Here is a 247,558-nt window from a genome sequence, read left to right on the forward strand (position 1 = left end):
CGAACCTAATTTAGTTGGGAGAGATTGGCCTTGATTAAGAGGTCTAAAAATGACAAAATAGGTATAAATTCGTTGATAACTCAAATTCTGAGCATCGAAATTGCTCAAACTAAATTAGGTTCCGTAGAACATAAGTGTTTACGTAAGCTGACCAAATTTCAACAAAATTGTTATATGGGAAGTATTATAACTTTTCGATTGTTTCCAAAATAATGTGCTGGCCGAAATAAGAGCTAAAAAACCATTCAATGGTCAGCGCGCGCGTCTTATTGTCGATGGCGCACTGCCTAGTGGTACAGCAAAACTGGGGTTTCTACTTTCTTATACGTGATACAATACTTTTAAGGATGAATGGAGGGACTGATAGAAGGAAGAAGAGATCGGATAAAGTTGACAATCGCTTATACTCCCAGACGATGGGTGGTTCCTCTCCTGCTGCTGCTGCGACTCAACAAGGGGAAGGTTACGTACCGTACACATGAATAAATTGACCAAAGAGGTATAGTATGCCCTGTCTGTACAAAATTCATTTCCATTGGCCAATTCATTGCTGAATGTTGTAGGTGTGACTGTGCTATGCACCATAAATGCTATACTAAATCCAGTACAAACAAAATATATGAAGATTTTTACTGCCCTAACTGTGTACACTTAGCAAGTACTCGTTACAATCCGTTTATATATGAAGATACTGCCTCTGAAAATAATAGTACTGACATTGATAAAACGCTTGTAAACATCAACCGACTACTCAATAACTGTAACCCATATAATGTTAAAGAATTTAATAAAACATTTTGCAACCAAATGAACGAGTACTCATCATTATAGAATAGATTTTAAGATTGCCCTACTTGCCTACAAGTGTTTAAATAATATAGCTCCTCCTTACTTAAAAGAGTTGATATCTCCTAGGCGGCAAAGTTTTAAAAATGTACGTCTTGATAATGATTATTTTTACCTTAGTTTTCCGCCCTCTCCTAACTTAAACTATGTAAACACAGAAAAAGCCTTTAGTCACTGTGCAGTTAAAGTATTTAATTCCTTGCCATACGACATAAGATCAGCTGAGTCAGTTACATCTTTCAAGACAAAACTTAAAACATACTTCTTTTCTCTAGCATTTGATTGATTTTGCATTTACATAGGTAAAATGAATTTGTCATGTCTAATTTTCAATTAAACTAAGCTCAGTTAATGTAAGAGCAGCTTTAGAAAGCACTGGAGTTTATCTCCAGGATTAAATTATATCGAGTTGTATGATTTAGCTATAAGGCGGTCTATAGATGTGGATACTGGTGGGGAGGTGAAACACATTTGTTTACTTTAATAGTGAGCACATGTTCGGCGGGTTGAGGAGGTGAAACACATTTGTTTACATTTTTAGGGTAAGCACATGTTCGGCGGGTTGAAGAGGTGATACATATTTTGTATTATAGAAGGCTTGTAACACTTGTAACGCTTTCTAGTTACCCCCCTTTGAAGGCCCCGAATTATTTTCTGAACGAAACCTCAAAAATAACCGAGAAATCGACCTTCTTATTAACTCATTTTGATGACTGTTTCTGACCTAAAATTGCACGAAAAATCGATTTAGCTAGGTTTCAGAACCTATAAACACTTCCTTATCCCTCAAAATTGATGTTTTATGGTTGATACGAGCAACAAGCAACATATGTTTTGATCCTTCGGTTCTACTCATGACCTAGGCAGTTAAGCTGAACCCGACAGATCGAGGCAATCCTCACCTTAACTGATCAAACTGGTACTAACACAATTTTCAGATATAAATGTTCTTTGCGGTACGTTTATTGCAGCTTTGCAACTTGAGTGAAGACCAGAGTACGAAAACACACAGCAGGTAAGCAACTCACTTTTGGTGACTGTTCTTCACGAACATTCTGATCCTGTAACATATGAACAGGGAGATCGTCTCCTTAACAGATCGGACAGGTACTATCACAATTTCCAGAGCACAGCATGATAACAAAGTCAAAAGAAACACAATGAAGGTAGGTTACGAACACCACAATATAACAATCATACTAACAACTGAATTAAATTTATTCTGACGACGGGCAGCCCTGATGTGCTCCGTGATCCTCAACGAGCGACCACTTGTAATAGAGGTGTTATGTCACGTGACGCTGATCCGTCCAATTACATACAGGACGAGTCAGCAGACGGATATTATATCTTCTGTTTACCTTTCTTATCTGTATTTTACCCTTTGTTCACATTGTTATCTCTACCACATCTCGGCTTGGCAAGGTCCGTGTGCAATATCTGCACCGCGGTAAACACGCCATGATTACGTCATGAACTTGAAATAGTGTGATTGTTGTACTTATATAACCGTGCCCATTGCCCACGTACAATGCAAACTGTTGGGGGGGGGGGGTTTAAGATAAACAACCGATCTTGATCTAGTGTGTTGGTCGCTCCTCCAACTGACTGTGATGCTAACCGTTCAATCATGAACGGAACATTAACATTGTTTAGTTATAGCATGTTTCGGTTTAATTTTTCAATTGCGGAGATTAGTATTATTAAAAACATTTACTCTAATAAAATGAGGTCGCGATTATGAACTGAGCTGAGTGAGATTCCAAATGATGAACTGTGCTTTAAGTTTACACCAACTGGAAGCAAAGGAATAATGCATATATCCATGAGAGCTCCTTTGCTTAACTTAGACAGCGGCATAAAAAGCGAATTAAATTTCAGGAGTTACACTAAACATCCCAGCGGGGATGTGGGGCAAGACTCAGTCCACGCCGGAAGAAGTAGCAGCCAGCAGAAAAGTCAGCATCGCCTGCATCCACGTGGAACGCTCCATTGGCTATCTGAAGCGGTACAAGATTTTGGGAAACAAAGTTGTGGCGAAGATGTTGCCACTTGTCAATTTGAACCCTGTTTTTTTAAGGGAGGTGGACACTGGACAGTGATTTTTTTAAATAACCAGGTCTACCTAAATAACTAAAAAATTATGTTAATATTCTGTTCATGACTGGACGATAAGTTCCTACAATCCCCCCCCCCCCCAACAGTTTGCATTGTACTGTATGGGCTGTGGGCACGGTTACATTATAACGATCACGGATTACACAATTTTTAGTTCTGCATGACGTAATCATGGCGTGTTTACCGCGGTGCAGATATTGCACGCGGACCTTGCCAAGCCGAGATGTTGTAGAGATAACAATGTGAACAAAGGGTAAAATACAGATAAGAAAGGTAAACAGAAGATATAATATCCGTTTGCTGACTTGTCCTGTATGTAATTGGACGGATCAGCGTCACGTGACATAACACCTCTATTACAAGTGGTCGCTCGTTGAGGATCACAGAGCACATCAGGGCTGCCCGTTGTCAGAATAAATTTAATTCAGTTGTTAGTATGATTGTTATATTGTGGTGTTCGTAACCTACCTTCATTGTGTTTCTTTTGACTTTGTTATCATGCTGTGCTCTGGAAATTGTGATAGTACCTGTCCGATCTGTTAAGGAGACGATCTCCCTGTTCATATGTTACAGGATCAGAATGTTCGTGAAGAACAGTCACCAAAAGTGAGTTGCTTACCTGCTGTGTGTTTTCGTACTCTGGTCTTCACTCAAGTTGCAAAGCTGCAATAAACGTACCGCAAAGAACATTTATATCTGAAAATTGTGTTAGTACCAGTTTGATCAGTTAAGGTGAGGATTGCCTCGATCTGTCGGGTTCAGCTTAACTGCCTAGGTCATGAGTAGAACCGAAGGATCAAAACATATGTTGCTTGTTGCTCGTATCAACCATAAAACATCAATTTTGAGGGATAAGGAAGTGTTTATAGGTTCTGAAACCTAGCTAAATCGATTTTTCGTGCAATTTTAGGTCAGAAACAGTCATCAAAATGAGTTAATAAGAAGGTCGATTTCTCGGTTATTTTTGAGGTTTCGTTCAGAAAATAATTCGGGGCCTTCAAAGGGGGGTAACTATATAAAAAGCGTTACAAGTGTTACAAGCCTTCTATAATACTAGGTAGTGCGCCATCGACAGTGAGCCGCGCGTGCCGACTGTAGGATGGTTTTTTAGCGCTAATTTCGGCCAGCACAATTTTCTTCGAACAAATAGATATTGAGTATCCTTCCCGACCTTCAATTGCAACAAAAATTGGTAAGCTTACTCATAGACTTACAAGGAAAGTGTCCGAAAAATGTAAAGCATATCCAACCATCAAACATTATGTTACAGCTAAAAGCAGTGTATTTTGCCCCATTTTAATCACTATATCAACTCCGATATCCACCAAATTTTTCGGACAGTTGTGAAAGCCCTATTGAAAGGTCGTCGCTAATTTTCAGAATGATCTCATTTAAGGAACTGAAGATAAATCCGAATAATACGACAAAAATGGTCAAATTTGGACGAATTTGGTCAAATTACGCGACTTTTACAGCTAATTTTGCTCCAAAAGCCGCGCACCATCAAATATGGCACCTAGGCGAAACTCACTGATCTTTCCAAAAAGGTATGACAAATTTGGTATTGTGAAAATTCTCACAGTCTCTAGAAAACAGTGGTACAAAAATTTTAAAAATCCGAGCAAGTTTATTTTTATCGTGCACCTCCTAATAATACAAAATGTGTATCACCTCTTCAACCCGCCGAACATGTGCTTACCCTAAAAATGTAAACAAATGTGTTTCACCTCCTCAACCCGCCGAACATGTGCTCACTATTAAAGTAAACAAATGTGTTTCACCTCCCCACCAGTATCCACATCTATAAATGTTGTATTTATTTGTATTTATTTTATTATTATTATTATTTCAAAATATCAATGAAACAAAAAGTTTTCAATGAAACAATAAGTTTTATTTTTCATTCCTTTCATATATAAAATAAAACTAACCACGAGTTAGTTAACTAGAAGTAAACTCGAGGAAATATTCTTTAGTGGGAAGAAGAGACTGTTCCTGAAGATTGGTTAAAGGGTGTGATCATTGTTATTGGGAAGAAAGGAGACACTTCAGTCTGCGGGAACAACAGAGGGATCACCTTAAGGTCTACAGCATCCAAGCTTTTTCAGATGATTCTTCTTAAGCGCAAGCGGTTACATGCTGGTATGGAGTGTCTCCTCAGGGAGAATCAGTGCGGATTTAGGCAGAACCGCTCATGTATTGATCAGATTTATTCTCTCCGAACCTCTCTCCGTTCCAACCTCTCGGTACTGGAAACGATACATTTTCTAATCCTGATCACCCATCTTACATAAACCACTAAATACAGCTACCGCTGTCAGGATCGGGAACAAGGAGCAAATGGATGCTATTGCGATGCAATTCGGACAAGAGTCCGGGATGGCTCCATTGGTTCCAAATTCACGATACTGACAGCAAAACTCAAGCGTAATATCTGTCAGAGCGCGAACGCTGCGGGCAACCTCAGTACGCGCGCGTGTGCTACGTCAGCTCCGCTACATAGCGGTCTGAGGGCGCATGCGCGCGGCTGTGGTGCGCGCGGCGCCGCGCAACGGCGTTGTGGGGTCGGCCACTCACGCTGAATTTCAGAGCAGCCAAACCGGGGTCTATTACCCGTACGGCATATTATTACGCGCAGGTGCCACTGGTGGCTCGCCGACCAGAGACGCCCGGTGGCAAGCTGATTGCATATATGACCTCCATATCTGAAAGCAGGTTGGAGTGCACTACGGAAAGCTTAGAAGCTTCTGTCAACTACTATTACTACTACTACTTCTCTCCGAACTATTATTCATAACTGTCTTGAGTTTAACATTCCTCTTTACATTAATTTTGTGGATTTCAAGGCAGCGTTCGATTCTATCAGAAGGGACTTTATTTGGTGCAGTATGAGACACTATGGGCTGCCTGAAAAATATGTCAGAATATTTCAGTCATTTTTTGGGGGTACCATGAGTGCCGTGAGGGTTAATGGGGAGCTGACAGACTGGTTTGATGTTAACTCAGGCACAGGTCAGGGTGACATTCAAGCACCTCCTGTCTTTAATTTCTGCCTAAACTTTTCTGCATTTCTGGCTGAGACCAACAAGATCATCAGTCAAGGCGCAGTGCTACAGAAAGAGATGAAGACGGTCGAGGAAAAGGTCATTCTGGACACCGATTATGTTGATGACATGGCTATTATGGACAACTCAGGGGAAGGCCTACAGGAATCAACTGATTTATTAGTTCATTACAGCTCCTACGCTGGGCTCAGAATAAATGCAAAGAAGACCCAATGCATGGCTGTAAGCAAGTGCGCCTCCCAGCGACCTTTCATCAAGGATGATTGTATTGAGCTGTCGGTTGAGGGTGAACCCGTCGAGCAGGTTAGCAACTTTGTCTACCTGGGTGCAACTATTAGTGGGGATGGGACAATCAACAGAGACCTGGATGTCCGTATCCAGAAGGCTAATGGCGCCTTTCATCAGCTCTGGAACATTTGGAATAGCAGAACTATAAAGACTCCAACCAAGATCAGGATCTATAGGGCTGCTGTCCTCATAGTAGAGGCTCTTACGGGCATTGTCTGCTCGATACGTTAGGGACCCCAGATACACTTTACTAGACGTATTTTTGACCGTAGAATCGATTGAAAGTGGTTTCAAGATGATTGGACTGATTGTTCTGGGGTAAAATCGCAAAAAACCGATTTTTGGGCCAAAAATAGGCCAAAAAACCATGTTTTTTGATATTTTGAGCAAGTTAATTTTGTTGGCATGTCGGCAAAACTTGCATAAAGATAGCTAAAAGACAGCCGCACAAGATTGTATAAAAATAAAACAAATCCCTCTATTTGTTCTGAGGTAAAAATCCAAAAAAGTGGTAAAAATTTTGACTTTTTTGCTTTAAGTTTGAATAATTTTTTGCAGTTGTATTAAATCAACCCAAAAATAGTCACATCGTGTTTGCCTAAATTTTTCCTTTCCGAGAAGTACCCACTTCATATACTTAATCGAAGTTTGAATATTGTCACTCCGCAAGCGTTTTTGCCAAATTTTCGACGCGCACTACGCGCAAAAGCATTTAGTTGTTATCAATTGGCACCCGCGCGTTCATCATAAATTTCAAACAGCTATAACTCAGCGAGATTATGTCCGTTCTAGCTCATATTTTCACACTAAATAGAAAATAATGTGATCTTATTGCTGACAAAATATGGATATAATTACTTTATTTGCCTTAGAGTAATAGACTGTCAAAGTTTAAAACGCGCATTGGTATAGCACGTGACTAATAAGGCCAAATTTATACTTCTTAACATATTATCGATCCTTAGACATCATACTATTGTGTCCAATTAGCGGTTAGGTCTCTAAACTCGTAGCAGAAAACACGTCTTTTTGCCCGTAAGAGCCTCTACTATCACCATCTTGTTGTATGGAGCTGAAGTCTGGAACACCGAGCGTGCTAAATCACTCTACAGTCGATCTTCGAAATTGTTCTAAAAGGGCTCCCGACAGTTGAAACCAACTTCAATCGATGTATTTTCGGACGCTGATTCCGAATCACCCCCCATGACATAGGGTTAAAATGCTCCCCTGACGAGATATTGGCGAAAAACTGTCTCGATCACGTGATATGACCATATAAGGAAGTTAGTCTAATTTCTCGTTAGGGTTATAGTGTATTAGGGTTTCAGCATATGCTTTTGTTATGGATTGGGTTAGGGTTAGGGTTGGAATCAGACTAGAGGGTTAGGGTTTCGAATAGTCTTTCAGGGCCAGCTAGAGAACGGGTTGAAAAAGTCACGTGACAGTCGAGTGTAGAGTGATTAATCATCATCCCTGGAACACCACCAAAAAGCAGATGAAACGTTTCGAGGTTTTCCATCAAACCTCCTTGAGAAGGATCCTTAGGATTAAATGGTTTGCTTTCATGTAACCAACGACGAAGTTCTTAGGAGGGCTGGCATCAAGTCAGTTGAGACTTTCATCAGTGCTGCCAGGCTACGTTGGTATGGACATGTAGTTAGAATGCCAGACTCTAGACTACCGAGGTTTCTGTTGAACTGGAAGCCAAACTATGGAAAGAGGTCAAGGGGCAGACCCCGTAAGAACTGGAAGTCCTGCGTACTCGAAGATGCTGCTAAGTTTACAGGTGTTGAAAACATCGACAACAACACAACAGAAGCTTTGGCTACCAACCGAGTACAGTGGAGACATATGTTACGCCGCCAACGCGATGTGTGTGATGCAGGCCACTCCAACGACTAGGAGGAGACCTTACCATGTAACATGTATGTATGTATATAATTATTTAAAAAACTTTGTTTGTTAGTATTTTTATTATGGAAAGTGGTTGAATTTAGTGAGACAAGGTCAGTTTCTCTAAATTTGTCTCAGAAAAATTTCTACTCTACAGTAGGTAATGCTGAGTGGCAGGAATGACGGACCAAAACGCTTGGGGCTAACAATGGCCCATGCCCCATTTACAAATCACTTCAGACATGGCAATGACGTCATTTATGCTTAATTCGTCTGAAACTGACCCTACTGCACTTCTAAAATTCTATAAAAATCTCTTTTAAAATAGGTATAAAAATAAAGTAAAGTAAAGTAAGTAAAGTAAAAATTATGACATAACATCATCACTAATGTCTACAAAGTATCATCACACTACATGGAAAAATAACTATTTCTCCATCAAATTTAAAGGTAATAATTTATCAAATATTAATCATGAATAAAAACAACATTACAAAATTTAATTTATTCATACTTCCCAGTGGAGTAAAGATTTATAAAACGTTTCTTTGCTACATAAGGATGGAACCACAGATAATCATTGTGTTTTTCCTTATTACTGATATAACTGGTACCTTCAATTCTTGTTAAAACTTCTTTCGAAACATTCCAAAAATGAAATTCATTTACAATACATTTAGAAATCATATTCTTTTTAAAACTTTCCAATCCAATTTTAAAACTCAAAACTGTCAAGCAGTTCTTCACCTCCGAAGGGAGTTTGTTCCAATAAGGAACAACCCGCTCTGGAAGAAAAGAACACTGAAGATTCTTGACCTTTGTCACACTCTTACTACATCTATTGGATGAAACCAGATTAAGACCTGATCTGCTTGGTCTGAACAAGTCTGAACCATAATCAGTCAAGCCATTAATAACCTTAAAAGCTTCAATAAGGTCCCCACGTATTCGCCGCTCTGCCAGCGTTGTCAAATTAAGGATTTCCAGTCTACGGCTGTAAGGAAGAGTACCCACCTCATCAATCAGACGGGTAAACCGCCTCTGGACGCTCTCCAGCTCCAAAACAGTCCCCCAACTTCCATGAGCCGCAACTGGATTCCACAATTGGACACAATACTCTAGATGAGGTCTTATCAAAGCTTTATAGATGGCTATCATTACACATTTTTCTCTAATTATCAAATTCCTTACAATCCAGCAAATCATTCGATTTGCCTTGGAAATACATGCTTTTATCTGTTCATTCCAAAGCAGGGAGCTATGGGTAATAACCCCCAAATCTTTTTCCTGATCAGATACTTCAAGTTCTACGCCATTTACTAAATAATTTAAGTTAGGGTTGCTATTAAGATTAATATGAACAACTTTACATTTAGCAGGATTAAACTTCAAAAGCCAAATACTCTCCCAGACTTCCAGTTCTACAATATCTTCAGCAACACTGCTGTGGTTAGCTGCATTACCAATCAACTTGAGGTCATCTGCAAATAATTTAATCTTATTCTTGACTATATCAGGTAAATCATTAATATAAAGAATAAATAGCAAAGGACCCAATACTGACCCCTGGGGAACACCAGATAACACGTGTTTCACCTCAGACCATTGTCCTTCTACACAAACCCTCATGGTTCTGTCTGTAAGAAAATCTTTAATAACATCTAAAACTCTTCCTTTGACCCCAAACCCCTCCAATTTAGATAAAAGTCTAAAGTAGTAGAGGCTCTTACGGGCAAAAAGACGTGTTTTCTGCTACGAGTTTAGAGACCTAACCGCTAATTGGACACAATAGTATGATGTCTAAGGATCGATAATATGTTAAGAAGTATAAATTTGGCCTTATTAGTCACGTGCTATACCAATGCGCGTTTTAAACTTTGACAGTCTATTACTCTAAGGCAAATAAAGTAATTATATCCATATTTTGTCAGCAATAAGATCACATTATTTTCTATTTAGTGTGAAAATATGAGCTAGAACGGACATAATCTCGCTGAGTTATAGCTGTTTGAAATTTATGATGAACGCGCGGGTGCCAATTGATAACAACTAAATGCTTTTGCGCGTAGTGCGCGTCGAAAATTTGGCAAAAACGCTTGCGGAGTGACAATATTCAAACTTCGATTAAGTATATGAAGTGGGTACTTCTCGGAAAGGAAAAATTTAGGCAAACACGATGTGACTATTTTTGGGTTGATTTAATACAACTGCAAAAAATTATTCAAACTTAAAGCAAAAAAGTCAAAATTTTTACCACTTTTTTGGATTTTTACCTCAGAACAAATAGAGGGATTTGTTTTATTTTTATACAATCTTGTGCGGCTGTCTTTTAGCTATCTTTATGCAAGTTTTGCCGACATGCCAACAAAATTAACTTGCTCAAAATATCAAAAAACATGGTTTTTTGGCCTATTTTTGGCCCAAAAATCGGTTTTTTGCGATTTTACCCCAGAACAATCAGTCCAATCATCTTGAAACCACTTTCAATCGATTCTACGGTCAAAAATACGTCTAGTAAAGTGTATCTGGGGTCCCTAACGTATCGAGCAGACAATGCCCGTAAGAGCCTCTACTAAAGTGGGGGACAGTGTCAAAGGCCTTACTAAAATCAAAATACAGTAGATCAACAGAATCACCTTCATCTAAAATATCAAGAATATTATCAAATGTCTCTAAAAGATTAGATAAGCAAGATTTGCCCTTAACAAATCCATGCTGATGCTTTGATATTCGTTCTTCTAAAAAATCCAATAAATGTGCCCTCACCAACTTTTCGTACACTTTGCACAAAATACAAGTTAAGGAAACTGGTCTATAGTTTAAGGGATCTGATTTAGGCAGTATCGAGATAGCCCGACCACTGGTCCGCGGACCACTGTCTGCGGACCACTGTCCGCGGACCACTGTCTACCAGATCATATTACTGTATAATAACAGTATCCCCTGAATCAAGCAGGGTTCACATCATCCCCTGAATCAAGCAGGGTTCACATCATCGCACGCGAATTCCAATCAGCGGTGGTGTCAAGGCTTATTAAACGATTAAGCAACCTTACGAGATCAGTTCACATCATGCAATATATAAAGAATAACTATTATCAGACTGCATCAATCATTTCTATCATCAACTCCTTCTTGAACAACTACAACTATAGTCTCAGAGAAAATATCTTCCAGTCAGACACCGCGTTTTCAGAAAGTCCAGTCATCTGTGATACCGCAATGCCAGCTAGTCCTTTTATACTCAAACAGAACAGCAGTTGTATGAAGGTCTTGAGAGCGAGCTTCTGTCCAGAGAGGATGCTGTCTGTTCTAATATTCTTGTACTTCTTGCAGGGGGAGCAGCGCCATATCAGTCCATCTGGAGACTTCGAGGACGAGCAGGGAACCAGGGACATAGATGCATTACACCCAGGACAGGACATGGAGCTCTCCAGTAATTTACTACGCTACAATTAATTATGCTAGTCGTAACTAATTGCATCCAAGATACCATACATACCATTCATATGATCTGGTAACCAATCAACTATTCACAAACACCTGTTGCTTGATTCAGGGGATACTGTTATTATACAGTATTATGATCTGGTAGACAGTGGTCCGCAGACAGTGGTCCGCAGACAGTGGTCCGCGGACAGTGGTCCGCGGACCAGTGGTCGGGCTATCTCGATACTGCCCTGATTTAACACCCTTTTTAAACAATGCTACAACGGATGCTGACTTCCACACCTCAGGAAGAGATCCCGTTTCTGAACACATTTTAAATAATTTAGAGACTGCTTCTACAAAGTTGTCATCATAAGCTAACGATTTTAATAACTTTGGATGAACACCATCCGGACCTGAACTCTTAAAAATATTAAGCTTTAAAAGTTGCTTCTTAATATCAGCACTGCTAACTTGCAAATCACTAATAACATCTTTATCATAATCCAAAGTGTCATTTTTAGGAAGAGGGCCAGGTGGCTCACACACAAACACTGAGCTGAAGGCACTTGCAAGTACCTCAGCTGACTCAGATGAACTATTTGTGCGTGTACCATCTCCTCTATCTAAAGAAACAACACTTGATTTCACTTGACGTTTATTACGCAAATACGAGTAAAAAGATTTACAATTCTGTTTTAAATTAGATGTAATCTTCTTTTCATAATTTACTTTAGCTTTAATCTCTGCCACCTCAAAATTATGCTGCTTGCTATTTGCACAGCTCAAGTTAATATAAGAAGGATTAATATCAAATTCAGCCCATGCTCTGTCCTTGTTCTTCCTCATTCTTTTAAGTGCAGTTGTACTCCATGGCAACTTGACAGGTCTGTTGTCGAGATAAACCGAAGCAGCTGGGACAGCTGCAGCAACAGACTCCAATTTACTATGTAGTTCAACCCACATATCTTGAACATTATTTTTACAACTATAATCCCAGTCAATATTATTCATACTAAAGTTAAATAACTCTTCTGAGGAAATCTTACCCCAAATAGGCTTTAAAATCTTTTGTTTGGGACTTTTGTTAGTATTGGGCGAAACAACCAGTTCGACAAGTATCCCAACATGATCACTTTTGCCAAGCGGAGAAACGATCTTACAACCGTTGACAAGAGCATCATTTGTATACAAAACCTGATCAAGAAGACTCTCCTGGAGAGTATCTTTCACAAGCCGTCTTCTGGTTGTTTCGTTGGTAAAGTACCATGTTAAACCACTGTCATTAAAAATATCCATATACTTCTGTTGAGTAGTTAAAAATTGATTTCTACTAAAGATATTATTATTTACACTTCCATTTACCCATGATACAGTAGGTAAATTAAAATCTCCTATAAGGATTGCTTCAGAATTGTTCTTTTCACTACATATACCCTTGATACAAGATAGTAATGTATTGTTCTGTTTTAAATTTAAAGAAGTTGATCTATAAATACAACAAATAGTAATCAATCCACCAGATGTGTTAATACTAACAGCTAAAGAGTCTGGTGCACTTAAAAAAGAGCTTACTAAAGAAGCATTACAACTGTTCTTGATATAAATGATAGAACCACCACCCCCACTTATAATATTGGTTGAATTGTCAATCTTAAAATCTCTATCCTTTCTAAACATAGTAAAACCTTCAATAAAAATTTCAGCATCTAATATGTCACTACTAAAATGAGTTTCTGTTATGCAAATCACATCAATAGATTTATATACTGGTAAAATACATTTAAGTTCATCAATTTTATTAAAAAGTCCATTAGCATTGGTGTAAAATATATTTAAGCCTTTACTGATTCTCCTTTCGTCTTTTCCAACCTGTTCTTCTCTGCTTCCAACTGTCTCTTCTTCCTCTCCTTTCTGGCTAAAAAATGGATCTCGCGGTCTGATCTACACTGGTCTTGATTGATCCAGTAGGACGATTCCTTCCAGCCTTTACCAAAGTCAGAGTAAAAATTAACTGACTCTTCGTCGACTGTCTGTATGATGAGAGGTCGACAGTAGTCATGGTTGTTTGGATCAACTTTTCCAGCACGATGGCAGCTAACAATGTCGTCTTTCTTCATCTTGAGTGTTTCTACGCAGAAAGAGACATCATCCTTCTGACGCTGCTTAGGGTTCTTCTCCTTACTCTCAGGAACCTTCAGAACACATAAGTTATGTTTCCTTCTGTTCCTTTCAAATGCATCAGTGTGCATCTTGGACTGCACTTTAGCAATAACATTTTCTGATGACTGGGAGTTGCTCAGATCTTCTATTACTGTCCTCTGAGATTTTGCTGTAATTTCTGAGTAAAGTTGCACAGCTTTGTTGACAGTTTTATCTGTGCTTCCTTTAATAGCTTCCTTAATCGAGTTAGTCAGGGCTGGGGTCAAATGTTGGAGTTCCTCTTTAATAATAGCCCTGACAGCCCCGTTTTCCTTAGTGTCAGCTGAGGTATGAGGCGCCACAAAACAGTGTGGGCACTTCCAGTTTGTTAGATTCAGTAACATCTCGTTTTTAAGGCCAGATAAACCAACACAACTCAGGTGCCAAAATAATTGGCAAGCTTCACATTCAACTGATAGTTCTTCTGACATGTAAACATCAAATGCATAACACAAAACACACATACAAAATGTTTATAATCCTTCTATAATAAATTTCTATAGAACTTTTAAATTTCTATAAAACTAATAAACCTATATATGGGCATATTTCAAAACTATAGAATGTTACGGTGTGACAATTTTACCCATTTCTTCCGAAAAATGTCCAAGAAAACAGGTTCATTATTGGTTAAATTATGTTTCTAAGGCTTTTCAAACCTACGATTTACATATCTGCCAAAGAAAATAGTGAGAAATCAATCCGTTTTTGAGTAATTAAAAGTCGAAATTTCGTTACGGAGTGACTAGATAAATTTTCAGATTTTGGTACACCCATATTCTGACCTAATTTTTATCTCAGATATTCTTGAAAGTTGCATTTTGACGGCTTCCAGGCACTTTTCAGACATTTTCCTTCAATAATTAATCAAGAAAAAGTGTGTATTGCCTAAGGAATAAAAAATTTGAGGCTTCAAAAATTTTGGGGATTGTTACGGAGTGACTGTTACGGAGTGACGCATCAAACAGTCTCTCATTCCACTCGAATTTTTCATCATTTTTCATCCTGTTCCTGGCTCTAAATAGTAGAATTCTTTTCAAAATTAGATAGATAACACTTAAACAAGGTAGACACACAAATTTATTGATGTGAAATAAATCAAATCTGGTACAATTCATTAGTCTTGATCACAATTATGGATAAAAATACGATCATGTGATAAAAAATCAACCCTGGAGCTTACAACTCTGTAAATTTCCCTTAAAATACAGCACATTTAAATCACTGTTTGAAAAATATAAACAACTGCATAAAAATCAGTCTCATTGGTTTAACTTTCTACAAATATTACTCAGTTAAGAATCTGTTACAGAGTGACATATCATAATGAAATGTTTAAAAATCTGGGCTTATTTGTTTAAAGTTATAAACTGTACAATGTACACAGATTAACGAAAATTCAAACCTTTACACCCCACTTATAATAAGCAAGTTCAGGTACTTCAAACTCTATTCTTCTCCCTGTTCCCGGCAAAAGCTTCGGCATACCAATAGCTCCTTTCACATCACTAAGTTCGTAATCATGGACGTCCTCTTTGTCAGGCCATTTCCAGATTGATCCAGGTTTTCCAGCTGGTACAAGGCACTTAACGGTAAGGTTACTGCTGTCTGGCTTGCCAATAACTTTTCCTGGGTAAAGTTCACCCTCCCAGTTAACGATCACGAATTGATCAATGTTGTAAGTTTCACAGCTGTTAGAAGATGATGGTGTTTCCTCCTCTCCAATAACTGTTGTTGAAGTCTTCTGAGGAGATGATTCATCGGCATACTCTATCTTCTTTATCAAAGATCCATCAACTGACGTGCCCCTAAAGGTAAGGATGCAGCTGTTATCTTTGAAAGAACGGACAATGTGGTGCACTTTCAAGGTTCCTGGAACTGGTCTTGCTTTCCTTCTGCACTCCTCTTCCATACCTGAGGCTAGATCTCCAACATACACGACATTGATTGACTTGAGAAGACTGTCAGCATAGGTTGCAAACTCCTTTGGTGTATTTATGACAACCTGATTGGACAGTATGTGTCCAATGTCAATAAAAACAAGAATTTCGCCGCGGTAACACCACGCACGATTAAATTTCCCTACTGTCTACAATGTAATTGTTCTACTTTATTGTATCCCAGAGTGGTGTTAGGCGCACGTGATAATCGTTTTCATTATATTAGGCGTGCAGAACTTGAAAATTCTGCGCGCATCTTAGGTCATAGGTGTCGCCGTCGATCTATATGTAATGTGGTTTGGTTGTAGATCATTTCATATGTTGCGCGGTTTTGTTTCGTGTTAACAATGCGTATGATCATGTCACGTCATATTACTGCATCGTATGCCAACTTTATTGACTGTAATAAAATATTCTGTCTCATCTTAGTTATTATTTGTATCTAACATAAACTAATACATTTTGATGCTTACTCGACACATCTACAGCACCATATTGATCTACACTCTACAGCACCATCTTGATCTTAGTTGCAATCTTGATCTTAGTTGCTTCTTGAATGTAAATGTTAATTAACATCTGTTCTTAAATAAACACAGCGGTGTTTGAAGTCGATTTGTTGACATTCATAGTCCATTTCATAAATATGTAATCGCTTTTTACCATTCAGTTTCGATCAACTGTTAAATAATCGGCCACGAGTTTATCAGCTGATATAATAATTTAATTTGTTTCGACTTGCTGAATTTTATCACTCGGTAATTTATTAAGCTTGTTTCAACAAAATAACTAAACACTTATATTGATGATTGATCCGCTCAGATGACTAACATGCTATATTAATGAATTAGAGTAAATTGTCACCCGATGGAAACCTGTGTAACAGTCGTCAAGCACCTAAAACTGGTTGCTATGCCTGTAATTAATTAACACATAGCTGGCGTCGCGCGCGCAAAATTGCCTCCTTTTATACACATAATTATAGGGGAGTGGTCTATATTGCGAAGGAGCAGACTTTTGTCGTCAACGTAGGACCGTCGGGCCACCTCATATATCCAAACCCGATTACTTATTCCCTACGATCTTTTTGCCTTCGGCAAGAGCAGGGAAAAAAATTCGTTACGGAGTGACAATGTCCCTTGAATTTGTCACTCCGTAACACAGCGTTACGGAGTGACCAAAGTTTGGCTCATCATATCTCCTCTTAAATTATAATGTTATCAATCGAAAATGTTGGAAAATCTTAGTGTAAGGTCACTGAGATACTTCAGAAAATATGGAATGCAATAGGCGTGTAGTTAAGAGAATAGATAACTTTTTGACACTTTTTTGTTACGGAGTGACAAAAATTTTTAAACCACATTTTCCCCATGTTAGCTCATTCTCCTTGATTGGGCTTTATATCAGTCTGTAAAAATGAAATCTCATATACTAACACACAAAATTTGGGTTTAGTTCAAGCAAAGGCCTAATCTAGAGACGTTATGAAGTAGAGCACACTTTTGAGGATTGTTTTAGTGTCGATGATAGAATGAGCTATTTTTTCATGATAGAGTAGATTGATGTCTCCAATATTGCAGATTTTCAAAGTATAAAGTTCAAACATTCTAAAATTTCCAAAATTGGATTGATAAAAGCATTTCTGAAATTTCCTCCAAGTGGAACCAGTTTTGAAATATTATTAATCAACTATTTACAGCAAACACAAGATAATAGAAATTAAATCATAAAATCGAGTGGCCGAGTAGTCTCGACTCACCCATAACTTCTCCAAAGACGTCTATCATGAGCTTTGTACACTAAATCGTTGAAATTACTTAAACTAAATCTTTTATTTACAATCACAATAATTTGTTTTGTCATAATGTCTTTTAATAATAAATCAAATAAATTTGAACGAGGTCTGCCCCTCCTTCCTTTGTAGTCATATTTTTGAAATATGCCCATATATATATATATTCTTTTTGCACCCACAGAAAGATGTGATCACAGAGGTAGATTCGATATTATGTTCATGACAAGCCTCTGGGGTGGTTTTGTGTTCTCAAAGACCCCAGGAGAAATATCTGGTGGCTCTGTGGGGAGTTTGTCCAGAAGGGGCATCAGGCTACAGGAGTAAAATGCAGAAGCACAGTTGTCCCCCTGAGTAGTACCTTCTTGGGATAAAATAAACAAACCCTTGGAGTTTGGTATACAAAATTGTACATGTACAATTTCGCTGCTTTTCTGTAGGTATTGACAAGATATTTATACAGCTCGGGACACATCACACTTGTGTTGTGGAGGGCAACTTTCCGGTTTAAACGGTTGAAGGCATTATCTGCATCAACAAGAAGGATACCATGAGTGTCTTCATCTTCATACATGGTTCTAAGAGCATGAATAGCAGCTTCTACTCCACCTTCTAGGCCTGCTGACGCTTGAAGTGGTGCAGTGGCTGCTAGGATCTCTGGTTTGAGCAGGGTAGTAACTGACTTGCCGATTGTATCCATGATTTGTCTTCAATTCTCTTCAGTACAATCATGGATAATATCTTACGAGCACCGTTTGATAGACATAGAGGTCGTAGACTAGTGACAGGACCAGCTGGTTTGCGAGGTTTCGTTTTTAAAACCGTTCGGAAATTACACACAAATGAACAAACGAACACACAAACACACATCTTGAGAAATTACACACGCACAGACAGACACAGACACAAAGAGAGACAGACAGACACACATTCTGAGATTATTGTTTAACATAGTTTGCAGTACACCATGATGTAGATGTACAAATTTATACCCATTGTTAATTAAATATGTAGATATTTAAAATGGGAAAGTTTGTGTATTTTGATGTTATTAATCAGTTATTAATCCAGGAAAGTTTGTAATGTTAACACGAAGTAAAAGATCCTCTACAGTTACTGTTAAAGTAAAGAGTAACATACATTTAATTCCGATCAAAAAGGAAATAAAAACTGAACAAGAGGAAGTGACTGGAATATCACATGGTTTCATTTGTCCGAAATGTGAAGCTCACTTCCTTTATGATGAGTTCTTTGTGGAACATATCAGAGAACATCATGGTGAAACAATCAATGATATGTCTACTAGAAATGTCTTGTTAAATTCTATACAATCATCAGTCAGGTTGGGCAAAGAAAATACTTCTGCTGTTGGGAAAGCTTTTAAATGTGACGATTGTTCTTATACCTGTAATGAGAACAGTGATCTTGTGAAACATTTTAAATGCATTCACACGGGAGAGAAACCCTACAAGTGTAACCAATGTTCATATTCTTGCTCTGATAAATCAAGTCTTATCAGACACCAACGTACTCACACGGGAGAGAAACCCTACAAGTGTAACCAATGTTCATTTTGTAGTGCTCGGAAAGGTGATCTCATTAGACATATAATGAGGATTCACACAGGAGAGAAACCCTACAAGTGCAACGAATGTTCATATACTTGCTCTGTTAAATTTAGTTTTGTCAGACACCAACGTACTCACACGGGAGAGAAACCCTACAAGTGCAAGGAATGTTCATATACTTGCTCTGATAAATCTAATCTTATTAGACACCAATGTACTCATATGGGAGAGAAACCCTACAAGTGTAAGGAATGTTCATATGCTTGCTCTGTCAAATCTTATCTTTTGGTGCACATACGTACTCACACGGGAAAGAAACCCTACAAGTGCAAGGAATGTTCATATACTTGCTCTGTTAAATCAAGTCTTAATAAACACCAACGTACTCACACGGGACAGGAACTTTAAAATTTCCAGGAATGTTCTTATACAACTGTTAAACTTGTTGTGATCAGTCAAACTTTATTACAAACCAGTGTATTCACTGGTAGAAAATGTCAGTTTACTTCCACTTTTATATTATAAGTTCACTAACGAGGTATGATCAATGATTGCTTATATAATATATAATCTAGAAATTATCTCCGCATATGTTTAAAGTTATGTTTGAAAGCAATTTTTCTGATTTTAATTACAAAATTGTGCAGTTTGTTACACAGATGAATGTGAAATTAAGCTTTTGTCGATATTAAAGTAAATCATAATCTTCGATATATCTAACCATTAATTGAAACCCCATTAATTTTATTGTATTTCCAATATATGTATGTACTGAAGGGGTATCCTAAGAAGATTCTTGGTCTCATGCCAGGGCCCCTCCCACTTCCCAGTGGCGTAACGTCCCCCTCTTAAAGTAGGAACGTAAAATTGGATAATTTAGGTGATTTTATAGGGTACACCATTAAAATCTTTAAAGAAATGTGTCTCTAAAGCAAAACGCACAGTTTCTCAATTGTCCCACATTCGAACGATGATTTGGCACCACCCTAAGATGGCACCCCCCGCACGCCGGGGTCAGCGGGGCTCTTTGTTATGCCACTGGCCCCTCCTAATTCCACCCTCACTTTTCTGATCATTTGGCTGAGTTGACCGAGGAGACATTACACAGATTTTTCCATACATTAATACATGAAATTTACACCCCACTTAATTAGTCCAACAGTAAATTTGTGCTCTCTTTGTGCGATTTTCTTAAAGAAGGAAGTTTAATTCGAGGTCTATTTTTCGTATAGAATTTGAGTTAGTATGTGGATTGGTAAATAGCAGTAGAAAGCATTGAAATATATTGGCCTAGCGGAACTATGTTTCTGCCATAATAAATGATTATTGGAGTACAACAACCTTTGTTAAATCGCTACTTGCTGCTCAATATGATACAATAATTGTGTCTTATTAATGTAGGAAAAAAGTGCACTGTCTCATGTTTAAGTTCTGCAGGATTTGTTAATTGCTTCACGCAAAATGTAATAACCACTATTACGAGAAGAATAAAAGCACAATGCATGTTGATTGTTGCTTTTATTAACTATATTCTTTTCTTATATAATATGTTAAGAGTCAAGTGCGGAATTATTGACATTATTATTTAGTTTTAGGAAAGTGTAGAAACATGGATCATGGTCTTCCCGAAGAGATCATGGAAGGTGATGAGGTGGAACGACAAAACAACTGGTCTGAACGGTAAGATTTATTTTGAAAGTAGGAAATGTCATGTAGGATGCTCTGATCATATAATTTCATAATCGATTCAATATATTATAATGAATTAATAAGTTGTGTCTTAATACGCATTGAATGCATCATCCGAATTCTAATTTATTCTGATATTTTACTTTGATCACAACGTCATGTTACAATCAGAGATCAAATGTATCAATATTTGCAGGGAGTGGACTGACGACTATGAGGACCCAAACCGCCCGGGTGTGTCTCAGAACCCCAACATTCTGGCAATGCAAATGGAGCAGTTTGATGTCACTGACGCTGATCTACAACCCTCCACTTCTGATATGAGTGACCTGAGTGAATGTCATCCCACCCTGGGCGATGAGTATCCCAGTAAGTACTACTAAGAACTACAGATTATTTTCAAATTTTATGAATTTATCAGTCGGGTATATTGGCCCAGGTTAACTGGGTCTCGTACACATGTTCACAATTTCTTTGCCTAAAACAATCGAGGCACATATTATATAATACCATGATTTATGACTGTCAATTTCAGTCATAAATCAATATCTTACAATTTAATTAATAAAACATCTCACATCAGGAGTTAAAGAGTGTTTGTACATTAAATGGGTAGAAGACGAAGGATCAGAAGAAGCTCCAGGATGGTATTTTGGGACTGTAGAGAGTATCACTGACGATGGGAACTTCCTTATACTGTATGCTGATAATGCTACTGAGGTGAGAGTAATATTGAGTATTTTTATAACCGGTGCTAAACTTATTTGCAATGTTTCCACTTTTTGTGTTAAATTAGCGGAAATTAGTTGTGCAATGAACAAGAAACTGCATTATTATATCTGAAAAATGTGCTTAAAAATAAAGACCATTTTAAAAATTCTGATTTCTTTGACCGAAATTTCTTCTTTGGGTCAAGAACTATCCCTGAAAACCATCAGAACCAATCACTGGCCCTCATAAACCCTCTTTTGAAGCCGCTTAAAATGCCATATTGTGTGGATGTTTTATAATATAAAGACATAATATAATAAAGAGTTGACACAAATATTGTCCGGTCTAAATATCTCAATTTGTATTTAAATTCATTTGGTCAGAAATATCCCTCACTATTTTATTTTTTGTAGGTTCTGGACTTGACAAAGGTTGAATTCGTGTTGGCCAAACCAGGAGGAAAGTTCTTTTTGCAAGTTGAACCAAAGGTTTACAAGCCGAGAAGAAAGAAGAAACCTAAGAACAATGGTATGATATCTCTGTTCTAGAATAATAGTGTTATAATATGAGATCAATCTCTCACAAGTAATCTGCACTGTAAGCACGTAAGCACAGCGAACGCCATCAAATATTTAATTAAAATAGACTTGACTTATAACTCCGAATTTTCAGCTATGAAACCCCGAAAGTCCGCAGTTAAGCGATCTCCCAAAAAACAAGCTCCACTTCAAGTTGTGGAAGAGGAGGAGGAGGAGGAGGAAGAGGTTTGTTATTTTAGATTTTATCTTTTTGAGGGGTTTCAAGTCCCCCTCACCATGCGCTGTTCTGACATAATGACTATGGCAATTATCTTATTTCGTTCATATTGAAACCTAACTATCCGTGTATATTTTTTAATTGGTATTATAATGATCCGTGTATAATATGTATAATTATCCGTGTATACCGTATAATTGGTATAATTACTCGATGTAATACAGGACGAGGGTGTTGCGGAGGGAGATGGGTTAGAGGACACTGAGGAGAGCTCACGTGACATCATCAGGAAGGTGTTGAGACAGTACGAGGAACAACAGGCTTCTCTAGACCCTGATCATCATGAGGAGGTTGCTAATTAGCTCTGAGAAAATCAATTAGTCGATTATCTAATTAGTTACCTTTATATTTGCTCATCAATGCTCTTTGAGATTTAGGAACTTCGTTGCTGGACTGTAAACTTTTAAACGTGTTTAAGAAAATGCTGACATTGTTAATTAATTGTAGGATATTAGAGAAGAAGCACATGAGGACGATGACATGGGGTCTGATACTGAACACATAGCGATGGAGCAGAGGAGAGGGCCTCAGGAGCAGGATGCTAATATGATAATTGGTAATTAATTGATCAAGCAGCTTTTATATAAGTTATAATAGATATGGTTATAATCTGTAATTCTAGAAATTGTGGATTATGAATGAATTATTATTTCAGAAGGGTTAGACTTCCTACTGCTTTCTAGTCTTGAAATGCGGACACTAACCTTATCATTTTATAACGCGTCTGAACTATGATTATTTATGATGAAAAGGTTAGTTTCAGCATTATTACCCCTATTCATCATCCAGCGTGCTTCTCTAAACTATTTCTTTAATTTTGACATCTTCTCACTAATGCCTCATTATAGAAGAAGAAGAAGAAGAAGAGGAAGAAGACATAGTAGACGAGGACCAGGAACTGCAACATGAGCCCCAACCCATGGTATGATGACAATTTGTTTTATTTTTTATCACAGTATGCAGTTGTCTGTTGTAGGTTAAGGTATCTTTTTTCGCTCTTGTGAGTGATTTGATCATATTACACTGAGTGGAGACTCTCACTTCGTCCCAAACAATCAAATTATGCAGTTTTCAATTAACGATCAATTAACATTTATTGTGGTCAATTAATAATCAACTAAATGTGTGAACTGTGAAGGTATCAAATGAAGACCACGTGGAACAGCCTGACGAGCCCGAAGTGCCAGTCAGATATATCGAGAGTGGGAATATTATTATACCTTCAAATATTGCTGCTAGACACCCTCAGTCTCAGATCATCTTGGTGCAGGTAAAGTTGAATGCTGTGAACAATCCTGATATATTATTGAGTTAAATTATTTACTAAAATTTGTTATAATTATTATCAATTATTACCATCAATATAGCTGAAATTAGATGATGTTTTCGAAGAATCACCGTTCTGAAACTTGTAAACATTACTAGAAATCCACCTTAAACGAGGTTTATTTAACCAATACTTAATTATTATAATTAATTAATTACAAATATCTGTTGCAGCGGGGACCTAACGGAGAGTTAGAAGAAGTAACCCAGACTCAGGAGCTACAAGCCGAGGAAGTACCCGAGGAACCTCCCCTACCTGTAGCAACCATCATCGAGGAGACTACCCAGGTTAACTTCTTTAGCTGTTAATTAACCTGTTAATTAATTAATTGATCGATTAATATTTAATAAGCTATTATCCTTATTACTTATATACGAATTTGATTATTGATTTAAATTCAGCATCGTGTAGTCTGAGAGTCTGTAAACTTATCACTTATTGTATTTTTACAACATGACTAATCTGCACTCTGCATCGATATGAAGAATTTACAGATATGTTTTACCTACATTATATTATTATGTTTTAACTATCTCTATTCCCGTTAATCAATTATATTTACTTCTGTAGGCCTATTAACGGCTATTAAGGGTATTAATTAATTATTAATAGGTGAACGGTGTAGAGGGTCACATAGAGGAGGAACATGAGTATGAGGTGGAGGAGGAGCAGCCGGAGCAGGAGCTGGAGGGAGATGGTACGTTATTATAGATAGGCACGCTTCTATGTTTATTGAAATCAATCAATTCAATAGTATTTGACAATTGGTTGGAGATTTCGTATGAACTGAGGAAACCTCTTTCGGCTGCATTAAAAAAAGTAATTTAACAAAATAAACTCCCCAGACAGTGCCACAGAGATAGTGTATCCGGACGATGAAGAGGAAGAAGCTAGTGATGAGGAGGGAGAAGATAGGCACGCCTCTATAGGTACCAGTTTAATTGATCACTAATCGGCTACTAATTGATAGCAGCTTGGTAATGGTAATCACTAATAGAGAGTTCGGGTAGTTTCTTTATGGAAGCTTGATATACCAATATCAGAGTTACGGATACTATCTCAATTGACCTTGTAAGGGGGTTAAATTAAATTGGTCGGTAAATAATTTAATAGTTAACTTATCGGGTGATGAATCAAACTTTTAATTACTTCAGAAATACACGATAAGATGAGACCCGTTTATGTTAGAAGAAGTAACGCAACTGAAGTTGTTGTGGATAGAAATGGCAACCAAGTTCTACAGGTACAATTTCACCATGAAATTATTTCCAGTTCAGAAAAATAATGTCGGGACCGTTCTTCATCAAGGAAATTTTCTTTTCGAATAGAGCCTCAAATAGAACGCTTTTTTTCAAGAGATGCCTCAGATAGCATTATTACATTTTCTACCCAGCGCGGTAATGTACAGTTGGTAAGAAGAATGGACACTGAGGAATACATGCCGCCCCACTCTAGCGAGCAGGTCAGCCTAAAAGATTTTAATCTTACCTGCTAATTAGTCCTGGGGTGCACTGCCTTACCAACTTACAAAGTTATCAGGTTACCAACTTGGTTTCCAGGTAACCAACTTGGTCACCAGGTTATCAACTTGGTTACCAGGTTACCAACTTGGTTACCAGGTTACCAACTTGGTAACCAGGTTAACAACTTGGTTACCAGGTTAACAGCTTGGTTACCAGGTTACCAACTTGGTCACTAAGTTACCAACTTGGTCACTAAGTTACCAACTTGTCACTAAGTTACCAACTTGGTCACCAGGTTACCAACTCTGTTACCAGGTTACCAACTTGGTCACCAACTTGGTTACCAGGTTACCAACTCGGTTACCGCGCTATCAAACAAGTTACAACAGGTTTTAAAACCGTTATCTAGAACTCACAGGTTGAGCGGTACGATGGTCGTATTATAAGCTCAGAGCAGATGATGATGTCGAACAGAACACAGTTTAGCGGAAGGGATGAAGCGTCAAGACGTGGTGGCCGTGGTGGCTATGACGAGCAGGGCTCGCAACCGATGCAACAGTAAGTAACCATAGCAGTTACAAATAATAACCATGGTTACAAGTTTGGTAACACAACTTGGTAACCTCACAACTTGGTAACCTCACAACTTGGTAACCTCACAACTTGGTAACATCACAACTTGGTAACCTCACAACTTGGTAACCTCACAACTTGGTAACCTCACAACTTGGTAACCTCACGACTTGGTAACCTCACAATTTGGTAACCTCACAACTTGGTAACCTCACAACTTGGTGACCTCACAACTTGGTAACCTCACAATTTGGTAACCTCACAACTTGGTAACCTCACAACTTGGTAACCTCACAACTTGGTAACCTCACAACTTGGTAACCTCACAACTTGGTAACCTTCAACTTGGTAACCTCACAACTTGGTAACCTCACAACTTGTTAACCTCACAACTTGGTAACCTCACGATTTTATCAACTCAGGAGAGATGTTGAGAACTATAACCAGATAGGTTACCAGGATGATGAGCACGCTGATGATTTGGAGCGACTCCAGGGAAGACTGATTACTGAAGACGCCATGAACATGCTCGACCATGACAAAGGTATTGTTATCATTACATTGACATGCTTCTGGAGTCTAGGCGTGGATAACTTGGTATTCACGTAATGTTCTCTGATAATATAGAATTTACTTAGAAGTCGAATTGTCATGGTCTATAATACATTTTTTTTGGCATGTGACTATTTCCGACAGATAAATTAGAAAATGTAAGCCCCAAATTATTCCGGAATAATTATCATGATTGCACCTTTTAGGAGAGGGAGAGGACGATGATTATAGTGGTGACGATGAGCAAGATCCCAGAATGCCTCGACGACGGGGCAAATACGTCAGGGTAAGTTCGACCACCAGCTTGTCCACATACTTGATATATCTTACGTTCACGAATTAAATCGATATGCTTTGAGCTATTTTACATGCTTGGAGTACTTTTATTTTATGAATTGAGGTTGATATTCTTTGACCTCTTGTGAATATTTGCTTTAAGTTAAGATTGTTTTTCGCGCATTTATAACTGAATAAAAGTCTGAAAAAATGTTACACGTACATTTTAAAAACAGCAGAAGAAGCTGGGTATTTTATAAAAACCTGTCCTCATAACCTTACTATTCAGAAAACACCAGAAGAATTGGACCAAGTTCCCAGACCGTGGCAGTGTGAATTCTGTCCTCGAGCCTTCCCCAACAAATATCATCTCCAGATTCATCTCCGTACCCATACTGGTATGTCAAACATCTTGATTCTTTAATTTGGATCATTACTTTTTAAGAAATCAAGATTATCTTGATTTCGTAATAAGTGCTCCATATCACGAAGATTAGTGGCTTGATTTTCATTAAGTCAGGACAGCAATTTCCGCAGAAAGATTTTTTTATTGATGCAATTATCTACAATTGGTTTTCCCAAGAGGTACGTCTTGATATTATACCGCCGAAATTTTCAGGAGAAAAACCGTATCGATGCACAGAGTGTGACATGGCTTTCTCACATTCCTCAAACCTTTGTTCCCATATTCGGACCCACAACGGAATCAAACCGTACAAATGTAAACACTGCGGAAAAGAGTTTGGAAGGTCCAATAACATGAAAGTAAGTACTCGCAAAAACAAACTCATATTTCAAATTTCCCTCCCGGCATACTTTAGCAGTGTTAACGATGTCAAGCTTTACGCGTATACTCTAAATGTAGAGTACATCCAAATGCCTCCTTTTCCAACTTGATCAACTATATAAAAATATCTGCCGTTGAACATTTTCCTTGGGTTTTTCGGTTCCGTTTCCAGTTTGAGTCCATTCTTCAGATAGTTCTCATGTATTTGGGTTATCGTGCATGATTTTGCATAATTTATTTGCATGTTAGTCTACCGACAAGCGCCTGGTAACAGTGTAAAGATTCATAATTTTGCGCGGGCGCTTCGCGCGCGAATTCTAATGCTTACAACTTCTGCTCTAACGAAAATCACATCATTGTCAGCAATGTAAAGTACAGCATCGCTCGCAGCGCCCAAGTAGTGAGCGCGCGCATTATTCCATATATGGCCAAACACTTCCTTATGCCAATAGATTATATGCATCTCCCGCCAAACTATATGCTGGTCGTCAGTCGTCACACTGTGTGACTATCGTCCCTCAAATTCGGTCGAATTTTGATTTAAAACCATCTGAATCTAAAGACCTAACAAAACCAATCTCCAATCTTGATCATTATAATTTCTCTTTCTAATAAGATGTGACTCCACGGTTTATTCTCATGTTTGATCTAAGGAAGTGCGAAACTAAACTTGTAATTTTTCCTCCCAAACGTATTCTAGCGGTTTTAGTTAACTATAGTTACTCGTTAACTACTAATGCGTCCAGGACTGCAGCTAAAATTGTGAATGTCATTATCAATCTTACTGACTATAATTTCAGGCTCACACTCGCATACACACGGGAGAAAAGCCGTTCGAGTGCAGGTTTTGCGGTAAAGCCTTCAGATTTGGCAACCATCTTACTATTCACGAGCGGTCCCATACAGGTTATTTAGTATTTCATTTGATGAGTTAGAGAGAATTCTTGGAATTCCTCACTTTTTTATTGGTTTGTAACGTGCTATGTTGATTGACAGACTATTTAGTCAGTGATTCTGGTACCATACCAAGGACTGATACCCAAATTATAGCCGGGACTCAAATTATCAAACAGGAAAACATGTCAGGATAAGGACCCGGAATGTTTTGCTTGCATATTTGGTACTGTGGCCACACGTGACCAGTAAAGCAATGTCTTTGAAGCCGGTTTTTTAGTATTTAGAACTGGTTTAGTTATTAATTTATTTAAAAGAAAGGCCGAAACTAGTTGAGTCTTCAGCAGATCACCCTGGAATACGTCGTATCATTTGTTTGATGACACTTAATTTATTTAAAATAAATATTAACTACATGCCCCAACTCCGCCTATTTTATCAGGAGAGCGACCCTACAAGTGTACCTACTGTGACAGAGCGTTTAGGAACAGCAGTAACCTCCGTACCCACGAGCGTCTCCACACGGACGAGCGCCCTTACCGCTGCCGTTACTGTGACCGAGCCTTCAGCGGCTCTGGCAATCTTCATGTGAGATTTAATTAATTTGACATATCCCTTTTATTAATTTTGATTTCATGGTCAAAACTAATTCTTGCTTAGAACAAACGATACAACTTATTCACCCAACAATGAATTTAAATTGATTAGCGAATTGACCAATTAGCTAATTAACCAATTAACCCAGGCTCACGAGCGTGTCCACACGGGTGAACGTCCCTTCCAATGTGATGTGTGCTCTAAAGCATTCTCCCAATCCTCTACACTCCGTATACACCAGCGTATACATACAGGTATGTCAGTGTGGATATCATTATACACAGCGTATAGTTACTATATTATAACACACAGTGGGCTACCATGCTAGCATAGGCCTAAAATCGACTTTCTTAAATTTCTTTGAAAATAAGCTTTCCTTATTGTAAAACGCTAGCCCGATTTCATGCAAGATACCGTAATTAAAAACTTTGCAAGATGCCAAAATGGCGTCGCGTGAAAAAATAGCATTTTTCACTGTCAAGAAATTTTGCCTTTTTTAGCCAAAAATTGCCTAATATTTATTATTATGGGCTAAAATGCCTGATCAAGGCAGTTTTCAATAATTGAAATATAGTATAGTACTTAAGAATACTCAGCCATCTAAAAAAAACTGTGTGACTTTAACATTTTCACCTGATTTTTGACCGCGCCTTTTTTATGGCGCGTATTTTAGGCAATTTTTGGGGTATTTAACGACAGAGATCGTTGTTGGTTTGCAATAGTTCGGTATAATGCATGGTATCATCAGAAAGCTTAGACAATTCCCTATCAGATGCAATAAGAATCACTTTGGGCAACTTTGGGCAACTCTGTTTACAAAATTAAGAAACTCAAAAATTGGGTAAAATTTGCTGCATTTTTAGATAATTTATGAGCTCAATTTTGCTATTAAATTGACATATTTTAGTTATTCTCCATGTTTGTGGCATTTTTTGCATCCTAGACCAGATGCATATGGATGAAAAATCAAAATATCACAATTATTATAGTTAAAATTGATAAAAATCCAAAAAATCGTGATTTTAAACTTAATTTTTGAAAATACCAGGAACAATTTTGGTGTTTCAGAAAATTTTGGTCATATAAATGGGCACAACTTTTGTTCTGATCAATATTTTTTCATAATTCAAAAAGATTAGAGTTCCTAAGATAGCTGTCCTTCGTTTACAGTTCATAAAAGAGCTTTAAAATTGATTAAACCTCTAAAAAAACAACTTTTCCTGGGATCAGCCTCCTATTTTTGGACTACAAGATTGCTCAAAATCGGCCCAAAAATTTTTTCTGAGACATTTTCGGCCCTGTAAATGATTGGAATCGTATTTTTGTACCCAAATTACCTTAGAAACAAAGTTAGGGGCATGTGTGATGGTCTAAAATACCCTATGCTAGCATGACCCCCACTCACAGCCCACTGTGTAACACTGCTACCTTCCTTACCTTGCTGTATCTATTTGTGGACTAGATTTATTAGAGGGAGTAGGGCAGCATTTTTTCAGTTTTTGGGGTCTGGAATTTTCAATTAAGAAGTGTTGAATCACTGTCAGTCTAACCTAAAGTTCAGAAAACGGTTTCTAAGTAAAAATACGTAAAATTAGACCAATGCTCTTAAACGTTTTAAAAGAAATTGAAGTATCAATTTCTCAAGAACTTTAACGCCCAATAATTCGTCATTCGCCCTCATTAAGTCAAGCAGCATCCGGGCCGGAAGTAATAAGAATTTGTTGCTTTGCAGGTTGAACATATTGTTCATCGCGTCAGTGTTGATTTCTAGATCGGATATTTGAATAAAGAGACAGTAAAACCCCGATTTACTGCAGCCATTTCCTTCCCCCAAATAGGGCCCTTGAACATACATAATTTAAACAATCAAACCCCCGATTTAAGGCGGCTCTTTCCTTTCTCAGTAAACCGAGATTTTACTGAAATAAGAAAAATGAACTCTTTTCCTACGTTTTCAAATTTACAGTCTTGAAATTGTGCAATGTGCATAATCCCTGCAAACAACTGCACACGATGAAAGCTTGGAACTGTTTAACTGAAATAAAGTCTAGAACTATTTGAAAATTATACTTTTTCACTACGGGTGGGGCTAGATTTAGCACCAATTCACTGACATCTGACAGTTGGGGCTCAAGAACTTTTAGTATTTCCATAAAGTTTTAAGTTTCGTCGTTGTAATTTTCACATATGAGACCGAATAATAGCCTTATCAAAGACAACTTATAAAACAATAAATAAATTAACTGTTATAATTAACTAATCAAATAAATCCTCTCTTATCAGGTGACAAACGGTACCAATGCTCTCTGTGCGGTAGAAGGTTCATCCAGAGTAACCACCTGAAGACTCATCTAAGGAGAATGCACCACATTGACGATAGCCTCCCCAGCATTAGGACCATGCACAAGGTACAAAAGGTTTTTAAAACACCCAAAGGGCGGGGGAGGAGGGTGGGGTTTACATTTTTAGTTACTCCCATACCAAACTGCAAAACTAATGTAACAGAATGTATTTAGATTATATATTCCCATTTATTCCCCCTTGGTTCTTCATCGAACTTATTTCCCACGTATTTCTCCCACACTTCATCCTATCCCTGCTCCATCTTCACGCTATCACCTGACCTGTCTACCACAGATGAAACGCTTCCCTCCTAACAAGGGAGGAACTGACAGCTCTTCTTTGCATGTCCACTTTTGGAGTTTACACCCTTCAACTTGGAGTTATACTGATTGTACAAGTTTGTACAAGTGTCTAATTTACTCGTCGACGGTCGAAACCAACTCTCGAGATCTAACAATTTTGTTCTTTGCACCCAGTAGTGGTTCGGTGTCGTAGCACGTGACGTTTAACTTTCAGCTGTCACATGAAGCGCCAGGTGAGTCACGTGACGAGACTCAACTCTCAGATCACGTGAACTCGTTATGAGGTCACGTGACAGTGCAATTATATCACGTGACCTACAGTTGTTGACAGATCTGGTTTTACTGTGCTCTGCCCGAAATTGACTGACTGGCATCTGAAAACGAGCAACTGTGGGTTTGGTCCTGCTTAGACCTGCCCACTACAGAATTGCTCCAGACTTAGAGACTGAAGACAAGTTCAGTCTCATTCTGTTGTCCGGTCGCCGTGAAATATTGGGTATTTCAGAAATTATTCTAAATATTAGACATGGGTGTTAGCCAGTTGTTTGCCAGTAGTTAGCCAGTAGTTTCAGTATAAATCTTCCGCAGTTCTGCGGTAAGTTGCAAGGGCCATATGTTATAATTACTGATCCTGTCAGCAGTATATTGAGTAAAGAGCTTCGGATGATCTTTCGTCTATTAAAGAAGAGCGCCCTACTTAGTAACTCCTTAGTAACTCCTTAGTAACTCAACAGAAACGTGTAAACTGTAGTAACTAGATACCATAGAGCGACTCGAAAGTGGGATCGCTGTTATAATAGTGGCAACGTTCATATTTGCTATCTATTTCATGTGAACTATATTATTTACGATCATATCCATTGAGTTCATTGGGGATGTAGTCAAATTGGAAACATTGTATTTAGAAAACATAATACTAAGGTTACATAATACAAAAAGTTACAGTAATAAGAACAGTATACAAACTTATAGAAAATCCAAAAAAAGAAAACAAAAACGTTCAATAAAACCTATCTCCTCTGAACGACACAACCCTGTCAAAACATCCCCTGTATTTTAAGATCTGTTTTAAAATAAATCCTTGTGTTTAACATTCGGGAATGCTGGGGTAAGTAGCGATACCGCACTGGTTGTCTTTGTTTCGTCTCATCTTGATGTATCCATCCAGACCCCACTGGGTACCCCAGGAGTTCTTCACCAGGAAGTAGTCTTTTCCTGGAAAGTTTTTTGTTTTAAATGAATAAGTCTTACATTTTTTACCCTGAAAATTAAATGAAGCTGTAGAAAAATAGAAAAAACTCTTCAACAACGTCTTACCTGAGTCGGTATCAGTTCCGTATCCAATAGCCAGGACACCGTGGTTCAGGGAGGCGTCGCAAGCAGGGTTATCATATACTCCAGCTTAAAAGGGGCGTGGTTTAACATATTTAAAATAGTTGAGCTATTAACATGAGTGTTGAAATGGTTCATATTACGATGAGCTTGGTAAAGTGGTTGGTTTAGCGAACTAATGGTTATACTGTCAGGTGATATATGAGCATGTTGTGTCAATATAAAAAGGTTTCTTAGCTTAATTTAGTCGTGAAATCTATACTCTGCGATCAGCTCGAAATTGGCATAGTCAACCCCCTCCGGCCTCCCCCTCCTACCACTCCCTGGATTTGCATCCTATACAAAAATATAACTTTGACTCACAGTTGTAAAACTGGAAGTCCCTCTGTCCAGCGTTGATAGCAATAGCCACGGGTCCCTTGAGCGCCAGTACAGCAGTCAGTGCATCCTCATCCTCCTGCTTTACGTAGTAGTAGTTGGTGACCTGACCTGCTTTAGATTTGGCATCGTATCTGAAGGAGGAGCATTTGTTAGCTTGTTGAATTATTTCGTTACTAATTTTAGCTGTCTGTGAGATACATAAATTAATTGGTTTGAGCGATGTGATGGTTAATATGTAGTTAAACCTTATTAGAATCAATTGATATAAATTAATTAGAAGGTTGTATCACTTGCACTTGTCGGATTCCTTCATGGTGTAAGGGTATGCTGCTTCGCTGTCGATACCTCCTTGTTCCATGATGTAATAGAAGGCTCTGTCAAACATACCACCATTGCATCCGTTGTTTCCATAGTTCCAACTGAAAATGTAGAATAACTTAGCTGTCATCAAACTTCTTGATATGACACCTAGGCCGCAGTACCTACTATCAACATAATATAATGAGTTATAAAATCACTGCCCGACCTGCAATCCATGATCTGCTGCTCGGAGAAGGACTTGAGTGTTCCAGTCTTGATAGCACAGGCTCCCTCCAGAGCCCCAGTGGTGCTGAAGGAGTAACAAGATCCACAGGACCCCTGGTTTTTAACAGGTGTCACAGCTTTCTGGTCCCTCCAGTCCATGGTTTTGGGGATGTTAACCCAGGGTGGCAGGGCGAGCTGGGAGAAATTTGTTTATTTATTCGATTGTATTCTTTTAATCTATTCAAGAAAATGCATCAAATATTGAATCAAAGGCACGCTAAGCAAGCCAAGGAATAATTTTCGCATATTTTTCAAGAGTTCTAGGCCTCGGACTTGTTCAATATAGAAAATGGGATTTAGTCTGTCTGCTAGGTGGAACCAATGTTATCCGAGTTGGTTGAAAGCCAACTTACAGCGATCATGTCTTTAGTAGCCCTAGTGATAGCATCATCAGTGACAGGGGACAACATTGCCTTGTACTCCTCGTGAGTCTGATGGAAAAGTTGGTTAATTAACTAATTTCTTAATCGGTAATTAGATCAGTTAGCTTGTTAAAAGATGGACGTTACTAAACAACTTCTTTAATGTATTCGAGTAAATCACCATGTCAGCGTATTGATTGAGTTTGAAGGTTGCTCCGTTGTTTTCGGCGTTCTTCTGTTTCACAAACGCAGCATTGTCCAGCCAAATCATCGTTCTCATGGCACGCACTGTTCCACTCTGTAGGATAATTAATTATGATTAATTATAATTAAATTTTTAGCTGTACCTATTTAATAATATCTGCAGGATAATGCTGACGTCATATTGACGTCACTTTAAATTATTGCGGCCTTAAAATATGGTTCAAGTGTAAAGATTGTCCTATGATTAATTGCAACCGTAGCACAGATGAGTAGTTACACAGTGCATGTCTTTAAGATTAACTAGTAAGATGACAAGTCAATTATTTAGGACATCAGTCTTAAGTTTTTAAAACTTAAAATTAGTGCTGGGCGGACCAAATTTCCCTATATTTTCCTTTTCCATTGTCAGGGAGGTGATTCGATACATTTAGTGCTGGTTCACAAATCTTCCAAAACCTTCAAAGCTAGAAATGTTGATTGTTGATGTATCTAATTCTGGCTATACACTGTATATTTAGCTTTACCTCCGAACATTATTTAATTCCTGAAACTAGTTTGCTGTAATGAATATAATTTTAATTAAATATTAACTTACCTCGTATGTCTTGCCGTGGTCGAAGGCCCACTGTTGGAAGTGTTCCAGTGATACTTCATAGCTGACAGTCAGCGATACGAGGGACAGAAGGAGAAAAACCAGCATTTCTACTAAATTTGTTATTATTTTCTTGCAAAAACAGCTTGAATATTTAAAAAAAGGGCGAAAGATCGAATTATGAAATAAATCTAGTTCACAAAAAAGAGTTCGGAGAGACCTATCAACGAATTCAAGAGACACTCGATTTTTATTACAAACGGTAAAAAAATGACATGAAAGTGACCTGACCCACAAGGTTCTAAAGCAACCAAACAGTAAATGTGATTTCTAATGTCCCATGATACGACTGATAAGACTTGTTGATAACACTTTGTCAGTAAGATAATCTACCATTAAATCTGATTTTGGGTTACAATGCAATCTTGGCCACTAGCTTCTCAACGTCAAAGTTGGCGTTATTTTGCTTGATGGTACATCAATGATGGTTGAAAATAAGGTACGTTCAGGTATTAAGATGTAAAAAATGTGGTATCAAATATTCTGTGGGCTCTTCGCTATCTTTATCTTGTGATAGGAAAGAAGCCACTTCAAGCTACATTTTATGAATAATAATTTACAGGATATTTTGTAGCATTTATTGCTTGGATATAATAATAATAATATGTAGTTCTGACTTCTGAGTTCTGACTTTGACAGAATATTCATTATTCACCTTTAATCTAGGATATGATGCTTGGTGTTCATGATGTCTTGACACCAATGTTGTATGATAATGTTGATAAACACATCTACAATACAATATTATAGTGCAAGTGTTGATAATAGTACATAGTGCTAGTAGAAGTATAAGGTATTGTAGTGACTCAACCTATTTTTGTTGATACCAACTAAGTTCTTAATTTCTCTTTGCCGTGCGATACCGACCTGTGCTGGTCCACAAATCTTGCAAAACCTTCAAAGCTAGACAATAAACATGTATCTAATTCTGGCTATACCCTGTAGATTTAGCTTTACCTCCAAACATTATTTAATTCCTGAAACTAGTTTGCTGTAATGAATATAATTTTAATTAAATATTAACTTACCTCGTATGTCTTGCCGTGGTCGAAGGCCCACTGTTGGAAGTGTTCCAGTGATACTTCATAGCTGACAGTCAGCGATACGAGGGACAGAAGGAGAAAAACCAGCATTTCTACCAAATTTGTTGTTATTTTCTTGCAAAAACAGCTTGAATATAAAAAGTAGGTGAAAAATCGAATTATGAAATAAATCTAGTTCACAAAAAAAGAGTTAGTTCGGAGAGACTGACAACAAAATTAAGAGATACTCAATTTTTCTTACAAACGGTTTAAAATGACATGAAAGTGACCTGACCCAAGGTTATAAAGCAACCATACAGTAAATGTGATTTCTAATGTCCCATGATACGACTGATAAGACTTGTTGATAACACTGTCAGTAAGATTATCTACTTGCCCATTGGTCAAGTGCTTATCCACCTGTAAATCTGATTTGACGACCGAGAAAGTATTAGTATCTCAACTTATCTTTTGACTTTCATTGAGGCAGAGTATCAAGTTTTATAAGTTACAAGTTGGTATCAAAGTATGTTTCGTTAACTTAATAAGCTAAGCTTGTTATCTAGCACAGAAACTATTTTGTCGAGAAAACCATGCGGCAAAACCACGAACTCGCTATGATACGATTTAAAAAATAGGCAATAGGCATGAGTGATGAGAAAGAAATTGTTGCAATTTCCAACATTCTCGAGAAAAATAACGCGAACGTGGGGTTTTGGGTTACAGTGCAATCTTGGTCACTAGCTTCTCAACGTCAAAGTTGGCGTTATTTTGCTTGATGGTACATCAATAATGGTTGGAAATAGGGTAGGTTCAAGTACTAAGATGTACTAAGATAGGATATTATGATTCTTGGAGTTCATGATGTCATGACACAAATGTGGTATGATAATGTTGATAAACACATCTACAATATTATAGTGCAAGTGTTTATAATAGTACATAGTGCTAGTAGAAGTATAAGGTATTGTAGTGACTCAACCTATTTTTGTTGATACCAACTAAGTTCTTCATTTCTCTTTGCCGTGTGATACCGACCAATAGTGATTCAAATGATGAGATGACATGAATAAATTAGTACTTACCATTTCCTTGGTGATATAATAACATGAAAGTAACTGTGCTGAGGATAGTCAAGCAGGAAACGTTATACCCTACCGGATCTATAGTCAGGTTCCTTACCTTACAGTTTTTATTCCGGAATTTCTGACCAGGAACTATTGTCCAACGTATGATGTGACCATATCTTGGCGTGAGGCTCGTACGTTGTACTTGTCGGCTGAAATATTTGAATTGACACGGAAATATATGGATATGTTGGTGGTTCATTATTAGTTACATTCGTCAATATCTCATCTCTAATCTCTGACGAAAATGTTGTGGCTAGAGTCCGGACTCATGTTGTGGCTAGAGTCCGGACTCAACAGTTGCATCAAAACTTGTTGCAGGATGTAGACAACTCCGACACATACATAGTATGAACCCGTCCGTGACAAACACCAACTTAATACTCCAATACGTTTCTTTCGGAGTATCGACAATTTTATCTCGCCCTAACTTGCCCTGACTGTATTGTCATGGAGTGATAAGTTTATGGAAAACTTAAAACGACGTAACACTAACCGGCAAGCACGTGACACTTCTTGAAACCTAATTGTACTGTTAGGGTGTTTGAGCTACACTAACTGGTGTGGTGGCACCACGTGACGTCATCATGTGACGAACTGTCTCAGTTGGTGCGCGTGTTTCCAACCCTTAGAGAAGGAAACCACGCGACCATTCACGGCAGCAGAACTCTTACGAAAATGCGAGGCTACCTGATTTTGTGATGATAAAGTAGAGTTATTTAGTCACCTGATGAAGGGATCAGAACCACGAGTGCCACGTACCACCACGGCACAGGACCACGTGCGCGCGCCGCAACAGATCACGTGTTTTCAGTCGGAGATCACGTGACACGACGAAGTCAGTCACGTGACAACACAACCCAACGAAAGTGCTGACACGTTTTACCTGCCTCGGACCGACCTGTCAGCAAGTTGTAAGCGGAGAACGAGAGTTGGACACCTCAGTTCTCTCCCTTGTCTAGTTTGGTTTGTCAGCTCTCTCCGTTCTAAGAGAGATTGAGATGTTCTGTTTCACGCTAACACTGCTCCTCCGCGGTGATGCTTTCTCGGGGATTTTGCGTTTGAAGTCTGAACGTACTTCTTCAACCATTCGTTTTACTTGATCATGGCATCACCCAGTCCCTGAGTGTATCTCAGCACTGAAATTGTAATCAAACATGATCTCTCTTATTCGCTCTCATCCTCCACGCTACTCAGGTTAGTTGGAAGATTCTCAATATTTCTGGATTTACCTTCAATCCCATCGTCATTCCAAGCCCTCAATAGCCACTTTACTTGAGGGACAAACCAGAAAATCTGAAACTACGGTTACACCTCTTCGTTCTTCCCCTCTACCCTTGACCCCCCCCCCCCCCCCCCCCCCCCCCATAAAATATATAAATCTGTTTTTAAATTTGATTAAAACGTATGTTAACCTATAACTGCAAAAATTAAAATAATCCCTTGTATTGCTTTATAAATTTAATCTCAATACGTGACCATGAACAAAATATTTAAATTGAAATTGACTTATTAAATCTAAATATAAATTCCATGATATCCTTAACAGAGTCTTCTTTGGTTTTGGAGGAAGGTTAAAATTCTTCATTTTCAGGCGGACCCCTATGGAATGCAGTCGTTGAACCCTAACCATTACCGTGTCGTTACAAAGCAGGAACCGGATGACATGGATCACTATGACAGAGGTAAGCATTACTCAGTTTATTACTCAATATATTACTCATTTTATTAATCAGTTGATTAGTCAGGTAATTACTCAATTAATAACTCAGTTTTAATGAGAGACTCATTTTTTATTGCTCCGAGCATCTCAGCTTAAAACAAGCAAACATGTACTAGGCAAGATAACCCCGTTTTTCACTTATCAATCTTTAATTTACGTGGCATTAAATTTCAGAAATGCAGAAGCCCACCATGCTGAAAGCCCCAAAGCAAGATAGAATGGACACTCTCCGACCAAGTCCACTGATTGTTGACGACGATGTCAGAGCTAAAACTTGGGGTCCTGGATCTCCTCTCCTCCATGTTAGTATAATTTAGCACAAACATCACGTGTCAATACATGACGTTATTATATCACGTGGTTGTGACGTCATATCTACGTCCAGACTCCGTGTGTCACCTGTGAAATAGAGACACGCCCGCTCTTTACGGAATTATCATAATTTTCAGACAGTTAGTTGGGTGTCAGGCGCACATTTTTTGTCATATCTGTCAGATATAATGTGTCGCGTGACCTAAAATAATGTGTCACGTGACCTAGATCCCACACTTAGGTGGCGTCCGCCTTACAACCTGTCAACCTAACTCGATGTACACCTTATTAAGCTTCACTTCACTTAATGTTCTCAGTGCAGTTGTTTATAATGATGTTCTTTCAGGGCGACGTAGAAAACCATCGTAACCATTGAGAAGTGAAGAATAAATGGAAAAGGTTATGACGTCACGTGGTTGGTTGTTTGAACTACGTCACAAAATATTACGTGATGACGTCGTGTGACTTTTTAATGACGTTATACTAGAGATAAGAACTGCAACGTTAATGTGAGGATTGTGGGAGTAAGAATAAACCACTTAATCGCTAATTACACTTGTTTAGCTAATTACTGTACTCCGAAAAGCAAATTTCGTATATTCTTCAGGGTTTTGACTTCATGTATTCGCAAAGTGAGTTATAAACATAATGATTTCAGAATTTAATTCGAAGCTTCTAACTTGTTTAATGTTGAGTTTTTGAGGCTTGGAAGCTGCATTGTAAATTTCTTGTTTATTCTCGGATTAGCTTGGGATATTTAAGCAAGATCTTTGTTATTACATAATTAACTTAAGTGTAGTATATCCGCTGGTGACCAACGTAATAATATGTTATCGTCGATTTTCCTTTTTCTTGATATCTGTTATCCGTGTTCGATTTTGAAGTTGCTACTTCGTTCAAAATCCTTATTTCTGGCACTTTATATAATGCGTACTTAAATTTTCGAAGCTTTCAGTCTTACGCTTTTAATATCTTCGGTCATAGACTTTGGTATTCAATTTAGATCTTAAAGGAATATTTGGAACCAAATTGTATCAATCGTCCGTGTTTTTCATGTATCGCAATTGGACAGTATCAATCATTTAAGGTAACATTTGAGCTCATAATGTCATTGTCACACGAAACATTTTTAACCAGCACTTTATTTTTTGCCAATCGAAATAATCCATCTCCTTGTATCTTATATTAATCATGTATTAGCCACTATATCAGTTAAGTTATTCATTTGTTTCACTGCTTACTACTACCACATTTTTGTGAATCCATTAAAAGTTCAACTGATAATTATTTTATATAACATTCCCCTTTACCCCAATCAATCTTAACACAAACCCAACAATATTAACCTGACTATTTTGTAGATTTAAGTTAAGCAAAATGGGTCGAATGAACAAATCCGCAAGACGATCTGCCGCTGATAAGGCTAAAGGTATCGATCAGAACGACAGTTCTCTCCACAAACCTCTGATCACTGGTGTCAAGAGGAAGAACAAGATGAGGTAATTTAATGTTTATATTTATTTAACATTTATGGTAGTACAGTTTTAACTTAATTGAACATTTATTATAATCGTACAGTTTTTTAAATATATTTACGTTTTACTTTTTACAGGGCTGTTGTGCTGCGCGATCTTGCCCAGAACGTCAAATCAGACAAATCTGGACTCAAGTTGGACACCGACGATGTCGTGCTCGTAAACCTGTCAGCTCAGTCATAAGTGTGACGTCATTCGTGATGTCATCAGACGTTTCCAGACTGGTTCTAGGAATGTCAACTGGGTTTAACATGGTGTAAAGACTGTAAAACGGTCACTCTTAATTGGGTGGCGTGTTTGTTAAAAGACTGTTTTACTGTTTTCCGTTGCCGGACTCAATCTCAATTGTTTAAGTTATTTGTTAAGTATTAAGATTAAAACTCAAATTATTTATACTATGATTTATTTGTATTTGTATTTAAATTCCAAAAAAAGTTTATATTTTATACGATTTATGATAAGTTTATTTTTTATTTAAGATTTATTTTGATACGGATTTTTCGTCGTGAACTCACTGCTTGGTACAAAAGAGGATCTTGTCAATTCTCGATCTCAAAACGTAAACGATTTGACACTTATTTCTTTAATTGTACGCAGTTGTAAAAAACTCTTGTAAAATTTAAATTTTCGTTCAAATTATTTTTCTGTGATTTTTCTTCTCCGAAAAATCATGTCTGGGTTTTCAAAGATTTTATTTGTTTATCTAACTTGTTATTGATTTTCCATTTTAAAATTTTAGCCAGTAACGTCATTTATATTTCATTAGGCATATCTGACGCCACATTATTGGTTACAATTTTAATAATTTCACTTTCCGTTTGTTTCCCACAAAACTATTCCAAAATTCTGAAAATCATCCTAATTTCGCTCCCTTAAATCGTTCCCCTAATCGTCGTCTTTTTATTGTGTTCTGATTCAAATACGAAAAAAACATCAATTGGGTGGCGTGGAACTGGAAGCATTTGCAAATTATAATCTCATTTGTGTTTTGATCCACACAAATATGAAATAAAAAATAGAGTTTTATCGTCTTCTCAACAGTCAAAGTTCCATCTAAATTTTGATTAAGTTACTTATAAGTAAATATTAACTGGCGTCTGGATTCTGGAAGGTACACTTGACACTGTTATGTTTCATAACCCTCTTATTGCTTATCAGATTGATAAAGTATCAGTACTAAAAGTAAAAGAGCTTGGAGCTACACTCCATTAAAAAAACGGGTTAACGGCCGGGTGTTAAAATATTCATATTATCAAGACCGTCGACAATCCAACTCGGCGCTCGTCTTCAGTCTTGTTTAACGAGCGTGCTAAATCACTCTTGAGTCTTAAAATAACTCTTCAGTCGATCTTCGAGATTGTTTTAAAAGCCCCCCCCCCCCCCCCCCCGACAGTTGAAACCAACTTGAGTCGATGTATTTTTGGACGCTGATTCCGAATCACCCCCATGACATATGACATAGGATTGAAATGCTCCCCTGGTGAGAAATTGGCGAAAATCTGTCTCGATCACGTGATAATATCAAATATGACCGTATAATTAATCACTCGATCTACACTTGTAGGTTTACAACCTACCAGGACGCGCGCCGAGTTGGACTCGTCGACGGTCCTAATATATGGTCCAATATATGGAACAGATCTTATACGAGTATCACCCGTTAAGATCTACACTCGACTGTCACGTTACGTGACTTCTTCAACCCGTTCTCTAGCTGGCCCTGAACGATTATTCAAATAAAAACCCTGACCCTCTAATCTGATCACAACCCTGGCCTAAGTCCTAACCCTAACCCAATATGCTGAAACCCTAACCCTAACGAGAAATTCGACTAACCCCCTTATACGGTCATATCACTTACGTACCTGGGGACCCCAGGCTATTATGTTCATAAACATGATTCGGCGGAATGACAGGCTGAGCGCCGCCCAGTAATCATATCACATGATGTCCCAATATCCACATAATTAAAAATTTCCTCCTAAACCCATTTTCGGACCCTTCTGTGGCCCGCTCGCTTCGCTCGCAGCGGCTTTGTAGGTTTACAACCTACCCACTACCAGGACGCGCACCGAGTTGAACTCGTCGATGGAACAGATATTTTACGAGTATCACCCGTTAAGCAGCGGCTAAGTTACTTGTAGCGCGTTGCGTTACTGTGCCGCGCCGCGCACTTAATAAGGCTTCTCACAGCGACACTGGCTAGATCGGCGAAATGCGCTACTGTGCCACGCCGAGCTGCCATGAATTGACATCGTCAATTAACTAAGTTACTTTCCGCGTTTCCCAATTTTGAAAAGGGGTGGGCTCCGAGGCTACTGCGGCAAAGGTCGGGGGCGCAGCCCTCGGAGAATTTTAACTGGATTATATGTTAAACCAATAGGATATCAATAAAGAAGGTTCAAAGTAGTTGATTAGACACTCGGTAATATTTTGGATTCAAAACATTGGACACTCATGGAATTTTAAGTCATTTAGAAAGGAAAAATTTTCCTCTCTAAATGAGAGGGGGGTGAAATTTGCGAAATCAGTTGTATCACGTCGTGACCCCCACGGTCGTTTTCCACCTAACCAAGTGCTTGTTGTGAGGCGGGCGCGCGCTACTGCAAGGGCTCTGGATAAAGCAACGGTCGTTTCATTATGGTGGAGTGGCCTGACAATACAGGGGAGCCGCGCGCGCGCATGAGAGGGTCATACAACGTATGGCTAGGAATCAGCGTCCAAAATACATATATTAAAGTTGGTTTCAACTGTTGGGAGCTCTTTTAGAACAATCTCGAAGTCCCTCCGATTTAGCACGCTCGATGTGGTCCAATGATCCATCGCACTGCAATTTAACAAAACATTATTTACTGGGCCGCGCTCAGCCTGTCATTCCGCCAATTCTAATTCTTTATTATGTTAATGAACATAATAGCCTGGGGTCCTCAGGTAAAACATTATTTGATGCGCGGCGCGGCCGGTACAGTAGTTGGTAATTTGCATTGCACTACAAAATTTTGGTACGCCGCGCATATTTTCAATTTTATCTTATTTGTAATTTACACCGAAGTATTTGCCGCACCTCGTAGGCCCACTGCTTTATCCAAAGCCTTAGCAGTGGCGATTGCCCGCCTCTTCATTGTCATGCATTGTGAAACAAGCCCTCCCGCAGTGGCGCGAATCTAGAAAGCACATGGTTAGCTAGGTGAACACTGCACACGAGTCTACGGCTAGCTGCATGCACTGTATATTGTGATTAACGTGAGTAGTGTAAGAGGATTTTTTCGAGCTCCGTTTACCCCTAAAATTGGGGTACATTTAGCTTTAGCACAGTTGACTAATCTGCCAGATTTTTTAGCCGGAGATTACAAGTTCGAATCCCAGTCGAAGCCATTCTTTTCTGCTTGATTGGTGCAGCGGTTTCATGTCATCATCTTCGCCTGTCACATGACTTATCTAGTCACGTGACTTGTGTAATTGAAGATGAAGCTGTACATTTATTTAATTAGATGATTCGTATTCTATTCAGATAGTCTCTAGATATAAATGAAACACCAAGTATCACTATCAACAGCGTTAACATCTGGCACGCGGCGACCTTTTATTTGTAAAGTGTGCTGATAAAGTGAGATAATGAATAATGAGCTTTCTAAATTTAACTAGGGACAGAGTGTACCGTTTCAGGACAACACCTGCAACTTTGCTTACACTATCATTCAGCGTTCAGCGGTGTGTTGCGTAAATTTTGACTCTGATTCAGCTTTAATTGTTATTATCTTTAACTTTAAGGTTAAGTTTTTAATTCTTTTACCGTAGTCGGTCACGTAACACTGACTGTTTGATATGAAATCTAATTTATAAAGAGCACTTTCAGGATGCAGATGGTTACTCTACAGCAGCTCAAGAATACTACGTCATTGTATAGCCATAAGCCTTGTACAGCATAGTTACAGTAACATCTGTGCAATGTATTTGACACAAATCTCTTGTCAAGAACTGGTCTAGATATTTTCTACTTTCTAAAATTATATCATATGAATGAATACTGAATGATAATTATAATGTATTATTTAAATAAGTTATAATGTAGACAAGGAAACACACGTTTAGATTTTTGAAGATAACTTAAACAAAACTATATTCAATAACTCTATATCATATATATTATATATGTCCAAATACTTATCAATAGTTAACAACGTTTTGGTTATAAAGTTCATGAATCTTCCTAACGATATTTTTGTTCTCGTTCATTAGTTTGTTGACATCAGATAGACTAGTAGTCATGATAACTGCATCCAATAGAGCTCGCTCTTCCATACTTAAAATTGTGGTGATATCTTGTCCACAGTCAGCGAGAAGCTGCTCCAATGTCTCAAAAATTTCAGTTTTCATTATGTAAGAGAATAAAAAGTCGAAACATGTGTCTTCCTCTTTACATAATTTTCTTTGTAACAGGACGTCTACTGTCTAGAGTTTTGAGTAATTTCGACATCTTCACCTTTTTATTTATTTGCTTGATTACTACACCTTTTCGCTTGCCTTTGCGTTGTCGAACAATACTAGATTCTGTTTTTGACTCATCATCACCGCTTGTTTCCTCAGAGTTAGAACCGTCTTGATGAGATCTTTCAGATATTGTTGTATCAGTATCTGAATATGTGGCAGCAGGATAATCCATTTCAACATCAGACACATCCGAGTTAGCTTTTGACACGATAGAGCTTGTGTCTGACTGTACGTTCTCTCGATGAAACCGACTTTTGTGTGAGGACAGACTTCGCTTGTTAGCGAATTGTTTATCACAGAGCGGGCAAAACACTGACATCACTGATTGAAATGAACTGTTCCCGACAGTCTTCTCCTTATATAGGCGACTGCTCACAAATTTACGCAAATATCGCTTAATTTTACTCAAATGTTATTCAATGCTTCAATACTCAATGTTGTTAATTTTTTGGTCCTATATTATTCGATGTTGCCCAAATGTTGCTTAGTGTTGCTTAATGACCAATGTTGATTAATGTTGTTCGATGTTGCTAGATATTTCTCAATATTGTTCATTTGGTCGTATATTATTCAATGTTGCTCAAATGTTGTTCAAATGTTGTTAAAATTCTGCTTAAATGCTGCTTAAATGTTGCTTAAATGTTGCTAAAATTAAATGTTGTTTCACTGTTGCTTAAATGTTGCTTAAATGTTTCCTAATATTGTTAAATGTTGCCTAAATGTTGTTAAACATTGCTGAATATTGCTGAGTGTTGTTCAAATGTTGCCCAAATGTTGCTTAGTGTTGCTTAATGACCAATGTTGATTAATGTTGTTCGATGTTGCTAGATGTTTCTCAATATTGTTCATTTGGTCGTATATAATTCGATGTTGCCCAAATGTTGCTAAGTGTTGCTTAATGACCAATGTTGATTAATGTTGTTCGATGTTGCTAGATGTTTCTCAATATTGTTCATTTGGTCGTATATTATTTAATGTTGCTCAAATGTTGTTCAAATGTTGCTAAAATTCTGCTTAAATGCTGCTTAAATGTTGCTTAAATGTTGCTAAAATTAAATGTTGTTTCACTGTTGCTTACATGTTGCTTAAATGTTTCCTAATATTGTTAAATGTTGCCTAAATGTTGTTAAACATTGCTGAATATTGCTGAGTGTTGTTCAAATGTTGCCCAAATGTTGCTTAGTGTTGCTTAATGACCAATGTTGATTAATGTTGTTCGATGTTGCTAGATGTTTCTCAATATTGTTCATTTGGTCGTATATAATTCGATGTTGCCCAAATGTTGCTAAGTGTTGCTTAATGACCAATGTTGATTAATGTTGTTCGATGTTGCTAGATGTTTCTCAATATTGTTCATTTGGTCGTATATTATTCAATGTTGCTCAAATGTTGTTCAAATGTTGCTAAAATTCTGCTTAAATGCTGCTTAAATGTTGCTTAAATGTTGCTAAAATTAAATGTTGTTTCACTGTTGCTTAAATGTTGCTTAAATGTTTCCTAATATTGTTAAATGTTGCCTAAATGTTGTTAAACATTGCTGAATATTGCTGAGTGTTGTTCAAAAGGCTAAAATTTTGACTCTATCCAGCGCAAATACACCCATTTTTCAGTGCTTAAATCTATTTTTAGTAACACTTAGTTCAGTGACATAATAACATGGTTCGTATGTTCGAGGTTGAGAGTTCGAAACCTTGCTTTTATAATTTACAATTTCCTTTCCTAATTTAATTAAGTACTTCACGTTGGTTATTTTTCACCTCAATAAACTAATAAATAATAAAGTTTTCACCCGGATAATTAATAATAAAATCATCTTGACAGGCTTGTCACATACCACTAGGTAAATAACACTATTACCTATAATGTATCTGACCGCATTTAAAGTGTTGCTATGTATTAGATCATCTCAAGTTACACCCTCACTAAAGTTAAGTGATACAATGGACATGCCCGGGCGTGTTATGATTGTAATGTAACTTGGACAACTACCATAAGCACTCCGGTACAGAAACGGCAGCAAAGTACAATAGCGAGAAATGATCCAGGTGCTGGTAATTGTCCAAGTTACATTACAATCATAACACGCCCGGGCATGTCCATTGTATCACTTAACTTTAGTGAGGGTGTAACTTGAGATGATCTAATACATAGCAACACTTTAAATGCGGTCAGATACATTATAGGTAATAGTGTTATTTACCTAGTGGTATGTGACAAGCCTGTCAAGATGATTTTATTATTAATTATCCGGGTGAAAACTTTATTATTTATTAGTTTATTGAGGTGAAAAATAACCAACGTGAAGTACTTAATTAAATTAGGAAAGGAAATTGTAAATTATAAAAGCAAGGTTTCGAACTCTCAACCTCGAACATACGAACCATGTTATTATGTCACTGAACTAAGTGTTACTAAAAATAGATTTAAGCACTGAAAAATGGGTGTATTTGCGCTGGATAGAGTCAAAATTTTAGCCTTTTGAACAACACTCAGCAATATTCAGCAATGTTTAACAACATTTAGGCAACATTTAACAATATTAGGAAACATTTAAGCAACATTTAAGCAACAGTGAAACAACATTTAATTTTAGCAACATTTAAGCAACATTTAAGCAGCATTTAAGCAGAATTTTAGCAACATTTGAACAACATTTGAGCAACATTGAATAATATACGACCAAATGAACAATATTGAGAAACATCTAGCAACATCGAACAACATTAATCAACATTGGTCATTAAGCAACACTTAGCAACATTTGGGCAACATCGAATTATATACGACCAAATGAACAATATTGAGAAACATCTAGCAACATCGAACAACATTAATCAACATTGGTCATTAAGCAACACTAAGCAACATTTGGGCAACATTTGAACAACACTCAGCAATATTCAGCAATGTTTAACAACATTTAGGCAACATTTAACAATATTAGGAAACATTTAAGCAACATGTAAGCAACAGTGAAACAACATTTAATTTTAGCAACATTTAAGCAACATTTAAGCAGCATTTAAGCAGAATTTTAGCAACATTTGAACAACATTTGAGCAACATTGAATAATATACGACCAAATGAACAATATTGAGAAACATCTAGCAACATCGAACAACATTAATCAACATTGGTCATTAAGCAACACTTAGCAACATTTGGGCAACATCGAATTATATACGACCAAATGAACAATATTGAGAAACATCTAGCAACATCGAACAACATTAATCAACATTGGTCATTAAGCAACACTAAGCAACATTTGGGCAACATTTGAACAACACTCAGCAATATTCAGCAATGTTTAACAACATTTAGGCAACATTTAACAATATTAGGAAACATTTAAGCAACATTTAAGCAACAGTGAAACAACATTTAATTTTAGCAACATTTAAGCAACATTTAAGCAGCATTTAAGCAGAATTTTAACAACATTTGAACAACATTTGAGCAACATTGAATAATATACGACCAAATGAACAATATTGAGAAATATCTAGCAACATCGAACAACATTAATCAACATTGGTCATTAAGCAACACTAAGCAACATTTGGGCAACATCGAATAATATAGGACCAAAAAATTAACAACATTGAGTATTGAAGCATTGAATAACATTTGAGTAAAATTAAGCGATATTTGCGTAAATTTGTGAGCAGTCGCCTATATAAGGAGAAGACTGTCGGGAACAGTTCATTTCAATCAGTGATGTCAGTGTTTTGCCCGCTCTGTGATAAACAATTCGCTAACAAGCGAAGTCTGTCCTCACACAAAAGTCGGTTTCATGGAGAGAACGTACAGTCAGACACAAGCTCTATCGTGTCAAAAGCTAACTCGGATGTGTCTGATGTTGAAATGGATTATCCTGCTGCCACATATTCAGATACTGATACAACAATATCTGAAAGATCTCATCAAGACGGTTCTAACTCTGAGGAAACAAGCGGTGATGATGAGTCAAAAACAGAATCTAGTATTGTTCGACAACGCAAAGGCAAGCGAAAAGGTGTAGTAATCAAGCAAATAAATAAAAAGGTGAAGATGTCGAAATTACTCAAAACTCTAGACGTCCTGTTACAAAGAAAATTATGTAAAGAGGAAGACACATGTTTCGACTTTTTATTCTCTTACATAATGAAAACTGAAATTTTTGAGACATTGGAGCAGCTTCTCGCTGACTGTGGACAAGATATCACCACAATTTTAAGTATGGAAGAGCGAGCTCTATTGGATGCAGTTATCATGACTACTAGTCTATCTGATGTCAACAAACTAATGAACGAGAACAAAAATATCGTTAGGAAGATTCATGAACTTTATAACCAAAACGTTGTTAACTATTGATAAGTATTTGGACATATATAATATATATGATATAGAGTTATTGAATATAGTTTTGTTTAAGTTATCTTCAAAAATCTAAACGTGTGTTTCCTTGTCTACATTATAACTTATTTAAATAATACATTATAATTATCATTCAGTATTCATTCATATGATATAATTTTAGAAAGTAGAAAATATCTAGACCAGTTCTTGACAAGAGATTTGTGTCAAATACATTGCACAGATGTTACTGTAACTATGCTGTACAAGGCTTATGGCTATACAATGACGTAGTATTCTTGAGCTGCTGTAGAGTAACCATCTTTATCCTGAAAGTGCTCTTTATAAATTAGATTTCATATCAAACAGTCAGTGTTACGTGACCGACTACGGTAAAAGAATTAAAAACTTAACCTTAAAGTTAAAGATAATAACAATTAAAGCTGAATCAGAGTCAAAATTTACGCAACACACCGCTGAACGCTGAATGATAGTGTAAGCAAAGTTGCAGGTGTTGTCCTGAAACGGTACACTCTGTCCCTAGTTAAATTTAGAAAGCTCATTATTCATTATCTCACTTTATCAGCACACTTTACAAATAAAAGGTCGCCGCGTGCCAGATGTTAACGCTGTTGATAGTGATACTTGGTGTTTCATTTATATCTAGAGACTATCTGAATAGAATACGAATCATCTAATTAAATAAATGTACAGCTTCATCTTCAATTACACAAGTCACGTGACTAGATAAGTCATGTGACAGGCGAAGATGATGACATGAAACCGCTGCACCAATCAAGCAGAAAAGAATGGCTTCGACTGGGATTCGAACTTGTAATCTCCGGCTAAAAAATCTGGCAGATTAGTCAACTGTGCTAAAGCTAAATGTACCCCAATTTTAGGGGTAAACGGAGCTCGAAAAAATCCTTTTACACTACTAACGTGACGTTCACTAAATGAAATGAAAATGTACAGGTAACACCATATACTTTTATTTGTATCACGTTGCGACCCCACGGTCGTTTCACTATATGGTGAATGATCGTCCTGACGATACAGGGGGAGCCGCAGCCGCGCACTCGTGCGCGGCGGGTCATACAACGTATGACAAACTTTTATTTGTCATTTCTGACCAAAATGTTTGAAGTATGCATGGAAATCGAGCGTACGCTATAAAGTCGATATTCGAGATTATTCTAAAAGTAGGTAGTGCGCCATCGACAGTGAGCCGCGCGTGCCGACTGTAGGATGGTTTTTTAGCGCTAATTTCGGCCAGCACAATTTTCTTCAAACAAATAGATATTAAGTATCCTTCCCGACCTCTGATTGCAACAAAAATTAGTAAGCTTACTCATAAACTTACAAGGGAAGTGTTTGTAGCGCAATGCACTACTGGGTCGCGCGCGCATCAAATAATGCTTCTCGCAACCACAGATCGGCGAGATGCGAAGGATTGACATCGTGAATCAAGGGAAGTGTCCGAAAAGTTTAAAGCATATCCAACCATCAGACATTATGTTACAGCTAAAAGCAGCGTATTTCGCCCCATTTTGATCATTATATCAACTCTGATATCCACCAAATTTTTCGGACAGTTGTGAAAGCCGTCTTGGAAGGTCGTCGCCAATTTTCAGAATGATCTCATTCAAGGAACTGAAGATATATCCAAATAATACGACAAAAATTAACGAATTTGGTCAAATTTGGTCAAATTACGCGACTTTTACAGCTAATTTTGCTCCAAAAGCCGCGCACCATCAAATATGGCACCTAGGCGAAACTCACTGATCTTTCCAAAAAGGTAAGACAAATTTGGTATTGTGAAAATTCTCACAGTCTCTAGAAAACAATGGTACAAAAATTTTAAAAATCCGAGCAAGTTTATTTTTATGGTGCACCTCCTACTAAAAGGGCACCATGAAATAAAGTTAAAATGCTCCCCTGCACCCTGGCGAGATATTGGTGAAAAACTGTCTCGATCACGTGATATGACCGTATAAGGACGTTAGTCTAATTTCTCGTTAAGGTTAGCAGTTACAAGTTAGGGTTTCAGCATATGCTTTTGTTAAGGATTGGGTTAGGGCTGGGATCAGATAAGAGGGTTAGGGGTTCGAATAGTTGTCCAGGGCCAGCCAGAGAACGGGTTGAAAAAGTCACGTGACAGTCAAGGGTAGAGTGATTAATCATCATCCCATAACACATGGAATGTAATTATACATGGAGGTATCATACTGCAACTAATTTGAGATTTATCCCATCTTCTACTGTGGCGCCTTCATCATCTGTTACTAAGGTGTGCCATATATGTAATGTCAAAGCAACTAGAGGATTTTTGTGTCTTGGGCCATGTAAACAGTGGTACCATGTTAAATGTGCTGAACTGAAGAAAAGAGAAGAAGAGGTGTGTAAAACATGCAACGAGAAAACCAATTGTGACAATGCAAAGCCCACTGCATCTGATGTATTATATGTAAATGTAAATAAATGTAATCAGTATGATGTCAATAAAACCAAAGACGATGTAAACTTACACAAAGAACCCGATGATAGTGTAATCCTTTGCCCGATATGCAGCACAACAGCTGATCGTGGAGGGGATGTTGTTGGATGTGATGGTGTTTGTGGAAAATGGTTCCATGTTACATGCCTTTCAGAGGGCGATCAAGCAGTTGGTGAGGGATATTGGTACTGTTCCTCATGTTATGGTAAAGAGGCTTTCCCTGGCTTCCCAAGTTTTGTGAAGACAGCTGACTCAGCACCCGCAACATGGGGTTCGCTCAAGGGGCATGCTATTAAAGAGACATTTGACAATGCCTATGATGAAATAATCAAGTGGAAGAAAAACCTGTTCAAGGTTCCTTCTGGTGATCAAGGTAAAGCTTATGTGAAAGCGACCTCTAAAGTCATCAATTATTATGTTAACAACTCCCCCCTTCAAAATGTGGCCATGACTGCACTTATGGTTATGCCAGCCCTGCTCCTCCAAAAACCTTCCAAACGATCCAAAACAAAGGACCACGTCAGATATCTTGAAGATCGCCTCAAACTTTGGGAGAAAGGCGACATCAAGGGCCTCATCAAAGAAGGTAAAGCTATCAGAAGCGTTTAACATCAAGCAAGTTTACTCCCCAACATACCCACAAAGTATTCTCCAAGCTTATGCTTCAAGGGAAGGTGTCAGCAGCACTCAGATGGGTGACAAATAAAGCTGGGGGCCTCCTAGAACCAACACCAGAAACTATCAAGTTGCTAGAGAGTAAACATCCTGACCCACAGCCTGAAGAATCTTTCCTTGTAAGCAGTCTACTCAGCAAGGTTGGCTTGGAAAAAGTAGACAACGTTATATTCGAGAACATAGATATTGAAGCAATCCAGAAGGCAGCAAAGAACACCAATGGATCAGCTGGCCCCTCTGGCCTAGATTCTGATGGTTGGCAACGTATCCTTTGCTCTAAGTCATTCAAGACATGTGGTGCTGAGCTATGTGAATCAGTTGCCCTACTAACTAGGAAACTCTGCACTGAATTAGTTGACCCTGATCCCCTAGCAACGTTCATATCTTGCCGCCTTATTCCTTTGGACAAGAAACCTGGCGTTAGACCAATAGGGATTGGTGAAGTCCTCCGCCGAATAATCGGCAAGTCAGTTACTACTCTGCTCAAACCAGAGATCCTAGCAGCCACTGCACCACTTCAAGCGTCAGCAGGCCTAGAAGGTGGAGTAGAAGCTGCTATTCATGCTCTTAGAAATATGTATGAAGATGAAGACACTCATGGTATTCTTCTTGTTGATGCAGATAATGCCTTTAACCGTTCAAACCGGAGAGTTGCCCTCCACAACACAAGTGTGATGTGTCCCGAGCTGTATAAATATCTTGTTAATACCTACAGAAAAGCAGCGAAAACTGTACATACCAAACTCCAAGGGTTTGTTTATTTTATCCCAAGAAGGTACTACTCAGGGGGACAACTGTGCTTCTGCATTTTACTCCTGTAGCCTGATGCCCCTTCTGGACAAACTCCCCACAGAGCCACCAGATATCTCTCCTGTGGTCTTTGAGAACACGAAACCACCCCAGAAGCCTCCTGAGGAGCACAATAAGATTGAGACACCACCAGATACAACTCCAGATAGGACTCCAGAGGTTAATAAGCCCTCTAACAAAGCCGCTAAACACATATGGTTTGCAGATGATTCTGGAGCAGCAGGAAGGCTTAAAGCCCTGAAGATTTGGTGGGATTCCCTACAGGCATCTGGCCCTGTTTACGGCTATTTTCCCAAACCGTCCAAGACCTGGCTTATTGTTAAAGAGGAGTACCAAGAGGAAGCCAAGTCTCTCTTCCCCGACCTTAACATCACCACCGAAGGTTGTCGATACCTGGGTTCCTTTATAGGTACAGAGACTGGAAAGAATAATTTTATCCAAGCCAAATGTGTTGAATGGATAGAAGAGATCAAGGGATTGGCATCAATTGCACGGCACGAGCCACACCTTGCTTACGCTGCCTTTGTTTATGGCTCCTCCCGCAGATGGTCTTTCCTGATGAGGACCACCCCCGACATAGCAGTGAACTTGCAGCCCATCGAGGACAAGATCAGGAATCTGCTCATTCCCAACATGACAGGACACACAATCCGGTCCGACCTTGAGCGAAGTCTGTTCTCCCTCCCAGCCAAGTTAGGTGGACTAGCTATAATCAATCCAGTAGAAATTGCTGATACTGAGTACAAGAACTCACTCATGGCTAACCAGCAGCTTACAGAACACATTCTGAAGCAACACACCACTCTCAATACCAACAGAGAGGCTGGGAAAGCGGTCAAGAGTGCCATTAGCCTGTCAAATGCAAAGAGACATGAATCTCTCAAAAACCAGCTGATGAACGATCTACCACCTTTGATCAGTGAGAAGATCCCACATGCATGTGAAAAAGGTGCATCAAGCTGGCTGACCGGACTACCCTATGAGAAGTACGGATTTGTCTTGAACAAGCAAGGGTTCAAAGACGCTATAGCACTGAGATACGCTCTACCCATTGCCAACATAGCCAAGAAATGCATTTGTGGCAAAGATAACACCTACAACCACATTCTCATTTGCAAGAAAGGAGGCTTTGTCAACAGCAGACACAACCGACTGAGAGACACCATTGCAAGCATTCTTGAAAAAATCTGTAATGAGGTTGTTGTAGAGCCCACACTCCAGCCATGCACTGGAGAAAGCCTTCGCCCTGGTACCATTCTGGATGATGGGGCAAGGCTTGACATTGCAGCTAGAGGTCTGTGGTCACCAATGGAGATGGCATTTTTTGATATCAGGGTTTTACACCCCGGAGCCAAATCCAACGCTAATCACAACACCCCAGCAAAGATGTACAAGAAGCATGAGAGAGAGAAAGAAAGGAAATATGGAGACCGCTGTGTACAGATCGAAAAAGGAACCTGCAGTGGCCTTGTATTCTCGACCACCGGAGGTATGGGCCCACAGGCTACCATGTTCCTTAAACGAGTGGCAACACTTCTGGCAGCCAAGACCAGCCAGGACAAAAGCCTCATCATGGCAAATCTTAGACGTCGTTTGCGATTTGAGCTACTTAAAACAGTTTTGATTGCAGTGAGAGGACACAGAGGACGGTATTATGAGAAAGCAATACCTGTTGACGAACTGGACCTAAATCTCGCACACACCACCAGCGATGAAGACAGGGGTGATGATGTTGATGATGAAGATGAGGAAGTTGATGATGAGGTTGAGAATGTAGAGGAAGAGGTTGCAGAAGAGTGAGCTGAAAAGAAGACTAGATTCTATTCTAATTTATTGATTATCATATTTATTGAAATAAACATATAATATCCATTACTCCAGGAGTGATGACAGGATATGTGGAGGTAACATTTTTGAAATTTTGGATTTTTTGTTTTACATTTAGTTTTTGGGTCAAGAATTCTATCGTTTATCCCTGAAAACCATTAAGGGGACATATACAAAAGGCTTTTATGTCCTGGCCCTACTGTTAACTTCATATTAAGAAATTATACATCAAAACAATAAGATTTGATACAATAAAGCTAAAGATAATTTTTGAGAGCACTCACTTTCGAAAAAATAAATATTTTCTTTTTCGAAAAATTTGGAAATTTTAAGAAGTCTGGCACTGTAATACCGATATTTCAGTCATTTACAAGTCTTTTGGCTGATATTTTTACTGAGCATCACTTACAATCCGTACAAGAAACCCCTGAAAGGATCATATAATTGAACAATAAATAACGAAGTTACAGACCAAACTAGGTCGATAAAATAAAAATTGAAATTTTGGCCTACTTCTAAAGTTGTACATTTCACCAATCACTGGGGTCAGTAGATATCGCTTCAAAAATTCCTGTGAGTGTAGCTGATGATCATATAAAACTTTTTGGAGTAGGATTTCTCTCAGATTTGAGTTCTAAGCTATGAAATGTGGCCACAAACGACTTAGTAAAATTCACCGTGAAAAGGGGCCAAAAATGGCAGATGTAAGGCTTGAATTGCCTATTATATAGGCAGTTATATATATATATATAACTCAAAAAGTATCAGTTTTTTTGAAATAATTTTTACATATTCGTTGGACATAATCGTTGGACCGTCGACGAGTCCAACTCGGCGCGCGTCCTGTTAGGTTGTAAACCTACAAAATCAGCTTGATAAGGCGAATATAATTTATAATAGTTGAAGACACAAAATTTGTAAAAAAATGTGTACAAAATTTATACAAGGGGGGACCCTTGTGTTCGAGCTAGAAAATTATTTAAGACAATTTGTCTTGGTACTAGAGGAATGGCACCTGAGGACAAGCGTTTCATAAGGAGACTTTATGTGTTGATAGCCACCTAGACCAAGGAGGACTACAGCCAGGTGATGTGTAACATCATGACACGCCTGAGCATGGATATAATGAGGAGTGTGCTAGTAGCAGTTAGAGGTGTACGTGAAAAGGCAAAGAATTAAGAAGGCATGGACCGCCCCTATATCCAATGTCTCCTTCAACCTGATACCTGAGGAGAAGAGCTACAAGGGATAGATGACATCTATTGCTCAGGATTTACAATTGTGCTCTGCCAATTGCATCACTTTATTTAATTTATTGTCAAGAAAACAACAATTTTTTCAAGAAAACAACAATTTTTTATTTAAATCAATTATAGCAACAATTTGAATAACTTTAAAGTTCTTCTATTACCATGGAATATACTACGGGTATGGTGACTTGGGCTATTGAGTTGTTAAGTAGATTAAGATTAGTAGACCTGCACTTGCATAGTATTTATAAAAACTAGAAATTAGGCTTCACGGTAAAATGGAGAAGCAGGCTGATCTTGGAGAGAGCAGACCGTAAAGTTTACGCACCCACCAGGGCTACCTACCTACCCCAGTTGTTCTTTTTGGTTTATCAGCTTGTATTGTTATATTTATGGACCCCAAGTCACCACACTAAGAAGGAGTATGTAAAAAAATATATAAGTTAAGTTAATATCATCATATCAGTTTAAAACAGTAAATGTTAAGTTGAGGATTGAATTTCCTAGTTAATTTAATGGTTCAAACGTTTGGGAATATATATACTTAACTTATATATATTTTTTTGTATATACTAGTGTAATCTCCTCATCACTCCCGTCTTAAACCGCTTCCCATTTTTATTTAAATCGTTTAGAAATTAACCCTTATTAACTCCGCACCACACCCGCCTTATATTTGAAAACATGCATTACATTGTCGTATGAAAGTAAACAAACAGACCGCAATTCAATGAGTGGCTCCCCCCCCCCCCCTCATGAGCTTATACTCTTATAGTATTACACGCCCACATCCAGAAAGTTTTATATTTCCTCCCAGATGCGTTTTTTTCTAAATTCTGTGGGCCGCTCGCTTCGCTCGCAAGTTTGGGGAGGGGGCTGTCGGCGAGCGAAGCAAGTCGACGTGTCCAATTCAGCTGCGCAGCGAGCGAAGCGAGCAAGCTGTGGCTGGGGTCTGGGGGCAGAGCCCCCAGCGGGGTCCAGGGGCGGAGCCCCTTGGCGGGGGCTAGGGGGCGCAGCCCCCCGGAAATTTTTTGCATTAAAGAAATTTGTAGGACAGCAATAAACTGGGATTGAAAAGAATCAAGTACTCACGTAAACTTGATAACTTCACAACAGCAATCTGCATTCTCCAATCAGAATATTTCACTGTGTTCCAAAACTGACAGGATGTTCCTCTTTGATTTTTATACAATCGAAAAATTTTCTTCAAAAATTTCCTCAATTAATTTGTCTTTATTCCGAAAAAATATTTCGAAATTTAGGAGTAACTTCTCAAAAATTTCCTCTTTTTCTCCCGTTTTTCCTCCCAAAAAAGAAATTTCCTCCCAGGCTGCCTGGCAAGATGGCGTGTTTCTGGATGTGGGATTACACGCATAAACATTGTCGTATGAAAGTATGAACTCTCTCTACAGTTCAAATAGAAACTTTTCGTTTCATTGAATATATAGTGATGGAATAAGAGAGAGTGAGGAGGGAGAAAAAGTGAGCCATTTCATGTCACATTTTTTGTACAAAACCATCAATTAAACCACTTACCTCCAACCGATTTGAAAAACCTTTACCATTTAACTTCGTCAGAGTTTTGTCGGCACTTTACCGAAAAAATCAGCCCCGTTTATTTCATTTCGGGAACTGAAAATGGTTACATTGTTTTCTAAATTCAAAACTGGCACAGTGACAGTTATTAGGTGATCGTGGATCGCTTGGCCTGAAAAATTTTTTTATTGCAATTAAGCACTTTTGTCAAAACGAGCATGTTTTCTCACAAATGTGCTTCAAAGCCATCACACTTTTAATTAAATGTCAATTCTGTCGACTGAAGCTAGATATAAACGATACTTACAAAGCTAAATTTTCATGACGATGATGAAACCTCGTCATAAGTCTCAAAAGTAGACAAGACACCCTAGAAAACATAGTGGGTGCAGTTTAAATTTGACAGCAGCTAGCCCAGAGAAATTACAAAATTGAAATCTTGCAAAAGTCAATTTGCACAAAATGAACCTTAGTGTACTTTTGTCCTTAGCGCACTTTTGTCAGAAAACGGCAGCTTAATTGTGATTAGTTGGTAATAAATTAGTTTTGGATGGATATTCTACAATTACACTGCGAGAGATGTAAGATTCGATGGAATAACAATGAGTTCATATTTTAAATTTGTTTTCGAAGATTTTTTGTTGGGAATTTGTGGTCGTGGTCCACGACTCGTAGATGATGGTAATTGATAATAATTCACAGAAACCAACTGAATTATATACCACATTTTAATCATAAGCGTTTATTTCATATTGAACAACGCAACGTTACAATTAATATTAGTTGTAACTAATTGCATCTCAGACACCACCCATATGATCTATTTATTATCATGTCATAATACCAGTCAGCGGATTGGTATGCGGCATAATATAATCTGCTTACCATCATGTCACAAATAGTGTCACAAGTAGTCCATGGTGAACGGACTAGTCTACAGACTGATTCGGGCTTCTTGGATAATGCCCATAAACCTTTAGGCTATTCATTTTCCTTTAAATGTCTGTATAAAGTATTATACAAAAGAATTAACTTAACGGGAAAGGACTGGCCACAACCAGGAGCTGAAACTTGGCACATGTGTTCTTTGGGGTGTCATGCAAAAACATTATGTTTTAGAATTTAGATATTTGTCCTTGAAATATGAGGTTAACAAAATGGCAAAATGTGATTTTTTTCTTCTTGTTTTTCTCCAGCAGCTCTGTAATGTAATTCCTCAGGATATGATTAATGAAAGTTATGACATCCTACTCATCAGTACTGTTAGAAACCAAAAAGTTATTTTTTGAGTCTACGCAGCGGGCAACAGTTATAAGATCAGCCCATATGCGACCATTGCAAGATATCTGTCCATACTACTCAGTAACTGAAAGGTTGAATATCCCTATTTTTGAACAATTGTGGGAATGCCTGAATCATGTCAAGGAAATAGTGTGTGCTGCTGACAAAGAACTTACGATTCCCAACAAAACACCTAATATTATTGCTAAAATGTGGAATAGTTCAATTAAAAGTATCTCACCCCTCCCTGGGAGTGCAGATGAAATGGGTTCCTATTGGTTTGTTTGGTGCAACGATCTTCTTATTGAATTACTCCAGTTGTTGATTCCATATGAGATACCTTATACTGCTTGGACATGCATCATCTTTCATCTCACTGATACTGATACATGCCGTACATACTCTGATGAACTGCTCAGAACCAACTTAGGAGCCATTTCTAGTGACAAAAAATCACAAATTATTGAAAGAATGTTTATTAGAGAATGCATCTTAAAGTCTGTCGATTTAACTAATTGTTTATATCGAATTTTACACCAAGAACTGTCACATAGAACAGTCAGATTGATGAAATGGAGATTGCCTTTGCTTTTAGACAGGTTCAACCGCTCTATGAAGTATTTGGTATGCTTTCTGTGTTCGTCTGAACCATCTCCAAGATGTATCAACTATTATATACAAAAGCCATTCACATTTTTTATAAGTGACTGCTTTGATATACTACCTGGGCTAAAAGAGCACTATGAAGCAAACATATTTAAGATGGTAGGTGCTAGCACTGGCTATCAAAACAGATCCAAGTTTTTCACTATGTTCATACCTGACTGTAAGGAATCAGGTGAAACATACTTGTACCATCTTCTGTGTATTGATAAAAACTGTACAGACAATGAAGAAAATACTTCAAGTTTAAAAGTTTTTTCAGAAGCCTTAAGTGCAAAAAAACCACCTATTATATTAAGTTGTGAGGGTCTGGTTGCTGGAATCGGTTTTGAGGACTGTCCTAATGAGACTCAAAAACATTTGGCTGTTTGGGATGTTTCTAATGGAGACTTTGGAAGGAGACTATTTTCTTCAAGTTTTGCAAATATTACAAATTCATGGAAAGAAATTGATCTTGGAATCAATTCAACGTTCTTCTCGAATGAGCATGTTAAGTGTTAACATATCTGGTATGGCAAAATTCGATAAAACAATAAAGCTGATGTTTTCTTTAGCGCCCATCTGTCCTGAAGTCTGTGAACAATTGCCCTCTTGTATTATTGCTGAGTATTACTTGGATGAATGTCCAGAAGAGTTTTCATCTTCAAAGTCAAACCTACAAAAATCTTACTTCAAGAATGCTATACCAATGGGATTACATAAAAATATGGCGTTTGTAATGCATCTAACAACAGATATGCTGTGTGCATATGATATTGAACGAGGAGATGAGGTTGTAATCAGCAAATCATGGCTTGAAAGTGGGAAAGATTGGAAAATATTGTTTAATAGCAATCCTGAAATGAATTCATGCATTGTGTACAAAAACAATAATTTTCAAACCAGACAACTTGATGGAGAATTGACTCTAGTGAATGAATTTACCCTTGATTTGGACCATTTTTCGCAAACCAATGGCAATAACAGTTTTGAGTTTCAGTTTTATGACAACATATTGTATGGTTTTTTAAATAACCAAGAAAATCTGCAAGAAACTGAAAATGAAATGCATGAATCATCTTTACCTGAAAAACATGAAAAGTGTGCTGCTTTTTTAAATAGGAGGTTTGCTGATGCACATATGGTTCACTTATTAGTTGACTTAGATGGTGATGAGAAAGAAATTGTTTACCTTGATTTTGATCCCAAAGATGACGATTACATTGATAAAGAGGTACAATTTTGTCTCACTGGATTCAACAGCAATGGAGAACTTGCCCAATTACGCATGTCTCAAGAAATCTATGATGGAATTGATATCAATGATTTTAAAGAAGGATCTATGACATTTTCGACTGTTAAATTTATTGAGTGCTTCGAAGACACGATTAATTTCATGTTGCCCAATGCTGAGAAAGTTGAAGAGCAAAGGAAGCAACAGATCATGTTTACTTCTTAATGAACAGCTATGATTTACAGAATTGACTTGTGAACTCTAACCCAGATCTAGCCCATTTCTGTGTCAATTATATTCAATCCATGGATCACATCACTAATTGTACGTCACTAATTGGTGACGTGATTTGACCCCTCTTGGGGGCCGGAACAGTTTTCTGACCCAAAGTCTCCCAGTGGGAATTGATATCAATGATTTTAAAGAAGGATCTATGACATTTTCGACTGTTAAATTTATTGAGTGCTCCTTTAAATATCAAATTGATTTATTGTAAACTTGTTTAACTGAAAAAAGGGTAGGAGTAATTACCCGCTGATTCAAAACCCGCATTAGGTGAGCAATTCTATTCGGAGTGCCCTCTCTAATCCAATAGTATCTTAAACAATAATCTCATAATCAGTTCTTTCTCGTGGATAATTAAGTCATTATTAGGCACCACATTCCATGATCATAAGGTCCGAACACCGACTATTACACCTCATCACTCCCGTCTTGAACCGCTTTCCATTTTTATTTAAATCGTTTTAGAAATTAACCCTTGTTAACTCATAATATTATTACATTGGGTACATTCAACATCAAAATATAACAAGTAAACAATCCAACATTTACCTGTTAACGAATAGTAATGCATTTTGAATAAACAATTCATTATTTAGGATGTTAAGGACATTGCACAAGGGTTTGAGCCAGCAGCCCATCAGACAGGCTAGATATCTATCTGAAGTTGCTGCGGATGTCCCTCACAGCAAAGACAAAACTGAACTTAGTCACGTATGAAATTATATTATTTCATTATTTAAGTATAAATATTATTCTCATGAAAATGGCACATGCAAGCTTTTGTTCTGATATGGAATAACTTAGAACATGTTATTTTCCAGGCAAGCGATTTACCAACGCATGCTGAAGTGGTTGTAATTGGTGGGGGATCCATTGGAAATTCTACTCTGTACCATTTGGGAAAAAAGGGAGTTAAAGGACTGCTGCTTGAAAAAGACCAACTTACTGCAGGTGAGATATTGCTGTGACTTTCACCATGTCATCTTGCAAATTATTAATCTTTAATTTTCTGAAATACAAGTAACATGATTGTTTAAAATTGGCTATGTAATGATTGTGGTGCCTTATACCTAAATGCCATGTTAATTTTCATGACGGTCATCATCAATTTACAAATTTCCTCAGTGTTATTTTTCTGTTCGAATAACACATACAACAGAACTAAGAAATGATATTTTCCAAGAACCACGAAAATTATGAAAACCAAGGCATAATTTTCAATTGTTTAGCATCATAAAACATCTAAAATTCCAAATTGTTGCATAACATTGATGAGTGGCAGTATGGTTGGATTTTGGAAGTTGATAAATAGCCGGGCCGTCCCATGTCAGGGGAAAGAAAACCTCCGAGAAATTAGGTTTAGATCTTGTGTTTTGTGGTAAACTCTGAGTATTTATTTTAAGCCGCTGTATGATGTTTGATTTGTCTAACAATGATAATTCCAGTTGGTATCATATACTATTTAATTTCTTAAAATAGAAAAACCTTCTTTTTTTTTCAAATTGATTCCTTGAATCATGCGTCGCTTTTTACCTTTGAATCAAGCTAAGTCTAAGTATGACCGAGCTGAAACCGCAATAATGTTCCATGAAGCCACATGCTTATTTTTATCATATTATAAGTCATATTGAATTATACATTATGCATGATGAATGTGTTTGTGTAATAACGAGCTGACTCTGCACAATGCACATGTACAACACGAGCCAAGAAGTGAAACATTCAGCTCTCATTTTCAAGAATACAGATTCTATTATATTTCGTCTGCCCCAAGATTTATCATTGCTAAATGAAGGTGTTTTGGTCTTTTAAACGTACATATGATATTAAATTCTATATTATAATAATTTTATTGGATTGTGATGTTAACTTTTAAGTTAACATCACAATCCAATGTCAAAATTTGACCTGAAAAATGTTGTTCCCAGCAATTGTTTTTATTTTCTGTGAATAAATCAATGGCTTGAACCACAGCCCAAAAATTACTTGGTTTCAAGTTTGACTGTTAAATTTCTGATTAAATTGCACAACCTGGAGCTACTTTTTAATAATCTTTGGACGATGCCGTCACAGCTACTCTCTCCAAACAGTGTGAATTAATAAAACCACACGAGAGACACGTTCGTCGTTAAAATTCATCTTTTGAGGTTGAAATTCTGGAACTATTAATAATTGCCCTACCGAAGGTATGGAACAGGGTATCAAACACCACAATCACATGAAAAAAGGCACTAAAACACGATGTACTCTGTTAAGACCTGCTCCAGGGATTCAATGAGCCAATGACTTTGTTCAGTACGAGTTTTTTGGTGTTGCCATCATTTTAAATCACAGTGAAATAGTGAGGCTGCTTCAATATTAACTTATTTTTCATGATGATAGTTTGAATTCACTTTTCTACTTTTCTAGTGATAAAATGGAAGATGATTTCAATCTTTGTTTAATTTTCTTCATCTTTTTCCCTGAGAATTTATAACATTCAGTACGATGAATCAAATTTTAGAAATTCATGTTATTACTACTGTACAACCTGTAGATATTTAATCCAACAATATGAAGATCTTCGCTGTGGCTGTCTTGGTGCTCTTTGCCGTTGTCTCAGGTAACGTTCATATAATTTGTAACCTTATAAAATTAAAAATAGATATCATTCAGTAAATCAAGGATAGAAAGACATATTAGAAAGAGAATAACACATCCTATCCAGGCTTCAATACTGATTGAATTCTTGTTAACCTTTTAAATAACACAAATCTATTAGCTAAATAAATTCAAATTCAAAGCCTTTTTCAGGAGAAGATTGTGTAGATAAAGTGAAAACCGAATTCTGTGAGAAATACATTGCGCAGAAGGGAGAATGTGACCCGTATGCAAGCAAGAATTGTCGTCTTACATGCGGTATTTGTAAACAAGGTCAGTCAAACATTTCTTTATCGTCCAGCTGATTATAAGTTTACATTAGATAGAGAAATATGACCATTTAATCAATAATATTTCAGAAGTATCGTCCATATTTATCAGAATCCTATTTTCAGATGTCTGCGAGGACGTTCAGGCTGAAGTAATCTGCAAAACTTTCATTGCCCAGATCGGCGGAAGTTGCGTTGGAAATAACTATGTGCTTGCAAATTGTGCTAAGAGCTGTGGAGCTTGTTAATCGAGGAGTACAAAAAGCTGTGGATGGTCACTCAATTTAAAATAATATAGAATTTGGATAGTAGCCGATTATTATTTTCTTTTCTTGAGGAATTATTTTTGATTTTATATAGGTGTTAGCTTTGTCACGTGTACGATTTTCATTTTTTGTTCTTGCCTGATTCACTGATTCAGCCGGTTGTATTCTTTCTCTTCAAATCAAAATAGATATTATAGCATATACGATAAAATAAACTTGATAACTGTAACATGGCAACAGAAACTAAAACAATAATATTCACTTTAACTCTGAAAATAAAGCACAACATATCCTGCTCATGCAACTTAACTTTATCTAAAATTATCACGAGAGCCGGGTTTCTAAATTTCTGATACAAGTTAAACACTATTCTTGGAAGTTACATCAAGTGTGCGTGTTACTGTCGAAGCGGAAACTTATGGAAAATTTATTCGGGAGATACATAACTCGATTACACGCATCCAGAACACAAAGATCTAATCTTGACAAATAACATAATTTGTATATTTTAAATATCCAAAAGCTGTTCAAGCCTTGACATGAATCTGTCGATAAAGTCTCGTACACATGGATACAAGGATACAAAAATTATAATTTATTGAATTCACAATAGTGATAATCCTGAAATTATTTACACATATTGAGCAAGTTATGGCCGCAAAAAGTTATGGTCCCTTCAAAATCAAAATCAACAATAAATTGTAACTTGAAATAGTAGAAACCCTAATAGTAATTTTAGCCTTGTCTCTACTCTGTACGGTCCTGACTATCTTATTGTTCCTAATGCTATGAAACTTGTTCTGACAGGATATAGGATAGTGCAAATTCTCTATATATATGTTGCATGAATTACAATTCTGTCCACGATATGTAAAGCGAGCAGACAAAGACACAGGCTAGCACGTCTTATCGTAAGTTACAAAAAGATAAGAGAGCTCGATAATTGCAACGTAAACTACACAAACGTGTAGCCACTATTTTATCACGTGACTCCATGAGGCCTTCACGTGATTTTTAAGGTACAACGTGACACCATGACTCCATGAGGCCTTCACGTGATTTTTACAGGTACCACGTGACACCATGACTCTATGAGGCCTTCACGTGACTTTTACAGGTACCACGTGACACCATGACTCTATGAGGCCTTCACGTGACTTTTACAGGTACCACGTGACACCATGACTCTATGAGGCCTTCACGTGATTTTTTCCTTTTCACCCTTTTGAAAAAAGGCAATAGTGAAAGGTTACGAATGGAGGTTTTTGCAGAAAAACGTGGATTTTGGAGATAGCAGTAGGTGGGTCAAATATATGTCGTGTTCCTTGCTTGCTTGCTTCCGTTCGTTACCAAGCAACGAAAAAGTCGCGCGCGCGCGAGGATTGTTTGCGGAGATGTGATGTATAGATAGCCTGTGATCTATGAATGCGCGGCGCGACTGTGTTTTATTGTATACGATGCATGTAATGTATAATATTACTATTACATATTAGGTAATACGCCCAATTTGTACGTGGCACGCGTAGTGTATTGATGTGTACACGAGTATAGTTTACCTTTGCTGATAATTTCTTGAATTACAGATACAAGTTAAGTTCTACGGCAATTGAACTGAATTTGTCCCTATTTGATGCATAATTTATCTATATTATTATCATGAAGATTGAAGTGAGCTGATTGGAGCTTATACTTAAATTTATAGTAAATGTGAAATGGAAATCTAGCGTCCGCCAAAACGAAACAACGGGCGCAATTCTTGTTACAGGTACCACGTGACACCATGACTCCACGTGATTTTTACAGGTACCACGTGACACCATGACTCCATCACGTGATATTTACAGGTACCACGTGGCACAGTGCTGGACTGATTTGGAGTCTCCGTCCAAATGATACTGACTCAAATGTTATCGGTCATACCCTCGATCTGGTGAGGTCTGGAGGTGAAATTGAACAGTTGACTGGTTAGTGATTTATAATCATATCAATTTCTTCTTATTTTGATCACACCTCTCTTTCTTTCTTGTCGTAACGAAATTCATTAATTTTGTTCATAGTACCCGTCTCCAATCTCGTATAGAAAACTGATCCAAGTTTGTCACGAATCTCTGTCGCGAAAAAAAGGCGGAAATATCATTATATGTGTCCAATTGGACAGTGTCAGTATTCACCAATTTAACGACAATGTAGCAACATTTCCACAACATTATTTTAACACAATAATCTGGTCTACAGGAATGGATTGCGGGTTTAACAACAACGGTGGAATATTTGTTGCAAATAACAAGGAGCGGTTTGATGAGTATAGACGACTGAAGACGGTAAGTGGGGAGGGGGTGCACGTCTGTACACTTTGTTATACTGTATAAGGATGGGTAGTGTTTCCTGGGCCACCCTGTATAATATAATCAAGAAGTTAACGTACCTTTAGGACACGGCAAATACATTTGTTTAAAATAAATCATCGCATTTTGTGACGCGTAAAACGGGGTAAAACTCGCGATCCCGCGGCTATATTGAGAAAGTGAAAGTCCAGTTGAGCGTGTACTGTGTAGGGGGATTAGGACTCTTCTAAATCAACATTATACATATACCTTCTGTTACATCCTCAATAAATCTAATAGATTTGTAGTGTTGTAACTTGTAATTAGTTTAAATCCACTCGACACAGAGGGTCAGGAGACTGTTAGGTTCAAATTTCAATATCATACAATATTATGGTGCAAGTGATACTAATTGAGTAATTTCATATCTTGCTCATAGACATAATCGAATTTAGGCAATTTACGTTTAAATTTATCTTCCTCAAGTCTCGAAATCAACTGATTCAATACCACTGTTCTACAGTTTGGAAAATATCTGGACGTTGACACGTACGTGCTAAGTCCATCAGAGACGAAGGACTTGTACCCGCTCATGAACGTGGACGATGTTTACGCTACACTTTATAGTCCAGGTATGTACGTGTTTTTATGTGCTCGTATGAGTTACTGAACTGTGTGTATCTTTTCCAATAAAGAGCTCTACGGTAGTCTCTGCTAAGATTAGATAAATTTGGACCGAATACGAATGTGTGTGTACAGGTACTGTGTAGTACTTTAACTGAATTACAATTTAATATCGCAATTCAATTATTATTCAATTCAATTTTGTAGCTCTAGTACGAAGTGAAAAATGTCATGTCACACATGAAACTTATTGTTGAATAGATTCGTTCTGTCACTTTCTAACAATTGATTTATTGATTATAATAATGTTCAGCGGACGGTTGTTTGGACCCCTCCACGTACGTGAGCGCGCTGTCACGTGCAGGAACCATGCTGGGCGGCCAGATTGTCACTGAAACTACTGTCACTGGTGAGTGGGAGTCATAACATCATGGGTAGACAAATCTTAACCTTGTGCAAGAGCAATTCTAACTGCACAGTGCACATCCACATTTCTTTGAACAAACTGATATGAATCCTATCTGCACACAATTGTATGTTTTCTGCACACTAAATTTTTCTAAAGGCATGCATAACAGAGAACAGTACACAGCAGGATAGGTTATAGCTGTTGATTTAAAAACTCTAATAATCGTAATTACTTTGTTCGCTAATTGTGATTCATTCTTAAGTTATTAATTATTTGTTTAAATATAACTAAAACTAAATTGATTCGAATGTCAGGTATCGAAACTGAAACAACTAGAGGTAGAAAAAGGGTGACTGGAGTACAGACAAACAAAGGGCTGATCAAAACGGAAAAGGTGATATTATCAGAATACAGCGATTATCGCCGCTTTGTTAAAATGTCGTTTCAAACGGCAAATGTCATCTTAATCTTAAAGATTGCATCTTTAATTATTTCCATCTCTAATTTTGTTAAATTTTTACCTCGCATAATTTTACAGAAACCTTTAAAGCTTTAATGATTAATAAACTGCAGATTTAATAGTCTTATTATCTCTACAGGTTATAAATTGTACGGGTGCTTGGGGTCCTTATATATCTGAAATGGCAGGAGTTGATTGTCCTCTAGTTCCGTTCAGACACGCGTACGTGGTCACTGAAGACATCGAAGGTATGCACTTGCCGTTGCACTTGCACTTGCACTTGCACTTGCACTTGCACTTGCACTTGCACTTGCACTTGCACTTGCACTTGCACTTGCACTTGCACTTGCACTTGCACTTGCACTTGCACTTGCACTTGCACTTGCACTTGCACTTGCACTTGCACTTGCACTTGCACTTGCACTTGCACTTGCACTTGCACTTGCACTTTTATATTTAATTACATTACACGAATATTTTTATCTTTCGTATTTCGTGCCGCTAATTAAATACTGTCTTTATTTTTTCTCAAATATTTAAAAAATATGTTATTTAAGACTAAGTTGAGTAGGTTAATTAGTGAATTCCCCCAGGGATTGTTTCTTACATATTTGAATAAAACACCTTGCATTTAACTGATAAGTGAAAACCCCAAGGGATTGAGAACATGCCGAATGTTCGAGATCACGACCTGTCAGCTTACTTACGTCTGCAAGGGAACGGGCTAAGTGTCGGAGGTTACGAGCCCCATCCTGATCTTCTACCTGACGTTAGTAAATAAGTTCTAGATCAGTTCTAAATCTGTATCAGTTCTAGATCAGTTATAGATCAGTTCTAGATCAGTTATAGATCAGTTCTAGATCAGTTCTAGATCAGTTATAGATAAGTTCTATATCAGTTCTGGATCAGTTCTGGCTCAGTTCTGGATCAGTTCTGGATCAGTTCTGGATCAGTTCTGGATCAGTTCTGGATCAGTTCACGCCTTCATTTTTGTGCTGTTCAGCAAGGAATTGGGCAACATATAATACAAAAATAAAACCATGAAAGTAGCCTTATCTATTCTTCCTTTAAAGGGTGTAGCGAAAGACTTTGCGTTTGGTTTGTACGAGTTAGATTGGGACACATTCGGCTTCAACATAGAAGCATGTATAAAGCGTGTGCCGATTATCGAGTACACGGGGCTGAAGAGCACAGTATGTGGTCCTGGTATGTTATTTTAGGATTCCTAAGGGGTTTCCTGACTCATTCTTGGGCAGGAACTGCGCAGAATTGTTTGGATTCTCATATTTCAAATGTAGATCATCTCTACAGATATGAATTTGCCTTGGCTGAAATGTAAAATTTGTTCCGATCTAAATTTATTTTGGAAAGAGACGTCTTTATAGAGTGCTATCTTTCACAGAATCGTTTACGCCGGACCATAAGCCCTTACTTGGAGAATCGTTAGATTGTCGTGGATTCTATCAGGGCTGTGGGTTTAACTCATCAGGTATTTAGAAATAATGATAACATTTTATAGGGAGCAATACATATTTTCACAACTACAATTAAATACATTTTATATCTAGTATTATGGTAATGGGATGGAAGCTTTTTATCCAGGTGTAACTAGTCTAATCACTGGCTCCATAATATGAAGAATGTGTTTCAATTCTAGATGAAATGCTCGAATAATGTGTACAGTGTACACGTATTTACATTTATGTACATGTTTATAGCATGTATTTAATAATATATAGGACGCAGCTCTATTTCCTGCATACACCTCCATTTTCACATTCTAGAGTAAACCATTACAAAAACATTATTCACCGCATACATTCAAATACAATAACAACGAAATAGATTTTCTTCAATCTACTTGCTGATCTAACAAACTGTACAGGTATAATGTTGGCGGGAGGCTGTGGTCGTGAGTTAGCGAACATGGCTGTGGAGGGTACCACTTCCATTGACATGTTCGGGTACGATGTAAACAGGTATCATCCGGACTGTACCAAGAACAAGGCTTGGGTGTTGGGTGAGTTGCAATTAATTCTATCTGGGAGAAAATCCGGGTAAACCAGATTCGTTCGTTCCTAGTAACCTTTATAATTCGATTCAATTCAATGATTTAAACTCTATTCTTGGGTGGTTATCGCTGCTTTAATTATTAAGGCACATTAATCACATTACCAGATTATTATTATAAGATTACGAGATGTAGTAATTAAATTAAACTCAAGTTGTTCATTATTATAACTGTTATAAGTTGTATTAATTCAGCGAGATCACATGAAGCGTATGTTAAAAACTACGCGATGGTATTTATCCACGACGAGAACCTGGCGATGCGCGATATGAGAACGGACGTGTTACACGAAACTGTAAGTCTTGGTAGCATGTAGTAATACAGTAGAAAATGTAAAAAATGTAGAAAATGTAGAAATGTAGAAAATGTAGAAAATATAGAACATGTAGTTTCGATTTAACTCATGCAGTTGGCGTCGTCTACGAATCTGAAAATCTTTAACTGGTGTATCAAAATAAAAAGTAAAACCAATCAAGACTACTCATTGATCATTCCATATTCTGACGTTACGATCAGTCGATAATTTCCACAATTTTTAGTTGCTATCGAGGGGATGTGTTTATCAACAACGACAAGGTCATGAGAGGCCTGGTTACTTCGCTATTCACAAGGATTCGGTTAGTTTGCTAATTTAACAATAAAAACTTTAAATAAATAAAGCTAATCATATTATTTTTGCGATTTAAAAAAAACATTCGATCTTGATATTGGTAATCTAATTTGAACGATTCTTATGTTTGATCTGACACAAATATGTACCGATAAACTGCTGTAGTGCTGTATATAAAATTTGACTTTATTTATTTATATTTATTATCTAATTTTGTCTAAACTCGTATTGAACTCTATTCTAACTCTCAGGTTAACGAGAAGCTTGATTATGATTGGTACGGTTCGTACGGTAACGAAGTTCATCCTGAATACCCTTACAGGTTACACGGTTATCTAATTATTTTCTTATCTAACACCGTCAAATCACTCATGTATAATTAAATAGATTAACAATCGTCAAAAAGTTGAGTCTTTAGAGGACAACATGTAAATTGTTTAAAAAAAACCAGGTACTCAACTATAGTTAGAAGTTTCTAGATAGACCTGGTCCACCAAACGCTTGCGATTACTTTATCGTATTATTCGTACTACATTTTATTCATTTTATTATTATTAATTCGAGTACCACTAACAGAGATCGGTTGGGCGAAGAGTACACCTTTGGTTATCCCCAGCATTTTGATGTTATCGGAGCTGAGTCACATGCTTGTCGTGAGCGAGCAGCTCTCTTCAACATGAGCTATTTTGGGAAATTCTTTTTGACCGGTCCAGACGCTCAGGTGCGATTATTGCAGCGAATAGAATGCAAATTATGCGAATTATGTAAATATGACTTACTTTACTCTGTAAGGTGGGTCATAATGTTGTTAAGATAATTTTGGGAATATTAATCAAGTTAATATTAAGGTTCCTACTTAACTGTTCGTTAACTTCATTAACATAAGCAGCTTTTATCACACTTTTACAAATAAACTGAAAGACCGGCCCTAAAATTACAATTTAAAATAATGGAGTTATGGATTGCGCCGTAACAATTGTTATCTCAAGTTTAAACAAATTTTTGTTGATTTTTGTTGAGAAAACTTGCCTCATGGGTCCAAGATTCGACTACACAGTTTAAACATATTAATTATTATATAGTATACCATCATTTAGAAAATGACTGTCTAGTTATAATATAACTTTCGGATGGTTAATACATTTTTCCTGTGGTAATGTAATCATAATACGACAAATTCTTGATCAATAATCTCAAAAATCGTTTCTCACGAATGAATGAGATTACTCAGATAAAACCAAGCCTAATTAACCATTTAACTTTATCACATCAAGGCTGTGGTTAACCTACTTACATCCAAGCTGTGGCACCAAATTTTCTCCAGAATGTCTTCGCAAATTATCTGCTGAACTTTATCTGCCGTCTTTCTGGATGTGGGCTTTGTTAACTATTTACTTACCTTCCAGGCTGTTGTTGATTACCTCTGCTGCTCTAACATAAACAAAGGACCCGGAGGGACGGTGTACACCAACATGCTCAACAAGAACGGGGGTTCTGAAAGTGACCTCACAGTCTCACACATAGAACCGTGTCCAGAGTACGTATTAGAGATTTATCTGGGGCCGGGCCGCCGGGGGGGGGGGGGGGGGATCTTTATTGCTTTTCTGAAATTGTGTTCTGGTCTTTTACTATTTACATGATATTCAGTCTCGTCTTGAGGCTGAAATCTAATATCTTTACAAAAAGAACACTTTCCACTTGACACGGTGACACGTCTATGTTGTCACATTACATGCCCTTAATCAACAAAACTCCATTGTTCCGATAGTAACTCCCTTGTAATAATCGCACACTGCTCCCATTTTAACTATCCTGTGTCCACTTCTTCGTCACTAAATTCCCATTTTCCCAGGACAGGGCATGACAGGTTCTACGTAGCCTGTGGAGGGGGATCCTCCTACAGGGACATGGGCCACATTCTCAACGTTATTGACGATAAGAAGTTTGATTGTTCTGTTGCCGGTACGTATAACACGCTTTAAAGTTAAAAAGTTGAAAATTTCGAAGTTCAAATTTAGTGCCCGGATCTCATTATTCTCATGTGGCTCGTTAAAATCACGCGTGATGGTGTAATGCGATGGCGTGACGTCATGATTGTGTAGGTTTCGTGCGCTTCCACTTTCACTTACCCCTTTATTTCAGATCACAGCTCAGATTATGGTATGCTCAGTCTACAGGGACCCAAAAGTAGAGCAATCCTGGAGAGTATCTGTGACAATGATTTGTCAAACGAGGCGTTCCCCTTCTCATCACATCAGCTCACCACTATTGGTGGCCACGAGGTAAGGATCATTGGTTATTATTTAGTTATACGTATTATAATAGTTATTATTTCAGTTTCTTAACTTGTTTTACGAGAATTCCTCCTATTTTTCGGCACAAAACCACGTGATTTCGGCACCACGTGACATGACATCACCCTAACACCACGTGACATCACCCCAACACCAGTACCACGTGACATCACCACAACACCACGTGACGTCACCACCCCCAGGTTCGCCTGATGAGGTTGACGTTTGTGGGAGAGCTAGGCTGGGAGTTGCACATTCCTTCAGACGCCCTAGTGGACGTGTACAACACAGTGATGGCTGCTGGAGAACCTCACGGTATTGTGGACTCTGGTTACCGTGCTATTGATTCACTCAGCTCTGAGAAAGGTTACACTATTTTTACTGCTATTCAATGATGCGTCGTAAAACATTGTGAAGATATGTTTTGCTAATGATAATATGATATCGATCTTATAATGAGATAAGACATATCTTAAATGTTTCTGGCAGAAAGCCATGGTATTTGTACGGCAAGTCCTAAATCCTAAGGAATTCCTTTTATCAGGGTACAAACATTGGCACGAGGATGTACGACCTGACACGACCCCATTGGAGGCAGGCATGGCCTGGTTGGTTAACTCCAAACTCAAGACTGGTGTTGATTTCTTGGGACGAGATGCTCTGTTGGCTCAGAAGAAATCCGGGATTAAGAAACGTCTTGTGTGCCTTAAGGTCGAGAGGTAAAACTACTACCTCTTAAATTATTACTTTGTAATTACTAACTAAGTAATTCCGCATAATTCTTCATCTTCACCGAATGATCTTGTTTCTTCGAACCAAAAAATTTAATTCAAACCGCACCCTCAGCCATGTTGACGAGGCGTCAGTCTACTTTAAATAAGTGCACTGGAGCTTATTCTCTTATTGGATATTTTATGCAAAGCTTTTAAAACCGAGCATAATCTTCTTAATCCTTAATCGATGTGATGATTGAGTCATTTACGCAATGATCTTTTACTGATGTGACCACCAGCAAGCTGAAATGATACAAAGTTAGTGGCTCGTCCCTCGGGATACAGTATAAGTTGGTATTTGATTCAGAATTTCCTATTCCTCATCAAACATTTAACATAACTTATCTCATAAAAGGTTTCATGCTTTGTGATAGGTAGTTACTAATTACTAGCTCAAGCTACGAATATTCATAACTTTGGTTGTGATTGATGTTTTTGATGCGGTAAAAAGTATAGGTAAGGGAGTACTTGGAACTTTGTTGTCATTGTCAAATAAAAATCCATACTTTTTACCGTGCGGAGCTAGATGTTGAAGAGAAATTAAGATATATAACTGATTTTAAATTTCTTTTAATATAGCTGTATTTCCACAAGCGGGTTTCTAGTAATACTATAATATTATATTCGAGTAGATATCAGGAAGAAGATCTGCTAAATTACCGTTAAAAACATAAGGATTCATTTTTGGGCTTTTACATAACATTTCTTCAGCACTTCAGTTATAGTATTACCATAAACGGTCGAAGTTGACTTATTTAAAGTGTGAAATAATGATCATTATTCGCATTCACCCTAATAAATACGAAGAATAACCATTAAATCTTAAAAGTCATATTTACAAAACATAACATTAATATTTTAATAATGACTTAAGATGGTAATGGTAAAATGAAACTTTAATTTACCTGGACAGCAGAATTCAGGTTGACAAGCCTGAGACTCAGAGCTGAGTCCCTGACAATTTGTGTCCGGACAGGTTCTGCTCCTAGTCCGAGTTTCTCCTCCATTAAAAGAAGAACACTCAGACCACTCCCCAAAGTTGCTCCATCCACCACTAAGGTCGCTCCATTGACCACCTTCTTCTTCTTCGTAGGGGGCTGTGGTCAATATCACTAATGGTAAGATCGTGACCACTGTAAGACCATTCTCTTCGGCCGTGTCTATGATAGGGATTTTATGTTATTTTAAACCAAATATTTTAATACTATACTTAATTGCCGTCATAATATGATAGCAATATTTTTAGCTCTGAAACCTCCTGCGTCCTTTGAATGTGCATTCCTTTGTCAAAGGCACTTTTTAAATTATGTATAACTGTGAAGTGACACAGAGAAACTAAACACCAGAGAGAAAACACCAGAGAGAAACTAAACACCAGTGGAAAATATTCTGATAAAGTTACCTGATGGTCTGTAAAAATCAGATTCGGAATCGGAGTCACTGAACTCGAGCTGTCCAACTTGTCTTGTCCAGTCACTCTCAGTAGTATCACATGTTGTGGGTGATATTGAGACATCCGCTACTTTCTCAGAATTGCAGTGTATGGTCATCCTTGGTCCAGCTAGTTTTGTGATAGTCCATATCGTGTTTTGGTCATCCGGAAGATTTTTGGAGAAATTGAGGAAATATGCACAGGCGCCAATCTGGTGCGATGATAAAGAACTGCCAAGGAGGATGGTAAGTTCTCCTACCGTATCTCCACCTATGCTGAAGAAATTCACCGACAGCAAATCTCCATGTCCCACTGTTTTAATCTCTAGTGGAGTACTTTCAAGGTCATGAGCTATCTTAACTTCACGCTCCACTTCTATCCAACCTGAAAAATATTGCATGCCTAAATCTGTCCCTGCTCCATGTTTAAAAGAATACTTTTCATAACAACACATAACAACACATAACAACACATAACAACACATAACAACAACACATAACAACACGTCATAATTAAACAAGGTAGATATAATCTCTAGAAACGGAATTTTACCTTCAAGATTAGCTGGGTTATGTGTAGCTGTCACTCTCACGATGAGATTTAAAAGGAAGATCATCATGTCTCTCTTCAAACAGATGGAATATATTTTGATGAATATTTCTGTGCCACCGTTTTTCCCTGGTCAATAACACACCTCAACTGAGAGAAAGGCTCGAATAGTTATCCAAGGTGTTCGAGAGCATACAAAACCAAAATCGAGCTGTTGAATTGTAATGATCCTGGCCTGGTCCACAACAAGAGCACCCTACCCTCTAGGTGCTAGGCTAGAGTCACGTGTGCTGCAAAGACCACGTGATCAGCCGTCACGTGATCAACTTGAGGTAACAACTCAACAAATAAAAATGCAGATTATGGAGTCTGTCCTTTAGCGAGTGTAATGTGCCTTGTTCTCTGGTGGATAATCGTCGATTTAAATCGTGCTCAAGCACCTCTTTATAATCGCATAATAGCTTGTGAGGGATGCTGCATGTTCAAGATGCTAATGCTATTGTATTTTTACAATGCGACTAAGAGTTAGGCTTGAGAGCAATATAGAGAGTTTGATAAAGTTAAGAGCGTGAAATTACACAATGGTTCGCCAGGATACTAAGTGTATGACCCCCCCCCCCCCCCCCGCCGCCAGGATACTAAGTGTATGACCCCCCTGCCAGGATACTAAGTGTATGACCCCCCGCCAGGATACTAAGTGTATGACCCCCCCCCGCCAGGATACTAAGTGTACGTATGACCCCCGCCAGGATACTAAGTGTATGACCCCCCGCCAGGATACTAAGTGTATGACCCCCCCCCCCCCCGCCAGGATACTAAGTGTATGACCCCCCCACCGCCAGGATACTAAGTGTATGACCCCCCCCCGCCAGGATACTAAGTGTATGACCCCCCCGCCAGGATACTAAGTGTATGACCCCCCCCCGCCAGGATACTAAGTGTATGACCCCCCCCCCCGCCGCCAGGATACTAAGTGTATGACCCCCCCGCCAGGATACTAAGTGTATGACCCCCCCCCCCCCCCCCGCCAGGATACTAAGTGTATGACCCCCCCCCCCCCGCCAGGATACTAAGTGTATGACCCCCCCCCCCGCCAGGATGACTCGTACATTATATAAACCAGGACCTCACATATTATTGTATACTAGCAGGAACCCGTCTAACCCTAAAGTGGTGTCAAGACTCAAGAGACTAAATTCTAAAATAATTATTACCTTTTTTGAGTCCAAATTTTGGGCACTAAAATTCTTATTCCTTGGCCTATTTTGTTTTTTCCCCGCCAGGATGACTCACATATTATTGTACAATGTACATCATCATGATTATGGTATTAAGCCTTTGACTTTTGAGGGTTAAGAATCACACTATTTATTATTTTGAAACTATCAATTCAATATACTGCAAATTTTAGTAAGCTTTGAAACAGCAGTTTTTAGAAGAAAATTCGAAACTACTGGTGAAATTATGGTTAAGTAATTGTTACTGCTTCAAATATAATCAAATCATCAACTGAAATGGTTATTAGTAATAAATTGCTTAGTGTGAATTTGTTATGATTATTGTTTCTATCCTACATGTGACATTATAATATTATAGTATGTCCTATGTAAATACATATATAACGAACCAAACATATAATTTTTGTTGCTTTTCATTGGGATATTTATTTATTGTGGGCAAATATTTTTACGTTTATTGAATGATAACATTTTCGTACCGTGACAACCGTGACGTTTTTTGAATGTTGTATTTTTACGGTCACGTTTTGGCATCGAGTTAATAATAATCGAGTTAATAATAATCCGGGAACCGGGGAACATATAAATATAGACCACTATTATAACTGTGAGTGCTGGAGCATCATTTTACCCTTTAAAAATACATTCTATCCGTCTTGGCAAAAAATACAGACTCATGATTATAAATAACTAATAACTTCTAATGCTGTATCATTAAATCAGCGACCGCATGGCAAAACGGTTCCTCGTAATTGAATCTACTTAAAAACTAAATCATAAAAATATTATATTCTAGAAGAATTCTATTCTATATCAAGGTATCAACATAAAACAAAGATTAATAGCGAACATTGTGTGTCGCTTTCACGAAGGGGTCGTTCACACATTACGTGAACAACCCTAAACCCTAAAACACTATAATATAGTTATATAATTCATAACTGAAATATCTTTAATTATTCTAGTATGTACGAAGGAAAAGCACCAATTTGCAACCCATTAACCCCCACCCCCCCCCCCCCCCCTTTTTCTCAGAAACCTCATCATACAAATTACAGAGGGCCTCTTTACACAGTCACACAGATGTCCCTGACAATTATCAGCGGCCGTGACCAGGGTTTTGGTTAATTTATAGTCGAGGTTTCAGTTGGATTTTAAAAAAATCAGATTCATGTCTCACTTCATCTATATAATAACCCTCACATTTCAGCCCAGTACCACTGGTGACACTAGAAGCGATATCACGTGATGGTGACGTGGTGGGGTGGGTGTCTCGTACTGCGTACGGGTACAGTGTGGGGTGTAACGTAGCGTGGGGCTACATTGAGCATCCTGAGAAGATAAAACTGGATTGGGTCAAGTCTGGCAAATATCAGGTTGGTTTTGGTCGATATTAACCTTGCCGTGGTGGTTTCTGTGCGAGGCAGTCATAGTGAAGTGACGTTTTAAGTTTTTTTGTGCCTTTAGCTCTTTAGGAAATTTAGCATTTCGTACAGCTCGTCTTAGGATAATATGACTGTACTGGCGTGAAACTAAGTTAAAATAAATCAACCGATGATGATGATGAAAATCTAAAATATATGGCTACAATGAGCATCTTAATAACAATATTAATTCAATCCTATAATGTGCCATGTAATAATATTAAATCCGTTGTATGTATCTACTTAACAAACTTCTTATCGGTCATGTAATCCTGAAAATGTGTTGCTGTTAATACTTTAATAGATAAGCAGCGTTATCACTCAGAAATCAACCCAGTTATTATTAAGAAACTGTTTACACCATTAAAATATTCAAAACCCCTAAAAGAAATCAAGTCATCCTAAAATGGTGATCAGTACAGATCAAGACAGCTAGAGTTAAAATTTGTTTCTCCAAGCACCTCTATCATCGGCTAATATCTTAAGCTTATTAAGATCATTCAAAGAGTTAAGTTTTAAACCTCTACGGGTCAAATCATTCACAATAATCTTGAACAAATTCTTACGATGCGCACCGACGCGCCCTTTACAGTTTGTTGTGACAGCAAACTTTAACGCTAATGCAGCGGGGGAGTCATCAGCACTACGCAAGATATGACCTAGGAGCTTCCACCTTGCTTTAGGGACACGATCTGATAGCTTTACTGAGTTACATCTTAGGTATAAGTTTGCATTGGATATTGTTCCATGAGGCCAATAAATGTTCAGTAATGATCTAAGGTGTTTTCTATGGCAAATGTCTAGTTTTAATAACAAATTTGAAAAAGAGGGGACCAAAATTTCAATTGTCTAAATAATTATAATCTGATGAGTCAGTTGTGACTGGTGACACGTATCCTATTGGTGGTCGTCGATTACACGCTATATGATGCGGTAAAAATTTTCTGGGTTTCTTTTCCTTTTTCTTGGTTACTCCTGCACTGCTACTTTTGATTGCTGAACTTGTTGAGACAGTGTTCTTATCTTCTACTGATTTAACTTGACTGCAAACTAAACTGTTCCTGATAAAATGACGTTCGTTTGGCGTTTTATTTCTCGAGCTTTCTCTCTGAATTCTGCTACCAGTTTTCAAAGTTCTACTCTCCGGTCCAGGGTTCGATCAGGTGTCAGATAAACATTTTTGAAAATCGTGCTATTGAGCTCCTTCAATTTTATCAAAAGATCTGCCAATGTGGTTGAACTGTTCAATACGACCTTGACAGGCCTGGAAATGTCACTACTATGCTTTTTCCCAATCCTCTCTGCCTCAAAAAAGCCTCAATCGATGAGAACCAGTGTACTCCAGGGTACACGTACGACACGTACCCTAGTTCGACAGGCACCAAGAAAACAACAGTTTCAAGAAAACAACAATTTTATTTAGCATCAGTTATAGCAAACATGACAGTATTTATATAAAACTAGCAGAACCTTTTGCACATGTCTTACGGGACTAGGAGTAGTTAGAGGGTGGCCAGAAGGAGTATAACTGTTACAAATATACGTCAATAAGAATCCATGGTGATACGGGAGAGTGCAGACCGCGACCGTGAGGTTTACGCACCCAGTACCCACCCTTTCCTCCTGAATTCTTGATTGTATAGATATTTATGCAAACGTGGTCATTTATACTAGTTTGACACGTACCGTTGTTCGACAGGGGTGATTTCTGGCGAACTTAAGTTGTCCAACAGCTATAGCTCTATAGAGTATGTGGTTCAAGGACCAGACAGCAACATGCACACTCGCACAGTTTTAAATATACTGTTTTATGCAGTATATTTATGCACGTTTACTGCACTTGCGTTCCACAGAACGAATGATTTTCCTCGTATCAAGGCTTATTATACAAAAACCGGTTTTGTGCAAAAATATATGCCAGTTTGCTCACTACACAGGTCCTATACACACATACAAGGTAAATTCGATGAATTTCATTGGTCTTAGAATAGATAAAGGGAGTCATTAGGTTTCCTCGATATCCTAATGAATTCTAGTAATTTACCACATATTGTAGTACAGGGTGGCCCATATGTAACTACCCGCACGCAACCCTTTAATAACTCACGTAATTCGATTAAGAATTGCTTACAATTTTCAGAGAATATAGGATATGGGTCGAACTTAGATTTGCTGAAAATTTCATAAAATTTCATCGATTACAGAGGGTGTGGCACGCCACACGCCACAGTGAGCGTTATTAGGCGGTACCGAGCGGCGAGCATGTTGGGGGATGACGATCTGATCACTTTAAGTGAATACTTATTATGACATTCCTTAAAATCAAAGAAATTTGCGTTATAGTGCTTCGGTTGCTGTCCTATGAGCAGGTTCCAACCAATCAGGCCATTGATTGAGTGAAGAAATCACAGATTAAGTGCCGGGATCATGTATCCGCCAGATCTTATAATGGTCATTAATCGGCTTAGTTGTAAACAACCAACTTCAGATTTTAGGAAAGCAATTCAATTATCAAACCAAATGTGTCTGGAAATTTAGGAGTTTCTAACTCAAAACGTTCTCATTTTATGGTGACAACTGACAATAGAGAAAAAGAGGGAGTGGCGTGCAACACCCTCTGTAATTGATGAAATTTTACGACATTTTCAGGAAATCTAAGTTTGACCAATATCTATATTCTCTGTAATTTTTAAGCAATTCTATTACGAATTACGTGAGTTATTAAAGGGTTGCGTGTGGGTAGTTAATTCTGGGCCACCCTGTACTTAGTTCTTGCCGCATGTCAATCAGGTTTTACCACTTCAAAACTGGTTTCGCTTCGACTTACTTTTTGTAAAAGGCGCAAGATTATTTAACCCTAATTCATGTCAAGGAGACCTGGCTTTGTCGCGCGCAATGTTTTTATTTCGCGCGCGCAACCATGTGTTGTCTCTAGCTCAGCTGGATGCATGGATCTGTGTCGTGGCAAATTTTAGCCTGATCTGGGTTAGCACTAGCTGCTAGTGACTAGCATGAAGCATCCACGAGTAATTTGAATTTAGAATTTAGAGGTAATTTGAATTCTTCGGACATTGTCGAGGGCAAGGATAGACTCGATATTAGATAATAATAAAGTTACCATTTAACTTTAATAGGTGGAGTGTATGGGGGAAGTATACGATGCAGAGGTCTCCTTGGCGGCACCTTTCGATCCCAAGAACCTGAGAGTTAAAGGCATTTACGAATAAAACGCCACTGCTTGAACACTAAAACAATCAATACTTTTTTGACTATGAGATTTGTGGAACTCGAGAGTATTATGGCTCGGTATCGTAGAGGTATTATGTAGCTTGTTAGGACTTAATAAATTTAACTTTATCTGTGTTATTAGGAAATCGAACTAGAATTTTATGATAACTTCATACTTATCGAAACAATTTGTGAATGTAATTAATGTAGATTTCAGTAACAGTTAAAAAAGTATATTTCAGATATATTTGCTAAAGTAGCTAAACGTTTAACTTATTTGCTAATTTCTGTACCTCGATTATATTTATGGATTTATTAATCAATACTTTTATACTGGGATGAATAGAAGCGAAATTTTTATGAGAATATAAATAAACTGTTTTTTATTATTTTTATTATTTTTATACCATATTAAATTAATTTACATGATGAGTCTTTTTTCGTCAATAGTGTATGCAATCTTCTCCACTTTCTGATGGTGGACTTGGCATAAATCCAATTGTTCGATATTCGGGAACAATCTCTTCAATCAGCGACGAAGGAGGTCTCGGCAAATCACCGTCCGGCAACATGGCAGAAATATTCAAATCATCACTTTTTGATGACCCAACATCAATATGTTTTTGATCAGAAACACAACTAGTCATACTTTGACTAGACTTCCGTGATAAACTTCTGAAAAGTTTTGTGAAGGAGCCACTGGTACTTTTGAAGGACCCATGATTTCCTGCGTCTTCTCGGGCTGAAGCGTTACTGTTAGGCGGGGGTTGTGTGAATTTTCCCTTTTGTTTTGACTTTATTTCATCGTGGGAGGAGGGGCTGTCGGATGGTTGACTGTCCACATTATATACTCCTGTTTCTGTAACAAGATGTTGGTTATTTTAACTTTAAGGTTCGACTATTACTGGACTTTTATGTTTTATGACGTCACATCTTCTTGCTAGTCGGCGTGTAAAACTTATAACTTTAATTATGACTCCAGAATTTTAGAAATATGAAACAAAGGTGAATAATAATTACTATTACAAATAGGAAATGTGTTAGGTGAATGATGTTAAGCTCATACTTGCAACTGAACTCTTTCTTCTACTTCTAGTATTATGTTGGAAGAACCCCATAACCAAGGATTTGGTACGTAAAAAACGAAGTTTAACTCGTTGATTAAAACTATTCAGCCAAATGAACAGCATTAAGTCATACTACCGTAACAAATACACTACGTTCTGTTGACTCGCAGTTGCACGTGCAAATTTGACGGCACGCGTCATGGTAACAGCAAAAGCCACTATAAAAATCCAGAATATTTTGTATTCAATATTCTTAGGTTGACAACATGACATTTCCTACTTTAGACTGTCGTAGCTGGCTTTAGAAAATCCCACTGTATAACTCGAAGTGATAGGCTAGAGAATCTTGTTCTACATGACGGTCAACAATTTCAACAAGCATGGCAAAATAAAACGCCGCAAATTTTAAAATGAACTAGTAAATAATTGAATGTAAGAAATAATGAACAAGCAAAAACTTTTGACATAGTATAATTTTGTAATTTTCAAATAAACACATGCTCATCATGCCTGGAATTAAATAAAATATGGCAATTAAACGAATTGTACAATCAATTAATTAATTAATTGTACAATTAAACGAATTGTACAGGTTTCACAAGAATTAACGCAATATTAAAATGTGGAATCGAGCCGAGAATAGATAAGAATGCTCATAATAATATTGTTTCATCCTCATTGTTCATATTGCGTTAATACTTGTACTTTCTTCCCTTGTAATTATCGGCCAACATCAAAGTTATATTACTTAAGTTTCCTCTGCAAACAAAAATTGTATTCTACATTCTGTATTAGATAAAAAATGATAATTTGCTTTTTGTTTTTCATGCCCCTGGATGTTCTTGTTAATAATATAAGCAAACGGACTTCTTGTCCGTTCGCGTTAGCATGACAGAGTACTTTTACTAACATGTATCCATATTTCATAATTGTGCGGAACGTCTGGCATGGCAGTTACAGATAATACCTATTATATATATGGTAATATACTGCAACTCCTTCAGAACAATCACTATCAACAACAACAATCCACTAACAACAATAAGTCCCCTAATAAACCGCCTTACTGAAACGTAACCTTCCCAAAAACAAATACAACTCCACCTATGAAAGAGCACCTCTATTGAAATCATATCAAATTTATAATCATTACACAATCCCATTGAGAGGGGTATCAAGATAATCTGAGAGTCCGAGGTTGAGCTCATCTAGAAGGTTGTTCCAGGCTGGTCCAGATGAGAAGTTGAAACTCTCCTGGCAGCTTGACTGGTTGAAGGCGTTTGACAGTTTTTCTCCTGGAAAAGAGCACTGTTATTACGGGGCTTGATTAATACTGAGTACGAGTTGAATATTTCGAATTACTTCCAATTTGCTGCCTACAAAACAGCTAAATTAAGACAATTCTCAATTCCTTTGACGTGCTTTTTTTACGATAAAAAACGCGTACCTTTGACAATAAGTTCTGGTTGTTGTAGATTTGGACAATCTATTAGACTTTCAATGTCTCTGACAAGGTCGCTGTAAAAATGTGATGTTAGCATGACAACTTTTAAAGTTTTAATGCCACCTCATAGACTATGGATAAATCTCATGGGTCTACCGAGCAATTTGTATTTTATCAAAACAATTCTATCTTGAAGCCAACTAGGCAGAAAGGTATTAAAAATGAATACCTTACATTTTAATCCAGAAAGAAAAGTAAGCAGCCAAAGATATCCTTTGTAAGTTAATGCCTGAACCAATGAAACGGACTATCATTAAATTAACTAATTAAAATTAATTATCCTAATTACCTGAGTTCAGGGGAGCTGATATCATCATTGAGACCCTCAAAGTTTAGGGACTGTGAGATGGAATTATCCGACTGGGCACTCATCATCGTGTCGCCATCATCCAACACAGTGTTTGATTCCAACATACAACTGTCCTTGAAAAAGTCGTCTTCTGTCTTTTTCGTGACCTGTTATAAATAATTTACAGGTTAATCCCAAATCCAAATATAATCTGGGTAATGTTTAGTTGGTCTTTTGTTATTCCTGCTTCTAGTACCTTTTTCATTTACACGACACATTTAACATGTTTCATTGTTCTTGCTCTGATTTTACTATCTTACAGAGTTACAGTCCTTCAGTTAATGACACAATCAATCTATTAACATGAATGACCGTAACACATACTGCATGGATTCACAAATAGTCAATAGACTAATAGAATTAGAGTCGATAGTGTTATTTTGTCTGATGCAGTTTGATGCACACAGTGAGTTAATCCTTCGTCGATCATGATTGCTACAGCTAACCATCAAGCACTGATTAATAATATTATTTTTCAGACATGCACAATTGCAAGGCTACAAAATTACGTTAACTAAGCGTGCATGGTGTAAAATCTGGCCTATCGGTGGCGGCGGTGCACAGTGATGATCTATTATTAGACAACCATTATGTTTGTGCTTTATTATAGTCGCCTGCTGTGGGGCCACAGCTCTAAAATCCCGTCACAGCTCTAAAATCCCGTTTTCCGACATTAAAATTAAGTTGGTTGTGGGGCATTAGGAGAGAACTAATGCATAGTAATTGAATTTAGTCCAGAGCCCCTGCGAATGACTGACAAAAGGTTGGCTATAGAGCTTGTAGAGAAGTCGTGCAACCCAGCCTGGGTATTTTCATGTTTCGTTAAATAGAAGTAAGTACATGCTATTCACATCTAGATGAACTTTAGCATGTTAAGAGAGTCATGTAAATTCTGGGACCATAAGTGAAATCGAATTATGAAGGGCCTGATGGCTTCTGTAGCTTGCAGTTAGATTTATGTTGCTGGATTCAATGCTCAAATATTAACACTCAAGGTTTCGAGTTCTTAGAGAAAAATAATGGGAGAAAGTTTACTCCCACAACTTCTGAAATGAACAAACAAACTATACACACTGTGATCAAATTAAATCAAAATTTAAACTGTAACCAAAAACAATAAAATTAATAATATATTATTTAAAAAACAACTGACCTCTCCTTGAGAAGCTGAATTGAGCTGAATATCTTTTAACACGAACTCCCAAGGTTGCTCCTCTGAGGAACCCTTGTTGAAACTGTTGTTCAGACCCCCGTTCAAACTTCCGTTCAAGTTGATATTTGGTCGGATAAGTTCTGCAAGATAAGAAAAGATGATAAAAGAGGTATAGTTTTTGTCTCAATCATGTTGAAATAATGTAAAGTATCTACACTGAATTAGCCGCCCAGTTTCAACCACGTTACGATCATCTAAGTAGAGGATTAATTGTATGCTTATATCAAGCTCACTGGACCATTACATTTAAAGCAACATACCTGATGATGATGTTAGAGGGGCTTGAGGTTGAAGTTGAGAGGTAGCGAGGTTAAGTTTGAGGTTGGATGGTCGAGGCTGGCCGTGAGGTTGGGTTGTGCTGCTGCGACTGTACGGCGTCTTCTGTGGTTAAGAATCGTTAGTATTGTCTAAAATAGGTGTCTAACAGCCAACAGGTCAAACGAATTCAAACTAGTTCAATAATTTTATTAAAACCAAAATAGAATTTGAGTTAACTTATTTACCAAATCACCTTATCTTTAGGCCATGAATAATGACTTACAAATTTAACGAGTTTAAGAATATTCGACAATTCATATGTGGTACCCCGTACCCCTCATAGTCATACAACAGCCTCATACAGAAAGAAAATAATAAAAATAAAAATATTCAACAAAAAACGGGTGGTCGATATTACACTAGTTAATAACTCACCAAATGAAGAGCTGATGACAATTTGAGGATACCATTATTGTTGTTAATAGTCTGGAATCCTTGTCCGTACTGGTTGATGTGGGTCTGATAGCTCAGACCTCCGAGATCGATAGTCTGAGCTCGAACTGGACGAGCTTTCGCGGGGTTGTAGGTGGTGGAGGAGGAGCGATTGTAGGTATCTGTTAAATTCAGGATATTAGAGAAATGGTCGGGCATGGTCGGGAAAGGTCGGGCATGGTTGGGCATGATCGGGCATGGTCGGGCATGGTCGTTCAGCTGTATGATCCATGATAAAAAAGTGAAGAGGCCTGGAAATTGATATCACGAAGCAGATTCGCAAGCTGACCTGCTTTAGTATAGCTAGAAGATCTGGAGTATGGAACTTTCTGGATCTTCTTCTTGTTCTTCCTCCTCTTCAAAACCCCGTTTTTGAAATACTCTTCATACTCTGAGTTAATCATCCAGAATCCTCCCTTACCAGGCTCGTCCTTGTCACGTGGTACCTATAATATTGGGCTATCATTTCAAAGACAAAGTGTTTTTATTCGAGATGGTTCAAAATACAGTTAAATTTGGAATTTTCTTGTTACACGGATCTGAATTTATTCTTGACTGTTTCAATAGACGAATCTGCCCTCCGGTTTACTTATGAGTAGCCAACTGAGTATAAACTCAATAATAAATATACTTTATCACGTGTCGCGTGATGACATACCTTCATAAAACACTTGTTAAGTGATAGATTGTGACGGATAGAGTTTTGCCAGCTCGGATCTGCGTTGCGGTAATATGCGAAGTTTGCCATGATCCAGTTATAAATGGCGCTCAACGTGATCTTGTGCTTTGGTGTCTCCCTGTTTAGTACGAATCGTTAAACTTTGGGTACTTCTCTGGGCTTAGAATGATTAAAAACAGGTAGTGGTTCCCAGAGTTCAGTCGTCAAATACCCAACCAGTAGTCGATCATTAATAATTATGGATTTGTGCTTCAATTGGTGAAAAGATAGTTATTAACCTTATGGCCATGCAGATAAGGGTAGCATAGGAGTAGGGTGGTTTAATATGGGAGTTTCTGGTGTAGTCGACTGAGGTATTGTGTCTGCCCCCACCGGCTCTTTGTTGTGGAGTTCTATCAGTTCTATCATCCTGGAGTTTAATTGATGTCAACACAATATCTAACATCTAACTAGGAATAACTAGGCTACTGATAACAATTAGGGGAAAACAATTACGTTGAAATTTGACCCTGAGACCCTCTGAAAAACTGATCGATTGACTGACTAAATTACTGGAACTAAATTAACAGACAAAGTAAGGCTGAAAAACCAACTCACTTTTGACTGAGGGGAGGAGGAGGCGGAACTGGAAGTTGAAGCTACGGTTTTCCTCGCAACTGCCAAACCCTCACTCAGGTTCATGTTAATGTGTTGGAGCCATTGGAGGTTGGTAAGGGAGGAGTTCAACAGATCATCCTCGTCGAAATTATCAGCCATTGTCATCAGCCCTAATTAGCAGCTAGTTAGTTAATTGGTTACATCAAAGGAGTTTTTAATGAGTTTATTAACCAGCCTTAATTAGTTGATTATGATTATATCTGTTATCTTCCAGCCCTGGTACTGGCTGATGTAATGTTTACTAGCCTAACAATATGTATTGGTGTGTTTAGATAATTCTGAGTTGTCACTTAATCAGTGTAGTAAATAAAATATAACCTGAGTAGATAAACACACGGTCACAAACAGATTTGGAAATATTAGTCCGGCTATGCAGTATGCAGGACCCTCTGCCTCTTACGATTACTAGTTTTAAATCACATGGTTTGGCACAATCGAACAAGGAAATATTAGCTTTTGAAAAGCAACAAACAAATTGTTGTGGGCAGTGTATCGCAATATAGGATAGGTCGGTAACTGCTAAAATCGTACCAATACACAGTTCAGAACCACAAAACTGTGATACATAAAGAAATAAAGCTTGAACCTTGACACGAGTTTAGCTTTCAATTCACCTTCATTGTTAAAAACTACCTCATAAAACTGACTTCATATGCTTGAATACGAGCCGACACGAATATTACTTTCACCGTACACTACTCTTAAAACTACCACAAAACAGAGTTCATATGCTCAAAGACTGACCATACTTTTCAATGATTTGACGGACCAACAATTTAAAACTTGCCGTTATATTAAAAACAAGTTATGATTGTGTCGCGAGTGAGAGCGCTGATGCAATAAGCACTCGAATTGATTCTTGCTTGGTCGAACACATCACAGACTTTGCTTGCCATGCTGAAGTATAAAACTCTGGGGCAGGGCTGCAGTTACTTTTCCTTTACATGCTTATAATCTAATGGATCGGCTTTTAAAACCGCCGATAGTATGTTTGGTCAACGTTCGTGAAGCCGGATGAAAGAAAACACGAGGAATCGATTGCAAGTGCATAATTGCGTGGAAAACGGAAAGAGACTGTACAAAAGGGAAGTTTGATAAGCATATTGATCGATGTTAATCAATGCTGCACAAAGATAATCCTGTGCAACATTCCATTTATAACGGACAATAACAGGAAAAGTTTTGAAGATGGACTTTGTTAATAAATGGAATTGATAAATAACTTCTTAGCTGATGACAAATCATTTGAGCCTATGATCATAATATGATATGAGAGTAAATTTGAAAAAATAAGATTATTGATTATAATCCTGAACTTATTAGTATTATTAGAATTCGATTCGCAAGTATGTAAAATTCAAACTTCAAGTGACGGTGGCGACTACATAATTTTAATTTCTGGCGATAGCTTTTGCAAGAAATCGAATCTTAACTTCAAAATCCGTTAGTATTACGTAAAAACTAATGACGTAATTTACGAAGTTATATGTGCAATCTGAATCATCGCCTATATTAAACAAAGTCTAGACACTCAATGTTCAATATGGGGACCCATGTGAATTGGGGTCGAATTTGTCATGGAAACCATCAATTTGAACTCAATAAAACTCGCTACACTGAAACTTTGTGAGTGATGGAAGCAAGTTCACTTCAACAAATCAGAAAATTCGATCGACCACTTCAAAGCCATAAGATCGATCGTAAAATATGTTCAATTCTGCGGTCGTTATGGATACGGGTAACAATGCTAAGTAAGCTAATTCGTTGTATGACATGAACCGTTAGGTAAGCGCAACAAAACCTTGATAAGGTATTATAGTTCACAGGTGTGTTCCGGGGTTGTTGCCTGGGTGACCTAGGCTTGATTCCGTCACAGAAGTGACATTGACACAGCTTATAATTATGGTCTCTAGCTAATCCCTGGGTATTCGGGTGATACCGTGATCATCCTAAATGTCAGAGTTATCAGGTGGCTATAATAATATAACGAATGCCTGAGTGCCAAATTTGAAACGAAATTACCTGCTTATTGCTTGAAATGAACTTTGGCCAACAGGGCGGCACATAAATGTGCGACATTTTCAGGGCGACACTTAGTCGTGCGATGGTCAACTGATAAATAAACCATTCACCCGATCATTAGCTCGTAGAAATACTGTCTGAGCTTCCAAATATGAATTCAACATTAAATACAAATAACATGTGAATGAAACCAACTCCTAAGCATTGGCACAATGCCATTATCAACTCTCAATGATTGCCGAAATGGCGAACAACTACCCTGACGGTGACAAATTGAATTTTGTGCCCGAAATAGCGACTCGCAGCCCCTCATTATTCACCATATCTTCTCGAACTTGAGGTGAGAGTTCTAGAGATTTTAAATATGGATATCAAATTTCCAGTTACGGACAATGGTCAAGTTTAGGGACCCTTGTTAACAGCTAAGGAGAGGATCTTTAGTACTTCTTCATTTCAACATATAATAGAGGCTTATCTTGGATGGTTGCCAGGATTGTAGTTGGATACTATAGCAGGACATTTTTATGGTTTCAGAATATTGTCCTTCTTTGGGAGTCATGTATTTTATAATTCTATTGGAGATGATCAAATGAAACAAAATATGGTTCAAGGTCAAGGATAGCCATTAGCCAATGAAAAGCTATCAATGTAATGAACAAATCACTGAGTGTGTTCTTTAATGACATTGTTACATTGATAGCCCGCATTTGTTACTTGGATTATTATACAGGCTTTGTAATCCTAAACCGTAAGTTGAAATCGATCATTCATGACTCAGACTGTGCAGCAAAGCGCTGATCACTTGCTTAGACTGATTTCTGTAAACAAAATTTTAAATGACGTTATAATTTAAATAATATCTCACTCTTTAGATAATATGTTGTTCAATGATAAAATCGTATAGCACTTGAGTTCATTTCATATCTCAATAAATGAATTATGAAAGGTAGAAACTAGAAACAAAGTGATGAACAAAGAGACAAAGTGATGAACACAGTGAAATCATGAAATACTCAAATACTGTCCCTAGTTTTTAGTTTGATATTTATCCCAAATATATTAAAGTTACATTTCCATTTGTCTGTTGTATTTCAAGTTTTATAACTATTAGGGCCGACGAAGATAGCAAAAACATTCAAGAACAGATGCACGAAACGTTCTTGAACTTACATATTTCTGCAACTGAATGAGTCAACCAACTATTACGTTAATTTAGTAGCTTCATGGAACGTACTTTGGTCATGTTACCACAAAATTTTGAGAATTGAATAACAAATAAACAAAACATACCAAACTGTAAACAAATGCTGAATATCTATTGTAGTTTAATAGAAGCATCATCAGAAGCTGGTCAGTGAAAATGCTAAATATCAAATAGTCTGTTTTATGTAATTCTATTCATGCGGTTTCGGATCCGAAATTTTGCGTTGAATCCAAACTTTGTTATCCACGAATCGTACCTCGTCTGTGTTTTGTGATACTTAAAGATGGTGTTTTTCTTTTCTCATGTATATTGTATGAACGTAACTAAGATCTTCAAATGAAGAGGAGAATGTGCAAAAGATATAAGGTAAATTAACCAGTTTTAAAATAAATATTGATGCTCACCCGCAATTAAATGGGACGCTTTTATATTATTTAGCATTTCATATTTTTTTTCATCAGAAGAAAGTAAATGCGCAATCTTGCAAATTTCAGATGAAAATTCCTCAAATAACATATAACAGCAGCTGAGGAGAAACATTTTCAGTAAATTGAGTCAATTTTAACTGGCAATGTTTCTCCTCAGCTGCTGTAATATGAGTAAATGGAACTTAGTACTCCTACTATATGACTGATCATGATATTACAACAGGTGCCTTTCGAACTATTGCTCTATTCTGGTCTAAATCTAATACATAATTGCAACTCTGCTAATGTTATAAATGTATCAAACCGTCTTTCCGGACGGCAAACAAAAATTGACACTGACACAAGCCCAGCTATTGACAAAATTGATCGCACTAAAAGTGAAAAAGTTGCACCAACTCCGACAGGTTGCTGTTAAATAGTGCACAAGCTGGGATCTCTTATTGCCGGCACGTGACCTACACTCTAACCTCCTACTGGTCAACTCCAGCACGTGACATTTGCACGCCGCGCGCTGGATGGCCACATACTCCACGTGACCTCCCTGAGTTTGTATTAGAAAGTAACGATCAAGTAGCACGTGTGCTACCTCATTGCAGCCAATCTATGCACTCTGCACACCCCACGTGACGGGCTCTCAGCGAATAAGAGATCTCGATAACTGTGCGATAGATGCTAGCTTATTGCTTGGCCGATCATGCAGCAGTTAAAAGAAAGATTTACAAGCTAGTCCAGGTGGGTCGGGACAAGTTATTTTCATTCTTGCTTGCTACAAGCACAGTGCAGGACTTTTAACATATCCCAACAATCGCTTTTAAACAACTTGCGAACATATGATTATTGTTCGTATGGGAAAGCCAATCAATAGATATCACTTTTTCTTCTACCTTGGGATAAGACGTGGCATTACTTCGACTTAGTATGAATAATTTAAAGACTTTTCGTTAGCGTTGTAGGCCGTAATATTATTTAAGACCACAGCATATCGGCTCCAGAATTTGTATGTACAGTAGTAATCTACGGAAAATTTCTGAATATTCGTGAGTACGTATAGTAACTTTAACAAAATAAAATGAGTTCAAGGACACCGAACTGGTTCATAGGCCACCATGTGTTTTTAGTTTTGTTCTTACAAGAACTGAAATTTCACGAGAATTGCAATTTCACGAGAACTGCAATTTCACGTGTAGCAGTAGTAGTGGGAGTAGCACCAATGTTCTCCAGAAAAAGAGAAAACGTTAAGTTTTCATTGTAAACAACAATAAAATGGGTATTTGTAAGAAAGTCGTAAAATAACTTTACCATTTACAAAAAGATCAAACAAGAATTTTAATGTACAGTAGTAAGAACATTTAAAACATATCAAAATCAGTCAACGGTAAAAACAGGACTTAAACTCTTCTACTAGAAAGGAAAATCAGTTGTCAGCATCAAAAATTTTTCAACATTAAGAAAATGAATTCCTCAAGTTAAAATGTCTATTAGAAGTAAAAACAATTGGACAGGAAATTCGGGGTAGTTCCTTTGGATCAGTTTAAATGGAATTACTTAGCAGATCCTTCTTAAATACAACGATTAGGCTTTCATTGACATGATACGGAAAAACCCTCTTCAACAGTAGGACATAAAATATGAAATCGATTGCAAAACTGGATCAGTTGCTACGGTCAATAAAATCAATAAAAACGAGATAAAAACTCTCACGAGATATTCTAATAATTATAATAATAATGATTACACGTATTTATAGTTAAAATCGGTGTATTTACATCGACGACGATTATAATCTCGTTAATAATCTGTGACCGAAAAGCAATCTTTAGGTCAAACTCTTCCACGATTCGACTGACTGAATTATTAAAACGATCAAATAACGCCCCGAGTAATCTAGCTGTTTTACACTGAACAACGTCAATACAGGCAATACTCAATATTGACCCCAATCTAGTCATTTTCTTTGAAGATGAGATGTTTTCTTCTGCTGAGAATCGACCTAGTTGAGGTGACCTTGAGGGGCGACGTATGTGAATTCTGTGAATTGATGTTCGTCAAGAACTCCTGAAATAAATTATTATGAGAAATGCCACGTAATATTGCGTAATAACAATAATTGAATTTTTTCCCCGTTTTATCTATATTAAAGTATTAAGGTTTCAAAAATGTGATCATATTATATCATCCTTCAATCCGAAACGAAACGAAACGAAACGAAAACACTGTATTTACTACCCCGCTACTATGCGACAAAGATATTGTATAAAGATAACTAAATAATTTACACAATACGGTGCCCATGTCTGAGCGGCTCTCCTCAAATAACTTTATCTCCTCCTCGGAGCAGAAAGTTAAAAACAAAACACGGGTCTCATAAATCAAAAAATACTAAATAATGTTAAAGAGATGATATCAGATTAACTGTCGCAAAAAATGGTTAAAGTATACATATTACATAATTGATTTTATTGACACACCGATAAAAACCAGAAAAACAAGAAGTGGATACTCGAAAAAATAAAAAAAAAAACACAAAAAAAGACTAAGCCACAAAAAATAGCTTAACCAGGCTATAGCTGATCATACAAATAGTTCTTTAACTTACCCTTAAAAGAGACAATATTATCGATGTTACGGACATTAATCAGAAATCTAAATCCATAATCATGCACCTCTTTTGTGTCTCCAAAAGGAAACAATAAAATATTTTAGCAATGACTATGTAGTATAGTATGTATGTCCGACGTCCGTGGTATGTCCTACAGCATATGCACTATGCAGCTTTGTGCCCTTTGAGCATACGAGAGTGTAAAAAGGAATTTGAGAAGCACATTATACCGCAATTAACACTGTACTGAGAATAGAATCTATCTAAACAAAACAATTATGACACATTTATAGTCGTGGTAGCATATGGCTCAAATACTCTAATAGTTTGTATTTTGTCAACAGTTCGGCTAGGATAAATTTCTACACCTGATTGAAAATAGAAGGACCGCAGTCGCCGAGCCAATAGGTAAAGGAATTTAAATTGCAGGTTTTTACAGGAGGTGCACTTGTTAAGGTGCTACTCGTACAAAAGTGCAGGAAATCATCAGTGGATTGAAAGCAGCGCACGATAATCCAGATACTTAATTAAAGATTTCAAACAAGATTTCAGTCTTATTATTTTTTTAACAAGCAGGATAATTATGGAAACAGTTCAGAATCCTGACCAGAATTCACATTCAACAATTACGAGTGAGTAAGTATTTATATATAGTAACTGACAAGTTCAATCCTCACACGAACCTTCATTGACTGGTGTAAAGTTTGGTGTTTCGTCAGTGAACATCGTGTCGAAGTTTGACGTATCGTCGTCGTTGTCGACATTAATATGTGGCACAAATGGCGGTTTAACCTGATGATATAAACGTTATGCACTAGATTGTATGATGATTGCAAAAAGGGAATATAGGTATACATCAACTGTGATAAAATATCTAATAGTGACCATATTCTCCTCATCCAATCTCAAACAAAAAGAGTTATTTAAGTCAACCGACCTTCTTTTCGTACATGTCCTGCCAGTTCATGCTGCCGAAGAAAGTGTGATTCTTGACATCTGTAGCTCCTCGCGTGCTTCCGCCTAGTCTGAAATAATGCCACATTCATGTGATGTTTGATATACAGTGTGAAGAACCTTGATAGTTCACCGAACTACACCCAGTTTACAATATTGACACCATGCATGATACCTAGCAGTACCGAGAAATATAATGCGCGCATCAAATGATATGATATATTATGATATGCGCGCGCAGCGCACTCAGATCACGTGCGCGCAGTGCTAGCGCAAAACAAATACATCACCGCGTGTTACACAAATGATACAACATTTCACTTCCTTGGGACAATTTCACGGACATAGTGAGCACACTCGGATATGTGATAGGAGGACTCTATCACAACATTTTAGTTGGAGTGTAAATATACATTAACGTCATTCTGACGCATTTTAAATCTATTTGTTTAACAGGACATCATCATTGACTGAATATGGAATATGGAACTTCAGCATTTATTGATGATATAAGATGCAAACACTTGCATTACCACAGGTCTAGGTGTTGTAATAGATAGTAACGTAAGCGTTACATTTCCGGTAAATTGAGATGTTACAACATTTCACCCACGAAGATCAAGCTTTATAAAGAAACTTCTCGGTGTATTTGTCACAGAGCTCCACTAGAATTTCAAATATTTAGAAGATAACAGTCTTATCTGAAATATGACACCACATTGTATATGACAGCTGAGTTGTCAGTAAAGACACACACAACACTTGTCAAGACTCGCTACAGCACACACAGACATATGTATATATCATGGTGATGTCATGGTACATCTGGAAGCAGGTCAATTAGCAATCAGGATGCATACCAAATAACTTTGTGACAACAAATAGGTCATATGAAAAGGAACAAGGAATTTGTAAGCATTCTTGAAAACGAACAAGGACTTTTTAAACATTCTAACATTACATAACACGTAAATGATTACGTAAGTTAACGACAAACTAAGTCAAGGCTTGGTGAAAATAACACAAAACACCTCCAAAAACAAACAAACCTGTGAGATGGGTTTTTGTTGAGAAGTCCCATCAGGATACTTTTACCAGTAGGGGTCAGTGTGCTGGGATATTTTACTTCTTGATTTAAGATCAGGTCGAATAAGGTGTCGTGGGATTTGGAGTAGAAGGGAAGTCGACCACACAACATCTCGTATAGTACAACACCTGGGCGGATGTTTATAATTAGGTAATTATGTAATAATGATTACATAATTAGTATAATCGCAGTTTTGTACCAAACCCTCTGATCTCACATGATCTTTTAACCTTCTGGAATACAATTTGTGGAGCAGAAAACTGTCAAAACTGAAAAATGTACAGCGATAAGCACAGTAATAAGGCATTAACTCACTAGCACACACATTGATTTCCAAAACACATTACACTCACCTAATCCCCCCCCCCCCCCCCCCCCTAAATTACACTCACCTAATCCCCACCAATCAACAGCATGCCCGTAATCCTGATCGTCAATAATCTCTGGCGCGAGGTACTCGGGCGTACCACAGAACGTTCTGCACGTGTCTCCGTACGTGATCTGCTCCTTACACAGACCAAAGTCCGCTATCTTTATGTGACCTTCCTCGTCCAGCAGTAGGTTTTCTAGTTTCAGATCCCTGGATTGTTTACGGTTTTTGTTTTGATGTTTTTGTTTTCCTACATTTGTTTTAACAAAAACTCTTAAAGCAATTTCGTAACTATGTAGATGATGTAATGTACATTCTAATCGTTAACGCTTTATTAGTTTTAACTTTCGTATCACTGACTAATATGTCTGATATGATGTAGTATGATCATCAGCATTCACCACCATTGTCATTTCCAAAATTGGCTCATTACAAATACCACATCAAGTCATGATATAATAACCTTAGAAATACCCACGAACTGGTAAACACCAACGAACGTCGAACCTAATTTACCATTTAATTAATCAGGGTACATTTCACACGTTTTATATTTAACTTCACACTAAATCGCGACTCTAACTGTTGACCCAGATATCAGGAACTAACCTGTAAACTACATTGTTGCTATCTGAATTCTGAAACTAACCTGTAAACTACATTGTTGCTATCTGGAACTAACCTGTAAACTACATTGTTGCTATCTGAAACTAACCTGTAAACTACATTGTTGCTATCTGAAACTAACCTGTAAACTACATTGTTGCTGTGGAGGAACTCAAGTGCGAGGGTGATCTCTGCCGCGTAGAACCTAGAGCGGTGTTCCGAGAATTTACGTTCCTTCGCAATGTGGAAGAAGAGCTGAAACGAGATTTAGCGTCATGATGACGTAGTCATTACTCATTATATAACATAACTGGTAACATTACACCACCATGGAGAAGGGGGCTGTGGTGAATAATGAACTGATCGCTCATAATTTGAACCCCTTTTTCAAAATCTATTTCAGTGTCAGAAACTCTGATACATGAATTGTGGGGCCCGGCTACGAGGCCGAGGGTGGTGCGGGGGTGACAGTTATCCGTCGAAATGTTAGGTTCGCGTGAACCACCGTATGCGAGTCACAAGAACGAATCATCTTGACAGATACAGGTCACGTGCCAACGTATTCACTGATCCGAGACCCTTCGACTTATAGGGTCTATGAGGCTTAGTGTGACTAGCCGTGTTTTCACTGCTCTGGGACCCTTTGAGGCTTAGTGTGACCAGCTGCTGTTTTTTAATTTTTTTATGGGCTTGATATGGAAGTTGGTTGTTGTGGTTAATTTAACAGTTGCAGGGAAATATCGTCCCAAGAATTAAATGGACCTGATAATGGACGACTGAGCGTTTCCCAGTAGTTGATGAGAGCTAATACATACTAACAGTAATTCTGTAATTTCTAAGATAAGACAGTACGGTAATACACAATATAATGATTAAATTTATTTTATCTGTAACTTGAACTTTAAGCTCTTTATGTCATGTCAAAGAGGTTGTAAATATAATTCTAGGTTGTGATTATAATACTACTATATCTAATATTACAGCTATACTAGTAACTAGCGTCCAAAATGTTGACACTCTTTTAAGTTTGTAAAATATAAGTGACAGTTTTTAGTAATACAAATTACCAAGTACCAAGGAACTTGGAGACTAGTTCTGAAATTACTATTTCATTTGTTTGTATTTATACCCTGGAAATCAAAATACGATTTATTTCTAGAGCACAAGTCATGCACAACCAATATGGTTGACTTTTGTGATAGCCTGGCATTGTCTCTTAACGAAAACATTATCAATCATGTTGTGTATTTTGATTTTGCTAAGGCATTTGATTCTGTAAATCATGATATCCTTCTTCATAAGCTAAAGACCTTATATAACATTGATGGTACACTTCTCAAATTTCTTACCAATTACCTTCAAGGCCGTTACCAAAGAGTGGTTATTGGTAATGAGATGTCATCTACCCTCTCAGTTAATTCTGGTGTCCCCCAGGGCTCTATTCTTGGTCCCTTACTTTTTGTATTGTTTATCAATGATATTCCTCTTGGCCTTTCGGATAATACTGATATTGTTTTGTATGCCGATGATACAAAAATCTGGCGTAAAATACATTCATCTTCTGATAATACTAATTTACAAATGGATATAGACTATCTCTCTGACTGGGCACTAAGAAACAAAATGCGATTCCATCCAGCAAAATGTAAAGTGCTTATTGTTTCAGCAAAACCATCTTTATCTCCTCCATTCGCATATAATCTTGATGGCTCTCCTCTTGTGTATGTAGAGTTAGAAAAAGATCTTGGAGTCGATGTTACTCCTAAGCTAAGTTGGAATAGTCAGTGCGACAGAATTTATACTAAGGCCTGCCAACAACTTGGTATGGTCAGAAGAGATGGCCATATTGTCATTGATCAGAAACGTCGCCGGGCGCTTTACCTCTCCCTGGTTCGTAGCCAATTCGAAAATTGTTCCATAATCTGGCGCCCTTGTAATAAAGCACTTAGTGATAAATTAGAAAGTCTCCAAAAGAGAGCTATTAAATGGATTCTGTCTGAAGTGGGCCGCAGTTATCCACCTGAGCAATATGTCAAAAAGTGCAGGCTTGTCGACATTCTCCCTTTGTCTCAAAAGTTTGACTTGAATGATCTTATTTTTTTCCACAAAGTTCTTAACAATTTAATTCCTGTATCGCTGCCTCACTATCTCTCTTTATATCAGGGCACTTCTCGACTAAGACGTTGCCACCTCGACAGTCTGTCTATTGTGTCATCAATTTTACCTAAGTTAAGTCAGAATTCACACACCACATGTACCTCAAATAGCCCACTGGCAAAATCATTTTTCTACAGAACCCATATACTGTGGAATGGACTCCCTTTACAGGTAAGACAGATTGTGTCTACTAGTCTTTTCAAAGCTGAGGTCACTAAGCATCTCTGGAAATGTTTATTGGATAGTGAAACAACAGTCTAGCCTAGTCTCTTTGCTCCCCATATTATTATTATTTTTGTTTTATTAATTTTTTTTATCTACCTTCCTATACTTTCAACATCATATCACACTTCACCCGCACACCTTCTCACACATTAATGACCATTTCAGACCTGTATCTAATGTATCTGGAATTTGACGTATTGAAATACCAATTTTGACTCTATATCCACAGTTATTCACTATGGATTTGTTTGTTATTAAATAGTTTTTCATAAATTTTTGGATTTAGATTAATTCGATGTAATGGGTCCAAGTTACTGCGGACATAGTTCACTATGTGTTTACCGTGTTTGGGTGCCCATCATATTTTACAGATGGGGGCGATATTTTGAACGATTTTTTATATTCATCTATTGCTGTACTCTGTAAAATTTGAAAAGTATTTAATTTAAAAAAAATATCAGAAGCGTGAAGTTATACGCGAATCAAACATCATTTTCGGCATATTTGACGGCCACTGAATTATCTATAATTATGCAAATGCCTAAGTGCTCAACTAATGTTAATTAGGAGCAAGTACACGTAAATTAGGTGAATTAGTCCTAACTTTTCAAATCTGTCTTAATAGACCGCTCGTTAAGACAGTGGTATCAGGATATATTGTTTAACGAATCAATATTTGGGCTGAAAATTAGTTCAGCCATTAAATGAGCCCTCCTGTCGATGTAGAGGCACAATTATTCAGACTTAGAATTGGATCATGAATAAGCTCAATACAAGCATTGAGCTTCAGATTATTCTGGAATACATGCAGTTATGGAGGAATGTTTGGGATAATGTTTACTTTACACTTATGTAAATTTATGATGGATATTCAAATATCCTAACGTTACAACTACATAATATGACGGTGGACTGTGGAGTGTAGTTGAAACTCAAGATCAAAGTTGACTCTTAAGTTGCATGCATCATTAGAGAACCCGCAACTATTTGTTTATGTTTAACTAAGGGAAGTTGGGACAAATATATAAGCAAATTCTTCAGAACTTTCCTTAATATTCTCCATACTGAAGTCGTCAATAACTTCAGCTAAAACTTTATTTATAAATAATACAAATAATAATCTAACTATAGTTATAGCCTGTGATAATGTCCGACGAAATGGATATATCCGTGAAATCACCTTCCTCCTCTGCACCTAATTCTTCCGGATCCACTCGTGGACTAAACAGGATTACCTCCTTGTCTCGCTGGCGGTACTGATAAAGATCGGTGACGGAGTTGAGGCTTACCTTCCCGGAGTCATCACACAGAAAGTGTCATGTGAACTTGGTGTATCGTACTTTCAAGAGGGACTCCTCGCTGTGATTCTTTATCTGGCTTGGGTAATCGCAGTCATGATGTCAGTTCCGATTTCAAAGGGATTAGGAGAAAGATTCACATTGCTTTTGTCTCTCTATTTGTCCATTGGCTTTGCTATCCTATGTGCAGTGGTTCCTAATTATAATACTCTTCTTCTCTCCAGAGCTTTAACTGGTATCTGCGTTGGATTGAACGATTGTACAACTGGGTTATTCGCCGCCAAACTCGTTTCTTCTAAAGAAATTCTCATTCAATGCTCTTTTCTTTCAGGAGCACTTAGTTTTGCACCTGGAGGAACTTGGGTGTCGTTCCTAGGGTGGCTGATTCTAGACAGGGTAGTGAACTGGAGAGTCTTCATTTTGCTGACCACTATCCCACTATTTTTTCCTCCCATTATCATGCTCCATTTCTTTATACTTGGAAAATCGGAGGAAACTGAAGAAGGAGAAAGCGAGTCTGTGGCTGAGACCAATATTGTTCCAGCTGAAACTGATGAGTGATGGCCTTGTTGAGAAAAAACCAAAAAATATCCATAATTTCAATTATACCGAAAGGGTCGCCAAAGCAAGTATATTTCTCTTCTCCAACATGTGTGCTGGATATGGATCCATCATTCTTGTTCCATGGCTGATGAGAAGCTATAATAAAGGTGTTCATCACGACACTGAAGGAGCTGAGTGTGAGCAAGTGGTGCAAGGTAATGCATTCTGGCTGCAGTTACTACCAAACTCTTAGGCCGACCAATAGGATATTTTCTGTGGAAACGTGTAAATTTCTTGATCCTGCAATCTACAATCATAGTCACAATAGCTCTAAGTTACAGTGTTATTCTAGCCAATCCTGGTTTCATAGCTTCAATGATTCTGCTAGGAATGGCAAAGTTGTGTTAGTCTTTACAGGCTGCAGAAACTGCTATTATAATAAGCTACGATTACGATTACTATGGAATATCGGGATTTGAGTTGGGGAGTAGCATTACCATGGCGTCTGGAATGCTAGGAAGTATGGTGGGAATATCTCTAGCTGCCTTCCTGGATCCTCACACTGCGGTTTTGATCACCTTAGTGATAGTGTGTGTTGAGCTTGTTGCCATCTGTTTCATGAGAGAACGATTTTAATGACTCTCAGGATGTTTTAGAGACAAGTGATGAATACTTTATTGAATATATTATATTGAAATTATCGTATCAATTATTTTCGGGGCTTCTTTATTGCACTACCATTGTGCCTTAAGAAATTAAGAAATTATGATGCCAGTACTTTTTACCATATTGACTTAGTTTTACGAACTTAATTCTGATTCTACAATGATTCTGAAAATTTCCTGCAAAAATATTAAAAGTTGTTTGAGTTTTATTGTTTTGTGGAAATGAGTATTCCAATTATCGCGAACTCTTGTTCACACACACACACACACACCCCACACACACACACCCCACACACACACACACACACACACACACACACACCCCCCCCCCACACACACACACACCCCCCCCCCACACACACACACCCCCCCCCACACACACACACACACACACACACACACACACACACACACACACACACACACACACACACACACACACACACACACACACACACACACACACACACACACACACACACACACACACACACACACACACACACACACACACACACACACACACACACACACACACACACACACACACACACACACACACACACACACACACACACACACACACACACACACACACACACACCGTATATACTGTACTGGGAACTCTACGAAATGCAGCTAAGTGTCCAGTACACTACTGATAACACAACTCACCCTGTACACCCGACCCATCAATCAAAACACGGGAGAGGAATTATAACGCATATATTATGTGTAATATTATTTATGTGGTGTTATGTGTGTACTGTGTACTATGTGTTGTTGTTATAATGGCAGATTGCCTGGTGCAAATTGCCTGGTGTAAAGTGTTATTTTCGTGGTATGCCAGCTTTCATTTCCTGACTTGATTAGGATACTTGAGATAATTGAAGTATTGATGTTTTGCTAATCGAAAATGGTCAGCTTGAAATTGAGCAAGGAAATTTAAAAAAAGATAACTTTCAGCTACAAAATCTTCGGTGTCAACACTTTTTTTCGTTCCGCCATTTTTAGATTGTAGATAATAATATCTCGTCTCAAGTAACAGCTTATAATGGTGATAATGATGGTACATTTAGTGAAATGTGGAATGTAACTGTGAAATGTAACTAAATCTTCTCGTGAGTAGCGAGTGGTATAAAGTTCTATCTGAGTATACACTAGGAAATATTTCGAACTGATAGTCGAGACATTGTTGATTATTGTTATCTTCAGAATTGTTATTACTTAAAAGTACATCTTCGCTGGGTATATTTTAATGTCGAAGCGTGTAATAAATGTTAGAATCTACTTATTTATTTTAATATTCAGGACGTAACATACGTTAAAATGACGGCTCCGTAATGTTTCATCAAGCTTTACAAAGCTGACTTAGCGTCAAGCGTAACAGCCTACTACTACACCATTAAATACAACGGTATGCAATGTGGCATGTTCCAGCACATATTTGAGGCGAGAAAAATTAGGGCGTTTTCTGGCATTTAGCTCGGCCAGACGTCACGGGCTCTCGCCATTAACCCTAACAGCACACACGGGTGGTGAGTAGATAATTTGGGCTGGAGTTTATCGTTAACACCAGTAAGTGTTACTACGCGCACATATTTTACATTTCTACATTTTGTGTGGGGTATTTACCGGTTAATCGGTGGAAAGAGTAAACGGAACATTATTTCCGTGTTCTGAAGATTGAGCCAAGTGGTGGTTGGATTTGTCGGTGTGTGACGTCATAGTCACGTGGCGTATGTGCAGTGAGCCGTGAGCTCTGGTGACGTCATGGTCACGTGACATCAGCAATGATCCGCTAATAACTGTACTAAACTTAAACTAAAGGAGTAATTTTTCCGTATAAAATATTTCACCAAAAATAACATTAAGAGTTAAATTTCAAAGTTGAAATATAAAGGTAAGTTATAAAAGTTACTACCTTACGAGACATATTTAAATGGTACGAAAGTCGGTGGTTTTTCGAAAAAAACACCGTATTTTCGGACTACCAAAATTTAGATCACCATCATTATTTTCCCCAAATTATTTTTCACGTATTTTCCTTAATTATGACTTTATCGATTTACTATCAACTTATCAATATAGTAAGTTATAAATATGATTCATCAAACAATTAATGAATACTAGTATTCGATCATGAATTGCTTTAAAAATGATTTTGGACACGTTCCATTAAAAATAAGTAAGCTCTGTCGTCACTACTTTATTGGCCACGGCGGTGAAATTTCGGGATTAGTGGAAGATAACAAACACTGTCGGTTTCCTATACCCTCTGAAGGATTATAAGTTAAGTTGAGGCTAAATTTCAAAGGCTCCGGAGAAATTGTTTACAAGATGGAACAGCTGATCAGAGAAGATGTTTGTATTTAATTTTCTCAGATATTGGGTTTCATTTTTGTAAAATAAGGAGATATTTTATACCATGATTTAATTTGGGGTACGAAATGTGGTGGTTTTCGGTGAAAATTCCCATATTTTCGTTTCCAAATCATTTAGGTCACCGGAATTATGTCGAACATAAATATGTTTCGTAAGGTAATCGTTATCACGAGGCTTGCCAGAACATTCCCCCCTCCCTATACACCAATATTAAATAATATATTTGATCGCTAAACTACGATAAGATTTTAATTTGATCACGAACAGTACTACTATAGCTACAATTTGAAAAGAAAACTAAAGTTTTAAAAGATTATAATTTGATCACATATCATACTGAACTGGTCTCTACAGCTAAAACTTGAAAAGAGTACAGTATGCTGTACATGTGCTAAAACTTGAGAAGATTATAATTTGATCAGTGATCACATACAATACTGATAAATATATATTATATAGCTAAAACTTGAAAATAGTACACGATGCGCAAAAATTTGAGAAGATAATAATATTTCAATAATGATCTCACCTCACCACCCCTGACATAATCCATCACAAAACACAGCCGGTCTTCAGTCTGGAACGAGTAGTGTAATCTCTGAAGTAAGCAGCAGGTTTAGTATCATATGACATGCTCTAATTAAAGTTAAAGATTTATATATAATATGCAAACATTATTGCATGGTTATTATGTGGTATATGCAGATTTTATGTGGATATATTTTGGATATATTTTAGATATCTATAGTGTGTGATGTCTCTTGTGTGTTTCTATTATTGTATGGCTGTTAATTAAGTGTTAGTTGTGATGAGTTTATACTTGTTTATACACGAAATTGTCAACAAGCGCTTACAATAACAAACAACACGGAGCTTTGATAGAAACTGCCAGGTTCAATTATAATTGATTTGGTTTATTTTTATCAGGGATCAGAATGTTGAGAAAAATCTAATTTAAAATTGTTTTTAGAATGCGCATAAGATTTTACGTAGTTATTGAGTTTTGGCTTGAATCACTAAATCTCGAGAGATGTGGAATTATAGCAGAAATAATGATAAAAGGATAATGGAAGTGAATACTGACTGCTAACAGTAACAGTAAGGAAAGGAAAATTTAGAGTGAAGAAAGAATATGAGAACTTACAGTGAAGAAAGAAGATAAGAAATTACAGTGAAGAAAGAAGATAAGAACTTACAGTGAAGAAAGAAGATGAGAACTTACAGTGAAGAAAGAAGATAAGAAATTACAGTGAAGAAAGAAGATAAGAACTTACAGTGAAGAAAGAAGATAAGAACTTACAGTAAGGAAATGAGATGAATACTTACAGTAAGGAAAGGATGTTGGCTCATTCTCAAAACCCGCCCTTCCGTCATTGTATGGGCTATTTCCTCCTTCTGTATCACCACATCTTTCCGCAGAACTTTAATAGCGAAAATGTTACTGGTCGCCTTCTCACGAGCCAGAAATACCTACGAGGGGAAGTACAGGGATGAAGATATATGAGGTTTTGATCAATTTCTCAAATAGGTATGTACAAATATTTACGTTTGTAAAGAATGTTACAGATTTAAACCACTTGATTTTTAAGCGGAAGAACCTGTAATTCTTATCTTGTTATATAAGTACTGTATTTAAAGTATTGAAAGCTGTTTTCAATTTCAATTTGAATGAGTAGATCTGACCTTTCCAAAGGTTCCCTTGCCCAAAACTTTGAGCATCTCGAAATCTTCAAGTTTCCTCTTTACGTTAGTCTGACATCCTAAACTTTCCTCCAGCAGACTGTTTTCTTGGTCTATACTCTTGTGGGTAGTAAGTTTGAGAGCTTCCGTTGTTTCACTGATAACCTGCGTCATTGAAAAGTTAGTACCCACAAGCCGAAAAATCGAGTCTAATTCGAAAACGAAAATCATAGTGGGGTTAAGCAGCATTTTGCAGTTGCCTCATTGGCCTTTAGGCTGCAATACGCGGGAAAATGCCGGTAACCTTCATCTCTCCACTTTTGATCCGGCTTATGGATCACAATCAAGAATGACTTAAACTAATCATCAAGTTGTGATACTCAAATCATTAGCAGTAAACCAGAAGTTAGACCAGATGAGGTCACACCTTGATTAAGAGTGACAACATTAGCTCTGGTTGTTGTCTGGTTATTATAACCAGAGTGTGTGTAATTAGAGAGCCACTGAACTGTAACTTCAAGAATACGACAGATGATGACAATTGGGATATGAACTTGTCTGGCTAAACAGCAGAGTTAGTTTCGAAAGTTAAGCAGTGCCAGCGGTGGTATTATATGGTAAATTTATAAAGTAGTATAGAAATATTGATAAATACATTAGTTACTTATCTAATTATGAGAAATTTATATATAAATTAATTAATTATAGTTTACCTTGACCCACTCATCTCGATCGGACTTTGTCTCAGAACTGAACCTTCTCTCAACAAAGGTTTCGTATTGTAAACACCTATTGTTTAATGAATAAACTTTCAAAATGTTATACAAATACATCATTAAAGAAAAATCGCTGAATGACCTTACAATGTAAGGTCACCTTACATGCCTTGACAAGTGACCGAGTGTAAACAAAATTAGGGACACCGAAACACCAGTTGAAACACCAGTATATAATGTTGAGAATGGGAGTATATTTGTTAGATATTTTCTAACTTTAAAGGACCAGTTAACTGAAAAATTTGTAGTCTCCAATTTGGCTCAGATTTAAATCAGCTGTGACAAACTGGTAAAGAATCGTATCGCCGAAAGAACCAACTCTCTAGCGTACGTGTAACGCGTGTTATTGCAATAATAAGCTGTGGCCTCGTGACGTCACGAAGTCCCTCAGTGCGCGCTGGCATAGCGTAATACGTTGCAAATGTTTATCGTTGTCATTAAAACACGTGTTACTCACTCAAATTTTAGAATTATGACTATTACCCGAGTTCTCCAAAATCCTTATAGTTTTGGCTATCATCCTAACTAAAGGAATAGCTGATTGGATGTACAGTGCTCACGTCATGATTTTAAACAGTGATATAGGTTCTTGGACAGATGCGGGTGAATGTACGGTCAGAAAGTTTCTGCTATTACAGTTCTTATGTCATATGTGATAATTTTGGATTGTTTTCATTGCTTAATTACACAAGCAGGGAGACTGTACCGATTATTTTTCCCCAGTCCATGAAACTCTAACGAATTTAAAAGGATCTAGATAAGTAGGAGCTAGTTTGTTCAATTCCGAGAGCAATTATATTTATAGCATAGCGAAATTTCTAACTTTAATCTGCATGTGTCAGCCAGTACAGGAGACAAGAAGTCTGGCTGCTTTACGGCCGTTCCTCTGGGACCATTAGTAGAAGTAGCTTCTATCAGAACAGTGCCGTGGGAACAGAATTCCCGCCAAAATACCCGGTCTACCAAATAGTAATAGTGATTAGAGTGTACGGTGTGCGGTGTGTTACAGTTTTGAATTATACTTCGGCTTACCTAGTTGTTATCCTAATTGCATTATCATCGGTACATAACATAAATAAACTACTGGTAAGTTTAAATACCAAGTGCAAACGTGTTCAGTCAATCGACCCACTGAACAAATATAGAATTTCCAAGATCCTATTATTTTTTGGCCATATATTAATACGGCACGATCGATTGTTAGATGGTTAAACGACCAACGTTAATCTATACAATTCTAAAACTATGAGCTAGCACTTTAATCTAAAAATACACTTTTTATATTACTCCTGATTTTTACATTTCACGTAAAACATTGTCGCCACAGGTTGATCATGGACACTAACAGCTTAATTTGAGATAAATGACTATGAGTTTCTCTAAAGTTAACTCTAAAGTTGTGTAATCCAGTCATTTATGGACATTTATGGAAATGAACCTGCAAATGTTCAGATACTCACGAAACTTTGCACAGACCTTCCCGAAGGTATGAATAAACGATTTTCGTTTGGAGACATTTTTGTTGACAGTGGAGAAAACCCAGGAGGGCCACGCCCATATTGACCCAATAACGTAACCGACCCCTTGCTTCTGAAGGTCGTAGAGACTTCAAAATAGGCTTAAACGAAGCCACATATGCATGTTTATATAGGAGTTATTGAGCAACACATGGCCTAAAATCCTTACTTTTCGAGAAATTCGCCAAAAACCATTTTGGGCGTGTTGCTGAGCCCATTTTCGATAGGATCGTGATAGAGTCTTTAGACAAGGTGCAAAAGAACCGCAATTAGCATATTAATATATGACTTACGAACAAACATATGCCTTAAATTGCTTACTTTTTCAGTTATTGGCGAAAAACTGATTTTCGGTTCCAGAAATCATGCAAAACTATGGGTATCTGGTAAATTGGGCTATGAAGGCCCTAAAGGTTTTTGAATGTGTGCAAATTGTGCAGAATGGCCATGTTTATATACAACTTATGAAGCAACATGTACCCTAAATTACTTACTTTTCGAGTTATTCGGGGAAAAACATTGTATTATGTCCATTTTCTACCTGTAAAATACATTCTCACGAGCTCCTCTGCGCGCGCAAGGGACTTCGTGACGTCATCGCCAAAATAATACAAACGCTATTTACACGCGTTAGAGAGCAGTTAGAGATTTAGGAATTTCGACTCGTTGCTTAGTTTGCTATTTGTCACAATCTGTCAAAATATGAGTATAACTTTTTTTTCAGTTAACTGGTCCTTTAACCTTGCTAAGGTTGTCCTAAATTCAACTAAATAGTAATTCGTTATATCCCTAAGGCTAACCTCCTCCATCGGCCGTCCACTTTTGTGTTTGTGTGGTACCCAATTTTGGCCACATAAGGTACAGCCTTTTAGCTTGCAGACAATATAAACATTATATTATATGAGATACTCTATCTCAAATTACCTGACAGTAAATTTTTGGAACTTCTTGGATGCATTTGGGTCAATCATGACTTCACACTCTGAAAAGATTAAGTTATTATATAAGTATGTCAATCTCGATTATAAGTACGATCTGTGGGATTGCATATTATTTACTGAATAAACAGTTGATGGACTTTGATAAATAAAGCCATTTATTACAACAACAAATTAAAAAGTTAAAGAGTTATATTATTATATAGTTTGGTATGTAAAGCCATCAAATTTCCACCATGAGAAAGTACAATAATTATTGAAATTAGAGGAATGAAGGTTTTCGGATGACAAGCAAATGCAGTAAAACTACAGCACATTATAAACCGTCCGCGTCAGGAGAATATTTCGGATCAGATTCTATAATTTGCATAAGAGTGAGAAGATCTCATCTACTCAAACAAGCACCCAACCTTTGACAGAAAAGTCGTTTTCAGGCATTTCAAGACTCTTTGGAGATGGTTGTTGCTTGTATCCTCTGAACTGTCCATCATCTGTCAATATAAAGTAACGCCTTCTGTAGTTCTTTATGTACTCTCCTGAAATTGAATGGAATCAGTAATGTAATACTTCTAGAGGAGTATTAAGAGTTGATCTACAATAATGATGAGGATTATTTGTGCAATTTTGTACGAATGAAAACTATTAACTAACCTCGTTTAAACAGCCATCCTTCCTTGATTACGTTGCTCATTTCTACTTAAAGGTAAATATGGTTATAAATATATCATTCACACTTAACTGAAATTTAATTCAAGTAAGTACAGATAAATTACACAAATCACTGTATTAATATACAAATTTTCATCAGTGCAGCAGTTGCATGTGGGTCAAGCGCGATGCCACGCCGTGCCTAAGCAGCAAAAGACTTATAAATAAAATTTTTTAACATACTCTGTTCTGCCAATCAGTTCTGACTGTTGACATTCTTTAAATTTGATAAAATTTATTTTTGTATCTCAAAAATGATGTTGAGATTTTGATATGACATAGAATTATACTTATTCCCGTACAGCCTAAGTATGCGCGTTTGGAGAACTATGAACATGCTAGCTTTTTTATTTTGTTAGTCGGGCGACATCGTGGGTTGCAATGAGCTGGACCTAACAAGTTTTTTATATCGGATGTCTACTTATATTTATTATGATATCATTATTTATTGTAATGGCAACAAAATTAAAATTTTGTTTTACCTAAATTTTGTTATACTTAGTTTCATGGTTAAGTCTGCTTGAGTCTGTGTTGGACCTGATTTTGTCAGTAGTAGTGTCGAGATTTGAACATAATCTGGTCTGAACCTCTATATATCATGCAATATGACTAAAAATTGAATCAACATTGTTATTTTTAATGTATCTAATACATTTTTTGGAGGAGATCGGGGAGAAACCTCACTTCGAAGCGACTAGAGTCGGTTGGAAGAGGCCATGTAGTACGGCTATCCGACCAGTCAAGATCACCGTCCCAAGCTCAACAGCGGTTCATCAGATTCTGATGAAAACAGGGAGACTGAGGGAGACGCACAAAGATGTATGGATATGTCCAGACAGATCCAGTGAAGAACGAGCAACAAGGAAGCATCTGGTCACTGACCTGAAGAAGAAGAGGGCGGAACAGACTCATCTCGACCACTACATCCGGTACGGGAAGGTATGTAGCCGTGATAAGAAGTCATCATGAGTTACACTCTCGGACACTGATCAGTATATGAAGGAGTGATGATTATTTTAAGAATTTCAGACGTTATCTGTATTTAAGAGACAACTATATATTTTGAATATTTTATTATTTGATTGTTTCACACTTATCATATTTCATAATTTTATTACTAGGTGGAGGTGATGTTATTGAGACTTTGGGCGGCCATAAAACTCCTGTTTTGAAAGTTGTCCTCTGTACTTGTTTCACTGACCCACGCTTTATAGCATTTATACATTTCGGCCCATTTTATATGTTTGTTCGACTTGCTGTACATTTGTATATTTGCTATTTTGTAAAAGTTTCAAATCAAATCAAAATCAAATCATCACAATAACCAAATATTTAATCTCATGTGGGATTCACTCCGTCTGATCTCATTCCATCTAATGAATCATGTGACTGTTGACATTACTATTGGTATTATGAAATAAAATAAGTATTTATATCCTGCTCATATGATTAACCAACAACACAAGGAAGGTGGTTAACCATGTCAGAGCGGCTGACTGTGAGTGATGTGAGCAAATGTGTAAAAGTGAACAAAGTATAACTCATCATAAGGCAAAGACAAAATTAAAACATACTGTATTGTAAACCACACTAAACTAAATAGTCCTAATATCAACAAAAAGCAGCACACAAAAAGCATTCATTAGGAGAGTCGAATTTCTTTGGAGACAAAATGAATCTCTCCAGGACTTCTAGCCAACTAGAAATATTAGAAAATAAAGACTCTGCAAACATCTCAGAGAACTGATACCACCTTAAACTCTTAAAGAATAAAGAGGGATGATCCTGGACCCCGAAATCCACCACATTGCTGTGCTTTCAGAGGTACCAATGTGGCAGGAAACCAGGGCTCATGCTGCCGCTGAGCTAAAGCAGTAGAGGGGAGGCGGCTTCTCTGGGATCTTTCACATCCTGAAGCAGACCAACACTATGTCCCAACACACTGGTGTTGGGATGTCTGCCCCCGGGTCAATAAAGTAGTCAAGCATCATGATGCTATAACGTTAAGCATTCACAACCAGCAGATGTGGGAACTCCCACGAAGGACCGATTCAGATCTAAAGAGACAAATTGCACAATCGGAAAGTAGACTTGAATTTTTTTATGTAATTTATAAAGAGTATGTTATTGCCCACGTTAAGGGGCCTGTTAATAATTAACTAAATTATTAGCTATTTTAGATTTAATAATAATAATCCAAGAATATTTATCAGCACTTAGCACTATTAATATGAGTTTCACAGCACTAATAATAAGAGTTTCAAATTGAACTGGAATTGGGCTGTGCAGCCACACAAAACACGATAGTCTTCATATTGTGTGCAAAGAGATCTGAATATAATAATAATAATATATCCATCGACATAACTTTGGTCAAAGTATGTAGTATACATAAATCAAAGTTCTGAACGTGTACGTGCAAAAATTACATACAATATAATATATCGTCAAATACAATCATTACCATTTTGTAGCTTGTATAATGTTGTAGAATGCAGGTCTATGTTAATTGTTATAGTGGTAGCCAGTGGCGTAACGTTGCCTGTTGGCGCCCCCCCCCCCCCCGAAAAAGCGCCCCCTGTTGGCACCCCTCCCCTTTTGGTGCCCCTCTCTTAAATCGAACAAATTAGAATTAGGTGATTTTAGAGGATACGCCGGTAAAATCTTTTAAAAAGTGTGTATCTAGAGCAAAACGCGCAAAGCGCGCGCCGCCGATATTAGGGATACGTAACATGTATCAACGCCCCCCTAAAACGGCGCCCCCTGTTAACCGGTGATACTCGTAAAATATTTGTTCCAAACTCAGCGCGCGTCCTGGTAGGTTATAAACCTACAACCCCCACACTCCACAGTGGGGTCAGCGGGGCCCTTCGTTCGGATCGTGTTACGCCACCGATGGTAGCGTGAATCAATTGTTGATTTTCTACAATAATTGTTGTTGCGCGATGCACTGCTGGGTCGCGCGCGCATCAAATAATGCTTCTCGCAACCACTTCGGTAGATCGGCGAAATGCACCACTGTGCCTCACCGAGCTGCGAAGGATTGACATCGTGAATCAACAATAATTGTTTAAAATGTTTAAAAAATAATTGCGTTGATTGCGTCAATAGTTTGAAAATTAGTCGGGGCGCGCCGCGCGCGCGTTTTAGGTATTTGTAAACCTACAATAATCAATATAAAAAATACAGCAAAAAATCATTGTTGTGAGCACGGTGCTATGTATAAATAGTGCATTGCGTTACATGACATTAAGGTTAACAAAAATTTTCAATATCACAGTTTTTCTCATAATCAATTTTTGTGACCGTTTACCGAAACTTTACTATACCGGGTTAATTGACGATGTTAATTCATCGCAGCTCGGCGCGGCATAGTAGCGCATTTCGCCGATCTAGCGAGAGAGTTGATTCACGATGTCAATCCTTCGCAGCTCGGTGAGGCACAGTGGTGCATCTCGCCGATCTGGTTGCGAGAAGCATTATTTGATGCGCGCGCGACCCAGTAGTGCATCGCGCTACAACATCAGACCTTATTAGTTATTTATATTAAAAGTGATCAGTGACCCTGTCAGTGACGAGCTTGGAGCTATATGAAGAAATTATTGGACCTCATCGATGCTGATCCTATGAGTGACGATTTATGAAGAAATAAGAACCTCATTTAAATCCTAGTTTGACGAAAATATTCCTCGTGACTTTGACTAAAGTTAACTTTTTTCTACCATTACTATTAGACCCCAAACTGTTGGAGAACGAAAAGCACTCCTTCATGCCTAAATTGATGATATGAAGATTTTTACCTGTTAAAAATTGATGAAAAAAATGGGCGTGGTTTGTGGGGGTGGTTCCGGTTGGAGTTGAAGCTTCAAAATTTTTTGACAGTTATTTGGCCTATACTAAGGAACAACAGATAAGCCTATTAACACAATTATTGGATAATATTTTTGTTTTATGAACATGAACCGGGCTAATCCAGATCATGACGCTCAGAATGAGGATAATTGGTAAACTCCTAAGGAGGATCTTAACAACAGTAAACTGAACCATATTTTCAAATTTGTGGAACAGTCGACAAGACTAGATAGGGAAAACTCTTTTGGGTAACCTCCTTGGATTCTTCACCAGGAACTTTCGCTAAATCCCACACTAGGAACTCAACCTAGGCCCATCTCTGCATACAAACATATCTCCCAGGCTTTGACCTCGCTCGGAAGTCCCTTGTCTGCCCGCAGAAGTGCTACAAGTACAACGGAAGTGAACTTGCTCTGAGCCACGTAGCGACAGAGAGAGAGAGAGAGAGAGAGAGAGAGAGAGAGAGAGAGAGAGAGAGAGAGAGAGAGAGAGAGAGAGAGAGAGAGAGAGAGAGAGAGAGAGAGAGAGAGAGAGAGAGAGAGAGAGAGAGAGAGAGAGAGAGAGAGAGAGAGAGAGAGAGAGAGAGAGAGAGAGAGAGAGAGAGAGAGAGAGAGAGAGAGAGAGAGAGAGAGAGAGAGAGAGAGAGAAACGTTCTATACCGGGGTGTTTCTATACCGTAAACTATAAGTGTATCACGAAAACGTCTACCTGGCCTCATGGCTCATTGACAGTTTGAACAAGGCAAGAAAATACCAGAAAGCCTAAAAGGTCAACTCGCTCTTTTCAAAGCTCTTCTATCCGTCCCACATTAATCCCGAGCTGATCATCATGGGCCCCGAATATCCCGCGGAAAGAACCTGTCTTTTTACTTCACGATATCTGGATTCCAAATTAACAATCCTTCCTGATCATGATCTGTCCCGTCGTTTCTAAGCAATTTCAGATAACCTGACTCTCCTGGAACTCATTTAACTGAATTGATTATTACCGTTTCTTTACTAGTACTACCCCTTGCCCGACACTCATATCAAAATCTGACCCTTGCCCTATCTGGGTGCCGTACTGTAGTGCGACACGTACCCTAGTGTTACCTGGGGACCTCAGGCTATTATGTTCATTAACATATATTCCGCCGAATAGAGATTCGGCGGAATGACAGGCTGAGCGCGGCCCAGTAAACCCCAGTGCATCACATACTGCATAGTGCATACTATATCAAATATATGTGGCTTGAACTGACCCGAAGCAATTATGATCAGTTGTAGGTTTACAACCTACCAGGACGCGCGCCGAGTTGGACTCGTCGACGGTCCAATATATGGAACAGATATTTAACGAGTATCACCCGTTAAATGATCAGTGGATCACTTCGAAATAAATGCCGTGAACCGACGAATCTGGTCCACAAGATCACTTTGAAATAAGTGACGTGAAAAGACCCGACGAAGCGGGTCCACAAGAAGGGTACTCTAGTGCGAAAGAGGATCTGACCTTAACTTGGAAATAAGACAGGATATTGTGTCGCACTTTTATAAAGTAGGCTACCTGGATCGTAGTGCGACACGTACTGTAGTGCGAAAGAGGGTGTTTTTGTCGGACTTCGCACTAGATTACTTGTCGGCTGTCGAACTAGAGTACGTGTCGCACTACAGTACGATTACCGCCCTATCTTACCCTTGTTGATTTTAGGTATCCTGCATAGCAAATGAAGCGGTATGCAGTACAATACATAACAAGTCACAGTTTACTGGGCCGCGCTCAGCCTGTCAGTCCGCCGAATTTCTATTTTCCTGGTCTTTTCTTGCCTTCTTCGAGCTGTCAATGAGCCATGAGGCCGAGTAGACGTTTTCGTGATAAACTGTAAAACTTCTCTATACCGGGTCTATCGAGGAGTCACGGTATAAAGCGTTTCATATACCGAATTAAGGGCCATATAATATACACGTATTGTGTCGTATTGTTGATTGTGATTAAATACAGCTCGATAATCGATATGTAATTAAATCACCCACCAAGAACTATGAATATGATAAATCACATTTCTTGCACAACTCGGTTTGATTGTTGAGGAAAAGAAGATGTCTGGTAATCCAGGTAGGCCGGTTTAGATTAGCACAATTGACGGTACAAAGAGGTTTTATTTATCACTTTTGGCGAAAAAAGTATTTTGAATTTTCGAAATGTTTTCTAGTCTCGAAAAAAAAATGTAAGTGAAAAATGTTTAAAGTTTTTCTAAAAACTACGTTTCTCTACTGTTTTAAGCTATTCCGATCATTTTGAGCCAATTAAAAAACTTTAAATTTTTTTCTAATTAGCTAATTGATAATTATCCAAATAACTGATTGTCTGACGTAAAAATTATCTTTTAAAACGTTTTTCCTCCTGATAAGATGAACACCCTCGATTAATCTGCAACCTTTTACGGTGTTCACAACTAAAGATTTTCAAAAACAAGAAAGATGGTAAAAGTGGCAAAAAGTTGCGTTTAAACACGTCGAAAAGTTTGGAAAAGTTGGTCAGCCATAATATAAAGGGCATCTAATGGGACTCAAAAACGTCAAAAATCCTTAGAAAGCTTCTTGTGTCAGTAGATCGATTTTTTCAAACGAATCTTTCATGGTTTCTGTACTATTTGTGCTCATTTGACCCTGCCTGCAGCCTGTATGGCACATCTTCAAGTCTGTAAGTGTAATATTAAATTTATGCTCCTCAGCAGAATTATTATTCGGCGGAACCTTCCAAATTGAGGATAATTGAACAATTCATTTTTCTTCTATAATCATAATCCGACAAATATTATGTTAGTTGTAACAGATACTAAGCTAGTTATATCCCGAATACCTTCTGCAATCTTTGGAAGTCTTATAGAATCATATAATTAAGGCCTGTGTATTTATAGAAAATAGATCTTCCTATATTTCATATATTAATATAGGAAGCTCTATAATAATACCAGCTCCCGTTCTGATAACGTTGTTTGCTTTTAGGGGCCATCAGCTACTAAGGACGTCCACCAAAATTGCAGATTTTTAGACCACTTTCTCCCCCTGTCCGGGTGTGTCCGAATTTTCAAAACCACCCCCTCTGCCCTCCCCCGGACGTCTGGCTAGTTTTAAGAATACAAATAAAACCAACCCAAATTCATTGTCAAAGAGTTGAAATAAATGAGACTTTTTCGTTAATTCTGCCAAAATTTCTGGACGTCCGGATTTTCAGAAACCAGCCCCCCTCCCCCTTTCCGGATTTGTCCGAAATTCCAAAACCAACCCCCTCCCTATTTGCCGGACGTCCTAAGTAGATGGCCCCTTATCCAATTGCAGTTTTCTCGACTTTGTATACAGGTTTTATGTACATGAACTGTTTACTGTAGGATTTCATGGACAGATATCAAACAATATGTGCTCTATCGTCTACCTTATCGGACCTTATTTGGACGGACATTAAATGAACGGACATAATTATGAACGGACATCTTACTATATATAAAGCGAGACGATATATATATATATTTATCCGTGCCATTTTACTGACACCACGGCATCAATTTTAACGCAAATTTCTGCAAAAACCGTAAAAGATATACAACTGAAACTTTTTTGACTGGGGCAAATGCTTTAATGGCCTCCAAATCAGCATATTGAAAAAATAAAAAATAGGCCAAGGAATTAAGGAATAAGAATTTTAGGGCCCAAAATTTGGACTCCCAAGTGGTGTCAAAAACGCGAATTAAATAGGTAATAATTATTTTAGTCTATCGAGTCTTGACACCACTTTAGGGTTAGACGGGTTCCTGCTAGTTAATATAAACGCTAGAAGGCACTCAAACCATCAAAAATCCTAATTTTTTCAATTTTTTTAAACGTTTTTTATTTCAGAAAATGATTCTTAAATCCATTTTTTATACAGTAAGTAAGAAAAGCAGTCGTTAAGCAGTAAAAATGTTAAAAGATGTGTACATGATCAGTGTCTAATATAAAAAATTAACCTTTAAAATAAACCAACGTTGGCCTATAAAACGTTTAAGAACTTTTCATTCACAATCTAAAATTAAATACAACGTTAAAACGCTGTTCAATTTTAAACGTTGCTCATATCAATTGGTTCATCTTTTTGGTCGTTCGTGTAATGTTTTTTATCCCAGTTTCAACGTCTTTTCAGTTTCAAAGAGTCAGCTAGAAACTTGATCTCTATTTCCAGACTTTCATAATGATCATTAGGCTCACAACAGCTGGAATAAAATAAGTTGAGGGGGGGCCCAATTTAGCCAAATACCCTGAAAACGCCCAAAACCCAGATTTTATGTGCTCTACTTGTAGCTAGTGGTCCCTTGAACAAGTATATGAATTTTCATCAAGATTGGGCAAAAAATGACTGAGTTATGAGCCAAAAACCATATGACCATATTTGGGCATACGCACCAAATTTGATAGATTTTGGCCCATAAATTGGTCAAATATCAATATTTTTGAATGAAACCAACTTTATATGGTAGGTACGCTTATACTACACATTCTCTATGATTATCAGCTCAGTATCTACCTAACTGTGGATTCTGTGTTCAAATAATCACAAAAAATGAACAAAATCGTCCATATCTCAGTTCGCGATATTTGCAAAACTGATTTCGCTCAAAACAATAGAACTCAATAGGGTTTCAATATTTTTATATGAAATTTTCAGAATCAACGTAGAATCGCATTTCGACCTTAAGTCTTGTATTGAAATTTTGAGATAGGCCTTTAAAAAAATTTGGCGGCCAAATTCTGAAAAATGCCTGGCAAATTTTTTTTTGACTTAAGGTCAAAATGATATTTGACCAATTTATGGGCCAAAATCGATCAAATTTGGTGCGTATGCCCAAATATGGTCATATTGTTTTTGGCTCATAACTCAGTAATTTTTTGCCCAATCTTGATGAAAATTCATATACTTGTTCAGGGGACTACTAGCTACAAGTAGCTAAGTAGAGCACATAAAATCTGGGTTTTGGGCGTGTTCAGGGTATTTGGCTAAATTGGGCCTAATTTGGACCAAATATGGGCGTGGCTGCCCCGCGGGCACCGTTTGGCGGTTGGGGTCGGGGACCCCCTCAAAAGTTCGTTCACCAGTCCTAGTTTGTTGGTCAACTGCTATCTCGAAACCAAGTTTCACAAAAAATCAGGGTGAACCCCCCCCCCCCCCCCCCCCCTTAACCTCCTTTCTGGCTCACTTGTGGGCTGCTTCAGAAGGCTATCTCTACTATAATTCAGAGAATTCTTTCTGATGTAGAATGTATGTACGACCGCCCACGTGCAAATTATACGATAAATAGGAATTTAGGTAACAACCAAAAGGTTCCATAGCAACGGTGTTTTAATGCACACATGCACGTGCAAAGATTGTTTTAACGTCATTTTAATCAGTTTTGTGGTAATTACGTTGTGTTTAAAGTGTTTTATATTTAAATCGGCTGTATCTTCGGTTGAGATGGATATATTTTGAAAAAATACTACTAGCTTCGTCCCTGTTACCACGGGCTTTCTAGTCTCTACTATAATTCAGAGAATTCTTTCTGTTGTATGTACGACCGCCCACGTGCAAATTAGATGAAAAATAGGAATTTAGGTAACAACCAAAAGGTTCCATAGCAACGGTGTTTTAATGCACACATGCACGTGCAAAGATTGTTTTAACGTCATTTTGATCGGTTTTGTGGTAATTCCGTTGTGTTTTAAGTGTTTTATATTTAAATCGGCTGTATCTTCGGTTGAGATGGATATTTTTTGATGCGATTAAAACTTTCTTTCAAAGAATACTACTAGCTTCGTTCCTGTTACCACGGGCTTTCTAGTACTATATATAACTGTCTAATTGAATAATTGGAAGAGAACTCCATCAGGCCTAGCTGAACCAAGCGGGGAGTTAATACACCTTTCACAAGCAAGAGCCACTTTGGTCTACTTGCTGTGAGGTGTCTCAGCTACACCTACATGGGTTGGGGAATGGGGGTCCCCCCTTTTCTTTTTTTGTGGCTTTGCTGTTTGGTCTGCACTGATCACCATTATTTAGGAATTGACATGATTTAGTGTTTTACAGTATGGGAGCTTGGGAGTAACTCTTAGAGGGAAAATCTTCGATCAGATTTGCAAGGGTTTTGCTCGACTGTCCTTTTTCCAGTTCCCGCTTTCATTGGCGATTCATCAAGAGCGCTTTTTCCATGGGATTTATTTTCGTTGACTTACATATTGCGTAGTCTGAACTCTAATATCATTGTGGTAATTTAATTTCCCGAAGCTGCAAAATTTTGCAGTTTTTAATTTCCGGGTGCGGACAATTATATAGACTTAAAATAGAATTAAAGTCGATGTACCAAGCGCTTCAGGGCCGTTGCAATCTATAAATCAATTTTATATTGGAGAAACTCTTTAGTCTCGTCTAATATTATATAATACGTCAGCATTCAGCAGGCGAGTGGAAGTGGGTTAAGAAATGCTTGTGAAAGTGGATTCCTGAAAACAACATTTTCTGCACGGTTCATGCTATCCTGATCATTATGAGCCTAACATTTTTTGTTGGTTTTCACTATTCTGGCAATGTTCAGGTAGTTAATTCTGTCTAGTAGTAGTCTAGATTTGATCATATTGGGCCTGACTGCTATGATCGCTACCTGTGAATCTGAAAAGAATGTGATACATCCTGGTTCCTTTATAGCGTTTATTACTTTATTTATTATAGCACAATATTGAGCTGCTGAGTGCGTCGTTAATTGTTGCCGATCGGGAGAGACTCGAGGATCGAGGGACAATAGTCTTACATGTTCTGCAGAATTGCCGTTCACACACTACACAGTACACATTCTCGACAATCTCAAGTTACATACTATTACTACACACTACACATTCTTAAATGATAATACCTTTTATCATAATCAAGTGTCTAAACGTACTCCATGTCATGTGATGATTCATGCTACCCTTGATCATTGTGATCGCCTAACATATTGTTTCCTTTTCGGTTTTCTGAAGTGTATGATTTTGGAGTTGATACTTCCCCATTGTAATGCGATCTCGGAAGGAAGGCCTCCCTTTGCAGTGCGATCAAATTTGCCGCGACAAATCGTGATTTTCTCAGATCCTCGCGACAATTCGCGATTTTTAAAGTTCCGCATTTTCCTTTAAATCTGGTGACTAAATTCGCGCATTTTCCTTTAAATCTGCGTCAAATATCACGTTCTTTATAAGTATATGGAACCAATCACGTCCACAGCCTTCCGAATGTAGGTACGGACTTCGAAAATTGAAAGAACATTTTCGGTTAATAATGATCAGGGTTTAACAATACATATCTTACAGATACAAATACTAACAGTAACAACACACTAGATCTTCAGATCGTGAAATGGCCCCGAAGGTGACAGTACCATTAGATTTTGGAATAGAGAACCTACACTGTGAGTTTCACGGTAACGTGGTCCTAAAGTTACAAGGAGGAGAAGAAAAGAGAGCAAACTCCCTGATCCTGTCTTACCACAGTTCAGTGTTTGTTCACCTTTTCCTGGAACTACACCAGACAGTGCTAGAGGTGGAGGACTTTGCGGGGGAAGCGGTGAAGAGATTCCTGGGGGCCCTGTACAGCGGGGAGATCCTGCTGGAGAAACACTTGTTCAGAGATGTTAACAAGCTGTGTCATGTGTTTAAAGTAGAGTGGTTAGCAGGGAGGTGTGGGGACTACTTTACCAGCCTGGTGGGTGGGGTGAGTCCCTCCTCTGATTACCAGACTTTGTTGTTCTTGTTTGAGGAGGCCATGTTTTGTAGCAAGGTCATGAAATGTGAGAAGTTTCTAGACCTGGTCCTAGAGAAGATTTGTAGTCTGGAGAACAGAGCTGAGATATTTGTTGAGCCCTTTATGAGGAATTACTCTGAACCTGAAACTAGTCAACTAGATTTAATGTTGCAGATTACAAGTAGTAATCATGTTATCTTGTTGAGGATAATGAAGAAGAATCTGGAGAGTGAGAGAAAGATATTTGATGAAGCTTCTCGTTACCTCCTACAGAATGTTGATCTCCGCAAATGTATTTCTGAAGATGAAGCTTTTTTTGAAGAACTGTTTGATGTTTTAGATAATGCAACCCAGTCATCTGACTGTGATGCATTATTTGTGAGCAAGTTGTACATGAAGTCAGTGAAAGACTTTAAGAAAATTATGAGCTTGAGTTGCTCTTCGTCATCAAAAGCTGTTTTATCTGCACCTGTACTTCGCCAAAGTTCAGCAAAAATTCCCAACATATTTTGCTCATTTGAATTATTTTGTGGACTGAGTACACAGGAATATTTTGATACCGCTAAAGAATCTCCTCTTGTACTGAATTTGTACATGTTGATTGAAGGGCTTCGGTTGTGTGTGGAAAGGCTTACCCCCGACATGGTACATGAAATGGAAATTATTCGTCGCAAGAGAGGATGGAACAGAATATCACCTGAATTCGTTGAATCGTGGGATCCAGGAGCCACCGAAGACGCCGTTACAATAAAAGAACATGGAAATGATCTTATATCTACGGAAGAGAGTGTTAGACGAGTTGGGAGAATAGTTGGGCCGGACAAAAAGATATTAAGCTGGAATTCTTGCACAATCAAAGATCTGTTTGAGACCTCACAATCTTATGCTTTTATTTTCAAGCACCCTGACACTACTGATTGTCATCTTCCTGGAAAATGTGGATTTGTTCTAAAGTTTACCCCTGATATGAAGTCAGGTCAACCCCACAAGTTCAAAGTAAACATTTGTTTTGATCAGGAAGAATATCCCGAGGGACTTCATATTCACCCGGAGGTTATGACAGCAGATAACATTCATTTGGTGCCTATGTTCGAGTTTGGTCAAAATGTACAACCCGACATGCGCTACCTGTTAGGCAGTTTTACGTGGAGTGCTTTGGCTATAAGTACGGTTACAAGTGAAGGTTCGTTGATAAGGTGGGATATTGGTCGCTCGACTGTATATCGTTTGAGTAGTTTTAAGTTGGTCGCGTTTATTACTTTTTAGTTTACAACGTTTGATGAATTTTTAACAGTTGGATATCTTTAGGATTAGAAAAGATTTGATTTCTAATGGATTTTAAATATATTCAGCTCATGGTGAGTCTAATATCAATAGCTTAAAAGTAGTTTTATGTCTTAATGTCGCAGTTTGAGTTACAAGGATTTATAAATTTGATTTAACTTCTAGTCTCTCGTTATAAAGAGATTATCAGAATCGGTTTGAATTTACCCGGTAAATTGAGACTGAGCCTTACCTTTCGGCTTTCACACATATTGTAGTCATTTTTAACCTTTATGCGAAAGTTTAGAATCAAAGTTTGAACATTGTAATGAATGTGAATATTTCAATAATTCCTTTTTAAGATGACTGTTAACTTGACTATTCTCAACCTCAATGTTTTTATAATACAACATCCTATCGCAGTCCTCTGATCGTCTGCATCAGTCAGACAGATTATTATATCAAAAAATGAAGAAATAATTATTGTGAAGCTAAATGGCCCAATATAAGTACTGCAGGAAATTTAACTAGGAGGTGCACCATAAAAATAAACTTGCTCGGATTTTAAAAATTTTTGTACCATTGTTTTCTAGAGACTGTGAGAATTTTCACAATACCAAATTTGTCATACCTTTTTGGAAAAATCAGTGAGTTTCGCCTAGGTGCCATATTTGATGGTGCGCGGCTTTTGGAGCAAAATTAGCTGTAAAAGTCGCGTAATTTGACCAAATTCGTTGGTTTTTGTCGTATTATTTGGATATATCTTTAGTTCCTTGAATAAGATCATTCTGAAAATTGGCGACGACCTTCCAATAGGGCTTTCACAACTGTCCGAAAAATTTGGTGGATATCGGAGTTGATATAGTGATCAAAATGGGGTAAAATATGCTGCTTTTAGCTGTAACATAATGTCTGATGGTTGGATATGCTTTAAACTTTTCGGACACTTTTCTTGTAAGTCTATGAGTAAGCTTACCAATTTTTGTTGCAATCGGAGGTCGGGAAGGATACTTAATATCTATTTGTTTGAAGAAAATTGTGCTGGCCGAAATTAGCGCTATAAAACCATCCTACAGTCGGCACGCGCGGCTCACTGTCGATGGCGCACTACCTAATTTAATTTAACGGGTGTTATAATTGCAGACGATGTCAATTCATCGCAGCTCGGCGAGGCACAGTAGCGCGTTTCGCCGATCGTTGCGAGAAGCATGATTGAGTGCGCGGCGCGGCACAGTTTACTGGGCCGCGCTCAGCCTGTCATTCCGCCTAATCTCTATGTTGTTTATCAACATTAAAGCCTGGGGTCCTCAGGTAAGGCACAGTTTGATACATGTTCGGCGGAGCGCGCTTCGCGCGCGAAAAGTGGCATGCAACGTATGTCAAGGCACAGTAACTTGTAGGTTTACAACCCAGGAAAAACTACCGACTGGTGGTGGTACTAGAGTTGATTCACGATGTCAATCCTTCGCAGCTCGGTGAGGCACAGTGGTACATTCCGCCGATCTACCGTTGATTGACGATGTCAATCCTTCGCATCTCGCCGATCTGCTTAAGATGCTGTGGTTGCGAGAAGCATTATTTGATGCGCGCGCGACCCAGTAGTGCATCGCGCTACAAATCTACCCTGGTTGCGAGAAGCATTATTTGATGCGCGCGCGACACAGTAGTGCATCGCGCTACAAGTAAGTAAGTAAAGATTATGATATAACATCATCACAAGTGTCTACAAAATATCATGACTGCACTAAATAAAAAATAATTTAAATAATCATATTTTTCCATCAACATTAATAATTTATCAAATTCAATTTTATTAATTAATAAAATCTAATACATTATCTATACACTATAAATAATTCATTAATACTTCCCAGTGGAATAAAGATTTATAAAACGCTTCTTTGTCACAAAAGGATGAAACCAAAAATATTCATTTTGTGTCTCCTTATTGCTTAAATAACTGGGTCCTTCAATTTCAAATTTTCCCTAAAACTTCATTCGAAACATTCCAAAAATACAATCATTTACACTGTTTTTAGAAATCATTTCTTTCTTAAATCCTTCCAATCCAACTTTAAAGCTTATACTGTCGAGCAGTTTTTGACATCTGAAGGGAGTTTGTTCCAGTGAGGAATGACTCGCTCCGGAAGAAAAGAAGACTGGAGATTCTTAACTTTAGTTACACTCTTATTACACCTATTGGTTAAAACTAGATTAAGACCAGATCTGCTCATTCTGAACAAACCCGATCCATATTCAGTCAAACCACTAGTTACTTTAAAAGCTTCCATTTAAGGTCCCCACGCGCGTATTCGCCGCTCTGCCAGCGTTGTCAAATTGAGGATATCCGGTGTATGGCTGTATGGAAGAGTACCCACCTCATCAATAAGACAGGTAAATCGCCTCTGGACGCTCTCCAGCTCCAAAACAGTCCCCCAACTTCCATGAGCCGCAACTGGATTCCACGATTGGACACAATACTCAAGATGAGGTCTTATCAAAGCTTTTAAATAAATTTTTTAGTGTATGATTTTCTGTCCTTCACTGCATTGTGCAAATTTGGCTGTAAACGGACAGAGAACAGTGTGTCAAACAGTATATATACAGGGTGGGCCAAAAGTCAGTACCCATACGTTGGCCTTAATAGCTCCGCCGTGTTTTATATTTGAGAGCTGTTGCTTTGCAGATGGCATACTGTACTTACTGGTTCGAGGATTCCGTCGTCAAAATTTAAAAATTTGAATATTTTAGACCACGCCCATTCAATATTAAAACACCTATATTGTTTTCTCTGAACATGCTGAACGCCTGATTTTTTCAGAGACGGTAGATTATCAAATGTTGCATATGATCTGAAAACATGAGGCAAAACGGTTTAGAAATGACGAAGTTATCAAGCATTTTCTGTATCTCGTTAACAATATTGACTGGATGATTATGTGACACCGTGACACGACACCTTAATTGGGCACCCTTAACAATTCCCATAATGTTTAACGGGGTAGTTAACGGGGGAACCTTATCACGTGATTAGGTAAACCAATCACCTGATCACACGTAATGAATAAACTCGTTATGCTTCATATCTCGGTCATCTGAGAAGCTACAGTTCTAATTCTTTCAGGACAAACGTAATTCGAATGGCCAAACACAATTCAATAACATTTAGCTTGATCCGACTATCCAAACTATCAAATAAATGTGAAAATGAACCTCCATTTGAAAAAAATGAACGCGAATATTTTTCGAGTTGACAAATTCCTCGAACCAGTGGTGGTACTAAGTCATACCAGAAAGAAGTATTTAAATTGGGCACTCAGTGACTGAGCTATAAAGGCCAACGTATGGGTACTGACTTTTGGCCCACCCTGTACATTCAATTAAATCAAGTGATGCAATTGGCAGAGCACAATCAAATTTTAAGTGTTGCAATTGGCAGAGCACAATTCATTGCTACCATTTACCAATAATTTTTTCAAAAACATTTTAACAAAACACATGATCTACTCCATTATAGGGGCAGGGATGAGGTTGTATAAAACTTCTGATAGCTGAATCTCACGTTTGGTGTCCACCTTCTTTCCTCGGTACCCTCGTAGAGCAATAAGAGTTGTTCTCAACATTGCAAATCTTATCCTAGTTCTCACGTGTCTTACTACATCGCAGTACCTTTCCTTCCTTTTTCTTGCAATGAGGTCTGCTACTCTGTTGACAAACTGCTTACACTCTTTAGACATTCCTCCAGATGTGAGGAATACAGCCGGGGTGAAGGTAGCCTTCTCCACATTCAACACTCTCTCCAAGTACTCGTCCTTCTTCTCCTTCTTGTTCTCTTCGTATACTTCTTGAAGAGTTTTTGTCCTGTTTGATAAGCAATTGGGGTGTGAAACCCTTATGTCAAGAAAGGTCTTATCAAATGGAGTCCAAACTCCTCTAACAGATACATCAAGCCGAGCTTGGTCACCTGTTATAGTCTTGGGGTTGAGGCAGTCACCCTCATTTACCTTCTGTAGCTGGGGTTCAACTTTTACATCATGACATACCTCACGAAGGAGATTTGCCATTGTGTCTCTGATGTTGTTGTGGGTCATTATCACGTAGCCCCCTAGCTTACAGGTGAGAAGGTGGTCAAGATCACTTGTTTTCCCACATCCACAGGTGATGGGAGTGTTTGGTATCCACCAACTGTAGCATAAGCAGACACTGTCTCGAAACTCCTCTTTGTTCAGAGTGTAGCCATACTGCTGAAGTGGCAATGTGTTAAGCCAACTGGACGCTCCCTTTTCTCTTGCTGCTAGTAATGCTCTCTTAGAGGAGGTGCCACATCTTTCAGCTATAGCAATAAACATGGCTTGGAGCTCGGAATTCTTCAATGTTTTGATCATTTCTTTCCCCGATTTGGTGAGGTTACTGGATGCAGTGTAAACTTCCTGTTGGTCCACTATTGCTTTTGTTAGCTCAGTGGTGAGTAGCTTGGAGGCTGTATACTCAGAGTGGCATTCTTCGTGGGGTTTACCAATGTTCAATCCTCCCAATCTTATTGGTAGACTTAACACGTCTCTTTCTAAGTCTGAGATCTCCCTGCCCAGCATCTTTGGCAGGAGCTTTTGTCTTATCTCATGTTCTAGCGGCTCCATGGCTTCAGAGATGTGGGGCACAGTCCTTTGAACAAACTTCCATCTGTGTTGGATGCCAGAGATGTAGGCTGAGTAGGCTGCTTGAGGCTCAGATTCTGCAATATCAGCTAGCATCTTGATATCGTCACACCACCCTTGAACCTTATCGGTAATGTACTGATCTTTGACACCTGTATTGCCAAGTACTGCTCCAAGATGCCTGGTACCTGATGTTATTTGCATATTGAACTCTCCAAACAGTGCCTTGGCCTGGTCAATCATCTGAGGGTCCTTTACTACTAGAATGCTCTTAGATGGATTAGGAAAATAACCATACTTGGGTCCTACTTGGAGCAACTCCTTCCACCACTTATACACTGCTTCCAATTTCCCACCAGCAGCACTATCATCTGCAAACCACACTTGCTTGATGATGTTTCGCAGGCGGTCAATAAGTGGCTTGGTGCTAAGAGCATATCCACCAGTGGCAATATTGTCTCCTTGAGTGAAACCTTCACTGCTCTTGATGATCACTCCCTTGCTATTAGCTACATAGAGGTCTGTTGGTTCCCTGTAGGTGTTCTCAAAGTATTTAGCAAGTGGTGGGCAAACGTACTGCATGTTGTTGGTAGCAGCGGTCCTGTTGAGAGCGTTGAATGCGTTGGAAGCATCCACTAGCAAAATGGCTTCCGTGTCCTTGTTATCATGAACCTCTGCCATAGCGTGTATTGCTGCTTCAATTCCCCCTTCGTGACCTGCACATGTTTGAAGTGGTCCTGCATCCTTCTGAACATCTTTCTTTAACACCATCATCACACACTTCCCAATAATCCGTCTCAAGATCTCACCAATACCAATTGGCCTAAGGCCTGGACATTTATCTAGGGGAACCAGTCTACCAGCTGTAAGCACTGCTATTGATTGGAAATTAACATCTTGAGTACATATTTTAAATAAATAGCTATCATTACTTGAACCTTTTCTCTTTTAAATTTGTTTCTAATAACTAAGTTCCTTACAATCCAGCAGATCATACGATTTGCTTTAGAAATACATGCTTTTATCTGTTCAGTTTTTAGTTTTAAGATAATAAGATATAAGAGTTTTTACGTTCCAGTAGCAAGGTTGCTTTTATAACATTAAACTGGGTTTTCATTGGTATAGGTTACAGTTGCTAGAATGAATTCTCTGTTGTTTGATCATCTTTTCTTATCTTTTCATATATCCGTATCACTAGGATGCTACAAAATGGAACCTCAAGTCTTGATGTTGCCCTAAGGATAACCCTCACAACATGTATGGTAGTGTTCTACACTCTTTTGAGACAAGTTATTGATGGACACAACCCTGGTATCAGATCCCCTTCAGTCAGGTGGAGAAATTGTTTGTGTTTTAAGAATGTTAACTTACACTTCAATGTATGATATTTTGTGTTGTGTATTTTGTTTCAGAGCTGAATCTTACAAGCTGCCAAGTAATAATTATATTAAATCAAATCAAATGAAAATGTAATTGGAGCAGCTAACTAATATAACTGTACTCCAACTTTCCGCCACTACCACTCTGCCAGTGTGAAGACTTAGATAACTCGATTAGCCGTCCCTGCTTTCAAATCACTTAAGTAAATTTAATTTCATACTTCTCGACTCATGTACATAATCGAAGGTAATGAACAGAGCAAATGTTTTTCAGGTTTTTAGTTGATACTCTGACTATTACAACTCCCTTAACTTTTCTGTACACAATTGGTGACAAACACAACTTACTATGGAATTCCGCGATAGTTCTCTTCGTTGTCGCTGCCCTAATCTTGAAATTCAGGTGAATAAATCCAGACCTTGTACATTTCACACCCGTCTCTTTCCAGGGAAATTAGATTCAAATTAGATTCAATATACATTCCATTCTATTGTTGAAATATATTGTTCTCGTAAGGCCCTAAACATCAATTATACCTCGAAGCTATGTCTTGTCTCTAGCTGTTTTGAGGTGATTATGTGGGCAGATATGCTACATGCTGAAGAACAATATACCGCTATTTTCACATTAGAATACCATTACGATTATACTACATTTGTACCAGTGGCGTAACGAAGGGCCCCGCTGACCTCCCTGTGCAGGGGGGCGCCATCTTAGGGGGGCGCCAAATCGTCGTTTGAATGTGGGACAATTTCGAAAACTTAACTAAAGTACTAGTAGCAAAACTGCGAGTTTTGCTCTAGATACACACTTTTTTAGAAATTTTACCGGCGTATCCTCTAAAATCACCTAATTTGTTCAATTTCAGGGAGGGGCACCAAAAGGGGAGGGGGCGCCAACAGGGGGGCGCCTTTTCGGCGGGGGGGGGGGGGGGGGGGGGTGCCAACAGGCAAAGTTACGCCACTGATTTGTACTGCGAAAATATATCTTAGAATGCATTGAAAAACAGTCAAATACCTTTACCATGTTCAAATGAATGTTGATTGTTGCTGGAAAATTGCTGCACCCTAATATGGCTTAGTAGCGCTCCTTTCTGTGCTGCTTAACTGCACAAACTGTGCTATTTTAATTTTTCTATGAGGGTCGTTAGTCGTTACACCTTTGCTTGGGTATACAATAATGAACTACTTTTCAGATTAAAAGATATAAAACTCTACCCACCCCTTGAGTCGGAATACAAATACGAGAAAAATAAAACATATATAACAGCATTCAGAAGTTACGTCACATTATCAACTATTATATGTATTTTAGCTGTGGACTTCAGAGCCATCTTTCCCGGTAAGAGAATGTCAATAACTTTTGTAAATTTGCGTTAATAAATTGAATAAATAAATAAATAAATAAAATTAATAATCTGTTAATGGTGAATGAGTCTGTTGGCAACAAAATAGGAGTTAAAGATAGCTGTCTGAATATAATCGACCTTAAAAAATATGGCAGGTATTTTGAATGCCATACGTTAAAAAATTGAAAATTTTTTAAAGTGAGTAACTCAATAAATGAGTTGGCATAGGAATTCTAAGGAATAACATAAAAATGTTCGTTAATGAAATGGTCAGGTTCCAATATAGGCTATAGCGCTCACATTTCAAGTTGGTCTCAACTCTCAGATGACTACACGTGAAAGCGTCTCGCACATCCCAATGCAATGGTCGCTGGTATTATTGGGTTGTTAATGAGTTTAGTGTAACACCGTTGTAGCGCCATCTTTAAACCAGGATACATGCTAGTTACACAGTGCCACTAGTTCATTTTCAGCCAGACTACACATTTATCATTAGAATAAAACGAGTGTATCATCAGAATTAAAATCTTGTTTTTAGGAGCAAATTTACAAAACAGCAGCTATCAAACAATCTATTATCTAAGTTTAAAGTTTCTGTGTTCTTACAAAAAATGTTGATAACTTAATAAGTAAAACGAGATCTTGTCAGGGCAACACGGTAAGTCCTACCACTTCGGTTACACACTAATGGACACAGGAGTGGGAAGTTTTATTTTCATGGCAGGATTGGTGGCTCCTGAAGCTCGGATGAGCACTCTTGCTGACACTAAATTAAAGGTAATTAGTTGATTATTAGTTGTTAATTAATTATTAATTAGATGTTATTTGTTGAGTCAGTCTCTATGATTGTAACAAAAACACTTGGATTGTGTTCGCGGTTAGACTTAAAAGAAGCTAGATCAACAAATACGTCTGACCCGGACTTTATAATGGTCCTCTTGATTTTTAATCACGTGTAAATGCACGTGTTGATGCACGCTTTTCTTTATAATATGAAATATCCGGATCTAGGAACACTATTTATTAGTCGCATTGTTGTAATATTTCTGGGGCATAATTTGTAGTTTCCCGTTTGTTGCGACAAGGAAAAAACTCTTATCTATATAATTAGCACAGATTGCAATCGTGCCATCCAGATGGCATCACATACCACATTATATATAGTTGAACGTTGCACACAGACTGTGTATTTAGATTGAATCACGCACCACGTAACGCAACCAGGTGGCACAACCAATATATTATAAATAGAGACACTTGTACATCAACATGTTGGTGTTACCATGGTCCCACGCCTAATCACAGAACACTATCAACATGTTCGGCAGTCGGCACCCCGTTAGGCTTTATCAGAGTTAATACTTTGTCCCTTAAAAGGCAGCCGATTTAGAAACTGATAAGAAAGTGAAGCATTGTATTATATATGAAACGTGTGTCACCATGTGGCCGAAACCGTTCGAAATCGTATTATAGGAACAATAGTACTAGTAAGACTTGAAATTTAGGTTAAATAGTCTTCTCGTATAACAACTATCCTTTGTGATTGGACGATAATATGTCACGTGATGTAAGTATGAGCTTTTGATTGGACAGTTGCCAACATTTAGCGTATACGGGGTCAGTTCCACATCAGGACAGGTGGCTTACATTAGCATACATGGGTTAAAGTGAGAACCTGAAATTGATAACTTGATATTTGATCCTGAGTGGACCACGATGGAAGGTAAATTAAATCTGGTTTATCACTGGCAAGGTCCACCTTAATCCATGACTAAAGTTTCAAATTCCGTAAATTTCCTAATACTTAAATATACTTGCACACTTCTGGAGATATGAAACCAGGGATTCCAAATATGTTTCCCTAACCTGGAGTTCAGTAAACGAGACCTAGAAAAAGGCCGCTAGAAAGAGGTCACCACTAAGAAGCTAAGATTTGTGGTGCAGACAAAAATATGGAGCCAAATTGTTACATTGTTACACGTGGACATGTTTATTGTTTATGTACGGGTAATTAAATATAGTTTCCTTCAACTTAATGCAACTAACTATTGTAGTTCACATTAGTGTACGTTGGTACACGACACACGTACGCTTGAATGTGCGAAAATCGCTAATATTTAAAGATCTGTATACCAGTTTGTTCGGGAGGTAAAGTCGCCAAATTTATGTTAAATTCTGAACGAGATCAATAAATTTGCATACATAACATATCTTGTAGTTGTTGTATAATAACCGTGTAGCTTTGGTGTAAAACTTCTAAAAGACTGTATTTTTCGTCGCATAAAAAGATTTCACTTTCTCTGGAATATTGGTATGAACTATGAAACCTTTCACCAAAAGTGTTAACAGAAGTGGTCCTTACCCTAACTTACATTATTCGTCAAGTCGTACTAGTAGGCTGCATACGGGTATCTGTGTCATATCACACACCTGGGTAAAATCACAAAAATGTGTCATAATAATTACTTACCTACTTGTTTAACAGGCAACAAGGATCATTTAATAATAAGATAAACACTTATCTACTTTCCCACCAATTCACCTTCAGCAGAAGTATGTAAACATTCTTCACGAGCTGTGCATGTGGGTAAAACTAGAGTAACTCACCCTCTAATTACACTAATTACACGGGCAAATTTTCACTCAAACAAAATGTTTAAAAAAAATTTGTAAACGTGCTCACGTATGAAATTTTTCTCTCACTGTGTATCCTAATTAAAACTCGAGTGGCTGCAGTCCTGATCCTGCCCGACACCACCAATACGCGTATCGATTACTGTGTGCAAATTATTTGCCCATGGAACAGGTTACAGGTCACCCGTGAAATTTTAGTTCGCAAATAAAATTTGCTCAAATTTGTTCACTGTAAACTCAATTGCCATGGCAAGGATTTATCAAATATTTGAATACTTAACTGTATCTTAACAAGCACTTTTCAGATCCTCAAGAAGAGTATCTTATCATCTTCAGTTATGGCTGTCATTGGTCTATTAAGGACTGTAATACTTCGTAAGTTAATTATTTTACCGATTAAAAACATAATTTTTACTAGCAGGAACCCGTATAACCCTAAAGTGGTGTCAAGACTCGAGAGACTAAAATAATTATTACCCATTTAATTCGCGTTTTTGACACCGCACCACTTGGGAGTCCAAATTTTGGGCACTAAAATTCTTATTCCTAGGCCAATTTTTATTTTTTTAATGCTGATTTGAAGGCCATTAAAGCATTTGACCCAGTCAAAAAAGTTTCAATTGTATATTGCGTTAAAGTTGATGCCGTGGTGTCAGTAAAATGGCACGGATCCATCCATATATAATATATATCGTCTCGCTTTATATATATAGTAAGATATGAAAACCGACGTTCCACACCTCCAAACAATCAACCGTGTTTTAAGTGTGAAAATGTGTCCTGTACATTCGATCCAGTCAATTAATTTTAAGTACTGAAATTCACACGGAACTAAGCAGTGGTTGTTTCTTGTCAATAAAGTAATCTAACCAATTAGCAAATAAATTGACTAACTGCGAACCGGAACCCACACAAGCTGCATGTTTACAGTCAATTATTATGAACTGTGATCGGCTGAAAATGTCCTCATTTCTCTGTACTGATTGTAGCCGATTACACTTACAGCCAATTACATCTCTAATTACAGCTAATTATGTACCTCTAATTACAGCTAATTACACCTCTAATTACAGTTAATTTCAGGTTACATGAACTACAGTGTTTCTTACGACGAGTACGGGAAAGATTGGAACTTTTTCTTAACTCTCGCCTCAGTTAAGGTTCGAAGATAAATCGATCGATTAGACAATCAATTAATTCCTTATAAACCAATTCATTAGCATTAGCTGATCTGTGCTAACATTTTTGTGTGAAGATTATCTAGTACTATCTACCGTGAATTTATTAATTATTTTATCTCTTAGTACAATTGACAGTGCTACTCTATATTAATGGTTACAATAAATAAACATTTATCTAATTATCGCTTTGGAGCATGATGAGTTCAGAATTTTTCGATTTAACCCAAAGCCTTTAAAAGTGAATGGTTCTAAATTCATTATTAATTATGTGACTCTTTGCAGAAATATTCTGTAGTCGACTAACTACCTTAGTACCCTTCTAGCTAATAGTTAACTTGAACAGGTGTTAGTTGCTACCTACACTGTACACTGGATAACTAATTTACCAGTTAGTTACCTGTAACTAATATCTATGTTACACTCAATGCGGCTCTGCTAGAAGGCTGCTGGAGCTGGTTTCAGATCTTGTTATCAGTCGGACCGACAAACTTACTAAGAAAATCATATAGATATATAATAATACCTTGTAGTCTGATAGACGACATGATTCTCATTAACCATTAAGCGGGGAAATCAGCATCTCACATACTGATCACCTTACATTTGAACGTGGGGCTTTTATTTCATAATAAATCAAGTAGGTCGAGTTCAGACTTTTGTGATTGATGTAATGTAATATTAACCCTAGTTATTTCAATGTAACTAGGGTTTTATTCGAAAACAAATCAACCAGGTCTACCTGCATGATTGATGTTATATAGAATAACCAAAATGACTTACTATTATAATAATATGTTAGCCATCAGGGTTATAATGGCACGCACTGTTTGCACTATTTCCACCGGAATGCTTTCCTCCAAAGTTAGGTTCAATCCGTTTTTCTTGGACAAGTTTAGTCAGAAACAGCTTTGTTTACATAACATTATATTTGTGTAACATTGTTTACGTAGCTTTCTCCTGAGTAATTTCTAAACAAGGAATATTAAAAACAACAAGTCCTCAAGTCACATTTTCGTAGAAAAATAATAAGTTAAGGTCAAAACTTCACTTTAATTTTAATAACGGAGATAAAAGAAATGAATAATGTTATAAGGACACGTTCATTAGGGTTAGAGGATTAGATATTGGTAAATTTAATAGGGCCACTAATATTTACCAATATCCTCAAACTTCAATGAACGAACGTGTCCTTAACGAAAAGTAGCGGTGTAGGTGATGTATATTACTCCACACGTCTAATTACTATATCAAAGACATTTCCCCCACTGTGATCTTTCTCACAGTTATAACAACGGTTCTAATTGTATCATGTGACCACTACAGTTACATAATATATAATAACTGTAGATTTGTAATTACAAAGCGTAACCTGATGTGTGACCGATACTATGATACTACAGCATTGTGACTGTATTGTTTAATTCTAGGAAAGAAGATCTGTGGTCATGTGGTGCATTTTTTTTTTTTTTTTTTTTTTTTTAGAGAGGCTGGGCCTGGATGGCCCACGAGAGGATAGCATATGAATGCTTTGCCTACCTCTGGGGTATGGCAGTCCTGTGGGAGGATGCCAGTGGAATCAAGATGTGTAATCAAGGATGATGGTAAGTGTTGTGGGGTGTGTCATAGATAAACGCTGAAGTGGTGGTTGAGTGTGGAGGAGAGAGGCGAAATAAGACGGCGTTACAGTAGTCGCTATGTTACACCTGTCTGGTCCAACTCCTCTGGCACCACTAAGCGTTTAGTGTGGTTTGTAAAGTTGACAATGGTGGAGATGTGTTGGTTGTCGAATATGTCATTGACAGAGAGGTAGTAGTCCCGGAAATATTGACCTCTTATTTGGGCAATAGCCGGGCACTGTCCGAGAAAGTGTGAGACAGTCTCCTCTCCGTCGCCGCATTTAGGACAAGCACTTGTGTCTGATTTGCGAATGGTGTGTAGGTGTTTGTTGAGGCCACAATGTCCCGTGATGAGGTGCACTGCAGTTCTGTAATTTTGTCTGTTGTTACTGAGTGTAGTGTTGAGATTTTTGATGATGTTGATGTTTTTATGTCCAAGTGTCAGTTTAGTGTGTCTGGGACCATCAGTAATCCATGATTCTTGATTAAGTTTTGTGACTTTGTCGTTGATCAGGCGTTTGATGTAAGATTGTGGAATTGGGCAATTCAAAGTGGATTCACTGGTTGTACCATTTTTGGCCAGCTCGTCTGCTTTTTCATTACCCCACAATCCGATGTGTGCAGCTATCCATCTGATCTCTAAGGTGTTAGTGGATCCGAGTGTATTGAGGGTGTCGTAACAGTCTCTAGTAGTCCTACTCCTCGTTGAGGGTGAGGATATGGCTTGAATAGAGGAGAGACTGTCTGACCATATGATGATGTGTGTGTTTGTATTATATAAGTTGATAGATATTTACAAGCTTCGATGATGGCAGTGAGTTCTGTTTGATAAACGGTGCAATAATCGGGAAGCTTGAATGATCTTTCATCTAGTGTACTGTTGTTGTTGTCTGTGGTGATAACATAACCAGCCCCGCTACCTGAGTCTGTGCGTGACCCGTCTGTGTAGCAGGTGATGGTTTCACTGGAGATGTTGTCGATGGTGTTTTGGAGTGAGCCTCTATATCCAATGTTGTCAGCTCCAGGAGTGGTGACCGTGAAGCGTCGTTCAAGCATCATGGTTGGTATAGATAGGTCTCTCTCTGCTTTGGGTGGTATGTTGAGATCTACCATGAATTGTTTGTTGATAGTGGTATGAGTTGTGATGGTACCTTTTCTGGGGGCGATAGTTTCGAGGGTTAGGCTTCCATAGGCTTGAAGCCTGGCTGTGCCCTTTGCTGCTTCACCTCTCAGGAAAAGTATGATATCTGGAGTGTTAGTGAGGTGGTTTAGTGCGATGAAGGGAGTACTAGGCATGGCACCAGACATCATTCTCAATGCCAATGCCTGAACTCGTTTGAACTTCCTCGCGTTGGTGTCTGTTTGGGTTGCCCTAATCCATATACTACAGCAGTATGATAGAATAGGTCTGATGACAGCGGTGTACATCCATTTGCATGTTTTAGGGCTCATACCCCAAGTGGGGCCGACAGCTCTTCTACATTGCATAAGGGATGCCGTAGCTTTTTTGGTGGTATTCGTGATATGTTCATTGAAATTGAGCTTGCTGTCGAGGGTCACTCCTAGGAATTTGGCAGATTTGGATAGACCTATAGTGGTGTTACCCACCACCACAGGTCTTAGTGTCCATTTCTTATTCCAGGTAAACATGACTATTTGTGTTTTGAGTGCGCTTATGGATAGATCTTTGGTTTGGCACCATTTTTCTATTGTGTTGATGGTTTTGCGTGTTCTGTTCCAGATAATATCTAAATCATTCCCCTCCGCTAGAGAGAGCAGATCGTCTGCAAAAGCTTGCAGATAACCTGGTATGTCTCTTGCGGTGTAGGCCAGGAGATCATCGACTACCAGGTTCCAGAGGAAAGGGGAAAGGATGCCACCTTGGGGGCACCCTCTCCGGATCCGAACCCTTGTCGACTTATCCTTATGATTTAATGTGATGAATCTGTTAGTTACCATGTTGATAATCCATTGTGCTGTGGCCAGATCAACTTTCGTGGTCTTGATAGCGTCAAAAATAGCCTTGAAAGAGACATTATCAAAAGCTCCCTCTATATCTAGAAAGACGCCTAGGACATATCCCTTCTTAGCTATCCTGCGCTCGATGGTGTGAGTAACTTTATGAAGGGCTGCTTCGGTTGAACATCCTTTCTTAAAGCCAAATTGTCGTTTGTGGATGTCTTTAGCGATATTAAGGTCGTGTTGCATATGCCACAGTATCACCTTCTCCTGTAGTTTTAACATCACTGGAGAAAGGGTAATAGTGCGAAATGACTTCGGTTGGTTGTAGTCAGTTTTTCCAGGCTTTGGGAGAAAGATTCCAAGGGATTCTTTCCACAAAGTTGGAATGTGTTGGGTTTCATGATTTTTTGTCATAATGGTTCTGGTGATGTCTTTGATGTGTGTCCAAGCTTTCTGTATGATGATAGGTTTGAGGGTGTCGGGTCCAGCAGCTTTCAACGGATCGAAGGATTTAAGAGCTTCCTCGATTCTGTCTGGGCTGTAGATGGTATTGAGTAAGGTGGTGGTGATTGGTAGAGGACCAGGTGGAGGCACTGGCGGATCAGTGACACTATCCTTGAAGTGGGTTTGTGTCATGACCTCCAATGTCTCCTCTGCATTTTTGGTGATGTCTCCGTTTGGTTTGTAAACCGCTTCTAGTGTATGTTTGTTGTCGTTACAGGATTTCAGAATCTTATTCATCCTTCCGGATTCCTTATAAACAGACTCTGTTTCCTGACAAAAAGTTCTCCAGGCATTACGCTGGGAGTTGGTTATAAGTCTGTTGTATTGTTTGTTGCTCTCTCTAAGAGCGAGCCACAGGGCATCAGTCTTCTTTTTGCGGGCAGTAATCAGTTTTTGTCTTATTCCCCTCTGTGCTTCCTCTACTTCTCGAGTTAGCCAGGGGGGTTTGCGGACGGAACTTGAGATGTAAGTAATGGGGCATGCCTCCTCGAAGGCTTCCTTGTGGTGCATGATATTGATAATACTCCCTCATTACTCTGTTATATTTAGTAGTAGTAATAGTATTTCACGAGTAACTGGAAGAAACGGTGATTATATCTCATCCCTCATTTCCATTATTAAAGGGATTTAATTATTTGATTAACAGGGATTGATCATTGACGGAACTTTGAATTGTGTGATATTGCTAAATAGATTTGTCAGGCAACTAATAAGCTGTAAATGTATCGCAATCTTATTTAATCGAAGGCTCTTAGAAGTCCTGTGTATAACACTGTTCTTCAAATTTAATCACAGCGACGAAAGAATGTTATTTGTGTAGAATGTCCCCTAAACGAATTACACTGATCTCGATTTATACACCAGGGAGTTAACAGCGAAATAATATGGAATTAAGGTTTTTTTGGGTGTAGGGTGTAGGATGTAGGGTGTAGGATGTAGGGTGTAGGATGTAGGGTGTAGGATGTAGGGTGTAGGGTGTAGGGTGTAGGATGTAGGGTGTAGGGGCATTCTAAGCTACGTGTTTTGTTGTATGGGATTAAATAATGACTATAAATGATAATTTTCAGGTATTATCAAGTGTGGTGTTATGCGCGTTCCCCGTGCCACAAAACTCCTGGATCCTTTCTCTTTTGATAGCAGTTGGATACCAGACAGTATTATCTTACTTCGGACTTATGGGTTAGTCAGAATTATTATTAATTATGATAGTGAGAATGAGGAATCATGAACATAATGAACTTAAACCTCATTTGGTATAGGATTATAAGTGATGTTTTTCATCTTTAAAAACACAGAAATTGTTTTGAATTTAAGAAATTCTCGCACCATTGCGCAAATATTTTCTGGTAACATTTTTAATTAGACTTAATTTATTGTGTAAATAATTAATCAGAAAATTAATTAGTTAATTAATCGTGTAAGAAACAACTACACAACATAAATGTAGGCAAATTGGCTGGCATATAATCTCCATACAGATTACCTCACTGGAGGTCAACAAGTACGATTTGCTTGCATATACACCAGTCACCACTAAAACTGTACTAAATATCAGCACTTCTACACCAGTCACCACTACAACTGTACTAAATATCAGCACTTCTACACCAATCACCACTACAACTGTACTAAATATCAGCCACCACTACAACTGTACTAAATAACAGCACTTCTACATGAACAAATATCGGACGTTTCATTACTTTCTTTCTAAATCTTTCTGAGGGTATTTTCAGAAATCTGCGTAATATAATGGAACTGTCAGTGCTGTTAGACACAATGGTGAACTATCAGAATGGTTTGAAGTAAGTTCAGGCAGTGGCCAAGGAGACATTCAGGGTCCCCCACTTTTTAATGTCTGCCTCAATGTGGCTGCTGAGAGAACAGAAAGCAACAAAATGGTGTCCCACGGAGCGGTTCTTCAAAGATCTATCAGTCCGCTTGTTGATGATATCACTGTGTTAGATACAGACTATGCAGATGACATGGCTGTACTGGATAACAGCGAGGAAGGTCTTCAAGAAACAACTGACCTTTTGTGTATGTATGGTGCCCAGGGAGGTCTCAGAATCAATGGTAAAAAGACTGAGGCTATGTTCATTGGTAAAGCAACCTCTCAACGGCCATACACGAAAGAAGCCACAGTGAACATCACTGTTGAAGACACGCCAGTGCAGCAAGTTAGTGACTTTACGTACTTAGGTACAATTATTTCCAGCGACGGTACTATCGACCGTGAGCTGTCAGCTAGGATTCAGAAAGCTTCCGGAGCCTTCAATCAACTGAGTAATATATAATGGAAAAACCGCAACATCCAGTCTTATACAAAGATCAGGATTTATAAGGCAGCAGTTTTGACAATATTGTTATATGGTAGTGAGGTTTGGAACACAACCAAAAAGCAGCTACATCGCTTTGAGGTGTTCCATCAGCGTTGCTTGAGGAGAATACTTAGGATAAGATGGCTCGATCGGGTTAGAAACACTGAAGTGCTGGAGCGTGCAAAGATAAATCCAGTAGAGACGTTCATAGGAGCAAACCGCCTGCGTTGGTTTGGCCATGTCACCAGAATGCCAGACACTAGGCTTCCTAAGTACCTGCTTAACTGGACCCCTGCGCATGGGAGAAGATCTAGGGGCCGTCCAAGCAAGAACTGGATGAAATGTTTGCTGGAAGATGCTGCAGCGTTTACAGGAAACACTGACATAGACCTAGAAGGAGCGAGCGAGATGGCTAGTGACCGAAAACTTTGGAGGGAGATGATACGTCACAAACGGGAGTTCATTGGTGCAGGCCACTCGAATGATTGAGGAGACCTAATCAAGTACAAGTACAAGTACAAGAGGTTGAGTACAAAGGAAACTTAGTTTCAGTTCGGGTAAAATTTAGAAACGGTTCATCCACACAATCTCGGGAAATGATTACAAAATAAATGTCACAGTTAATCAGTCAGTATCACAGATTAATCATTATATTATACATATTACTATTAATAAGTAGAATGTAATCTTACACTCCAACGAAATACTAGTACAAATTATTAGATGCAAATAAACACTAAAACGAAGAAAATTCTTACAAAATGACAGACTGCAACCAAAAACTTATACGATGAAAAATGTTCTGTTTGACATCAATTTAAAATGCAAATCGGGTAATATTAACTGTTTCAACCCGATCTTGAAGACGATATGAAAAGAACGATTAAAAGTTCTAGTTCCGCCTTATTAGTTCCGCCTAATTAGTTCCACCTAATTACTCCTCGATCAAGACAGCTTCTTCGTCAGTATTTACTCGGTTTGCGCAACTGAACCAGGCAGCAACTCTTCTTAAATACCCCAAATACCTCTCCCTCAATTCCTGTTTCCGGGATATTATGATGACTGGGTAGACTGCAGCGTAGATAAGGGGCAAAGTGAACTCAGCGAATCCGATCTGTAAAGCATCATATCGTTATTACAATCAATATCGATAAATAATTTGACAAAACATAACATCAACAAATTAAGATGGTTTGAAACAGAAAAAAAATCAAATATTAGTAGCAAACGAGGATGATAAATGATTGCAATCCCTACCTGTATTCCCAAATCTATAAAATATTTTTCACTGTGTTCGTCGTACACAATACTCTGATGCGACAGAATCCAGGTCAGGATGAAGAAGAAAAAGGTGGTATTGCAGACGAAGAATAAAGTGGACACCAGGAAGACGGTTATGGAGACATGTCGAGTAGTGTTGGGGACATGGGGAGCTGTTTCCTCGTCATTTTGGAGAGATCGTCTCAAATACTTGATCTGTATCATCATACAGATAAAGACTGTCAGGGGAATTATCAGGAAATAGAGGATCACAAGGAAACTACCAACAATGCCGGCTCTCAGATGTTGCTCCGTGCACTTTGAGTAACCGGTGGTGTCTCTGTGACAGAGTACTGCAGCTACAAGAATAATACCTGGGATATCAAAACATAGAAGTGTAAATAAATATGTGCTCGCTCCAACTCCATAGGATGCTAGCTTCTTATCTACAATAATAGCAGTTATAGCATCAGAGATGTGAAGCAGTGTGATGATCAACCAGATAAGTCGAACAACTTTCTTCAAGGCCTCCGTGTTTATCCTACGAAAGGGGTTCACCACCTTTAGAGTTAGAGTGATGGTCAGAACAAGGTTACAGAGCTTTGAACAGTTGATCCCAAGAAGTGCTGTCATCATGTAGTAATACAGTGATTTATACAGGATATCTATCTCAACATAGCCTGAGTAAGCCAACAGACTGGTCACGGATAAAACTATTTCACCTTGTGCTTTGAGAATGTCAAACAGTGCTATCCCCATGAAAAGCCCTGACACAAACTTAGCTCTGTCCCGATAATAGTCCATGAAGATTACGGTGTTTTGAATCAGCACTATGATGGACAGAGGTATTTGTATGGGCGCGAGATCTCGGAACATTCCTTTAAACATGAACAGGACTTCTTCATCACTGATGCTGTGGCGGTTTAAATCCGACTGATTCATTTACATTTTCGAACTAAGGAGATAGTTTTGTAAGCAATAACTAGGACAAGTTTTAAGACAATCGAAAGGTTACATTGTAAATTAGGAAGATAGATGATCAGCCATTTCTGAATCGTCCGTAATAGAACTATTACATGGGCCTGGGCAATTGTGGATAAAGGGTGCAAGTTCATTTTAAAGCATTGAAATTGTAAAGTGGGTTATGGGCCACCTCTATTACTAGTTTCTTGATTATATACTGACCATCCATACTGATCCTGGCCACTTATACATTTGCAATCATGGAATTTAGTTATGAATTGGTAAAATCTAGTCAGTACCAGTTTTCGGACATTTACAGAATCATCGAAGCGACTTCAGGTGGTTTTTTTTACAAGAGCAACAAAATTCTTACAAAACCATAGAAATTCTAGAAATTCTCCTGCACAGTTTTTGATGTTCTCACGTATCGACAAAGTATAGACGAAAAATGGAGTTGAGTAGGAAATAGGTAGGTATGAGAAGAAGTCGATGGAAAAAATCGGGTTCAGGAATTAGGAATCTTTACTAAGCTCTTAAATCACGAGACTGTAAGATATCAGATATTGCACTTTTACATTCCGTCTAAAAGAGTAAAAGGCTACCATCAGATATAAGACTGAGAATGACTTCATTCATTGGTGTGCAGTAAAATGGCTAAAATGACACTATTGATCACAATGGTTCAATAGATAGCTTTAAGACGAATAATCTGTGCAAGTTTGGGTGAATTTCAATGTGCCAAATTTGCCCAAATTTGAGATATCACTTCAACACAAGAAAATAGTGCTGTCGGACAGGAGTCGTGTTACCGGTTCGATTGAGTACAGCTGTACAGACAGTTCATGCGAGATCAAAAAATTTAGAGTGGGCATAATGTCTCTGAGGGTAGGGCAGCTTTGCTTTCTTAGCTTCCAAATAGTTGTCTTACCAACCAAGTTTCTGACCAACTTCATTTGCCAACTGAAGAGGTCCATAACTCTGTCTCCAAGAAGACAATATTGTAGTAACGATATTTCGATCGGATTCGACTTTCGTTGGATGAATTTAAAAAACAGGACACTACCAGCTACAAGTCCGGTGCACACCAATTACAAGCACCATATTATTATTTGCAGGTATATGAACAGGCGCCTCAGATCTGGATGCTTGGATAAGATGATGTGTAACACCATGTGTAACACCATGTGTAACACCATGTGTAACACCATGTGTAACACCATGTGTAACACCATGTGTAACACCATGTGTAACACCATGTGTAACACCATGTGTAACACCATGTGTAACACCATGTGTAACACCATGTGTAACACCATGTGTAACACCATGTGTAACACCATGTGTAACACCATGTGTAACACCATGTGTAACACCATGTGTAACACCATGTGTAACACCATGTGTAACACCATGTGTAACACCATGTGTAACACCATGTGTAACACCATGTGTAACACCATGTGTAACACCATGTGTAACACCATGTGTAACACCATGTGTAACACCATGTGTAACACCATGTGTAACACCATGTGTAACACCATGTGTAACACCATGTGTAACACCATATGTAACACCATGTGTAACACCATATGTAACACCATGTGTAACACCATGTGTAACACCATGTATAATACCATGTGTAACACCTATAGTAGGTCTCTTCCCGGGCAGTAAAGCTTTTGTGTAACTCAAAGAGGCACTCCAGTCTCAGTTTACAGTTTTAATTCAATGTAACACTTATATAATAATATATTACACGTATTATTATTACGTGGTGTGGTCTCTTATCGTAATCCTAGGTCCCCACCAGGCCCACAATAGAGCTTTAAGACAACAATAGTAGTAATTGTAATATATGCTTTAACGAGTATCACTGCTAATATGTTTACACTCTGTGTGTTACACAAACACTGTTAATAGTTTGCTACCCATTATATTGTGTAGGTACTCCCGAACAACTCATACGAGCGGAGCTTATTCATCGGTATTTTCGGAGAAGTGGTAAATTCTTTAGCTTGAGTATCACTTACCATTTTCCTGCACTACCAGGAGAAAACTTTATCATATTATGCCGGAAAATAGGAAGTTTAATTATTTAAGTGTTATAAGCTCGGTTTGCACATTTTTGTTTCACTTTCCAGCACAACAGTATTATGGTGAAGCCAGTATCCTAACCAGTATCTAATTCCCATGATAGCAGTTAGCACACGCTAATAAGATATAATAGAGTGAAGAATTGGTTGGATACCATAAACCGCAAGGAATCCATGATGATAAGATATTTAGTATGTAGTTTGAACAACTACAACCAAGCGAACACTAATTAGATTTTGTAAATTCTGTAGATGAAGATCGGTTGCGCGGGAATATCACATAATTTTCATAAAAAGTACATTTTTCACATCGTCAATAATATTAACACATGTGTGCGCGCATTCGTTCGCGCGCTTGGCCCGTGGTTTCTCTCTAGTCGCTTGGCCGGGACAAATACCAATTTTACCGTTTACACGAAACACTTGGGATCCAATAATTTACAGCCATTGCACCGTAAACCTGCAAATGAATTACCAAGAACAACCACCCTGCATAGCACATTATACATCTTTCACGTACCATGAACTAGAAACTGAAAGATTGGCATTTTACTTGAAAACCTTCTTCCAGTTTCTTGTGCAGTTCTTAGCTATTTCAGCTCAATTTCAATTCTGACTCAATTTATCGATCAATGCGAAAGCAATATTTATCTGTAACAATTAATCCGAGCAGTGCTTTAAACTTAACGAAACATCATTTTTTAAACTGGGCGACATTTTAAATTGTTAATGAAGCTTTCGGTCGACAAGCATTTATTAGTTGATAAAATTGCATTTCTGAATGTACCGTAATGCAACTATAAATCCTGATAACCATGGATATCCGATGATTATTTTGAAAATCTTTTCCATTATTTAATATGTATCTCCTATATTTGTTACAGAGACATTGGAACACGGTGTCGCTGGTGTAACCAGTCACAAGGATGGAATATTCAACTCCAACAGAGAAGGTAAAACGAGAGAACACATTTTCGTAAATCTGTAGATCTAAAAAATTCGAATAAAAAACATTGTGTTTATTTTCAACACCTCACCTTGCTGAATCTCTCATATCATGGTGATCATGTTTAATGTTCATTAATTTAACAAAAACTCAGGTATTTGTAGCTCTATCGGAATGTTATCCCTCTACTTTGCTGGATTGTCACTTGGATCTCTTGTCTTCCGAAAAAGGTACAGAAATTACCCATTTCATTACTAAATTGTTAATCTTTTAAGGAACAAATTCCAACACTAAGCACTATTGTTAGTGTGCTTTTGATCAAATTTTCATGTATAACTGTCAGTTTCATGTATAACTGTCAGTTGATGCTTGTTTCAAACCAGATGCCAGATCTATATGCTATAGCATCTTATCTGTGCCTTGACTCGCAATATTCAGTGTACAACCGTGAGATTCGAATTTATGACCGGTCAGGGCTCAGGCTTACAAATTTCATAACATTATTCTCCCTTTCCCTATAGAGGGACGTTATCTGAAACGATGAAGATGTGGAAAATAATGGCTGTTCTTGTATTGATATCTTGGTTTGGCACGTGGCTATCCCAAAATCATATCCAGGTTAGTCTGATATCTTTATTTGCAGATTATAAATATAAAAACTTATGACATTTTTACTACCGTAACAACATTTTTTATTGTCGAGTTGATGGGTTGGATTCATTACAGAATTTTCCCCGCAGGAGCCGTCAAGATGCTTCGCAAATATAACGTATATTTTGTGGTCTACAGCACACAATGTTTCGTTATTAGCACTCTTATTCCTGATGGAAATTATCTTCTTCATTATTAGTGAGTTTTTACTGAAAAAAAAAAGAATTTTCGCACAATCTTTTGATTATTTATAAGATTTTGTGTTGGGACCAAGATATCCCTAATTTTATGTTTGTGGGTCTGAACTCTTATCTGAACTCTTATCTGAGTGGGCCAGGCCGGGAGAAAATTATCAATCCTTGTAGGGCCTGGACCTACTCTGAACCTAATTCCTGTGATCGTGTAATTTGTTATCACTTACATGATTATTATACAGTTCATTTACAACTGAATCTCATTTACATTTGATCAGTCATTTTAAGTTATTGTTATCAAATCAATTGGATTAAACCACAGTTATTGTAAAGCAGCAAAGATCAGAGACATAATGAAATAAAATCATGACAACTATCTCAGGCCATATAAAGGAGAGTTCTCAATTGCCTGGAGACGAAACAGTCCTGATTCCCGGAGGGTGCTGGAACTGTTTTACTAAAAACAGCAGAAATTCTTGCTGTTGTCTGCTACCGGCTATCAGTAAAAATCAGCTTCTCTACTTTTTACTTGGTACGTTCTTTTTAGAGTAGAGCTTTATTGGTGGTGGCTTGTTTTTCACCAACTCTCATATTTCCAAAATCGTTCGTGTTCAATTTAAGTATTGTCGGTTGAGCCAAATTAGGGAAATTTAAATTAATTGACACCATATTTATATTATTTATTCTGTATGATTAATTTATCATTATTCATTTATTTAAAATCGCAGGGAACGTAGCGACGGGAATGATCAACCAAATCGCGAAACCTCACGTAAAAGATTACGGAGAATTTTCTAGCACGTGTTTTATGTTCGGCTACATGATAGTAGTGAACGGTATTATTTCACTATGTTTCACTTTCAGATGGAAACTTAAATTTTGGTAACATTTTAGTGGTTCAGTCATCATTTTTGATGACTTTTTCTGCTTCTTTTGGGTTTGGTGTTTTATTTCATTGAAGAAACAGCATAAATTTTACCCGAATTCTGTGTATAAAATTATAAATGTACACTATATAACCAGCAAATGTATGAATAAAACTTTATTTTCCTATATTCTATCATTGCTATAAAATATTATGTTAGTTTTGTCGCTGTAGATAATTGTACGAACGAGATTTGAAATAAAGCGTTCACAGTTTGAATTGTTGCTTATTAGCTTAATCGTGTTAATAATGATTAGAGAATAGTAATACGGTTAGAAATCTTAAGTTATAATTCAAATTGTGATAGTCATATATATTATTTTATTTTTTAAATCTATACGGTTTATGTTGGGACAGAATTTTTATTAATGATAGTATTTTTCCGGTTTTATTATTAGTTATAATACTTATGGTTTATATTAGGTCATCAAATTTGTTATGTTTTGTCTTCTCATTTCACTTTAACACGAGTTTGTTTCCAATTCAAATATTCTAGGAAAACATTAACTGTGGTTGCATAGCGATCATACTACATACACAAAAATATGTCTTATTTGTTTAATACGTGGTAACTGTACCGAAATGGTCTGGGAACTGCTGAGTGCTGACACCAGTTTGAAGATAGACATTAGACAAGCATGATATTTCCCGACCCAGCGCGAGCGATGGAGCAGGCGATCATATCCTCCAAGTCCAATATACAAGTATAACTGGTGTCAAGGCTTGTTATGGTACTATAGGGGTCATTCATAAACGAAAACTCAGACTCAAATTGTGAGATAATCTTAGATTTTAAGATCAAATTCGCTTTTGGTATTCGTAAAGTTAAGTATTTGCTGGGCTGAGTATTTTGTCGCTAGTAAATGCTCAGAGTTGGAACTAGCACTCAAATCGGTATTCATAAAGTTAGTATTTACTCGTCACCCAAAACTAACTCAAGATTGGTATTCATAAAGTTAGCAAATGATCAAAACTCATGCTCAAAATGTGAGAACCGAATTCACATTCTCAAATCATTTTCTCACCTATTGCTCAACGACTTTTAACGTCAATAACTTCCCTTCTAATTGATATTTTCACTTCAAATTTTCAGGGACGACTCCTCACTGCCAGTACAAAAGCTCTAATATATTTTGTCCCGATTGGATGACGTTTTTGCAAATTTTCTCAGAAAAATAAACACGTTAGAGTATAAGCTTGGTATAAAATGGTGTCCCCACGACATTCAGAAGCCAAGTAACGCAGATCAGTCATCAATTCAAAAAATAGTTATAAAAAACCTCTCTGAAAGCTTTGGCTTACTTTACTTTACTTTGGGCGATGCTCGATCGAAATCTCCTCCACTCTACGTCTCCAGATGGTTCTGTCGCACATAACTGTTCGGAGATCTTCTACCCGCAACCCTGTGTCCCTGGCTACGGTGTCAAGAAAAGAGAGTGGTCTCCTCCCACGCCTGAACTGTGGCAGCCGCCAAGGAAGGATGGTAGAGATGACCTGGTCTGAAGCTCTCATGCAATGCCCAGCAAATCTGGCACGTCTCTGTGCAACGATGGTGGAGATGGAAGGGAGGTCACCATAGATTTGCTTTAGGGTTGGATGCTTCTTCCATGAAAGATTCCTGGCTTTCATTAGGAGCCTGGTGTAGCACCCGTCGAGACGCTTCTCAAACTGCTTGTTCAAGGTCCAGGTTTCTGAGCCATACAGCAGAACAGGTTCGATGCATGCTCTGAAGAACTTGACTTTCAGCTGGTCAGAAATGCCAGAGGTCCATACCTTCTGCAGTTTGATACAGGCTGACCAAGCCATGCCTTTCCTGGTGTTGAAGTCCTTCCTGCTCTCTGCAATATATGAGCCCAAGTATTTGAAGTCATCAACCTGCTTGATCTGGTAACCGGATATTGAGTTCACGGGGGCAGCATCAGGAATGTTGATGGTCATGTATTCGGTCTTGGAAGCATTCATCGCAAGTCCGACATGTGCTGCTGTAGTCTCTAAATCCGAGAGCAGTTGCTGGACTTGCTCTATGGTATCGGCAGTCAAGGCCAGGTCGTCAGCGAAGTCAAGATCTGTGACTCTGACCGCAGGTACTCTCCGACTTTGCCTGGGGATGATGGTTAGGCCATGGTCAAGAGTCATGCAGTTCCTAAGGACATAATCGAGGACGATGATGAAGAGGAAAGGAGCGAGAGTATCACCCTGAAGGACCCCGATGAGTGTTCTAAAGAAGTCTGTAAGGCCGTCAATGGTTTTGACTCTGGAGTGCGATGAGTCATACAGGAGCCTGATAGCATCAGTTATGGGAGCAGGGACGCCGTAGAGGGAGAGGATGTGAAACAAGGCATCCCTGTTGATACTGTCGAATGCTTTCGAAAAGTCGACGAACACGATAGCTGCTGATCGATTTCCGATTTTACACTCTTCTAGGATGCGTCGTAGGGCAAGTATCTGAGGGAGGGTAGATCTTCCTCTGCGGAAGCCATTTTGGTTTGGCCGCAGTAGGGGATCCAGGTATGGGTAAATCCGGTTGAGGATGAGTTTGTTGAAAACTTTCGCTGCAACCGGAGCCAATGAGATACCTCGATAGTTCCCGGGGTTGGTCAGGTCGCCTTTCTTGGGGATGGGTATAATAGATGCCGTTTTCCAGGCTTCAGGGATTACTCCATCAATTAAGGCCCTGTTGCAGAAACTGAGGAGGTCGTCACGAAGCTTTGGCTAGGACTAGCGATAAAAATTGCGTACCGAGATGATTGTAATAGGTTGAACAGTGAAAACAAACGTACACTGATAATTGCTAATTCTTCAAAGCGGAACTGGGTTTTGTAGTAAAAGTCCGTTTGGGGCTGACGTCGGGTCTTGAATGTTCTAGTCGAATGTGGGGCCGGTGGTAAAAGAGGAAGTGCCATAGAGCTCAGACTTAACACAAGCTGAGTTCAAACTTCGTCTATTAATCAATAACAAAATTAATCAATAACAAAAGACACAATCATGTCGAAAACATGCCACGAACATGATCATACAAAAGTTCAGCTTACCTTTCTATCACTTGCACTGTCGGTATTGGGTTAGAATAATCTGCTAGGTAATTATTGAACATCGATATGTATAATGTATTTAATAAAGTTTGAGAAATTGACGGCAAACCACAGTAAAACTACGGTGGGTTTCGGGAAACTACCGTGGATAAAAGAAAACTACAGTAAATCACGGTAAACCACTGTAAAAGGGACGTGAAATTACCTGTAGGGGACACAATATCGCACACGAAACATTCATCATAGATATCAAGAATGATTCTGAATTATCTTCGGAGTCAAGGGTGTTGTCATTTTGCCGCCATTTCAAGATTGCGATATCACAAATTCCATCACAGACATATGCGGTACGTGATGTGCGAATGTCGAATGTACTCGACACAAATTTCCCTCGAAAATGTTTATTTCACATTCCTTCGATACATCGATGTACATCCGAATTTGGGTGTTTTCCCATTAACATAAGATGGCAAACAAAAGGGCAAGTTTCCATAAACGATATTTTATTATCGGCGCTGATAATCGCTTATTGGGCGCTTTCTCGGCGCTTTTTTTTTTAAAACCGTTTACAATCGATTTTTTTACGATTATAAACGGTTAAAAAAAATCGCTTATAATCGACTATAATTGATGTAATAATTCAAAAAAGCGCTTTTTTTAATTTAAAAGCGCTTATAAGCGATTATCAGCGCCGATAATAAAATATCGTTTATGGAAACTTGCCAACAAAAGATCTGAATTAACCTGTCGTGCTTCTTAAAATACTGATTTGAGTATTTGAGTGCTAGTTTGAGAGCATTTTAGTGAGTATTTACTTGAATGTAAGTCATACTCACGATGAATTCAGCTTGAGTATTAGTTTTTACTGGGCAGTTAATGCTCAAACTTTGTGAATACCGATTTTGAGACTCAGAAAAATCTAAGTAATTACTAGCGAGTATTTACTTAAGAAATACTTAGTTATTATGAATGACCCCTTATAACAGAATATGGGGTAACAGTGTATATAATGCTACTCAGATTTACGTAAATCATCAAGAACTACATTTTAACATTCGTCAATTACTACTGCTTCCCTAACTGAACTACTATGGAAACATTCACCTACCCTTCTTACCAGGATTTAACCTCCCTCTGCGACATACCAGTCCCTGCACCATTACCAGTTAGCCCTTTCTACCTCTCTTGGACCATCCCCCTGTCGTTTAATTTCACATTCCCTGAGATGGAACTACCTTCCCGGTGTCAGGATAATTTGAACTGCACCCCGAACATGTTCACTGTTTCTGTAATGGAGACGTTCACTGGATCTGAGAATCCCCCTCCGAATAAACCATCTCAGATTCACCTCCCAGAAAAGTTTTATGCGGATATGTCCGACCTCCCTCCTCTAACCAGCTCATACAGATCTCCCGTTCCTTCCCCGACCTCTTCACCTGCTAGCTCCCCGTCTACGACAAACCTAAACCTAAGTGATCAGGCAATCACTGCACAGTCCCTGTTCGAAGAAAAGCAGTACGCTGAGCTCAAGTCTTACCTTTCCGTCACCTACTTCCCTTCCTCAGACCACCCTCACCTCCAGAAACTCTACTACAACTCCCTCTACGAGCTCTATAAGATCTCTTCCGGCAAACGACACCTGATGCCCACTACTAAGTATCGATTGAGGAAGTCTAACCCCCTTCCCTCCACCATCTCTTCCGTGAAGTTCCAGAGCAACAACCACTTTGACGACAACGCAAGGTCCCTTCTACTAGCTGTCTTCAAAAGAGAGAGAACCCCTTCCCAGGAGACTATCAGCTCTCTGAGAGAGAATACTGGATTGACTGAGAAGCAGATCAGAAACTTCTTCAAGAACAAGAGAAGCAGAGCGTGAATTATTTGTTATTTTTTGTGAATGCTATTTTATTATTATATTTAAAAAGTTCAAAGCCTAAGATAATCTTTTCATCGCTATAATCAAATCAATTTCTTCCAAATTTCTATTATATATGAACAACGATGTTAGGGGACAAAGCAAAACACATTATCTTCACTTAATACAAAAGCATGCTTTTCACAGCAACACATAGCCTTGAACAATCCTCTTTGTCACATTTGCCGACATTAGAAAATCCAACCTCAAATATTTGCTCAGAGAATGCTGGCCATTCAATGGCAGGATAGGCACATTTTTACCAGGCGTTTAAAGCTCTGTTATAATTACAAAAAACTTTAGCTGAACAACAAACCGGAGGATGTACCGAATATTTTCGACTAGATGATCATTAGATTGTTTTCCCTTTAGTAAAACGAACTAGATTAACACTCAATTTTAATGAAAGTTTTAACCAATATTTTACTTTTGGAATTTTCTGCTAGTCAAAATTAGTTGTTACATCCTCCGAGCCTAATTCACTAGCACAAAGCTGATTAATAATCAAAGTTATCGAAAAGAAATTTTACAAAAATAAAAAAGTAACTTTTATCAATAAAAAGCACAGTTCAGTGAAAGGATCTTGTTTGCCTGCGTCAATTAATCCATATTTCACCAAGGGTAAAGCATTATTTCACCAATGGTAAAGCAATATTTCACCAAGGGTAATACACTAGACTGGCACCTACATTCTACATTTCCCACTTAGAATAACATTCTATAATTTTACCCTGTCTACGATACAAACAGTGTTATTGTCAAGCGTAACGCACAAGAAGAAGTTACTAGTTGAGAATCTGTAAATGTGGACTTTCAGCTTCTACTTACAAAACATGCTTCTTGCTTTTAACCCCAGCCGACAATTGTAAAATCTGTTAAGATTAAAATCTTCAAAGTAACAAAAAGCAGCACGTAACTCATAAAATTAATCGAGTGACTAACTTATTAATTTAATTAAGTTCCTGGCTGCATCACTGGCAAACAGACAAAAACGAAAGCGGGTACAGAAAACAAATGGCTTACAATGCAAATTTTCGGTTAAAATATAAGAGTTTTTAAGTTTAAGCTACAACGAATATTTACATTTTAAAAGAATCCAGTCAGATTCGACTTTCGTCATAAACATCAAACATCGATAAGAATGTAAGATTGGGTGGAATCTACCGGGAGGTCGTGAGCGTGGTCATTAATTAATTTAATAAGCTTAATTAATTAGCCTAATCAATTAGCTTAATCCAGCTAAACCCCGCACAGTGTCAGCATACCTTTCACCACAATAAATCTGGATAGATCACATCAAACCCAAATCGTCAGGATCAAGGAAATTTAAGTCCGTGTTAAAAAAACTTGAAATCCGCCAACATGGCAAAAGGAAGGTGAGCATATTCATGTGTGATTGAAAGGATCCCATAAGCCGGGATTTTATGGTCATCGCATATCAAAACGGGTCACATGGTACAATCTGCTTATTTTATCCGCATCAATCAATTAAAATATGATGAATCCTAATCTCCTAACAACAACATGATTATTAACCACTGCTAACCACTGGTAACCACTGGTAACCACTGGCCATAAGAATACAAACCTACACGGTATCTAACCCATCGTGATTATTTAAGTGTTTTTTAGTCCGACTTACAAAATAATAAATACTGCTTATATATTTCATATCTTACGAATTAACAACAATCCCTTTAACATTCATCTGGCGTTGAGAACGCTGCCATATACATTTTCGAGTCAATATATTGCATCACACATAGCAGAAGGGGAATATTCAACATTTTCTAGCTGAATTATCCAAGCATCTGGTGACATACACAGCTCTGAAATGGTCCGTAGTTTGTACTTTCTTCTTCCGGGTCATAATTCATCTGCACTTCGTCTTTCAGGTCAATGTGGTTCTTTTTAACATATAACTCTTCCTACATCGACGAACTATCTTCGACCTTTTTTTTCTTTCAAGCACAACCATGTACAAAATAATGGTGAAACGGTGATGATGTATCTATGGTCTATTTGATCAAGACGAGTTGGGAGGAACATTAATGTAGAGTAGATGAGGAGAGGATTTGAAGTTGAAGGAAGGGAGGGAGGTCTCTTGGAGGGATTGTTTTTTCTCTACACCGGCACTGAAAAATTAGTTTGATCAGAACTGTCCATTCGAAATTACCGGATGACATCATTGATAAAAGGACAAAGAAAAACTTGTTTGGCTGACTCAATTACTTAACTATACTGTCGTGTTAACATTCACTTGTTACCGACACTGCCTGTCATTAACGCAACTATCACGGAGACATGCACAAGTTAAAAACAAGACATGAACCTAACATAACACCAATCAAGCAGAGCAATAAGTTGCTCTGATAATTGGCCCTTGTCACTCACGTCAAATGTCGTTTAGCATGGAGGCTCAGATGATCGCTCCGGCTGAAACACCTGTCACAGTGATTGCACTTGAAGGGCTTTTGTCCTGTGTGCTTGCGCGTATGTCTGGTTAGTTCGTCACTTCTGGCAAACTTCCAGGTGCAGCCTTCCCACTTGCAAATGTAGGGTTTCTCTCCCGTGTGTGTGCGTCTGTGTGCCTGGAAATATATACAAGTTACAAACAGGTTTTAATTTTGGTTTTGGAATGCTTTAATGAAAATACCATGTACACAAATACAATTCGTTTTTCTATGAAGTTGCTTCTCCGACAGTTTTAACGTTTTGAATGGTTTGACAGGAATAGGAAGTCCGTACGGTAGTCCAAAGTAGAAATGTGGCCACTAAAGCTAGTCATTGAGAAAAACTTTCTAGAAACGTCGATCACCACGGACCGAAGGAGATCTTCCATGCAGTTCCAGCATAAACTATGATATTTTAACCTATCTTGCGATCACTGATGCGGCAAATATGCGATGATTCTCCATGGCTATGGATTGCTGTGGCGCCAAGCAACATGATTTAATCCAGTCACATGGGTAAGACGCGCGCTGCGCGCTCACTCATTGATAATAAGGTTGCTTCTCCTCATGACAGCTAATAAGACGAACTTTGCTAGCAATAAGCAAAATGTAGACCCCATTAAATCACGCAGATGGGCGTGGGCTCGTTTAAATGTTTTAGTGCACATATTCTACTCAATCCACAACAAAAGCTACTATCAGATGTAACCGTATATGGGTGGTTTACTACAAAAAAAATAGCAACATGAATGGACTTTTTACGTCGAAATGAACAACAGTATTTGGAATAAGGATAACTGAATAAAAAGAACTGTTTTACTCGAATTCTAGCTCTTAACTCATTAGACCTTTTACGTTAACATCCGAACACCTTTGACCTTGAGCCTTTAACTATCCCTGGTGCTTTAAATCTATCGAACTGAGATAAAAACAGAAAATAAAAGGTGCTGCTTGAATACAAAATATTTAAAAGTTAATGCTCTCATATATACGCTGGTCTAAAAGTAGGTTCTAGCATCCATTAAATGTTATAACAGGTCCTAACACTGTTAAAAGAGGACAACTTCTCCCTTTTAAAACTGCCGTGTACCACAGACAGAGAGATATTTATAGTGTGTAAGTTGGACTTCTGACATGAAAGACAGGCCGCGCCAACGACCCCATAATAATAATAATAAACGGAAAACCCTTTAAACACAGTTGAGTACCAATTAAGCCAGGAAGATAAGCCCCGCAATTAACGCCTCCAACTCTTCATCATCATCACTTAAATTTTAGGAAATCTTTGCAACCAGCACGGCGCCGCCCCTTTAAAACACCGCATCGGTAACACAACGCCATGGAGCCAGAGATATTAATTGGATTTGCTCCGATACATGTTCTGTATCATAATATCCTGGGGTTTGCCAGGAAAGGGAATCCAGGGGCCCAAGGTGCGAATTGCTGGCCCTTTCTCAGATACTCACAGATATGTTTAAACTTTTATCCGCCTTTTATTACACGACCGGGACATCAAGAACCAGGACCACATGCCAGACGGTAATAATTTCTTTAGTATCGAGGGGAAGATTTGTCTAATTTCGAATAGACTGCCGTTAAAGACTTTCGCATGGCCCCGGGAAAGAACTTACTTAGCCATGACGTAAAAATATATATGAGGAATTTAGGTATATTGGGGAATTTATAATTTATTTGTGGAATCCTCCGCCAGGTCATTCATAAATTTTAAATTTCACTGTAGGCTCGGCTCGTGGCAAGAGATTCTACAAGTGAATAACTGAGAAGACATACACTAAACAGTTAATTGGCATATTTCAAGCTACAGTCTAGATTTCGAACATGTAAAATTAGCGCCCTACAATTGAATGAAAGTGCTCATATTTAAGTGAACACATGCAAAATGCCAAATGGTTCCACACACAGTACACACACACACACACCCTCTCTATTGTATCGTAGGGCTTTACAGTAGTAGAACGTTATAGTCCAGTGCTATCAAATATCAAAGGAATTTAAAGATATTGTGTGTACAGCATTCCAAACTAATCTGGGAATTATTATGTGTACTTTTGTTCATGGTTTTGTGTTCAGATTACACCTAACATGTAAAATAACTCTGTTGGGCACGGCTCCATACATTACTGTCCTTACTACAGTCCTACAAGATGGTATTTTAAACATTTTTAAAGTACTGAAAATATGTTCGCACGTACCAGTGATTATGGAGGATATTATTCGTAATTCGAACAAAATGAAAATAGACGTGTTCGTGAGTGAACTTAACATGCTATTGTCTTATGATAAAACATGTAGGAAGATGTTTTAAAAAGTAAAGCGTGTTCACAAATAAACTTTACACAAACAAAGGGCAGAACAAAAACGAATTTTAAGAACAAAACAAAGAAGTTTTAACAGAAGGTTAAACTTTTAAAATTAAGAACAGATAAAAGTATGTACCTTCAAGTGTGATGATTTGGTGTAGACTTTGGTGCAGCCTTCGTAGTCACACCTGTGTGATCGTTTGTTCTTCACTTGTTGTGTTCGCTGTTCAATCACACGTGGCACGCTGCCCAGTGCTGGAGCTCTGAAAATATTACACTCGTTAATTAAACACTCGTTAATTAAAATAAACTAATTGACATTTAATTAATGACACATGGAAATCGATCCTTGAAATATCCTCCATTTTTGACATGGTCATTAATGATATCTGGTCTTCTATATAGAATAATAAAAACTAGAAATTTATACATCGCTTTATAGCCAAAAAGAACTCAAAATCCAAAGATTCAGTTCAAGCCATCTAAAGCGACTCATGAACATTGAATATGTAGATGAAGTATGGTTTTTATGAGAAAGATATTATATGATACTTATATGAATACTTTTTCAAAGAGATGAGTCGTTAGTCTCATATAGTCTCTACATATTATTATAAAGTTATAAATTAATGTGTCTAAATTTGATATTATCCGAATTTTAGTGCTCCAAGACCCTGGCACGTAGTAACAGAAAGTATAGGATGAAGATGAGATCACTTTTAGCGATTACTGTTCAGACGGTATTTTTATGATAAGTCGTAAAAAAGTTATTTGCGTATAAGCCGTATTATTATAAGCGAATATTCCCGAAACGTAAGAAGATGCTAAAGAATTATAAGGCATTAGCTAGAAAATTCATTATTTCAGGACCTGCCGGGGTCGAAGTTCATTTCCTCGTTGTAATTTGAACTGATAATGAGAGAGACCAATGATGTTCAACTCCAACAGGTAAAGATCAAATGGCAGAGAAACCTGGATCATGGGGCCTGATTTTTTATCAGCAATTTTGGTAACTCACTTAGCTGTAATCGATGTTTTGATTAACTTATTGTAAACAGTACGGCCCTTTCTTCTAAACTCCTGAAGTAGCCAGGTGTGATAAAACGAGCAGTTATCATTTTTTCTCGAGCTCATGAATTCCGAAGATTCCTCACGCCATATTTTCACATTCCACCTCCGCCATAATTTTAATTTTTACATTGGTGCTAATCGTTGTCTTAGCGATTTCTCAGCCAACAAGTGCATTACGACTCACAACTTCTCTCACAATTCTAAAATTAGAAACGACGAATAACCAACTTATCCTTAAAATGTCTCAAACCACCATCTTCAGCGTTGCCCCAAGAGTTCAAGCTATAATTATTCTTGAAAACATTTAATTTTTGACTGCTCTACAGGGTGACGCAAAGTCATTGAAAGCCATGATGCAATAGGGTGGAAATTCGGGGGTAAATACCACGATTAAATTACAGACATGCCGGAAACACTTGTAACGGGAGAGATTCCCTCTGACAGTGTGAAACTTTATCTTACCCCACTGAGAGGGGACTAAAGATGTAGAGCTAAGGGTAAACAAACCTTTTCCTGCTTTTGAGTAATATAAGGTAGGTGATTAATTGCAGATTCGTTGAGGTGTGCAGTGAGGGTCCCCTCGCACTGATATTAATGAAGATGGTGCGTGTTTTTTGTTTTTCCGGAAATTTATAAAGTTCGAATTTGTTATCGTTCGTTCGTCAGGGACTAATGACGGTATAACATGTTAGTTTTTTACACACACAAACACGTCAACACCTATGTAACTGAACTTTTACTTTAAGTATTCATACACGTAGTATTCATATATAATACAGTATTCAGTTCTAGTATTTACATCTGATATCCCCGCATATCTTTGACGAGTAAAGTGCTGATCAGCAGTATAGCTCCATTACATTCTAATCTCCATTCCAATCAACACATTCTTAGCCCAAAAGCATGTGCTAGTTCACAAACAAAGGATAAATCCCCTTTTAGAGCGGCATCTTCAACCGAGAGACCGCCCGGGTGGTAGTCGCAGGGAAGTGAAAATTACCAAGCCTTTCCCACGATACTCAGTAGAGTGTAGACATTACACTCCAGGATTATTATAGGTGTTAAAATCTAGACAGTCCCATCTCAAGCACCCTCTGCTGACCACTTGGTTCCTTAAATATCACGTGACCTCCCACATCTTGGTTCTTCACATCACACACCAATTTACTGAATTGTCGAGGCCACTTAGGTTAACAGACCTGCACAAATGGTTCGGTCCGGACCTTGCTGCTGCTGTGATATTCAGATACGTCTGGTCGGGATCACGTGGTCTGTTTGGTGTCACGTGGGCGGTTTTTCGTCAAGGTGTTCATGGTCTTTTACTTTGTGGTGGCGGGAGTGATTTAGCCGAGTTTCTCTCAACATTTTGTGTACTTCACACATCGGTCACAGAGAGAGCGAGAGGAAGATCGTAAGTATCGTGTTTTACACGCTCCTCATCAACCTAGCTTCGTCCTTGTCAAGCAAGTCAGTCACGTGGTCTCTGCTACCCTATCACGTGTGCTGTGGTCACGTGACAAGAAAACAAATGTCACGTGACCCTACATCTTGCCGTGCAGGGAAGAAGTGTTTATAGAATATGTACTATTTATGCTGATGATGCAACCCGGGTGAAAATAATTATATGTGTTGGTCGGTGTTCAGGCGTTCAGGCAGAATACCCGGTACAAAGGAAGGTGTTTAAAAACTGTTTACCTTCTGTAGACGGTACCAGCTAGAATAAAATCTAGAAGAATGGCGATACCAACTAGAATAAAATCTAGAAGAATAGCATTCATACAACCCATACATAGATCGTTGGAGGAATCACTAAGCCGTCCAATATTTTTGATGATATCATAAGTTTAAAATAGTGTAAGACAAAGGAACTCAACCTGAGCCTGTTATTTACAGCAAGGTAAGAACTGTTGGTTCAGGATGTGGAGTAGTATTTAGCCTTGCTTACTTATTACTGTATTATGCGCATATATTCAATAAGATCCGTGGTACCTTGGGAGTGTTATGGTGGTGACATGGATGATGATTATTTATATTACGGTGTATAGTTTAAACTGCATAATATTATAGTGTGTTGCGTAGTAAAGCATCGTTTTTTTAAGTACTTTGAAGTTTGGATTATTTTTGTGTCATAATTATATAATGTAGATTATTGCTGATTTAGAAAGTTAAAATTCAAAATTTTTGTAATTTTTTCAGGTTTATACACATATTTGTCCTTAAAAATATTGGAAATTTTTCAATTTCTCCAAAGAGATTGTAATATTTGAATCTTTACAGGGTAGCTTTAAGAAAAGTTCTTAAATTTTCATCATGTTAATCCATGTGAGCGATGTCATCAATGTCATATTCATCGTTCATGAGAAATCCGACAACAAATTTAATAATTCCGTGAAAATTACAATGTCATCTCTGTTCATTTATCAAGGTTTGACTGATTGAAATGGTTGAACAATTACAGTTCAGTGGGATGATGAAATTGGATCTAATTGCTCCACCAACGTCATTATTCATTCGTCCAATACACAAAAAAATGAATTTTTAACGGATTAAAATACACCATGATTACAAAACCGTAATTATATGGATGTGGAAAAAATGTTCATAATATAATCGATAATGGTGATCTCGAAATATTGATGTAAGAGAAACCAAAATTCTTACTCTTCTTAATAATTTTAGAACCATCTTTTAGGTCGGCCCGAAAAATTATTTGGTTTGTTCATGACTTTCAAATAAGAGACTAAACAAACAAATTTTTAAAACAGGTTTTCCTCCAAGTGACCTAATATAAACCAGTAACCATTGCTTACAAAATTCTAGAAAACAAGATTTTAGATTCGTCTTTTACTGACCATCATCCAACCAACACAAATAGGAATATTCGGCTGACTGACTTTAAAATTACATGGTAATGTATAATACAATAAATACACGCGTCACATATTAATACAGGGCAAAGTGCAAGGTGCAATATAAAATATACAGCCAGCTGTTGAAGGGTAGAAACATTTTAACGCTCAAATGGACTAATAATAGTTTTGGTCACAGGGAAACGTCCTTACGTCTGCAAAATTTCCTGTGGCTTGAAGTATCACAATGTGGAGTGACCAAGTGGAGTGGGGGAGTGTGACCAAGTGGAGTGGGGGAGTGTGACCAAGTGGAGTGGGGGAGAGTGACCAAGTGGAGTGGGGGAGTGTGACCAAGTGGAGTGGAAGAGAGTAAGAATGTGGGAGGTTAAGTTTAGAGAAGAGATGACTTCATACTTGGTGACAAATACTTAGATGTATTATAAGACGTACACTTTACTGATGATCTACAACAACCACATAATTTTATCCTAACTTACACCACTTTGAACCCAGTCCATTTTGGTAAAATCTGCTTATTAAAAAGAAAATAACTTTGCAGCGCTCCTCTCCCCTCCAAGCTAACTCCACAAAAGAAAACGCTTCAAGGTCAGAAAGTGCCAAATGGTGTCCACAGACTACACCAGGTATTCCACAGGAAACAAATTGGCGTGATTTGATCTCGTTAAAAGTGAGATATCTAGATATTATCTCGATACTGTAATAACCTAATTTGATGGAGGAGAGGGAGTGGTGCAGGGGAGGGAGGAGTGCCGACCAGGAGGGGGGGGGGGGTACTAGTCACTAGCGACCAAATGGTTAGCTGGCAGCTGCACCCCCCTTCTCTTCAAAACAGGGTGTCTCCCTGATCAACAGGGACCAGCCCAGATTTGATTGCTTCTCCTGTGTGCAAGCAAACACAGTTAGGAAAACACTCTTTAAATTCGGCTGGGTCGTAGTTTTGTTTTATACGTTTTAACGTGCGGCAGCTTATATAATTATAATATTTAATATTTTTTAGACAGAGTTGGCGAGTTGCTCGAATCCTCTCTTGATCTCTTGATGTTTTGCATCTCGTACGTTTTAAATTTACTCCAGTTTGGTAACTCGTAAACAACATAAACACTTCCTCGGCCCTCGCCTGCTAAACACGTCCACCCAACACGAAGCCACTTTAAACCCATTATCTACGTCTGGCCAGTTCGCATATTATCAACCGGCGGCACCAAAATGGAGATGTTTTAAAAGCAACGTTCTGATGGAGGATTTTCAACCACCGGAACATAACTCCATTTCCGCAGAATTCGTGGGAGGCAGTGCACAAGAAATCTCTGTAGTGGTGGTTCAGAGGCAGGGAGCAACAGCTCTACTAAACTATGCCTTTTATTGCCTAACAACTGGTGTGGACCAAGGGAGAGAGTAAGTGAGCTAGAGAGAGAGAGCTTGGTTTAAAGAGTTCGCTTTAAAACAGCACCAGCTTGTGGTAGATTGTGTAAGTGATCTCTGGGAAACGCCCTCGGTTCAACTACGAGCCTGATAGAGCAAACTATTCTCGTTTAATGGACATCAAATAAACTTGAAATTCTGAGAATAATTTGAGTCTTTAAAGATGTAGAAATAACAGGCGTGGTAGCTTTATAAAGTAAGATCAACAGCCCGAGAATTTCCTTGTTTATATTTTTGGCACACACACCAACCCCCAGAAAAGATTCCGAAACCACGGGATTGTGACTATTAGAATAACACGACACGTAAAACAGGGCTTCCCAAAGTTCAATACCATGAGCCTCCCTTACCTGGCAAAGTTTCAGCTGTCAACGAAACTAATATTATCCGCGATTACATCATCCACCAGCTAAAAGCTTCTCCGACATTGTACGGTTTTATTAAAGTTACTATCCGGCCAGCTTCTATAAATGTTACTTTTATTTTTGTTTCGACTATATATTTCGGCGTTATATTATACGGAATCATAGGTTCATATAATGGGATAGAAGCAGAAATAAAATATAATTCGATAAATTATGAAAATCAGGTTGTTGTAGGTGAGTAATTGAATGGCAACGAGTTAAATCTGCCAGAATAGTGTCTCTATAGCCCTCCAATTTGCCAAAGTTCCACGATATTGTCCGAAGTACTGAATATAATATGTTCCATTCTTCTATTAATATGCAATATATGTTTCCAACCTGCCGCAACATTTGCAGCTCACTTAATATGTGTAATTTTTTATCGTGTGAAATACTGTCTTGGATCCTGTGAATTTAGGAGAATCTCTACTATGTTATAATTCACCTGCTTACTGCGTGGTATTCAGACACCTGGTACTGAAACATGGATCAGATAGAGGGTGGGACAGATAGAGGGTGGGACAGATGGAGGGTGGGACAGATAGAGGGTGGGACAGATAGAGGGTGGGACAGATAGACTAGAGGGTGGTACAGATAGAGGGTGGGACAGATAGAGGGTGGGACAGATAGAGGGTGGGACAGATAGAGGGTGGGACAGATGCAGGGGCTGTCATTGTACACGTTCACAATATAACGTCATGCTATCAGGTCCTTAACGTCGAGAAAGTGTCACGTGACTTGTAGAAATGGTATATAATAAATATAACACAGCTGGGGTGGTAGGCTAGGGTCACCACACTTCTGATTGCACATGCCTTGCAGGAGAGACATTATGTTGCAAACACAGCGCCCTTATTGCCTAACTCAGTGCACTATTCTGCAAGTGCCCTCTAATAATTAAGGTATCGTCACCACACAAAACACATGTATCCAGGTGGTGCAATCGTTGAGAAGACTGGTTAACTTACACCACGTCACAAGTCACGTGACGTCATGTCACAAGTCACGTGATGTCACGTGGTGTGGCAACAGGGAACACGTGAGCTGCAGTCTAGGTGGGGAGGAGCCTAAACCGGGGCCTGAGTACATCTCCCGATAATAATCATAACTACAATGTCTCTCTGTATCATGGGTGATCATCAGGAAGGGATACAGTCACGACTCTCGATATTATGTAAATTTATCTTCCCAAAAATACAGTGAATGGAGAAATCGGAATGCTGCAGTTTTGATTTTTTTGAGGAGATCGCTTTTTGAGATCTTCTGCAGAATACGGCCTAAGGAATTTCTGAGCCCATCAGATCTACATTTACAAGTCTTTGGGGTGGTTAATAATAGGACTATAGGACAACATATTCCAGCACAGAAATACTTGTCGCAAATAAGTTCCCAGATGGTTTTATATTTATGCTTACTGACCCTACCTACTAACCAAGTATAGATTTACTATGGCCTTCTAAATGACATCTTATTAATATAACAACTCTTTTTCGCTTTGAACTTTTCGCAGAAAGTAAGTAAATTGTGTTACTTTTACTGCGCTCAACAGAACTATAGTAATATTAAGAAGCTGCATTACATGACCTAATACCTTGGCAAATTAAATCTCAACTGCGGACCGAATTATGGCTTATCGAGTAATTTTACGAAGTCTTAAAGATGTTGAATATATTGGCAATTGCGACAGAATGGACCTGTAATTCATATCTTGATCCGTTATTTCTAAATTTTTCACAAATTGCTCTCAATTCAGCGAACTGAAAGTCTAAGTTTGCATGTGGTGACGGGTGGCAATCAAATACGCTTCAGCCCCGCTTTATCCCTACTATATCACACACAACACATACAGAATCAGTCTGTATGTGTGCCACCTCATCCTGACTGATTCTATAATCTATATCCACTGATATTACAGTTGCTGAGGAGGAGACCTGTCAAAGTGATTTCCCAGAGGTGAATTCTTTGTGGAGGTGACGATGGTTTGTTTTGACACGTGTCCTTTTAGTATTTTTAGCTACTGACCAATATTCATTAGTCAAAGTTTTCTTTTACTTTGTATATCATGTCACAACAAAGTAAAAGTCGCCAAAAAAAACATGGTCGTGCATCGTTCAGGGAGTGCTTGATTTGGCCATGTTTTAGGTTTTTAAATACAATTAACTAATTGGCAGATAAAAATCAAATAATATCCTCACCTTCCGAGAAGATAGAACGTTCGCTGACAAGTAGAACACAGTGCTCTGGTGCCCTGAAAATATAAACTGTTAGTGTACTTTAGACACACAGATCATTACGTGTTAGTGTGCTTCAGCCGACGCACAATTCATTGTCGCACAGATCATTGTCGCAGAGATCATTGATGCGCAGGTCATTGACGTGCATAATTCAGATTATTAAACGCTTCAAAGGGTTTCTGATTTGTAGACCAGATTTTAGTGCGCTTCAGATTTGCAGATCATTACACATAAAGTGCACCTCAAATTTACACTTTACAGATAACGCATTTAAGGTGCGCCCAACGCATTGAGTGCACACTACACAGTAACTATTCGGTTGAATTTACAATACACATTCTGGTGTGGGAACTGGACAATCCCAACAACTGACAATAACAGTTCTGAAATTAAGGGCTCAGTTCTAAAAGTACCGAACAAAGTGTACCGCGCAAGCCGCGGTCCTACATACTGCAAGGAATCAAGTTATTTAACGTAATTATGTGTTAATTGTAGATCTGATAACATGCATTTTTTACTAGTTTTTACAAATCCTCCCCAACTGTTTCCCTTGCTACGTTAAGTACCTTCTACATCACAAAGTATCTCATTCAGCTCAAACTTTCAAAGATTCCGTTACAAAATACCATTTAAATTCCGTTATAAGTCTTTCCAAACAACTGAATAATAATCACCTTGCGACCTTGCTGGACGCTGTGTATAACACGTATGACTCAGAAAATAACAGGGAACGTTGGAAAGATCGTATGACATTACGGCTAAAAATAGACATTATATACACAAGATCCGTTGCTTATTAGAACTAAATCATCGCGTCCCCTGTTTTTTTTCTTCGCTTTTCAACGTTGGCCTGAGCTTTACAATATTCATGAATAGATGGAGTGTATTGTCACTGTTTAGCTGTTAAGTAGCATAAAATTTATAGTAACAGCTTTTTATAGCATGATCTTAATCGATCATGCCCCAGATCGGTAACATGATCTATCAGAATCAGGGATAAACTTAGCGTAAAGAAAGTTAATGGAAATCCCGTGCACGATGCTCAGACGGCCGTGAAAATTAATTTAAAATCAAAACAAGATTTGCACAAAAAGTTGAAATTAACTCATCAATGAAATCTCAAATCATTTGACTAATTAATAATTTGCATTTTTAATTGTGCAACATATCTCCAGTGTTCCAATACATTTAATTGCCGTCCCTTAATCAACCAAAATAGACATTATGTGGCCGTCGTTTTTCAGTCGTGCTGATAATCCGTTAATAAATATTTACGTTAGTTAGGAATGAATTGAGTGAGGTTAATTGAGGTTAATTGAAGCTAATTGAAGTTAATTACCTGAGTTCTATCGTTCGTTTTCTGGACTTGTCGACACGTGTTACAATCGGAATCTTCGGCTGAACTCTGAAAAGAAACGTGAAATTAGAAATAAAGTTTTATTTTCATGGATATTGCATTGGTTACAAAATCTATTTTGTCTTTCCTTTCAGATTTAACGCCAGCAAGAATAACTCTTTGCATTGAATATTCCCCATTGCCTAATACGACCAAAAACTGTCAGAGTCAGACGGAAAATTCCTTGGCTGACGTATTTCTACGCAAATAAATCCACCATTTAACCATCTTTTAACACATGACAGCACTTGTGACTATAATTTTCTTCGAGATGCATGCAAATATGGGAAAATTGCCTGTTCTTTAAGAAATGATTGTTGCAGTATTTAATTCCTTAACTGAACGTTGACGCAAAAGTTATTTGTTGAAATGTACCCGAATAAGGTTGGCAGACGACTGGGTTTCAGCACTCGCTTCCCAAAATAGAACTTATTTAATAAAGGAATGGAATTAGAACAACTTCATTCAAAATCGAACCATATATGCACATATTTTGATCTCATTTTAACAGCTTAATAATGATTATTAAGGTATTAATAGCATTGATTGATAAAAACATATTTCATAAAATACTGGTTCCCAGCTGCAGCCTACACTAGTTCATTAAAGATAGGGATTACGATTAACAATTCTATTCAAATAATTCTTCCAGTAACCAGTTACCAGTTACCAGTTACCATATAGGATTGGGGCGACTAAATGTCCGGTTACACTATTACCATGGCAACGACCGATTTAAGGGGGTAAAGATAGGGTGGGAGCACGAATAATGGTTAAAATTATTGGAAACTACTAGGCAGGGTACAGGATATCAATGGGAAGATAGTAGGTATTAGCTGTCGAGGAGACCAATGCTGTAGGAAAATCCCAAAAATATTCGGTTGTTATGGTGCTGGTGAATGCAAATTGATATTATTGGGTTATCTAAAATACTAACTGATACAGATTACAGGTTTAATAAATAATAACACTGGTATTTCTTGAGGACCGTTTCAAATGGAATGGGTTTTTCGGGTGGATATTGATTCTGTGGAAACATTCTTCCTTTTGTACTGCGGGCTAAGGTGGTTCCGAAGAAAAATATCACTTTTAAAATCTTTTTGGCCTGGGCGGGCCTGGGCATTGTTTTCTGGTCATACAGATATATATTCATTTCCTGCTGGAAATTCTGCAGAAAGAAGTTCAGAAGATAACGAATCCAAAACAGTGCACACACACACACACACACACACACACACACATTCGCATTCTTCTACATTACATTATATCACGTATCTCACACTCCCAAGATACAGTATTAACCTCGCCTGATACAGTAACGCCCACACCAAGCCATAACTCGATTATCTGCTTCCGGGTAGGGCAGACACGTAAATACGTATTGTACATTTGCTGTCTGCTCCTTCGCAAAGTTATTACCACAGGTAGTACACACCGTTATATGTTGTATCATGGGCTGTCTATCAACTGATGTAAAATGTGGTATTTGTGGTATTCGGAGTGCGTGGTGGGTGTAAATACAAGATGGATGTGTTTTTCTTTGGCATGTTGGAATGTAGGCTGAATACTTGTCATTTACCAAGTGTTAACCTGTAGTATGTCACGTAATGACTTATTATAAGCAAACCTTTATTCCCCATACAATACAATATGCGTGATATGAGTCAATATATTGTGAGAATGTACGACTTGGGATCGAATGACTTAAACTGCAGTGATATTTGTGTTCATGGTTTGAGCACCCTAATTACCATAATTACACAGGAATTACCATAATTACACAGGAATTACCATTAATTAACGCTATTTGTGGCGTGTGTAGGTAGGGCTTTAAAAGATCTACATATAAGCAGACACGTTGAGTTAGGAACAAATCAACGTAGGGCCTCTAAATGCCACAAATAACTCCTTGCTAGACACGACCAGGTCTTATCTTACTTAACACTTGCAGGAAGGAGCGCTGAGAGTGGGGATGTATGAACTGTCGCTCTAGTTCTTACAGTGTTCAGGTAATCGAGTTCATTGGTTTTGAGGAATCATTCCTCAGTATACCTTGGTTTGAGGAACTGTTTCTTGGTTTACTTTCCCTACTTTGGTAGAATTTTAAATCACTTCCCTCAGCTCGGCCATGACCTCAATTTTAAAACTTTCCCCAAAGGATTGACAAATACAGGGACCAATATCTAGCGGAGTTAACTTCTTTTAGAACATTTCCATTACTGTGCAGTGACGCACTGTGCGTAGAAATTCTATTAGTATTAGTGTTACGTAAATCATTGCATTATAAAGGTTTGTTACTTAATATATACTGTTATCATTATAAAACGCTATTTTATTTATGATGGTCAATAAGTTATTGATTATAAATTATCATCAAATTATCATGATTTATTGACGTAGAAAAGGTGCGCCAATCGTTTATCGAGGAAGATAAATATTTCATAAATAACGCAAAAAGGGCGCTTCAGTTATTGCACAAGAAAGATAAATTATTCAATATAGAGGTGCGTCAATCATTGCATTACAAAGATCAGATAAAATTATTCCAATACCAACCGGTTGAATAAAAAAGTTTTGCAAAGAAAGGGGGTCAAGACTTTACGGACCGATACTGAAGCTTATACTGTAGATTAGTTTGGTAGGATAATATATTACTATTAGCTGCTTTATAAGCGAGAGTCCCTCAACTTTATAAAAACGTTACAGAATTTATTATATAAATACATATATTTATTATATTACTCATTTGACCTCCTCTGAAGAACCTCGTGGGCAGCAACAAGCCATTACTTTATATTTGAGCATTGCTTTAAAATGCTAAGGCACGAGGGGAAGTAATTCTGAGAATGATAAGAAGCTGCCATGAAATTAATGATCAAATGTTGACGAAGCTTTTAACTCAAAGAAATTGTAATTTGACTCGGCACACCCATCATTATATGATCCGTATAGTTCCCTCTCTCTCTCTCTGTAGCCTGTATAAAGACAGCTTTCCCTCTCTGTACAGATACCCGGTATTAAAATGTTGAACAAAGTTTACCGCTCCTAAGAAACTATCATTTTCAAGCTGTCGCCCCTGCGGTTGATGGTGGCACATTACAGAAGTGGTCCTTTAAATTATAACTTATAAAAAGTGGTTAGATTTGTTGATTATCATAGCGTAGTATTTTACATCGTTCAACTAGAGATCTTGTTCATCAAACGTTGATCGTAGAATACATTTACAGGGTTAAAGTTAAACGAGTAACTACACGGCTCAACAATCCTGGTCACACTTCAGTGTCTCTACTAATGCCGTGTTTTACTGGTCTAATGCCGTGTTTTACTGGTCTAATACCGTGTTTTACTGGTCTAATACCGTGTTTTACTGGTCTAAGGTTTAGGATTTTATTTACAATCGACCACATGATGCGACTTTTCAGGGAGAGAGGTTGTAGTGAATACTGAGATCTATACGAATAATTTGGTAGTTACTGGTGACCAGTAAACGGTAATCTCTCGCCGTATCTATCAAGATACAAATTTGAATTTTTATATAGTTTTAAAAAACTCTTAAGTACTTCCTCCGGTATAATGGTTGTTCTGATCGTGGTATTTAAGGATAAATCGACAATGGAGGGCAGAAATATTGATGCCATTACAACTGAAAACTACGATAAGCTTTGTTTTTATTGTTTTTGTGTTATTTCAGCAGTTAAACTTTGAAAAATATACAAATAAAGGCAAAATTCTCAAAAATCACATAACATAAAAAACAGTTTTTTGCCTCTCCTGAAAACCTCGAATTTTTGACTTCAAAATCTATCTTCTCCTAGAGTTTTTATCCATTTCACCTCAAATTTGGAACTTATGTTCCTGACATGAATTTAAAAGTTTGTTATGTAACGATTGTTGTAATTTTGCTCCTAACTCTTTTTATGAGGTTAACCATTTTAAATTTTGTAACCCGCACTCATGGTTAACCTCATATCTCAGCTTTGGAGCAAGATATCATAAATCGTTACATAACAAAAACCCAAAATACCTTGAAGAACATTGTTGCCAAGTTACAAGGTTCTAAGTCATAAACTGAAAAAGAAGATAGATTTTGAACACGATTTCTTATAGTTATAAAATATCACATATGTTCACATAACCAAGTATGTCTCCTAAAACGTGTTCTAACACGTGTTCTAACACGTGGGGTGACACGAGGGGTGACACGAGGGGTGACACGTGGGGTGACACTGTGGTAACCTCTACATGTAGGAGATCATCACACGAACATTTCCATTCAGAGTACGGCCATTCACCATAAGATTACAGCCGAGACCCGAGTTGGTTCAAAACGCGACCAACCACGATCCCCCGACAGGCTCCACGTGACTTCAGAGATCCAATCACTGGCGGTGATATGCAAGGGAGCACGAAGAGCCGTCCCTTAAGTGGGGGATTTTAATTAATTGAGCTTCGGACCCCAAAGTAAATAAATATCTCGATAAATGTTTTACACGTTTCTGGACACACACGCGGATATTTCAACTGATAGAGAACAGCTCGAGCTCTCTTTCTTTGTCCACACAGCTCAGTAAGTCAAGTGTAAGTCAAGTGTAATTCGAATATCGTGCAGAAACATTAAAAATGAGTATCTTCCAAGCACTTGAATAACCCATATCTTGGTACACATTTTGGCAGACCTAAGTTAATCAAATTATCCTATTTTTGATAATGGCTTTTATCTTGTAATTTTAAGTGCTTATAATAATACTTGGCCCATTTAATTGGATGCTATTTTTATAAGCAAGGTGTGCGACGTTCGTGAGGTGAAGGGTGTAGTTTTGTATTAGCAGTATTGGATGTGCCCTCATAGGATGATGCAGTTCCGAATGTTAAGGCTAAGCACTTTTGTCTCGAGTCAGCAATACATGTAGTGTCACGTGGTTAGTCTCATCTGCATCTGCTAGCTTATCAGTTTAAAGTAATCTCATTCGAAAACAAAAGCCACATTTCTAACCGTAATCTAATATTAATCTATCATTCAGTATATAAACCAGGTATGGAGGCCCCACGTACATGGCTAATACAGACTGCATTCATTTACTTTTGAGTTGAGGAATTTGCCCTCATACCAAGGATACAACAATAAACGAGGATATTAGTTAGTGCGAGAGGAGCCTTTCACTTGACGCACATCACGTTCAATAAGTCTATCAGAGACTTTTAGTTAAGCCTATTATATTCCCCTACTCCGAGTATGGTCTTACTGATAGGACATAATGTAGATGCAGTAACTCACAAATCTTACCAAACCGTACAGATCCAATTTAGCCATATATGGGATAATTAGTGTAGAGAAGACAATACACGAAAGTGATCCAAGGATTTATTATGGCAGCACGTGACTTTAAATATATATTTATAAGTATACTAGGGCGAAGCATTAGCAACCCGGATCGAACTGGGTTAAGTCGAGTAGGATCCTTGATTTGGACGGGAGCTGTACATGTACATTGTACCTGTGTTTACTGCACTGGACACTCGACGTGAGGTTGTCTGAGCTAAATGGTCTGGTTTTATCTCTGCTAATTGGCTGGTAATTGAGCTGTAATTATGTAGTAATTAGGGTTCACTAGTTTTAGCAGAGCAGTGTGCGGTGGGAAGGTATATTATATAATATACGCGTCGCTAGTGGCGTGGCTAGTACAGCACATCTGTTGCACCACATATCTTCAATAACATCACATGTACGGACCTTTGTACCGTGTAGACTGTAGAGTTGTAATACTCGGTTGGGATGGAATTTAGGCTCTGTCCTGGATGTGAAGTTCGCAGCTGAGGCTTACACTAGACGGGTCATTTTGGTGAAAGTTCATACTTATACGATTTTATTGAATGCATGTCTTGAAAGGAATCTTTGTTGCACGAATATGATGCACATTACACGTTGCATGCACTACACAAGTTGGTCGGGACTGAGGTCTCTGTGGTATTTAAAAGTGAACATCTTATCATGGTGTCGAGTAAGGGACTGCAACTTATCACCTAGTAAACTTGCCACATATCACGTGATGGGCACTTTGATCACGTGACTCTGAAGTCACGCTTATTTCTCAGCTGAGGAAAAAGCAGAAAACTAGCCCTTTGCTGAGTTAATCTCGTGATTGATGGCGGGCTTTAAACGGCACTAAAATAAATCGTTTATAGAACTCTCTCCTCCATGTAGCAATAATCCAAAAATTAAGTAAACCATTTAAATATAATATATACTGTTCGCATCTTGACTACCCCTACTAATATATATTATTATATCGCAGAACTTGACTTCCAGCTCAGACACACCTTAGCATCCTCCCTCAATTTCAAATTGCCTCTGTTGGTTGGCACTTAAATCCATCTTTCTCTCTTTAACTATTGACGTAACACAGCGCGCTTTAATGTTCACCACCGTATCCGGCGGCTAGAGAGGTAGAGATAGCTGAAAGATCACCGTCATCTACTTCCACTCCCACCATTCCCCCGACATAATGTTTACAACATCTTCTCTTATACCTTACAAGGTCAAAATACTCGTTATGATGTCAATTGAGAGCTGGGGGACGTCTCTTGAGGGTTTACCCTGGTGTGGTGATGCCCGTATTGTGGTGGACCGGGGGAGTAACCCTTTATAATTGGGAGTAGCTATTTTTAGATGGAACATGGGCTTTTAGTATCTAAGGGGAGTTAGAGTGAGAGAGAAAGAGAAAGAGAAAGAGAGAGAGAGAGAGAGAGAGAGAGAGAGAGAGAGAGAGAGAGAGAGGGAGGGAGGGAGAGAGAGAGAGAGAGAGAGAGAGAGAGAGAGAGAGAGAGAGAGAGAGAGAGAGAGAGAGAGAGAGAGAGAGAGAGAGAGAGAGAGAGAGAGAGAGAGAGAACTTGGTTTAGAGAGTTCGGAAATTGTGCAATAAGTTGTATACTTGCACTGGTAGATAGCTTAGTGGGCAAATGTCTGAGATTCACATTTTCTGAATATCAATAACCAGCTGCATTTTTACTTTTTGCGAGAAAAAAAATCGCTATTTTCTTCATACTGAATAAAAATAAATTTTTGTTGGATATTGGTTTGCAAACTGAGACCATGTTTTTGCGGGGGAGAGTTTTTGCAGACTCGATTGATGCGATACCATAATTTACTGTATTAATTTACTATAATGTTCACCGTAGTAAATTTGTATTAAACCTAAAATCTATGAACACTCTGCCTTGCATTGTCTAGATGGATTGTTACATATTTAGGCAGATTTAGTTTTAAGATGTTTAAATATTGGATCGTTTATGAGAGCAAAACTGATTTAAATTATACATGGAGCTGAGGAAGCAAAAGTTTGTTTGAAGTCAAAAACGAAGGTTAAAATCTGACAAATTGTGATTTTTGACATATTATATCATGAGAGATTAACATACCTAACATTTCCGTCAACGTTTAATCCGAGAACATGTTTCCAGAACAAGAAACAGGACAGAATTTTAAGCGACCCAAATTTTCCAGCCTTAAATTATTCTGTCCTTTTTTGATACCCAACGGTTTTCTCTGAAGCCCATCTGATAAAAACATTAGGTCCGGAAAACTTAAGGCCGATAAGGAATTTTCTTAAAAATGCTTTCGATAAAAAATGTGATAGTGTATAACGATGGCAGTTCTAAAGGCGCACATTATATTTCACCAGTATGTGTCCCATGACATTTAACCTACCGGAAAATGGAAATTTTAATTATACATTCCCAATATCGTATACTGTTCCAATATATTTTTGACATTATACGTTCCGGGTAACTTCACGGCCTCTAATAATTATACTTGAAAAATCGTCATACTTTTTAATTTGACATCGACATGGCAGTTTATTGATATCAGAACCGAACACAAATTAAATTTCATGACACATAAGACAGTGTGTCTCATCAGTCGGTGATATTCGCCTGGAAAAATGCCAAAATTTGATATAAAATCAGAAGCATGATCTTTTAGCGAGTCCTTAATGAGTAGAATGCTCTTACTGTTACGACGCAGTTCGATCAAAATGGTATAATAATTGAAGGTAATGAAATTAATATGGTATAATGAGTCTACACATGGTCACATGCGTTAAATATAATGGTAGTGCCTGGGATTCTACTATCTGGGCCCGGGCATGGCACAATGCCAAGCAATCTCGGTGATTTTTTACTGTTGTTGAGATTGAACATTTGTAGACTTGTTCAATCTTCATATTAAGGAATACGGTATGTAATAATAGAAAACAATGATACTGATAGACGGAAAAATGTTTGGAATTTCTTTAAGTTTAAGATCCAAGTTTTTGTTGATTGTTGAGCAGAGTTCTTTCTAAATAAGTTAGTGCATAGTATAGTATAGCACACTATATATAGTATAGCACACTATAGTTTTTAGTGCTAGGTTTAAACCATTGTACTTTACTTACAGTTCTACTTAACGTAACGCTTAAAATTTGTAATACCCTTCCCACATCTTAAATCTTAACGAATCGCGTAAATCTCACCAAGTTAATTTTAAAAATCGTCTAAAAGCACTTAAAAACTAAAGATAAAATTTGTGATTTATTAAAAGCACACTTACAGTATCAGTCTTTTTAGGAGTAATAGGTGGGCTAACAATTCCACCAGGGACAGTGAGTAGAGTTTCAGAGGAGAGCGACATGGTCCTACGCTTGTTCTCCGAGTCAACGCCTGTAATTTAATGAGTTTTAGAGGAGAGCGACATGGTCCTACGCTTGTTCTCCGAGTCAACGCCTGTAATTTAATGAGTTTCAGAGGAGAGCGACATGGTCCTACGCTTGTTCTCCGAGTCAACGCCTGTAATTTAATGAGTTTTAGAGGAGAGCGACATGGTCCTACGCTTGTTCTCCGAGTCAACGCCTGTAATTTAATGAGTTTCAGAGGAGAGCGACATGGTCCTACGCTTGTTCTCCGAGTCAACGCCTACAATTTAATGAGTTTCAGATGAGAGCGACATGGTCCTACGCTTGTTCTCCGAGTCAACGCCTGCAATTTAATGAGTTTCAGATGAGAGCGACATGGTCCTACGCTTGTTCTCCGAGTCGACGCCTGTAATTTAATGTGAATGTTGGATTGTGTTGTTGTGGATGTCACGTGTAAGCTTACACTATCATCATGTGGATACAGTCAAAACCAGATACCATTTTGACTGACCGATAATTAACATAAAATACAAAATCCCACGGTTAGATATCACATTATATTTAAACGAATCCTAGAGCGAGCATTTTCTGGCCAGGAAAGCGCAAACTTAAATCATTGCAGATTTTAACAGTGGAGATAATAACGTCATAACGAAAAATAACTCAAGATGATTTAGGTATAATATATAACAAGGTACCCGAGAGTCAGTGTAGCGACCTGACCGCGCCAGGCAACCACCACACACAGGATTTCATTATTAATTTAATAATTGATTTTCGTTAGTTATCACCCTGTACGTGCAAATTAACGAATATTTTAACAGATAACATTCCTGACCAAGTATCCTGAGAAACCTGCTCCCACTGCACCTGATCCTTGTGATATTATGTGTGTGTGTGTAGGTGATTCGTGGTAGGAAGTGTGAATGTTATTACATCATGGTGTTGTAGGAATCCTGTGTCCTGTTGTAATGAGATCATTTGGAAATGTGGCATGGTAAAAGTGGTGAAGGTGAAGAACATAAAGGAAGTGTTCCGCCAGGATCAGGAAGTCCAGATAAGTATGGATTTTGGGGCCGATATACTGCGGGATTATATTAATATAGTCCCGGAAACGCATCCGGGTTATTTTTAATTCGGAGTTAGAATTAAGTCACTAAACACCTTGTCCTTCTCAAAACACATTTCAAATCACCCTTCAAGTGGTCCAAGTCAAGTGCAGAGAAATTTGTTAATCTGAAGCACAAAATTGCTGCTCTAAAATGTAAATACTTCGGATACTTGGACACCTAACACGAAATTGGAAATGTCATATTATATTTCATGTGGTGTACTGTGTGATGTGATTAAATTAATGTAATTTCAAATGTAATTTAATTGTAAATAATCAAATAAAATTATTAAAGTCTTTAAACCTGCACGGGGAGGGAATGTAAAAGTGGTAGCACTGCTGCTGGAAAATGGGTTCTTCTCCTCGTTAGACAATAAGTTTGAGATAGCGTACGATTTATTCTGATTCGGCGAGCGGAAGCACCTGTTGACAGAAGTAAAGATCGAGTCAAAGAATTTCCCGATCAGAAAAAGGTTTCCAACGATTTTAATGATAATGAAAACGCTTCATCATTCGTGATAGTAAAGATTTCACATCAAAGAAAATATTTACCACTGTCTAAATACGACACTGTAAGTTAACATTGAAACATATAGCTCGTGTCTATAACGGTCCATAAAAAACAGATATATTAAAATGATGATCATGCTCGAAAATAGACAATAAGACAATACCTAGGGCTGAGACTGAGTGCGTTGACGCTGTCAGCTTGTAGGCCAGCCAGTAAGTTCTGGTATAACGCCGCGTCAATACTGGACGACTGAGTTGTCGGAAATAAGGAATGCCTGAAATTATTAAAATTCCAATTAGTCAAAGTTTTTAAATCTGGAGAGTTTAACAGGTTTGGATCTAAATGTAGGACAGCTTCGTTTTTATAATATTCTAGCTCAGCTTTACCCGCAAATTGTAAGGTTATATTATGTCTTGTAGTTGTATCCTACAATAATATCACGTCTCTGATGCGGACTTATTACAACTTGGACTGTCTATGAAGTATGAATATTACTACCTTACAAGACATATTTATGGCGGCCTAATTTGCGACGACCGAAATTTTGGCGGTCCGAAAATATGGCGAAATTGAACAAAAACCGTCAAATTTCGGACGTCACAGAAAATAAGGGTATTTTTCATCATTTTTTGTGACAGTAAGCAGTAAGGAAATTTCTGAAATTCGGTAAAATCATGTTCAAACTTAGTCTGTATTAAGACTGTAAGACTTTCATGTTAGCACATACATGTATTTTAATGCAAATTTAAACTGTATTGCTTGACATTCAATTCGTCATTGGTGTGGTGATAATTTGTCCCAAGATGCCAGAATTTATTTATTTATTTTACTTGATATTACTTTTTAGAAACAAAATAAAGCAGTGAAGGCACAGTCATTGAAATAAGCTAAAAGATAATGCGACGGATTCTATTACGACGACCGAAATTTTGGCGGTCCGAAAATATGGCGAAATTTTCGGAAAACCGCCACATTTCGTACGTTATAAATATGTCTTGTAAGGTAGCTAGTTATATTAATAGTAATATTATTAGTTATATAAAGATTAAAGATTAACATAATAACCATGCACCATGTACACAGCAGACAGCAACTGGATAATATTACACAGTTACCAGCTAACTTTCCTACTAAAAGTGTTAATATAAGGAATCAGGCAGTACACGTAAGAGTAATGATAAACTTAGTAATAGTCTAGCTGTATCAGTAATAATAGACTAAGTAGCAGATAAGTTAACTCATAGTAGCTACAGACAGTTCTACAGGTAATTTACAGACAGCTCTATCCCAGACAGCAGATAATAATACTACCAGTGTGGTGTACACACACACTCCCACGATATACAGTTAGTTTACACAATAATTTACACTACAGCTAGATTGATACACAGCTGTTTGTTTGCCAGACAAAGAAGGAAATGTCAAGGAAGTATACGGGAAGAACTCCAATTAATTGTCATTAATTGGAGTGATGTCACCACAGGGAATGTTTTAGAAAATGGTATGTTGTTTTGATGAGGGTGCAGTGTGAGTAGTTGCAGAATGTAGGCTCCATTTAAAAGCTCAGAGATGGAAACAAGATGCCTGATTTTAATATGATGCCTGATTTTAATGGTGTTACCTGACGATTATAGTAAGTACCCACGGCCACACTTAATCAAATATGCCATTAAACGTTGTTGTCAAACAAAATGAGCACGATCGAATTTTGAGATTCGTGGAAACTTGAGATAACTCTTTAAAAACAAATAATTAATATTTGATATTGAATGGTCAAATATTTTTTCAAAGCAACATATGTTACAATAAAATATCTTAACATAAAACAGTAAAATGTCAACTCAAATAACCGACCTATTTTGTTTTGGAGGGGGTTGTAGAGGGATTGGACTCAAGACACCAGCAGGGAGCTTAAACATCTGATTTGGTGGAAAAGCAAAGACCGGTTCAGTCATGGGAAAGGCAGGAGCAGAGGCTGGAGCGTGAGGAGAGATTCCTGGTGTTGACACGTCCATTTTAGAGAGGGGGCTGTGTAGAGCTGTAATAGAAAGTTGTGTGCTATTTTAAAGTGGAAGCATAGATTTGAAATAAATAGAGAAAAATCTGATAAAATCCAAGATGTTGGTGATGGCTAAATCATACTGTAGCTAGGATTTACCATATGTGGGACTGATAGGAGACGAAAGCCCAACTCCAAAGTCTCCAAAGCCGGCATCAGATTGTATGTATGTTGGAATAGGTCTGATTGGTTTAACTCTCTTCACATCTCGGCGCTCCAGGAGAGAAAGTTTAGGTACCTCTAGTGCATCTCTGAGGTAGTTTTTGTTCAGCTGTTTTTTTCGAATTAGAAAACATCAAACAAATTGTCCAATTGTAATTGTAAAATAGGTGATCTTCAGCATATATATTGGGCTGTTCTTGTAACTGATGAGATGAAATATTAACTAATAATATAATAATCCAGTATGCACAATGCACCTGAACTTCAATATTACATGTTTGATTAGTATAACACTAGTGTTGTGAAATTAAATCAACTTGACACTGGATGAATCTATACCTGGTTATGGTTGTGGATGGATGACTCCCACCAGATGACTGCGGAATAGCTGAACCACCACCTGCCTCCATTGTGACATCTATGTCCTTGTGATGAATATGAGCCTCCATAGGCTCTACTTTAATCATATCTGCACATAAACCTTGTTAAAAAATGTTGCTAATCTAATTTAAACTAACTGTATTGTATTGATAATGTATGGAAAAATCACTATCAGATAAATAATTCCTTCTTATTCCTTCATATTGGAATAAGCTACTAGCGATTAAAATGAGACCCAGGTTCTATTAGGCTCAATTGAGAATAAATGCGTGTCATAAGCCCAAACCTATTCCAATTTCTACAAATCGGCAGATAGTTGTACTACAAATAATAATAAGTGAGTCTCTCTGTTACATAGCACCAAAGGATAAAATTGGTAAAGAACCATCCTTACAGCTGAGCATAAGGGTTAAATTTAAATTATTTAACCTTTTGGTGCTGTATAAAAATAAAATAAATTTATTATTATTATCATTTATAATTAAAGCTCAGCTGTGAAGGATACTTTAAATCATCGAATTACAAAATGAAATGAAAATATCAAGTTTTGAAAAATATGCTGTTTGAACCATGTTCTTTTAAATGATGTAAGTGTAGGCATACTAATTTAACTGTTTCTGTGTTTCAGAAACGGTTCAAGAAGATTCCAAAATGTAAGGTGTAAAAGTCAAGTGAAAGAAAACATTTTCACAAGAGAAAAAACACAAATTCTACATTTTGTATGCTCATCTGGTCATAGTAATAAATATATCTATGCAAGAATATTATTGTGAAAGTAGTTGCTGGCCAGTCAAAAAATGAACCAATCAACTTAGGGCCTACAATGACCGCTTGTGATTAGTCTTGTGTGTAGTATAACTACAATGAAATCAACAATCTCTGTAGTTCTTTTCTTCCAGAGAGATTTTAGTTTAATTTATAAATTTTGTAGAAATATTCTTGATGACGTGTGACGATGTTTGTGCAATTATATTATTTGATTTGATTTATTATAAATATGATTTCACCAGTGCTTGTGTAGAATTAACTTTTGACTTTATTTGCTGCTTTATAGTCTGATCATGTCAGAGAACAACATAAATAGTTGGAAAAATTCAAACAAGATAAGGATTTATTATAGCATTTAATTTTGCTAATCTTGCTACTACTATGATAAAGGATGAAATACCAAGTATATTGAAGTGTAGTAAAGTGTTATTGGACTTTGTTTATTTGAAAACAAACACCTTTAAATTAAATATTGTTGTATGATAACAAGGGAATGAGTTTTTCTATTTGAGCTGTTTAGTTCACAGAAAAGCAGATATGGACTGCTTTAAAAATTTTGTTTTGGAAAAAAGTTTGTTTCAGTAACCATTGAGAACCAGTGGCCTTTTGTAACTGCATCTTTAACCTCAGTTTCATTTTGAAAGGTCAAGTGACTGGTAAAGTCAAATATTGTGTTCTATGAACATTTATATTCTAGTATTTTGAAGTGTAGAAATTGTTAAGATCTTTAACTTTGTACTAAATTACTGGTGTTTTATAACGTTTTAACGGGGTGTAATTTTGTTTGGTAGGTATTTAAAATTCTTAGTCTTTTGGAAATTGAAGTTTTGATCTTTACTATTTATTGTTAATAAAATGCTCATTGTAGCCAGTTATTTTAAGATTTTCATCATCATCATACACATAATAGAGATCCATATCGGAGGTACTGCTCTTAAATGGTTCAAGAGTTTCCTAGTAGGCCGCACTCAAAGAACCAGAATAGGCTCTTCTACTAGTGATACGATCATTCTAGAATTTGGTGTACCTCAAGGTTCTGTGTTAGGACCGGTGCTATTCAACATATACATCAGATCTCTGTATATGACCATCGAGAAATCTGGATTCAATGTGCAAGGATATGCAGATGACCACCAGGTATATAAAACTTTCAAACCTTGTGATCAGGTAAATGTTCTGGGCATCCAAATTGTGAATTGCGCTAGGACCATACAGCGCTGGATGGTTGAATATTGCCTTCAACTTAATCCTGGAAAAACACAAATACTTATCATCGCCTCACCTCAAGTTCTAAACCAGGTCAGTATAGGGGGAGTTAAGCTATCAAATGATACCTGTATCAGATTTGTCAGCACAACAAAGAACCTTGGTGTTCAAATTGACCATCATCTTACTTTTGAGCCTCAAATCATGTCCCTCAAAAAGCATTGTTTCAGACTCCTTAGGAATGTAATAAGGAGAAAATATCTCTTTAGTAAAGCTCAGCTCAAGCTTATAATTAACAGCATCATTGTCTGCAAATTGGACTACTGCAATGCTCTTTAAATTATGGAATTAGTGACAACCTCATCCACCAACTCCAACTCGTTCAGAATGCAGCTGCTAAAGCTATAGTAGGACTATATAAATATGATCATCTAGGAGACACTCTGAAAGACCTTCATTGGCTGCCTATTAGTTACAGAATTCAATATAAGTTATTGCTTCTTGTCTATAAATGTCTTAATGGTATGGGACCAGATTATTTAAGTGATATGTTTAAATATGCCAATTATAATCATCTTATCTATTTGACTGAACCTAGAGTATATTCACAGTATGGGGAAAGATCGTTTCAGAAAGTTGGCCCTAAATTATGGAATGAGCTGCCTCTTGAAATTAAGAATTGCATGTCACTGGAATCTTTTAAAGTGTATCTGAAAACGTTTCTTTATAAACGTGCTTTTGATATTAATTAATTTACTATATTTCAACGTTTCTACTGCTAAGTGCATACCCTTAACTTTGTAATTTAATGTATCAAGTCTTTACAATCTTCTATGGTTTGGAACCTAAATGTGGATTGCTTTTCAGGTTTTCTTGTATCCTGACTTGTTTTCGTGGCACACCTGTGCATTTTAAGTTGTTGTGCCACTATAATCTATAAGTTTAAATTATTATTATTATTTTAATATAGCATTGACCCCATATAAAAATTCAATATGAAATTATAAAAACCCTTTAAGTATAGAAGTAGCCAGTTCAATTTGTTGGCTCTAAATTTATAACATCAATAGTGAATCAATGTGTTGATATCATTCTTTGGGATCATTCCTTTAGATGAGAAGCAGAAAAGGTCTAAAAATTATCGTATTGAATTTCATAAATCACAAGAAACTGTTAGTTTTGTTGTTACAGTATACAGACAACTCAGCAAAATAAATGTGGATGTGATAAATATTCTGTAAATTTATTTATGATGAACATTCTGACAACTAATCGAAAGGTTTCAGATTCGAGCAGAAATTTTACCATCAGTTCCGAAGGACATTAAGAACAAGTTAGATCGCAGTCTGCACCTGATACATGATAATTGATGAAGGATGCCTGTTTTTTTACAATATACAACTTAACCTTGATAGAAAAATTATTCAAACAATATACACATAATATAACAATTACCCTATATAAAATTCAATATAAATTCAATAGAAAACCCTTGAACACCCTTTAAGTAGTATAAGTAAGCCAGTTTAAAGAACTGGCTCCAAATTTATATCTAATTCTGCTATTTTTACTGCACTACTACTTTTAAACCCTCTCTCTCCTCTAAGAGCTATGATTGTTGTTCTCAATAGGTCAAATCTTACTCTCTTCCTAATAAATGTCATTGCCTCACTATATCGTTGGCCTGATTTCCTAGATAGTTAATCCGCTAACTTCTTGAAGAACTTATTAGCTTCCCTTCCCATACCCCCAGTGGTTGATAGGACTATCGGTGTAAACGTCCCATGTTCGACTTCTACAATCCTTTTATTGTATAAATTCTTTTTCTGTCTCTCGTGGCTATTGTACATAGTGGTTGGAGATCCAAGAGCCTTATTGGAAGGAGCTTGAGCATGAAATACTCTTACATCTAAAAATGCCCTTTCCAATGGGTTCCATACACTCCTAGCACTAACATCTAATCTAGCTCCATCTGCTTTGTTGGCCCCTGCAGGAAGTTCTCTCCCGTTGACAGGAATGAGGAGAGGTTCAGTGGTAACATCTTTACAGCCAGCAGTTTCTAATAGCTCTGCTATCACATCTCTCAATGAATTGTGGCGGAGAGACACATACCCACCCCCACTTAACCTTGATTAATATACCGGGACTTAATTATTTATAGAAGCTTTTACAAACAAACTGAAAAATCTCCGTGATATAATAAAAAATTATTATGTTTTTTAGTTAAAATGACACAAACATCATTGTGAGTATTTGTCATTTGACGGAGGATTTTACTTTCAAACAGTTATGGCATCAACTAACAACTTTTTCTTTCGTGAAGCTTAAGAGCAAAGCATAATAACGTACAATACTACAAAATAACAACGTCCCCCAATGTGCTAAAAATCATTTAAATTCTAATTGATAGAGGATATAGCCGTGATAGACTGATTAAAGGCATTAAACGTTGTCTGAGGAAATATGATAACGTTTTCAGGAAGTTCGGTATTCTAGATGACCGTAACATTATTAAAGAACTCCCCTGATATCTTTTGATTTATTGAAACACGGGTACTAACTCTGCTAAACTGAACAAATTCTGAAACTTAGGTGAATAAGTGTACAACGTGCTAAACCGAAGTTCAGACTGACCAGTGAAAATGGGCGAGCGTGCCAAGTGTCATTTTAATTAGAAGTTTTAGTCAGTGATTTATTATTGAAGCTTGTAATTACAATATCTAATGCTCCTATAAATACTTTAATTAATTGTTTGTCCCGTTATTCTTTTTCCTTCCTCTTTTCCTTGTCATCCCCTTTAGTTTTAAGATTCTTGCTATAAATGGCTACAGCTAACACTATTAATGCTAAGTACCAAACAACAAGTGGGAGGTGGATCGTTGGTACCATTAAATCGATTTAACACCGCAATTCCAGTCGCAAGCCTGGGACCACTACTAGCATAGTCACAACATCTACAAAGCTGCCATATAGCCTGACTGACAATTTTCTCGACTGACTGACAATGTTTCTTCTTTTTCCCCATTTAGAATACAAAGATTAGTACATTTTAGCTTATGATTAATATTATATTTTTACCTATAGTTTACTTAGATTAAATTAGTGAGTTTGAAGTATCTAAATATAATAAAACTAACACGCGAGTAATAATTTTACGCAACGTACCCATGATTATAATGAAAAATAGCAACATTTTCAGTTTAATTTTAAAGCGCGAGCTATATTATATATGTAATATTTCTGTAATAAATTGATGTGTATAGACCAACATCGAGCGGGCCGCGGGGAAAAGTTTAAAATTACTTTTGAGGCACCAAGACGACCTTGACAAAAGTAAATTTAAATTTGTTTCACTTTCGCGCCACTGCAGGCGCGCTTGTTTCACGGGAGGTGGGCGCGCGCCACTGCAAGCGCAAGGGCTCTGGATAGAGCAAACGCTATTGTGTTTTTACAAAGAATTAAGACAATAGCGATTTTGAGCTTGTTATTGTCTTTCAAAAGTATTCCACATAATTTATGTAAGTGCATTGATTTTAAATACATTGCAAAAGATTTTATTTCCATAATTTATGAAGTTTAAATGTTATGTTAAAGTTTGAAAGAAATTACTAGACTGCGATGTGCGCAATTTGGGGAGTGTACTTCCGGTAGAAATATAAATTGCACCTACTTATAATATTCTAGCAGTAAATCAAATTCATATTCTAGCCTATTGCATTGCCGCACCGCGCGCATTATATCATACTTGCTTTGCTTTGAAGCTACAATGTACAACAAATATTTATAAAAATATTATTATTATTACACCATAAACATTTTTTGAGGGTTTTTGTTGTGCAGCAGTGTTGCAAGAGAATAAAACTAATTTATTGTGTATTAATAGAACCAAGAATATTATTGTATCACGTTTAGGGACTACGGGTGGAAGATGAATAATTGATATTCCAACAGCATCTTGTTCCCTTCATTGTGCTGATTCCGGGAAGCATTCTGTTTACGCTCTCATCATTCTGTAGGATGAGATATCGTTCATTTAAAATTGGGTAATTATAGGCCTGTCAAGGATTGCAGCCCAATTAAGAGCTGATCAATTGCAGCTCATTGTGCCATATAATGGATAACTGAGGTCACGTGACAGTCGGTCATATCACGTGACCTTGATTCGTAAATCCTCGAGCACGTGATCACATTCGTAACGTGTCGTATGCCGACTAGGATATTTTGTGACGTCACCAGAGCTCAAGTGACTTGATCAGGCCTTATATGGAATAATATAGTGTTTCGCGTGTAATTGGACCCAATTAGAGCAGCTGAGCGCTCAATTATAGCAGCATCTGGTACCACCTTCTGAAACCCAGCAGACAGCTGGCTCAGAGAATCAAAAATAGAAGGATTTTTTATGGATGAAAATCGAAGGGAAAACCTTGTAACCCTACGTTTTCGATGACGCTGAACAAGATTAAACCGGTTATAATTATCATACTATCGTGTAAATTGCTTTAAAACGTAATTGAAATTTGAATGATGCTATCAATTGTAATACAATTTGTACAATAAGCTGAGCGGCTTAACCGCTGGCATTCCTTGGCCGCGCTCATCCCAGCTTGTCATTCCGCCTCAGCTTCACTGTTTGTGAATATTACAGCCTGGGGTCCCCAGGTAACCGGTAACGGCTGGCACCGCTATCTCTGTATAATCGAAGTTTTTGTAAATACTTACGACTAGGTTAACGCTCCTGTTATGAGAATGTTCCCCTTCCGTTGTACATTACTTAGGATCGTTAAACTGTGTTTTTTTGGATAGACCATTGAGCCATTAGCCATAACAGAACTTATGATTGTCCGTTCTATTTTGTGTACAATTTTGTGTAAAGCTATCTCATAACCTTCTGCCTCAAGTTTAAAGTTAACCTTACATTTTACTTGGCATCTGTAGTTAACATTACCTTGTGTCTTACATCTAGAGTTAACATTAGGTTTTGTCTTACATCTGTAGTTAACATTACCTTGTGTCTTACATCTTGAGTTAACATTAGGTTGTGTCTTACATTTGTGGTTAACATTACCCTGTGTCTTACATCTGGAGTTACCATTACCTCGTGTCTTACATCTGAAGTTAACATTACGTTGTGTCTTACATCTGCAGTTAACATTACCCTGTGTCTTACATCTAGAGTTAACATTAGGTTGTGTCTTACATTTGTAGTAAACATTAGGTTGTGTCTTACATCTGACCAGTTACCATAACCTCGTGTCTTACATCCGGAGTTAACATTAGCTTGTTTTTTACATCTGCCCAGTTAACATTAGGTTGTGTCTTATATCTGGAGTTAACATTAGCTTGTTTCTTACATCTGGAGTTAAAATTAGGTTGTGTCTTACATTTGTAGTAAACATTAGGTTGTGTCTTACATCTGGAGTTAACATTACGTTGTGTCTTACATCTGTAGTTAAAATTACCCTGTGTCTTACATCTAGAGTTAACATTAGGTTGTGTCTTACAGTACATCTGACCAGTTAACATTAGGTTGTGTCTTACATCTGTAGTTAACATTACCCTGTGTCTTACATCTGGAGTTAACATTAGGTTGTGTCTTACATCTGTAGTTAACATTACCCTGTGTCTTACATCTAGAGTTAACATTAGGTTGTGTCTTACAGTACATCTGACCAGTTAACATTAGGTTGTGTCTTACATCTGTAGTTAACATTACCCTGTGTCTTACATCTAGAGTTAACATTAGGTTGTGTCTTACATCTGTAGTTAACATTACCCTGTGTCTTACATCTAGAGTTAACATTAGGTTGTGTCTTACAGTACATCTGACCAGTTAACATTAGGTTGTGTCTTACATCTGTAGTTAAAATTACCCTGTGTCTTACATCTGTAGTTAAAATTACCCTGTGTCTTACATCTGGAGTTAACATTACCTTGTGTCTTACATCTTTAGTATTACAATGATATATTGTGCCTTTAAGTTTAATAGGGTCACTTATATTTACCAATCACCTCAAAATCAAATGAACAGTGTCCATAATATTACGAAAAATATTGTGATTAAGACTTCAGTATTTGGCAAATATAAGAAAAGCTATCATACGTTCTACTTTCTTTCCAAATACCGTACAGCATATATTTAGTTAGGAGAACCCACTGAATGGGGTCGCTATCGTCAGGAGTTGAGGAACAGCTAGGCTGGTTGTAACTCGCTGCTAATCCAGTTACATTCCCAGAGTTGGAATTTAAAAAACAAGCTAATGTTAACTCAAGATATAAGACACGAGGTAATGGTAATTGGTCAGATGTAAGACACAACCTAATGTTTACTACAAATGTAAGACACAACCTAATGTTAACTCTAGATGTAAGACACAGGGTAATGTTAACTACAGATGTAAGACACAACCTAATGTTAACTTCAGATGTAAGACACGAGGTAATGGTAACTCCAGATGTAAGACACAACCTAATGTTAACCACAAATGTAAGACACAACCTAATGTTAACTCTAGATGTAAGACACAGGGTAATGTTAACTCCAGATATAAGACACAACATAATGTTAACTCCAGATGTAAGACACAAGGTAATGTTAACTCTGGATGTAAGACACAAGGTAATGTTTACTCCAGATGTAAGACACAAGGTAATGTTAACTCCAGATGTTAGACACAACCTAATTTTAACTCCAGATGTAAGAAACAAGCTAATGTTAACTCCAGATGTAAGACACAACCTAATGTTAACTGGTCAGATGTAAAAAACAAGCTAATGTTAACTCCGGATGTAAGACACGAGGTAATGGTAACTGGTCAGATGTAAGACACAACGTAATGTTTACTACAAATGTAAGACACAACCTCATGTTAACTCTAGATGTAAGACACAGGGTAATGTTAACTACAGATGTAAGACACAACGTAATGTTAACTGCAGATGTAAGACAAGAGGTAATGGTAACTCCAGATGTAAGACACAACCTAATGTTAACCACAAATGTAAGACACAACCTAATGTTAACTCAAGATGTAAGACACAAGGTAATGTTAACTACAGATGTAAGACACAACCTAATGTTACTCTAGATGTAAGACACAAGGTAATGTTAACTACAGATGCCAAGTAAAATGTAAGGTTAACTTTAAACTTGAGGCAGAAGGTAATGAGATAGCTTTACACAAAATTGTACACAAAATAGAACGGACAATCATAAGTTCTGTCATAAATCAAGAGGCTTGCATACAATGAACATATTATGGCTTATGGCTCAATGGTCTATCCAAAAAAACACAGTTTAACGATCCTAAGTAATGTACAACGGAAGGGGAACATTCTCATAACAGGAGCGTTAACCTAGTCGTAAGTATTTACAAAAACTTCGATTATACAGAGATAGCGGTGCCAGCCGTTACCGGTTACCTGGGGACCCCAGGCTGTAATATTCACAAACAGTGAAGCTGAGGCGGAATGACAAGCTGGGATGAGCGCGGCCAAGGAATGCCAGCGGTTAAGCCGCTCAGCTTATTGTACAAATTGTATTACAATTGATAGCATCATTCAAATTTCAATTACGTTTTAAAGCAATTTACACGATAGTATGATAATTATAACCGGTTTAATCTTGTTCAGCGTCATCGAAAACGTAGGGTTACAAGGTTTTCCCTTCGATTTTCATCCATAAAAAATCCTTCTATTTTTGATTCTCTGAGCCAGCTGTCTGCTGGGTTTCAGAAGGTGGTACCAGATGCTGCTATAATTGAGCGCTCAGCTGCTCTAATTGGGTCCAATTACACGCGAAACACTATATTATTCCATATAAGGCCTGATCAAGTCACTTGAGCTCTTGTGACGTCACAAAATATCCTAGTCGGCATACGACACGTTACGAATGTGATCACGTGCTCGAGGATTTACGAATCAAGGTCACGTGATAGGACCGACTGTCACGTGACCTCAGTTATCCCTTATATGGCACAATGAGCTGCAATTGATCAGCTCTTAATTGGGCTGCAATCCTTGACAGGCCTATAATTACCCAATTTTAAATGAACGATATCTCATCCTACAGAATGATGAGAGCGTAAACAGAATGCTTCCCGGAATCAGCACAATGAAGGGAACAAGATGCTGTTGGAATATCAATTATTCATCTTCCACCCGTAGTCCCTAATCACGTTGCAACCCCCACGGTCGTTTCACTATAAAGTTTTTGCGATACATGGGGAGCCGGGTCACAGCGGCGGGTCATACAACGTATGACAAAAATATTATTGACTATATTTTATGACGATGAATTGTAAATTTCGATCAATTTATATTTATTTGGTCTCCAATTATTGAACTGCGCGGCTTTTATGGTTATATATGATATGTTTAATCTGTAATAAAAATCAAAATTCAAATTTGTATTCCAAATTTGTATTCCTTTGTTCTCCAGTCTATGGCCTGCTTTTCTTACGTCCAAATATATAAATAAAGTAAAGTAAAAGTAAAATTTATGACATCACATCATCACACATGTCTACAAACTATCATCGCACTGTGTGGAAAAATATATAATAAATATTTCCCCACCAACATTAATTAATTATCAAATACAATATTTAAAAACAATTTCATCAAAAACATTATCCTATTTTAAAAACTTCCCAGTGGAATAAAGATTTATAAAACGCTTCTTTGCCACATAAGGATGGAACCAAAGATAATTGTTATGTTTCTCTTTATTACTGACATAACTGGCTCCCTCAATTCTTACTAAAACTTCATTAGAAACATTCCAAAAAAAGCAATCATTTGTAATACTTTTAGAAATCATATCTATCTTATATCCTTCTAATTTAATTTTAAAACCTAAAACTGTCACAGAGTTCTTGACGTCCGGAGGGAGTTTGTTCCAATATGAAATAACTCGCTCCGGGAGAAAAGACTTCTGGATATTCTTGACCTTTGTCACACTTTTACTACATCTATTGGATGAAACCAGATTAAGACCTGATCTGCTTGGTCTGAACAAGTCTGAACCATAATCAGTCATAGCATTAATAACCTTAAAAGCTTCAATAAGGTCCCCACGTATTCGCCGCTCTGCCAGCGTTGTCAAATTGAGGATTTCCAGTCTACGGCTGTAAGGAAGAGTACCCACCTCATCAATCAGACGGGTAAACCGCCTCTGGACGCTCTCCAGCTCCAAAACAGTCCCCCAACTTCCATGAGCCGCAGGTGGATTCCACAATTGGACACAATACTCAAGATGAGGTCTTATTAAAGCTTTATATATAGCAATCATAACAACCTTTTCTCTAATAACTAAATTCCTTACAATCCAACAAATCATACGATTTGCCTTAGCGATACATGCTTTGATCTGTTCGTTCCAAAGCAGGGAGCTATGGGTAATAACCCCCAAATCTTTTTCCTGATCAGATACTTCAAGTTCTATACCATTTACCTTATAATTTAAATTAGGATTGTTGTTAAAATGAATGTGCACTACTTTGCACTTGGCAGGATTAAATTGTAAAAGCCAAATACTTTCCCAAACTTCTAATTCTTCGATATCTTCAGCAACACTACCGTGGTTAGCTGCATTACCAATTAATTTAAGATCATCAGCAAATAACTTTATCTTATTTTTTACAAGGTCAGGCAAATCATTAATATACAGAATGAATAGGAGAGGGCCTAGAACTGACCCCTGAGGAACACCAGATAAAACATGTTTAACCTCGGACCATTGTCCTTCTACAGAAACCCTCATAGTCCTGTCTGTCAGAAAATCTTTAATAACATCTAAAACCTTTCCTTTGACACCAAAGCCTTCCAATTTAGACAGAAGTCTAAAGTGGGGGACTGTGTCGAACGCCTTACTAAAATCAAAGTATAGAAGATCAACCGGGGCACCTTCATCTAAAATGTCAAGAATGTCATCAAATGTCTCTAAAAGATTAGATAAACACGATTTACCCTTAACAAATCCATGCTGATGCTTCGAAATTCGATGTTCTAGAAAATTTAAAACATGTGCTCTCACCAACTTTTCATACACTTTGCACAAAATACAAGTTAATGAAACTGGTCTATAATTTAAGGGGTCTGATTTAATACCCTTTTTAAACAATGCTACAACAGATGCAGATTTCCACACTGCAGGTAAAGATCCTGTATCTGAACACTTTTGAAATAATTTAGTTATTGCTTCAACAAAATTGTTGTCATAAGCTAGCGATTTCAACAACTTCGGATGAACACCATCCGGACCAGAACTCTTAAAAATGTTAAGCTTTAAAAGTTGCTTTTTTATATCAGAACTGTTGACTTCCATATCATCAATATCATCAATACTCTCATTGTCAGGTCTTAAATTCTCAGTTTTAGGGAGAGGGCCAGGTGGTTCACGCACAAAAACAGAGCTAAAGGCACTTGCGAGTACCTCAGCTGACTCAGTCGAACTATCTGTGCGTGTACCATCTCCTCTATCTAAAGAAACCACACTAGACTTAACTTGACGTTTATTTCGTAAATAAGAGTAAAAAGACTTACAATTCTGCTTCAGATTAGATGTAATTTTCTTTTCATAATTAACTTTAGCTTTAATTTCTGCTAATTCATAAGTATGTTGTTTGCTACTTGCATAACTAAAATTAACATCAGATGGATTAATATCAAACTCAGCCCATGCTTTATCTTTATTCTTTCTCATTCGTTTAAGTGCAGATGTACTCCATGGCAACTTGACAGGTCTGTTGTCGAGATAAACCGAAGCAGTCGGAACAGCTGCAGCAACAGTCTCCAGTTTACCATGTAATTCAGCCCACATATCTTGAACATCATTGGTAGAACTATAATCCCAGTCGATATTTTTCAAACTAAAATTTAATAACTCTTCAGAGGAAATCTTACCCCATATAGGTTTGATAATCTTCTCTTTTAAAAATTTGCTAGTATCCGGCGAAACAACTAGTTCGACAAGTATCCCAACATGATCACTCTTACCAAGCGGAGAAACGATCTTACAACCGTTGACAAGAGCATCATTTGTATACAGGACCTGATCAAGAAGACTCTCCTGGAGAGTATCCTTCACAAGCCGTCTTCTAGTTGTCTCGTTGGTGAAATACCAAGTTAAACCACTGTCATTGAAAACATCCATGAATTTCTGTTGAGTAACTAAAAACTGGTTCTTGCTAGCAATATTACTATTTATGCTACCAGTTTCCCATAAAACATTTGGTAAATTAAAATCTCCTAAAAGGAGTGTTTCAAAATCATTCCTTTCACTACAGATGCTCTTGATACAAGATATTAACGCATTATTCTGTTCTAAATTCAATGAAGTGGATCTGTAAATACAACAAATACTAATCAGTCCACCTGATGTGTTGATATTAACAGCTAAAGAATCCGGTGCCTTTAAAAAAGAGTTCACTAGTGAAGCATTACAACAGTTTTTAACATAAATTATAGAGCCTCCTCCACCACTTATACTGCCAGTGGAATTGTCAATTCTAAAATCTCTATCTTTTCTAAACATACTAAATCCTTCAATATAAATTTCGGCATCTAATATATCACTACTAAAATGAGTTTCTGTTACACAAATTACCTCAATAGATTTATACATTGATAAAATACATTTTAGTTCATCAATTTTATTAAATAGGCCGTTAGCATTGGTATAAAAAATATTTAACGGCTGGGCACTGCGGCCTCCGCTTTGTCCTCTGTCTTCTCTGGCTCTCTTTTCTTTGCCTCCTCCTTCGTCTTCTCTGTCTCTCTTTTCTTCGCTTCCTCCTGCCTCTTCTTCCTCTCCTTTCTGGCTAAAAAACGAATATCTCTGTCTGCCTTGCAGAGGTCCAAGTTGATCCAATAAGTTGACTCTTTCCAGCCCTTACCATGGTCAGCGTAGAAATTTACTGACTCTTCATCTCGTGTCTGGATGATGAGCGGGCGACGGTGATCTGGCTTGTCAGCATCAAGCTTGCCAGAGCGATGGCAACTTATCATGTCGTCCTTCTTAATCTTTAGGGTCTCCCTGCAGAACTTGGAGTCGTCCTCCTGGCGTTGCTTAGAGGTAGTCTTTTTGCTCTCTGGAACCTTGAGCACACACAGATTGAGTTTTCGTTTGTTTCGCTCAAATGTATCAGTGTGCATCTTCATTTGCACTTCCGAAATAACAGTTTCAGAAGCTTGTTCACGACTCATGTCATCGAGAACCTTCTTCTGGGTTTGTGCTGTTACCTCAGAATAGAGACGAACAGCTTTATCAACTGTTTTCTCTGCACTTCCTTTAATAGCTTCCTTAATCGAGTTAGTCAGGGCTGGGGTCAAATGTTGGAGTTCCTCTTTAATAATAGCCCTGACAGCCCCGTTTTCCTTAGTGTCAGCTGAGGTATGAGGCGCCACAAAACAGTATGGGCACTTCCAGTTTGTAAGATTCAGTAACATCTCGTTTTTAAGGCCAGATAAACCAACACAACTCAGGTGCCAAAATAATTGGCAAGCTTCACATTCAACTGATAGTTCTTCTGACATGTAAACATCACATTGGCAGTATTTTTCCTCTGGCACTGGGACATTATCAGAAGATGAATCCTTAGGGGGACTCGTCTTGACTCCACGTTTTTTTCGTATCGACACCCTCTCGGGTACATTGTTACTTGCCATCCCTGAACTCAAATTATTTGTTATATAGTAGTGTTGAAATAAATAAATTTAATAAGAGCTATTGCCTATTTATTTACAAATATAAATAAACCAAATTTGCTTAAAGAAGTATTTTTTGCTCATTGTTGTTAGCACATTTCAGGCTACTATACGGGTCAAATCTTAAACTTTCCGACTATTTCCAAGTTATCAAAGCAAATACTTTTCTCCCATCACCATGAAGTCCAGGGTTCGAATCCCAGATTCACCTAGTCCAGGGAGATAGCTGGTGGATGGATCTGAAGTTACATATTTAATTTTATTTGTGTAACCCCAAAGAAATTTTCAAAATATATATGGACACGTTCATTGAAGTTTGAGGATATTGGTAAATATTAGTGACCCTACTAAATGGCACGATGATGTAAAATGTGTCACACTATAAAACTATATAAACCCTCAATGGTTAGGATAATCGTTTCATCCTCTAGATAAACTTTGTCGCATAACGATATCTTTATCAGACAATAAGATATCGTTTAAATGCGGCCGGCAGTGAGTTGTAAACTTTGTCACACTATAAAAACGTGACAGAGTTTATATGGACCCCTTGTTGCCGTGTTTGACCAAATTTTCGAATTTCAAATTTATAGGATAGTTGCATATGACTATTATCTACATATTTAGCGACTTTTTTCGTTAAATGGTAGCACCATGTAAACTCCGTCACACATTTAAGAAATTTATATGAGGGATGTTTATGACATCCTGACAAGAAATGCCGAATAGTCTAGCATTATTTTGTGAGCTGAATGTGTTTGGAATTGTTCACATATTTCATTGTTATAGGCAAATACAAATACAGAAGGCAGAAATAGGTAAATTTAGTCACATAAATTTGTATGATATCTCAACATGTGTGAAATTGAGTAAATATTAGTATACCAACTTAAACACCCTATATTACGTACTATGGATCAATTAACAATATTACAACCATACGCCGGTCATATAAATTATTATATGGCAGTGATATGTTAACATTGGCAAAATTTCAACACCTGAACAGGGTAAAAATTTGTAAATTTCGTCACAAAAAAAATATTATAACTTTATTTGCTCCGTGTTGGCAAAATAACTAATTTATCGACATAGTGATGGTGATAAAGTAACATTATATACTAATTGAGGTATGATTCTTCAAAATAGGGGCAAGAAATGTAAATTTCGTCACATCAGCCATAGCATTAGTTAGATAGATTTTCTTTCATATCAACTGCCCTTATTATAGCTAGAATGGATTTATACAGGAAATATAGAAACCCATGCCCATTTTTCATCACATTGAAATTATACTGTTGGGGCAGGAAAAGTAAATTTCGTCACATTTCGGTAAATTAGTGATATCAAACTCAGCATTGTTAAACTTGGGTTCTGATTTGCTGAAAAATAACCAACCAATAATTCCTGGAAGAAATTTGAATTTTAACTGAGGTATGGTTCTTTAAAATAGGGGCAAGAAATGTAAATTTCGTCACATACGTAATTTTAAAATTTAGATAGATTTTATTTCCTACCAATAGTCCTTATTATAGTCGGAATGGATTTATACAAGAAATGTAGAAACCCATGCCAATTTTTCATCACATTAAAACTATGCTGTTGGGGCAGGAAAAGTGAATTTCGTTACATTTCAGTAACTTAGTAAAATTAAGCTCAGCATTGTTAAACTTGGGTTCTGATTTGCTGAAAAATAACCAACCAATAATTCCTGGAAGAAAATTGAATTTTAACTGAGGTATGGTTCTTTAAAATAGGGGCAAGAAATGTAAATTTCGTCACATACGTCATTTTAAAATTTAGATAGATTTTCTTTCATATCAATAGTCCTTATTATAGTTAGAATGGATTTATACAGGAAATATAGAAACCCATGCCAATTTTTCATCACATTGAAATTATACTGTTGGGGCAGGAAAAGTAAATTTCGTCACATTTCAGTAACTTAGTAAAATTAAACTCAGCATTGTTAAACTTGAGCTCTATTTTGCTAAACAATAACCAACCAATAATTCCTGGAGGAACATTGAATTCTAACCGAGGTATGGTTCTTCAAAATAGGGTCAAGAAATGTAAATTTCGTCACATACGAGTACGTCATTGTAAAATTTAGATACAATTTCTTTCACGTGAACAGTCCTAATTACAGTCCGAAATGATTAATACAGAGATACAGGAAATATAAAAACCCCTGCCCATTTTATAATGTATGTAATATGTTAATCACAGACTATTTCATTCTATAATCATTGTTTCCAAATTTAACCTATTTATGATGTCTTATCATTTTGTGACGATGTTTATATTAACTGCCCTATACTTGAATCAACTGTATCCGTGTATCGTCCTTATATAGAGTTTTCCCGCAAAATGTAACCTATTTACGATGTCGTATCATTTTGTGACGATGTTTACAACAACTGCCCTATACTTGAATAAACTGTATCCGTGTATCATCCTTATATAGATTTTCCCCGCAAAATGTAACCTATTTACGATGTCGTATCATTTTGTGACGATGTTTACATCAACTGCCCTATACTTGAATCAACTGTATCTGTGTATCGTCCTTATATAGAGTTTTCCCGCCTTCCAAACCAAAATCAGATATAAATGATTTCGGAAATTCACCCAGAATTTCAAATTCCATATAATGTGACAGAATTTACATCATTTCCCAATAACCAAGTGCATGTATTAGCTAACTTTTCAAAACAACATATTTTAGGGCTATGATTGGCAGAAGAACCATCAAATAATGAGTTGAAAGGGTTTTGAGGACACCTCACAGTAGAAAAGAGGTCTCGTATTCTGAGTGTGACAAAGTTTACGAAATATTGCCTTAAAGCCGTTCGATCCGTGCCCTTTAACCAATGTTGTATCATAATTGTTAGATTGACCTAATTTACTATATTTCAGACCAAGGAATGATAATTGGGCAGCTATGGTAAACAATTTCACAAAAATGTGACATTTTTTACATTATAGTGCCTAAAAGCAATACATTTTATTTCTGAGCAGTGCATATGGGAGTATGGGTCACGTGGCTAATGTTCAGAACTTATGAACACGCTAGATTAATAGATGCTAAAATTAAGCCACTATCGTCGAAAACGCTATTTTAAAAATTTACCAATATCCTCAAACTTCAATGAACGTGTCCATATAATACAATACATGTCTCACACATGATTTATGTAATGTTTCTTAGCTTTTACTCAGTCGACTCAACCGAATGCTCGTAAATCCACGAATGAGATCAAGAATCTTTTTAGGTACCCTTTCAGTACATCTACATTGTAGCATACTGTAAACATAGTACTAGACTGTACTATTCTATAAGGGTGATTTCTTACATTTCTGAACCTTTATTAATTTAAGCAACGTTTTGTTTAGTACAGTCAAACAGCTTTTTTAAATCATGCTTCTCTATATCCTGAATCTCTCTTTAATCTCTCTGCATGACTTGTACATGTCTGATTCGGTGGTGATGCCAGATGTAAGCACATATCTAGCTGTACTCTCTCACAGATTGACACAAACATGATATGGGCTAAACGATGTATTTTTTCCCGATCCATGACTCAAAGTACCGAAGGCACAAAAGAGTCAAGGACAAGGGTTAGCGAACGAGGATTTTTTTTGTATATGGTAGCTTTGCGACCGTGCCTGCGTGCGAGCGTGCGAGTGTGCGAGCGTACGTGTTGCCCACGTGTTGAGCCTGCGCAAAGTTATTTTGCGTGATAATCTGAATTAAACAATTGTTGGCGCGCGGTGCTGAAATGTTCAAGTACATTGTTAATTTCACCATGTACGCATCCCGCTAGGGACTAATTGATAGCATAGTATTATTATTTTGAGTTAGTAATACTATTTTGCACAGATCCGTGTTAGGTTGCATAAACAATAAACATATGGTTACATAGAAATATACACGATTTTCAAATTCAATATGGAATTATATCAACTGGGCGGCGGTCGGCCTGTCACTCCGCCATATCTGCATGCTTATAAACAGTAAAGACTGGGGTCCCCAGGTGGTATGGAATATAATAAAATACTCCATCACGGATCGGGAAATTGAGCGGCCATCCACAAAAGAAAAGCAGCCGCATTTCTTGTTGATATTATGATGTAGCTTCACGGAAATAATACTTGAATCATTTTACATTGAATGTGCTAGAAACTCGTCAATGCAGTGGCGTAACAAAGGGCCCTGCTCCTGCCGACCCCGCTGTGCAGGGGGCGACATCTTAGGGGGGCACCAAATCGTCGTTTGAATGTGGAATAATTTGGAAAAACTTAACTATGGTACTAGCAAAAAAAACACACTTTTTTAGATATTTACTGGTGTATCCGCTAAAATCATATAATTTGTTCAATTTTAGGGAAGGGCGCCAAAAGGGGAGGGGGCGCCAACAGGGGGGCCCTTTTTCAGCAGGGGAGGTTGGCAACAGGCAACGTTACGCCACTGCGTCAATGCCATCCAGATTCTGTGACAGACGAAGTGGATTCTATTTTCTTGCTGTGTCATCAGCCAGAAAACTGGCAATTTCCAACACCATGACCATATCTAGAACTTCTTAGGATGATCAAACAAGTTAGAATTAGTTTGTTTCGGTCAAAAACTGCCTACCAAATCATCCTTCAGAGTGTTTTCTAGCTACCTCATGAAATGAATAGTAAAAGAATAGTAAAAGAAGGTTGGTTCTGTTTCAACTTTCTATGACCAGCCACTAAAATCAGTGCTAAATAAGCATATTTAGACACTACTGCACTGACCTAAGGACAAAGGCCAAACTAATATAATAATAATAATCTTAAAGGGATATGGAAAACTATCAAACTGGCATCAAATATGACCCCTGGTACAACTAATTGTCAAACTATCAATGAGAATGATCCTGAGCTATTTAACTTTCATTTTGCAAATGTTGGATCAAGATTACAAAATCAGGCCCCCAATATTGAAAGAGTTAGTTTTACTGATTTTTTACCTCCTAGAACTTCTAATATCTCATTTGATAGATTCCAAGAAATAAATGAAACTGATATCCTAATGTATGTCGAAACGCTCAAGAATGACAAGGCCTCATATGACAATGTGCCTCTATTTTTACTTAAGCAAGCTGTACCACACATAGTTGAGCCACTGACCCACATTGTCAATCTGAGCCTTAATACAGGTGTTGTACCAACCCTTTGTAAAAAAGCTAGAGTAACTCCCATCCATAAGGCAGGAATGAAAGATGATCCTAATAATTACAGGCCAATATCCATCCTTCCACTTGTAGGAAAACTTATAGAATACTTTGTCGGCAAGCAACTCACTGATTACATGGAAGAGAACAAACTTTTCATCCGGCATCAATATGGCTTTCGGAAAAATCACTCCACAACTTATCTGATGTACGATCTGATGGACGAAATATATATGAGTAAATCTAAGTCTTATAAACCAGGAATCATCTTTCTTGATCTTAAGAAGGCCTTTGACACAGTGAATCATGAAATATTGCTTCAAAAATTGGCATATTATGGAATTGGTGGCATTGCTTTAACCTGGTTTAAGAACTTCTTATCTTGTAGATATCAATGCACTAGGATCAATGGCAATCTAAGCTCATTTTTAGAAGTTCTGAGTGGTGTACCACAAGGAAGCATCATTGGGCCTATATTATTTAGTATCTTCATAAATGACATCATTTATGCCTGTAACCTATCTAAGCCCTTTCTATTTGCAGATGATGGTGCACTATTCTTTGATCAAACCTGCAGAAGCACATTTATAAACATGAAAATAGAACTTATGACAATCTTTAAATGGCTCAGTGTTAATAAATTATCACTCAATGAAAATAAGACTGAATTCCTATTGTTTGATTCTGTTGACCAACATGATGAAATAACCATTGATTGTAATGAGGTAACTTTCACAATCAAGGAGTGCAAAGAGACAAAATATCTTGGCCTCATTCTAGATAGTAAATTAAACTTCAAAAGCCATGTAGATTATATTATTAGGAAGGTCATGAAGAGAATTGGTGCCATGTATAGAAGTAAAGCACTGCTACCCATTAAATATAGGAAAATGTTTGCCAATGCACTCATGTTGCCACAATTCGATTATTTAGACACGATCTATTGTAGAGCTGGCAAGACAAAACTTGCTGAACTTGACACTCTGTACAAAAAGGTAGCCAAAATAGCTCTCAACGTTCCAAAAACAGAGAGCAGCCTTAATGTTTATAGAGACATGAAATGGTTACCACTCCATCTTAGACGACAACTCCATCTGTCAAATTATATGTTTAGAATCATCCATGACAATTGTCCTACAAACTTTATGAACAAATTTAGTTACATATCAGGAGGTAGTAGGAGCGGCGAAAGCTGCAACCTTTATGTCAATAGATCAACATCACATAAAAACTTTCAATACTTGGGGGCAAAATGTTGGAATAATGTTCCAACAGATCTACGAAATCTGCCCGATGTTAAAAGCTTTAGTGATTCGTATAAGAAACAGCTACTATCATCTATAACAACAGACCCTAATTATACCGTCGACAATTCATATGACAAATTTTACACTGCAATCATAGTCGACGATAACTAAGTAACTTCTAATTCTTTTAAATCTGAGGCATATTATATAATTGATGTATCGAAAAGATATTCCCTTTTTTACCACCTTACCATTCTGATTGATTTTGCACATGACTGACATGTTTTAACTGGAGAAGGGGTTCCCACAGTGGTAGTTTTATAAACCACTTTTAATTTATTGACCTTTAATTTATTGACCTATTATACTTAGTGGTAGTTTTATAGACCACATTTAATTTATTAACTTATCATACTTAGTATTTATTTTTGGTGACTGTATCACCCAGTTTTAACATTTGATAATTGTACAGTTTATTGACGACACATTGACTGAATGTTATTTTATATTCTAATTTATATTCTAGATATTTTATTTATTTTACAACAGACGACAACTTCCTGTTTTTTCTTCTATATTAGTTACTCATATCTCTTGTACAGACTTTTTTACAAGGACATTGACAAATGATACTCACATTAGGCATTCATTATTGCATCTAAATTATTTCACTTGCATTAGGCTTAGAAATTTATTCTCTGGTCAACAGATTTCAAATGTTTAATTAATTTGTAGTATGACAGTAAGGTACATAAGAAGTTATTTAATTTTGCTTGGGCTATTATATTGACTAGGTATTGAGGTTTAATGATGATATGGAATTTGAATTCTATATAAATTTACACTATGTGGTTGGGGCATTTTGCATAGTAAATATGGTTACTACTCATATATATCATATTATTTGATTGGTATTCGATTTCTGATTATTTCTTAGGAATATGATTATTATATCTCAATTTGGCTTTAGGTAGGGTGCCCCGCTAAAAGAACTGGATTCTTCCAGGAAGCATCCCGTGCACAGACCTTGGTCTACATATATATTAAATTATTAACCATTCATTCTGTATGTGCACGAAAATTTATTTCAATCAAAATACATTCACACTGATATCTCCTTCCTCTGATCTCATTTATAGTCAATGAATCATTAGTTAAAGGTGAGTTTCCTATAAAACTTAAGGAGGCTCTCATTCGTCCAAGTTTGAAGAAACGTGGCCTTGACGGTGAATCTCTATCTAACTATAGGCCTATTAGCAATCTCTCATTCTTGTCAAAAATCATTGAGAAGTGTGTATCTATACAGCTCACCAGTTATCTTGAGGATAACAACTTGCTTTCTAAAGTTCAGTCCGGCTATAGGAAGTTTCATAGCTGTGAAACTGCAACAACCAGAATCCATAACGACATCTTGATAACTATTGACAAGAAAACTAAAGTTGTTCTTTTACTTCTAGATTTGAGTGCTGCCTTTGATACTGTCAATCACCCAAGATTAATCAAGAAGCTAAGATCTGCTTATGGCATTACAGGCATTGCTCTTACATGGATCAGGTCCTACTTGGCTAACCGTTCATTTTGTGTCAAAGTCAAGGATTCGTCTTCCTCAGCAACTGTTCTTGAGATAGGTGTGCCACAAGGTTCAATCCTTGGCCCCCTGCTATTCATATTGTACACCAAAGATCTTGAGAACATTGCAAGTATGCATGGGTGCTGTATTCATTTGTATGCTGATGACACCCAGCTGTATTTCACTCTTGATTCTGATGACCCATCACAGCTAGAGCACAATATGGAACACTGTATGTCTGATATCAAGAAATGGATGACAAACAATTTCCTTCAACTGAATTCTTCTAAGACTGAAGTCATCGTTATATCCTCTAAATTTGACTCAACAAATATTCCAGCCTCTCTACAGATTGTTAAGGATCAAGAGCCACATGTTGTTAGTGGAACTGTGAAGAGTCTTGGGCTGTATTTGGACAGTTATCTTTCAATGAGTGATCAGATTACGTCAGTGGTTCAAGCATGTAATATTCAGATCAGAAATTTGTGGTTTATTGCATCAAAACTGTCTTTTAACCTTAAGATTCAGCTTGTTCATGCTCTAGTACTCTCTAGAATTGATTATTGCAATAGCGTATATTTTGGACTGAGCTCTTATGATTTAAGTCGTTTACAGAAGGTGCAAAATTCTGCTGTAAGATTTATTTTCGGGAGAGGAAGAAAGGCACACACTACTCCACTACTTAAGAAAGTTCATTTTCTACCAGTTAGATTTAGAATAGATTTTAAGATTGCCCTACTTGCCTACAAGTGTTTAAATAATATAGCTCCTCCTTACTTAAAAGAGTTGATATCTCCTAGGCAGCAAAGTTTTAAAAATGTACGTCTTGATAATGATTATTTTTACCTTAGTTTTCCGCCCTCTCCTAACTATGTAAACACAGAGAAAGCTTTTAGTCACTGTGCAGTTAAAGTATTTAATTCCTTGCCATACGACATAAGATCAGCTGAGTCAGTTACATCTTTCAAGACCAAACTTAAAACATACTTCTTTTCTCTAGCATTTGATTGATTTTGCATTTACATAGGTAAAATGAACTTGTCATGTCTAATTTTCAATTAAACTAAGCTCAGTTAATGTAAGAGCCGCTTTAGAAAGCACTGGAGTTTATCTCCAGGATTAAATTATATCGAGTTATATGATTTAGCTATAAGGCGGTTTATAAATGTTGTATTTATTTATTTTATTTATTATTATCTTGCTGCATTGCCATTTTATTTGTTTTGCTCTATATTATGCAGCATGTACATACTGCCCATCAACCTATAAAAGAAAATAATTTTGCACAGTGACAGCCATACACTGCTCTACTGCATTGATTTACATATTTGGAGTCACAGTCAAGTGATATAAAATTGAGATTCTTTTCCATTGACTTTTAATTTGATTTGTCAAACGTTTGATCTTTGTAATATGACTTATGACATTCATGATTTCCATAGATAAAATGATTATTGCGAAGAAATGGTTGAGTTTAACAACAGCTATTCAACATCAAGGCATCTGAGGACAAACGACCGGACATCGTCGAGTATACTCCCCACTTTACCTTCCATTTCAAGTAGGTTATCTAGTTGATTTTATGCTCATCTCTAAATAATGTTATTGGAATTTAATGATTATAGAAATCAATCAACACTTAGACTTCGACTACATATATGGAATATCACCTGAATCAGAACATATTTGTTTGATATTATTTATCATTATATGGTGTTGAGTGTTGACTGTATGGCTGTTAAAACCGATTTAATTTCTCTTGTTTTGTGCAAAAAATTACTAAGATTGCTCTTGATGTTAAAATATGTAAATTATCTTGTAGAAGCCTCTTTCCATTATTTGATACCAATTCCAACATGCTGTTCAGCCATGCTTCACATGATTATATAACTTCTTGTAAGGAACATGCTCAATGTTACAATTGTACTTTGTAGGTACGGGGAGTGTGACTTCAACGTATCGCTCTAGTTACAGAGCACAACCAAGATCATCTCTTAGTTCCCAAAGCAGCTCCAGGTTCGACATATTTCATTTATTCCCTGTTTTGTGCGTGATCTTTACTTTTAATATATTGTTACATGATGATGTATGCTATTGAACTGTATTCACAACAAAATCAACCACTTGTTTCGTCTGATTGTTTTGGGAATCATTAATATGTAACATTATTTTGTTGTACCCATGTTAATAACTTATTGTAATCATTTCAATTCAGTAAAATTCAGTAAAGTGGCAGTCCGGCGCACTATTAAAACTTCCCCCACTTCAAATGTCGAAGATACCACCCTCAAAACCTCAACATCGTCCAAGTCAAAAACTCTGATCAGAACACCATTATCTTCAAGCACCAAACTGTCTAAACCATCAACACGGTCTAAATCATTACCACGACTCAGACACACAGACACCCATTCACACCCATCGTCAGATTTGCCAGCAATAAAAGTTACAGGCAAAACCAAGCTCAGCGAAAGGTAGATAGATGTAAACTCATACACATTTTGATACAAATACAAAGTATGGTTTATCTTAGAATATATTTTTTCATTTCTACAGTTCAAAGGATCTGTCAGGAAACAATGATTGTGGTCTTTACAACACAACCTCTCTCTATCGGAGCAGCAGTTTTAGGTTAGCACTTTGCCGCTTAGCTTCAGCACTTGCTGATCTTCAGATGAAACGAGATCACAGCCTGATCATTCAGCAACACTCGCCACATTTTATTCAATACTCAATACCTCGTCTCAGTAGATGCTTCTTGTTTGACCAATACAATAATACCTATTGAGAATTATGTGGATATCATTCCATAGTCTAGATTATGCGTGTGATCATGTGATGTACATCAACTTATATATCAACATAATCTATTGCAAATCATAGATGAATCGTATCAAGATAGCTATGCACTTGAGTTTATTAAAAAAACACTTTATCAGATTGGCTTACTTAAAAATAGTTTTGAACACCGACAAAATGTTTTTGACCTGATGCCATCAAAATATTTTGTGTGTAATCAAACGAGCTTCATCATCACTAACTACCCCAAATATTTTATCACATAACTTGCTAACAGATCACACAGGCAATATCAAAGAGAGTATTGACTGGTTGAATATCTAAATTATTCCTTAAAAGAAGCACCTGTTAAGCACATATTTTAAATGTATCGTCTGCTACCATCAAGCATTTTTTAAAAGGTTAATAGAATAATGTTTTATTGTTGTCCTTCAAATCAATTCAGATAGTTCTTTCTTTCATCATTAGAAAATCTCTTAGAATTAATTCGCTTACAGCATTAAGCATAGCCCATAGGTTATCACTCATCTACCACCATGACCACCTAATTAAGTTCTTAACATTCCATAAATTATTCGTCTGATATCTTACCGATAACCCTTTCCGCAATAACCCAGGGGAAAATCGCTATTTTTTAGCGTTTTTATGGTTTAACTCTTAACTAACCCTTAACTAAAAAGGTTAAGAGATCAGCTTGATTTGATTACGAGAAATGCGGCCTGTCTGATTCTGTGAATTCGTTTTTATAAAGAACTGATGAAGCAAGGGCCAAGCAATAATCGACTGAACCCCCTTTTATTTTCTGCTTCATGACGCCATAAATTTCAAACGTCAATCTTAAGTTTTATACATCATACTAGAAAGCTATTAGATTTAAAAGGATGCATTTTCTCACAAGATAACTGTAAAACTCATTCTAAAGCCATCATGACAATTTGTCTAAATGACGTTTGATATATGGAATATGGATAAGAGCTACAGGCACAATGCTAGCTGTATGCTGTTACGTAGTGTATATAATGCTCGCTTACTATTTTTCTATAGAACTACGAAAGCCCAGTGTTCCATCACTATAACTACAGGAATGTTGTGTTACAACGCACAGTGCAGCAGTTACTTTCAGTGCTAAAATGCAGTTTTTCAGTAATGGAAGTGCTACCGTAGGATCAAGACACTACGGATCGTACAGTAGCTCTGGACATGGTCGCCAGGCTTCATCCAGGTAGGATTTATACGACTTCCGGGAAGAATTTAGTTGTAGCCAGAATAACTTATTTAACTTGTTTAACTCTTTCTGAATTGAGTTAAATAGTAGTTGAGGACCTTCCAGAACACTTCAGATAACTAGAGGGGTTTTGGAAACATTCAAAAGTCAATACGTCTGGTTATTGTTCAAGAGCCGAGCCTGAGATAGACCAGGATTAATCATTCTGAGTGTCATGTAATATTAAGGAGTTTTGTCGAGAAGTGAAGATTAAATACATAGATTTAAATCTATCGAACTTCCATAAAACTTGCCCCATGATATTAACTGGGATAATTTCACCGATTTCGCTGACATTTATGTTTATAAACGAAAATTCTTCCCTAGACAGAAAAAATGTCATGAAAGTAAAGTTTGATTTAGCCTTGACTTCCTCGTTAATTGATTTAGGAAGAGTAACTTAAATGCGCACAACAGTAGCCTGCTAAGTGCAAAACTATACAGACATTCAGCAAACGACATTAAGCTTATTATATTAGTTCTGTTGAACAATTTTAAGGATTATTTTTCTTTTCTTTACGTCCATCTGACATGTGGAAATTCTGATAGTTTTGAGCCACAATATGTATGATGTGTACAACATAATAATAAATTAAGTTAATTTCACTAATTTTGCTAATTTGATAATAACCACCTCTAATTTCAGCACCCTCTCCAGAACAAGTGGTCTACCAACAGGAAACAGCCGTATCAACCACAGCGAGATCGAGAAGATTGCCAACAAATACAGGCGTTCCGTCTCTATTGACAGTTTAGGTCAGTACTTATACCAAATAGTAACCACTTTAGTAACCTCTGTAGTAACCACAGTGGGATTTTATCGTAAATCTGTGAGAGGGCAGAGTTCAAATTGTATGTGCATAGAGCGTGAAATGTCCTGTTGAGTATCTCATGCATGCTGCATCCTGGGATGTATTATGTGAGACTTATAAAATGTGTGATGTGACGAGAAAAATATTTATGCCTGCAAACAGGGAGTCATACTCAAAGTTGCGAAACTCCCTGATTATAAAAACTCTGTGACTGGGTATGTGTGAAATATGTGGCCAGTGTGGCTGCAAATTTAGGAGATGGTCTAATGTCTATTGTCAAAACACCTTAAATTGGCCAAATAATGGCCAACATTTAAAAGTATGTGTTGATGTTTGAAGGAATTTTTAGGTGCTTGGGTGTAACTGTTGCTGAAAATATCAGCAAATACCTTACTCGCGGTATTTACACTTTACCGTGGTTATTGCTTTATTGCATTTTTTTAGGAACCGTCACGTACATATACATGTTAGATCTTCCTAACCGTTCACGAAACTTTCTTAAAAACCTTATAGAAATCTGCGAGTAGTAACCTCTCTTTCAGTTTCTAATTATCAACATTTATAATTTATTCATATTTAAAGCGAGACGATATATATGTGTTTAATCTGTTTATCCGTACCATTTTACTGACACCACGGCATCAACTTTAACGCGACTTTCCGCAAAAACCTTAAAAGATATACAACTGAAACTTTTTTTACTGGGTCAAATACTTTAATGGCCTCCAAATCAGCATGACAAAACAAAAAATTGGCCACTTAGGAATAGGAATTTTAGAGCCCAAAATTTGGACCCCCAAGTGGTGTCAAACTAACCTCTCGTTCAGTTTCTAATTATCAACATTTATAATTTATTCATATTTAAAGCGAGACGATATATATGTGTTTAATCTGTTTATCCGTACCATTTTACTGACACCACGGCATCAACTTTAACGCGACTTTCCGCAAAAACCTTAAAAGATATACAACTGAAACTTTTTTACTGGGTCAAATACTTTAATGGCCTCCAAATCAGCATGACAAAACAAAAAATTGGCCACTTAGGAATAGGAATTTTAGAGCCCAAAATTTGGACCCCCAAGTGGTGTCAAAAACGCGAATTAAATAGGTAATAATTATTTTAGTCTCTTGAGTCTTGAGTTTGACACCATTTTAGGGTTATACGGGTTCCTGCTAGTTTAATTAATGAAAGCTAATTTTTATTTTTTAAAGGATCAAGCGGTAGAAGTTCTGAGGTGGTGAATGTGGAGACCGCTAGTAACGGTCGGATCGCTCAGGATGTATCCTCCAAACTTATATTAGCCGTAAGTTATTTCAGATTATCACAAATTTAAAATTTAGTTTTGTCCGAGATTTGACAAACTAATTGTAAGTAACATGGTCGTACGGTTAATTTTAATTTGAGTGAGTGGTTTAATTGTGTTTAAAAGTATAAAAATGATCCTACAATTATCAAGATAGCACTTAGACTGTCTGCCATGAACAATTTGTCAAGGAAAAATTGGAACATTCTGTCCAGGCTACATTCTATGAATTCCTCCTTTAGAACAATCTGGTGGGTCACTGACTGGCAGCCCCAAATAATTGTTACCAAAGTGCAAATTCGCCATCAAATTAAATTGTGAGATCGAATAAATTTGTACCTAAAAGCTCTCAAATCTGATAAGATTTAAAGTGACTGAATGCTCTCATTTTGCCACAAAGGGGGGGGGGGGGGGGGGGGGCCAATGGCATAAATGGAGAAAATGGAGAATTACTCATGGGTTTTTCCATTTTCTCCATAGAAATAGTCTCCATTTTATGCCATTTTATGCCATGGAAAACCTGAAAAATTTAGAATTTCGAGAAAAATTATTTAAAAAAAAGATATTTTCGGCCAATAATGAACAGAGTATCATGAAACATGGAGAAAAGTGGTTTTCAGAAAAACTTTGAAAAATGTTGACTTAGAAAATGTTCGGTCCGAGTCATTTTCGATACGTACCTCCCGTATCGAGAGCTCCCGATTCCGAGCTCGTGTTGCAAAGGGGAGGCCTGCCTTCCGAGATCGCATTACTTCGAGTCCAAAATTGTGTATCGAGGGGAAGGTGTGGACTTCGAAAAACCGAAAAAATATTTTCGGCCAATAATGAACAGAGTATCATGAAACATGGAGAAAAGCGGTTTTCAGAAAAAATTTGAAAAATGTTGACTTAGAAAATGTTCGGTCCGAGTCATTTTCGATACGTACCTCCCGTATCGAGAGCTCCCGATTCCGAGCTCGTGTTGCAAAGGGGAGGCCTGCCTTCCGAGATCGCATTACTTCGAGTCCAAAATTGTGTATCGAGGGGAAGGTGTGGACTTCGAAAAACCGAAAAAATATTTTCGGCCAATAATGAACAGAGTAGCATGAAACGTGGAGAAAAGTGGTTTTCAGAAAAAATTTGAAAAATTTTGACCAAAAAAATATTTTCGGCTTATAATGAACAAGGTAGCATGAAACGTGGAGAAAAGTGTTTTTCAGAAAAACTTTGAAAAATTTTGACTTAGAAAATTACCCCTCGCTCGGTACACAATTTTGGACTCGAGGCTTCCAATTCCCCCTGGTAATGCGATCTCGGAAGGCAGGCCTCCCCATTGCAACACGAGCTCGGAATCGGGAGCTCTCGATACGAGAGGTATGTATCGAGAATGACTCGGGCCGAAAATTTTCTAAGTCAAAATTTTTCAAAGTTTTTCTAAAAACCACTTTTCTCCACGTTTCATGCTACCCTCTTCATTATAAGTCGAAAATATTTTTTTGGTTTTTCGGTTTATCGAAGTCTGCACCTACCCCTCGATACACAAATTTGGACTCGAGGCTTCCCCCTGGTAATGCGATCTCGGAAGGTAGGGCTCCCCTTTGCAGTGCGAGCTTGTTTCGACTGTCGAGGATGTAGGTCTCACTTCTCAGTGCCTATTACTCTCCCCTATTACTCACTCCTGCTGTAGCCTGTAGAAATAACTTTACACTAAGGCTTGAGTAATTATGAGTTTGCCTGAAGTGTGCCTCTACTAACCTAGTATAAGCATCTAGTAGCCTACTATGAGCTTTCATAAGCTTGTTACGCCCCTAGTAAGCGTAAATAAACATGTAAGGATGTCCAATTTAGGTGTTAAATGGTGTTAAAGATGAAATTTCGAAGACAAAATTCATGGCATAAAATGGAGAAAATGGAGAATTACTCATGGGTTTTTCCATTTTCTCCATAGAAAAAGTCTCCATTTTATGCCATTTTATGCCATTGGCCCCCCCCCCCCCCCCCCCCGTCACAAATTGATTTTAATTGAATAATTGCAATTAACTCTAGTACACACAGCAAAAATCGCTCTGGTCCAAAATAGAACACATATTTAAAATGTTTGGTTTGGTCTGCTTCTGTTTTAAACAAATTGAACCGTTTCAAAATCATCGACTCTGCCTGCTTATATAGTAATAAAGTGGGTGCTATAAATTTGTTGTGAATGTGACAGTAAGTTTAAAAGTTGATATAATAAGTCTTCAATTGAACCGTCTTGTAAGTCTGTAATTTAGATCGTGAGTAAATGCATAATATTAATCCATTAAGACTAAGTAATAGTCAGTAGTCCAACTCAATTGTAAGTAGCTTCATAAAAGCGTTGTACTATGAACTATCAGGTGGCCGGAAATTTAATATCATTCCCATGAGGTCATCACGTGACTTACACCTTCAACCTGGTTCCTAGAAAACTCCTTAACTTTTAAACAAGCTCCCCTGCTGTTGAGCCGCGTTCAACAGAACTATATAGTGTTGATATCCCTGAAATCACACCTTATCACACACAGCTAACTGTATCACACCTTATCACACGTTTATCAGGCTGAATGCTCACTCCCCCTCACACACTGTCCCTTTAATCGAATGATGCTAAAAGTCTGCCTTAAAAACAGGGCATCCATTAATTACTTCGGCGTTCTACAGTTTATTAACATCTCACAACGTATTCAGCTCTGCGGCCCTCACTGGCCAATCAAATTCCTTCCCTGAGGTCGCGGACCAATGAGAAAGCAGGGTTGGGGTCACGTGGTGGCAGAGCGTGAGGCTTGGTATCAAATGACACTTGTTTCTGAGCGGCACGCAGCTTTATTTCGCTGTTTGCTGCACGTTGCTCTTCTTTCACCTTTTCTTCTCATCTTAGTTTGGAGTTACACGGACGTTTTTCGGGGAGTTATTCTGGTGATCTTGGTTAAGTGGTGGCGGCTTGTGGTTTATTGCTGGTATGCTGGTATTATATTGTCGGGGTTGTACTTAATATATATAATGTGTGCTTTTGAAAATTGAGCTTTGTTCGTGTGTGTTCACCGCAATAAATGGTGTGGAAATTTGAAGATACTTGCGAATAATTCTTACATATTTCTCCTAGACCTGATTTTTAAATTAGCTGTGCTGAATAAGTGCGTCGATCTAAACTAATTAGAGATAAGAAGAGGCCCAAACTTAAAACCCGGTTTTATTTTCTTAATCTAATTTACCATGTGTTCGGAATGACTGGAGCTGAGGTGTACTCTGTAGTGTTTAGATCCACATTTCATGATGGTGAGGCTTATCTTGGATTTACTTGTGTTGTGGTCCCGTGTTGTTGGACTCTAATCTTTCTTGTCACTTAGATCTTTCAGTTAGTCACAAGATCTTACTAGTTTTCCCCGGAAACTGCCACTGCCTGATCAGTATCTGGTGATATATCACAAGGTACCGATATAAAATATTGGTAATTATATTTCTGCGGAGATTTTGTTTGGTGATATCTCAGACTCAAGTAACTTACTTTACAATTTGCTTTGCATTCTTCTCAAAATAGCTTTTTGCGTATTTGTTCTTGAACTACCTTCTCTTCTTATTTGAACATTTCCTTTTATTTATGATGACTCGCCATTACATTATAAACCAATATGTACCTCAACTATCATAACATTATGACTTGTGTGAACACGCTCCACTCGATTTAACCATGATTTAACACTCTCACTACACCCACATTCCACAACATTCCTGGTCTGTCTTAACACGCTCACTCTTCCTTTGTTGTATTTACGTTAATGGCAATGCTCTTATGTAAACAACGCATATTATTTACCTCTTAGATCGCTCTTTGTAGTTATTTTGTGTGTTAATTTGTGTTGCAGTCCGTTTGTGTCATCACTGGCTTGGCTGGATCGTAGTGAATTTAAACTTATTATTTGATTTCTATAATTTCCCATAATTATTCACATAAACGGTAGATAAATATAGTCATTACGTGTGATTTAACGTGTGTGATTTGCCTGTCAAATATGTGCTTCTCGTGATTTTAAAACATAAAATATGCACATCTTGAGACGTATAGTTGCACTGAACATTTGAAAGTTACCGATGTATTGTTTTTCATTCCCGACGTCTCTGGAATTGTGAGAATGCTATTTTCGAGTCATCGTGGCGTAGAGGTCCAATGTTCGAGTCACCAAGGCCGTGTACATACAATATGGTCGTCATAATATACGTCTGTTCTACTCATCCCGTCTTCGTCATCTCGCATGACGTCATCATCTCTCATTCTCGAGGATTCCACGTTAAAACCGTTTAAAAGTTCTTGTTTAATCGCCACCAACTTGATTCCTCCCATTTACTGTGTCCCACCTGGAAGCAAGATTTAATCAGGTCTCATTCCCCCCGAGACCTGAATTGGAGCCAGAAAAGGGGCTCTGAAATTCCGAGTATCGGATTTCAAAAGTGTAAAAATTAGTACTTGTACCCCCCTGTATAAACTTGCCTACTGAAAGAAAATTATGGGAATTGCCGAGCAATTTAGTCGAGTGATTAGTTACATGCTTTCTTTAAACGCTGTTTATTTTAATTGGTACATTCCAGAACTCAATGTATGGATGCTTCTAGAGCAATCAGTCATAATTTTAGGCTATTAATAACATAATGATTTCCTGTATATAACTTTGTACAGGATGGTGACGTAAGGCATATTAATCGTACTTGATATTCTATAAACACGTGATATTACGTACGTGATTATTATTATATCTGTAATAATGGTTATAACCATTATATAAGGGTCGTGATTATTTAATATTTATGTTAGGTGAGACAATAATTAAGGTCTATATTTTTATTTTATTGTGCTAACTTCGTGTTACAAAAAATCCGGGCTGCTGCTTCATTTTCATATCTGAATTTCTAACATGTAACAGATCAATTTAATGACCCCGAGCAGGTCACAGTTGTGTGATAAAGTACAAATTTCAACAATTCTTTCCATGTGGCGCATTGGTCTTTGCTTGTCACATTTTCTGAGTGATTCCTTACAATCCTGACTGTAATAATGCTCCAAGCAGTGTAACGGTTATATTATATATCGGTTATGTAATACGAAGTATTATGTTAGATAAGGCACACACCACAACTCAAGCAGTGTAAAACTTGGCTTGTCTTGCACTCCGAAACATTATAACATGTTGGCTTTCATTCCATAACTTAAATTATATGTTCAACAACAGTGTTGAAAGTATTAAATTTCTAACCTTCCATGATATAATATACATAGTAAGTAGTAGTAACGCCTCATATTTAAACCTTTATATACAACATACATAGGCATGATGCATGATATTTTCAAGAAAGACTTTGAGTCGACACAGCACTCAGCGGTGCGGTGTCAAAAAAAACAATCGGAACTGTCAACCAATTCATTACACGACGCTTTTATTGAAAGGTCAGCGAGGTTCATAATACCGTTTACCAGGCAACCACGTGACATTCAATATATTGGAGTTCCCCTTCTATATCTCCAGACAGTCGCTTGTATTCGTAAAATCTAAATTCCCTAATGTGGGCTTGGTGGGAAGTTTTAAAATTACAAAACTTAATGATCAGTGGGTGTTGCTGGTTACTTTAAATAGCTTTAATATTATTACCTTATAAAGTTATAACTTCATTACCACGGCTCTGACTATCATGTCAATTGAGAGTTTTTTTCCTCGCTTATTGGACATGATGAATGTAATGATGTAACCTCGGGAATAGTATAGCTGGTCAAAAAGTTGGGTTTTAAAATCTGGGTTATCACTGGAATCGTCCAGTCATGGTGAAATGACCGGCAAAAAAGGCACAGTGGCATGCTGTTTTAACCTTTAAAACTCGATAAGGGACTAGAAATATTCAAAATGTCCTTAAATCTTTAAATTTATCTACATAATTGGAAAGGCTAGAATTCAACATTTTAACCTACTAGAGAGGGACTTCCCTGAGTTCTGGGGAACCAGAAAGTTAATGTTTTAATCCTTCAATTTGTAAAGTTGTAAATTTGGTCAAATCGCTCAAAGCAACAGAAGCCTTAACTCGATTATAAAGGCCTCCATTTACCTACATAATTCGAAAGGCTAGAATTCCATTTTTTAACCTACTGGACAGAAACTTTCTTGAGTTCTGAGGAACCAGAAAGTTAACTTAATCCATAACTTTGTAAATTTGGAAAAATCGTTCAAAACAACACAAACAAAATTACCACAAAACCAAAACGCAATTGTTAGTACTGACATTATAGAAATATGTTCAATCACATACCAATCATATTCCCATACATATAACATGTAATACCCACTTACAACATCTCTCTCTCACACATACACACACACACACAGACCATATAATCTGGCTGCGTGCCAACACACCACATTTCTTGACAAGCAGCAACATTCCTGGCATGCCACCTCTAAGTATTTATCGTATTTTCTAGTTACATCCTCACTTGTCCCACCAGTTCAGTACACGCTTCCTTACCTGTGGTACATATGTGCTGAACTACCGTGCTTATTTGATGTGAACAGCTTGTATGCTGTTTAATTTGTGATGCTGTATTATTTTCGCTTTCTGATTTAAGATGAGATGAACAAATGCTGGATAGTGGGATTTTACACTACACTTGAATGTATTGTAATTTAAATATTGTAAGAGCACTATTGTAACCTGCTCATTGCTGTGTTACAATGTAGTGACATCATAAGTTCCGGGAACTACACAGTGTATAATTGTGTAGGAATGTGAAGTAGTGTACAAGCTTTTACAGCTTACTGGGTAATTGCATTGAGCTCATGTTACCAGGTCAAATGATATCTTATACTGATTGTATAACAAACTTACTGGTATGTTACACACTACGCACACTGGTATGTTACACACACTGGTATGTTACACACACTGGTATGTTACACACACTGGTATGTTATACACTACGCACACTGGTATGTTACACACATTGGTATGTTACACACTGCACACACTGGTGTCTGGTATGTTACACACACTCCAGGTCGCGGTAATTAGAGCTAAGAATTAGTGCGTTCAGCAATGTTGTGATCTCGCTCCTTAGCGCACTTTCTCTTGCCATGTCATTGATACGTCTGGGTTGCTTCGTGTGTGAAGCGTTAGCTACTTGAGTTACACTATCTTAGTTTATGTTACATTTTGTGTTAAAGTTTCGCTGTTTATCTTATATAAGGATATTCACAGTTTATGTTACAGTCCTTCACAGTTTATGTTGCAGTTTACTTACATTTCTTTCGAATTAATCTTTTCATTTGCGTAACCTGTAACTTGCGTGTAACCAGTTACTTGCGTGTAACCAGTTACTTGCGTGTAACCAGTTACTTGCGTGTAACCAGTTACTTGTTTGCAGTGTTACCTGTAACCATGTGGTGATGAATGATGATCCAGGTTTCACACGCGACAAATTGTCTGTTTCCGGTGTTAAGTCAGCGTTTTATTCATTTATTCAATTAAATTACCGGCAACGTGGACTATGTTGCTTTTTCTTATTATCAAGTTTTAAGTTCTTAATCTCCTTTTGTTACTCCTAATTCTTTGTTTCTTGTCTTAATTTGTGGCGCTTTCTTTCTTATACACGTGGCAGTCTGATCGCTTTTGGGATGAACCATTGTGCGATTATCACGTGATGTTGCTGTTCTATTACGTGGATGATATAGCTATAATATACGCGGTTATATTTCAACATTCAACCAGATCGAAATGTTTGCAGGTTCTAACTTCACACATTGTTCACCTGTCTATATTTGATTGCAAATACTAATAATGTACACATGTGATAGCTGCTTTAAATAGGCACATGAGTTGTGAGTATTGTACATGCTATACAGAGCGTGACCCTAGCAAACAATTCATCCAGCTCATTATATCCTGGAATACAATGTACATTGTGCAGTGTATAATGTATATCAACATACCCAATATTATGGTAGAGTAGATGATTATGTATGAGTTATGAATTGTGTGTATAATGTGCACAAAGTGTGGGTAATTAATTGTATGTGCACAAAGTATGGGTAATTAATTGTATGTGGACAAAGTATGGGTAATTTAATGTGCTTATGTGCACATAGTATGGGTAATTTAATGTGCGTATGTGCTCAAAGTATGTGTAAGTAATTGTACGTATGTAATATTAGTCTCTCAATAGTCAATACAGTTGAGTACATTTTTGTTGTAAGTATTATATCGCTGCTAGCCTCTAACATAACGTATTACGCCGCATCTTTGTTGTTCTGTTTCCGCCGTAAAACTGTGTACCTGTAAAACTGTGTACCTGTAAAACTGTGTACCTGTAAAACTGTGTACCTGTAAAACTGTGTACCTGTAAAACTGTGTACCTGTAAAACTGTGTACCTGTAAAACTGTGTACCTGTAAAACTGTGTACCTGTAAAACTGTGTACCTGTAAAACTGTGTACCTGTAAAACTGTGTACCTGTAAAACTGTGTACCTGTAAAACTGTGTACCTGTTGTCCTATTTGAAGGGGATTCGTTTGTAATCATAAGATACTGTATAATAGCTAATCCATCTAAAGTTGTATTTGATGCAAAATGCTTCTTTTAGCAGTCTAGTTTATATTATGAATTAATTAGGTTATGAATGTAAAAATGGATTAGTTAGCCTTGGATAAATGATATTAATTTTCACTACAGTATTAAACGAGATAATAGTAACACTCAAACCTACACTCCTCACACTAAAACGGTGCTGGATGTGTGGCACTTACACACGTGATAACACGTGACTTACACACGTGATAACACGTGACTTACACACTTGGATAACACGTGACTTACACACTTGGATAACACGTGACTTACACACTTGGATAACACGTGACTTACACACTTGGATAACACGTGACTTACACACTTGGATAACACGTGACTTACACACTTGGATAACACGTGACTTACACACTTGGATAACACGGGGGTGATGCAACGTCAATTAATGTCAGTATTCCATAAAAACCCCAAACTGACATTGACATTAATTGACATTAATTGACATTAATCGACATTAATTGACATTAATTGACATTAATTGACATTAATTTGTCTTGAAATTTGAGATTATCATTATTCGATAAATATTCAAGATATTCACGTCTATGTAAGTTAGACCGGTTCAAAAAAACAAAATGTCCTTGAATAATTATGAGTATGTTCTTATCTGTTGATCCTTAGCTTCAAAGACCACCAAACAAAATTTCAGCTTCCAACTCTTCTATCTTCGGTCCCCACCGGCCACGCCCATATTTTATTGGTTTCTTATACAGGTAAAATATCTAGAATCGGCTTTTTTAGTATGAAGGAGTAATGTTAGCTGTTTAGATTCGTTATTCAAAATAAATGTCATGAAGGCATTTCGTTTAATGTGGGTTTTAAGTTCTGATGATGTTGAGAACCACGCCCTTGGATGGCCACGCCCATTTAAGAAAATTTAATTTCGGAAAACCGTATTATTTTAGTTTTATTGTTTAATGATCTGAATTTTTTCACATTTCACATTTCCATATGTGATAGTAGTGAATAAATTGATGATATAAACGTTCTAAAGTGCTAAAAATATGGTAGAACTACATAATCTCTGGTCGAAAAATATCGTGTCAATTAATGTCAGTATTCCAAAATTTTGCAAAACTGACATTGACATTAATTGACATTAATTGACATTAATTGACATTAATTGACATTAATTGACATTAATTGACGTTGCATCACCCCCGATAACACGTGACTTACACAAAGTGAATTAGTGTTTAAAATCCAGAACCGGTTATTTGTGCATGCCTCTCTGCACCACAACCGGAGTAGAATGTACGCATGCAAATGTAGTTACTCAGTACTCATTCCAATAAAATATGATTTATCCATCCATACAAAAGATTATTAAATATTACATATTATTGTACTTTGACAAGCAGGTTAAGTTAATATATTATATACATTTAGCCTGTTACTACAACCTGTGTTAACTGTTAACCACTAAATTTACAAACAAACATTTAATAGAATCAATACAATATTTCCTTCCACTCACACCACTTTATTTTATTCATAGTTCATGCCCTGTAAAAAGGGATTTAATTAAAGCGATTACTGTAATATTGTGTAATAATTGTTGGCTGTGTGCCAAGATTATAACTACCTGGCACTCGTCCTAGTGGATTTCTGTGGAATATTCTTAAATTACCTCAAAGCAGCATTATATCTAGAGGCTAAATTCACGATCCAGTACATCACATAATAGCTTCGTGTAATTTATATGCATTTCCTGAACTGTGTGGTCTTATTGTTTTTGTTAGACATGTTGATGTAAGAGTTTTGGGTTTGTAACTGGACAGTATCGGGCACACGTACTAACAGTGTAGTTGTAGGAAATGGTTAACGTTTTGTTTCTACTTCAGGGGTAGTGCCTAGTGGGGGGACCCTGTAGACGCCGGTCCTTTCCTACTCTTGCTGTAATAGTTCAGTATGTTCAGGTCGCTGCACACATACTGTCATGTTGTTTTTGCTGTTATCTGTGCTGTAAAGATGTATTGTGTACTGCAGATTGTTGGGATGAGATGAATATGAGATACAGAGGAATTTGTTTCCCTTTGAATCAATCAAACTAGATGAATTGTTGTAAATACTGAGATCAAACTATCAATCTACTACAGGCTATCGTCAAACATGTTGCAAGGCGTCATCTTCAGTGACATAAGCCCTAAAAATTGTAAAAAGTTAGTAAAACCCAAAATTCCTTTAAAAATCTGAACACTCTTAAAACGGTTATAAAGTATGAGATACTGTATGAGATAAGTAATTGACTTGGTTTCTGACTGCTGCCTTGACTGGGGACTTCATTCCTGTGTCATGATATTATATGAATACTAATATTATTATAATTCATTACCACAAACTGTAGCAAGGGATCATTACAATTCGACATTTATCCTTGAAAATTGCGAAAAAAAGCCACCGACACCCCCCGGCCCCCTCCCACGCCTTAACCCTTCCCCCATAAATCCAGAACATGAAATTCGTTCACACGCTCCCTGGCCATAAGGTATCAGTTACTGATTTGTTTACCCAATATATTTCCTTATCCTAGTCACGACCCACAGCTTAACTTTTAACATATTTTGTAATATATCTCCGGTATATTGCATTCCTCAGCATTAGTTTGCGTTGTTGGTTGATTTATTGGTTGCGGGTCTTTGTGATGCGGTAATCCAGGGTTTTACAGTAGGCGGTGCGGGAATCCAGAGTTTTACAGTAGGCGATGCAGTAATCCAGGGTTTTACAGTAGGCGATGCGGTAATCCAGGGTTTTGCAGTAGGCGATGCGGTAATCCAGGGTTTTACAGTAGGCGATGCGGTAATCCAGGGTTTTACAGTAGGCGATGCGGTAATTCAGGGTTTTACAGTAGGCGATGCGGTAATCCAGGGTTTTACAGTAGGCGATGCGGTAATCCAGGGTTTTACACTTTTACTGTGTACAATGTAATTAGACATATAAGGTAAAGTTACCGTGTAATTATGAATTATTATACAGATTGTCCATAATATGTCAAAATATGATGGTCGTATAATTTATGTTATATGTATTAAACATTATGTATGTTTTGGAAGTTGTTACGTGGGTACTTGTTCTCCAATCTCTTTCATTCGTTCCCTACACTCGAACCATTACCATGGTCATCACCATAATCACCATTATTCAGGTTGGTTGGGTTGGGTCACCTAATCACCATAATTAGTAATGACATAAAGAACGCACCTGTGCGTGAATTTAGTTTTGGCTCAATTCCTAGTTCAATGTAAATGTGCTGACATAATATGACTAATTTATGTAATAATCTAACCCAATCTAGGTTCATTTACAATTACATTGGACTAGGAATTGAGCCAACTACTAGATTCGATCTTATATGTACTGTTACAACGGATGTGGTTACTATGGTTACTATGGTTACTATGGTGGCTATGTACTGGACTAAATTTTCGCAAAATTCCAAGTTTTACTTTTAGGTGTAACGAAACGCTGACCTCTAAGTGTAGTGCTTTTAGTGCATTTCATTGTAATTAGGCATGTGACTAGGCATGTGACTCACATGTTACTAGCCATGTGAGTCACACGTGACTAGGCTCTAGGCATGTGACTCACATGTGACTAGGCATGTGACTAAGCATGTGACTCTGTTACAGTCATGTGAATCTTACTCCTTATATTTCTCTGATGCCTAAACCAAATTCCTTTGTCTGTAAAGATTATAATATTTTCGAATTTCGGGCACTAATTTTAAATAATATACATACATCAAACTACAATTTATCACACGCACTCCCCAACTCAAACATAATGCAGTGAATGATGCGAGATGTAATCAATACCTAGTGTGTAGTCTATGATTTATGCTAGGTAATATTAGATACATGTGCTGGTGGTGTACTCACAGCACACAATAGACTACTGGGTATGCTGTGTGTTTTGATCGATCTGTGTACTGTGTAGGCATTCATTTTGATCTAGGGCGTGTCTGCACTGTGCTTTCTTAGTGTGATTTTGTTTTGTGTTGATATGCTTGTTCTTGCTGCTTTTAGTTTGTGTATGTTTTCAATTGTTAAAACCATATTACATTTAATTGTCGGTGGATCAGAGGGTGAAAGAAATTGTGTTTCTAATGTAAAGTTGTAATGTGTAAGGCAAGAACAGTTACCTTCACAGCACCCATTTAATACAAACAAGCCTGTTAATTCATATCGATCCGTGCAAAAAGTTATTGATTTTCATCGTCCGGAATAGAATAGGACTCGATATATAAGGTCTCTGATAATGATGAGTACTATTCTATTTTTGACTTATAGACTGTTATAGACTGTGTGGTATGTACTAATATACGCTGAAGATTGAGGGCTAACAATAGTTTGGAGCCGGTAGCTTTGTGAGACCGGAGTTATAGATGGACCCTAAAAATAACTACTGGTTGTAGTGTCTGACTGTATTTAGTTGCGTTTCTCGTTCAATCTGGTTCGTGTGTTTTCTAACAAACCCCTGCCTCCTTACTTTTGATTACTTCTGGCCCCCTCCGCGCGGGGTTTCCCTTTCACACACACACACACACACACACACACACACACACACACACACACACACACACACACACACACACACACACACACACACACACACACACACACACACACACACACACACACACACACACACACACACACATACGCGCGTGTTGCAGGAAGTGCTGCACTTCTCCAATAATAGCTTACAGCAGGAGAACTAGAGAGAGAGAGAGAGAGAGAGAGAGCGAGAGAGAGAATTGTGCGTGTGCAGTACATTCGTGTGTGCTGTCTAGCTACATGTCGCATTTTTGTTGCTCTCTTTATTTTATGTCTGTAATTTGCTTGGTTTACTGGTATGGGTGAGCTCTTAGTATTATACCACCCTTATCTGTAAGGTGAAATAATGAAGTGAAGGTGAAATAATGAGAACTCCTCGTCGCACTTTTTAACGTCAGACCATATCTTGATGCCATGATAACACCCACTAAAGCATCCTTACATTTCCCTATAGGATATATATGTACATAATATCGTCACCCATTGGAGCTACTAATTAACACCCTTATAGTAGTTATACCGAAATTAATTTTGCGTCTTTCAGCTTGTTCAGTTTAAATATAACGCGACATTTAAATTAAATGCGATATTATGCGGAAACCTTATTATATCACCGTAACTTCATAACGCACGAAATATAATACGGAGGACTAGTCCACAAGGTTATACAACTTCTCTCAGATCACGCTTTCTTCCTTTGCGAGAGTATTAAGTTACAAATATTTAAATTGTGGTGATCGTTCTCCTGTATTATTTAATCTAGCTCGTCACTTCCCTCGCTCCCTCCGCAGCTATCTCGTGTGTGTGGGACTAGTATTAGAGTTGAACTGCGGGGGAGTGTTCCATAGATATCTTTATTTTTGATTGTGCACGATTCGGTTAAATGTTTTGGGTTCTGCTGTAATAGTTCTGGACATGTCCAGTGGGTATGTTTTTGATTTGCTTTAAATTTCACCAGTTTTTTCTGCATATGCTTTAAGACATAGTCCATCTGATGGCGCGTACATCCCAATATTCATCTTACTTTTTTGTCTCCTCCTGTATCAATATCTCTGGGAGGAAGGGAAAGTTGTAATTTGACAAAATTGATTTTCGTCGACGGCATCACGATCTAGAATTAGCGTTATAAATTTACTCGAACGTTCTTCATCCTTCTTCAACCTTCTTTAAAACCTGTATAACTTACTTTCTCGGCCACATTGCATCTATTAGTTTTCATTGTTCAGTTTAATATACCGCTAGTTAAACTTTAGGAAATATTAATCACAATTAAAGGCAAAATATATAAATATCACAAGTTTAACATTATAAACACAGCTTTTTTCCTTCTGGAAGTATTATGTTACTTAAAATTGTGATCTTCTCCTGTATTTTTATCCTATTTCACTCCTCACAATTTGGAACTTATGTTACTCGACATAAATTTTATTTTGATTATGACGATTCGGTTAAATTTTGGTTCTCTAATTTTTACATGCAGTGTATGTTTTTGAATTTTTAATTCCACCATGGTTATCTCATATTGCTTTGGAGCATAGCCATTGATCGCTTACATACCAAATATCAATTACTTTTGTACCTTTCCTGTTACAAGTATCTAGAGAAATGAATAAAAATTGATTTTGTCACGGCATTACGTTTATTTAGCTATAGAATTTACCGAAACCTCAACATTCAACCTTCTTTAAAATGATAAACTTAGTTTTCGGTCAAGATTCTGACTTATTTCAACTATCTCTCGCTAAGTACACTACTTATATTCAGTATAATATAACAGTATTTAATGTGCGTAACCTCCCGGTTATCCAGACGTTAATACCCCCACTAAAGCTCTTCTAATGTCTACTGTCACGTAATTTCAGTTGTCTAGGTGTGTATGTCTCCCCACCGACAGAGGTCCCTAATTTATTTATTTTCTTTACTCTACTTAATCTACTTAACTTGCCCTGCTACGATGTTGTCATGTGAAGATTTACTGTCGTTTTGATGGCATTGTGACGCGAGCATTAATTTTTGATTAAGCTCAGACTCATGCTATGTTGCAGTAAACTATTACAAAGTTTCCATATATTGTGTGTATTGACCGCTAAACATATTTAATTACAGTATATAAATAATATAGACCAGTATAATTGCATATCACTGTTTTGAAGTGGTACTATATATTGTGTGGGCTTGACAGATGAAATAGTGACATGTATCTTATTCCAAAATGGGTAGAATATTCTGCCATTTTGGGAAGAATATTAACATCATCATCTCCCCACAAGTATTCTAACATTCTCACGATACTATTACTACCTTTTAACTGATCACGCTCGTATCTTTACATCTAATAACCTTGATGGCATTATTACAGCTGTAGGGTCGGCTGAATGAGTACGACATGTACGGAGCGCCCAGGGTCTGTCGCTAGGTCCCTGTCTCCCATCCAGTCGCCACCCCGCTCTCCTCACCCTTCTCCCCGGTCTCCTCATCTCCTCACTCCTAACTCAAGACCCTCTTCACGGCCTAACTCTCGACCAAACTCAAGGCCTAACTCAAGGCCTAATTCTCGACCTGCCTCTCCTGTTCATTCTAACTGCAGTGACTGCAGTATCTGTGTTGAATTAGCTGGTGATAATCACAAAGATGGTAGTAAGAGGGGAAATGTAGCCCTCATTGCACAGGCTATATTGTCGCCAATGTTTGGGAGGAAAGCTAAGAAAAGTGAAGCTAATGGAACTTGTGAGCGAAGTGCGCTGCAGAGTCCGTTACTAAAACGATCTGACAAGGTTACTAACGGGGGTATGACTAACGGAACTAACGGACACCACCACCACCATGAGAACGGTGATGAGAAGCCGACCAACAACGGGCTTCTCGGGGGAGATTCTGGAGCTGTCACTTCCTCTAGCTCTCCCAAAGACAAGAAATCTTCTAAATGGAGGTTAAAACTAAAAACAAATTCAAGCGAGGATAAAGGAGATAAGAGTAGCGAGACAAGTTCGTACTCTTCGCTCGAGAGTGGATCTGCGAAGAACAATGAAGGTTCTAGAACAGACAACAAAAGGAAGAAAATGGAGAAAACTAAGAAATCTCACTCTAGGGGCAGCAGCTTTGATTATCGGCTTTTCAAGGATATGTTCAAGATTTCACTGCCGAGGTCTTTGTCTGCTGGGGAATTGGGGAAGAAGGAAGAAAATTCAATAGCGGAAGTTGTGGATGAGGAAGATAAAAAGGCTATGAAATCTTCAAAATCTTCTTTAAAACTTAAGAACAGCTTCAAGGCACAGTTTAAGTCTAGTAAAACTAATTGTAGTGACATACCTGACGGGGAATCCGGCTTGTCGTCTTTACAGGTGGGTGCTAAATATTCTTGTAGTCAGATTAATTTTGTAGTCAGTGAAATTCTAAAATTAGTGATGTTTTAAGTCACTGTTATTCAATGACCACTGATTTTTCTAATTGTTTGGTCACTGTAATTCTGGACCATCACGCGATTTCCAACTTTAAGTCCTTTTCCTACGTAAAGTCACTCAAGCTCTGTTTATGCAGTATTTGAGACTGCTCACTATGTACATATTCAATATTCATTGCTAAACGTACTACAAATTTAATTCATGACCAAGTTAGACTGGATTCACACACAACACAGTATCATCCATACTGTTTACTGTTTACCTAGTCAAACAAATTATAATAAAGTCCAACCCTAAACTTGGCCAGAAGACATTAATTTAAACTTAATCACTTAATTGAACTGGCCTCACGTACAGGATAATTAACGTGACGTCAGAGTCCTGTTCTTGGCAACTGCTCTTCAAAATAGAGCTCCTAAATTCAAGCCAAATTTTATTAAATGAGCGTCTGTGAATCATCCCACACAAATTTGTGTATAGGAGGGATTTTCTGTAAACAGAAAAATTCTTGTTAACTTTAAACCATATAAAGAGAGTTTCGTAACCTCAATTTTGTTTATGCATAGCAATGTTGCATTCAATATATTCTAAATTATCTAAATTCTTCACGTGGAACCTAAAATATATAACCATAGAATTCACAAACTGCATTCCTTAATATGTAAGAAACCTGTCAAGCTACAGACAAAACTTTAAACACCAACCATTGTTTTTGATGGTACACGTACTTAAGTTCGACACGCACTCTAGTTCGACACGTACTGTAGTTTGTAGCTGTAGTTCGAGAAACCTTAAGGTTCGACTCTGTCGAACCTAAGTGCGCTACCTGGACTCAAGGACGACACGTACTAAAGTTCGACAAGAAAACTTCGACTGTCGAAATAGAGTACATTCTCACATATCTTCTGCTGTATCCAATGAGGTCTAGTTGTCTATAGTGCGAACTAGAGTACATGAATCGTTTTTGACATACTGCTTATTTCAGGGTAACGGTTTGGTTGGTCTGAAGAATCTGGGAAATACTTGCTTCATGAACAGTATCCTGCAGTGTCTGTCACATTCTGCCCTGGTCCGGGAATACTTCCTGTCCAAGAAATATAAGATGGATTTGAGTAACACCAGTAAAATGCAGGGTCGCCTTGCTGAAGGTTAGTTGGAAATTTTAGATTTTGTAACTAACTTGTTTTTGTGCTCTCACTGGTTTTTTATGTTTTTTTCAATCGTTTTTACGATTAGATCAATCATAATAATCTGTTATAATCTCAATGGCCATTGAGCAGTATAATAATATGCCAAATATGTAATTTTATTTATAAATGATATGTACTATTACATATAATATATCGTTCGAAGTCCCCTCCCGATTGGTAAAAATGAACTTTTAAGTTGGCTGTGGAACTACAGTGCAACATGAAATTCTTAACAGCCAAACCCAGACCAATTAATTACTTATAGAGTTTAAGAGTTTGCCTTCCGAAACTTATTAACTACGTAAAATTGTCCACTTATAAATGGGTCTGGAGATAGTTTCCCTGGAGTTTCACTCGCAGTAGTCTATATTTTGTGATATACTCCTGCTCAAAGTTTATCACGTTTCAATATGTACATTTTGTACATTGGATATCCACTGTTGGCGGATATGTTATATTTATATGATTACTGCTGATCCTTGGCCCTTAACCCTACCATACTGTCCTATATAATTACATAATCACATAATTAATTATCTAATTATATAATTAATTACAGAGTTTGCGAGCCTGTTAAATGACATGTGGTCGGGAAGACACGATACAGTTTCACCGAACAAGTTCAAATCCGCTGTCGCAAAATCAGCTCCCCGCTTTGTTGGCTACAGGTATGCACTTCAATAACGTGACGTCACATGATCAATAGCGTGACGTCACGCGTTACATGATACATCACCACTGCACACATTCCCCACCTGGTATTACTTGTTGTCTGTAAAACACGGCGCTACAACTTCCTGCATGTCTTCTGTGACTATTCACCAAATTGTCGGCCTAATTCCATTTGTCTCTGATGGAGCTTCCACATTTTATGCGCTGCTTCTGGCACAATACCACACATTCCGGCACAATACCACTCATTCCGGCACAATACCACTCATTCCGGCACAATACCACACATTCTTGTTTCCTGGAGCGTGTTGGGGGAATGAGTGATGCCTTCCCACACATCGCATAATACATCTCTAGTTAAATCAACATGTAGGTGACTATTGTATGCTATTTCTAAGCAATTATGCTATGTATTATGTGATGTATACCACGTACATGATAGTAGCCATGGTGATCACGTGATATGCTGTTATATTAATTTGCTATTATATTAATATGCCTTATTCTCTACTCATTCTCTGCTGTCGCGTGGTGATGGAGATTGTATGTGGTAATTATATTTCATTCTTAAGAGACCATGGATCATTCTATATGATCCAGGGTGGATGGGAGGGTGCGTGTGTAGCGTGTGTAGCGTGGTAGCAAATGTAATCTAAACATGTAAATATATCAACATTTCATTAGCCAAGTATTGGATTGTACACTGTACACGATAATATAAGCCTGTATACACTACTGTATTGACTTTAGTCACAGATAGTACATGAATGTTATAAGTGTAAGCTATTTTTAACAACGCGGCTAATGTCACTGCTTTAAACAGAGACTCTTGGTAGGGAGGCGGCGTTTTCAGGCTCGCAATTATTAAGAGAGTTAGAGAGAACTTTTAATGAGGAGTGTAGTTAAATAAAGGGTAATGAGTGTGATGTTTGGTTTTAAAAGTGCACTATTCTTACTCAAAATAATTTATTATGAGTAAGAATAACCATGACCTGGTAATTTCATATTGTGGTCTGCAAAAATGCCTCATCATTAAACAATTTGTAGAATGTATAATTTACACCCTGATAAGCAGTGGCCCCTCCCATAAAAATTACCCTTATTTGACGTCAACACTTGATTCTGTTCAGTAACTGAAAATACAGTGGTTAAGATAAGATAACTAACGGCAGAACATGACATGAAACTTACATGGGAATTGGGAAGTTTTAATTCGTTATCTGAAAATGACGCTGAATAAACAAACTGACCACTTTACCACCACTTTACCACCACTTGACCACCACTTTACAGTTTACCACCACTTGACGTCAAACTTCCTTTCCTGAGTGAGATAACTTCAGATTTCCTGAAAAATTCACCGACAATCAGTTATACACCGTTATTGTATCTACACTATACATAAGATGTATCCTATACATTAAATACTGTAAATTGTACTCTATTCTATATCCACACTGTCGAGTCATGAGATGATATCAGCGTGTTACATTTCTTATAATAACCACTTAATTGTAACTTATAGTAACACTCCTTATCTTTTCTATTATTGTTCCAGTCTTCATTACCCTTTTTACCACCCTACATATAGCACATTATACATCGTATTCTGTAAGACGTACCTTTGTACATTGTACAATAATTGGCACCCGCTCAACTTGCTAAATTACATGCACCTCAATTCAGACACGCAATTTAAATTGTACAGCCATCATTCATAACGAGAGAAATGTAAGAATAGCTCATTGTCACTGTTTAAAAATTGCTTCTTATTATCTGTATTTGTCATGATGAGACAATCTGAGTATGTGACCAGAAGTTTTAAACTTGGCCGCTGTTTCAGTCAGCAGGATTCTCAAGAATTCCTTCGTTTCTTCATGGAGGGTCTTCACGAGGATCTGAACACAGGGAAGAAGGGAAAAAGAAAGATAGAAGAGCCCCCCAAAGGATATACGTGAGTGATGAATTATTGTAGGGGCTTAACACGTGTAGACTGCACTGTAGAGACATCGAAAATTTGATTTTTAAATTATCCGAGCCAAATTTTCAATTAAGGCTTAATGAATGAAGTATGTTAGGATTTGTGCAAGCCTTTAAATTTTGCCATATGTGGCACTCCGAATATAATAATAATAAGTTTATAATAATAGAATTGTTAATTGTGAAAATTAACTTGATAGTAAGGGGAAAAGTGGCATTCCGTTGGATTTGAATGTTCACAAGGATTTCTCAACGGAATATGGTAGTTAAGACCCCTACGAACATAATTAGACTTGTTGCCAATTTTGTATCTCAACAGAAACACCACTTTTACCACTTTTTACCACCTTTGTACCACCTGTCTGGTTTGCCAAATATCTTTAGTTGTGAACGTCGTAAAAGGCTGCAAATTAACCTAGAATGTTTATCTTATCAAGGAGTAAAACTTTTGTGTGAAAAATTTTTACATTGGACAATCAGCTAATTGGATAATTACCAATTAGTTAATCACCAAAAAAAGTGAAAATTTTTTATTGGCTCAAAATGATTGAAATCGTTTGAAACACGGAGAAATGTAGTTTTTAGAAAAACTTCAAAAATTTTTCACTTAAAAATTTTTCACTTAAAAATTTTTTTCGAGACTTGGAAAAAAGTTTGAAAATTTAAAAATATTTTTTTCCGCCAAAAGTGATCGAATTGCATGAAACGTGGATAAAAATGCTTTGCAGAAAAACTTCGAAGATTTTGAGATAGGGGAATACTAAAATCATCAATATTTGAAGTTGGAGTTCAGTAAATCTCGACATATTTTAGTAATTAGGAATAGCTTAGCGGAAAGGGCTGAACCTGAAAAAGGTTAACCACACAATATTAGAGTTTCATAACTAATTACAATACAGCTTTATCAAATTCCACATAAAGAAACAGCACAAAAGGACCATTTAAGATCGAACCGATTTTACCTGCTGTACTATCATTTTATTGATTTCAATGATCAAAACCTCTGTACCGTCAATCTTGCCAATCTATACCGGGTATCTGAATGTACCGGACCTCTTATTTACCTCTATAATTAGACCCAGTTGTGCAAGAAATGCGATTTCTCACAGGGGTTTCTTTTAACTGTGCACTTTTTGTCACTCTCGCAACTCGCAAGAGGCCCGGTATTATAGGGGGGTATAGGAAGCGAGTGTAAATATACCTTCCATCATCCACTGTGGCTTTTTTGTATTGTGAATGCGCATGCCGCTTCGTTTGCTATGCCAGATACCTCGAATAACCCCCATATGTCATTGCCAGGGTCGGGATAGAGCTGGAGATAGCATTGAAAAGTTGCTAGAAATAGCTAGATTTAGAGTAAACTGGTGGTAGCTGGGTGGTGCTAGCATGGATGTAGCAGAACGTAGCTACACGGGGTTTCATTGGAGTTGGTTATTTTAATGGCCAAAGAGTGCCGGAACTAAAGTTACTTAAGATTGCAGTTGAGGGGCAGTGTAAACCACGGTGTAGTCAGGGACACAGAGCTACAGTGCAGGAGTACTGCAAGTGCAAAAGAACAGTGCAAGTGATACAGTATGCAACAGTAAAACGCCGAAGAAGGAGATAAGATTGTGGCTGCAGAGGAGGAGAGGAGCTGGAACCTGATTTTGTTTGGGTTGAAAGAAGAGTAGGAAGAAGAGTTTCCTGCTCTGGTAACTGCATTTTTGGAAGAGGTGGGGTGAGAACTTATTTTCAAGCGACAAGGGTGGGCTGGAAGCAACCAGGTACAGCTATCCGACCTATTAAGATCACCGTCCTGAGCTTAACAGCCTTTCATCAGAATCTGATGAAAACAGAGAGACTGACCCACCCTTTTTAGATTGATTGATCAAAGTGAGTCTCTTTAGCCCTCTTCTTCTTTAGAGCTTTAGGTTAGTGATCAAACTCTTCGCTACTCGCTCTTCACTGGATCTATCAGGACACAGTGGATGATGGAAGGTATATTTACACTCGCTTCCTATACCCCCCTATAATACCGGGCCTCTTGCGAGTTGCGAGAGTGACAAAAAGTGCACAGTTAAAAGAAACCCCTGTGAGAAATCGCATTTCTTGCACAACTGGGTCTAATTATAGAGGTAAATAAGAGGTCCGGTACATTCAGATACCCGGTATAGATTGGCAAGATTGACGGTACAGAGGTTTTGATCATTGAAATCAATAAAATGATAGTACAGCAGGTAAAATCGGTTCGATCTTAAATGGTCCTTTTGTGCTGTTTCTTTATGTGGAATTTGATAAAGCTGTATTGTAATTAGTTATGAAACTCTAATATTGTGTGGTTAACCTTTTTCAGGTTCAGCCCTTTCCGCTAAGCTATTCCTAATTACTAAAATATGTCGAGATTTACTGAACTCCAACTTCAAATATTGATGATTTTAGTATTCCCCTATCTCAAAATCTTCGAAGTTTTTCTGCAAAGCATTTTTATCCACGTTTCATGCAATTCGATCACTTTTGGCGGAAAAAAATATTTTTAAATTTTCAAACTTTTTTCCAAGTCTCGAAAAAAATTTTTAAGTGAAAAATTTTTAAGTGAAAAATTTTTGAAGTTTTTCTAAAAACTACATTTCTCCGTGTTTCAAACGATTTCAATCATTTTGAGCCAATAAAAAATTTTCACTTTTTTTGGTGATTAACTAATTGGTAATTATCCAATTAGCTGATTGTCCAATGTAAAAATTTTTCACACAAAAGTTTTACTCCTTGATAAGATAAACATTCTAGGTTAATTTGCAGCCTTTTACGACGTTCACAACTAAAGATATTTGGCAAACCAGACAGGTGGTACAAAGGTGGTAAAAAGTGGTAAAAGTGGTGTTTCTGTTGAGATACAAAATTGGCAACAAGTCTAATTATGTTCGTAGGGGTCCTAACTACCATATTCCGTTGAGAAATCCTTGTGAACATTCAAATCCAACGGAACCCTTAAATCGACCACTTTTCCCCTTACTATGAAACAAAATATCGAAGTTCTAAAAGCGCACACGCGGACAATAATCTGATATGTAAAATACTTTTAAATTTCGTCCGTTACCAATGACAACGACGCGCGGCGCGTTGTCACGACGTAAATTTGACGTCATGAACAGACTAAGTTTGGTAAATTAAAATCCATTAATTTCAGAGACCTTCAGCTGGCCGAACATCGGTGGAATGGGTACACATCATACGATAACAGTACTATTGTGGACATATTCGTGGGTTTACTCAAAAGCACTCTGACCTGCAGTGTCTGTGATCACAAATCTGTCACTTTCGACCCATTTTGGGACCTTTCGCTGCCTCTGCCCCGGTCCAAGAGTTCTGGGCTTAACCTACTGTCTTGTTTTGCAGAATTTACACAGGTATGTATTGTTGCGCCTAGTCCACAAGATTTATCGCTGTTTTTATTGCATGTTTCAGTATAAGTATTGGGGGGGAGTATTACCACAAATTGTATATGAAATTTGTATCATGAACCGTCTCATTCTTGACTACCTTACTCGGGAATATTATAGCGGGTTAATTTATGACTGGGAAAATTAATGACCGGGAAAAATATGGCGGACTTTCCCAAAACCCGCCAAATTATCCCGGTCATGTATTTACCGGTGGCCGACCTTTCAAGTTTTTTTTCAGAGGTCAACAAATTTTCAACCGAAATTTCTGTTTTTGTTACTTGTTAAAGAAGTTATTTCAATTTACAGTTATTGATATTACTCAGAAATAGAAAAAAAGACACGTCTATTTAAAGGAAAATAAATCTAAGCAATAATAAGTCAAAACTCATTAAAGCTTATTCTCATTCTCATTATCGCTAATGTCCCCGCCATTATCATTATTGATATCCTCCTGAGCTGCTGACCGTCAAATTCGAAGTTGTATTGTTGTCTTAACAAGACTTTCATACCACCGCTTGGTTTTGGGGAACGTCTTGGCTTTGCATCTTCAACTGCTCCAGTAATCAATCCACCGTGGACCATGAAATAGTGGCACAGTTTACTCACTTCTAGCGGGATGTGGCTAAAAGTTACTTTAACGGGAAAAACTCCCTCTTTCTTTAGTCTACACACTGCACACGAGAAGCGATCAATCTTTAGAGACATTATTATTATAGTATATATTATATATTATTATTATTTTCGTTTTCTTCTATAACATATAAATTGTTTTCTTCTCTACAATTCACTGATTCATGGGCAAGAGAAGTGAGAATCACGGTCCACCCTGAAATCTGATTTCTATAACCAAATTGTGATTTTTATAACGAAATTATGGTAGCAACCGCCAATAAAGTTACAGCCCTCCATCCACTGCTTCAAAAGTCTTCTCTAGCACATATGAGACTTCAGGTAAAATATGATGATCACCACCCCCTTGGAACCCCATAATCTGAGTCGGCGGGTTTTTTTATGACTGGTAAAATTTTTGACCGGGAAAAATATGGCAGAATCTTCCAAAACCCACCACTTTATCCCGGTTATAATATTCCCGAGTAAGGTAAACATAAATTTCTGATGGTAAAATATAAATTTATCAGGAGGAAATTCTAGACGGAGACGAGAAGCCGACGTGCGAAAACTGCAAAAAGAGGCAGAAATGCACCAAACAGTTTTCAATAGAAAGGTATCATATTTTGTATCATATTGTTGACTATCCCACAATTTTGTCTCATTTTAAAATCGCAAATCAAGTCGATCCAAAATATTCAGATGTTGAGTTTCATGAATATAACTTTCCGTGGAATTTATGACGTACGATTTTCCAGGTTTCCGCCAATATTAGTGTTGCATCTCAAGCGCTTCTCCGAGGTTCGGTACAGAACAAAGCTGTCTACAAAAGTGGACTTCCCAATAGAAAACCTCGATCTGTCCGACTTGTCGTCCCATTCACATTGTACGTGATTTTTACAAGATATCTTAACATTGATATTAGAGAATTATTCAAACCGGAAATCTTACTTGCCAACTCTATTGTTAAAACCTTTCCCGCCATAATAATATATATTAATTCCGTTATAAACTATTCATTTTACTTGAATGGTGCACAACACGTATACAGAGTACACTATGCGGTTTTCTGACTAATGTGCTGAAAGAAATTATGAATTATTTTATCCAAATTTATTTCTAGGCTCAAGAACTATCCCTGAAAACCATTAAAACCAATCCTCGGCCACAGAAACCTCTTTTTGAGTCCCCTAAGATGGCGAAGTTGGTAAAAATGTGACAAAAGTGCTTAAAACCATTTGATTTTTGAGTGGCCGCTATACCAATTTTGTCAGAAAACGGCTTATTTACTGTTTACACAATAACACAGTAACTTTATCCGCAGCTTGCACCCCAAAATACGATCTGGTTGGAGTGTCTAATCACAGTGGGAACACCTTTAGTGGGCATTATATCGCGTACTGCAAAGTTGGCAGTCGGTGGCACCGGTTCAGTGATTCATCGTGAGTACACATTTGTTTATTAAATAATTTATAAACTTATCTGTTATTGTTTTTATTTAAATTGATGATTTGTTGATACGTAATCTCTCCATAATTTGACATACTGTGGCTCAGTGGCTGTTGTGACTAGGTTTTGCCGGACATAACTGATTACTAACGCTAATTTCGTTGGTTATGCTAATTTTAACTTGAAATGTTACTGACCTGCAACTTTTACAAAATCAACCAATGTTTTCCTTTTTTGCAGGGTGTCAAGTATATCGAGATCAGACATCGTCTCCTCGGAAGCGTATGTTCTTTTCTACGAAAGACAACGACCAAGCTAGATGTCGAGAGCTGAACTTTACAATAATGTTCGTCACGTTACATTTAGTCAGAGATTTATACACCACAGAATAAAATGCTCCTTCTTTTGGTCAAATCAAGCATTATTTCGGAAAATTGGACTTAGAAATCTGGGTGAAGACTGTCCCCTTTGAGATTTTCGAGATTTTCATTTTGTATGTACCACGTTGGAAGTCTTGATTGGAAGAGCTTGGATCCAGATACAGTGTTATTCCCATAGAACGGGTTAGGTTATTGTAATAATGTCTGCAAGCACTAAGAGAACTTCTTATAATTTTAAATCAGATAGCTAATTATTATGAGTGACAGATTTTGGAGATTGAATCATTATGAAAATCTAGGAATAGTTTGATTTGATGACTATTATAAGTTTTGCGATCTTGTATGAAAAGTAAAAGTTTCATTGAATTAATAACTGAATTCAAGGTTCAGTGTGTTGTATTGTAGAAAATATAAAATATTTCTAGATTAAGAGTTCTATATTTTTTTAGGAATACGTTGTAAGTGATCGACATTTTTTGGTAAAATCTTGTATAAGAAGTAATAAGTTTTGATTTCTATGTGATTCGCAAATGCAAGATTCTTTCGATGGCGGCTGTATGTCGTATGAGTATAATCGTGAACAAGGCTGAGCTTCAAAATTACATTGCAGAACATTTAAACTAGACTCAGCTTTCAGAATTATGATGCAGAACATTTAAATTCAATTTTTTGAGATCCTGGACTGAAACTACATCGTGGAGTTTCTATATGCCGTCCTCGGTCCTCCAAATTATGCAACCTAATATTCAAGCTGCTGTAAAAATTTCATACGGTAATGACGTTATTTTATACTTGACAGTAGACAGCCAGCCCCCGACGGCAACCGCCCGTTTATACGAGGTTTATGGTTGTGAGGCTACATCTGATGCGGTCAAGAGCATTTTTGTAAAATACATACTAGCTGACTTACATCGTCCATGTCTTTATCTATTGGTTTTGAGGATATGAACGCGTATTTTTGTGAAGAATGTAAGAATGTAGGACGAGGTTTGCCAATTTTATGGCGATTTTATCTTTTCCGACAAAACATGAAGGAGAGGAGTTTTATTTTTAAATATTGTTCCTAAAACCTTAAACTGCCGTACACTTGACATTGTTGCCAATTTTGGATCAACGTCAACATTGGCGATTGGACCATTGTCAGTTATATTATAATATTGGTGATTACCACGTCGCGGGTTAGTAAATATGGTAGTATACTACGCGTAGTCGTATAACTACTTGAGTACTTCACGCGTAGACCCATTAGACATAGACATAGTTAGATGAAATGTACGTTCACTTAGTCTTAACCTAGGGGGTGCACGATTAAAATAAATTTGCTCGGATTTTCAAAATTTTTGTGCCATTGTTTTCTAGAACAGTACCAAATTTGTCATACCTTTTTGGAATGATCAGTGAGTTTCGCCTAGGTGCCATATTTGATGGTGCGCGGCTTTAGCAAGCAAAATTAGGTGTAAAAGTCGCGTAATTTGACGAAATTCGTTGATTTTTTGTCGTATCACGTTGCGACCCCCACGGTCGTTTCACCCTTTATCGTCCTGACGATACAGGGGGAGCCGGGCACTTCGTGCGCGGCGGGTCATACAACGTATGACAATAAATTCGTTGATAACTACAAATTCTGACCATCGAAATTGCTCAAACTAATTTAGGTTTAGTAAAACATAAGTGTTTACGTAATGCGTAAGCTGTCCAAATTTCAACAAAATTGTTAAATGGGAAGTATTATAACTTTTTGATTATTTCCGAAATAAAGTGCTGGCCGAAATTTACCTGAGGACCCCAGGCTATTATGTTCATAAACATAGCCTGGCGTAATTGAACCCTATAATACGCGCAAATAGGCGCGTTTATGCGATTTTACAATCAAATAATCAGATTTTACAATCTAACTGAGCGCGCGGCTCTTGTAGCGCAAACGTCACTCCTTCTTTCTTATTGGTAGTTGGCGTGCACGCGATCTGTTGCGCGGCTGTAATTGGTTCTGACCGATCACCCAGAAAACCTTACCGGCTGCTGGGCTTGCTAGAGGTTATAGATTCTCAACAGCACGTTTGGCGTCGCGCGTCACGTCAAGTTTACCTTTCGCACGCTGCATTGAGCCTAGTAGTCATGACAACGACATTTCTTTGCAAAGTTTAAAAGCTGTGATCTTTTATTTAGCCCAAAATCAAACTTTTCGGTTTAATTCAGAATCTACGTTGTCTCAAATTTGGCTCCTGGGGAGCTAACTTTAAATTTACGAGACGGAAATTTTGTTGAAAACCGGAAGGTTCTATCTATTTTACTTTTGGAGATATACCCCAGCCGGTAGGGTTTCCTGGGCACGTGAATGCGAGTCACGTGCGCTCTAACATCCAATGAGCATTCGCACTTTTTTCCAAGGCGATGGAGGTCGTAATTCACTCATATCAGCCCGAATAAAGATTCGACGGAATGACAGGCTGAGCGTTGCTCTAACCAGAGCCCTCTCGCTTGCAGTAGCGCGCGACCGCCGTAGGCGGCAAAAGATCCTACTTGTGAAACAAGCGCGTCACGCAGTACGCGTAGGCACATGGCTATGTGAAGGCTGAGCGCCGCCCAGTAAGCCGAAATACGAGCTAAAAAACACGCTCCTACTAAATCGTTGTCATACGTTGTATGACCCGCCGCGCACAAAGTGCGCGGCTCCCCCTGTATCGTCCGCGTCAGGACGATAGTCTACAGACGTAGACGTCACTAGTTCTTATATTGTTAAGATACACCATACTTCACTAGTATTTATATTGTTACGATACACCAGACTTTAGTAGCTCTAACGTTGTTCACTGTTCAGATACACCAGAATTGAGAATAGCTCTAATATTATAGATATACTAGGAATAATAGAGGGGGACAAAAGTGCCGTAACGCCGTTACACACGTGTTCAATATTTTGAGACCTGTAATTTTGCAGATGGCATTATGTAACTATTCATTCGATAAGTCCGTCGTCAACATTCGAAAATTCGAATATTTCAGACAATATTAAATCCCAATAATGTTTTATAATGATTTATTTTTCAGAAACTCAGCAACCGCGGCCGGAATTGAAATGCCGAAATCATTTGAAAATTCTCGTCGATATGGTCGGACCATGCGTTTGAAAATCTATGGAGATTGGAGGTCGCTCTGATTTAGTTATTGAAAAGGAAATGTAAAACCAAGGTATGTGATATATGTTGCAAGTGACCCATGCAACAACCATGTGGTCAAGTATTCATTTCTAACCTCCGGTTTGTGCTACCAAGCATTGATTTAGTCGATATTGGTCGCTCTGCATGTCCTTTAAAGTTACTTTTCAAATACATCTTAATGTTGGATTTTTATTAAGCTATTAATATAAAAGAAATCCTTTTGGGTATGCTTAAACAATTCTTTACGTATCATCTAATGTGGCTTAATATATTTCAGGAGACTGAAGAAATCCAAAGATAGAGCCAATAAAGACAGTCAGAGGACCAATTTTATGAACCTTAACAGAAAAAGGCCGAGCTGGATGAACAGACGTTAGCTTTGGATCAACACAAGATTAGACAGAAGGTTACTGAGAAACACGACCCTTGTAACGCAGCCATCTGGTCGTTACCTTGGATTTGCAGCCACGGAGAATGGAACCGGTAAGTTTTTCATCAACATTAAAGTCAATTAAATCAAAATAATCTGTAAAATTGCTCGTAAAAATTCTACTTAACTCTAAAAAACTATTTCAAATGTTTGCTCAGTTTTCCACTTTCAGCTGCTGCCACCTTGAACGCATTGTAAGGAGGTGGGGATCGACACACCGCCAATTAGATCTTGTGACATCACCGGTCACAATGGGATTATAGCCCTCTTGGAGAAGAATCTTGGACGGGAATTGCAAAGATGTATTTGCTGCCTTCACAGCATAGAACTGCCATTCAGACACTTATTCATTGCATTTGATGGAGAGACTTCTGGCCCCAACTCGTTTACCGACGTTATCGGAAATCTTCTCAGGACAATTACCGTTCAGTCAACGCAGCATTTCTGTCTTCTCTAGGGACATATTATATTGTGAAAAAGCTGGGTTGAGATCTACGACTGTATATGTCAAGAGATGCTCCCAAACTTTAGGAAATTATTTAGTTATATTATCAATTTTTACTTACCGCTTCATTTGAATATCAAGTATAGAAGCTCAGTTGTTAATTGTTAATGGTGTTAATTGTTTGAGGAAGTAACATTGGTCAGGAATCAGGTTAACTTTAAGGGTAAAGTTGACAGGGAATAATTCTTATTTTGCACACTCCCGTAACATTCTAATTGCCATGTTAGCTGAAGATTGTTCTATTATTAGAAAATAGGCTACAGATGGTAGTTGGGTATATTTTAATTTGTCTCGGCAAAGCCTCCTTAAATTATTGATAGACTAAAAGGCGAACCTTTTGTAGTTTTTGCACATTTCACGGTGTGAAGATGTTTTTTACCACGGTAAATTCGGTGCACATACTCAAGTTCGACAAGTAGGTACAACTGTAGTTCGACAATCCCTAAGGTTGGACTTTGTCGAACGAAAGTGCTCTACCTGGACTCAAATTTTACAGGAGAACTTCGACTATCAAACTTTAGTTTTGAAATCTCCGGTCTCCAACAACGATCTTTTATGAGCTTGAAATCTATTCGTATGTTTTTTTTTCCGCTTGTCTCATGCTGCCCAATGATGTTAGAATTGTAGATATAACGGAGAGATAAACGACTAATATAGGCGTGATAACTCTTACTTCGTTTTAAAGATCTAGATTGTAGACTATGCTGTATAAATATCTACCACATACCACCTTTTTATGTTATCACAAACGACAAGTAACAGAGTACCCGTCTAGAGATTTGGCTAATAGACCGGAAACAGTATGATATCAGTCTATTTTCCTGTTATCATGCCCTTTAATAGTTTTACCCGATATGGAACCAAATATTAACTTTGAAACTTCTTCAAAAACATGGTTCTTTGAAGCACTGCATGACGTATGTAATATTGTTAGTTAATAGTTTATTATACAGATGAATTTAAGTTCTGTTACATATTATGTATTATTCTTAGGATACCAATAATACAAATTTGAATTATGTGGTTAGTTTGGAAGCTCCATTCTGTAAATATTGTGACTAAAATTATGGCTTTTAACTGATTTAATAGTCTCAATACCAAGACTTAAGTATTTATACAGTAAACCCCAGGGTCCCCATGTAAGCAAATAAGAATAATTGATGCGCGCACGTTTCGAATCGTCCATTCCATGCCTTGTCAAGGTATTGAGCAGATGTTTGACCTTGATTATCAAATCTCAAGATGATAATTGAAGATGATAATTGATTGATTAAGAAAGTGCTACAAGTCAAAAAATTTAAAAAGCCAGAGCCCAGAGATAAGCTTTTTGTCAACATAGCGATCACACCCTCAAAAAAGTTAACACATAACATCAAATAGTCTGGAACTTTGTAAATGTGACTTTACAGTACACGCAGTAATAATTTAGCACTGAGATTATCGCTTCGCGCACGCGAGTTCTTTTCGTACAGTTGCACCTGAGATTTCTCGTGCCATGCGGCTCGCAAATTACTTGACACCCACTATAGTGAAACGACCGTGGGGGTCGCAACGTGATACAACTAAATCGCTCGCCCAAATTTTAAGAAAATTCTTGTGAGAAGGCCCTTTAGGCATGAAAGTGATCTGGATCGGTGTATTTTTGGACGCTGATTCCGAATCACCCCCATGACGTAGGGTTAAAATGCTTCCCTGGACAGTTATGGGCAAAAAACCGTTTTGGTCACGTGACCGGCTGTTACCTGGGGACCTCAGGCTATTATGTTCATAAACATAGAATAGAGATTAGGCGGAATGACAGTGGACAGCAGACAGGCTGAGCGCGGCCCAGTAAGACAGGCTGGTAAAACGTGAATTCGATTATTTAGGGCTCGGGTTAGGGTTAGGGTTGTGGTTAAGATTATGGATTGACGGATGTTACTCGTCTAAATTTCTTCGAAGTAGCCCAGATCATTAACAATGGTCAAGATTATGGATAGATTCGGGGTTATGGTAAGGGTTAGGGTTGGGATTAGAGTTTATGTAAAACCGTTTTGTAAGGCTGCAAAACCAAAAAAACCAAAGTCACGTGAAATTTTTGGGCGAGCGATTTAGTAAGAGCCAAAAAAACAATTCAATGGTCAGCACGCGCATTTTATGGTCGATGGCGCACGGCCTACTTAACCATGTCATACTTATATGTGCATTGTGGGTCTGGTTAAATAACGCTGTAGCTTACCTGGGGACCCCAGGCTATTATGTTCATAAACATTTGGCGGAATGACAGGCTGAGCGCCGCCCAGTAACGATGTAGCCTGTACGGTACGCACTACCAACTACGCAACAATCGTGCTACGAGGATAAATATTAAATGTCGTCGCGTTGCAATTAATAATTATAATTATTATTGTAAGTTCATACTCTACCAAGACTGAAAATGCGCGCCGAATTGGAATGTGGAACAACAAACAAATATTTTACGAATATCACCCGCTAATTATTACCGGGTCGCATCATTATAGTAAAACCCCTGTAGAGTTTCAACGATACAGGGGAGCCGCGCACCCGTGCGCGGCGGGTCATACAATGTATGACAAGTTATGACATGGACATGATATGACGCCTGAGTGTCTTACATGGTTATTACATGGTTATTGCTTGTAGCGCGATGCGTTACTGGCTAGATCTGGCTAGATCGGCGAGATGCGCTACTGTGCCGCACCGAGCTGCCATGAATTGACATCGTCAATTAAGGTTATTGCATGACTAAGTTTTGACAATGTGACATGGTTATGCTTTGTCATATGTTGTATGACCCGCTGTGCACGAGTGCGCGGCTCCCTTGTATCGTAGAAACACTACAAAGAAACGACGATGGGGGTCACGACGTGATACAAATCATGCTGTCGGGATTATTAATTATAGTCTATGACCTGAAGTTAAAGAATCATACGAAAATATTGAAATTTAATCATTTTAAATTTAGGGGCCAAACCTATCTGGTCATATTATTTTTGTGTTTCCAAAAATGGGCATATGGTTTTTGGCCCATATAACACGGCCATTTTTGTCCAAACTGGATATAAATTCGTGTATGAGTTCAGGCGACTAACAACTGGCGTATCTTGTACATCTTAACGAATAATATAAATCTACTAATTGTAGGTATTAGTATATATGAAATGAAATAAAGTATTTTTATCCCGCTTACATATCAACAATCAAAATAAAAATAAAGATTACCGATGTCAAAGCGGCTGGCCTTGCGATATAATCCAAAAACTAGATACTCAATATATGAATATACCGGAAAAATTCCTTTAAAAAACGTGTCAAACAGTATATATATACAATAAAGTAATTCAAGTGTTGCAATTGGCAGAGCACAATACAGAGGTAACGGAAATTGTCCACTGCTACCAATATTATATAATATTAAATATCAACAATCAGATATATACACATCTACTCCATCACAGGGGCAGGGATGAGGTTATAAGAGACTTCTGATAGTGGTGTCTCATATTTGCTGTCCATTTTTTTCCCTCTGTACCCTCGAAGAGCTATGAGTGTGGTTCTTAACATATCGAATCTTATTCTTGTCCTTACATGTCTTACCACATCGCAATACCTCTCTTTTCTTTTTCTGGCGATGAGGTCTGCCACTCTATTTAGAAACCGCTTACATTCTTTGGACATGCCTCCAGTTGTGAGAAATACGGCTGGGGTGAAAGTGGCCTTCTCTACGTTCAACACTCTCTCCAAGTACTCATCCTCCTTCTCCTTTTCGTTCTCTTCATATACTTCTTGGAAGAGTTTTGGTCCTGTTTGATAAGCAATTGGGGTGTGAAACCCTTATGTCAAGAAAGGTCTTATCAAATGGAGTCCAAACTCCTCTAGCAGATACGTCAAGCCGAGCTTGGTCACCTGTTATAGTCTTGGGGTTGAGGCAGTCACCCTCATTTACCTTCTGTAGCTGGGGTTCGACTTTCACATCATGACATACCTCACGAAGGAGATTTGCTAATGTGTCTCTGATGTTGTTGTGGGTCATTATCACATAACCCCCTAGCTTAGAGGTGAGAAGGTGGTCAAGATCACTTGTTTTCCCACATCCACAGGTGATGGGAGTGTTTGGTATCCACCAGCTGTAGCGTAAGCAGACACTGTCTCGAAACTCCTCTTTGTTCAGAGTGTAGCCATACTGCTGAAGTGGCAATGTGTTAAGCCAACTGGACGCTCCCTTTTCTCTTGCTGCTAGTAGTGCTCTCTTAGAGGAGGTGCCACATCTTTCAGCTATAGCGTTAAACTTGGCTTGGAGCTCGGAATTCTTCAAATTTTTTATCATTTCTTTCCCTGATTTGGTGAGGTTACTGGATGCAGTGTAAATTTCCTGTTGATCAACTATTGCCTTTGTAAGCTCGGTGGTGAGTAGCTTGGAAGCTGTGTACTCAGACTGGCATTCCTCGTGGGTTTACCAATGCCCAATCCTCCCAATCTTATTGGTAGACTTAACACGTCCCTCTCTAAGTCTGAAATCTCCCTGCCCAGCATCTTTGGCAGAAGCTTTAGTCTTATTTCATGTTCTAGCGGCTCCATGGCTTCAGAGATATGAGGAACAGTCCTTTGAACAAACTTCCATCGGTGTTGTATGCCAGAGATGTAGGCTGAATAGGCTGCTTGAGGCTCAGATTCTGCAATATCAGCTAGCATCTTGATGTCTTCGCACCACCCTTGGACCTTATCGGCAATGTACTGATCTTTGACACCTGTATTGCCAAGTACTGCACCAAGATGCCTTGTGCCTGATGTTATTTGCATATTGAACTCTCCAAACAATGCCTTGGCCTGGTCGATCATCTGAGGGTCCTTCACTACTAGAATGCTTTTAGATGGGTTAGGAAAATAACCATTGATTGAAATAAATTTTCGTGCACATACAGAATGAATGGTTAATAATTTAATATATATGTAGAGGCCCCGTGACACCCTGGACATTGCGCTTTGGCGCAAAAAAGATGCCTGCTTAAGCTCAAAAGATGCATAGGTCCAACTTGGAGCAACTCCTTCCACCACTTATACACTGCCTCCAATTTCCCTCCAGCAGCACTATCATCGGCAAACCACACCTGTTTGATGATGTTTCTCAGGCGGTCGATAAGTGGCTTGGTGCTAAGAGCATATCCACCAGTGGCAATATTGTCTCCTTGAGTGAAACCTTCGCAGCTCTTGATGATCACTCCCTTGCTGTTTGCCACATAAAGGTCTGTTGGTTCTCTGTAGGTGTTCTCAAAATATTTAGCAAGTGGTGGGCAAACATACTGCATGTTGTTGGTAGCAGCAGTCCTATTGAGAGCGTTGAATGCGTTGGAAGCATCCACTAACAAAATGGCTTCCGTGTCCTCATCATCGTGCACCTCTGCCATAGCATGTATTGCTGCCTCGATCCCCCCTTCATGGCCTGCACATGTTTGAAGTGATCCAGCATTCTTCTGAACATCTTTTTTTAATACCATCATCACACACTTCCCAATAATCCGTCTCAGGATCTCACCAATACCAATTGGTCTTAGGCCTGGACATTTATCTAAGGGGACAAGCCTACCAGCTGTGAGCACTGCTATTGATTTGAAATCTACATCTTCAGTACATACACGCCTGGCTAATCTGGCAATTGCTTCAGCGACAAGCTCTTGGGATTTACTAAATGCACTACAACACAGGATGTGCTGCCAGCACTCTGAATCTACTAGCGTTGGTCCACCTGATCCTGATGTCAGCTTAGCAGCCTTTTTCACTAACATTGAATCGATGGCTTCAAAGATAACTTCTTCGACTGCCACTTTGTTACCTGTGATCAAAATTTCATCTGCTGCATTCATAGCAGAGGGATGCTTTTCCTTTAGCTGTCCAATAACCGTTTCATCAACATCCAACAGTCCACCACTTTGACGATTTATGAGACTGGTTGCTGCTGAGACTTTGCCATGGATCATGAGCTGTGCAAATTTGGTAGCAAGGGATCTCTCCTGGGCTTTACGTGTTTCTTCAAGTCGTTTCTGAATCTCACACCCTTCACTGATTATAGCGTTCAAGTCCCCAACTTTCCACAACTTGAGCCTTTTATCAAGATAGATGTTGTGATCCTTTTCACGAGAGTTTTTAGATGGTTTTTGCAGCATCATAGGAATGAAGATAAATAGTAGTCTCAACGCTATACTCTCCCATTCTGTCTTGTCATTAAACAGGTTGAGTAATCTGCTTACTTCAAAAATGAAGGCGTTGCCCACTTTGCCCCGTGGCACTAGGAACATGTTCTTGGTCCATTTCATAATTTCACTGTAGGCTAAATCAGCAGCATTGGATATCTCACTTAAAGAAGCATAATTACCCCATTTAACTTCTTTAACTAGCTTAGCCGGTTTCTTCTCTAAGGCCTTACAATTCTTACATACCCACATTACTTCTGAGTGTTGCCCAAGTTTTTCAAAAGTTTTTTTGTGCATACAACACTTAGTATGATACCATTTTTCACAGGGACCATCACACTTAACGCATTCGAAGCCGGTGACATCATGAGAGCATTTACCACATGGATACACAACAGAAGGGGCATCAGGGTTGCTTCCATTTCTGATTGGAGCCTCAACTGGGCTATGATTGTTAGAAGTTCCTACTTCAACAGAATGATATGTTTCTACTACTTTTACTGAGTCTGCTACTTGGGATTGAGATTTATTTGACAAGGGTTTTTCTAATCTGACTTGACGTTTAATTGACAAAGGATTTTCTGATCTGACTTGAGTTTTAATTGATAAGGGTTTTTCTGGTCTGATTTGATGTCGAAGTCCGTACCTTGAAGAAGATGTGAATGGTTTCTTGTCATTAGGAAAATTGAGGAAGACATATTAGGAATTAGAAAGCCAAATTAGGTGACATATTAGGTGACATGAGTTCATTGGACATACCTCCATTGAATATACTAGTAACAAATTTAAGAACCAAAGCAAAATTACTTATTTGACATATTTAAAAAAAGTTTATCACACACAACATCTTGTCCTCACCACAAATATTACCACTTCTGAGTTCTGATATAATAATGTTTTGTTTGTATCTTGATCTTTGGCTATCTGTTTCATCTCCAAGACCAACCGCTGATCGATAGTTCGATCTTCAGGTGATCGATCTGGAGATATGAAAACAGTTTTATGATCTTCACACAGTCTCAGTTGTTTGGAATTATCTGATGATATGTATTATCTGATGAACGGTACTAGAATTACCTGGCGAAACTTTGACTGGTCTCGTCTTGTCGGCTGATTTCCTTCCAACCCGGATAGGCGGATAGCTTCAAACGTGGTTTTTCTTCAATCTGCTGAAAAATCACGTCAACTTTAAAGCACAGTTTTTCTTCATCAGTCTCCTTCAAACCAAAGATGAGTACGTTCCTACTGCGATCCTCTTCCGATACAGCATTCTGTACAACCTTTTTCAAACTATCTTCTGTAAGCACAGGTGCAGTTTTAGACACAGCTTGACTGTATGTCTATTGTCTTCATCTCAGCTTGGACAGTGTCTTGAACGGCGGTCTTGACGGTGGAGCGCACGGATTCCAACTGCTTATATTTATTTCCAGAAGTTCAGCCTGCAGCTTGATAACAATACTTTGCGATCGGATAAGACTCCTCCACACAGGAGGATCAAAGTTCAAAGAAACTGCTACTAACTGCTACTAACTGCTACTAACAACAAAAAAAAGAAAAAAAAGAAAAAAAAAGGGGGGACCCCCAACCCATGTAGCTGAGACACCTCACAGCAAGTAGACCAAAGTGGCTCTTGCTTGTGAAAGGTGCATCAACTACCCGCCGAAGCGGTGGGTTGGGAGTCCCCCCTGGGATCATTTCGTCCGTAAAATTATATACAACATAAAATAGTACAGTAAAATATCAAAATTTACATAAACAAATCTAGGAGACCTCAAAGTTCGTCTTCTGGGGAATGAGGTTGAAGGAGATGTCATGCAGTTCAAGATGCTGGGCCGTTGATCTTCCTCTGATTCCTCTTAGTGCAATGAGTGTACTTCTTAACAGATCAAATCTGAATCGTGTTCTGATATGATTTTTGACTTGGCTCTTGGCTTCTTTTTTATGGACAGCTATCATCTCAGAGACACGATCTACAAATACAGTGCATAGCGGTCCCATACCTCCAGAGGTTGTGAAGACGAGAGGGACAAAGG

The 247,558-nt window shown here is 37.6% G+C and overlaps 10 protein-coding genes and 1 long non-coding RNA gene across 20 annotated transcripts; 6 read left to right on the forward strand and 5 right to left on the reverse strand.

The window, feature by feature from the left end:
* The first annotated feature begins 20,717 nt into the window (after nt 1-20,717).
* On the forward strand, nt 20,718-40,391 carry LOC134822392 (zinc finger protein 180-like). 6 transcript variants are annotated; one of them, XM_063833424.1, is made up of 26 exons: nt 20,718-20,821; nt 21,027-21,199; nt 21,414-21,550; nt 21,955-22,069; nt 22,214-22,305; nt 22,522-22,647; nt 22,805-22,913; nt 23,206-23,279; nt 23,496-23,627; nt 23,858-23,971; nt 24,297-24,381; nt 24,530-24,613; nt 24,839-24,927; nt 25,078-25,146; nt 25,557-25,705; nt 26,143-26,264; nt 26,479-26,558; nt 26,838-26,946; nt 27,168-27,313; nt 28,136-28,241; nt 28,672-28,817; nt 28,975-29,080; nt 31,110-31,234; nt 38,731-38,821; nt 39,034-39,161; nt 39,518-40,391. In XM_063833424.1, the coding sequence occupies exons 1-26, from the start codon at nt 20,751-20,753 to the stop codon at nt 39,545-39,547; spliced, it is 2,808 nt and encodes a 935-aa protein (XP_063689494.1). In that variant the 5' UTR covers nt 20,718-20,750; the 3' UTR covers nt 39,548-40,391. The 6 variants fall into 6 exon arrangements, with proteins under 6 accessions (XP_063689494.1, XP_063689495.1, XP_063689496.1 ...); XM_063833425.1 differs by having other exon boundaries at nt 25,566-25,705; nt 31,110-31,243; XM_063833426.1 differs by having other exon boundaries at nt 25,566-25,705.
* LOC134822394 (procathepsin L-like) lies at nt 32,375-35,073 on the reverse strand. Its single transcript, XM_063833431.1, has 8 exons — nt 34,931-35,073; nt 34,313-34,429; nt 34,123-34,200; nt 33,711-33,904; nt 33,475-33,603; nt 33,167-33,315; nt 32,789-32,872; nt 32,375-32,686 (listed from the first exon to the last, which is right to left on the reverse strand). The coding sequence occupies exons 1-8, from the start codon at nt 35,033-35,035 to the stop codon at nt 32,559-32,561; spliced, it is 984 nt and encodes a 327-aa protein (XP_063689501.1). The 5' UTR covers nt 35,036-35,073; the 3' UTR covers nt 32,375-32,558.
* A 21,779-nt stretch (nt 40,392-62,170) lies between the features above and the next one.
* Nucleotides 62,171-82,588, forward strand: LOC134822353 (sarcosine dehydrogenase, mitochondrial-like). Its single transcript, XM_063833375.1, has 23 exons — nt 62,171-62,287; nt 62,398-62,527; nt 66,596-66,715; nt 66,987-67,072; nt 67,599-67,707; nt 68,013-68,108; nt 68,423-68,502; nt 68,708-68,816; nt 69,225-69,337; nt 69,642-69,774; nt 69,971-70,057; nt 70,454-70,588; nt 70,834-70,934; nt 71,179-71,256; nt 71,501-71,571; nt 71,826-71,970; nt 72,656-72,786; nt 73,102-73,211; nt 73,392-73,531; nt 73,747-73,909; nt 74,088-74,262; nt 78,746-78,911; nt 82,094-82,588. Exons 1-23 carry the CDS (start codon nt 62,174-62,176, stop codon nt 82,184-82,186), a joined length of 2,685 nt encoding a protein of 894 aa, XP_063689445.1. The 5' UTR covers nt 62,171-62,173; the 3' UTR covers nt 82,187-82,588.
* Nucleotides 63,821-64,905, forward strand: LOC134822347 (uncharacterized). The gene is made up of 4 exons (XR_010161170.1): nt 63,821-63,917; nt 64,113-64,178; nt 64,370-64,489; nt 64,612-64,905. It is a non-coding gene; the product is annotated as an uncharacterized LOC134822347 (long non-coding RNA).
* A 1,069-nt stretch (nt 82,589-83,657) lies between the features above and the next one.
* Nucleotides 83,658-88,517, reverse strand: LOC134822354 (forkhead box protein D1-like). The gene is made up of 10 exons (XM_063833376.1): nt 88,347-88,517; nt 88,028-88,158; nt 87,729-87,867; nt 87,360-87,516; nt 87,014-87,192; nt 86,581-86,701; nt 86,261-86,400; nt 85,048-85,214; nt 84,702-84,772; nt 83,658-84,549 (listed from the first exon to the last, which is right to left on the reverse strand). The coding sequence occupies exons 1-10, from the start codon at nt 88,509-88,511 to the stop codon at nt 84,404-84,406; spliced, it is 1,416 nt and encodes a 471-aa protein (XP_063689446.1). The 5' UTR covers nt 88,512-88,517; the 3' UTR covers nt 83,658-84,403.
* Nucleotides 88,518-93,330: 4,813 nt separating this feature from the next.
* LOC134821999 (RAC-gamma serine/threonine-protein kinase-like) lies at nt 93,331-194,770 on the reverse strand. The gene is made up of 14 exons (XM_063832833.1): nt 194,741-194,770; nt 110,512-110,555; nt 110,271-110,396; nt 109,847-109,904; nt 107,343-107,418; nt 106,633-106,794; nt 106,276-106,419; nt 105,479-105,547; nt 97,819-97,931; nt 97,093-97,280; nt 96,663-96,828; nt 95,597-95,684; nt 95,343-95,451; nt 93,331-94,115 (listed from the first exon to the last, which is right to left on the reverse strand). Exons 2-14 carry the CDS (start codon nt 110,549-110,551, stop codon nt 94,051-94,053), a joined length of 1,404 nt encoding a protein of 467 aa, XP_063688903.1. The 5' UTR covers nt 110,552-110,555; nt 194,741-194,770; the 3' UTR covers nt 93,331-94,050.
* On the forward strand, nt 125,732-148,619 carry LOC134821998 (phosphatidylinositol-glycan biosynthesis class W protein-like). Its single transcript, XM_063832832.1, has 14 exons — nt 125,732-125,838; nt 129,298-129,432; nt 129,753-129,881; nt 130,675-130,820; nt 131,477-131,604; nt 133,767-133,836; nt 134,545-134,621; nt 139,792-139,903; nt 146,249-146,317; nt 146,465-146,540; nt 146,832-146,928; nt 147,051-147,159; nt 147,538-147,687; nt 147,884-148,619. The coding sequence occupies exons 2-14, from the start codon at nt 129,299-129,301 to the stop codon at nt 148,039-148,041; spliced, it is 1,455 nt and encodes a 484-aa protein (XP_063688902.1). The 5' UTR covers nt 125,732-125,838; nt 129,298; the 3' UTR covers nt 148,042-148,619.
* LOC134821621 (uncharacterized) lies at nt 126,948-128,870 on the reverse strand. The gene has a single exon (XM_063832322.1). It carries the CDS (start codon nt 128,868-128,870, stop codon nt 126,948-126,950), a length of 1,923 nt encoding a protein of 640 aa, XP_063688392.1.
* LOC134821622 (homeobox protein SIX5-like) lies at nt 152,203-152,988 on the forward strand. Its single transcript, XM_063832323.1, has one exon. The coding sequence runs from the start codon at nt 152,203-152,205 to the stop codon at nt 152,986-152,988; it is 786 nt and encodes a 261-aa protein (XP_063688393.1).
* LOC134822000 (Krueppel-like factor 12) lies at nt 153,006-212,017 on the reverse strand. Of its 2 annotated transcripts, none has more exons than XM_063832835.1 (12): nt 212,013-212,017; nt 180,053-180,182; nt 179,651-179,802; nt 179,347-179,530; nt 177,656-177,766; nt 177,286-177,404; nt 175,789-175,898; nt 167,142-167,207; nt 165,764-165,816; nt 157,938-158,064; nt 155,422-155,618; nt 153,006-155,162 (listed from the first exon to the last, which is right to left on the reverse strand). In XM_063832835.1, exons 2-12 carry the CDS (start codon nt 180,178-180,180, stop codon nt 155,054-155,056), a joined length of 1,356 nt encoding a protein of 451 aa, XP_063688905.1. In that variant the 5' UTR covers nt 180,181-180,182; nt 212,013-212,017; the 3' UTR covers nt 153,006-155,053. The 2 variants fall into 2 exon arrangements, with proteins under 2 accessions (XP_063688905.1, XP_063688904.1); XM_063832834.1 differs by lacking the exon at nt 212,013-212,017 and adding an exon at nt 194,742-194,770.
* LOC134821997 (ubiquitin carboxyl-terminal hydrolase 2-like) lies at nt 204,238-236,277 on the forward strand. Of its 4 annotated transcripts, none has more exons than XM_063832829.1 (14): nt 204,238-204,352; nt 204,726-204,807; nt 205,017-205,265; nt 206,735-206,812; nt 207,501-207,610; nt 208,882-208,973; nt 226,531-226,693; nt 227,295-227,403; nt 229,251-229,361; nt 232,551-232,770; nt 233,946-234,031; nt 234,174-234,301; nt 234,740-234,857; nt 235,105-236,277. In XM_063832829.1, exons 1-14 carry the CDS (start codon nt 204,256-204,258, stop codon nt 235,181-235,183), a joined length of 1,722 nt encoding a protein of 573 aa, XP_063688899.1. In that variant the 5' UTR covers nt 204,238-204,255; the 3' UTR covers nt 235,184-236,277. The 4 variants fall into 4 exon arrangements, with proteins under 4 accessions (XP_063688899.1, XP_063688900.1, XP_063688901.1 ...); XM_063832830.1 differs by lacking the exon at nt 205,017-205,265 and adding an exon at nt 205,348-205,422; XM_063832831.1 differs by lacking the exon at nt 205,017-205,265.
* Nucleotides 236,278-247,558: the final 11,281 nt, after the last annotated feature.

The sequence above is a fragment of the Bolinopsis microptera genome, chromosome 10 (genome assembly GCF_026151205.1).
Source record: "Bolinopsis microptera isolate Bmic1 chromosome 10, MBARI_Bmic_1.0, whole genome shotgun sequence".
Taxonomy (NCBI): Eukaryota; Metazoa; Ctenophora; class Tentaculata; order Lobata; family Bolinopsidae; genus Bolinopsis; species Bolinopsis microptera.

Coding starts and splice junctions, on each gene's coding strand:
- LOC134822394 (XM_063833431.1), bottom strand. CDS start 35,035: ATGCTGGTTTTTCTCCTTCTGTCCCTCGTATCGCTGACTGTCAGCTAT. Junction 34,201..34,312: donor TCAATCAATACGCTGACATG/GTGATTTACTCG, acceptor CTTTTCCATCAG/ACTCACGAGGAGTACAAGGC. Junction 32,687..32,788: donor CGGAACTGATACCGACTCAG/GTAAGACGTTGT, acceptor AAAACTTTCCAG/GAAAAGACTACTTCCTGGTG.
- LOC134821997 (XM_063832828.1), top strand. CDS start 224,520: ATGAGTACGACATGTACGGAGCGCCCAGGGTCTGTCGCTAGGTCCCTG. Junction 227,404..229,250: donor CCCCGCTTTGTTGGCTACAG/GTATGCACTTCA, acceptor CCGCTGTTTCAG/TCAGCAGGATTCTCAAGAAT. Junction 234,032..234,173: donor AAACAGTTTTCAATAGAAAG/GTATCATATTTT, acceptor ACGATTTTCCAG/GTTTCCGCCAATATTAGTGT.
- LOC134822392 (XM_063833424.1), top strand. CDS start 20,751: ATGGATCATGGTCTTCCCGAAGAGATCATGGAAGGTGATGAGGTGGAA. Junction 20,822..21,026: donor CAAAACAACTGGTCTGAACG/GTAAGATTTATT, acceptor CAATATTTGCAG/GGAGTGGACTGACGACTATG. Junction 24,382..24,529: donor GCAGGAGCTGGAGGGAGATG/GTACGTTATTAT, acceptor TAAACTCCCCAG/ACAGTGCCACAGAGATAGTG.
- LOC134821621 (XM_063832322.1), bottom strand. CDS start 128,870: ATGGTGTTAAAGAAAGATGTTCAGAAGGATGCAGGACCACTTCAAACA.
- LOC134821999 (XM_063832833.1), bottom strand. CDS start 110,551: ATGAGCAACGTAATCAAGGAAGGATGGCTGTTTAAACGAG. Junction 105,548..106,275: donor GCCAACATCCTTTCCTTACT/GTAAGTATTCAT, acceptor TGCTTACTTCAG/AGATTACACTACTCGTTCCA. Junction 95,452..95,596: donor AGGACATGTACGAAAAGAAG/GTCGGTTGACTT, acceptor TTATATCATCAG/GTTAAACCGCCATTTGTGCC.
- LOC134821998 (XM_063832832.1), top strand. CDS start 129,299: ATGCTACAAAATGGAACCTCAAGTCTTGATGTTGCCCTAAGGATAACC. Junction 129,433..129,752: donor ATCAGATCCCCTTCAGTCAG/GTGGAGAAATTG, acceptor AATGTTTTTCAG/GTTTTTAGTTGATACTCTGA. Junction 134,622..139,791: donor TAACTCTCGCCTCAGTTAAG/GTTCGAAGATAA, acceptor GATAATTTTCAG/GTATTATCAAGTGTGGTGTT.
- LOC134822000 (XM_063832835.1), bottom strand. CDS start 180,180: ATGATTAAAGTAGAGCCTATGGAGGCTCATATTCATCACAAGGACATA. Junction 179,531..179,650: donor TCCTATCAGTCCCACATATG/GTAAATCCTAGC, acceptor TTTCTATTACAG/CTCTACACAGCCCCCTCTCT. Junction 175,899..177,285: donor TACATTCCCTCCCCGTGCAG/GTTTAAAGACTT, acceptor ATTAAATTACAG/GCGTTGACTCGGAGAACAAG.
- LOC134821622 (XM_063832323.1), top strand. CDS start 152,203: ATGGAAACATTCACCTACCCTTCTTACCAGGATTTAACCTCCCTCTGC.
- LOC134822353 (XM_063833375.1), top strand. CDS start 62,174: ATGTTAAGGACATTGCACAAGGGTTTGAGCCAGCAGCCCATCAGACAG. Junction 69,338..69,641: donor ATCCTGATCTTCTACCTGAC/GTTAGTAAATAA, acceptor CTTCCTTTAAAG/GGTGTAGCGAAAGACTTTGC. Junction 73,532..73,746: donor CCACTATTGGTGGCCACGAG/GTAAGGATCATT, acceptor CACCACCCCCAG/GTTCGCCTGATGAGGTTGAC.
- LOC134822354 (XM_063833376.1), bottom strand. CDS start 88,511: ATGACAATGGCTGATAATTTCGACGAGGATGATCTGTTGAACTCCTCC. Junction 85,215..86,260: donor ATTCAGCTTCTCAAGGAGAG/GTCAGTTGTTTT, acceptor TATTTATAACAG/GTCACGAAAAAGACAGAAGA. Junction 84,550..84,701: donor ACCAGAACTTATTGTCAAAG/GTACGCGTTTTT, acceptor GCTCTTTTCCAG/GAGAAAAACTGTCAAACGCC.